At 38.7% G+C, this 212,546-nt stretch overlaps 6 protein-coding genes across 16 annotated transcripts; 3 read left to right on the top strand and 3 right to left on the bottom strand.

Moving 5' to 3' along the window:
• Positions 1–466: 466 nt before the first annotated feature.
• Positions 467–18,456, top strand: ARL10 (ADP ribosylation factor like GTPase 10). Of its 3 annotated transcripts, XM_023506486.2 has the most exons (5): positions 468–827; positions 1,793–1,961; positions 4,605–4,780; positions 6,970–7,166; positions 18,375–18,456. In XM_023506486.2, exons 1-4 carry the CDS (start codon positions 666–668, stop codon positions 7,144–7,146), a joined length of 684 nt encoding a protein of 227 aa, XP_023362254.1. In that variant the 5' UTR covers positions 468–665; the 3' UTR covers positions 7,147–7,166; positions 18,375–18,456. The 3 variants fall into 3 exon arrangements, with proteins under 3 accessions (XP_031809581.1, XP_023362254.1, XP_003756936.1); XM_031953721.1 differs by lacking the exon at positions 6,970–7,166 and having other exon boundaries at positions 467–827; positions 18,375–18,452; XM_003756888.4 differs by lacking the exon at positions 18,375–18,456 and having other exon boundaries at positions 469–827; positions 6,970–11,247.
• NOP16 (NOP16 nucleolar protein) lies at positions 11,701–21,757 on the bottom strand. Its single transcript, XM_003756862.4, has 5 exons — positions 21,546–21,757; positions 21,355–21,460; positions 17,088–17,160; positions 15,762–15,868; positions 11,701–14,162 (listed from the first exon to the last, which is right to left on the bottom strand). The coding sequence occupies exons 1-5, from the start codon at positions 21,650–21,652 to the stop codon at positions 14,019–14,021; spliced, it is 537 nt and encodes a 178-aa protein (XP_003756910.2). The 5' UTR covers positions 21,653–21,757; the 3' UTR covers positions 11,701–14,018.
• Positions 21,758–21,865: 108 nt separating this feature from the next.
• Positions 21,866–23,831, top strand: HIGD2A (HIG1 hypoxia inducible domain family member 2A). Its single transcript, XM_003756889.4, is given in 3 exon segments — positions 21,866–21,909; positions 21,911–22,164; positions 23,451–23,831. Coding segments are annotated over 3 exon segments (471 nt in total). The 3' UTR covers positions 23,624–23,831.
• Positions 23,832–25,543: 1,712 nt separating this feature from the next.
• CLTB (clathrin light chain B) lies at positions 25,544–62,382 on the bottom strand. 2 transcript variants are annotated; one of them, XM_031953722.1, is made up of 6 exons: positions 61,961–62,382; positions 47,858–47,904; positions 36,395–36,512; positions 36,053–36,164; positions 35,051–35,104; positions 25,544–30,390 (listed from the first exon to the last, which is right to left on the bottom strand). In XM_031953722.1, the coding sequence occupies exons 1-6, from the start codon at positions 62,136–62,138 to the stop codon at positions 30,219–30,221; spliced, it is 681 nt and encodes a 226-aa protein (XP_031809582.1). In that variant the 5' UTR covers positions 62,139–62,382; the 3' UTR covers positions 25,544–30,218. The 2 variants fall into 2 exon arrangements, with proteins under 2 accessions (XP_031809582.1, XP_003756911.1); XM_003756863.4 differs by lacking the exon at positions 35,051–35,104 and having other exon boundaries at positions 61,961–62,381.
• Positions 62,383–80,294: 17,912 nt separating this feature from the next.
• On the top strand, positions 80,295–158,530 carry FAF2 (Fas associated factor family member 2). 5 transcript variants are annotated; one of them, XM_031953724.1, is made up of 11 exons: positions 80,295–80,659; positions 94,229–94,297; positions 112,146–112,280; positions 121,945–122,021; positions 124,432–124,570; positions 125,265–125,350; positions 125,448–125,539; positions 129,377–129,554; positions 130,337–130,508; positions 139,062–139,205; positions 153,554–153,736. In XM_031953724.1, exons 1-11 carry the CDS (start codon positions 80,597–80,599, stop codon positions 153,734–153,736), a joined length of 1,338 nt encoding a protein of 445 aa, XP_031809584.1. In that variant the 5' UTR covers positions 80,295–80,596. The 5 variants fall into 5 exon arrangements, with proteins under 5 accessions (XP_031809584.1, XP_003756913.3, XP_031809583.1 ...); XM_031953723.1 differs by having other exon boundaries at positions 80,597–80,659; positions 112,146–112,325; positions 153,554–158,530; XM_031953725.1 differs by lacking the exon at positions 80,295–80,659 and adding an exon at positions 81,869–81,969 and having other exon boundaries at positions 112,146–112,325; positions 153,554–158,530.
• Positions 158,531–165,854: 7,324 nt separating this feature from the next.
• Positions 165,855–197,819, bottom strand: RNF44 (ring finger protein 44). 4 transcript variants are annotated; one of them, XM_031953729.1, is made up of 11 exons: positions 197,618–197,819; positions 176,730–176,903; positions 175,948–176,116; positions 175,478–175,645; positions 172,243–172,416; positions 171,830–171,991; positions 171,588–171,724; positions 171,281–171,368; positions 170,946–171,067; positions 169,890–169,989; positions 165,855–169,341 (listed from the first exon to the last, which is right to left on the bottom strand). In XM_031953729.1, exons 2-11 carry the CDS (start codon positions 176,834–176,836, stop codon positions 169,279–169,281), a joined length of 1,290 nt encoding a protein of 429 aa, XP_031809589.1. In that variant the 5' UTR covers positions 176,837–176,903; positions 197,618–197,819; the 3' UTR covers positions 165,855–169,278. The 4 variants fall into 4 exon arrangements, with proteins under 4 accessions (XP_031809589.1, XP_031809587.1, XP_031809588.1 ...); XM_031953727.1 differs by having other exon boundaries at positions 175,948–176,164; XM_031953728.1 differs by lacking the exon at positions 197,618–197,819 and adding an exon at positions 188,551–189,055 and having other exon boundaries at positions 175,948–176,164.
• Positions 197,820–212,546: the final 14,727 nt, after the last annotated feature.

Genomic DNA, 212,546 nt, shown 5'->3' on the forward strand with positions numbered 1-212,546 from the left:
GCCACTCCAAAAAGGGTTGCCCCTATCCGTGATCTCTTACTTGTCAAGTCACTCTGAGTCTCACTTTCCCAAACTATAAAATGGGAACAATATTCTCCTCCTACTCAAAACGAAGGGGCTGGACTTCCAGGTGTAAATCTACTGTCTTACATTCAATAGCACAGTCTACGCCCTGGGGAAACTGAAGATGCTATTGCGACTCGGGGCGTGGTATACCCGAAGCTAGCCCAGTCATGATGGCGGGAAATGAATTCTGGGGCTTGTAGTCTTCGAGGGATGGGGCTAGATTTTGGGAAGAGGGGAGGGTGCAGGAAGGACTACTCTCAAGACAATCTACTAAGTATAATGTTGCGGCCGGGAGGCGGTGTTCTCAGGACAGGTACCCAATGGACTGCAGATCCATCTGTTAGATATCTGCCTAAGCAAACCTTCTCGAAGAAGGAAGTTCGTCCCCTTTAAGAGGGCGGGGGGAGGAGGGAGAAGAAGGAGTGAGAATCTGCAGCTGCCGCACAGCTGGGCCGAACCAGCTGCTTCTGGGCGGGATTTTGCAGGGTTTGGGTGGTGGCTTGTGGTCTGGCTTGGGCTTGGGGTCTGCCTCTGCCTCTGGTTCTGGCTGCAGCTCCCGCCGGGGCTCTGGCTTCGCATCCTGCTGGTGCTCCTCATGCATGGCTCCACGGTCCCTCAGCCACGTTATCTTGTTGCTGGGTGGTGCTGTGGCTGTGCTGGGCTCGGTGCTCTTCGTTGTATGGAAGGCCTACTTCAGTGATGGTAGCGGGCGGCGGCGGAGGCCCTGGTGGGAAGCAGAGCTGAGCCCCTATGTGGGAGAGGTAAGTGGGATAGTGAGCAGCCAGCCCGGCCGGAGCCCGGATCGAAATACAGCGAACAATACCCTCCAGGCTCCACCTCGGGGTGGATCGGATGCCCCCACCCACCTCTACCCCTAGGAGAGCAGGCAAGGGGCGCGGGGTGGGCAGTGGTTAGCTTGCAGCAGTCTGGGTTTCTCTGTGCCGACTGTGCCTACATATCTATGTTTTTGTATGTGCATCCGCGTGCACGCACAACCAGGGGTGCAGTTTTGTCCCACATTTTGGTGTGTATGTCTGTATTTCTGATCCCGGGGCAGAACCAGCAAGAGTCCCTCAGTCTATCTACATACCGGTCCCTATCTTAGAAACCAGGCCAATTCCTAGGCTAATCTAATTTTCTTACTTCTGATCTATTGTTATAAAGCTGAAAGGACTCTTAGGGATGAACTAGTTCTATTTCCCTGATTATACTGTTGAAGAAACTCATCTTCTGGGGACATATTAAGAAGCAAAGCCGGGATTCAAACTCAGTACTCTGACCCCACAGCCATTAATCTTCTCACTTGGTTCCCATAAATAGGACAGTGTCTAGTCTCTGGCTTGTCCAGGCTACCTTTCTCCTATCTTACAGAATCAGTTATATATTCCCATGGAGCTCTTGGGGGGAAAGTTCTCTCTTTCTCAAACCAATGTTGTGTAGTCCAAGAAGGGTTTTTAAAAATGCACAGCTCTTTCCCCAGGGGAAGGGCACACAGATGCACTCTTGGTAGCTTTGGAGGGCAGGGTTGTTATAGGTATTATCTGGAATGTGTGTGTGTCCCTTTGGTCTTAGGAGAGAGTCTGTTGATGTTGCCTTCTCAAATTGGGGGCCTCTTGAGGTCAGATGTTTCCCTTAAGCTTACTAGGGGCTCCAGTGTCTGTTAAGGAAGAGCATAGGATACAAAGCCTGCCTTCTCTATTCTGAAGCTGTGTCTGTTTCTCTGCAGCTGAATCCAGATGAGCGACAGGTCCTGGTGCTAGGTCTGGATGGGGCTGGGAAAAGCACCATCCTGCACTGCCTCTCTGGCCATAGAGCCAAAGAGCGAATGGCTCCAACCTGGGGCTTCAATTCTGTTCGGCTTCCCACGGAGAGCTTTCAGATGGATTTGCTAGAGGGTGAGTTTGACATAGCCAACGCCCATATCAAGAGACTGAACGGGGGGAAATAATTATAAGGCACTCAAGAAGTCAAACAAAAATAAATTGTTCATAACATACATATTCTGCCATGAGCAAGCACGAGAGAAGAATCACAAAATGTCACATAACTGGAAGAGATATGAGAAACCTAACCCTAAACCTCTGACTCATTTCAGAGATGAGTAGAAATGTTCCCCCCTCTCGGCAAGCTAACTCTTTAGGGAGACAAAATTAATTCAGGAGTAATACAAGTCACTACTGTATATATTCGAGAGCTATAGTACAGACTCCGATTCCTCTGGGTGTAGGGACTGGAGGAAAGTCTGAGTGGGCTGGAAAGGTTGAGAAAGAAAATTATTGGAGGTGGTGTGGTTCCAGTTGGTTGCTGTAGAATGGGTAGGAGTTGAATGGGAAGGGAAAAGGAAGGATGTTTCAGGCTCAGGGGAAGTCTGTACAAGCAAAGGTCCAGGATTAGAAATGAGCTTGGTATATAGGAGAAAGTCAACATAATGATCTTAACTCAATTCAGCAGGTATTTATTAGGTGCCTACCATATACCAAGCATTATATTCAATACTGGAAAATAAGTACCAGACAGGTGATTTCATAAACTCCCAGGATAGGAAACTTCTTTCTTCTTCTTCTTTCTTCTTCTTTCTTCTTCTTTCTTCTTCTTCTTCTTCTTCTTCTTTTTTTTTTTTTTTGATATATAACTCATTTTTTTGTTTTGTTTTTTTATTATTATTATAGCTTTTTATTTAGAAGTTATATGCATGGGTAATTTTATAGCATTGACAATTGCCAAACCTTTTGTTCCAATTTTTCCCCTCCTCCCATCCCCTCCCCTCCCCCAGATGGCAGATTGATCAATACATGTTAAATATGTTAAAGTATAAATTAAATACAATATAAGTATACATGTCCAAAGTTATTTTGTTGTACAAAAAGACTCGGACTTTGAAGTAGTGTACAATTAGCCTGTGAAGGAAATCAAAAATGCAGGTGGATAAAAATAGAGGGATTGGGAATTCTATGTAATAGTTCTTAGTCATCTCCCAGAGTTCTTTCACTGGGTGTAGCTGGTTCAATTCATTTCTGCTCCATTGGAACTGATTTAGTTCATCTCATTGCTGAAGATGGCCAGGTCTGTCAGAATTGATCATCATATAGTATTGTTGTTGAAGTATATAATGATCTCCTGGCCCTGCTCATTTCACTCAGCATCAGTTCATGTAAGTCTCTCCAGGCTTTTCTGAAATCATCCCATTGGTCATTTCTTACCGAACAATAATATTCTATAATATTCATATACCACAATTTATTCAGCCATTCTCCAATTGATGGGCATCCACTCAGTTTCCAATTTCTGGCCACTACAAACAGGGCTGCCACAAACATTCTTGCACATACAGGTCCCTTTCCCTTCTTTAAGATTTCTTTGGGCTATAAGCCCAGTAGAAACACTACTGGATCAAAGGGTATGCACAGTTTGATAACTTTTTGAGCATAGTTCCAAATTGTTCTCCAGAATGTCTGGATGTATTCACAATTCCACCAACAATGTATTTGTCTCCCTCAAGAGACAGCTTGCTGAGAGGGGGAAACATCTTTCTTCTAATACAGATTGGTACCTTCTCTGTAACCTTGAGTCTAAGGTTCTATCTCAAAATATCTAGAACTGATAGGTTCTGTCTCTTGGGGAGGCAATGACTTGCTCAAGAAGCCAGTCAGTATGCATTGGAGATGAGTTCTGAAGCCAAGTGTTCTGGCTTCAAAACCAGTTTTCTATTCACTGTAATAAGAGATGCAAAGAAAAAAAGATAAAAACAGGTTTTCCCCTCAAGGAGTTTACATTTTGCTGTGGCTGAGAACATATACTCAGTTAAGTAAGTGCAAAATACAAAGTAAATTTACAGTATTGGACATCACCAATAACTGGGGAAATTGGGGGAAATCTCTCTCTCTCTTTAGGAGGCAAGCAAGGTTGCTCAGCAGAGGAAAGCTTTCCTGGACAGAGAAACTGGTAGCAGCAATGAGCATGTGGGGTGTGTATGTGTAAGTGAGAATAGGTAAAATGATGATGGTAATCCAGAGATCAGAAAAAAATGAGTGAATGGAGAGTTTTTAAGGCTAACAGGATAGCTTGAGTCTTTTCATAGTCTATAATATGATATGCTGGAGAGAACTCTTGATTTGGAGTCAGAGAACTGAATTTGATTCCTGGTTCTTATATATATATATATATTTTTTTTTTTTTTTGCTTTTTGTGGCTAGTCCCTTCTCTATTATGGGTTTCAGTTTCTTGATATATAAAATTTTGGATAAGACCAGAGGGTCATGGACTAAGAATACATTTCAATGGGTCTGTAATTAAAAAAAATTTTTTAATTATTGCATTTCAATATAATTATTGCATTTCAATATAATTGTTTTCCTTTATAATCCTATATATTTTATTTATACATTTAATGTTATTCTGTGAAGAGGTCCATAGGTTTCACCAGACTACCAGGACACAAAGAAAAATTAAGAATTCTGGATTAGATGAACTCTAGGGTCTCTTTCTACTATTAAGCCTGTTGATCCTTCTGTTTCTCTCCCTCCATTCTTCTGTCTTAGTTGGTGGTAGCCAGAATCTGCGGTTTTACTGGAAGGAGTTCCTAAGCCAGGCTGATGTGTTAGTGTTTGTGGTAGATTCTGCTGACCGGCTAAGGCTACCCTGTGCTCGGCAGGAGTTGCATATGCTGCTGGCAGAAGATCCTGACCTGCCTGTGGTTGTAGTAGCTAATAAACAGGTGAGTGAGTCTGCTTTGGGAGAATGAAGCCAAAAATTTGTCTTTATACCAGCTCATATAAGCTGACTCAAGAATTTCAACAATAATAACTATAATGATTGGTAAATTTTTTAAAACTAAGTTTTTATTGATGTGTGTTTTTTTGTTGTCATAATTTCTCCCAATATCATTTTCCTTTTCCCTTTCAGGGAACCAAACCATATAATAAATAACATTTTAAAAAACAAATAAAAGGAAAAATCAGCATAACTGATCAGTGTATAAAAATAGTCTGAAAATCTATGATGTACTGTAATTTTCTACTTCTCATCTCTGCAAAAAGGCATAATGGGCATGTATTCTCATATTTTTTTCTTTTGAATATGCTTGTTCTTAATATTTTGAAGCATTCACTTTTTTGTGTTTCTGTGTACATTACTATAATATGTAATATTACATATAATTTTTTCTTGACCTATTACTTCATACTGCTTCAGTTCACATACATCTTTCCATTTTTAAATTTTTTATGATGTAGAGCAGTATTCCATTACACTTATGTATTAGTTTGTTGGGTTATTCCCCAATCAGGCAACAACTCTGTTTTTAGTTCTTTGCTATTGCAAAAAATGCTGTTAAAAATACCTTGATGTGTGTATATATATATATATGGACTTTTCTTTCTATCAGTGGCCTCCATGGGATCACTGTAATTTCTATAGTGCTTTAAGGTTCACAATCTTTTCCTATTCAATAGTCTTCTAAAGTAATTAGTACCTGCAGTATTATTATCCTCACTGCAAAGGAAGACACTGAACCTCAACTAAGCCTGAGGCAATTTTCTCTTCTGTCAAATGGGGATAATAGTATCCAACTCTGAGGGTTATGATGAGGATAAAATGAAAGTGCTTTGCAAACCTTAAAAGTGATATGTAAATATGATAGCTATTAGTCATTGCAGTAAATGGCAGAGCTCAAATCTGAATCCAAATCACAAGATTTGTAGGTGAGAAAATTGAGGCGCAGCCAGGAAAATTAACTTACTCTGCCTTTGTGTAAAAAAAGATTAATTTGATAGCACTGTTGAAGGATGAAGGCAAGGGAGAGTAGGTTAACAAACTTGTTAAGAAGCCAACAGATTTTACTGTAATTTCATTTGCTTAAAATGGAATCTGGTGTAGGGGAAAAAAGCTTGCATTTGAATTCAGAAGACTAAACTAAGCTATATCCTTTCTTTAGCAGTCCATTACTGATTTGCAAAATGAAATTCAACAATCATTAATTACCTACAACATGCAAAGCACTGTTAGGTGTCGAGGCTGAGGAATTAAAAGGAAAAATAGTCTGCTTACATTATATTGGGGATTCAAACCAAAAATTCTTGATTTTCAGTTCCAGGTTCATTCCAATACAAACCTGTCCCTAAACTAGGCTGAAGGGTCCCTAGAACAGGAGTGAGGAACACGCGCGCAAGCTGAAGATTGTAGATGAGGCCCATGGCTGAGGCATCCTTTAAAGTTATGTTGTAATGGAAAAGAACAAGAGATTTATTGTCAGAAGACATGGGTTATAGATCTTAATTCCTTTTCTTTCCCCAACCATTTTTATCCAAGAGTATCTACAGTGGGAAGCATGGTAATTCCAGGGATGTCAGGAGAGCAGTCAATCAACAAGCATTTATTAAATGCTAATACATTACTGATATTGTTTAGATGCTGGGGGGATAAGCAAATAAAGGCAATGTACAACAAATTGGATATATATGTAACGGGAATTGTTGAAGGCTCTTCCAGAGGGCAGGCCCTGGGGTGGATTGAGAAGAGGTAGAAGTGGGAAGAAGGAAAGGAAGTAAATCAGGACAGACTTTCTACAAGAAGCTAGGATTTGAGCAGGGAAGCCAGGCGGTGGAAGAGGGTAGGCACTGCAGACATATGGAACAGCCAATGAAAGGGCATTCCCTCTAAGCTCACTACTACTGGTAATTGGCAAAGCTATCCAGGACCTACCAAAATGATTGGAGGTGGAGAATAATGAAAGAGGAAGATGGCAGGAAGGGCAGATTGATGGGATGAAGAGTTGAATCCAAAGTAGGGGTCTCCACTGTTGTGCCCTCACCTCAGTAAGGCTAATGCCCGCCTGCCCTCTGGCTGGCCCACTGTAGTGCAACATGTCGGTATCGCCATTCAGACTTGGTCCTTCTTCATCTGTAGGACAAGAGTGAGGCTTTGAGCGTGGCTCAGCTACAGCAAGAACTGGACCTGCAAGCCTTTGACCAGCGGGAGTTTTTCTTGCTGCCAGTGAGCATTCCCCCAGCTGGGCCGGACTCTTCACCTCCCAGTATTCACCACGTCTGGACACTGCTGTTGGACCTTCTCTCCCAAGCTTGACTGGAAATATACCTCCTGGGGTAAGGGCTGCCCACTCGTTTTCCCACAGCCCAGTCCTCCGGCAGAAGTTTACATAACCTTCAGGAGAGGTGCTTTTTGGAAGATCACTGAAAGCCTTAGATTTGGAGTCAAGACCTGGATCCCAATCTAGTTGGTTAATACTCATTACTTTTAGGAAAGTCACTTCACCTCATGGGCTTGTGTCCTCATCTATAAGATGAGGGGTTGGTCCAAAGTGGTTCTTTCCAGGTTTAAAATCCTGGACCTGGATCCTAAAATCATAATCCTGGTGCTCAGAGAAAAAGAATTTAGGAGCCTGGATAAGCTCAAATAGATTCTTTTGACTTCCTTTTCCTTAAAGTCCTGAGTTAATCTGGGCTGAGGAAAGAAATTCCTTCTCTGCCTACTGAATCTGGGATGGCTGGGGCAGCAGTCACTTTCTAGGGAGCCTCAGAGTAAGCAGCCCTTTTAAGCTCTGCTCTCAGGCCACCCAGTGGCTGTTAGAATACTTGCCTACAGTGCCAAACCATCTCATACATGAAGTGGTTTATTAATGACAATATAGCATAATAGGAAAAAAAAAAACCCACAACACTGAAGTCAGAAGAATTGAACTTGAATTTACTCTGTTATTAATGACCCTTGCAATTGCAAGTAAATGATTTCCATTTCTTGAGCCCGTTTCATTTCTGCCTGGCATGGGGCAGGGGGCCAAAAGAACAGTCCTTCCCTCTCTCCCCCACCCCCAGTCTCTTATCACCACCTTTCATCCCCCCAATCTCATAAAGCCATGGTAAGGCTCCAAGATCTTGGTGCTACTTGCCTCACAGGGTTGTGGTGAGCAAAGCATTTTGTGAACCATAAAGCACCACAGAAATATAAAACTATTGTTTTTAATTCTTGAGGAAGCATGGCATAATAGGTAAGAGCTAATCCAGGGAGTTAGGAAAACCTGGATTCAAGTCTTGCTTTGGACTGATAGTACCTAAGGAGCCTGAGTTATGCTACTTGGCTTTTCTTGGATTACAAATTACGGATGGTAAATTTCCAAACTGGCTTTTTTTCACACTACTGAAACTATAGGGGCTGGTATCCCCAATTTTTTTAGATTAGCATTGTATTATTCACCGTTTGCTTCATGGACTGCCACAAAAATGGATGAGGAAAGGCCAACATTTCGTCCAGTAATGCTGTATCATGGAATGCCACATTTAGTACCAGTGACCCAAAGAGTAGTGAAGAGATTGACTAGTGACGTGGCAAGTGCACAAAAAAAGTTTTGTATCACCAATGGTGAACTTGAAGAATGATATGGAGTCTGCTCTGGAGAACAAATGACTTGAAGCGGGCTGTAAATGGAACAAAGGTGGAAGATAAGTATAGCCATAGCATGCAACATATTAAAAGAATTTTAAAAGACCTTCAGCACCCTGGGCAGAGCATCTACAGATGATGTGAGCATGTGAGATGGCTGCCACTCATCAATAGGTTGAAATATGGAGCCGTGGAGGCAGCACTCGTGCCAAGGAGATGCTAATTCAGTGTTTCACAGCCTTGACTATCTTTAAGGTCTCAGGATTTGACTTGATTGCCAAGTCCTTTTTTCCCACAGCTCCTGGAGGCAATGATACCAATGGTTCCCATATTGTCACTTCTGGACTCTAGCCCTGGCCTACTGTCAGTAACATGTTTGCAGATCCTCTTCTAAAGTAAACTCTATTTCATTGAGATTAACATTGAGGATATGTTCTACAAGCAGTATCTGCAGGTTCTGGGAAGGAGACTGCCAAGTTCTAAGCTTATTTGCTTCCTGATCTAAAGTCAGGGAGAAGAGTTAACATTTGTGGGACTAATAGGCATTTTCCTTAGGTCCATCACTGTCTTGTGACCCTGCCCAGACCTGACTTCTCTCCAGTCCCCTTCCTCAAGGCCATGACACTCCAAAATAAGCACAAACTGTTCCTAAGATGGAGAACATGGAGGCAGGTACTGGGCAGTGAACTGAGTTAGAAGCCCTTGGTTTTAACTGTGCTACTGCCACCTTGGCTAAGCCATGTCCCCACTGTAAAATAAAAAGGGCACAGTTGATCTCGGAGAGTCTACTCAGCTTTCACTTCTTGTATTGCATGTTCTTATAGGCTGTCACAAAGTTATCGATGTGCTATTAATTCTGCATAAGCTCTCAGGGGCAGAAAACTGTTTAGGGAAACCAACCTATCAGACTGCAGGGCTGGGCTTGAGCTTCAGTCTAACATCTCCATTTTAAAGGAAGCAAGCCCAAATTCCAGACTCAGTCCTGTTTTCTGGCACTGTTGTTCACAGATTGGAAGGTCAGCATGGTCAGGAAGGGAAGATGACCCAAACTGTGGATGTCATTATTGTAATAACCTTTCCCAAAAGGTCAAGGGAAGAGTTCTGCTAGTTTTTTAACATCTTTAAAGGCTGTAAAAGCATTATTACTCTAATGGCATCAACTGTTAATAGAATTGCAGGGAATATAAAATCTGAACTGGCTCTCTACTACCATGCTGGCACTTTCAGGGATCACAAACAAATTCATTAATTCTACTAAACATCAAGTGTTCCAACAGTATAAGTTTTAGTATATTCATGCCAATGTTCCCTTTAAGCAGTTAATCATATTGGAATATGGTTAAAGGATAAAAATAATTTTTACTTGTATGGGAGTAAAGAGGCTTGGATTCTTGTCTGAGCTTTACCACTAATTGTACATGTGATACCAGACAAGTCACTTCCTTGTGTTTGGGACCCATCTGTGAAATAGGTTAGACCCAGTTGATCTTTAGGTCCTTTCCAGCTGTCAAAATGCTCTGGTTCTAATTGCTTCTCTATGGTCACTCATATGCTGACATATGATATAAAACTAGTTTTATAGGTAACGGGGGAAAAAAACTAAGCATGGGCCACATCAAATAAAGTTTTGATTTAGTTCTCTACTCTCCATTAGGAAAAACATCCAATTCCCTTGCTTTTTAGATTTAGGAGGAAAAAATTGGGTGGGGGGAGGGGGAAGAAGGAAAATTATTTGATAAATCCAAAAGTAACAAAAATAAACTTCAATTTCATAATCCAGCTAAATTAGAGAAGCAAAAGTGAGATAAGAATGAAAAGCTTAATAAGTTTGAAGATTGTGTCCTACTGTCTACTTTTATCATAGGCAAAAATTATGATTGCCCTGCAAAATTCTAATTAGCTATCCAGTCACTTAAATAAAGTCTTGTTTCCCGTGTAATCTTAAGGTTAATTTAGTGTGGCAAGTATTAAGGTTTTGGAAATGTCCTTTGCTATTTTATAGAGGTATCTAGATCCTTTTTAAAAGCATCAAAAATGATTCCCTAACATCCCTTGCATCTATGGACTACAACTTCCTTATCTTGTAAGTAAATATTGTATTTAGAACTAGCATTTATCTTAAGACTTTGCAAACACTTTTCTCCCCACCAAAAAAGAAAAAATCACACTGATTTGGGATCAATTAGAAAATTTAAAAAAAAAGCTTCCTTGGAAATAAGTTTTCAAGACTAGTGCTACAAATAAGACAGAAGCTGCTGGGAACTGTTACCTGGGCTAGAGGGTTGTCAATCAGAATCATCTCTTTTTGAGATGTGAGTTGGATTATAAAGGTCTCCTCCCATTTCAAAACTAATCATCATGCTTCACAATGGAGATTATTATATTAACAAGTCCTTTTCTCAACTGGTACCCAATAGGACAAAATAAGAACATAAACATAGTATTTGCTAAGGACTCTTTACTACCTTGTTATTTCTTTCTTAGTTATTACTGGGCAATAATTTTTCTCACCCAAGTCTGACCCTATGGAACACAACTCTAATTTATGAGTCTGCTATAAACACAACTCTGGCAACTCAGCTCCTTTTACTACCTCAATTCCATGCAAATAGCACCAACTCTATTGACTCTGAATTCTTGGGAGTTCCAATCCAACCTACACATGCATGATCCCTTCTCTGACCCTAAATTTACTTGGGGTTAGATGAGAGCTACATTGTTGAGATCTTAAGTCCAGTGAGTCTGTGTCTTTTGATTTTTGTAACTATAAAAAAAAAAAGCCTCGAGTAACATGAGACTTAAAACGAGAAGGTAGAGATCATCCAATCTGATGCCATCATTTTACAGATTAGGAATCCAAGGCTCAACAAGACAAGATGCTCAAGATCACACAGATGGACAACAGAATAGCCAGAAATTGAACCCAAGCACAGTGACTACAGATGTCTTCCACTATAACCGTTTAGTTATCAGTTTAAATGCTCATAAACTGTCTGAAAGAGTTACCAATTGCTCATGATTAGGACCTTTCAATATTAGTTCTAAAACGAAACCTTTTGCACAAGGCTAAGTAGACACAGAGCACATTATTAAGCATATTGCTTTGAGTAGACTACTTTTCTTCAAATTATATTTGTATAACCAGTGTTTAGAATATAATCATAATTAGTAGAGATGCCAGAGCTAAAACTAGAAATTTCTAAGGTTTCTTCCTACTCAAAGCAATAACAAAAGTAAAGATACTAAACATGAGAAAACATCTTTATTTGAATGAAAATAAAAAACTTTCACATGAAATTTTTAAATATAGTACTTAAGGATCACTTTTTTCAGGGTATATGTTTTTTTTTCCCCCTACAGAGACCTCATTTAAGGGTCTGGCCTATAGTTATCCCACATCAATATGGAAAACAGTTAACTTTTGTGAGTATCTAAAAGCTAAATATAGCCATGAATATGTACACTTTTGTATATCCAAGGAAAATTCTTCACACTCAGCCCCCATTCAAGTCTAGAAAATTAGTTGTTAGAGTAAACAGTACAGATATATCTGAAGCTTCTTCTGGCCAAGACTTTGATTTGACTTATTCCAATAAGATAACAGTAATACAAAGATCTTAATGCTCAGTAACACTAGACATAGTTATCTGAGCCACAACAGTGGCTTTCAATACACCAGTGTTAGCTTGGCATTCCAACTCACTGAGATCTCAGTAGGCTAGAAACTGGTGTAGTAAAATGCTTCAGCACATAGCATGCATTTCAAAATGTTTGAGTTGTCATTAACTCAACATCTTAATACAGTAGTTAAAAACTATTAGGATACATTGGATCTGGGTTCAGAGAATGAAAGTATTATTACTTATGGGATCGTGGATCATCTCTTTGGCCCAGTTCTCATCTAAAAAATAGTGAAAATTCTATCTCTAGCATTTATCCTCAAGGATTGTTATGAGAATACTAGGAAGTAATATAGGAAAATGCTATATAAACTTTCAATGTGCTGTATTCTCAGCTAGTATTATCCAAAACCCTTCTCTGTGTTATGATCGGCAATGGCCCACATCAAACTCTAAAATGTAAAGTGTTAAATCTAACCATCAGCTTATGGTTTATAGTTTTTCTAAAGAGGTACATAAACTGGATTATTGGACCTAAAAGATGACTGTGAAACTAAATGCCCTAAGTACAAAATAAATGTTACCAAAATAAAAAAAAAACCCCTTCAAATCCCCAAGTGTTATTTAACACAATTCTGGTTTGAAAGAGACAGTGGTATTATGAGAAAAGCAATGCAACTTGGAATAAAAAAACCATTGAGACTTTCAGCTCCACTTAATACCAGGTACACAATCTTAGAAAAGTCCTTCAACTTCTTTTACCCTCAATGGAGAAGCTGTGTTGCCTGAGCAAGTGTCAGGAGATTAATGTTTAGATACAGCTTAGATTGGATGAACTGAGATTCCTTCTACTTCAATACTTATGATGCTATATGAACATCATCCCTATTTACTTCCCATGACAGTTGGAAGAAATGCTTTATAAATTGTAAGGCACTTAATAAACTGAAGGTTATTAATCTTAAGACAAAAACAACTGATACTGACACAACATTTTATGGTATACAAAGCACTTTACTTATTTCACAACCACCTTGGGAAGTAGATGGCACAAGTAACAGCCTCATTTTCAAATGAGGAAACCGAATAGAGATCAAATGACTTTCCCAGTTCAATACAAAACAATACACAAATAGAGGCAGCCAGGTGGCGCAATAGATAGAGCACAACCCCTGAAGTCAGGAGGAACCGGGTTCAAATCTGTTCTCAGACACAATACTTCTTGGCTGTGTTACGCTGGGAAGTCACTTAACCCAATTGCCTCAGCAAAAACCAAAAAACAAACAAACAAAAAAAAAAAAACCACACACCAAAAAACCCCCCAATACACAAGCAGAAGGGGCAGTGTACAGTAATAGGAGGACTACTATTTCACACTTGAGATCTCTAAATACTATTAACTATGTGGTCCTGAGAAAAATAAAAATAAAGCCTAGGGACTGCTTAGCTTGAAAAAAAGAGCTATTTTGTAGAAAAGGAATTCGACTTTTTTCCTCTTTCCCCCACAGAGAAGAACCAAAGAGAAAGTTGTATAGACAGCCAGACATAGTTTCAATAAGGGCTAGAAGTTGGGGATAATTAGGCTGAAAGAACTTCAGAATGCCCAGACTTAGGAAAACATTGTCATCTTAACCTGTGGTTTTTGAAGCTTTAATGCTCAAAGACTGCATTTTAAAAAATTCCTTATGTAGAGACAACTTATTCTGGTTCCTCCCCTTCTTCTCCCTGAAATCTACTTTTTATTACAATAGCAGAGCTTCTTTCTGTGACCTATCACCAGCAAGGAAGAAAAGAATGGATACAAGCTTGGGGAAAGTATGGATAGAATGTCTTTCTCAGCAGAGGTATTTTCCCAACTGGTTCTCCAGGTCACCATATATCCAGGCCTCCAACAATGTTCACTTAGCTAAGACACAGTCTATTTATGGCACAAGTCCTTCACTCTACTTCCATTTTGTTTTTCTGCAAGGAATCAATAAAGGTTTGGAACTCTTCAGGGTAAAAACGCTTGTACACATTAATCTTGCTCTTGATCTGCTTTGGAGTGTCTTGATAGTAATTCTTCTCATCCCGAGCCATTGCCTAAGGAGGAAAAGGAGGCAGAGAGATATCTTTAAAGTTCATGAGACAGCCTTCTTGGTCCACTTCTCTTTTTGTACATCTAGACTCATTCTTCAAAAAGGCCCAAACATATATAGGGATTCAATCTAATTAGCATGCTGGTCTGCTAAATCTCAGCTCCTGAAGGAGTTATTTAAGTAGCTGAAGGATCTTTAATAGGGAATCTCATACCCCAAATTCAAGCACTTTAGGAAAACCCAAATGAACAGCTATTTCAGTCCTGCCAAAAGAAGACTGGGCAAAAATCAGGCCATATGCTTTTTATGGTATGAAGTACTGAGCGCTAAAGGCAATCTAATATATTAGACTTTAAAGAATAAGCAGACCTGGATACCAGAAGTCCCGAAACATAGGCATATGACTCTGGGTAAAGTTACCTTATGTCTCTCTGAGCCTCAGTTTCCTCTTATATAAAATGGTTATAATATTTGTACTGCCTTTCTCAGAGCAATTAAAAAAAATTTTTTTTAAATAACTTATTTTCAAAATATATGTAGTTTTCAGCATTTACCCTTGCAAAATCTTATGTTCCAAGTTTTTCTCCCTCTTTCCCCTAAATCTCTCCCCTAGACAGCAAGCAATCCAATATGTTAAACATGTGCAATTCTTCTATACATATTTCCACATTTTACCATGTTGCTGCACACATAAAAAAAAAAAAATCAGATGAAAAAAACAAAACAAAAAGCCAAGCAATCAACAACAAAAAAGGTGAAAATAATATGTTATGATTTATACTCAGTTCCCAGTCCTCCCTTTGGGTGCAGATGACTTTCTTCATCACAATCACTGGAATTGGCCTGAATCATCTCATTATTGAAAAGAGCTATATCCATCTCAGTTGATCATCACACAATCCTGCTGTAGTATATAATGTTCTCTTGATTCCACTCACTTCACTTAGTATCAGTTCATGTAAGTCTCTCTAGGCCTTTCTGAAATCATCTTGCTGATCATTTCTTATAGAACAATAATATACTACAACTAACTGATGGACATCTACCCCACAGAGTAATTATGAGGAAAGAGTATTATAAACTCTAATGTTCTTCATAAGCAGGAATGATCACTCTTCTGTTCTGAATAAAGTATCTCCAACTTGCTTTTGTAGCAAAATATCCATCCCTAAAGCAATGTAACACACATCATATTGCCAATTCCTATATACATCTTATGGACTAGAATAAAGACTTCCTTTAAAAAAAGATACATTTCATTTTGACAGTTCGTAACAGACATGTATTCCTCTTTCCTCAAGTATATTTTTCATAAAAAAAAGTTAAGCAAATAATATGGAAATATTTTGCATATGTATAAATGGATGCTGTATTCCTTGCTTTCTCAATATCCCGGGAAGATGAGAATTCCAAATGGGGAAAAAAGTTAAGGAAAACCAAAACAAATTTTCTTTCTTTCTTTCATTCAGATCAGAGGGAAACCACACATATTAACACGAGCCAGGCAGCCACAGTGCCAGGATGCTCAGGCACTTAGGGCTAAGGGGCCAATGACCCTTCTGGACAGCACCCAAGAGACCCAAGAAGTCAATGGCCTGCTCACCTTATAATTCTCCCCATGATTCTCAATCATGTAACGCACGTAGTCAATGAGGTCCCGTGAAAGGGTATTACCCTTCTTCTCAGGCAAGCTGGCCTCTTCTTCTAAGTCTAGGAAAGAAGAAAAAAATATAGCCCAGCTATTTTCTTTAGATTCTGATTAACATGTAAACTTATCAAAATCCTTTAGAGCACACCTAATCTATGCATACAGGAGATAGCTTATCTTCCATTAGAGTGATAGAAAGAGGGTACTTAGGAATATTTAAACTTAGGTTAGAATCTTTGCTCCAAATGTCTAGTTGCTTGATCTTGAGTCCAGTCACTCATGCTAAGCCCGTTCCCTTAATTTAAAAACAGGAAAAATCTCTACTACCTATTTCAAAGTGTTGTTTTGAGAAAAGCACTTTTCAACCTTAAAACACCACAAAAATAGGAGTTGCTATTATTATCTGACAACAGAGAGCTTCCTAAAGTTCTATGTAATCAGACATCACTTCCAAGGCAACAAGACCATAAGCACTATATAATTTTTAAGTGTAATACATAACTCAAATTATTAAGCTATTAAGAGATACACCAGCTGCCCCAGTTGCCCATCTTTCATTCTTTTTTCCATTAAGTTGGCAGAAAGAACAGTGGTTTTAGAGTCAGAAGCCCAGAAATCAATTCTTCTACTTTCTATTTACTTTGAGCAAGTTAATCAATCTAAGTCTTTGTTTCCTCACCTTTAAACAAAAAAATTGTATTAGCTATCTAGAGTTTGGTTCTGCTAAATTCTATCATCCTGTGAACTGTGTGGGGTGTGGTAATACCTTTCCCACAAATTCTGCTCTCAAACAAGTTACTTTCCCTTCTTTAGCCAATTTCCTCACTATCTAAAGTTAAATGCCTCTAGTTAAGTCACATTGAATTCTGATTTAAATTCTTCTGACTGCCCATTCTATCAGACTTTGTCAAAATATGCTTGGCCAAGACCTAAGCACTTCATTTGCACGATTCATTTCTAAAGTATATTCATATGCATCATTAATTTATAATTGCCCAGACCATCCAAAGAAGGGGATTTTTATTCCCATTTTATAAATAAAAAATTGAAGCTCAAAATAGTTAAGTATTACCTATGATGACATTAGTAAGTGGTGAAACTAAAATAAGAATTCATATCTTTTGGCTCACAATTTTGTACTGTTTCTAAAATAATCCACAACAGTATGTCTACACAACACAGCTGTCTAAATGGCATCTGGACGTTTTTAATTTCCATACTCATCTGGAGGTGATAGGATAGGAGTTACATAATCCAAATGAGCATAACTATCATACTTACCATTCAAGACATATGGCTTCCGAACTATTTTCTTGGGCTTTTTTTCCTTAACATCCACTTCCATTGCTGTTACCTAAGAGGAAAGAATATCCTTGAAATATTATTTGACAATTGTAGAGGAAAGATTTGGAAATGTTTGTCATGTAAAAAAACTACCTCAAAAGAGACTGATGAAACGACAGTCAAGTAGTCCATCATTCTGTGAAAATGGTTCCCAGAGTGCTTTCCTCTCAACCAAACATACAGCTGCTGGAGCCTCCATACTGAGGCTAGCCAAATAAATAAATTGGCAGCAAGGATAATTCAAGCTCTGAATTAAATACCCATTATGTGCTAGGTAAGATGCTAAGCTTTGGTGATATAAAGAAAGCAAAAATACTGCCATTAAGAAGCCACAATCTAATGGGAGGAGACAAGCAAACAATTATGTATAAACAAAATCTATACAAGATTAATTAGAGATAATGTCTAACACTGAGAAAGACAAAGAAAGGCACATTGCAGGAGGTGGGATGTTATAAAGCAGAATCAAAAGGACTGGATAATAGATTGGATAGGGGTATGGGAGTGTAGAAGTATGTCTGCCTCTGACTTTAATAAATTTAAGTGACTTTACCCAGTCATACAGCTAATAAGCACCTGAGGATGGAGCTCAGTTCTCTCCACTGTGACAGTTTGCTACTTGGAGATGACTTCTAGATTGTCAGACTAGATGACTAAGGATGGTTATGATAAGGAAGTTATGAAGGAAAGAGTGTTTTTAAATATGTTACATTTTAAGACATGTGGAAATTAAGCATGTTAGGCTATCCAGTTTGAGAAATCCAACAAGCAACTGAGGAATATGAGAATGGAGGTCAGAAGAAAGGATAAGGCTGCATAAACATAATATGAAAATCACACTGTAAGCTATAAAACGTAGATACATATTGATTTATTTATAAAGTCCCTTCCAGCTCTGATATTCTATGATTCCTTTTAGAGTGTCTCCTCAGTTGATCAAGACTGTATTATATTTGTATTTACAAGATTTTGATGCTTCCCAGTCTTTTTTTTTGAGGGAACTGGGGATTAAGTGTTAGTAATAAGCAAAAACTTTTTGTGTAAATTAGCAAAAATTAAGAGTTAAACAAATGACAGGGTCATATAGTTCATTTTAAAGATGAGAAAACCGAAGCCCATAAAGGTAAAGTGATTTGCCCCGAGTTACATAGCAAGTTAGTAGTAAAACCAGAACTAGAACCCAATTAGGTCTCCTAACTACAAATTTTGTGCTTTTCTCCCTAGGACTACTTCCGTACCTGAAACAAATGTCAAGAAAAGCTGGTCCTGGAATGCCATAGTGTAACCTAAAGCTTCTTAAACTTTGGGTCTTGACTTCAGGTGGGGTCACCTACAAAGTACCAAGAAGCTACTATGACGTCCAGTTTATTTTTTAATCACAGCTTTTTATTTTAAAAATATATACATAGATACATTTTTGACATTCATCTCTACAAAATCCTGTGTTCTAATTTTTTCCCTCACTTCCCCTATCCCACCTCCAGTGTGATGTACAGTTTCTCCCCGCTCCCCCACTGAGATGTGAAATCATGCAAAACATTTCTATAAAAGTAATATTGCAAAATATTCTACCCCCCCCAAAAAAAAACCCCTCAAGAAAAATAAAGTTATTTTTAAAAGTATGATTCAATACTTTTAATCTACATTCAGACAGAATCAGTTCTCTTTCTGAGTGTGGTTAGCATTTTTTACTACAAGTCCGTCAAAGTAATCTTGAATCATCCCAACATTGATCTCACTTTGTCCACAGTATATTTCTCTTTTGCACGACTTCATGGAAGATTTTCCAGGTTTCTCTAACAATACCCTGCTCATCATTTCTTTTAGAACAATAATAGTATTCCAAAATAATAACACACTACAATTTATTCAGTCATTCCCCAATTGATGGGCACCTCTCAATTTCCAATACTTTGCCCTGAGAAAAGAGCTACTATATATACTTTCCTTTTTTTTTAACCTCTTGAGTATGCATGATTTTTATATCTTTTTTAACGTAACCAAATTACTCCAAAGAATGGTTGAATCAGTTCACAATTCTGCCAACAATGGATTGATGTCTCATTTTCCCCATATTCCTTCTAATATTTGTTATTTTCCTTTTCTGGCCCAATAGCAAGATTATTTTTTCATGTGGCCATACATAGTTTAGTTCATCTGAAAATTGTTCATATCTTTTGATCATCTATCAATTGGGGAATACCTGACAATCCTCAACAAAAGTGTTTTGTTTCTGCCCAATTCCTCCTGCAATATACCCTCCCTTCATCCTCCCCACTTCTCATATTCCCTTTCCCCTCCTACTTTCCTGCAGGGTAAAATAGTTTTATATACCCACATTGAGTGTGTATGTTATTTCTTAACTTATGCCAATTCTGATAAGAGTAACGTTCACTCACTTCTCCCTTTCATTATAAAAGCTTTTTTTATAGGCAAATAATTTACGGCATTATACCTCTCCCTTTTCCTTTTTCTCAGTACATTCTCTCACCCTTTTTATTTTTTTTAGATACTGTCCCTTCATAGTCAATTCACATCTATGCCCTTTGTCTATATATTCACTCCTAACTGACCTAATAATAAAATTTTTATGAGTTGTAAGTATTATCCTCTTTATGTAGTAATGTAAACAGATTAATTTCTATTAAATCCCCTATAATTTCCCTTTCCTCATTATCTCCTTATGCTTCTCCAGAGTCCTGTTTTCAAAAATCAAATTTTCTATTCAGCTCTGGTCTTTTCATCACAAATTCTTGAAGTCCTCTACTTCACTGAATGTCTACCTTTTCCCCTATAATTCCCCAGTTTTGCTGAGCAGATGAAGAATCTCTCATTTTCAAGAGTATTGGGGAGATAACCCCAGGATAGGGAAAACTCACTACCAAGAGGCAGGGATAGAATTATAATTTTCAATTATGATACCTAGGGCAAGAACCACAAACTGTGAAACACAAAGGTGCCTTTAAATTTTGTATGGCAAATTCAACTAGGAGAGTGTGAAAACACTTCAGACCCACGGACACACCCTAAGACACCAACCCAATGAGATGACAAATTCATTTCATATTCTTCTGCCACTGGAAGAAAAGAAAGTATAAAGCCTAGCCAGGGATTACTTCACCTGGAATGGAGGAATGCATGCTATCTACTAGCTTCCTACTTTATTTAGATATTCCTAATTAAGTGTTAAATGAAGTTCTGCCAACCTGATATTCAAGTTCAACAGTCTAGTCAATAAATAAGCAGTTATTAAATATCCACTATATGCCATCTCTGTGAGTCTGTGTACTCAAAGAATTTAACTCAGGAAAGACACTTACATAAATATGTAAAGTAAATACAAGATAATAGGGGGAGAGGACAATTAAGACTGGAAAAGGCATTAGTCAATTGGGGGTATCAGGTAAGGCATTTCATGCCCATAATCTCATCTGAGTTAAAGTATGTGAAGTAGTAATGGATTCTAAAAAGCAAAAGTGAAGAATAAATCCAGGCGTGGGGGAACTGTGAAAATACGGGAGACAGAATATCTGTACAAAGGAAAGCAAATAGGTGAACTAGACTGAAAAGGATTAAATGTGCAATAAATCTGAAAAGCTAGACTGAAGCCAGACTGCAAATTAAAAAAAAAAAAAAAAAAAAACACCTTCAGATACCAGAAGAGTTTGTATTTGATCCTGGGGCAAAAAGAGAACTGGAGCTTAATGAACAAGGGAATGGCACGACGATCAGACCGATGTTTTTAGAACTATCACTTTGGCAACTATTCATTCAGACACTGGATTGAAAAGTGTGGAGAACGAACTGGAGAGGCAGGAGACAGGGGACAAATTAAGAGAGGTAACAGTCCGTATTAGAGATGATGAGAGCTTGATAACGGAAGCAGCTGTGTGAATAAAGATTCATTTGAAATACGTTGTGAAAACAGAATTGGGGAAGGGGATATTTTTGCCTTTCTTTCTGTTTCCAGCACTTAGCACCAAGCCCGGCACTTAATAAATGCTTGATGAATGACCGCTGAGAGGCTGGCATGAGGGTGGGGGACCGATTGACTCTTGGATGGGTTGAGAATTTAGGCGAGTGGCCGGCCGGCAACGTCCGACAGAAAGAGGGGAAAGGTGAATTCTCCGCTTATGCCTGAAGGATCTACCGGCGAGAGTCTCTGTGTTGGGGGCCCTGCACGGCCCCAGAGGCCGGAACGTACCTTTCTCTGGAAGGGCACGGCCCTGTTGGGGTCCATAGCCAGGCCCATTTCGGCCAGGTTCTGCTGCACGGATTTGGAGCGGTCCCAGGCATTACGGATGTGGGAGCTGCGGGAGCACAAGCAGGGCTGTGAGCTGGGCCAGTCCGGCCTCCCGCGCCCTCGATCCCCCGGCCCCCGGCCCTCGCGCTCACCATTCGATTTTCGGGGCTGCTTTCCTCCGCGCGTTACGGTTCAGCCGCTTCCGGTTAACGTTATAACCGAATTTCCGCCGCCGGTTCTTTCCCTTCGCTTTTGGCATCGCGGCGACTGCGAGACCACCGGTAACGACCGCTCACACGCGGCCAACCGAAGCCACTGTTAGACCACGTGGTAAACTTCTGACGCAACCAGCAACGTAGAAAACGCCGCCTTGTCTACGCATGCTCTAGCGCACGCTTACTAGAGCACTCCCAAAGCTTCTTGGGAAAGGCGGTCTCAGCCCGTGAACCTTGCCTGCAATCGTTTACTACGCATGTGCCGAGGAGGGCGCAGGTTCCGCTCCCTCCGCACGGCGATTTGTCCGCTACGCTTTTGGCAGCGGAAGAGGAAAGGGCGGGCTAGAAAGGCGCTGAATTTGGGGTACTCCTCGGGCCCATTTGTCAGCTTCTGCGGCGATGTCATCTTCTGGGTCGGTGACTCCTAAGGTGACCTTTGACCCCGCGCACCCCCCAGTTATTGAGGGCTTCAGCCCCACCTCGCAGCGGTTCCGGGATGAGAGCTTCAAGGACAAATTAAAACGCAAGATCGGTGAAAACCCGGTGGTACCCTTAGGTAAGGGAGTCGGGACTGGACAACCAGATCTTAGGAGGGTACGAGGGAGGAGGAAGCCCAGTGGGAAGCGCATGCTAGGGCGGGGGAACCCACAAGGTCACCCCTAGCGCTATCACCGCCTTCCCAAACCTTTGTCATTCTCCCCCTCCTCCCACACCTTTGCCTTCACTGTGTGGGAGGTGCTTTCCCCCTCCCCTCTGTGGGCAGGCAACTTTGTCTGTTGCATCCCCGGCGTCCAGCTCCTCCCCTCTGTGGGCAGGCATCTTTGTCTGTTGCATCCCCGGCGTCCAGCTCCTCCCCTCTGTGGGCAGGCAACTTTGTCTGTTGCATCCCCGGCGTCCAGCTCCTCCCCTCTGTGGGCAGGCAACTTTGTCTGTTGCACCCCCGGCGTCCAGCTCCTCCCCTCTGTGGGCAGGCAACTTTGTCTGTTGCATCCCCGGCGTCCAGCTCCTCCCCTCTGTGGGCAGGCAACTTTGTCTGTTGCACCCCCGGCGTCCAGCTCCTCCCCTCTGTGGGCAGGCAACTTTGTCTGTTGCATCCCCCGCGTCCAGCTCCTCCCCTCTGTGGGCAGGCAACTTTGTCTGTTGCATCCCCCGCGTCCAGCTCCTCACCTCTGTGGGCAGGCAACTTTGTCTGTTGCATCCCCGGCGTCCAGCTCCTCCCCTCTGTGGGCAGGCAACTTTGTTGCATCCCCCGCGTCCAGCTCCTCCCCTCTGTGGGCAGGCAACTTTGTCTGTTGCATCCCCGGCGTCCAGCTCCTCCCCTCTGTGGGCAGACAACTTTGTCTGTTGCATCCCCCGCGTCCAGCTCCAGGCCTGGAATACTAACGGTGCCTACTAAATGCTGAAGCGAGACCTGCACCTTGCTCTAGCAGGGAAGGGGGTCTGCTGCCGATGCTGGGGAACTGTCAATTTAAGAGTCAGGAAAGTGTTCCTGAGAAAGAACGTGGTGCAAAGGGTCGAGGAAACACAAAGCTAGGATAGCTTTGAGTGTAGGGCTGAGTTAGGAAAGATATTTTTTATTTCTTTAGCTTCCAGAAATAGCATTATGAAGAACGCTTGTCTTGCCTTCTGTTTTTGTGTGTGTGTGTGTGTGTGTGTATTTTACTTTATATATAATTTAATTATATATTTTATATATAATTGAGGATAATATATGACTTCATTTTTGGTTTTGTATCCTTAGCACTGCATCTGACACATGGAAGATATTTAATAAATACATGTTGATTAATTATTCGGATTGATGCTGAACTTCCTTTTTATACCTGGCTTGTTCCCCTGCAGGTTGTCTGGCCACAGCTGGAGCCCTGTCTTATGGACTTTACTGCTTTCACCGGGGCAACAGCCAGAGATCCCAGTTGATGATGCGGACCAGGATCCTGGCTCAGGGCTTTACAGTGGTGGCCATTCTAGGGGGTTTGGCAGTCTCAGCCATGAAATCACCCAGGCCCCATTGAGCCCAATGGCCCATTACTTGAGAGAATCAGTGACCATTTGCAAGGGATCCAAGCAACTTTCCAGAGGGGAAATGGAGGAATTCCTTGGCTCTGTGCTGAAACCATATCTAATGGTACTGAGTGAGTCCTGTGTTTCTCTCAGGCAGAAGATTTGACAATGTAATGGATTTTTTCATTAAAGAATGAAATGAGTTTGGATTTGAGAACAGAACTTGTCTTCAATTTTTTTTTTTTTTTGTCCGCTCTTTACCTGAAAGTCTTCATTGTATCAACCATGAAGTATCTCATAGATATATAGTAAATATAATTCCTCAAATTCCTTGAGTGGTTACAGTATGCTTTTCTCACAATGACTGTGCAAAGTAGATAGTATAAGTAACTTCATTTCAAAGAAAACCAAGTAACAGAAAAGTTGAACTATATGTCAGAATAACAATCTCAAGCTCTTACTATAAGATTGACATTTGTTTCCCCTGCATCAGGTGCCCAGACTTGTTTGACCAGAGCTCCATGGATTTAATCTCAAACTCAGTTCTCTGAATTATGTATTGTACTGAATTATGAATTATGTATATATGAATTATGTAGAGTCTGATTCAATAATAGAAAAGTATGTCAGTGCCAGATCAGAACTTGAGATATATTTAGTTTGTCCCCTTGTTTTACAAATGGATATATGTGGTTCAGTGAATGGAGCAGTGGATTTAGGATGGGAAGACTCAGATTTGAAACATAGTTCTGCTCACTACCCTAGTTCCTTTGTACAAATCATCTAAAATCCTCTGGGCCAGTTTTTCTCATCTGTAAAATGCTAGACTAGATTACCCCTAGGGTCCTTTTCAGCTTTAAATCTATAAACCTACCAAAAGAGGTCCAAAGGATTGGTCCAAAGCATTCACGTCAAAAACAGTGATACTTTTCTCAGAGGAACTAGCTTAATTTCAAGTCTTTTTCAGGTAAGAGAATTGGATTCAAATTCAGCAACTCTGGTCCCAAGTCTACCACTGGCTAGCTTTCCGACTTAGGGAAACCAATGAACATTTCTAAGCTTTTTCCTTATCTGTAAAATGGGCACAGGTAATAATTCTTGCTCTCCTTCCCTCATCAGGCTATTTTCAGTTTCAAGTAAAAGAAGGTTTTTAATGGATATCTGTCATGAGGATAAGCCTAGTTAAGTGCAAAGAAGTTCATTCCCTAAAGGTAGTCCATCAAATGATTTTTTTTTTTTTTTTTTGGCTAGAGTAATTCATGAAGTACTAAGAAATAAAGATGATTTAGTCTATCTTTGAACACTTAAAGAGATTTTCCTTCTTGAAACTAATTTGTTTCTTTTTCTGTTATAGGCCAGAACTTGAAACAAGGTTCTAAGTCAGTGGAATTGATAGAGACAATAGTTATGTAATTTAGCATGGTTCATTATGATTGATTTAATCCTATAAGGAGATGTTATGGACCAGAACTTGAAACAAGGTACCAAGTAAAAGTTAAATCTAGTTTAGCATTGATTTAATCCTACAACAAATAATGGTTTCCTAGTGATATACTCAGGGTGGGGGATATAAGGAGAAGCTCTCAGGGCCAGAAAGGAAAAGCACACTAGAAGCTCCGGAAGCCTCAGCCAGGATTCAGTCGGGGAGATTCAGAAGCCAGAGAAGGCAGCCCTGTGGAGAACACTGAAATCAAGATTCAGAAGGCCTTCAGAAAAACTAGCCAAGCCCTAAGTGAAGGAGACAAGACTTTGAAAGAGACAATAAAGGATTTGGACTTTAATACTTGGCTGCATTTGGGGTAATTACTGAACTGAAACTAAGACTGCTCCCAGAAGCCCCTCAAGAAACCTGCTCCCAAAAAACATTACATTTTAGAGAAGAATATTACATTTTCCCTTGTGAATATTTTTAAGAACCATTAAACACTGCACAAGATATTACATATTTATATCAGGGCAATATATAAGTCATCTAAGATTACATGAGCTCAGTTTTTTTCTCATCTGTAAAATACTAGACTAGAGGTCCTCTGAGGTAAGCAAGAATGGAGCCTGGGCTTGGGATGAATTTTCCTCAGAATTCTTTGATGTCTACTGTTGCTGTTCAAAAGGGAAACTAGGAGAGCTTGATAAATATTCATAGAGGGATTCTGGCAGTAGATGGGAAGAAACTTACTCCTAATTCTCAAAACCTATGATTTCTCTGAAATTGTACAATATAGAGAAAAGAGCTTTGGACTTAAGAGACAGGGACCTGTGTTTGAATCCTGGCACTCACGTTAGCTATGCAACAAGTCACTTAACCTTGCTGAGCTTTTGTTTCCTCTGAAAGTAGCATCCTAATACTTTCTTGCTTCTCTCTGGACTGTGAGAAAAGGTTAAGTGCCTACAAATTGGTGAGATTGCTGCAAAGCAGTAATGAAGTAGGCATTGCTGTAAGCCTTTGATTTTACAAAGGGAAGATTTTAGTATTGTGGAGTAAAATATCACTGTGCTTGAAAAATAAAAAGATAAAGGTGGGTTTGAAATCCACTTTCCTTAATTTCTTATGTTACCCAACCCCATCCCAGGAATTAGCAGTCTGACAAAAAAAAAAAAAACATGGCTAAGTACAAAGAACATTAGACTTGGATTCAGAATGATACTCACATTTATATATGACCTTGGGGCTTATAAAGCACTTTTCTTAAGACTTGGGTTCAAGTTCCAGCTTTGCTACTTAGGAGCTGTGTGACCTTGGGCCATTCACTTCCCTTTTCAGGGCTTCAGTTTGCTCACCTATAAAATGAAAGCAATAATCCTTGAGCTACCTACCTCAAGAGATTGTTTTGTGAGAATCAAATGAGATATTTGTAGAGTGCTTAGTAATAATGCCTCCTCCAGTTTTCTGAGTCTCTTCAGGGGAATAACTTCCCAAGGACCTTATGTAGTAAGTACTTGGTACCTTTCTGATGGCACTTGTCATGTAAAACTATTACTGCTTTCTAGTTCTGTCTTTTTCTCTTACTAGAGTTGATGAAGTGTCGACCATGAGTTGCCTAAACTATAACAATAACCCTGTGCATAAGATTCTGCATGTGACACTCAGTAAATGTAGAAGGAATAAATCAAAGTGTGTGTGTATGTGTATATATATATATATATATATATATATATATATATATATATATACATGATTATCTGACCTCTAACCTGAGTTTGGCTTTTGCCCCCACCTTTAAGCATTTGCAATACCTGGTCATTTTGTACCTAGACTTCCCTAGTCTTAATATCTGTCTTCTGAGCATTAGAGAGATCAGAGTGAGTTGGAGGGACAGCCACAGCCAAACACTCAATATGGAAAAGCATAGACAAAATCACTGACCTCCCACCTGAATCAAAGCAAAACACACTTAGCTCTGGGCATTGTCTCTGGTTGCCCCCCTTCCTAGAACCCAGTCAGTCCCTCCTCAGTTCTGCAGGCTTCTCCAGCTTTAAGTCCTAACTAAAATCTTATTTTATAGGAAGTCTTTTCTAATCTTAATTTTAGTGGCTTTTCTCAATTATTTCCCAGTTTTCCTTGTGTGTGTGTATATATATACACACACACACATATATATATGATTGTATGTTGTCTCCCCTGTTAGACAACTTCTTGAGGACAGGGCTACTATTCTCTTTTTGTATTCCAAAGCTCTTAGCACAGTGTCTGGCCCATAGTAGACCCTTAATGTTAGTTGGTTGATTGACCTTATAATTGGGGAAAATACATTTCTTTCTTTCTATGGCTTCAATTTATTTTTTTTTTATAATAGATTTGAAATAAGCTCACAGAGACAAAAGCAAGGCAATGATACAACTCATTGGAATTGCCATTCTCTATGATGTGTTTCTAACCATTCTGACCCAGCATTTGCACAAGATATTACTTATTTTTATCAGGTTAGTAGAAGGAAGCCAGGAGCTTAATGAGTTTCTTTCAGAATTTTCTGATGGCTGCCAATGGCCATTTGGTATCAATTCCCCAAGAAATTCATCATGAAGGACAACATTGCATCTAGCAAAGATGTGACCAGGTAGAAGTGGATGAAAGGAACCTTTGAACATTAGAGAATCACTAAAACACTAAAATCAGACTTGGAGGAAAAGGGATGTCCCCAAAGATGACTCTTCCCAAATGCAATCCGGCCTTCAAAGCTTAATTATGCATCAGCTTGTATCTGGGGGTAATCTGGCTAGCATTGATCCCTAAAGTCTGGAAATCAGGCTTTCTGGATGGACAAAGAAAGCTTCTTAAAATTCATAAAAAAGATGTCCACCACTGTGTCTGAGGAAGTATGGATGAGAGATTGTTGAGCACTGTGGCTGTCTCCAACTATAGTTCTTTTCATCTGTTTAGCTGAGAGAACCACCTTCTAGAAAACTTGATTTTGTAAAAAAAAAAAAAAAAAAAAAAAAAAAAAATTTTTATGTTGGTCCCTTCAGGAAGCTGATCCTGTGCCCCTGATTAATGACCTTCCTGCTTGACCTCACATATTAGATAGCATAGATGCTGTCTGTCTGTTTACATGTGTTCTGTCCCCTTTTTAAACTGTCAGCTCCACACATACTTTCAAATTTCGCCCAACTTGAACCAGAGCAGAAGCTTTTAAAACGTGTGATGAAATGAATTGAGTTTGATTACACATTACTTCTACTCAAATAGTCTCTATTCTAATCAAACTGGCTTACTGGTACAGGACCTATTTCCCACCCTTGAGCTTTTGCAGAGTGTACCCCATGAGGAGAATTCTCTTTTCACTTCCTTCTCTCAGAATCTCTGACAGCCTTCAAGGCTCAGCTCAAGTGCCTTCTCCACCAGGGACATTACTTGTTCTCCCAGTTGTCCCATAATTCCTTTGTATTAATTTTGTGTACATCCTGTATGTGTTTGTGAGTGAGAGTGAGCATGCTGTCACCCTGGTAGGATATAAGCTCTTTGAGGGTATGAGCCTTCTTTTATCTTTGTATCTCCAATATCCAGTACAGTGCTTGGTTCACGTAGGTGCATAATAAATTCTCGTTGATAAATTCATTAGTTGAGGAGAGGGCTGGAGTTATAACCAAGACAGAGGCTAAGGTTCTACTCAAGCAAGAGACTTGGGCTCTTATCAAGAAGGCCGGGATTATGGCCAGGGAAAAGGCAAGGATGCCAGTTATTGAGAAAAATGGTACTATCATCCAGCTAAGTACTGGCCATGGTCATGGAAATGGAAATGAACAGAAAATATCAAACCTAGAATAGACAAACCTTTACTTAAATATAACCTAAGGCTATAAGATTTTTTTAAAAAATGGATGCTTTTCGGGTCCCTTCATGAGGGAAGAGGCTTAAAGAATGGACAGTGTAATGGGGAGTGAAGGCAATAGTATGTGGTAAGTAATATGTAGTGAATATCCACCACTGACCATTGTAGCTACCTCTTCCTAACCAAAGAAATGTTAGTTTTTCTTCTAGGTCATGACTTTTCTGGGAGAGTCAGTTCTGAATCAGGAGAACTTGTAATTGCTCAAAAATTGCTCCCTCTAACAGGGGAGACAACAGTTCTGTTCACCCTCTCTTTTCAGATAAGTTCAGAGGAAATCACCAATACAGCAACCTAGTCTTGCCTCTTCTGCTCCTTCTCTTTCCTGAATTCTCACTATTTCCATTTTTCCTACTTCATTTTCTTTCCAACCTTAATGCATTTATTTTGTAAACATCCTATATTTCCTCATCTGTGAACATGTCTTATTTCTCTAAAGGAATATAAGCTCTTTGAGGACAGGAACTGTCTTTTGTACTTGTATCTGAAGTACTTAACACAGTGTCTGACACATAGTAGACAATCAGTGCTCATTGGTGGTTGATTGCTGGATCAGTTGATTCCTTACCGGACCATGGCTGATTATTTCTCCATTTTTACAAGATGGGTCTGAAAGAGTTCATTTCAGTCATGATTCAGCATCTCCCATTAGAATGGCCTCCGACCAATGAAATGTTCTCAAAAACTGGAGACACTACAGCAGATGTCTGGGGATACCAGCAAGGGCCAGAGAAGGCTGTAAGTGATTCCCACATGTTTTAAATAGCATGTGCTCTTGGAAATCCAAGAAGGTCATGGAGCTGAGCAAGACTAATATGATTTAGAGCAAGAAATGACCTTGAGGTCATCTAGTGAAACCCTCTTGTCTTACAGATGAGTAAACTGAAGCCTGGAGAAAGGAAAGGACTATGCAAAGGTCACACAGGTAGTAGGAAGGGACCAATACAAATGGCAGCCCAGCTTAGATTGTAGCTTCCAAAGATACAAGAATGATAATAAATAAGTGTAAAAAGAGTTAACAATACAACCTTTAAACCAAGAAAATAAAAGACCTAGGAGACTTAGTGGTCATGACGTGGCAAACCAATGGTATATATGACACCTAAGGTGGTGAGTTTGAGAAGGAAGAGGCCAGAGAGGGGGCTCCCTTTGCCCCAAAGGATGGGAGAGACAAAACATTTTGTGCTGTGGCTATTGGAGGAGTGGCTTCCCCTTCCCTCCTCTCTTCTTCCTCTGCCTTGGCCTCCTCACCCTCTGCTCTTTGGTAACCCCGGAGGGGTGCCTAGCGGGACAGTGGGTTTTGTTTCAGGGAAATGAGCATAGATCGCATGCGGGATACATCCTTGCACTGCCTGCTGCTCTTGGGGTTGAAGTCACACAGCTGGGCCACTTTCTCCCATTCTGTGCCAGGTACCTCTTCTTTAGACTCCTTCAGGAAGGCCTCTTCGGATGCTCTGCAGGAAGGAAAGACACAGCTAGAACTCCCCCAGAGTATGTAAGACCACTTTAACTGACAGCCCTAGAATCACAAAATCAACCAGAGTTAAAGCTGGAAAGCACTTCTTAGATTCCAACTTTCTCATTTCACATACAAAGAAATTGGATTCCATAAAAGGGAAAGGATTTATCCATGGTCACGTAGCTAGTAAACAGAAGAGCCAGAATTCAAACTCAGGCCTCTGACTGCAGGTCATTGTGTATCCCTACCTTGGTATCTGGCCCTATTCCCAGATATTTTCAACTGATATTTCTAGCCTAAAACTTGCAATCCACAAATGGAATGAGCTGTTGCAGAAAAGAGTAGATCCTCAAGCTAGGTTAGATGACCACTTTTCAGGGCAGTAGTACAGGAAATAGATATATGGTTCTGGTATGGGCTAGATTAGATACCTATAAGGCAAATTCCATTCTGGGATTTGGGGAACCTTCCTGCTGAAGAATCCCTGTAAATTGTCTATCTATGCCAAAGATCTTTCCCTTCACCAGTCCCCACAACTCCCCAATACCCAATTTTCCTTACCTATTTTGTCCACTGTGCCTTCTGGAAGCCCTGTTCTATTATTGACAGACTGCTCTTTATATTAAATCCAAGTCATATTCCCTTTTTCCATTATTTATGTGAGTATGTATTAACTTGTGTACATGTTGTTTTCTCCCTTTCTTCCTCATTCCATAGTTGCTTGAAGGCAGAAATGATTTTGTCTTGTCTTTGTATCCCAATATGTAGCACCGTGCTTGTTAGGGCTCTTAATAAATGCTTGTTGAATGCCACTGAATTATCCAATCATTGGTCCATTGGTCTAAATCTTAGAACTTCCAGAATTATTTAGTCTTCTATGCATTATTCTGTTTTGGACAAAAAGAGTCCTAAAAAGACCCCTTCTCAGTTTCCAAGGAACTCCTAATACTAAGGGAAACCTAATTCTAACAGAAAGAACATTTCATTCAGAAAAACTTGAGCTTTCGTAAATACTTAAGGATTTCATCAGTGTGAGTACCTCATCCACCCATGCAGATTGCAACAACTTTACATCTTATCATGTGGTTCCATGGATTCATGGAAAAAAATAATTCAGTGGCCAACATCTGGTGATAAGGCTCTCAATTCAATTCAAGCAGTACTTATTAACTGTATACCACGTGTAGCTCTCCATACTTAGGTTGGCTCATCCAGAGATGACAGATACAATCCATCATTCCTATACCCAGATTTTGCAGCTATATCGGAGTCACCAGCACTTATATTGGGCTGGCCCAGGCTCTGAGAGGCCAGGGTCATTTCCATGATAAAATGCAGTATTATAAGAAGACCTTGATAGAAGATCTGTGTATATCACAAGGAGAATGAGAGTGAGGCTTCAAGATATAGTAGAAATAATTAAAAGAAGTGAGTTTGAAACCTGATCTTTTCCTTACAACCTAAGTGGCCTTAAACAGGTCACTTAACCTGTTTGGTTAACCTCATTTGTAAAAGTAGAGAGTTAAAGCAAAGGCTCCTCTTTGTTCTAATATTCTATGTTCTAAGATTCCCCTATGGTTCTTAAGTCCTGTGATCTTCCAGGTCAGATTTGAGATTTGGTAAAATCTGGATTATAGTCCAGACTAACTATGTGAGCCTAGACAAATAATTTCTAGGTGCCATGGTTTTCTCATTTGTAAAATGATGAAGATTTTTCTTGCCTTATCTCCCTCATAGGACTGGTAGCTAGGACCTGAAGTTTATGAACATCCTTTGGAAATTATAAAGCACTCTACAAGAAAAAAGATGCTCATGATCTGGGAGACAAAGTAAACATGGATCTGGAAAGCATGCCCATTTATCCCATCAGCAATGATTGTGTCTATTTCTGAAAAGAAGAGAAACCCGGAGGTTGGCTTTCCTTGTCAGGAAATTTTCCCTAAATCTTGAAAAATATTTTTCTCTGAAGCCTATTATCTATTCCATCCATTTTATCACATCTGATGATGCTGGGTTGTTTTTTTTTTTTTTTTTTCAGCTGAAAGAAAGCTTTCTGGTCCCAAATCACTTATTACTAGTTTTATATCATACCAGAATTTTAGAGCTAAAATGGGCCTTAGAAAGCATTAGCCCATGTATCTAAAAAAGAACCTCCTCTTTATCAAGCCTTTTAAGTGGTCATCTATCAGCAATGAGGAACATCAGGCAGTCCATTCCACTTTTAGACAGCTCTACTTGTTAAAGGAATTTTTTCTTCACAGCAAGTCAAGATTTTTCTCCCTATAGCTTCTACCCATTGCTCTTGTTCTGTCCCCAAACTTATTCTGTGCATAGAATAAGTATCCACATAATAGCCATATAACAGCCCTCCAAATTTTTGAAGAGAACAATTTTTACCTCTTCTCCAATTCATTGAACCAATTCTTTATATCTTCCCCTGTCCTTCCCCCCAGTGTGCTCTAACTTATCAATAATCTCCCTAAAATGAAGTAGTTAGAACTGGATATAATATTCCAGATGTGATGTTACTGAAGTGGATAGTGGAATTAGCATCTACCTCTTTCTTGACACTATTTATATTCCTTGATTCCTAGATCTACTTATATGGTCCTATTCTCTCCGATGATCTCCAGTCTTAACATTTCTAACCATCCATTGGACATCTTGAATTGAATGTCCTATAAACATCTTAAACTCAACATGTCAAAATGGAATATTTTCCCCATCCCAATTATTTCCCCCCCCCCAAACCTTTCCCTCTTCCTAATTTTCCTATTGGCACTGAAAGTACCAATTATGCAATCACCCAGGCTAGAAATCTGAGTGTTATCTTGGACTCCTTACTCTCTATCATCCCCCATATCTAATTTATTGACAAGCTCTATTGATAACTTCAGAATTTCTCTCACATATTCCCCCTTCTCTGATACTGCCAAGAACCTTGGTGCAGGCCCTCATTACCTCACATCTGGACTACTGGAGTAGCCTACTGTGTTGTCTGCCTACTATAAGCTCCCTGCTCCAATATTTCCAGCCAAGTCAAAGTGATCTTCCAACAGCCCAGGTCTGACCAGGACCAAAAGTCCGCCCATCACTTCTCTCTACTCCACCAAACTCAACAAACTCCAGCACCTCTAGGAACAAATAGGAAATTCCTTGTTTGGTTTTTAAAGCCCTTCATAATGGGCCCCTCTTCCCTTTCCAATCTTCTCATACCTCACACTCCTATATATGTATTGTGCTGCCAAGTGACAACAGTTTCCTTACTAGTCCTTGAACAAGAGACTCCATCTCCCAACTCCAGGCATTTTTACCAGCTATCTTCCATATCTAGAATATTCTCCCTCCTCACCTCCACCTCCTCGTTTCCCTGGCAGCCTGAAGCCCCCTTCATATTACTGCCTTCCCTCTGTTGACTATTTGCTATAGATCAGGTATATTGTTTTTCTGTACATAGCTGTTTTCCTGGTGTCTCTCCTATTACACTTAGCTTCTTGAGAACGGGCTGATTTTTGTCTGTCTTTCTGTTCCCAGTATGTAATATAGTGCTTCCCTGATGGCATATATACAATTGAACAAATTGAGTGATGATTGACTATTAGCCAGACTTTCAAGTTTTATGTCATTTGCAGATTTGTTAAGCATTCCATCCATGCCTTTGTCCAGGTCATTGGTAAAAATATTGAAAGGAACAGAGCCAGAAGTAGTCTCAGGGTCTCTGTTACAGACTTTCCCCTACCTAGGTCAGCCTCTCCTAGGTTTGCTTTCTCCTCCTCCTGACCCAAGCAAGAGTGTCATGCTGGGCTTCCCTTGGAGTCACACTTTAACTCTCAAGGTTATCTTGCTGTGCCAAAGAACCCTCCCCACTCCATCCTAGGGGGCCTGGAGATCATGGAATTTCAGCTTCCCTCACAGGGCTGTGACAAGGAAAGCTGAACACCCATTGTAAACCTTAAAGTATGACAAAAATGGAAACTATGGTCAACGTGTGTCATCATTACCACCACCACCATTGTCATCATCATTATAGAAGCAACGAGGAACGGCAGACAGACAGCGTCTGGACCCCAGAGCCAGGAAGACTTGTGTTCAATTCCCACTTTTCGAGGACTGTTGCATAGAAGATGCCATCCTGAGTTTGGGCAGCTACATGGTGCAGTGGATGGAGTGCCAGGTCTGAAGTCAGGGAGACCTGAGTTCAAATCTGGCCTCAGAGAAATTACTAGCTATGTGACCCTAAGCAAGTGACTTAACCTTTTGTGCCTCAGTTTCCTCATCTTAAAAATGATTTGGAAAAGGAGATGGCAAACTGCTCCAGTGTCTTTGCCAAGAAAATCCCAAATAGGGTCATAAAGAGGTGGTCACAACTGAACAACAACAAATTCTTAGAGATTTTTCTCCTCCAGTAGTTACTTAAGATGATGAAATCACTGGCCCAGTCCCTGTCCCTGTTATTATTAGATTCTGTCATCTGTAAATAGAATTATAGCTCCCATACTGTTCTCCCACTAAGCCCCGCCATGTTTCTTTGGCCTCCCAGGCTCAGGTGTGCAGGAAGCATCAGCCAGCTGTGGCCATTCATCAGGAATCTCACCCAACACACCGCTCTCCTCCCCAAGCTGCTCTTGGGACAGGTAAGCAAAGGAGACACGTACACGTAACCTATGATGTCGGCATCTGGTTGCTGGTAGAATGCTTTGTCAGCGATCCTTGAGGGGAAGGGTTAGGCAGGGGAAGACAGGACGAGAAGAAAGAGGCAGGCAGAAAGGTTAAAGAGAAAGACAACATTAGTTAGTGAAGCCCAGGGGATGTTAGAAGCACCAGCCCATTTGGGAAGGCAGCAGGGCTACTCACACCCCTTCGTAAGAAGGGAGGAAAGAAGAAAGGGTGAGGGTTTCTCAAATCAGATGTTTTCATTTAGTGTCAAAGCAGGCAATCCTGGAACAAGCAGAGAAGAAGAGACCCCAACGCAGTGTCTGAGCTCCCCACAGTTGTGTCCTGGTCTAATAGGGTCCTAGGCCGCCTCCAGTTTTGCAACATGTCAGGGCCTTTGGCCTCCAGAGACCATCAAATGGCCCCTTTAACTTCTTAGGAACCCTTTCCATTTCAGCAATAAGCAGTGGCCAGTTCCCAACTCCCTACTGGGCAGGGAAAGGATGTACAGCTGAATATCTGGGAAGAGCTGTGTCTTTGAAGAAAGAAATAGGACCATTATAATGTGGTTAAGTTGTGGTGAAGGGCCAAGGAGGCTGCTCTGATTAGAAAAGAAAGCCACCTATTTAGTTGGTCTCTCTCTGCCTTCCCAAATACCTTTCATCCTCCCAGAAATCCCCTTCTAAAGATCTAATCTGCCCTTCTACTCATACCTTTCCATATTACTCTTGAATACTCTTTTCCCTCTTGCCCTCACTCTCTTCAATATCCCCTACTCTCCCATCTCAATCCTCCCAATGCTCCTTACCCTCCCAGATGTCCCTGTGCCTTACTACCCAGATTCCTCTAATTCTTCCACCTTCCCAAACACCTTCTACTCTCCCAAACTCCTCTTTCTTTGAACTACCTCCTTGTCCACATGTCCCTTCCCCATATGCCCCTTGCCCTCTCCCCAAACCTCTGTGCCCCAGGTCCCCTCCCCAGATGCTTCTTATACCTCATACCTGTTGCTGACTTTGTTTTTTTCCACCTGCTCATTCTGTCGCACATTCCATTCTTCAAGGTCCCTCTTTGCCTTCTCCCGCCATTCTTGCTCAGTCACCTTAGAAGCTGCATCTGGGGTTCAAACAGGGGATTAAGTACAGGGAGCCACTGAGGCCTGACTTCCCTCCCCAAATCCCTTCTCCCCATGTCTCTTGCCCTCCCCAATTTCCCAGGGCAGGTCAATGTGCCAGAGCATAGAAGGGGCAACAATATAAACAGGAATGCCATTCCCTGCAAGGGCCCCAGTGTGCCAGAGACAGACCAAGCTGCCAGGCCCCGGGCAGCTTCCCTCCTACCCTCACCCAGCTCTTGCAAACGCTTCTTCTGCTCCTCTCTCCACTTTCTGATGCTCTCTGGTTCCTGGCTCAGCCTGTCTGCCTGGGCTACAGCAGCATAGCCATCAGAAGGACCGTTGGCTTCCTAGGAGGGATTTGCACACACACAAACATATACATCATAAGATCACTATTTTAAAATGGTAAGAGACTTAAAGGTGATCTAGTTCAATCCCCTCATTTTACAGATGAGAGTCTCAGACACTTCTTTGAGCTAATCTGTAAACTAACTCCTGGGATTAGGGGTAAAGAAGCTTCCCCACCTGGGCTGCCCCATGGAAGCCGCCCTCCCCCCAAAAAATCAACAACCATCTCTAGTCCTTCATGGGTTTATAAAGATCTCTCCAAGCTATGGGACCTCTAAAAGGAAGGAAGGAAAGAAAGGAGACATTCAGTGTCTACTATGTTCCAGGCACTGTGCTAAATATAAACATCATTTCATTTGACCCTTATAATTACCTTAGATGGTAGGTACTGTTTTTATGTCCACTTTACAGTTGGGGATATTGAAGCAGAGAGACTTTAAATGACTTGTCATTTGAATGTGTGACAAGTCACACAGCTAATAAATGACTTGGGGAGGATTTGAATTCAGGTCTTTCTGCCTTTGGAACCAATTTAAGTAGAATCTTACAGCTGCCATCTATCTGCAGCCCTGGGGCAAAAAGTCTCAAGGGCTAGGGGACATTGCTCTTACCAATATACCATAGATTAGAAGCAGGCTGTATGTATGGATCAGTCACCAAATTATTCTTGTCCAGAAAATGGACAATATAATCAGAATAAGTTGATTCCCTAATGCTACAGAATCTGATTGCTACCCGTGCAGCTGGGTAGTACAGTGGATAGACCACTGGTTCTGCATCAGAAAGATCTCAGTTCATATCCACTCTTGGATACTTTTTAGCTGTCTGACCCTGGACAAATCATTTCAGTTCTGTCTGCCTCAATTTTCTCAACTATAAAATATAGATAGTGACAACACCAGATTTGCGAGATTATTATTATTGGGAGGATCAAGTGAGATATTTATAAAGTGCTAAGTATAGGACCTGAGAAGCAGAAAGAACTATATAGATGCTTATTCCCTGCCCTTCTTTGCCCTTCTAGGGAAGTTATGATGGACTTGGAACTTTGTTCACAAAGTTACTAAACTGTATATTTCTATTACTAGGCCTTAGCCGGAAAGAGATCAATGAACGTTTATGGACAAAAATATTTTTAGCAGTTATTTTATGAGATAAAAGAACTGGAAACAAACAGGATACCAACCAATAAGGTGATGGATGAGCAAAATTTGACCTATGAATGAATGTAATGGAATGCTATTGTGCTAAAAGAAATGATGCAAATGATAGTGTTAGAGAAATCTGGGAGTATTTGTTTGAATTAATATAGAGTTAAGTGGGTAGAATCAGAATACATTATGTAATAACAGCATATTATGAAGATAAACATCTTTAAAAGATTTAGGAATTCTGATCAGTGCATGTCCTACCAAGACTCTGGAGACCTTATGATAATTATGCTACCCATTTTCTGAGGAAAACAAGATGGACAATAGTATGGATTAAAACATTTTTTGGTCACAACTAATGTGAGAATTTGTTGACTATGTATAGTTGTTACAAGGGTTTTGTTATTCTCTTTTTTTTTCCTTGGTGATGACCTCACTGCTCCAAGCCCTTTTGTGGGTAGCAAGAGAAGTTAAAGGGCTCCTCAGAAATGGACAGGAAACCAACAGCAATGGCTATGCATGGAAACCAGCTTACATTAGTCTGGGTAGAGCCATTTCTAGTATAGCAAATGAGAGTTATCAGGAAGAATATAGGCCCCTTACAAACCCCTTCCTAATCATTTTGATTTAACACAACTTTCCATTTTTAGACACGATTCTTTTTATGCTTCTGGCAACCTGAGGTTAGTCCCTAGACAGAATGTGGTGAATGAGACTGAGGGGATACTCTATGAAATCACTACTCCTCTCCTGTCACGATCTGCATAATCTTGGATGGATGGACTTTGTGTAACAGCAGTGGTTACCTCCAATTTTTTATCTCTAATTGCTTTTTAGACATCTCAAACTGGATGTCTAGCAGAGATCTTAATCTCAATGTTTCTGAAATGGAACTCCTTATTACCATCACATCCTCCCACCCCAAAAAACAACCACCACTTTCTTCATCTTTTCCCTACTTCTCTATTACTACAGAGGCAATACCATCCTCCAGTCCCTCAGGCTCACACCCCATGAGTTATCTCACACCCCTAATAGCCTATCAGTTGCCAATACCTATAAGTTTCACCTTTGCAAAACATCTTGAATATACTCCCACCCCTCCTCTGACACCGCCATACTGTAATATAAGCCCTTCTCACCTTACATCTGTATTACTACAATAGCCTGCTAGGGGATCTTCCTGCCTTAAATGTCTCCCCACTTCACCATTCTCCATTCAGCCAGTAAAGTGATTTTCCTAAGGTACAGGTTTAACTATGTCATCCCTACTCAATAAACTCCAATGGCATCCTACTGTCTCTAGGATCAAATACAAAATGCTCTGTTTTGCCTTCAAAACCTTTTATAGCCTAACCCCCTCTTATTTTTCCATTCTCCTATATATACCCTGATCCAGTAATACTGGCCTCTTGGTTGTTCCATAAATAAGATTATTCCAGCTCTGTGGGTATTTTCTATAACTAAATTGTCTATAACTAAAACACTCCTTCTTCTATTCTAAGTGCTTCCTTTCAATCCCAACTAAAATTCTACCTTCTACAGGAAGTCTTCTCTCACTCCTCTTAATTCCAGTGAATGCCCTCTGTTATTTCCTATTTATCCTCTCTATATAGACTGTTTTGTATGTATTTGTTTACATGTTACCTTCCCTATTAGATTGTAAACTCCTTGAGAATGGGACTATTTCTTTTGCTTCTTTTTATTTCCCCAGAGCTTAGTTTACAGTAGGTACTTAATTGATTGATTTCCCAGAAGCCAAACTCAGAGAGTGGGTTTGCTTGAAGATTGAAGAAGGCGTGAGAGCAAGATGTCTGGATTTAGGTGCTACTTTCACAGGAACCATCAGTGGAATCCACGTTATCTTCTTTGGCCTTGAACCTGGTCTTATAGGTTGGCAGTATTTGCTTGGTTGGGAGGATTTGACAGATTGGAAGAGGGTGTGAAGGGAAAAGTTGTGAATGAAGCTGAAAGCTTCTGAATCTAAATTTAGTTGTGACTGAAGTTTTTAAATGCCCTTCGAGGTAGACTTATGTCCTAAATTTCCAGTGTAACTCTCTCTGTTTTTTTTTTTTTTTTGCCCATTGTAATTTTAGACCTTAAATTATATAACCAGTCCATCATTCAATAAATCAAGTTTTTTGTTTTTGTTTTTGCTTTTTTAAGACTGAGTCTTCATATATACAAAATATCCAAAGCAGTTGTGTGTGGGAGTTGGCAAAGAATCAGAAACTAAGGGGATGCCCATCAATTGAGGAAAGGCTAAACAGATTGTGGTATATGATTGCATGATATATACTATTGTGCTATAAGAAATGATGAAAGGGATAATTTAAGAAAACCTGGGAAGATGCGTAAGAATTTATGCAGAGTAAAGTAAACCATGAGAACATTATATTTAACAATAGTAATATAATAATGATAACCACCTATGGAAGACTTAACTACTCTAATAAGTACAATAATCCATAACAATTCCAAAGCTAACACTCATTTTTATAAACAAAAGGAGAAACCTCAAAAACTAGAAAGCAGCATCATAGGACGGGAAAACAAAGTGATTGGCTACAAAGTCTGAAGCATCCCAGTTGGAAATGGGAAATGCAGGGCTAGCAACAATCTTTCACTAGTTAAGTCCTGATTGATTTACTTGCTACTTGCACTGCTTGCAAAGCCAGTTAGTTGTACAAAGACAACAGACCAGACTTCTTGGAATTGAAGTGATTAACAGAAAAACAACTTCTAAACTTAGCCTAGAGACAGTGAAACATGACTTAAGTAGTTATACAAGATGTCAGTGGCTTATACAGAATAGAATAAATTGCAAAATAGAAACAATTTAATTTTCTCAAAGCTTTCTAATCTGGGCTGGTTTATCCTTCCTTGGTGGGCCCCTGCTCTGAGGAGCTTACTATCTTAATGCCAAATTCAGTGTGGACACTTGATCAGTAGCTTCTCCCCAATATTTAGGATTATAGGTGTATATACCTATGTAATACATCTCAAAAAGCATTTATTACGTATCTACTTCAGCAGGTGTTAAGTACAGTAGATATACTGGGGATAAAGAGACAAAATTAAAAGTGGTCTCTCCACCATCAAGGAGTTTATCTTATAGTATATCCAAAGCAAACGATATATATACACATACACACATGTACAAAAGAAATAAAAAATTGATGGGAGTCGGGAAAGAGATAGTTGAAGCTGGGAGGATTAGAAAAAGGCCTCATTTAGAAGGAATTACTTGAGCTTAGTTTAAAAGATGGAGGTGAGAAGAGAGGGCCTTTCAGGCAAAAGGAACAGCCAGTGCAAAGACACGGAGTTAAGAAATAGAAGGGCACATATGAGGAACAGCAAGAAGCTCAATTTATCCACATTGTTGTTGAAGGAAGTAATGTACAAGTAACTTAATTTCTCATAGATTCAGCTGTCTTGTTTGAAAAGTAGAGATAATAATAACACCTATTAGGTGACATAGTGGTTAGAGTACTGAACCTAGAATCAGGAAAACTTCACTTCCTGAGTTTAAATTTGATCTCCAACACTTGAGTAGCTGTGTGGTTATGGACTTAACACTTAACCCTGTTTGCCTCAGTTTCCTCAACTATAAAATGAGCTGGAGAAGAAAATACAAATCACTTCAGTATCTTTGCCAAAAAAATCCGAAATGGGGTCATGAAGAATCAGACATGATGGATATGACTGAACAACAATACCTCATAGAATTGCTGTGAGAATCAAATGAGATAACATATATAAAGTGAGATGTAAAACTTAGGTATTATATAAATGATAATTATTACTAGCAAATATCTTACTTTCATCCTGGAGGTAATAGGGAGCTTTATATTATTTCTTGATGGATTAATGTTGGAAAGATGTGTATTCTCCAAGGGACTGTGAATGTTTAAAGAATAAGAATTAATATTTTACTCTTTCTTCAAGCTTAACTCAAGTACTACCTCCTATAAGAATCCCCTTCCTATATGGCAGTCCCTTCCACTCTCAAAAAATTACTATATACATCTTCTGTATTTACTTTATATGTGCATATGTTGTTTTCCCTAATATCATTTAAGTTAATGACAAAGAATATTTCATTTGTGTTTGTATATCCCCAGCACCTAGCACAGAAGCATGCATATATTAGATATCTTAAACAATGCTTGTTGATTGGTATATTTCTGTCTTGAGAACATAGTAGGTATTCAACAAATATTAAATTATTATTATTTTAATATGATGTATTTATAAAAGGCCTTATGGCTACAAAACACTTGATGTATCTGGTTAATTTAACTTAACAGAAAATTATATTTTCTTATGTACAAGACTAAAAATTTCCCATTGGGGGAGAAAACCACTATTCCCATTTTAAAGGGGAACTATCTGAACCATAAATTTTAGATTCAGAGCTAGAAGACTTATTAAAGGTCATCTAGCCAAAGCTTCTTTTTTTTTACAAATAAGGATACTTGCCAAAAGTCACCAAGGCACTAAGTTACAGGCCAGAGATTTGAACTTTTAACTCCCTTATTGCAAAATCCTCTTCTTTTTCCAATATGTCACCCTTTCTCTGATGCTATAAGATGACAAGTGATTTGTCAAAGGTTATTCACTCATCTCAGAAGTGAGGCTAAGATTTGATACATAGGAAACTGGAAATGGTGGTTAAAAGTCACAAATTCCCATTTTGCATTATAATCTACCCAAGGTCAGTATTTTTCTTCTGCTTGTTTTTCAGTTAGAAGGCCCAAGTTTGTTATCAGTGGTGATGGGGTGAATAAGATCCCAGCAAAAGGCCATGTTCCTGCTAGCAACACAGTGTCTAGGTGGGCCATAGGGAAAGGGCTTGACTGGAGAAGGGTTTTGTTGAATTTAAGTGAGCCTTTATTGCAGTGGGCCCTATTTGAATTCCCACAGCTACTTCCTGAGGCAAACATGGAAGGGCATTGATTATGTTGTGAGGTCTTTTTGTTCCTTTGTTGCAATAGGCCTTTGTTGAATTCTAGATTTTGAAGGGCTTTATATACCAAAAAGTGGAGTTTGTATTTGATCTTCAAGATAATAGTGAATCATTAGAATTTATAAAATAGAGGAGTGACATTATTAGACCTGAGTTTTAGTAATAAAATTTTGACAGCTGTTTGGAAGAGAGATGAGATAATTAGGAGGTTATAGCAGTAAACCAAGTGATAAATGATGAAGTGTGTACTAGGATGAGGTCCATTTTCATATGACTAAGAGTTGTGAGAAGGGAGCAGATGCCAAAGACTGTATGGAGGAAGACTTGGCAAGACTTGATGAGAGTAAAACTGTTTGACCTGAGAGTCCTGTAAAGTTATGTAAAATCACCAATAAAATATATATAGCAAACCCAAATGGTCTTGCATCCTCTGGAGACAGGATTCTCTTAGACTCATGAATAAACTGAGTCTTCAGGAAATGTCTCCTTTGATATACAAACCCAAATGGTCCTGCTGCATAAGCACTTGGAGGAAGTCTGATAGGATATTAATTCTTAGACTCAAGTATAAAATGGATCTTCAGAAAATGTCTTTTTGCAGATCACTTCTCTCTTGAGAATGATTTGCCCACCAAGGAAGTGTCTCTTGGTATTTTCTTTAACAATAAAAGATTTTTACCACAGCCTTTGAGTTTAGCGAAATTCCATGGCTGTGAACTTGAAATTTCTTTGCTGTGAACTTACGCCTTGGAGAACAAGGAAAACTCATCCATTCCTGCCAAACCTCTTTTTTGGTTCTTGCCCTCATCATGCTGGCTGATTGCACATGTGGAGTGAGAGATATGGAAAGAAGGATGATTCCAAGGTTGAACTCTTGAATTTCTGAAAGAATGGTAGTGATGTTGCTGTAAACTGTGCTCCCTTTGATCTTTGGGGAGAAGGGTTGGAAAGGCCTTGATGTAAACTGTGTCTCCTTTAATCTTTGGGGGAAAGGTGGTCCAGAGTCTCAAACTCTCCCAGCCTCTGGGAGGAATCCCACCTTCGTAGACGAAACTCCCAGATAAGTAATCTCATTCAATTAGAAATTTTGGCTTGGAGCATGGTCAACATCCTCTATTGAATTGAAGATTAGTCCCTGGAACTGCTCCCCAGCTTGGGGACAGGGCAAACCCGATAAAACCCAAGACCTGTCAATCCATCTCTGCTAATTCCTAATCAGGAATGCCCACTGAGTTGCTTCTCTGTGTAAATCCATTTTTTCAAAATTTCTAACAGGAGTTTTCCTGCTGAGAAAGCTGTTTTCTTAGCATAAGTCCATTCTTGCCACAAACCTTGAGTCTATATTCATTGGAGTTTGCAAATTCTTTTGACTGACCAGGGGATTCCAGAGCTGTCAGGAGATCTCTCAACCCTCATTTCTCACACGTCAACAGTAGTGATGTGGACTTGCGCTTCCCCAGTCAGGAAGAAGTCCAACCTGCTATTATCAGATATGATTAAATCCCAGACTGTCCTGTTTGTATAGTGTTGTGAGGAAACAACTCTTTATCTACCTCCATTGTTCACCCCCAACCTCTGGATATCTTTAAACAATCTTTTGAGATGTTGATCAGCTTTAGACAGGTCTGGGGCCTGGTCTGCCAGGTTTTGCATCTGGATCCTCTTCCAACCCCCACTCTGGACTCCCAGGCACTTCTCCTCCTCCTTGCTCTCTCCCTCTGAATTTCAGCTGTTTCTTCCCTAGTTTTCCCAAGAAACCCCAAGGCTGTATTTCCTGTATAAAAGATCTGTTCATGATAAAAATCGTTGCAGAGTTCTTGTCAGGATCAAACCCACTATGAGGTTATTCTCTCCCCCTCACAGTGCCTCCCCTCCAATGGCGTCTTTTCCCTTACTAGCTCAGTGCGTCTGCTAAACTCCTCTGTGGATCTAACCGGCTCACTCCCACCTCTTGGAGCATTTCCTTTCTCCTGGTTAACTGTGAGCTCCCTGGGAAACTTGTCTTTTCCTCACTCTAACTCTGACTCTTCCAGCTCTGCTTCATATTTGACTCCTGGTGCCTATTTTATCTCTTACTTTTTAAGCTCTTCTAAATAAAGGTCCCCTTTGGCAGAGAGCATGGCCACTGTGAATTTGTCATATGTTTATTTCGAACTAGGAAGTGCTGCTCTGACCTCATCACTAGTGCCCTTACAGAAATCCTGCAACTGGGAGAAATTCGTGTTTGTTCAGTCCTTTCAGTCTGACTCTGCATGGCCCCATTTGGGGTTTTCTTGGCGAAGATACTGGCCTGGTTTGCCATTTTCTTCTCCGGCTCATTTTACAAATGAGGAAACTGAGGCACACAGGGTGAAGGGACTTGCCCAGAGTCACACAGGTAGGAAAGGTCTGAGGTTACCTTTGGAAGACCTCTGGACTCCAGGCCCCGCACTCTGTGCACTCTAGCACCACCTAATAGTCACTCAGAAAAAAATACCCTTCTAGGCAATCCTCCTGGCCTCCCCCTCCCCAGCGCTGCCCCCAGAAGCCAAGGAGAACAAGCCTCCTTCCTTCCCTGCTGGGGGCAAGCCCTCTGTTTTTCAGGGTATGCGGTATCATGGTCAATTCAGAGTCAGAACACCGAGTTCACATCCATCTTGGTCACTGCCTATGAGACGTTTTTCCCCCCATTTTTAAAATCATATGAACTTATTATCATTTATATATCAACAAACAAATGTCAATTAAAATGAGCGCTTCTAAATACACACAATAGAATGGAAAGGGTTATATATGACACCCTGTGTCAACCTATTTATTTCACAGCTGTGTCCTTTATCCATGATTCCTTCTGGGAGTTCTCCTGTTCTGTGCATTTTAGAAACAAGTCTCAGTGACCCTCTCTGACAATGTGTGATTTGGGACCAGCCACTGCCCTTGTCCAGGCTTTTATTTTATTTCCTATGGAATTCGCCATATTGTGCTCTGGCCTGGTCTTTGGCAAGATCAACTGTGGCCAACCGAATGAATATACACTGGTTCTCCTAGAGGGGTTAAAGGATGATGGGAAATTAACAGTCCAAGTCGTGCAGTGTTAAGGAGGGCCCAGCTCCCAGTCTGGCAGCAAAAGCAGGGTGATGTTATCTCTAGTCACAGGCATGGATGGGCCTCTAAAGCCTACCACACCTTTTAGTGAAGAGGAACCAAAAAGGAGACCGACAGCTCATGAAAGAGTAATTCCTGGGCAGGAGATATGTGTGACTAACTGAGCCAAAGTAAGATCACCCTTTGGTCTGAAGCCAAATCTTCCTTTTTATTCTATTCGATATAAGGAAGGACAGATATTTCTGTATTCTGCAATATGAAATATTCATGGCTATATTTTAGAAGGGTTTTTTTGGGGGGGAGGGAGGTTCTTTCTCTTTCCCCTCCCCTTTCATCCCTTCTTATTTTAGGAAGGGTGATTTTACATGATTTTTCTTTCTCTTTTTTGGTCTTCCTATTTAGAAATGAGACCAAAAAGCACCAAAGTCAACATAGTTTTCTTGAAAGACTGTATGATATTGTGCATAAAGGACCAAATTGAAAGTCTGAAAGACTAGAATAACATTTATTTGGACTTGGATGAGTCATTTAACTTGTCTCTGCCTCAATTTCTCTATTTATATTTGTTTCACTTAATTCACAGGTTTGTTTGAGGCCCAAATGGGATTATGGTGTACACTTTTTAAGCCTCCAAGTATTATATCAATAGCAATTTCCATTTTTTATTTATTAAGGATGTCCCATATTATTCCAAGTTTTAATGCAATCAGTTCAATGTCATCTGCAAATAGCAGGGCTTGGGGGACCTTACCATCTATATGTATTACTCTGATTTGGTCTTTTCACAGGGCATTCCTCAAGACACTAATTTATATCCTTGATGAGTATTCACCTTCCTGTTTAATGACTTGTTAAAAGAAAGAGAATCACTGAACAAAATTTTCTATAGCTATACCTATAAGTTGAATCTCATAGGATCTTAACATGTGAATGAGAGTTGAGTACTTCAGCTCCATTTTACAAAGACTAAATAAGGTTAAGTGGCTGACCCTATGTGACACTGTATGTAACAAAGTCCAGAAATGAATTCCAGAAAAGAACTGCTAATCTAGATTATTATAGAAAATGGCTTCTAGGAGCTTAGAACCTAAAATTCCAGCTGCTGATTTTCAGGGATATGGCCCAATAAAATTTCTAATAGTTCCTTTAATAATCCCTTAACTTATACCTCAATTATTTTAATAAGCCTCCAAATCAGTCTCTTTGCCTCAAGTTTTTGTCCTCTTGAATTTGCCTTCTGTAGGTTTGGCAAAATGGTTTTTCTAAGAGCTAGGTACAACCATGATACTCTACTACTCAATAAACTCCAGTGGCTTCTTCTTACATCTAGAGTCAAATATTAACTCCTATTTGACTTTCACACTTAAAACTCTTTATAGCCTAACCCCAATCTATTCCAACAGTCTTTTTACAAAGTGCTCCTATTCACATAGTCTTCATTCTAGCCAAACTGGTAGTCCTACGGTTCATCATACATGATGCTACATCTCTTGGCTCTGTGCTTCTGTATAGGCTGTCTTCCAAGACTAGTTCTTTCCAAGAAAGAACCCTTCTCATCTCTTCTTCTGAGAAGACCTGGTTTTCTTCAGTGCCTAAGTGCCAACTTCTTTATGAGATCTTTTGCAATCTCTCACCTAGTTGTGCTTACTTTCCCAAATGATCTTTGTATTAATTTGTTTTGTATATGTTTATACACATACGTATTCATATTTACCTCATAGAATATAACCTCCTTGAGGGCAAGGACTATTTTATTTTTGTCTCTTTATCTTCAATACCTAGAACAATGTTTTTCACAAAGTAGGCATTTGTTAAATGTTGATTGATTGGTAGGGTCCAAATTGGTTCATGAGTATCTATAGGGGTCAAAAGGTTATGGAAGCAGGTCAGGTTATGGAAGTAATAGCCATTGATGAGAACTGGGCACAGACCAGGATGATGAGACATAATCATGCAGTTTGATGACATGACCATCCCAATCCCCCGACCATTATTAGTGAATGAGAGCTAGAGGAAGGCACTCTTCCTGCTCTTTAAAACAAAATCTCATAGGAATTAATGAATAGACCTAAATGAGATGCCTGAACCCAGGCCACCAACCAGGAAACTTTGTTTAACTCTAGTTTGGCAATTTACTTACCTGGAACATATCTCCATTGACTGTAGTCCCTGTGTTTTCAATACCAGCTAAAAGGAGAAAGAGAAAACACAATAATGTAATTGACTACTTTTTGTTGGTCAGAATGGTAAACTCATATTTTGCCCAATTATATGCCAATAAATCTGATAATCTAAGTGAAATGAATGAACATTTACAAAAATATAAATTATCCAGATTAAAATAAGAGGAAATCTCTTTTTAATAATTTTTATTAATTCTTTTAATTAATAATTTTATTGATTTTTAAAATAATTGTCAAAATCCAAAAGGAAATAGAATATTTAAATAATTCCATTTTAGAAAAAGAAATTGAATAAGTCATCAATTAATTTCCTAAGGAAAAAATCCCTATGGCTAGATGAATTCACAAGTAATTTTACCAATTAAAGAACAACTAATTTCAAAACCATATAAATGATTTGGAAAAATAAACCAAAAAGGAGTCCCATCATTTCATTTTATAACACAAATATTTAAACCAGGAAGAGAAAAGCAGAAAAGGAAAATTAAAGACCATTTTTCCTAATGAATATTGATGCAGAATGGTAAGCTCAGTTCATTCTAGCATTTTTTATTGCAGTGGTTGCCAAACTGTGAGTCAAAGACCATGGAGAGCTATGGAGTTGCAGTAAAGGACCCATGAATTCTTCTGCATACCAAATGTTATTTTGATCTTTATTTAGCTCCAACAAATTATGGGGTGTGACAGCATAATAAATAAGGAAATGAATTTTCTATAAACAATAAACACCAGGTTAGACTCACTACTCTGACACTTAATAGCTATATGATTCTTGGCAAGTCTCTTAATGTCTCTGAAAATGTTTCCCCATCTTATAGATATTATATGACCTATCACCTAATGGTCCCTTTAATCAATCGGTCAATTAATCAAGAAAAAGATGTTAAGCACCTACTATCAGAAGAGCAATGAGGAACACACAAAGTTAGATAAGACATGTTTTCTATCCTCTCAATATAATGTAAACTCTTTGAAGGCAGGGGCAGTTAATGTTTTTTATTATTGTATTGAGTTGTGCCGGACCCAACAAAAATTTCAGTATAAGCAATCACAATCAGTAAATGCTACAAATCAGAGCTTGATTTATTATTATTTTTTATTGTCTGGACTTGAGAAAGTTATGGAGAAAATACAAATAATGCAGATTAAATTTAAAAGTGTATCATGCCTAATATATATATAAATTTTTTTCCCCAGAGAGCTGGTTGTTAAATATTTACAAACATACCCTTGATTGTATCCCCAATACCTAGGAGGGACTGGCAGATGCTTGATCTTGTTGGGAAGACCTTCATTCAAATCCTGCTTTGTGTGTGTCCCTAATCTAGACATTTAATCCCTATGTGTCCCAGGCAGGTTTTTGAAATTATAACTTACAGAAAAACTGAAGAACTGCATTAGAAGAGGTAGTAGGAATTCCATACAGCACTGAAATCACTGAAATGATCTTTTTTTTCTCCCTCCAAATCTTGCCTCTTCCCTGCACCTAGCACAATTCCTAACCCCACACTCAATTAATGTTTGAAACTGAAGAAGTTTATATTCTAATGGAGAGGTAAAACTTCAAAAGAGGTATATATGAATGAACGAAAAGGATTTATTAAGATTATGATGTGGTGCAGCCCTCAGGAAGGATGTGGCATTAATACCAAGGATACCTGGGGCAGCTAGGTAGTGCAGTGGATAGAGCACCAGCCCTGAAGTCAGGAGAACCCGAGTTCAAATTTGGTCTCAGACACTTAACACTTTCTAGCTGTGTGACCCTGGGCAAGTCACTTAACCCCAATTGCCTTAGCAAATAAAACAAAAACAAACAAAAAGATCATCAGTGAATACCAAGGATACCTGGCCTTGGGAGTGATATAGTTAAAAATGATATATTTCTTCCCCTAGGCTATCCTGCCCCTGTTTATTCTATATGATCAGGATGCTGTGGCTACAAATATTGCAGGCTGTCAGATAACATACTTTTGGTCAGTAATAACAGAGTTTCTGTGACTAATAAGCAATAATGAACTATTTAAAGCTAACACAGATGCAGAACAAAATTGTATGTCTGCCACCTGATCTAGTGATATTTTAGGCTTAAAAACACATCTCCGGAAGGCTCCCTCCTCCCAGCTCTGCCCAGAGAATTCTGAGTACTGCACCTGTGCACAGTCAGAACCAGACCACTCCCCAACTCCACTTGTAAGCCATAAAACCAGTGACATGAAGTACCTAGTCTCTCTAACTTTTTCCTACAAATTTATTTTCTTGCTCCTGGTCCTTTGCTAAGTTCTTTTGGAACTTGGCCCGCTTTAATTGGCGTTATAATTATGATAAACTTTGCCTCTTGATTTGGATACTTCATGATGCTGATCTGGGATCTCAACATTTTGGGACACCCCTTGAACTTCCAAGAGGCTTACTATGAAAAACAAACCAACAAACTAGGGCAGCTAGATGGTGCAATTAATAAAGCACCAGACCTGAGTTCATATCTGATCTCAGACACATGACACTTATTCTATGACTCTGAGAAAGTCACTGAACATTACCTCAGTTTACTCATATGCAAAATTAACTGGAGAAGGAAACAGAACACCCCATATGGGGTCGTGAGGAATCAGACACGGCCGAATGACTACACAACAAGCCAAGAGGAAGAACCCAGCCAGATTCCCTCTCCCTGCAGAAATGTGCAGTGCTGCCCCAGTAGGCTTGAGTTGTATTGTGTATGATGGTCAGTATGGGGAGCAGTATGGGGGACTCAGTTACACTGAGTCATCAGTCAAAAGGGGTGGGAAGAGGTGAGAAATTTCAAAATACTCTAGTCCAGGATCTGTGTATGTTTACTGATTAAGTGTGCTCATTACTGCCAGGCTAACTCATGACTAAGCAAACGGATGCTGATTGTCACACCTGAGCATATGGTCTCAGGGAGTGACATGGGAGGGGCAGCATTCCTAGGATCCTGGCAGCAGCAAACAGGCAATTAGCAAAGGAGGGTAGGGCAGGACGGGGCATCAAGGAAGAGGGATGTAGGCAGAAGGAAATAAAGGAACTCTTTCAGTAAGGGCTGAGCCATGCTTGTCCTCCTGGGAGGCACCCACCCACAGAGTAATGAATTCAAGCCCTTCCTTAAGGAGGCAGAAGAATGCCTGGGAATGGTTGACTAATGAAAGAAAGTGAAGAGTTCTTAGGCAGGATGGAACAATCTATGAAAAGCCAAATACATAAGTGGATAAAGCACTAGACCTGGAATCAGGAAGTCTCATTTTCCTAAATTCAAGACTTCAGACACTGACTACCTATGTGACCCTGGGCAAGTCACTTAACTCTGTTTGCCTCAGTTTCTCTACCTGTAAAATGAACTGGAGAAACAAATAGCAAACTACTCCTGTATCTTTGCCAGAAAAATTCCAAATGGAGTAACAAAAAGTTGGATACAACTGAAAATGATGAGCATATCCAGATATCTATCAGAGAGATGCAACTAGTATGTGCAGAGTTTGTAGAGTTTTCTGAAGAAGAATGTCAGTGCTTCCTGCTTCATAAATAGAAGTAAACCCGCAGTCAGTTCTGGGAGGAAAAGTCATAAGAGCGGGTCACTGACTCCCTGCTGAGAGGTACAAAGGCATTCAGATGGAATCCCTAGAAGTTTATTATTTTACCTGAATGTTTTCTAAGGTATAACAAATCTATGACCATTTTCCAATTTAATAATCATTTTCTTTGACAGAAAATGTAATTTTCTCCTCAGGACTCTCTCACTTAGGAACTCTTTCTTATTTAGCAATCTAGTCTTCTAGGGATACCACATATATTGAAAAAACAAAGTAGATGAAAAATGCATATTGTATAGATTGTGCCATGTGATCAGATAAATAACCCTTTCAGTTACTTCATCATTATATGTATATTTCCATATCTACACATTTGCATATATGTTCTCATTTAGAATTTCTGCACATGGGCTTTTGATTATTATGCATGGTAAGAAAACTGGGAATAGTCACACAAGTAACTTTTAGTGAAGCAGATTTAAATACATATATATCTCAGAGAGGTGGAGCTGATATTCAGAACCAGAGGGAATTGAAATTCAAATTGGGTGAGAAAAAGAGTACTAATATATTCTAAATGAGTTCACATTAGCAAGCCCAGACATCCTAGGGTGCTGAAAGAACATGCATATGTGAACACTGCTGTTGGCAATTGCTGAGGAATTGCAGAGAATGAGCTATTGCTTAAGAATCATAGAAAATGGAAGAGGACCTTATTTTCAAAAGCTGATAGGGGAGGGGAAGAGGAGTTATAGTCTAGAAACTAAAGATAGATGAATTTGATGTTGATCCTAAGTAAAACTGTGAAACAAATTATCAAGCAAGGATTTGCAAGGATTTATGATGAGAGGAGAAATCCCTAGGAATTGACATGAGTTCAGTAAGAACAAGTCATGACAGATTCATTTTCTTTTTAAAATTCATACGTAATAAATGGCATAAAAAGGTATTTTTTAGGAACTGCATGATCAAGGAAGGAGGTAGGCTGGTCATTTAGCAGAAGATAATGGACATTTCAAATACTACACTGGTGCCCATAAAATGTTAAAAGACCTAGAAGAGTACAGACTTCAGAGATGTGATGAAGATCAAATGAGGTAATGTTCATAAAGCACTTTGCTCCTCCCCCATCCCCAGAAAAGGCTTAGAGAACATTCTTCAGCATTTGAGCGGATCATTTATGAGGGATTTAGGAGAGATTATGGACAAGAATCAAATAGAGTGAGAGCACTGATGGATGGCCATCTGTACCATGCACCTTATTGATATAAGGAAGGTCACAGGTTTAATGAATTTTAAAAGGGCTACTGTGTCTAAAACATTATAGTTTGACAAGAGTAACTGTATTGTTTGGTGGGAACAAGAACAAATACACAAAGTAACTTGATTTTAGCAAGGCATTTGATAAAATTTCTCAAGTCATCTTTGTAGACAAGATGATAAGTTATAGATTCTGAACTAGTTAAATGACTAGAACCCAAAAGTGATTGGGTTGTTGTTACAGTTGTTACTGCAGAGGGCCATGATAAATATTTCTATCAATGACAATGATAAAAACCTAAGTTGCATGCTTATCCAATTTGGGAAATACATAAAGTTGGGAGAGAGAACTAACAATTTGGATAACAGACATAAAAACATCTTGACAATCTAAGGTCATGAGTCTCATAAGATAAAAATTAATAGCTATAAATGTAAAATCTTACTGTGAGCTCTAAGATCAATGATTCCATTCGTGTTGATATTTTTCACTAGTACAGATTGAAATTCCTCTATGACTTGGTACCTCATCTTTGATAGTTGTTATATGTTTTTTTTTTTTAAATCATCATTACAATCAATTCAGAGATATGCTTTTCTGAACTTGGCGAGGCTGATTCTTAAGACTCCAGTTTTGCTATTTCTTTCCTTCCTTCCATCTTTTCTCCCTCTCTCCTTCCTTCATCCCCTCTTTCTTCCTTTCTTTCTTGCTTCATCCCCTCTTTCTTCTTTCCTTTTTTCTTTCTTCCTCCCCTCTTCCTTCCTTCCTTTTTTCCTTCTTCCCTCCCTTTCTTTCTTTCTTTCTTCCCTTCCTTCCTTCCTTTCTTTCTTCCCTTCCTTCCTTTCTTTCTTTCTTTCTTTCTTTCTTTCTTTCCTTCTTCCTTCCTTCCTTCCTTCCTTCCTTCCTTCCTTCCTTCCTTCCTTCCTTCCTTCCTTCCTTCCTTCCTTCCTTTCTTTCTTCAAAACAACTGGGGTTAAGTGACTTGCCCAGGATCACACAGCTAGTATGTACTTAATGTCTGAGGCCAAATTTGAACTCAGGGTTTCCTGACTGGAGTGCTGCACCATCTAGCTGCTTTTTTGCTATTTCTTATACAAAACCTTTCCACTGTGTTAGGACCTGTCGGAGCTGTTCCACCTGTATAACCTGCAAGATGCTAGTTACCCACTATGATGAGACATCAGAGCTGGATGTTAGTGAAAAGAAAGTACATGTAAAATAATTGTATACTAAAAGACTTTGCTAAATGTTTTTTTTTTCCTTTTCTCTTTAAAAAAGAAATCTTTGTTACAAGGAAATAGTCACTTGAGAAATGAATGTAACTTAAAAACAAAATGTATCAATAAAAAAATCATATACTAAGATTTAAAAAATCATCTACATTAATTTGGCAGAGGCATGATGAGACCACAGTTCATGTGAAAGATATCTAGGGATTTTAGTAGACTGCAGGTTCAGAATGAGTCAACAGTGTGACATAGCCTCTACGAAATCTGAGGGGATCTTAGGTTGCATAAATAGAAGCATGGTGTCTAGAACAAGGAAAGTGATCAGATGCCTGCTATTGCTGGAGGGCTGTGTTCAGTTCTGGATGTCCCATTTTAAAAAGGACAATAACAAGCTGGAATGTGTCCAGAGGTAGGTAACCAAAATGGGTCAAAGGTCTGGAGACCAAATTATGGCATTTGATGAAATCTCTTTAGATCTCTTTGTGGATTAGGTAGAGAAATGTGCATATAAGGTGAATTTAGAATGAGTTGAATGGCTTCATCTGAAAACCAGTGATTAATGAATGGATCAATATGATCATGGAGGGTACATGTCCTTGTCCAATTAATCCAAAATCAATTGAAGAAATTGGAGATATCTAGCCTAGAAATGAGAAGATCAGGCTTAAGCTAATGAGAAGTTTTCATGGTCCCTGTCTTCAAATATTTGAAGTGCTATCATGTAGTGGTGGCTAGCTGACAGTGAAAGTAAAGAATGTGCCATCCTTGTAGTCAGAGAGATCTGAGTTTGAATCCTGCCTTAGACATTTACTAGCTGCATAACACTAAGCAAGTCATTTAAATACTGCTTGCCCCAGTTTCTTCATCTGTAACATAGCTATGATAATAATAGCACCTACCTTCCAGTGTTTGAGTCTCACATGAGGCATAAAATAATGCAAAAAAAAGCTTTGAAAATATTAAAATATCTACTCCATAAAATATTAAAATACTATTTAATATTAGCTAATACATGGCAGAGAGAAGAGACTTCTTTGTGCCTACAGATGGCAAAACTAGGAATGCTCTGTGGAAGTTGAAGGGAAGAGTTTAGTTTAATATAAGGCATAACTTCTTAATAATCAGAACTGTTCCAATATGAAATTAGCTTCCTCATGAGAAAGTGATCCCCTTATCACTTGAATGTTCAAAAAGCAGCTAAATGGCTCCCTGTCAGGGCTGCTATAAAAGGGGCTAAAATTTTCTGAGTATGAAGTTGCCTTGAATGTCCTCTTAGGGGCTTTCAAAAATTCTACTTTGGACAAAAATCACATAGAGTGAGAGCAGGGAGGGGTGACCACCTGCATCACTGCACATCAATAAGGCCACAGGTTTAATGAATTCCAAAATGACTACTGTGTCTAAAACATTATAGTTTGACAAAAGTGACTATATTGTTGGGGACAAGTCCAAATACATAAAAGATCTTGATTTCAGTAAGACTCTTGATAAAAGTTCTCAAATTATCCTTGCATACAATATGAAGAGTTAAAGAATGAAAATACAAATAAGGAGATTCTGAAGTAGTTGAATGACTAGGCCCCAAAAGCAATGATTAATGAATTAATGTCTAATTCTATTAGTCAATGCTCATTAAAATTCCTTCCCTTTGGCAGAGACCAACAGAATTCTAGAACTCTAGAATTAAAAGAACTTTGGTGGCCATCTAGTCTATGTAGTTCTAAATTTTTTAATTTAGCAAATGTTTGTAGTATTGTATGCCTTCCAGGAATGATGGTGTGATGGCAAGAAATCTGCTGTTGATAGTATACAGCACACAGTCCCACTCAGGCTCTTACAAAAAGCTACTACATAGTGTAGATGTGATGCCCACCAGTACCCTTAATTAACTCTGGGAGGTAGATAGTGTCAACATCATTATCCTTGCCTTACAGAAGAGAAAACTATGACTCAAAAAGGGAAAGAAACTCACATATAATTACTGTTAGATTCAGGATTTGGTCTCCAATCTCCCATCAGCCTACGCCAATCAGCCAAGAAGTGGAAAGGATTGTACACGACTATATTTCAAGGCTGGGAAGGTTCCTATTACTACTCAAAGACATTTGCCTTTAGTTCAAATCTTAAAATTGAGAGCTAGAAGGGGCTTTAGAGATTTTCTTGTAGTTGTTCAGTCCTGTCACACTCTTTGTGACCTCAATTCTTGGCAAAGATACTAGAATAGTTTGCTATTTCCTTCTCCAGCTCATTTTACAGATGTTGAAGCTGAAACAAACTGGGTAAACTGATTTGCCCAGGGTCACACAGTTAGTGAGTGTCTGAGGCAGAACTTGAACTTGGGTTTTCCTGACTCCTGACTCAGCCCTCTATCCATTTTTGCCACTTAGCTATCTTTGAGTGCTCCCTGCACTTAAGAAATTATCTATCTAGTCCATGGGAAAGGACATTATCGTGGGGTTGTTACTGTCCTGCCAATAAACTGATTGACCACAAAGTGACTCATCAAATAAGAGACCAAGGCTAGGAATCTAGACTCAATTGACTCTACTTGAGTCAAGGTTAGCCAGTGGAGCCCTGACCCAAAGCTGATATAAAATTAGAAGATGGGAAATAAAATACCAGGGATGGGCTCACCAACTACAAGCTTAAGTTCTAAAACATGACATCAATTTGGTGTTTTTTAGGCTAAGGATCAAACCAGATACCCCTAGCCCCACATTTCCAAACAAAATAGTTAAGGATAGGAGGGTCCAGGTCTCTGATTTCTTGGGCTTATGACACAGAAAAATATGAGTTTACATTTGTATGGCACTTCAAGATTGGCAAAGAACCTTTTTTCACAATGACTGTGGGAGGCAAAGAATAAAAAAAGCCTTACCCTCATTTGATAGATGAAGGAGTAGAATATTCAGAAAGGGTGTGTACACTGCTAGTATGAATTAGAGCTAGGTTCTTAAAACGAGGTTTCTTAAGTCTAAATCTCTTGGTTTTGGTTTTTAAGGAAGAGCATAAGTAGTTCAGGCAATCAGGTAATGATTTGTATAGAAAGTAAACAAAAAATATACATGCATACATAAACACCCGTGCACACACACACATATACATACATACATACAACATATGTTTGTATAGGAAGACAACAAAAGCATAAATATGTCATGCACATATACATAAATATATACACACTATATATAATATATAAGTTCCTAGCTAATACATCTGTAAACATATACATATGTTATATTTATGCTTTTGTTAACTTAATTGAAGGAAGAAATGCTTCATTTTTTGACTTTGCATCTGTAGCAAAGTCAGCATATATTAGATGCTTAATAATTGCATGTTGACTGATTGAGTGATATGATTCAGCATAATATTGTTTGTCTGAATTGTGTTAATTTCTTATCTTCTTTTAGTTCCTGTTACTGAAAATACCTGGGAATGAAGTCTCTTGTAGAGTAATTAGTACAAATAGTATCATTTCCATTTTACATTTTAAGTCCTCTTCTGGAGCTTCCTTATAATATGTAGGTGATCCTTGGTTCTCAAAGGATTTGACCCCAAGTTCTAACAGATCTTACCAAGTTAGAAAGATGTCACTAGAGTCAAAACGGTTCATTATCAAAGTTATCCAAAGAGTAAGGAATTTTTTGAGCCACTGCAACAATCAAATACCATCTCATAAATTTTAAGGGGTGGGGGGGAAGAAGAGGGTTTTTGTAAATTTTGGCAATGCAGGGAATAACACACATCCATTAAATCATGGATTACTGAAACAGAGAGTCAGAGGGGTGAACCTAGTTGTTGAGAACCCAGAACTAGTTCAAGTTGGAGTCAGGAGGTTAATAGTAAAAGTTTACAGAAAATAAATTCTTAACTTCAAGTTCAGTGATTTTTCAGAGCTGCCTCTCAAAAGATTTCTTTCCAGGTCTACCTTCCCTATATTTACATGCTAATTCCAAATTTTGGAGCCTATCCCAGCTCTAACATTCTATATCACTGACCATCCAGACACCTAGAGGCTCCTCAAACTAAGAAAGGTCCATTTCAGGGAGAAAGGATTATGGTCTAAATAGTAAAAGAAAGGATACTGAACAAAGAGAGGCAGAGGGAAGCCCAGGCACAATCTCTACCCAGTCCTAGACCTCCAGTGACTTTCAACTGTTTAACTTTCAGTTTTCCTACAGAATCTACATCTTCCCTTCCCAGTACCCCCTCCCACCCCCTCCCCAGAATCTTCAGCCCCGCCTAGATAATTGGCCCACAGTAATTTATACTCGATCCACACCCTCCTTCCCACACCCAGCCTGCTGACTTCTCAGTTGGGCTGGTCTGACAGTGCTGCCCCTCCTGCAACACTTCTCTTTCTACTGCCATTCTCCTGCCCCATTTAAAACAGCAGAATCAGCTAAAGGAGGGGGAGAGAAAGAGGGAGGAGAGAGAATTTGGAAGGCTTTCACTCCTCCTTTCTTCCTTTAGCCCTTGGAACGAAAGAGAGCAAAGATGCTCAGAACTATAGAATCTCAAAAGTAAGAAGAAAAGCTCTCAAATCCAAACTCCTCTTCATGCCTGGACTTTTCTGACAGCCTGGTATCTGACCTCCTTATTTGCATTCATCTTAGAATCAAAGAATATGAAAGTAGGAAAGAACTGCAGAAGGGATATAATGCTAACAAGAGAATTCCTCTCAAAAACATCTTTGACAAATGGTCATCCTCCCACTGCTTACAGATCTTCACCGATGGGGAATTCACTATGTCCCACAGCAGACTATTCCACACCGAGGCATCTCTCCGGTTATTAATCAGTTTTCTTTATCTTCAAAATCTGCCTCTCTGAAACTCTGAAACACTCTCCTTATCCTGCCCTCTGGGGCCAAGCAGGACAAGACCAGTTCCTGCTCAACAAGACTGCCCTTCAAATACTTGAAGACAGAGATCATGGGTCTTCTCTAGGTTAAACATCTCTAGTTACTCTAGCTGATTCCTATGTGGTATCATTGCAAATCCTCACTATCATTCCGATTGTCCTCCTTAGAACACTTATTCTTCTCCCTTTTTGCCAGCTTTACCACCTTTTGGACTGTATTAAAATGTGAAGCCCTATCAGGGAGGGAATGTACCAACCAAATGGTTGATTTCTGTCTAATTTATGGGACACTCATAGGGCCCAGTTTCTCCCACATTTATCGACTCTTCCCTGAGAACTGAATTCTCTGTAGCAATGTCCCTTCCAACCCAGAGAAACTGTAAAAAGGGACAGACATGAGTAGGAGCAGGAAAAAAGGGGCCTGAAGAATAGAAAGGGTGGGACCAAAGCTTCTTCCTCTGCTTTTGTTTAAGAGTCAGAGCCTGTGAGTTATTATTAACTCCTATTCACTCTCATGTATTTCCCATGTTTTCAAACTCTTCAGTGGAATGAACTTACCTTTTTATCTCTTATCTCTGATGAAAGAAGTCCCTCTCTTCCTTCAAGATGAAGGCTACCTCCTTCAAGAAGCCCTTCCTACCACCTTAACAGCAAGTGATCTCTCCTTCCTCAAATTTCGTCTAGTACTTTTCCTAAGCCTCTCATGCCTATTTTATTCTCTCTTGTTTCATGGTTGTCCATGTACTCATCTTCCCCTCATTAGATTGTAAATGCAGTAAGAACAAATGCTTTTATTATATCTATTTATGTATAAGAAGACAGATATCTTTTTATGCTCAGCACTCAGCTGTGACCATAGGAGTTTACAAATGTTTGTTAAACTGAAAAGCTCCTCTGATAATGGTGACCAGTACTGTGGAGATGGCCTAGAGCACTTAATTTTAAACTTCTGCACCCGTCAGACCATTTGGGGTGAGAAACCTTGTCAAACCATGTTGCCATCACAAAACCCCATCAGAATAAAAAAAGAAATCAAACATCATTTGAGACATAATATCCATAAGGGAGTATCTGGTTTTGATTAAGCAGCATAAGCACACTTTTCCAAAAATAAAAGGAGAGACCTCATTATTTTATAAATATTCAAACTATGGAGACTTTCGAGTCACAGATTGCCAGAGCTGAAAGTGATCTCAGAATACAGAATGTGAGAGCTGAAAGGGACATCAGAATCTGCAAGGTCAAAGCTGGAAGGGAGTTTGTTGAGAGGCAGTTGTAGTGTAGTGAAGAATATCTCTGAGTATGGAATTTAAACCCTTATTTTAAAATTTGGAATTTAAATTTGGATTTGGAATTTGAAAATACAGGTTTAAATCCCAAACTAGCCCATTTGTCCTTAGACAGTTTACTTTCATCCTCTGGGCTCTGACTATACAACAGGGAGCCAAGAGAGTAGGGTGTTAAAACTGATTGGCTGAGTGACTATGAACAAGATACTTTATTCTCTGAGCCTCAGTTCTTCCTGTAAAAGGAAGACTTCTACCTTTGCTACTTGCTTCACAGGAACACAGAATGTCAGAACTAGAAAGGAACTTAGAACACAGAATACTGGAAATAAAAATACCTTGAAACAACATACTCAATTTTAGAACAGGAAGGAACCTTAGAGACCATATATTTCAATTTTGTTAGGCCCAAAGAGGGGAGGTATCAGAACCATAATTAGTACAAGGAGGATGGGGCTCTAGAATGCTAAAATGGAGTTGGTGTAGGGGTGGGAGGGGCAGGCAGGAATTGATAAAAACTATTGCTATTTTGCCTTACAATCCAAGTAAAGGGTACAATTGCCCTTGCCCACCATCTCCAGGTAGCCAGGACAACTCTCAGGGTTCACTTCCTGCTGATCTCCATGGGAACAAAGACCAGGGCTCTCTGTGGGATAAGTAGAAGTGTCCCACAATCTACTATGCTTTCTATCCCCCAACTTCATTTGCCCTAGGCACAATTTTGATTAGTCATTTTAGAAACAAATTGTGAAAGGTCCTAGCAATCTAGTAAAAGTGTAAGTAGTCCTTGGACCCCTTTGTCTTCCTTCTTCCCTCCCTCCCAGTCTATCAAAGATTCCAAATGTTATTCTTAGATAACCAGTGGGATATTGTAAGCTTATGGTAGGCAAGATAACCTATCTAATGCTACTTTGTATCTCCTATATAATGTTTGAACACAGAATTATTAATAAATAATGGAAAGAACTCAAATGTGGAGGTGAGAATAGACTCAAAAGCTAATTCTGCTGTTAACTGGGGAGTGGCTCTGTTTGAGTCTCAGTTTCCTTATCGGTAAAACTGGATTAATAATCCTGGCTCTGCCTAACTCTTAGGGGCATTGGGAGGAAAGTGCTTAGTAAAATTTAAAGACCTATATAAATGTTAATTATTATTTCACACTACTTTGTAAATGGTTGTTTTGATCTGATCATAAAAAACACAGAAAGTCTAGAGCTGAAATGGACCTCATAGACTATCTTCATTTATAGATGAGATAGAGGCCACCTGAGGGGAAGTGAATTGACCAAAATCACGTAGAAAGTTAGAAACAGGTGATCTGCCCCTACTCCTGTGCCCCACTCCAACACACTTTCTGAGGGCACTGCAACTGGGGCGGATTGTGAATATCTCTTCTTGCACACAAGCTCCTAACCTCAGTTTATTTATTGCCCTTTTCAGACCCATCTGGAATGGGAGGAAGACAGAATGAACCTTGGCTCCTTCTCTATATGGAGTGGCCCGCAATGGTTACGGCCCTTCCTCTGGAATCTTGGAGTTGGCAGGATCAGACCATTCCCTCTCGGAGTTGTGCCTTCAAGTTCCCTGGTCTAGGAACTGCAGATGGCTGGCTGCCAGATACACCTTCAGCCCTTCACCTAGCTCCTGCTGGGCTTCTTGACTCCCTCACCAGACTGGCCTGTCGTTTGGCAGAGATCCTGGCCTCTGGAATTACAGCCTGGGCCTTGGCGGGGTCTCAGGTGTCCAGCAGAGTTTCAAGCTCACCCACTGCCCCGGCTCCCCTCCCCGCCCCCACGTCTGAGCCCACTTCAGACTAGACATCCCCGCTGGCTCTTGCCCACAGCTCCTCAATCACCAGACTACTTACTTCCATTTTCAGCTGCCGGCTGCTGCAGGGCTCCCGCAGCACCTCCAAAACCCTCATCATCGTTTTCAATGCCTGCGATCTCACTCTCCTGCTGGGCCAGGAAAGCAGCTGCGGGGTCCTCCTCGGCTGGCCCCGGGGCCCCACTGCCGGAGGAGAATAAGCCGAAGTCATCAGCCATAGTTTACCGGACCGTGTATCCACTGCCTCGCCGAATGTGTGCCCAGCCCGAGTGCCTACTCCTCTGCCCACCCCTCTACCCCACCCCCTGGCGCGCAGGACACAGCAGTAACCCGACACTGCCAGCGGAGCGGAGCCCGGCCTGGGGGGGGTGGGGGGGCAGGAGGCCGGAGCTGGGCCCAGCACCGCCAAGAGATCGCTTCCTATCGGGGCTCAGCTGTCACTGCGGCTAAAGGAAGCGTCGCGGGGAGGAGCCTGTCCGAAAGCAGGGAATTTGGTGATGTCAATAGTCACTGGCGGACTAGCAAGGGTGGGAGGGTCTCAGAGAGAGTAGGTTCAAAAAATCCACCGCAAAAATGCAGAAGACCTCAGGAGCTAGAATATGGTTCAAGGTAGATGCGCCGACAAGCCGGGAGTAAATTATTAAAGGCACGGCGTTGTCCTGAAAATGGGAGGCCATAGTCCAGCTGTGCTCTGATCTGTACTATCCGGAGGAACGAGTACAGTTCTGGCCTATAGTATGATGTAGCGGAATGAGCAATGGTCTGAGAGCCGCGGAGAACTCGGGTTGATTTTGAGCTGGGCCATTTACAAGCCGTATGTCCTTGGACAAGTCATTTCACACGCCAAAGCCTTAGAGTTTCCTCAAACAGATAGTGGGGAGAAGTTGACGAAGCTTCGACGTTATTTTCTTTGAAAAAGAATAAGACGGAGGCAGCTAGGTGGCGCAGTGGCTAGAGCACCAGCCCTGAAGTTCTGAAGTCAGGAGGACCCGAGTTCAAATCCAATCTCAGACACTTAACACTTCCTAGCTGTGTGACCCTGGGCAAATCATTTAACCCCAATTGCCTCAGAAAAAAATAAGATTTAATCTGCTTGGACCCTGAGATCAGAACTAGGAAGAATGGAGGTAGGGTGAGGTCTTGGAATAAACTGCCTCTGGAGGTAATAAGTAATAGTCAGAATTTATATAGCACCTACTATGTTCCAGGTATTATGCTAAATTCTTTACATTTATTTCCTTTGATCCTCACAAAATACTGGGAGATAGGTACTTTTATACTTATTTTACAGTTGAGGAAACTGAGATAAACAGATAAAGTGACTGAAGGATGAATTTGAAATGAGATCTTCCTGACTCCAGCTCTAACACTCTATCCGTAGGATCACCTAGCTGTATATTCTCACTTTTACTAATGGGGAGGAAGGTTCTTTTTTTTTTTTTTTTTTTTAATGTATATATATATATATATATATTCAATTTTTTTGTTCCCGTTTTTTTCCCTCCTTCCACCCCTTCCCATTCCATTGTGAAGAAATATAATACCCATTATACAAACGAAGTTATGCAAAACTCATTTCTACATTAGCCATGTTCTTAAAAAAAGGGGGGGGGAACGAGATAAAGAGAAAGTGAGAGAGAAAAAGAGGAGGGGCGTGTCAGAGAAAGGAGTAGGAGAGAGAGAGAGAGAAGATTCTGAATCCATTAGTTCCATCAGTTCTCTGGAGGTGGATAGTATTTTTCATAATGAGTCTTTGGGAATTGTTGTGTATCATTGTATTGATCAGATTTATTAAGTCTTTAACAATTATGTTTTCAATATTGCTTTTTCTGTGTAAATCCTGATTTGCAGCAATTCATATAAATCTTAAGAGGTTTCTCTGAAACTATTCTCTTCATTTCTTATAGCATAATAGTATTTCATCACAATTCATATATTATAACTTGTACAGCCACTCCCCGATCAAAGGGCATCATCTCAGTTCCCATTTCTTTGCTATAAATATAAAAGAGCTGCTTTAATAGTTTTGTGTATGTACATAATGGGTCCTTTTCATTTTTCTTTGATCTTATTAAGTATAGATCTCCTAGTGGTATTGCAAGGATAAAGATTTATAGCTTTGGGAGCATAGTTCCAAACTGCTCTTCAGAATTGTTGGACTAGTGCACCATAAATAGATTAGCATGCTTATTTTCCCACATCTCCTCCAGTATTTGTCCTTTCCTTTTCTGTCATTAGCCTGACAGGTGTGAGGTAATATCTCAGAAGTGTTTTAATTTGCTTTTTCTCTAATGATTAGTGATTTAGGGATATTTTCTTATATTACTATTGATGGCTTTGATTTATTCTTTTGTTTATATCCCTTGACCATTTATCAATTGGGGAATGACTCATTCTTATAAATTTATTTAATTTTCCTATATATTTGAGAAATGAGACATTTATTAGAGAAGCTTACTATCAAATGTATACACTTTCCTGCTTTTCTTCTAATTTTATCTGCATTGGTTTTGTTTGTGTAAAAACTTTTTAATTTTTACGTACTTAAAATTATCCATCCTACCTCCTATGAACATCTCTATTTCTTGTTTATTCATGAATCCTTTGTCCATAAATCTGACAGGTAATTTCTTTCATGCTCCCCTAATTTGCTTTTGCTATCATTTTTTAATATTTAAATAATGTACCCATTTTGAATTTAGTTTATTATACAGTGTGAGATGTTGATCTATGCTCAGTTTCTGCCAGACCACTATCCAAGTTTCTCAACGGTTTCTCTCAAATAATGAGTTCCTGCCCAAATAGTTGAAATGCTAGTTGAAATGTTTTGAGTTTATCAAATACTAGGTTATTATGCTCATTTCCTTCTGCATGTTGTGTACCCAATCTGTTCTGTTAATCCACTCTGTTTTGTCTAGTACCAAATTATTGATGATTTACAGCTTTTTGGTATAGTTCAAATTTTGGTACTTTGGTACTTCCTTCCTTTACAAAACTTTTTTTAAAAAATTGATTCCCTCGATATTCTTGACTTTTTGTTCTTCCCAGATTAATTTTGTTATTATTTTTCCAATTTTATAAAGTAACTCTTTGTTAGTTTGAAGTGGCACTAAGAATTAAACTAATTTAAGTAGTAACATAATTTTTATTAGGTTGGTTTAGCCTTCCCATGAATATTCAATATGTCTTCAGTTATTTAGATCTGTCTTTATTTGTGGGAAGAATGTTTTTTAATTGTTTAATATAATTTCTGTGTATCTTGGCAGGTAGACTCCCAAGTATTTTACAATATCTACAAGTATTTAAAATGAAATTTTGCTTTCTATCTCTTCTTGCTGACTTCTCTGAGTAATATATAGAAATACTGATGATTTGTGTGGGTTTATTTTATAACATGAAGTTTTTCTAAAGTTGTTAATTGTTTTGACATTAGTTTTTTTAATTAACTATATTTGTGTCATAAAAGGAATTTGATAGGTAGAAATCTACCAATTTTTTCAAAAGCATTTTACATAGTATTATAAATGTCCTTTAAATGTTTGGTAGAATTTTTATTATCATTTTACTTAGTCATTTTATTATTTTATTTATTTACTTAGACATTTTATTATCATTATCATTTTACTTAGTCAGTTTTATTGACTTGCTTTTATTTCATCTTCATAGTTGTGCAGTTATCCTTTTCATTTTTGATACTGGTAATTTGTCTTTCTTTTTTTAAAAAACAAAATTAGTCAATACTTTATTTTATTGCTTTCTTCATAGAGCCAGTTCCTACTTTTAATTTTCCCTTTGACATTCAGGATTTCTATTTGGTATTTAACAGAAGGTTTTAAATTTGTTGTTTTTCTAGAGGGTTTTTTTTTGTTTTTTTGGTTTTTTTAGTTCAATGACCAATTCATTGATCGGCTCTTTTCTCTTTTATTGATGACATTTAGAGATATAAATTTTCCTGTAAGTACTACTTTGGCTACATCCTACAAATTTTGGTTATGTTGTTTCATTGTTGTCATTATGTTGAATGATATTATTGTCTATGATGTGTTCTTTGACCCATTCATTTATTAAGATTAGATTAGTTAACAATTAATTTTTTTTTTTTTTTTTGCTGAGGCAATTGGGGTTAAGTGACTTGCTTTTTCTCCATTTGTGTATGAGGATTTTAATGCCCCAATACATGCTCAATTTTTGTTCTATCACTAATACTTTGACTTAGCAAAATGCCTGGCACTTATTAAATGTTTATTGAACAATTATTTAAACTCCAAAAAACATTATTGTGTGATCTTGGCTATAGGTCTATGGTATTTGAGCTATTTCTTTCTAGCTGTCTGCGATATTTTGCCTTGATTTGAGAACTCTGAATTTTTGCTATGATATTCCTGGGAGTTTTCATTTTTTTTTATTTTTTTTTTTTTTGGTCTCTTTCAGGAAGCAATTGTGGATTCTTTAAATTTCTACTTTACCTTCTGGTTCTAAGATATCTTCCCAGTTTTCCTTTATGATTTCTTGAAATATGATATCTAGACTTTTTTGTTCATTGGTTTCAAGTAGTCAAGTAATTCTCAAATTTTCTCTTTTCAATCCATTTTCCATGTCAGTTCTTTTTCCTATGAGATATTTCACATTTTCTTCTATTTTTTCTTCAGTCTTTTGACCTGGACAAAGTCTTAGTGTTTCCTAAGTCTCTAAGAGTCAATAACTTCCACTTGACCACTTCTAATTTTTTTTGGTATTTTTCTTTGGTAACAGTTTGGTAACAAACTGTTAATTCTCTTTTCATAATTTTCTTGCATAGCTCTCAAGTCTTTCCCCAATTTTTCCTCTACCACTCTTACTTGATTTTTAAAATCTTTTTTTTTTTTTTTTTTTTTTTTTTTTGGCACTTTCGTTATGTCTTTTAGTAGGCTTGTGTCAAATCTGCATTTTTCTTTGAGGCTTTGCTTGTAGATGTTTTTGAATCATCTTCTGAGTTTGCTCTTAAAGTTTTTTGTCATCAGTAGTTTTATGGTTGTTGTTTTTTTTAATCCTTTGCCCATACTGTTACTACGAGTCTGTATCCCAAAAAATCATAAAAAAGGGAAAAGAACCCACATGTACAAAAATCTTTGTAGCAGCTCTTTTTGTAGTGGCAAGGAATTGGAAATTGAGTGTATGCCCATCAGTTAGGGAATAGATGAACAAGTTATGATATATTAATATAATAGACCATTATTGTTCTATGAAAAATGATGAGTTGATTTCAGAAAAGCCTGGACAGATTTATTTGAGCTGATGCTGAGTGAAATGAACATTGTACACGGCAACAAGATTGTGTGATGATCAACTCTGATGGACTTGGCTCTTCTCAACAATGTGGTGATTTAAGACAATTCTAATAAACTTGGAATGAAAAGTGCCATCCATGTCCAGAGAGAAAATTGTGGTTCTGTTTCTTCTGACCTTCAGTTTCCTCATCTATAAAATGAGGAAAGAAATATTTACATTACTTAGCCCGAAGTCAGACCTGAATTCAAATCTAGTCTTAGACACTTAACACTTCCTAGCTGTGTGATCCTGGGCAAGTCGCTTAACCCCAATTGAAGAAAGAAAGAAAGAAAGAAAGAAAGAAAGAAAGAAAGAAAGAAAGAAAGAAAGAAAGAAAGAAAGAAAGAAAGAGAAAGAAAGAAAGACGATTTCAAGGCATTCAAAGAAAGGATGATGGTCTCACACCCTATAGAAAAAAAGGAAGAAGGAAGGAAGAAAGACAGAAAGAAATGAGATTTCAAGGAAGAAAGAAGGAAGGAAGGAAGAAAGGAGGAAAGAAGATTTCAAGGAAAGAAGAAGGAAGAAAGAAAGAAAGGAGATTTCAAGACATTCAAAGGAAAGATGATGGTCTCACAACCTATAGAAAGAAAGGAAGAAGGAAGGAAGAAAGAAAGAAAGGTTATTTCAAGGAAGGAAGAAGGAAGGAAGGAAGGAAGAAAGAAAGAAAATAAGAAAGAGAAAAAAGGAAGGAAGGAAGAAAGAAAAAAAGAAAGAGGAAAAAGGAAGGAAGGAAGAAAGAAAGAGAGAAAGAAAATAAGAAAGAGAAAAAAGGAAGGAAGAAAGAAAGAAAGAAAGATGATTTCAAGGCACTCAAAGAAAGGATGATGGCCTCCCATCCTATAGCTATAGGTCAAAATAGGTTAAAATTGATTATATTAAATTAAAAAGTTTTTGCACAAACAAAAACAATGCAGTCAAATTTAGATGGGAAGCAGAAAGCTGAGAAACAATTTTTATAGAAAATGCTTCTGATTGTCTTTATTTTTAAAATATATAGAAAACTGAGATAAATTTATAAGAATATAAACCACTCTCCAATTGGTAAATGGTCAAAGGATATGAACAGATAATTTTCAGATGAAGAAATTAAAGCTATCTATAGTCATATGAAAAAACGCTCTAAATCACTATTGATTAAAGAAACATAAATTAAAACAACTCTGAGGTAGTACCTCACATCTTTCAGATTGGCCAAGATGACAGGAAAAGATAATGATGAATGTTGGAGGGGAGGTGGGAAAACGAGGACTCTAATGCATTGTGGATTTTTTGTTAAATTTTCAATAGTATTTTATTTTACCAAAAACTTGTAAAGATAGTTTTCAACATTCATTTTTGTAAGATTTTGTGTTCCACATTTTCCCCCTTCCTTCCGTTACCTCTCCCCATCTCCAAGACAGCAAGTAATCTGATATAGGCTAAATATGTGCAATTATTTTTAACATATTTCCACATTTGTCATGTTGTACAAGAAAAATCAAACCAAAAGAGGGAAAAAAAAACAAGAGAGGAAAAAAACAAAAAAAGGTGAAAATACTGTACTTTGAACCATATGCAGTCTCCATAGTTCTCTCTCTGGAACTGGATGGTATTTTCCAATCCCAAGTCTAATGGAATCACCTTAAATGACTCATTGTTGGAAAAAACCAGTCCATCATATCTGAGCATCATATGATCTTGTTGTTACTGTGTATAATGTTCTCTTGGTTCTGCCAATTTCACTCAGTGTCAGTTCATGTAAATCTTTCTGGGCTTTTTTGAAATCAGCCTGCTCATCATTTCTTTAGAATAATAATTTCCATTACATTTATAAACTATAACTTATTCAATTAGCATAAATGCATTGTTGGTAGAATTGTGAAATGATCTAACTATTTGGGAGAGCAATTTGAAACTATCTCTGAATAACTAAAAAATTGTGTATACTCTTTGATCCATCAGTGTCATTACTGAGACTAGATCCTAAAGAGATCATAAAAGAGTAAAAGACCCAAATGTGTAAAAATGTTTGTAATAACCATTTATTACTTGTTTTGTCCTTGGACAATTCATTGATTCTCCTTGTCAAATATCAAATGTCAAAGATACAAATAGGCAATTTTTAGAAAAAGAAATCAAAGCTATCTATAGTTACATGAAAAAATGTTCTAAATCACTATTGATTAGGGAAATGCCAATTAAAACAATTCTGAGGTACCATCTCAAATCTATCAGATTGACTAAGATGACACAAAAGGAAAGTGACAAATACTGGAGGGGATGCAGAAAAGTTGGAACACTCATGCACTATAGGTAGAATTGTGAATTGATAAAACCTTTGTGAAGAACAATTTGGACCAATAGGCTTTAAAACTATGCATCCCTTTGACCCAAAAATACCTCTAAGTCTGTATTCCAAAAAGATCAAAGAAGAGGAGAAAGGGCCTATTAGTACAAAAATATTTATAAGCAGCTCATTTTTTTATGGTAAAAAGTTAGAAATCAAGGGCAAATGTATGAGTTGGAAAATAGCTGTACATTTTATGATTGTGATTATGATTGAATTACTATTGTGCTATCAGAAATGATGAGCAGGATGGTTTCATAAAAACCTGGGAAGGCTTTTATGAACTCATGCAAAGTGATATGAACAGAATCAGGATAATGTTGTACGTAGTAACAGCAATACTATAATGATTATAAACTTCAAAAGATAAGTTACGTTGATCAAGAAAATGATCCAGTATAGTTCCAAAAATTCCATGATGAAAAATGCTGTCCATCTCCAGAGAGAAAAGTGATGAATGGTGAGTGCAGATTGAAGAATACTTTTTTAAAATTTTATTTTTGATGAATGTTGGAGAGGATGTGGGAAAACTGGGGACACTGATGCATTGTTGGTGGAGTTGTGAATGGATCCAACCGTTCTGGAGAGCAATTGGAACTATACTCAAAAAGTTATCAAACTGTGCATACCCTTTGATCCAGCAGTGTTACTACTGGGCTTACATCCTAAAGAGATACTAAAGAAGGGAAAGGGACCCACATGTGCAAAGATGTTTGTGGCAGGTCTCTTTGTAGTGGCCAGAAAATGGAAATTGAATGGGCGCCCATCAGTTGGAAAATGGCTGAATAAATTGTGGTCTATGAATGTTATGGAATATTGTTCTGTAAGAAATGACCAGCAGGATGAATACAGAGAGGCCTGGAGAGACTTACATGAACTGATGCTAAGTGAAATGAGCAGAACCAGAAGATCATACACTTCAACAACAATATTACATTTTTGATTTTCAGGTAGAACAACAATTTTTAAATTCTCTATTTTCTGGGTCAGTTGTTTTTACATTGAGATATTTCACATCTTTTTTTCCTATTTTTCTTTTCTTTTTTGGGGGGAAAGGGTTGCTTTAGTATCTTGATTTATCATAAAGTCATTAGCTTCCATTGCTTAATTCTAACTTTTATGAAATTATTTTCCTCAGTGAGCTTTTTTATACTTCCTTTTCTATTTGGCCAAGTTTTCTTTTTAAGGCATTCTTCTCATTAGCTTTTTGTATTTCCTTTCATACCACTTTCAATTCCTTTCCTAATTTTTCTTCTATCTCTCCTACTTCTATCTCTCCTACTTGATTTTCAAAATTTCTTTTGAACTCTTCCATGGCCTAAGCCCAATTCTTATTTTTCTTGGTTGTTTTGGATATAGGAGCTTTGACTTTGTTATTATCTTCTGAATGTATGTTTTGATCTTCCTGGTCACCAAAATAATTTTCTATGCTCAGAAATTTTTTTTTGTCTGCTAATTTTCTTAGCTTATTACTTGGCTTTTAATTCTTTGTTAAAGAAAGAGCCATGTTTCCAAGGTGGAGGGTGCACTGTCCCAAGTTTCAGGGGTTTTGTGCAGCTGTTTGGCAGAGATCTTTCTAACGGACCTGACTACAAGTACTCTTTTCTTTCCTGGAGTTGTTAGGAGTATCAATTAATTAGGAGTAGATGTAAGATCTACTATGTTAAAGCAAACAAGTCCTTTTTTTCTGGGGCCAGGGCCAGGGATGGACTTCCCTCTCATTGCCATAGACCCTTTCCACTGATTTTTCTTTCTTTCTTTCTTTCTTTCTTTCTTTCTTTCTTTCTTTTTTTTTCCCCACTGACTTTTCAAGTCCTCCCTGATAGCCCCAGGCTGAGAGATCCAGAAGCCACAGGTACTGCCACTGATTCAGAGGTCCCACCTTGTTGACTGCTTGTCATTTCTTACAGTACAATAGTATTCCATTAGAATCATATAACAATTTGTTTATCCATTCCCCAATTTATTTCTATCCCCTTAATTTCCAGTTCTTTACCATCACAAAAAGAGCTGCTATAAATATAAATACGGTCAGTAAAAAAAAAAAGTAGGAAAGTGAGCTGACTAACATCTGGGAAAGCTATTAAAAAGTTGTAGGCCCTAATTTTTTGCAAACAATATGATGGTAGACTTAGAGAATCAACAAAAACTACTTGAAATAATGAATAGTTTTAGCAAAGTTGCAAGATATAAAATAAACCCACATAAATCATCACAATTTCTATATATTCTATATATTACCAACAAAGCCCAGCAGCAAGGAATAGAGAAATTCCTTTTAAAATAACAATAGACAATATAAAATATTTGGGAATTGACCTGCCAAGATAAACCCAAGAACTATATGAACTCAATTACAAAACACTTTTCACACAAAGTCAGATCTGAATAATTGGAAATCAATAATTGTTCATGGGTAGGCCATAAATATAATAAAAATGACAATCCCATCTAAATCAGTTTACTTATTTGATGCCATACTAATCAAACTACCAAAAATTATTTTATAGAGCTAGAAAAAAATAACAAAATTCATCTGGGATAACAAAAAGTTTAAAATATCAATGGAATCAATGAAAAAAAAATTACTCTAATACGTACACACACACAAACACACAAACGTATATGCATGTATGTATGTAAAATCAGTGTTTCAGGCCAAAAAAAAAAGGAAAAGCATATTCTGTCATGATCTATTCTTTTTTTTTTTTTTTTCTGCTTTTAACTAATTTTTTATTTTTTTCTTTTTTTTTTTTTTTTAATTTAATAGCCTTTTATTTACAGGATATATACATGGGTAACTTTACAGCATTAACAATTGCCAAACCTCTTGTTCCAATTTTTCACCTCTTACCCCCCCCACCCCCTCCCCTAAATGGCAGGATGACCAGTAGATGTTAAATATATTAAAATATAACTTAGATACACAATAAGTATACATGTCATGATCTATTCTTAACAAAGTCACATTGGCTTTTTGATATCACTGGTTTCCTAAGTGTTTACAAACCATCCTCTTAAAAAAAAGTGTTTGTGACTTTATCTGGGAATTGAAATCAAGTTCACCACTAGTACCATATTCATATTCATATAATTATTCATATAATTGCAAACTATATCTTCATCCATTTGGTTTTTGTTTGTTTGTTTGGTTGGTTTTTTTGGATGGTTAGTTCAAACTCTTTTGAGTCATTATAGTTCTTATTTAAGAGACTTAATAAGGTTCCAGGGATTAATGCAGCAGACAAAATGTAATACAAAGATAAGAGCACATGAAGGATAACACCAGCTAGGAATCTCTACGCCATTTAGACTCTACATTATATATCTTCCATAATGGAGATAAATGCTTTTGATGAGAATATATCTCTCTATTTTATGCTTTCACATGGTATTAATAATCAGTTGAACAAAGTTAGCACTGTTATATCTTTTAAAACATGTACATTTGACATATTCATGAGAAATACGCTGCTGGAGTTTATTTTAAATTTTTTTTCCATTCAATAGTATTTTTCTAATTATGTGTAAAGATAGTTTTCAACATTCTTTTTTATAAGATTTTGAGTTCAAAATTTTTCTTCCTTCCCCTTCCCTTCCCCTCTCCCCAAGACAGCAAAAAATCTGATATAGACTCTACATATACAATCGTATCAATAACATTTCTATGTTAATCATATTATAAGAGGAGAATCAGAACAAAAAGGAAAAACCATGAGAAAGAAAAACAAAAAAGTAAAAATAGTATGCTTTGATCTGTATTCAGGCTTCACAGTTTTTTCTCTGGAAGTAGATAGAATTTTCTTCATGAGTCTTTTGAAATTCTCTTAGATCTTTGTATTGTTAAAAAAAAAAAATCAAGTCTGTCACAGTTGATCATTGCATAATGAGAATATTACTATATACTAATAATGCTTACTTCACTCAGCATCACTTCCTGTATCTTTCTAGGTTTTTCTGAAAGCAGCCTGCCTATTATAGTACAAATGTATTCCATTGCAATCATATAACACAAGTCATTCATCCATTCTCTAGTTGATGAGTATCCTCTCAATTTCCAATCATTTGTCACCACAGAAAGTGCTACTATAAATATCTTTATATATCTGGGTCTTTCCCCCCCCCTTTTAATGATCTCTTTCAGATACAGATCTAATAATGGTATTCTTGAATCAAAAGATATGTATAGTTTTATAGCCCTATGCCAGAGGTCCAAATTGTTCTCCAGAATGAGTAGATCAAGTCACAACCCTGCCAACAAAGCATTAGTATTCTATTTTTCCCACATTCTTTCCAACACTTATCATTTTCTTTTTCTATCATATTAACCAATCAGATAGGTGTGAGATGGTACCTTAGAGTTGCTTAATTTGCCTTTCTCTAATTAATAGTGATTTAGATATTTTATAAGACTATAAATAGCTTCAATTTCTTCATCTGAAAACTGTAATTTAATATCCTTTGACCATTTATCAATTGGAGAATGACTTGTATTCTTATAAATTTGATTCAGTTTTCTATACATTTCAGAAATGAGGCCTTTATCAGTAACAATGGCTATAAAAATTGTTTCAAGCTTTCTGCTTTCCTTCTAATCTTGGTTGTATTAGTTTTGTTTGTGCAAAAAGGTTTTAATTTAATGGAAATTAAATTATTTATTTTGCATTTCATAATGTTCTCTAACTCTTGTTTGGTGATAAATTCTTCCCTTCTATAAATCTGACAAAATATAAAACTATTCCTTGCTCTCCTAATCTACTTTTAATCTAAATCATGTACCCCTTTTGACCTTATCTTGGTATATAGCATGAGATATTGGTCTATGCTTAGTTTCTATCATACTGTTTTTCAGTTTTTCTAGCAGTTTTTGTCAAATAGTGAGTTATTATCCCAGAAGCTGGAATCTTTGGATTTATCAAACAGTAAATTATTGTAGTCTTTTACTACTGTGTTCTGTGTTCTTAATCTATTCCACTGATCCACCTTTCTATTTCTTAGTACCAAATAGGTTGATTTTTTTTTAAATCTTTCTTTTTTTTAAATTAAAGCTTTTTATTTACAAAACCTATGCATGCACTCAGTTCCCACAGGCCTCTCTTTGGGTATATATGGCTTTCTTTATCACTGAACAGTTGGAAGTGGTTTGAATCATCTCATTGCTGAAGAGAGCCACATCCATCAGAATTGATCATTGTATAGTTTTGTTGTTGCCATGTATAATGCTCTCTTGGTTTGGCTCATTTCACTTAGTATCAATTTGATAACTTTTTGAGCATAGTTATCAGACTGTGCATACCCTTTGAACCAGCAGTGGTTCTATTGGGCTTATATCCCAAAGAGATCGTAAAGGAGGGAAAGGGACCCACATGTGCAAAAATGTTTGTGGTAGCCCTTTTTGTAGTGGCTAGAAACTGGAAACTTAGTAGATGCCCATCAATTGGAGAGTGGCTGAATAAATAATGATATATGAATATTATGGAATATAATTGTTCTGTAAGAAACGACCAACAGGATGATTTCAGAGAGGCCTGGAGAGACTCACGTGAACTAATGCTAAGTGAAATGAGCAGAACCAGGAGATCATTATATATGGCAACAATAAGTACAAAATAGTTTTGATGTTTGCCACTTTATAAGATAATTTTAGATCTGGTATGGGTAGGTCACCTTCTTTGAATTTTTTTTTCATTCATGTCATTGATATTTTTGACTTTTTGTTCATCCAGATATATTTTGTTATTTTTTCTAGCCCTATAAAATATTTGTTGGTTGTTTGATTCACATGGCTCTGAATAAGTAAATTAATTTAGGTAGAAGAAGAAAGTCGTTTGTTTGCTGAGGCATTTGGGGTTAAGTGACTTGCCAAGGTATTGAGGTAGGTAATGGATTTAGAATCAGAGAACCTAGATTTCAGTTCTAGTTCTATTACTATGCGATGTCCTTTAATCTTGTTCCTAGGCTATTCTAAGTTTTCCTGTGATATGGTCTTAAAGCTTCTCACCATCCTAGCTGTCCTCCTCTGCTAATGTTTCAGCTGGTAGCCATTTTTTCCACAACTCTTTCTAACTCTACCCTCCCTCTGCTCTCAAGTCTGATTCTTCTTTTATTATTTGAAGATAGCTATTATATCCCCATAAAGTTATCTATTCTTCAGGTTAAGTATCCCCATTTATTTCAATCATTTTCTTCAGCAATTTCTGTGGCATATCTCCTAGTCTCCTACATATCATAGTTGCCGAAAGGCGAAAGTCATAGCCTATATCTTGCCCTTCCCAAAATATGGAACAAAACTGAACATTATATTCCAGATCTGTTCTTAAAAAGTTTGATTACAATGAGATATAAGTACTCTTCTTCTGGACACTATGTGTATGTCCTTGCACCTCCTTCCTCCTCCTCTTGACCTCATAGTTAGCCAGCTGACATAAACTTTGTTCTCAACTTTTAAATACCTTACTCCCTTACTTTTGTGTCATTCCCATCACGCAAGTCTTCAAATTACTCCCATCTTCATCCATTTTTTGTTCCTATTCCTGTGCAGATTAATGCAGATTGAAGAAGTCACACTATAATGCCAACTGGGTCCACTACAAATTTATGTTATCTAATCTCAAACTAAGGGCATCTAGGAGGTACAGTGAATAGGATGCTGGGCCTGGATCCAAGAAGACATCTTCCTGAATTCCAATCTGATGTCAGAGATTGATTAGCTGAGGGACCCTGGGAAAGTCACTCAATCTTGTATGCCTCAGTTTCCTCAACTGTAAAATGAGTTGGAGAAGGGAACAACAAAACCACTCCAGTATCCATCAAGAAAACCTCAAATGGAGTCATAAAGAGTTGGCTACAACTGAAAAATGACTCCTGAACCTTAACTAGGCCTTCATGCTTCCAGAAACTATTGTTTACAAACCCTCTCAGCTCTTGTATTCTCTTCAAATCTCAATATCATTTCTACCTTCCACTCCTTTTGACAGATGTCTTTGCCTCCTTCTTTACTGAGAAAAATGATGCTAGCAGTTGTGAGCACTCTCATCTTTCCTATTGTATACTTCAAAACCCTTTTTCATTTTTATCTACTTTCTCTTCTGTTGCTTTAGTCTCTCTGGAAGAGGTACCCTTTTCCCATCAAGACTAACTCCTTTACTTGTGCACTTTATTCTGTGTTTCATATCTTTTAGTATCTTTCTCTTTTAATCACTTCCTGTCTTTTTCAAATTTTTCTTCTTTAGTGACTCCTTCCCTAAAGTCTACGAATAGACACAACTCTCTCCATCTCTCCCAATCCATAGAAAATCATCATTTAACCCTGACAGCTCTTTAAGCTATAGCCTGCCTATCCTTCATTGTCAAATTCTTATAAGCAAAGAAGGGCAAACCTTAAGCAACCATCTTCTATCTTTTCTTTCCTTCCTTTCTCCCTTTTCCTTCCCTTTTCTCTGTACACAATGGTATTATATCCCTACCTGCTAAGTACTCTCCCCAATGGAATATACATTTTGATCACTGAAACCTTCCCTGAAAACAGGAAACAGTCTGATCTATGAGTGACCACAAGCACTCTTTTTGACCCTGAACCTGTGACCAAGAGCCTTTTAAATATGCATAAAATCACAGGTCATAGCTTTAGAACTAGAAAGGACCTCAGAGAACATCTTTTTTCCTTTAATTTCTGTGACTTTATTTTCTCCAAATTCTTCCTCTTGTCTGATGGCATCTTCTGGTTACTGTCCTCCTACACCTTAAGCATTGAATATGAACCGTTTTTGCTGGATCTATTTCCTTACTCTAAACATTTGTTGCTCCAAAAATTCTGTCCTGAATCCATTTTGATTTTCTTTCTCAAGGTTTCTTCCTTTGTATATTTTTGTTCAATCATTTTTCAGTCATGTCTGACTCTAGCCCATATGAATTCAATTATCATCTAATCTAAACTAAATCAATATATTCAGCTCTAATATCTCTCCTGAACTGTGGTCCCATATTATCATCTTTGGAATACCTCAAATTCAACATGTTCAAAACCTAATTATATTCTTCCATAAGCCTTCTCTTCTGAAACTTCTCCATTTCTATTAAGAGCATTACTGTTCTCCTAGTCACCTAGATTTCTAGTATCAGAATTGTTCTGTATTCCAGACTTGATCTAGCAGAGTGCTTTGCAGATAGTAAGTACTTAATTAATTCTATCTATCTACCAGCCTGCCTTTACTCTCTTCCCTCTCCAATTCATCTTCCATGGGGCTGCCAAAATAATTTTCTTAAGACATAGATCTTATTATTTTAGTGTCTTGCTTGAAAATGTTTAGTGGTTCTTTATTACAAAATGTTCAGGCTAAGGCTCTTCATAATCTGACTCCAGCTTAACCTTGCCAGCTTTTTTTTTTTCTTATCTCTATCCTTAAACATCTCAAATTAGATTGACAAGAATGCCATTCTTGCTAATTTCTTCCTTTCAAAATGCTTCATTTCAAGGCTCACCTCAGATCCTTCTCTGATCCTTCTATTCATGAATGTTTTATCTTTCTCTTTAAAAAAATCATTATATATTGATTTTTGTACAAACTATCTGCATTTCCCTCTTCCCCCAATGCTGGTAGAAAATAAAATCTTTGAGGAAAGGGACACTTATTCTTGTCCTAGCATCTCCAGTACTTGCATCGCCTTAACAAATATTGGGCAAATTTTGTTTTATATTTATTTATATATTTATTCAAAGTCTAGGTTCGACTAAATGACTTATTAAATCTTTTTCAATTCTGAGGCTGTGCTCCTGAAGAACTTGATAGATTGGGAGGGTGAGGACATAGAAGGTGGCTGAAGGCTAATGTCAGAAGGGAAGGATAAATCCCTATATTTATGCCCACCTGCATTTTTGATTTCCTTCACAAGCTAATTGTACAATATTTCAGAGTCCAATTCTTTTTGTACAGCAAAATAACGTTTTGGTCATGTATACTTATTGTGTATCTAATTTATATTTTAATGTATTTAACATCTACTGGTCATCCTGCCATCTAGGGGAGGGGGTGGGGGGTAAGAGGTGAAAAATTGGAACAAGAGGTTTGGCAATTGTTAATGCTGTAAAGTTATCCATGCATATAACCTGTAAATAAAAGGCTATTAAATTAAAAAAAAAAAAAAAAGAAGGGAAGGATAGACTGGGGCTAATCCAGATTCTTCAGAAGGAAATGACAAACCATCACTCCAATAACTTTGCCCAGAAAACTCAAATGGAATCATGAAGAGTCAGACATGACTGATTGAAATTGGGATTTTCAAGGCAGAAAGGAGTGAAGGCCAGAGTTGGGGATAGGGGAAAGTGGGGAAAGGAATAATGTAGGATGGACCAGGAGGTTGCAGAACTAGAGAAAGTCAGATAGGGGAAGGACAGAAAATGCCCAGCCAGGATGATGAAGCCCTAGAAATTCAAGGAGCTGCTTTGGGGTGGGAAGAAATGTAATGCAGGATAAACTGAGGCAAAACAGAGATTAGAGATTTTTAATATTGTAATAGTGGAGAAGTTGGACTGGCAGCCGTACTAGCCAGCAGGCTTGTATGGGACTCTTATCTCAAAGCATCTATCGTCCATGGAGTAATTCCAGAGACTTTTATAGGGCTCTAGCGATCAGAGAAACAAAGGCAAGAGGCAGGGGGGGAAGGCAGGCAGAAGACTGGTAGAATGGAAATTCCAGGAAGGACCATAACTTTTTAATACTGATAGGCTGGGGATGAAGAAGGAAGGATCACAAATTCTGCTTAGTTGGGAGTGAAAGAGCTAGGAGACAGGACATCTGGGACAGAAGAGAAAGAATCTCATCTAAGTTTTTGTGACAAGCCATTTGCAGTTTTAGGACTCTTTGGAAGGCCAAAGTGGCCAGAGCTGCGAAACCCTAATTATCTCAGTCCTACTGACCATGAAGGGGGGGAAGGGGGGATTGCTACCAGGAAACTGAGGCAGAGTAATTCAGGGAAACAGAGGCATTACTGTATGCCCCATTTAATAGAAATTTACTTTTTTCAAGGGGCCTCTGCTTCACAACCATATATGAAATATGGGGAGTGCAAGTGCCTATTTGACAGAGGAGACTACAGAAAGCCTCACCCCACGCCAAATGCGATGCACGGGCCCACACTTTTCAGGGTGAGCCTCAATTCTTTTTTTTTTTTTTTTTTTGTAAAAAATATTTTTTTGATTATACACGTACATTTTATTTTCTTATTTGTGTTTTGTTTTTTTTTTACATATTTCCTTATCAATTATGTTGGGAGAGAAAAATAAAACAAAAAGGGCAAACCATTAGAGAAAAATAAAACAGAAGAAAAAGTAAAAAAGATGAACAAAACATGTGATTTACATTCAGTCTCCATGTTCTCTCTCTGGATGTGGATCGTGTTTTCCATCCAAAGTTTATTGGGATTTCCTTCAACCTGAGGGCGCTGAGAAGGCACAATGTTCCCTCTACACTTGTTCTACTTGTCTTGAGCGAGCCTCAATTCTAAAGCATCCTTCTCACGGTCACACAACGGAAAAGGCCGGGGAACTTCACACAGGCGGAAGGGCCTGGGAGGGTCTGATGAACCAGCGAGGCTTCAGGGCGAGTAACATTTCACAGCTTTCCTAAGAGGCCGGAGTACTCGCACGTGCGACAGCCCTCGAAGAAAAAAAAAAAAAGTGCCTCCAGCTTCCACGCGCTTCCGGTCCTTACACGACATCCGGGATCAGCCCAGAAGGACTCCGCAGCTTCCGGAATCACCAGCGATCCATTCCAGGGATTGCGGGTATGCGTTGAGCCTCGCTTTAGTAAAGAAGTCACGTGAGCTACCCGAGCACCTTCGGGAATTTCCGGAAGTGTTAAGGGGCGTGCCTTCAAGAGGTGGCCTTCTGCAGCCGCCCCACCAGCATTAGGTAGCCGCCGCATAATCGCGAGCCCGGGACCAGACAGCCCACGGTGGCGGGCCGGGACCGGAAGCGGGTACGGATGAGGTCATTTCCGGCGGGTGACGGTGCGGACGGGTCAGAGGCGTAGAGGCGGCGGCAAAATGGCGGCGCCTGAGGAGCGGGACTTAACCCAGGAGCAGACGGAAAAGCTGCTGCAGTTCCAGGTATTGAGGGTCCGAGAGCACACACGTTGCTGAGGGTCCGCAGGGGAGCGCCGTACCCACCCTCCTTGTGTTGGCAGATGGCAGCACCTGTCAGTCACGGCCCGTGGGGACTCCCCCCTCCCTGCAGCCAACTGCCCTCGGATTTCCCGGCCCCTTTCACAGACCCCACCGCGCCCCCTGGATTGGCACCAGCCTGGTCTTTCGCTGGCTCTTGGCCCGGGGTACCGCCGCTCTCCTCGCTGTTGCTCTCTATAGATCTCCCCTCTTCTCCTTCCTCCCTGTCCCCTTTCCCCATTTCTCTCCCCTTCCTTCCTTTCCTCTCCCCCCCGCCTTTATTTTTCCTCTCTTCCCCTTCCTCTTGTTTTCTTTCCTCACCTTTTCTCACTTTGCCCCTTCGTCCTTTAGTCGCTTTTCCCTTTCCTCTTCACTTCACCCCTCTCACTTAGTAACATTCCCCTCCCCCAAGTATTTGACCCAGTGTTGTCAACCCTAACTTACTAGTGGAATCTACTCTCGTTTACGTCCTGAATCTCTCCCTGCTAGTTATCCCTCCTCCATGGGCCGTAGTGCGGGAGCATTTGTTCTGAAACTGATCACCCAGCTAGGGGCAGCTATAGGCTGTATTTCCAGCGCCCTGACATTATTAGGGTTAACACGGGAGGATCGGGGAGGTTTATAATAAAGAGGCTGAGAATATGAGAGATGGAGGGGTGGGGAAAATGAATGGTATCCATTGGTTTTAGGATCGTTTTCTAAAGCCAATAATACATTTTCTTTCTAAATCTTAATGAATAGATTAGTGCCAGGTTAGAGGAATAGAAGTAGGATGACATTGCCTGAAGGATTAATCATCTAAAATGATACTTTTAGTAATTTTCTTCTATAAATGTTTCAATTTTTTAAATGTCATATTTTTTTTAATGGAATGATGGATAAGAAGTCTATAATTTGGAGTTATAGTTTAGCTGATATAATTCGATGAATATTTTAGACTTGGTAAATAGTTTTTGGTTGTAAAATTAAAATTATATATCCTGAATAGAAATATGATCACAGAAACTTAAATATTATTTGCCTAAAACTTAGTAAGGATCGTCTGTAAGCCTGAGTGGGGAAAAACTGATGACACAGCAAACAGAAGAAAAAGATTAGCAAACAATGGTCACCTGGTCTCAGCTCTGGACTCAGCTCTGAAGTCACTAACTTCAGTGTTATTTCTTGCTTCATTTAACTTTGGTAAGCCATCTAACCTCTTTTTAGAGGACTATAGAGAGATAATACACCTGAGGTACTAAGAGCTTTAAGATGCTGTAAGTTATTTTAAATTATTTTTTACTGTGAATCTTATGTGGTACTATGGAACCTTGAATATGCATTTGACTATGGAAGATAGTAAACATATTCAGTTTGTAGGAGTCTTAGCTGCTGTCAAAATAGTGTCTAGGTAAGATAAAGAACTATAATTAGGTATAGAGTTTGGATAGTGGCTTTTAGTGTAGGATGAACTTGGTTGGAAGCATCATAATTTATTGTTATTGGTCAGGATCAGATTCATCACTTTCTGGTTTGGCTTATCTCTCTCTATTGTAACATTAAACATGGATATATTTTCCCCCCTGCAGACAGAATGTGCTTGAAAGTCTAAAACAAGATTTAGGACATAATAACTTCATTTGTCATACAATAGGAATAAGCTTCTGCTTTTTTGTTGTTTTGTATAATTTTATTATTTTGAGAAAAAAATATTTAGATATCTTAGATTTCTTTCATCCTACTTAAAATGTATGATAATTTTGCATCTTTAAGATATAAAGTATCTCCAACAAGTGCTGTTTTATCATATTTTTTCTGTAGGCTTAGGTCTGAGGTCTGAGTTATATAGCATCATATTTGAAAATTATCGTAAAAATCTTCCTTTCTCTTCCTTCACCTCTTTTTCATGTGAACAGAGAAAATTATCATTTAAAAAATTAATATAATAAATATTACCACTGTTATCTATTTTTTTTAAAGGCTACTCTAAAACATTTATGACAAAAAACCCTTTAGGGAAAAAAAATTATAGTTGTTTACTTAGAAGTGCTTATCTAGTCTGACAAAAATCTCTGATTTAGGATTTAAATTGTGCTAGTTATTAACTTTGTAGGTTTTAAGTTAGGCATATTTGTTGAGCACCTAATTGCTGAATTTGTGCCATTTAAGGTGCCATTTCAGCATATGGTTTTCTATTTATGAAAATTAAATCAATTGTATTAACAAAAAAATTTAGCATGTCTTAAGCAAATTCTCATTTGAATGAATGCTTACATGTTAAGTTTCTTTGAATTAAAGTGTTAGATGTAATTTGTATTTCTTTGAATGGGACAATTAATACAAGTCATTACTGTAGTGTTTTGGGCTAGCTTTCTGTCATAGTCAGACCCAGTCTTCTCCGTTAGTGCAGGAGGCAGGAAGGAGAATCACCACAAAGCTGGTCAAAGATAGAATATCTGTCTTCCAGTCCTTCTTAGCCCTTATATACCCTATTGTAATTACATCATTACAGCATACTGATTTGTGAACTAGAGAACCATTACATCATCATAATAAGTATATATGTTAACTAGAGAATCAATTATCTCATTAATTCTACTGAGTTAACACCTTGTTTCAAGTGTACTTCTCCACAGTTCAGGTCTACACATTACATTTAAGAAAAATATATTCCTTGAAATTGTATTATTTAATGTTATGATAGGTTTTGGTTTTCTGACCAGTAGCTTTTTGTCCAGTTTTTACAGCAGTAACTTAACGCTGTATTCAGTTATATAATCATAAATGATTCTTTTGTGTATTCTTAATGCACATTTCCCGAAGTACATATGTGTGTGTGTGTGTGTATATATAAAACAAGAAAATTAAATTACTAATGACATAAATTTTTATTTTAATATGTGTTTATTAAATGATTGTGTTCTAGGAATCAGTCATTACGTTTAGGATCTTAATATCTATAGCTGATAGGAACCTTAGAACTCATCTTATTTCCTTATTTTGTGAGTCATTGTCTTTAAACTAATTCACTTCAATTCCCAAATTTTAGTGATTCTTCCATTGCAAGATCTCTTATATCTGTTCCCTTGTTTCTAATAGTACAATATAGTATAATGTAGGGCCTTGGTACCTCTTTACTTGCCTGGACTTTTATCATTCTATCTTAATTGGTCTCACTGTTTCCCTCTTTTTCAGTCCATTCTCCACAAAGTTGCCAAAGTAATGTCTATGAAACTTCAGTTGTCATTCCCCTTCAGAAAAAGCTCTAATGGTATCTTGCTTTTTTGGGATCATATACAAATTCCACTTAGTTTTTAAAGTCCTTTAAAATCTGGCTTCAGCCTACCTTTTCAGTCTTAACGACTCATTACTTCCACATATAGAACTATCTGCTAATATTCCTCATGTATAGTATTCCATCTACTATCATCATGCCTTTTCATAGACTGTTCCTCATGCTTGGAATACACTTCCTTCTGCATCTCTTAGAGTGCTTATTTCCTCTCAAAGCTAATTTAAATGCTATTTCCTACATGAAAACCTTTTGTGATACCTCTAGGAGCTAATATCCTTCTCTCCAAAATTTTTCTTTGTAAACTGTGCATATAGTTTGTATTTACTTAATAAGTATACATACTGGCTGCTCTGATAAAATTTAAGCTCGTTGATGTCAAGATAATTTTTTTATATTTGTGTCCCCAGCTCCTAACATAGTACCCAACACAGGTGCTTAAAAAATATACATCATTGATGTGTAAAACATTTTCTATTCATTTCATTTATTTGCCTGATTTTTTTTAATCATATTAAGTCATGTAGGAAATATAGCTATTGAAAACTTGCTTTATACAAGTGTATTTTTCTAAGTTCTTAGGCTTCTTGATTTCTGTCTTATTTTTATTACAGCAAATCAGAAGGTAAAGAAATAGTTTCCTCAGAGTCACAATGCTTTGGAGAAAATTCCAACACTATTCTTTTCTCCTCTACCTCCTATTTCACAGGCTTCTGTTAACTACTTGTTAGGTGCAAGGTACTGTGATTAATTTTGCATGAGATACATATATAAGACACCATGTCATGATTGATTACTAAAGAGAAAGTGGTGTATCATTAATAGAATGAACATTAGGGGAGGTTTTGACTGACATTTTTAGAAGTCATGAGGATAAAGAGAATAGAAATTTGAGCCATTTTAGGCAATTGTATATACAATTAAATGTATATGTAGTGAGAAAAGAGCTGAAAACTTAATCTCAAGGAAATCTAGATCTTGGCAATCAAAAATAGTATGAAATAGTGGGAAAGTGATATACCTAATATCAGATGAACTAGTCTCAACTTTGTTTCTTGTGATTTTGGACAAGTCACTTCATTTCTCTTTTGACCTCATTTTTCACATCTATAAAATGATATGGGTAGACAGGATGAAATCTCGGGTCTTGTATCACTAAATCTTATAATTCTAAGATTTTGACCTCTTTGCTATCCTAAATGGTAACGTTAATGCCTTTAAAATTAGCCTTAAAAAAGGCTAATATTCAAGGTACATAGAGAATTGATTCAAATATATAATGAAGAGCTACTCTTCAGTAGATAAAATAGTCACAGGTATATAAACTTCAAATTGACATAGCTTTTTTTTTTTTTTTTTTTTGCTTTTAAGATTCTGAATATTTCCCCCCTTTTCTCCTACCCAGCAAATCATTTTTTATCACAAGATTAAAAAAAGAAATAAAAAATTTTTCTCCAAAAATTTAAAGTAGTCATTATGTGGTTAACATGCTCCAAATAACAAATATAAACTAATACAATTTTGAAGTTTCACTAAAACCTCTGCAAATTGGCAAAGATGGAAGAAAGAAAAGGAAATGAAGGGTTGTGGAAAAACAGATATGTTGATTCACCATTGGTTAAACTATGAAATGGTCTGACCATTTTGGCTATCAATTTTGAATTGTGCAAGAAAAATGACTAAATTTTTCTTACTGTTTGACACAATAACCCTACTACTGGGAACATACCCTACGGAGATCAAAGACAGAAACAAATTTGCAATACAGCTTTGAAAGTAAGCTCCTACTCTGAAGAAGGTAGTATTTTCAGTAATCTTTAGTAAGTATTAAAGTAAGTATTTAGTAAGTATATTAAGTAAGTATTTAGTAAGTATTAAATCTTTAGTAAGTATTAAAGAGCAAGCTTCCAGAAGAGGGTATCACATTAAGTCTTAAGGAATGAAAAGTTGTTAGGATTGCATTTTGCCCTAAGTAAAAACTTAATTAAAGGGTGGTTCCACTAGATGGCCTTATTGTTCTAAATATTTGTGATTCTACATCAATTTAAGTATGCAGGAGTCAATTCATATGGACTAGAACCCATTGTTAAGTTTCTCTTCTCAGATATGAGTAAATGCTACTTACTAGGGTTTGATTTGTTTTGTTTATGGGCTAGACTTGAAAAAGTGATAGAGAAAATATTAATTAAAAGATTAAACTTTTTCCTGGAGAGCTGATTGTTAAACATTTGTAAGTATTCCCCAGTCCCTAAGCCTTTTTTTTCTATGTTACAATGATCCAGATTTAATGGAGTGGTGTATGGAAAAAATGGATAAAGCCGTGAAGCATTATTTATTTCTAATATGGTTAAGCTTGACAAATTAAAGTTAGTTGTTGAGCCAGCAACTTGATAGAAAACATATTCCAACTCTTTGAGGAAAACAGGCTACTTTTTTTCTTTCATTAGGATCTTTATGGCCCTTAGCATTTTCTGGTACTTCACATTTATCCCTCTTATTACTCCCGTGTTGCTAGTATTGTGAAACTATTATATTATCCCTGTATTTATTGCTTCAGTTGTGCTATGACTGGGTACTCACTATAATTTTTTATAAGGCATGGATAACATTTAAAGATTAAACTCCTGAAGAAAGTTATAATTTGAGATATACCAACTCAATGTCCATTTGAAACTGAGGTCTATGGTCATATACACAGAAAGGAATAGAATAAGATAGATGAATATCTGCTGCTGCTATTGTCAATGTTTTTCGGAATTTTCATGTCATGGAGGCATTTAACTTGTCACATAGACCTATTCTGTTCAAATAAAACAGTCTTGGTAAGCTATCAGAAGATAGTATAGGACCTATCAATAGATTGTGTGATGTGTATATGAGAACAATAAATATTGGAGAACCTACTGTGATGGATTTAAAGAAGCCCTAGGGATTACCTCATGATTATCAGCAGTCAGATTACTGGTAATAAGATTATTTCACAGATTACTAGCCTTCAGAAGAGCATATTTTGTCATCATTGCCTGTGAGTTCTGGAAAAATGAGACAAAGGGATATTGTAGTAGAAAGAACATTATACTAGAATTTTGTCTGGAGGCATATGTTGTAGTCTCTGTCATTAACTACCTGTGTTACCTTTAGCAAATTACTCAACTCCTATAAGCTTTGGTCTTTGAAATAAGAATTTTGGACTAGATAATCTCTAAGATTAATTCTAGTTTTAATTGTATGATTCCATTGTTTATATTTTTCCTCTTCAGTAGGAAGTAGATTGATCTAAGGTCCCTTTCCAATTAAAAAAAAAAAAATCCAGTAATGGAAGATTACAGTTTGCAGAGGATTCATTCTTAATTGAGTAGTAGCATCTTGCTGAAAGTTTCTAAAGTCTATTGTAAATGACCTAAATGATTTTGGGAAATAAGTAATTAAATGGAAGTAATGAGAGTGAAACTTGGTGTAAGGGCCATAATGTAGGTCAGTGTGTGTTCTTAGACAGATTTCTGGGACCTAGTTGTTTATGCCCAATAGGGCATAAATTTATATAGTTTACTATAATTAGCCCAAGCTCCACTGAACTATGTTTCCAACTGTCTAGCCATCTTTTTGGAATTTTTATCCACTGTAATCTGGTCTACTGGCTCTCCAAAGATCATGCCCTAAAGTACTTAGTCCTACTCAATTCTTGAACTGACTTGTTGGGGTTCAATTATCCATTCCTTCTCTCTTGTATCTAAACATGCCAGTTCCTCCAACCCTTTCTATGGGAATGCTACTAAGATATTACCATTATATCTGAAAAAAAAAATCAAACTATCCTATGTTCCTATTTACCATTTCTTTGACTTCCTAAGCCAAAACATCCTGCCCTGAGCACTACTTTCTTAGTAGTTGTTTCCCGTTAGAATATAAAGTCTTTGATGGCAGGGGCTGTCTTAATTTTGTGTTTTGTGACTCTAGCACTTATAATGTTGCTTGGCACATAATAAATATTTAAATGTTTTTCATTTATTCACTTATTTCCAAGGGGACTTGAAAGTAATACTTCCTCTGCTACTATACCCTCAATTAGAAAGGCTTTGTTTTCCCATTTTGAAAAGCAAAGCCCTCTTTATGATAAACCAGAGAGGACAAAGTTATTTTGCCCATGTCAGGTTTCTGAGTTTTAAGTGAAAATGAGAAACATGAAAAGTTGGAGCATTTTCAGGTAGCAAATTAAAGCCTGTGTACCAGGTGAAATTTGGAAAATGTTTCTCAGTTGAGATTTGAAACTTATTCTTTAGTCTCTCATGAGCAAGGTATATTTGGGTAGAACTATATATAACTCTTCTAAATGACCTGTAGATATGGTACCTTGTTATGTTTAAGATATGAATACTGTTGATCTGAGTAATAAACGAGGTAGCAACAAATTGAAACAAAAGAATGATCGTACATGAAATTGTCAAATTATTATTTAGTGGTGTATGTAACCTTAAATAGCACCATTCTCCTGGCTTCTTTCTCTCCTCCCTCATCTGAACTCTTCCATATTTTTTTGGATGTCATGGTTATAACTATCTTTGTCTATATCTCTTAGTGTTGGGGTAAAGATCTTCTACTGGTTTTGTGTTCTACATTATTATGACATGGAGAGGGCAGGGCTGTGTCATTTGGGCAAAGCTTCCACAAAGTGTACCAAGCTTGAAAGATTTCACATACAAGCCTAGCATATTGTCTGAGGATTGTAAAGGGCTGAAACAAGATCTTGAGTTGATGCACTGAGGTCAGATAACCAAGCATTTGAGGCTAACTACCGATTGGACAATACTCTGTTAGCATATGCTTGGAAAATGGCCCTTCCCACTATTCTGTGCTGGTTCAATCTTTTGGTATATACAGAGAATTGTGGAAAGGATTAGGACAAGCCAGAGTCACTTGGGTGATGGAGGTGGAAAAGACAGGTCACAGAGATACTTTGTCCATTCTCTTCACTTTTAACCCCTAAAAACCAAGAATAAAGACCAAGGACTTTTGCTTATCCTGACTCCAGCTAATTCTAAGCTATCCAGGGTGCTAACTTGGTCTTCACAGAGGACCAGCTTAACCAGATTGGAAAAACTTATCACAATTTGACTTGACTTGATTTGATGACTTTTTGACTCAGAGTGACTCTTGATAACTATTAAATTGACCCACCTGCATTGTTGGAGGGGGCCCCACGTTTATTTATTTACTTATTTATTTGTTTGTTTATTCATCCATTTATTTATTTATTCATTTGTTCTGATAGGTTTATTTATTTTTAATATATATTACTTTATGAATGGTTGGGAGAGAAAAACAGCAAAAGGGAAAAACCATGGGGGAGAAGAAAAAAATAGAAAAAAGAAATGAACATAGCATGTGTTGATTTCCATTCAGTCTCCTTAGTTCTTTTAGTGGATTCATATGGCATTTTCTGTCCAAAGTCTATTGAGATTGCTTTGGAGATCTCTTGTATTTATGAAAATGTCAGGTGATTCTTGATGTATTTTATTTAGTAAGTGTATCTATTCTGATTATCTTTTCTTGACTCTTTTATCAATTCAGTTATCTTACCACATTTCTTTGTATTTTTCATGCCAATTTCTTATGGCATAATAATATTCTATTATGTCCATGTGCCAAAATTGTTTTGCTATTTCTTGATCTTTGAAGACATAAATGGTTTATAACAATTTTGTTTTAATAAGAATAAAAGTTTGGTAAGTATTTTTATAAAAGAACATTCTTAGGATTTACTCCTTGTAGTAGAGCCAACCATTGAGTAAAAAGGTTGTTGTGAACCCTTAAATATTTTTTCAAAAAGACATCAGTATTTTATTTAGTAGTATATTAATGTGCTTTTTTTCTTCATAGTCTCACTAACCTTGGGTTTTTTTCTCTTTTTTTTCCTGGTTTAGTCAAATTCCTCCCTTCCCCCTAATTCCAACCCCCTGCATTTCGCATGTGAGGAAACTAAGATCCAAAATGATTTGCCCTTGGAGGCACAAATAAGGAACAAAAAAGTAGTAAGACTACTTTGCCAAGTACTCTTTCTCTGAAGGTTAAGCAGATTGTTTGTTGCTTCTAGTACTTTTCCTTTTACTTGTGAAATCAGAAAAATTCTATTTTTTTTTTTTTTTTTTTTTATAAAGAGACTTTTGAATTACTTGATCACAGAATTTGAGAGTTGGTAGGAACCTCAATGGTGGTCATGTACAATTCACACTTAAGAGGAATTCCCACTGGGGATATACAGGTCATCCAACCTTTGTTTAAATCACTCCAATAAAGTGAAAAATAGCAATTCTCTAGTAGTCTGTCCCCTTTTGGGCAGCTCTCATTGTTGGAAACTTTTTCCTGACATCAAACCCTTAATATTTCTCTTTGCAGTTTCCACCCATTGTTTCTGGTTGTATCTTTAAGGTCATAATACAACAATTCTAATCCTGCTTCATGTGGCAACCTTTATAGTACTTGAAACCATCTACCATGTCCCTCTTGAGTCTTTTTTTTTGTGGATTCAATATGACACGCAGTTCCTTCAAATATGAAATTAGTTTTTTCAGTCAGTTGCCATGTGATACATTTGATACATTTGACACTTCATCTTTTCTCTGTTCACTCCAACTTGTCAGTACCCTTAAACTATAGTTTCTTGAATTAATGACAATTCTCTGAGTAGGATAATGAAGGATTGCATAGTATTTTGGACTCACTTCCTTCTTCCTTAAACAACTTCTCTTAATGCAGCTCACGAATGCATTTACCTTTTTTGCCATCAGCCTGAATTCATAGAGTTTATGGTACATACTAGCATACCTCTCCAATTCTCATCTTTCAGAATAACTGTTCTCTAACCATACCACTTCCATTTTGTCCTTTGAGGATAAAAATCAAGTACAGAATGGAGAAGGCATAGATTCATATAAATAATCTTTATTGTTCTTTATATGTTGAAAATGTGGTCCAAGTTCATAAAAAATGATCAATGAACTTGTTATATAGTTTTAAATTGTATATTTAATTTTAAAACATAGCAACAAAAATTTGTTCCCTTTTGAACTTTTTTTTGGTCAGTTAATGTTTTTAAAGGATTTATTAAGTTCTTTCTAGCTTTAAATTCAGTGAGAACCCTTCTATCGATTTCTTTACAATACTCATATCATTTTCAAAAAGACCATTATGAAAATAATTGCAATTATATAGCAACATCAGTTTTCAAGACAAGAACTGTTCAAATGAAAAATCAGGGTATAAGTTGATATTTGGTATCTTTAGTGTAAAGGTAGATATTAGGAAAATGATGACAAAAATGTTGGAAAATATGGCTATGAGTAATGAATTGAAAGCAATAGACTAAAAAGAAGTATTACACTTATGACGTTTTCTTTGAGAATAGTCAGAAGGCATTTTATCAGAACAAGACCAAATAATTCCACAAAGATTGAAATTGATTAGATTTTGAGAGACAGGAAACGGCTTATTGCTTATTGTGGGAGTTATTTCTGAATCAGCTTTCTGTGTATAGTCAGACCATCAATTGTTAGAACAGAGGACATAATTAATACCAAATTAGAATTAAAGAGAAGATACAGTGAAAGTGATGCAGGAAAGATTCCAATCTTTGATTCCCAACCCCCCTAGCTAATGTAAATTACCCTTTGACTCACAAATCCTGGTCCCTTTGAATTCCAATAGAAGATCTGGACCTGTCCCAGCCCCACCCGGATCTGAGCCAACTCTGGGGCTACACCCCAAAGCCCCTCGAGCTAAGTCTCTGACTTAAAAGGACCACACTGGGAACCCCTATTTGCAGAGATTCCAAACATGGTCCCATGTGAGGACCCTCTGTCCACTGGACCCTCTGTCCAGTGCCCTCCTTATCTCTACCTTCACCTATCTCCTACTTCTAAACTTAGTAATAAATCTCTTTTATTAATCTAGCTCTCTGGGCCAATAAATGCTTTTATTGGGAATCTGCGCCGCTACTAGACCTCATATACCGCCGTATCCTTGCGCTGAATCCAAGGGGGTTGCAGGGGAACTCTGTTTGACTCCCAAACCTCTCTCTATTGTCAACTCTGTTGACTACCCCAAACCTGCCACTAGACCTTAACTAAACCCTAATTTCATTTAGGTACCCCAAATGTAGACCTCAACATGTGGTCTACACCTCAACATTTGTTTCCAGACCTCAACATTAGCAGTGCAAACGACCTCTTTAAGTCCATTGACTTAAAAATGGGAAATGATTGAGGGACAGGTTAACCACATCAGTGATAGTGATTTCAAACATTTTAAACAGATCAGTTGCTATTTCAAGGAGACCAAAGAGATAGATACCATTTCAGTCTACGAACACTTGGATTTGCCAAACAGACTGATTGACAATAATATCAATTGCAAGAATAACATTTAGGATATAAAAATTTTTATAGGATAGGCAAAATTTTATGTCGAATGAATATGAGCAGTATCATCTCATAAAACAGAAAGAATCAGAAATTTTGGTAAGCTATCCGATACTACAAAGCTATCCTAGTCTGTGTCTGTTGCCTGAAGAAGTGGAAATGGCCCTGAGGAAAACAAAGGTGGAAAACAAAAAGTGATTCTAGGCACACAGGTCATTTTGGGTTATTTTGACTTCACTGAGGGATCATCTTGATGCATATGAAAGAGGGGAATATGCCCGAGGTGAAGACAAAATTGACAGTATTATCAACTGCTGAAGAGGCATCTAGAATGGTACAGCTGATAGAATGCTAAAGTTATAGAAAGATAGAAGGGATTAGCATCCTATTAGCTCTGGAATTCAGAAAGTAGAAGAGGAGAGAAACTGGGCTTTTTAAATCCTATTGCCTGAAATCTTTTAAATTAATTTTAACTCTCTCCTTCTTCCTCCTTTCCTTTTCCTAAAAACCTCAACATCCCAGAGCAAAACAAATTTTATGCTCGTTCAAGTTCTTTTGGTTTAGGCCTTTTACCAGAGCTGCCAGTAGGTAATAAAATTGTCTGCTTTTGACTTTGCCCTTTGTTTTATCACTTGATTAAGGTGAAAAGTGGCTAAAAAATCTGTATAAAGTGGCAATAAAGTAGTAGAAATAATATGAAGTAGAAATATGATAGATTTAGAGAGCATAATTGTAAAAGAATATTATAAAAATAGTATAATAGAGATTCAGTTCATGACATGGGGCAACCATGCTTGCCATCTATCACAAGTTACAAAGATATTGTCATTTTTCACGTAAAACACTTCACAGGCTCAAACCAATGTGCAATAGGCATGGCAGAATCATAGATGATTGAACAATTTGCTTTGGGGGGGGTAACTTTAATGTCCTTTTAAAGTTTTTGGGGACATGGAGGAGTTGAGGGAGGTGGGGCAGGATCTAGGGAATAACAAGGAAGTGGTATTTCTAGTACTCTTAACGACAATCTGGGAAAACAAAAGTTCCCATCAAGGCTGTCTAAATTATGCTAATTAAGACAGTCTGGGAAAACTTTAGCTCCCATCATGGTTGACAGTAGGAATGAGATGGGCTACTTTTGGAAATTCCTAAAAATAAAGTAGGCCAGAGTTTATATCATTTATGGATTGATACTTACTCTGGAATTATTACCTGTGGAATATTCATGAAAGTGCTAAAAACCCATTTATTAATTTTTCTTATTTATGATTCTTAAAAAAAAAAAATTGGAAGAGAATTTAAAGCCAGGGTCTGAGGTAAAGTCGTCTGCTTGCTACTTCTTTTGTTGGAATATAGCTAGCTAAGGATTGATGTTTAGGTGACACAGAGGTTCTTGCTTTCATGGATCTTTCAGTCTAGTAGTAGGAATAACACAGATTATTCTTTCACGATAAGAGGATTTAGTTGGAAACATGCTTCCTAAGGCAGAAAGTCTTACTACTATGTCAGCAGAGAAAGCTTTCTGGAGGAGATAGCATTTGAATTGGTAGAACAGGTTTAAATTCAGGAGGAGAGGCAGGAATACATGTTAGTTTAGTTACCAGAAACAGTATAGTTGAACAAAGGTACAGCTCTTTGAAATATTGAAAGTAGTAGCTATATTAAAATTAATAACTTTTTTGTACATTGTATCTCACAGGGTTGTGATTTTTAAATTGTAAAGCACTGTATAAATGTGAATTACTTTGATATGTTTCTAATCCCTAGGTGGATAAAATACTCATCATTTTTTTTCATTGTAGTAACTTGACTTTATTTCTTGTTTTTTAGGATTTGACTGGTATCGAGTCTATGGATCAATGTCGTCATACCCTGGAACAACACAACTGGAACATAGAGGTACACTGACTGGACACTCTTGGGCAGGTTTTTTTCTTTTCTAGTCTTATGAAGAATCAAAATACACTTATCTCTGTAATGCCTTCCTTATTGTCTTATTTCTTTTTTTCCTACTTAGTAATGACTATTCTATATTCTTAATTCAACAAACATTTTTAAAATATTTTTTTCCAAATCATTCTGCTTGGTGATAAGACATGAAAATAGTAATTAAATCAAACAATTAAAATTAGTCATTTTTTCTCTTAGAATGTTTATGCTTATACAAGGAATTATCCATATATAATGAGTATGATATAAGAATATTATAAAAGTAGTGGAGAGAAAAAATATAAGAAAATGTGAGGAAGAAAGGGAGTTTCAAGCTAGGGGCACTTAAGGATGATTTCATTTGAGAAGCTAGCATCATTGTAGTGTCTTGAAGAAACAAAAGGATTTTAACAGATACAGTTGGGAAGAAAGAACATTCCAGTATGAGAAAGGAATTAAAATTGGAAGACACCTAATAGTACAGTTTAGTGGAATGAAAGAGAATATCAAATGGAAATAGTCTAAAGTAAGAATGAAAAAGTAATAAGGGCACCAGATTATGGAGGGTCTTAATTTTCTGGCTAAGGGGTCAGTCTTTATTTTATTTTAGAGGCAGTATAGGGAATCATTGAAGATTTTTAAGTAAGGAAATTATATAGATTGAGGAATAAGGAAGTTTTGATAGTGATGTTTTGCTCTCTTTGTAAAGGATGGATTAGAGAGAGCAAAGTCTGGTGCTAGTAAGACTGGTTGGAGTCTATTAAAGTAATTTATGTGAGAGAAATTCCCAAGCTAAACTAACTTGGTGACAATGTGATTGGAGAAGGGAAAGGGAATAGATGAAGATATGGTAGAAATAGAATTAATAGGACTGTCACTTGATTAGAAATGTGTTTAAGGAAAATGAGAAAGTCAAAGATGAATTAAGATTTTCAACCTGAGGGACAGTAAGAATAGTAGTGCTTTTGGTAGGAACTGCAAAGTTATTGGTAAGAGAAGGTTTTGAGAAAATAATAATGCTTTCAGTTTAGAATATGATAAATTTCACAGGTTTTTGGGACATCCAGGTGGAGACTTGCATCAGGAAGTTGGACATGTAAGATGAGAGCTTTAAGGAGAAGAAAACTGGATATATAGATTTGAAATTCATCTGCATAGAATTGATCCCATCTTAGTGGATGAGATTACTAGAGGAGAGAATAAGTTGAATCCAAAGCTTTGGAAAACAGCTGTACTTTGGGGGTGTAAAGAGAGGGAAAATAAATCAGTTAAGTTACCAGAGTGTAGTGGTCAGACAAGTTGAAGCTTTCATGGTAGCTGAGGGATGAAAAAGGGAAGATATTGGTTAACTGCATTATCTGCCACAGAAAAATCGAGAAGAATAAAGCCTAGGAAAAAACAATTAAGAAGGTACTAATGAAATAGATGGAACCTAGAAGATCAATAAGAAAAGCACCCAAAGGTCCTTGAAAACTAATTAATTGTAGTAAACAATTTGGGTTTCAGAGAACATATTAAGAAACATACTTCTTTTCCTCTTAATATAGAAGACAGTGGAAATACAGTGATAAGAGTAGTACTACTGGAGTCAAAGAACATGGATTTATATTTTACTTAGACTTTTATTTCCTCTGTAACCCTGGGCAAGTCAACTTGACCACTCCAAGCCCAAATTCCCACTGGCAAAATAAGGGGATTGGACTAGATGGCTTATAAGATCCTTTCCACTTCTGTGTCGAGTATTGCATAAGTTATCAGATATCCCCTCCTTGTGTTGGTTGTTTTTTCTCAGGTTTTTTGTTGTTTTTGTTTTTTGGATGTTATAAGAAACAGTTCAATATGGGAAGTAGGAAAGGGATATAAAAACAATCAATATAACTTTTTTAAAAAGGTTATGATTGACTATAGAGCAGGGAATACCAGTTTAGTAGTGGAATCAAAAACTAAATGATAAGAAACTAAGTGGACCATTGGCATGAAAACTATTCTTGCTCTCAGGAACGCACGACTTAGTTAGAGAAACCTATACGAGGATTTAGCTAGAGGTTAGGATGGTAAGTTCTAGGGGTCTTTAGAGTATACCATGATCAGATGATAAAAGAATGTCCAGATGTCCAGAGTTCTAGAGAGTGTAAGACAGTTGGAAAAGCCTAATAGTTTTCCATCTTAATTGGAAACATTGTAGTTGTTGATTCTTTCCTTATCTGTGCATTGTGAGCAGCCATTGTAAGCAGACAAGATAAGATGGTTGGAGCTGGAAGATCTTCACTTTGGGGAAGGGGGGGAGGGAAGGATGAGTTTGAGGATCCAAGTGGGAGAGTGAAGTGGGATGTGTATGTGTGGGATTCTCAAACAGGGATGATGAGGATGTGAAGTAGCATCATCCATATAACAGGTGGGAGAAAGAAAGGAGTGGAAGAGCTCCCTCTAGTACTTTCTTGGTTCTTCAGTGCTGGATCTCCAATAGGCTGGAAATCCTAGGAAAACTAATCTTGGGAGGGGAAGACACCTGTTTTATCTATATTTTATGCCTACCACAGTGTTTTGCATATAATAAAATGGTCAATACATATTTATTGAATACATAGATTTTTTAAAAATTAGGTTTTTAGTCTCTAAAGATAAAGGCAATAGTTCTAGAAGATGAAAAGAGCAGAAATTTTTGATAAAATATAATAGTTGCCAAGGTGTAAAGTAAATATGAACTTGTTTAAATTGTGAAGACGAGTCCTCCAGTTTAATTGAATTCTTATACACCATAATTATTGCTCACAAAACTCCATTTATTTATTTTTAATCTTTTTATTTTCAAAACATTTGCATGGATAATTTTTCAATATTGACCCTTGCAAAACCTTGTTTTCCAAATTTTCCCCTACTCCCTCCCCTAGGTTGCAAGTAATCCATTATGTGTTAAAACATGCAATACTTTTATATATATTTCTACAATTATCATGTTACACAAGAAAAATCAGATCAAAAAAGAAGAAAACAAAATGTAAGCAAACAACAAGAGAGCTAAAATACTATGTTGGTCTCACAAAATTTTAACTTATAAGTTAAAGAGGTGCTATTGTCCCAAAATAGAAATAGTCTAAAAATGACTTGGATCAGTAGTGTCAAATTCAGATAGTCAGATGCCTGCAGGCTGAATATTGACCTAGAAAATGACAACATTATGTCTGTTGTATTTTTATTTATTTTGCAAAAAATTTCCATATTACATTTTAATCTGATGGCCAATACTTGGAAATTCTGCTTGCCATTGGATCAAATCACCAGTTATGAGTGTGGAATGTGATTTGTGAACTTAACAAAGGAGTCAAGATGTTTGAATATCAGTTGTCAATCAACATTTATTAAATATTTTACTCTGTGCCAGATAATGTGTACTAGGGTCTCAGAGTACAAAGACAAAAGTGAAACTGTTCTTGTCCAAAAGAGCATATATTCTATCTATAACCCCAAATTTTTGAAGTCTTATGATAGATATGTATCACTAAGTGGACCATTGGCCTGAACCCAGTAAATCTTTTCTTATTTGTTTATATTGGCTTAAAGTTTTCTTCCTTATCCTCAGAGTTCTTCAAAAATCATTCCCACATTATTTAAAAGTCTTACACTAGTATATTCTCTTTATCTATAGTCATTTGCTTTAGCTGTTCTAATCATACTAGTAAACTGCATATTCCATTCATTATTGAAAACCATTATGTGCTTAGCATTATACTTTGCCCCGAGAACCCTTAAAGTAAGTTTAAGTTGAGATTCCTGCCCTTAGGAAGTTTACTTACCAAATGGCTTCATATCGGAGGTGAGATTTAAGTTGATTAACGTGTAGACCAGTATGATGTGGAGAAAGTGCTGGATTTGGAGTCAGGAAAATAGTAGCTCCATGACCACAGAAAAAGCATTTAACATCTCTGAGCTTCATCTAAAAACTTAAAGGAGAGTTGTAGAATCTACATTGGTTGAGGGAATTTCCATACACACCCACAAAAAAAAAAAAGTGTACTTGACATTTTGACATAATTAGAAAGAAGGGTGAAAAGAATTTTGAGTGTGGAAGATAATTATGAATAAAACTTCAGTAGTGGTCCTAAACAGACCCATGCTGCAGAAAAAAAATGTGGACCCAGAATATGGAAGCATTTGGATGACAGCTAGAAGGACTTTTTATTGGAGGCATTGGAGAGCCATTGATAGTTTTTAAGAAGGGGGGTCAGCTGACATAAAAGCCCTATGAAGAAATAGAGAATTATAAAGGAATTAAAGCCAAGTTTAAGATATTCCATAGTTTCTATACTGAGATATTGGCAAAAGTGGTATCTATTCTGTGATAGACTTGGCTGTTCTCAACAATGTGCTGATTCAAGGCAATTCCAATAAGCTTAGGATAGATAATACCATCCATAAACAATGAAAAAACTGTGGAGACTGAATGTTGAATAAAGCTTACTCTTTTCACTTTTTTTCTTAAGATTTTTTTCCCCCCTCTGATCTGATTTTTCTTGTACAACATGACAAATACAGAAATATATTTAAAAGAATTGCACATATTTAACCTATACTTGCTGTGTTAAAAGGAGGGAGAAAAATTTGGAACACATAAAAATCTTAATAAAAATGAATGTTGAAAATTATCTTTACATGTATTTGGAAAATAAATGCTATTGAAAATTAATAAAAAAGTTAAAAGTCATATCTGTAATAGCAATAGTTAACGCTGCCAGACTTATTTGTTGAAATATGTTACTTATAAAAATTTGAAGTTCAAATGTAATTTTTTTTTGTCTTTTAATTTAATGTTTGCCCCAGTTACTTGTAAAAGCAATTTTAAAAATTCATTAAAAAATTTTTTTTTGAGTTCCAATCCTTCATTCCCTATGAGAAAATAAGGAGTTTGATATAGGTTATATATGTATAGTCATGTAAAACATATTTCCATGTTAGCCTTGTAAAAGGAAACAGACTTCCTCAAAAAGAAAAAAAAGTAAAGAAAAAATATGCTTCAATTAGTGTTCAGACTCAATCAATTCTTTCTCTAGAGATAGTATTTTTTGTCATAAGTACTTCAGAATTGTCTTGGATCATTATGCTGCTGAAAATAACATAAATCATTCGCTGTTTATTATCATAAAATATTACTGTATACAATCTTCTAGTTCTTCTTATTTCTCTCTGCATCAGTTTATATAAACCAGTCCAAGTTTTTCTGAGGGCATCCTGCTCATCATTTCTTATAGCACACTTGCATCCCATCAAAATCATATGCAACAGCTCTTTGTAGTAATCAAAAACTGGAAACTGAGTGGATGCCCATCAATTGGAGAATGGCTGAATAAAGTGTGGTATATGAATGTTATGGAATATATCATTGTTCTGTAAGAAATGACCAGCAGGAGGATTTCAGAAAGGCCTACAGAGACTTACATTAACTGATGCTAAGTGAAATGAGCAGGACCAGGAGATCATTATATACTTAAACAACAATACTATATGATGATCAATTCTGATGGATGTGACTCTCTTCAACGATAAAATGAACCAAATCAGTTCCATTTGTTTGATAATGAATAGAACCAGCTATACCCAGCAAAAAACTCTGGGAAATGAGTGTGAACCACTACATAGCATTTCAATCCCTCTGTTTTTGTTCCCTTGCATTTTTGATTTCCTTCACAGGTTAATTGTACACTATTTCAAAGTCCAATTCTTCTTGTGCAGCAAAATAACTGTATGGATATGTATACATATATTGTATTTAACATATACTTTAACATATTTAACATGTATTGGTCTACCTGCCATCTGGGGGAGGGGGTGGGGGGAAGGAGAGGAAAAGTTGGAACAAAAGGTTTGGCAATTATCAATGCTGAAAAAAATTACCCATGCATGTATCTTGTAAATAAAAAGCTATATAAATTAAAAAGAAAGAAAGAACAAATAATCATATGCAACAGATTTCTCAGCTAATGGACATCCCCCAGTTTCCAGTTTTTCGCCACCGCAGAAAGAAGTGTTATAAATATTATTGTACATATAGGTCCTTTTCCTTTTCCTTTGATCTCTTTGGGATACAGCCCTCGTAGTGATATTGCTGTATCAAAGGGTATGCATGGTTTTATAGACCTTTGAACATAATTCCAAATTGCTTTTCAGAATGATTGTATCAATTCCAATTCTACCAGCAATGCATTCATTTTCCCACATCTTCTCCAACATTTTATCTTTTTATTTTTTTAATCATAATAGCCAATCTGATGGGTGTGAGGTGGTACCTCAGAATTGTTTTAATTTGCATTTCTCTCATCAGTAGTGATTTAGAACATTTTTTCTCTCATCAGTAGTGATTTAGAACATTTTCCCTCAAAACTATAGGTGTGTTTGATTTGAAAACTGCCTGTTCATATACTTAGGCTTTTTTTTTTTTTTTTTTTTTTTTTTGCTGAGGCAATTGACTTGCCTAGAGTCGCACATTTCTATAAATTCGACTCAGTTCTCTATATATTTGAGAAATGAGGTCTTTATCAGAGAAACTTGCTATAAATTTTTTTTCAGTTATGTTAATATTTTTCTCCATTCTTGTTTATTCTACTTTCACAATCTCAGAAGTGTTTTGCTTTTGACTTTTACCTCCCTAATTCTCCCTCTTTTCTATCAGTGTGCTGCTGCACTTCCCTCCGTTTTCCTCACCTCTTTTCTTTTTTAAAAAATTTTCAATAGTAGTTTGTGGTGTTCTCTTCTTTTTCTAAAATATAATGGTTCTCTCTGGGAGCAGGTTTCTCGGGGAGGTTTTCTGGAGGCAGCCTTAGTATCAGTTCAGATCAGTAACCACCTCAAATGCAGCCAGGTGCCTAAAAGTTCAAATCTTTTATTGTGTCCTTCAATATAGCCCGGTTAGTTTTCTTAGAGGCCTTTCTCCCTCTGGTTCCAAGAGCTCTTGCTGCTAATCTTTTGCCTCTGTCAGCTTCGGCCTCTCTTCTTCCAAATATCTCCAGCCAGCACCAAGGTGAAAGTTGGAATGAATCTGTCTTGCCTCCGAGAGAGGGCTTCTGGCTCTCAACCTCCCAGAGTGCTTTGTGTCTGTTCCAAAGTGCCCTTTGGCCCTGGGAGCTTCTTGCTTATATGCTGCTCTCTAAAGCTGTGAACACAAGCATTATTTCTATCAGTTCCTCTTAGTACCTGGTTTCAAGTTCTGGCCCATAACATCTCCTTGTAAGATGAGATCAATCATACTGAACCATGCTAAATTAGATAATTATTGTCTCTATCAACTCTAATGAGTTAACACTTTGTAAGTATTCCAACAGTAGTTTATTTTTTCAAATACATATAAAGATAGTTTTCAACATTCATTTTTGTAAGACTTTTCTAAATTTTTTTCCTTCCCTTCCTTTCACCTCCTCCCCAAGATAGCAAGTAACCTCATATAGGTTAAATATATGCAATTCTTTTGAACATATTTCCATATTTATCATGTTGTACAAGAAAACTCAGACCAAAAGGAAAAAGAAAACAAAAACAAATGAAAAGTGAAAAGTGTGTTTTCAGTTCATATTCAGCCTCTGTAATTCTCTTACTGAATGCAGATGGTATTTTCCATCCTAAATCTGTGGGAATTGCCTTGAATCATTGTATTGTGGAGAAGAGCCAACTTCATCACAGTTGATCATTACATAATTTTCTTCTTTCTGTGTACAATGTTCTCTTGGTTCTGTTTGATTCACTTAGCATCAGTTCATGTAAGTCTTTCCAGGCTTTTCTGAAATCAGCCTACTCATCATTTGTTATAGAACAATAATATCCCATTCTTCATATGTCATAGCTTTCAGCTGTTTCCCAACTGATTTGCTTCCATTCAATTTCCAGTTTCATGTCACTACAAAAAGAACTGCTACAGTAATTTTTGCACATGTCCTCTTCCCACCCCTTCCCCCCCCCCCCCCCCCCCCCCCCCCCCCCCCCCCCCCCCCCCCCAGCCTTTTATTTCTTTCCTCCTCTTTATCTGTAGGGGTAAGATAGATTTCTACACTCAACTGAGTTTGTATGTTAGTCCCTTTTTGAGCTAATTCCAATGAGAGTAAGGTTCATGCACTTCTCCCATTTTTCCCTCCCATGTAAAAGCTTTCATGCCTTTTTTTGTCAGTTAATTTATCCTGTTCTACCTTTTGCTTTCCCTATATTCTCAGTGCATTTTTCTTTCTTACCCCTTAATTTTATTTTTTCTAGATAATCATCCCATTAACTGAAACCTCTGCCCTCTGTATGTACTTGTTGTCATTGCCTTAATAATGATTCATTTTTGCTGTGTAGAAGATTCTTGGTTAAAATCCCAGATCCTGGGATAATCATATTCTAAGCTTTGTGATTTTTTAAAGTACAAACTGCTAAATCTTGTATTATCCCGACTGTAGCTCCTCTTTTTGTCTCTTTGCAATATTTACTCCTTGATTTGAGAGGTCTGGAATTTGGCAATGGTATTCCCGGGAGATTTCATTTGGGGATCTTTTTCAGGAGGTGATAAATAGATTCTTTCAATTTCTGTTTCGCCCTCTGGTTCTAGAATATCAGGACAGTTTTTCTTGATAATTATTTGAAAGGTGATATGTGGGCTCTTTTTTGATCATAACTTTTAGGTAGTTAATTCTTTTGTGGTTGGGGACTAGGCGGGTAGGGGAGGTCTGCAACAAGGCCATTGGGGTTAAATAACTTGCCCAGGGTCACATAGCTAGTAAGTGTTGCATGTCAGAGGCTGGATTTGAACTCACGTCCTCCTGACTTAAGGGTTTGTGTTTTATCCACCTGCCTCAGTTCATTAATTCTTAAATTATACCTTTTGGATTTGTTTTCCAGGTTAGTTATTTTTCCAGTGAAATGTATATTCTTTTGATTTTGTTTCTTAATGTCTCATGGAGTAATTAGCTTCCAGTGCCCAGTTATAATTTTTAAGGAATTATAGTGGTACTTCAGCATTCATCGAATTCAGTATTCAACACATTTCAATGAGAAAAAAAATCCAACATCTGATGCTTGCTTGATACTCTTGGTGATTGTCTTAGTTGAGAAGTAAGGATGTGAGGTTCTCCAGGCATATTGCTCTCAGTTATGGACAGCTCCTCTCCTATGAAGGCAGTGGTGCACAGGACTGTCAGGTTGGAGCCCATGAAGTGTGTGTGTGTGTGTGTGTGTGTGTGTGTGTGTGTGTGTTGGTGGGCAGTTTCTGCAGAATTATGTATCTGCAGGGACAATATCCTGGCTCTCAAAACAGTAGTACTGGAAGGAACGTGGAGCAACTGGCATGCTTAGCAGGAGGAGTAGCCAGGAGACGCTGCCATAATGTGATCAATTGTGTCTGGAGTTCAGGTGGAGGTATTTGAGGAGGAGGACCCAAGACTCCTAGCAGGCCAGAGTCCTGGGTAGCAGAGGCCGATGGACCATAACTTCCAGGCCCCCTGGGAAGCTTAGATGGTGGGGAATGGGGGAAGGGTATAAAGGTCAAGGTTTCTCTCAGAAATTAAGTTAGATCAAGAAAGGAGGAACCTGGCTGAACTGGCTTGTTTTTCTGTGGCTGGAAGCCCCACTTCCCCCTTTGGAGAATTTGGTGGGGAGGAATGATTAGGCAGGTTGCAGACTGGAGATGATGTACTCTTTATAGGAAAAATTATTTTAGTAGTTATGGTTTTCAGTACTTATACTTTCTGGAACCAATAAATAACAAGTAATGAGGTACAACTATATTTTCTTTAGTGAGTATTTTGTACCATTTTTTTCTGTTCTGGTTTTTTTTAAGGTCTTATATTCTTGGGTTTTGGGAGGGTTTGTGGTTTTTTTTTTTTTTTTTTTTTTTTTTTGGTCCCTCTTTTAGATTATTACCTCTTTTTTTCATGATTTTCTTGAATCACACTAATATTTTTCTTTATTTCTTTTACTTGATTTTTGAAATCCTTTTGAATTCTTCCATAGCTTGAGGCCACTTCATATTTTCCTTTGAGACTTTTGATGTAGTATTTTTGACTTTGTCATCTTCTGAGTTTGTGTTTTGATCTTCCTCGTCACCACAGTAGCTTTTTACAGTTGAGATCTTTTCCTGCTGTTTGCTCATTTTTCCATCCTCTTTCTAGACTTTTCACTCTAGACTAAAATGGGGCAATGTTTCTGAAGTAGAAGAAGCATTGTCCCAAGTTTCAGGGTTTTTTGTGCAATTGTTTTTAGAGAGAATTCTGGGGACCTTCCCAGAAGAATCTGAGGATTCTTCCAAGGTGGTATGATCAAGGGAAAGGTGTATTTACTATTTGCCTGGACTGTATTCTATTCTGTGAATGACCACAAGCACTCTTTTCCACTCTGGTACTGAAACAAAGGGTCCCTTTGGTTGCAAACTCTGGTGTGCTAGTGTGCCTCCTCACCCTGGATTTCTGACCTAAGACTGGGACCCAGTTCCAAGTGGGGAAAAGCAAGAGTCCTGCTCTGATACCAGCAAAGGAACCTCTTTAATCTTCTGATAAATTATCTGATTCATTTATTGTCTATTAACTGAGACCTCCACACATCACAACTGCTTGCCACCGATTCATTCACTCTTAAAGCCTATTGCTGGTTTGCTAGAATGCAAGCTGAACTATAATCCACTCATTCTTACCCCATTGCAATGGATTTTTCTTGCTGACCTTTTAAATTGTCTTGGGCTGGAAAATTGTTTGACCCCATCCTTTTATGGGTTCTGCCATTCCAGAATTTGTTGTGAGACATAATATAAAGTTGCTCAGAGGGGTTTGGGGGAGAAGTTGGGCAAGTTCTTGCCTTTTTCTCCTTCCTCTACTTTAGTTCTTGACCTCATGTTTTAACTACTGCCACCTAGTGGCAGTATTATTCCTGGAGGGTTTTTTGGTTGTTGAGAAGCTCATACATTTTAACACCTGAATTTGAGCCTGGTGCCAGTGGCCACTTTTACAGACACTTTTCTGATTGCTGTCTTGTTTGGTTGCTTCTTGTTGCCATGTAGGAAAACATGTTAATCTTATCAGTATAGCTAATTCTGTTACATGGATTTGCATTTGCTTCCTTCATAGAGAGTGGCACCTCTTGATTTTGTTCCTAGGTTTTTTAGTATCCTTATCTTTGGTTGCATAACCATGTTCTTGCATTTTTGTATTTTACAGTGAAATTGTCCTCTGTGGATAAATGTGACCATTGCAAGTGTGACTTATTTGGGGTGGAAAAATGATTAATTTATTTTGGATCGTCTTGAACTTAAGGTCACAGTGGAACTTCCTCATGGAAGTATCTTGTTGACACGTGGAAATGAGAACCTAGAGGACAAAATCAGAAGATGTGAATTTGGAATTCTTTGATATAGAGTTGGAAATTGAAGGTATGAGTATGAATTTCCACAGGTAGTGAGTATAGAATGAGATCTTTTTTGTATTCAAAGCAGCTGAGTCAAAGAGGGAAAAGGTGGGAATTGCCTGAGAATAACATATAGTATAGCAACCGTTAACATTTATTTTAATTTTTTATTTTTGAGAATTACATTGACAATTCAGTTGAGTTATTAAGATAGAAATCTAGGAACTGGGCCCTTGCTACTACATAATATTCCTTTTATTCTTCCCTAATTGACTCTTTATCTCACTTCCCACATCTGTACCAAACTTTCTTTTCTTTCATCAAGCCATCACTTTCTACTTTGCAGAAAAAAATAAAAGTCATTATCTTTTTTTAGTGCCTTCTTGTACTCATCTCAGAGCAGCTTGACTTCATCTCCTAGTCTCTCTTCCTTTTCTCTAGTCTTTGACAAAGAGGTTCTTTTATCCTCACCAAGATCAAACCTTTTATTTGTTTTTTTGTTTAGATTTAAATTTTTTTCTCAACTACATAGAAATAAAAATTCTCTAACATTTCTTTTAAATTTTTGAATTATAAATTCTCTCTTTAAGAAGCCAAGCAATTTAATACACATACATGCAATTATGTAAGACGTTTTTTGTATTATCCATGTTACAAAAGAAAGTATGGATCTCCCCACCCTCCCCCAAAAAAAGAATAATAGAGGGGGAAAAAAGTATAACCATATATCAGCTATATTAACATTTTTTTAGACTATTCAAAGCAAGTAATTATAATAAGATTGGAATATTGCTGTGGCATAGGAAATGAGTTTAATAGATTTAGATAAATATGAAAAGACTTGGACTTAAGGATGATGTTGTCTATCTTCAGAGAAACAGGACAAACTTGGTGCAATCATATGTAGATGTATATGACTGTATGTGTTTATGTGCGTGATTATAGGTATGTGTGTAGGTGTATATATACATAAATATATCCATGCTTAACTATAGCCAGCTTTGGAGAGGAAGGGGGGGGGGGAGGTGGAAGTAAAAAGTGTGCTGCAGAGAACAAAAGAAAACCTACAAGGAAGCAAAGGAAAGAATACAGTGTGTTCTGTTATTATAAATCCTTGTCTTGAGATGGAAATTTGTTGCATATTTTGAATTCTTTCTTAGGTTCTGCTGTGCAAATGTCAATTTTCTTTCTTTTCTGTTTTGTATTTAGGTTATAAATAAATACTTTTAAAAAGATGCAGTCAATTTTCTTTCTTTTCTGTTTTGTATTTAGGTTTTAAATAAATACTTTTAAAAAGATGCATTAAAACTCCAATTCTTTTCTGGAGGTAGATAGCATTTTTTATCATAAGTGCTTCAGAATTGATTCGGATCATTGTGTTGCTGAGAATAAATCATTCACAGTTGATTGTACAATATTGCTGTTATTATGTACAGTATTCTCCTGGTTTTGTTCAGTTCACTTTGTATCAGTTCATCCATGACTTGGTAGGTTTTTCTGAAAGCATCCTATTCATTTTTTATAGCACAATAGAATTTTATCACTATCATATACTATAACTTGTCCAGCCATTTCCCAGTATCCTCTTAATTTCTAATTGTTACTGCAAAAATAGCTGCTATAAGTATTTATGTACAAATGATACTTTTCCTTTGATTTCTTTGGGGTGCAAACCTAGTAGTGGTATTGGTGGGTCAAAGGATATGCACAGTTGTAGAAACTTGTGCGCATAATCGCATAGTCCCAAATTGCTTTCCAGAATGATTGGAACAGTTCACAATTCTATCAGCAGTGCATCATTATTTCTATTTTTCCACATTCTTTCCAAGATTTGTCATTTTCCTTGTCTGTCATATTAGCCAATCTGATAATAGGTGTGAGGTATAGTACTTAAGTGATATTTTAGTTTGTATTTCTCTAATTAGTAGTAATTAGAACATTTTTTAATGAGTATAGATAGATCGCTCTGATTTCTTCTGCAAATTGTTTGTATCTTTTGACCATTTATCAATTGGGGAATGACTTATAGTCTTATAAATTTTAAGAAATGAGGCCTTTATCAGAATTTTCCTGTAATTTTTCTCCTGGTTTCCTGCTTTTCTTCTAATCTTGGATGCATTGTTTTTATTATGCAAAACCTTTTCAATTTGATGTAATCAAAATTATCCTGAAACTCATCCTACCAAAAGACCTAGTACTGTTTTCAAAATCCTTTTGCTCAAAAGATGTGAAACTCGCTTTCAGATTTCATTGCTATCCATCTGATGGCTAAATTAACCTAGACTAAATAAATAACACATTTTTGAACATGGTCAATATTGGAATTGATTTTGCTCGACTATGCTTGTTTGTTGCAAGAGTTTTGTTTTGTTTTGTTTCCAGTAGGAAGGGAGATGGAAAAAGAGAAAATAAGTGCTTGTTAGTTGGAACATTTTTAATTTAAAAAAAAAAAAAAGCCACAGCCACAGTTGGTATTTCACAATTGGTGCAGTGTTAATTTTTATCTCCTTAGGTCTACTATAGTCTAGTGGGCAGCATTTAACGTTTCACTGTCAACTTTGTAGGTGTCAGCTTGATAGCACAATAGTTCTCTCCCTCATCTGTGTAAGAAAGCTGAGTGAGCTTTATCAAACAGCACAAAGAGCCTGCATGAGCCTATCCCAGTACCCATTTAGCTGGCAAAAAGGTACTTTGGTTAGATCTGGTCAGGGAGGTTGAAGACCGAATAAAAACCATTTGATTTTAGTAGAAGTAGACTATAAGGAGTCAGGGACAAAGATTCTACTTGTAAAGGAAATTGGTGAAAATAGGTATAGACCACTCATTAAAAAGTTTAGAACATCAAATGAAAAAGGTAATTGTAGGATATTTAGGATAGTAGAATCAAGAAGTGTTGGTGTGTGGTTTTTTTTTTTTTAATTTAATTCAGCAAACATCGTTAAAGTACCTGTAATATATGAGGTGTACTATATTAAGCATTAAAAATTTTAAAAGCATAGGCCATAGTGGAAGTTGGTTGCAAAGAGTAGTGACATGGTCAGTAAGACCTGTATTTTAAGAACAAGGGTTCATAGGGGTAGGAAAAGTTTCTTACGTTTGCTACATATACCTGTATGACCTTGGATGGGTGACTTAATCTCCTTTGGCCTCAGTTGTCCCCAGCTATAAAATGAAAGAGTTGGGCAACATTTTAAAGTTCCTTTTAAGCTCTAAATCATGTGACTTAGAGGTATATCTTCCAGATATGAAATGTCATTTCATTTTTTTTCCTGTGGCATTTGTTGGTTTTGTCTTGCTGTTTCTCTTTATTATAAGGAAGGGTAGTTTTTGGGAAGTGACTCAGTTTAAAAGGGGAGGGGAATTATTAAAACACCTACAAATAAATCATATGCCTTATATCCTAAAAGAATATACCGAGATTTATAAAGCTTTTGATTTCTACCCTGACATATGGGGGAAAGACTACTACCAAAAGAAATTTTAAAAACTCCTTATCTCTAATGAGTTTAACCAAGGATTTAAGAGCTACAGACAATATTTTCAGCTCTTCCAGTTAAAATTTAGGGTTTTGAAAGGTAAAGGGACCTGTGGGAAGTGAAAAAATTGCATAGAAGGTATCAAAATACACAATTTGTTTTTCTGATTCATGACTTGAGATACTAGAATGATGGACATTTGGCTAAAGGTAGTCTTATAAGTACTGAGAGAATTACTGATGTAATTCATAGGGAAATCTAGAATAGAAAGTTTTCATAGAAGTCACAGCAGAATTAAGGGATGTGGGTATGTAATTTGTGGGAGTAACCAAGGAGAGACAGAAAGATGAAATAAAAAATAGTGCTGTGAAACCTGCCCTTTAGCCACATAGACTGTTTACTTGATTCATATCACAAAACTGGAAGAAAGGCATTGATATTGTAGTTATGGAGGAGAGAAGGATGGGGGGGAGGTTGTTAGTTTACTGACTGCTGAAGTTCCATTCTATTAAAAGTAGAGCATGTAATATGTTCTGACTTTCCATGCTAACATTTTCATTTCTCAGAAGGCAGAGGAAATTGATAAAAATGAACTGCAATTCTGTACTCAGTTTTAGCTAACAAGGAAAGTATTTGATGAAGTAGAAGTAATGAGGAACCATGGATAAAGGGACTGTGTTATCTTAGAATGTTTACTTTAGAAACCAAGAAAAGAGGAATATAACTGAATTTCTCAGGCGAGTGTTTAGATTTGGGAAGAGAATATACCATTGTGAAGACTCTCAACAAATAAGTATCTTAGACTTTAGGAAAGTAGATTTCAAAAAGTTTAAAGAAATAAGCATGAACTCATGACCAAAGATTCTAAAGTGGAAAACTCATTAAGAAGATAATTTTTCGCATAAAAATATTGAGACCTATAGGACGAGGAGGGAGAAGAATACAGATTATTTGCACAAGAACTTAACATAAAAAAGGTAAAAGTCCCACTGTTCAGGACAGACTATGTAATATTAACAGACAACGTGAAAGCAGAGCTGCTCAATTCTTATTTTGCTTCTGTTTTCTCTGTCAAGGAGAATGATCTTCAGACTGGAAAGGGTGAAACAAACATGGTTAAGGGGGAATTGAAGCCCAAATTTAGGTAAGGTGATAGGAAGAGAGCACCTAACTGCTTTAAACCAGTTGAAGTCTCCTGATCCAGACAAATTGCATCCTATTGTATTGAAAAATCGTGTCATTGTAATTACTAAATTTCCTGTTGGTAATATTTTGAAGGCTGGAAAATGGGGAAGGTGCTAAAAGATCAGAGGTGGGCAAATATCTTGATTTCCTAATTCCATAAATTATCAAATAGATTTGGCATTAGTTCCTAACAAAGTTCTAGAAGGCATTAGATGACTTGTGTATCAAAACATAAACAGCCATCATTAAGGCAACATGAATTTTTACCAACAATAAATTACCTTAAAATAACCTCTTTCCCTTTTCTTAAAGGATTATTATGTGGATTGAACATATCTGGATTTTAGCAATACATTTAACAAAGTCTCTGGAAGTATTCTTTACACAGGATGGAGAGATGCACTGGGTGGATTGTATGATCTTTTTTGTTTTATTTTTTTCTAATTACAAGTAAAAAAAATTTTACTTTCATTTTTAACAATTTGACTTCCAAATTTTCTCCTCCTCTCCTTATTGAGAAGACAATTTTATATAGGTTTATACATGCACAGACATGGAAAGTATATTTCCATATTAGTCATATTGTAAAAGAAAACACACACAACAACCACTCAAGAAAAATGAATTTTAAAAAATACATATTGTGATCTGCATTCATACATCACTTTTTTCTCTAGAGGTAGATAACATTTTTCATTAGATTGCATACTCTTTCAATTTAAGTTGATTGGAAACTAGAGGAATGTCTAATTGTACTAGAAACAATGTACAGTGTCATGCCAGAACGATAGATATTGATTGGAGGGTTTAATGGTAGTAGTGGAACTTCATACCAATCTTAAACAAATGCTGTTTGAGTAGATGCAAAAGGGAAAAGATGCTTGGACTTGTTTTTAAGATTTTTTTGTCAGTATCGGAGGAAAATTCAGAAGGTAGTGCAGCAGCTTAAGCAATTTTTGAATGAAGCAGAACTAGGAAGACTATGACAGAATCAGGACAGTATCTCAACAGTTTGCAACAGTAGCCTTAAAACTTGTAACTGAATCAATAGGGAATAGTTCTATATGTTGAGATAATCATTTTACAATAATTGGTTTGATAACACTTTCTTTACATGTAAGAAATTTAGACATTTTACTTTATTGAAAGGTCAGCAAGACTTAGTAGTATAATGAATGTGGTGATTACAAAAACAAAAACAAATGCTGTAAATTTTTTTCAAATTGCATTAACAGGAAGTCAGTGGCCCAGAAAAAGGATGTAATAATCCTTCCCTGTATTCTATTTTGGTTAAAACAAATTTGGAATATTGGGTTCGATTTCAAGTACTACATTTTATGAAAAACATTGACAAATAAACTGAAGGATATTTAGAGATCAGCAAGCATAGCAGAGGGCATTTGAAAGCCTGTTAAAGAACAAGGTTGAAAAACTGGAAAGGAATTGTGGATAACTTGTAATAATATGTCTTTAGAGAGAATACTCACACTGATAAGTATTAGAGATCCACTGAAGGGGTATTACAGAGTAAATTACATTTTTAATACTTATCCCAATTCATTTTGTTTTAAAAAAAGACAGACTTTAAAAATGCATTTTGATTGATTTACTTAATCTCTGTGTTGTATACTTTGCCTTTGAATGTGAAATATGTTATATTTCATAACAGAAAGGCTTAGAGATCATTATTGGTAGCCATTGTAATTTGCATCCTATTTTGAAACCTGAATCCATGATGGCTTTGTTCCTCTGAGTTGGCTTAAGTTATTGAGACTTTTTTCCCTTGCTATGTGTGTTTTCCTCCTCAGGCAGCTGTACAGGACAGACTGAATGAGCAAGAAGGTGTACCAAGTGTCTTCAACCCACCTCCATCCCGACCCCTGCAGGTTAATACAGCTGACCACAGGATCTACAGCTATGTTGTTTCAAGACCACAACCAAGGGCAAGTTATTTTGCAGCTGGGGATATTCTTTCTCCATTTCACAAGGTCATTCATATAACAGCATTTGTTTGCTGTGTGACAACCTTGGGGAAAAAAAGCCAAAATGTGTAATAATGGATTTTTGTTGATATTTTAAGTACAATTTTTCTTGTTTGCATCATGAATTGATAAGAAAACAGTAGTAGCTGTCTAGCTTAATTTTTTCTTTAATTTTGATATGTCTGTTATTTTGGGATATTTTGTTATCCTTTAATAGTATACAGTTGGCTTATTTTTATGTGCCTAGTAGTTTAGCCATGATAAAAAATGTTTGTCTTTTGTTTCACAAATCTTCAGAGGTCAAGTGGAAAGAAGTATGAACTTGGAATCAGAAAACCTAAGTTTGAATCTCATATCTTGATATTTCTTGGATGTGTGATTTATTTCTTTGTAATTTAGTTTCTTTATCCATACAAAATGGATAAAACTTGGCAACTTGGCAAAATGGATAGAGAGCCAGTTTTGTGGAGTTAGGAGAAAAACTGGATTTAGATTTGATATACTACTTGTATTCCAGGTAACTCTTTGAGATTGTAAGTTATACTTCAATGCTTACCTTCCTTGGTGGTGATAGTTTCCACATTGAGAGTTCCCATACCAGTGAAATCATGGGGTTGGACCAGAAAAAAAAAATAGTTCAGCGACTTGTGAAAAAAAATGCTTTTAAAATGTTCTTACGCTCTAAAATGTGGAAGTTGATCTAAGAGGCTCAAAAGGTTCCCTTCCATCCCCAGATGTCTGATCTCATAAATTATTATTAACATTTAATTACTTATCTGAACCCTGTAGCTTTAGTTCTTGGTGGGTGGTTTTTTTTGTTTGTTTGTTTGTTTGTTTTTTGGTCTCTTTAAGATGAAGTTAACTGCTTGCTAGAGTTTTGAGCTTATGGTTTTAGGGTCTTTGTCCCTAACAACAGTTTTTCTTGGGGAACAACTGGAAAGCAGTGACAAGGATTTTAAGCATGGGATTCAAATCAGGACGGTAGAGAATATATAATTTACAATTCTATTTTTCCCCTTTCTGGACTGATCTGCCAGTGCTTTGAAATATGAATGTGAAAACTGAGTTTCCTTGTAGTAACTTTTTGGTACTTGAGGTTGGCAAAATAGGAAGTCCTAGAGTCTTTGTGTAGCACAGTAATATTGAAACAAAGCTACAGTTTTTGTGGAAACTGGGCTTTCATAACAAACAAAAAATAGATCTAAACTACCCTTTTAGAGCTTTTTATTTACAAAACATACGGATGGGTAATTTTTCAACATTGACCCTTGTAAAGCCTTCTGTTCCAAATTATTCCCTCTTTACCCCTACCCCCACCCCTAGATGACAGGTAGTCCAATACATGTTAAATATGTTAAAATATATGTTAAATCCAATATATGTATACATTGTATACAATATATTTATACAGTTATTTTGCTGCACAAGAAAATCGGATCTAGAAAGAAAGAAAAAAACCTGAGAAGGAAAACAGAAAATACAAGCAAACAATAACAGAAAGAGTGAAAATGCTGTGTTGTAGTCCACACTTATTTCCCATAGTCTTCTCTGTGGGTGTGGATGGCTCTCTTCATTACTCAACAATTGAAACTGGTTTGAATAATCTCATTTTTGAAGAGAGCCATGTCCATCAGAATTGATTGTCATATAGTCTTCTTGTTGCCGTGTATAATGATCTCCTGGTTCTGCTCATTTCACTCGGCATTAGTTCATGTAAGTCTCTCCAGGCCTCTCTGAAATCATCCTGCTGATCATTTATTATAGAACAATAATATTCCATAACATTCATATACCATAATTTATTCAGCCATTCCCCAACTGTGGGCGCCCACTCAGTTTCCAGTTTCTTGCCACTACAAAAAGGGCTTCCACAAACATTTTTGCACATATGGGTCCCTTTCCCTCCTTTAATATCTCTTTGGGATATAAACTCAGTAGAAACACTGCTGGGTCAAAGGGTATGCACAGTTTAATAACTTTTTGAACATAGTTCCAAATTGCTCTCCAGGCTGGTTGGATTCGTTCACTGTTTCACCAACAAATGTATTAGTGTCCCAGTTTTCCCACATGCCCTCCAATATTTGTCATTATCTTTTTCTGTCATCTTAGCCAATCTGAGAGGTGGTCTGCATTACTCTTTTTCATTTTATCTACATGTGCTAACTATAATAATGCTTATGTTGCTAACTTAATTTAACTATTTTATATATATGGCATAACTAAATAAAAGAAAATGAAATATTTTAAGAGCTCCCATGTGAAAGAGGAATTAGATTTATTTTTCTTGGCCCCATAAAGCAGTTAGATACTTGCTAACTGTAACAAAAACGTGTTACAATTAGAGCTGTCCCAAAATGAAATGGATTACCTTAGTAAGTAGATGATTCCTCTCATTAGAAGTCTCTACATGAAATCTTTATCATCATTTATTGGGGATGTCTTATAGGCCTCTAAAAGATCCATTCAATCTCTACAATTCTAATATTCATTCTAGAAGCTCCAAGAATTAGAAGGATCTTAAGACACAAAACACACTACCTGGTATATTCTATTCTTTGGATAATTTTAATTTTCAAGAAGTTCTTCCTCATATTGTGCTAAAATTTGTCTCCTTGAAACTTTTTACCTATCAGTCCTAAATTTTATCCCATCACAAGATAGCACTTCGGATATTTGGGAGGCAATCTTTTCTTGGTCTAGATTAGATGTTCTTTTTTTTATTATTTTTCAATGGAGTTGTATTTTCCAAATACATGTAAAGACAGTTTTCTACATTCATTTTTGTAAGACTTGATGTTCCAAATTTTTCTCCTTCCCTAAGAAAGCAAATATTCTGATAGAGGTTAAATATGTACAGTTCTTTTAAACATTTTCATATTTGTCATGTTTTGTAAGAAAACTTAGACCACAGGAGGGGAAAAACTTGAGAAAGAAAAAAGCAAAAAGTGAAAATACTATGTTTTGATCCATATTCAGTCTCCATAATTCTCTCTGGATGCAGACATTTCCATCCCAAGTCTATTGGAATTGCCTTGAATCACCACATTGTTGAAAAGAGCCAAGTCCATCACAGTTGATTATTACATAGTTTTGTGGTTGCTATGTATAATGTTCTCTGGTTCTGCTCACTTCACTTGGTATCAGTAAATGTGAATCCAGGCTTTTCTGAAATCAGCCTGTATATCATTTCTTATAGAACAATAATATTCCTTTCTATTCACATGCCATAATTTATTCAGCTATTCCCCAATTGATGAATATACACTCCTGTTCCTTGACTGCTACAAACATTTTTGTACATGTGAGCCCTTCCCTTCTTTTATGCTCTTTTCGGGATACGGACCTTGTTGTGACACTGCTAGATCAAAGAATATGCAGTTTTATAGCCTCTTGGGCATAGTTCCAAATTGATCTCCAGAATAGTTGGATCACAACTCCACCAACAACGTATCAGTGTTCGTTTTCCCACATTTATCATTATTTTTTCCTGTTATCTTAGCCATCTCAGAAATGTGAAATGATACCCCAGTATTGTCTTAATTGGCATTTTTCTAATCAATAATCTAGAGCATTTTTACATCTGGTTAGAAATGGCTTTAATTTCTTTGTCTGAAAATTATCTATTCATATCCTTCATATCCTTTGATCATTTATTATTTGGGGGATGATTTGTATTCGTATATATTTGACTTCTCTATATTTTAGAAATGAGGCCTTTATCAGAAACACTGTAAACTTTTTTTTTTTTAAACCAGATTCCTGTTTCCCTTCTATTCTTAGATGCATTGGTTTTGTTTGTGCAAAAACTTTTTAATTTAATGGAATAAAAATTATGAATTTTGTGTTTCATAATGTTCTCTAGTTCTTCTTTGGCCATAAATTCCTCTCCACAAATTTGACAGGTAGACTATCTCTTGCTCTCTAGATCTGCCTTTATGCCTAGATATGCCTAGTATCACCTTTTATGTGTCAATCATGAATCCATGTTGATCCTATCTTCGTATATGGTGTTAGATGTTGGTAAATGTCTAAATTTTCTAATTTTCCCAGCAATTTTTTGTCAAATAGTGAATTCTTGTCTCAGAAGCTGGAGTTTTAGGATTTATAAAACACTAGATTACTGTAGTCATTGACTATTGTGTCTTGTGAACTTACCTATTCCCCTGATCCACTTTAGCCAGTACCAATGATTTTGATCATCACTACTTTATAATACAGTTTTAGGTCTGGTATGGCTTTTTTTCTCCCTCCCCCCCAGTCATTAATTCTCTTGATATTCTTGACATTTTGTTTTTCCAAATCAATTTTGTTATTATTTTTTATAGTTCTATAGAATAATTTTTTGGCACCTTGATAGTATGGCACTGAATAAGTAGATTAATTTAGGTAGAATTATCATTTTTATTCCATTGGCTTGGGCAGCCTCCGAGTAATTGATGTTCTTCCAGTTGTTTAAAACTAACTTTTTTTTTTTAAACTAACTTTTTTTGCATGAAAAGTGTTTTGTAATTGTTTTCATAAGGTTCCCGGCTTTGTCTTGGCAGGTAGACTCCCAAATATTTTTCATTGTCTTTAGCTGTTTTAAATAGAATTTCTCTTTCTATCTCATGCTACGGGCTTTATTGGTAACATATAGAAATGCCGATGATTTATGTGAGTTTATTTTATATCCTGCAATTTTAATAAAGTTGGTGTATCTAGTAGTTTTTTAGTTAATTCTCTAGAATTCTCGGAATATACCATCATATTATCTGCAAAGTGTGATAATTTTATTTCCTCATTATCTAATTCCTTTGATTTCTTTTCATTGCTAGGAAATTTTTAGGAAATGTTGAATAATAGTAATAGTGGTGATAATGGGCAACCTTATTTCACCTCTGACCTTATAGGGAAAGCTTCTAACCTTATCCCCATTACATGAAATGCATATTGTTGGTTTTAGATCATTTTAAGGAAAATTTCCATTTATTCTTATGTTCTCTAGTGTTTTTATTAGAAATGGGTATTGTTATTTTGCCAAATGCTTTTTCTGCATCTATTGAGATAATCATATGATTTCTGATGGCTTTTTATTGATATGGTTAATTATGCTGATAATTTTCCTGATAATGCACCATCCCTATATTCCTGGTATAAATCCCACTTGATCATAGTGTATTTTCCTGCTAATGAGTTGCCATAATCTCTTTGCTAATATTTCATTTAAGATTTTTGCATCAATAATTATTAGGGAAATTGGTCTATAATTTTCTTTCTCCATTTTGGTCCTTCCTGGCTTAGGTATCAGCATCATATCTGTGTCATAAAAGGAATTTGGTAGTACCCCACCTATTTTTCCATATAGTTCATATAGTTTAGGAATTAAATGTTTGACAGAATTCACTTGTAAATCCATCTGACCCTGGAAATTTTTTCTTAGGGAATTCATTGATGACTTGTTCAGTTTCTTTTTCTAAAATGGGGCTATTTAAGTATATTGTTTCCCCTTGTGTTAATCTGGGCATAGATTAAAAGTTCTTAACCTGGGAATTAAAAATTAAAAAAAAAAAAAAAAACCAAACAACTGTTTCACTATAATTGGTTTCTTTTTTAATCCTATGAATTTCATTTTATGCAATTAAAGCCATTCTGATAAGGTATCTATAGGATTTACCAAATGGTTAGAGGATATCCATGACACAAAACAAGAATTGGTAGTTTGAATGATCTCTTCTGAAAGTGATTTTACATGATTCTTAGACAATAAGGAATAGGGCCTAGACTTGTTCAATTCTTCTAACTAGGATAGTTAAATGTTAAAAGAATAGTTAATAGATCTTGTGATGAAGAGAGCCATTAAAAAGGATAGTTAATGGAAATGAAAGAAAAACACATTTTCACTCAAGATAAAATTGGTTGGTTGTCCTTTGTTCTTGAAGAGGACAAAAATGACACTGCTATGTTGGGGTCAGAGTACAGTGTGTTCACCTCTAGCTGATCAAACCAGATTCTAAAGGGAATACTCTGCCACAGGTTGGGCACAAATAGTCCATATGAACATTTGGAGTGGAGATGTTTCTAAATTTGCGCATCTCTCATTTCTTTTGAGCCACTGTAATTCTGCTTTTCTCAGAGTATAGCGCCTTTTTTTTTGATGAAGGCACACCAAATGCTGGAAGTTTCTGAGCTAGTGTCTTCCATGTGTCATGATTGATTACAAAGTCCTTTAGATAAACTTCTTTGTATCACTTCTTTTGATCTTTATGTGAACATTTATCTTGTGGGAGTTTACTGTAAAATAGGGTTTAAGGCAGATTTACTTTAGGCATTTGAAAATTGTGGTCAGCCCATCTGATTTGTTCTCTCTGTGGAATCTGAATGCTTGGCCATTTAGCTCGAGAAAGGACTTCAGTGCCAGCTTATTTTGCCAGCTGATCTCAGAAATTTCCTAAGAAAATACAGATGGAAATGATTCATTTTCCTGGCATGGCATTGCTATATTGTCCAAGTTTCATAGGCATACAACAATGAGGTCAGTACAATGGCTCTGTAAACCTTTAGTTTGGTAAGCAATCTGATACCTCTTTTTCCCCACACTTTTTTTCTTTTGGAGCTTCCCAAACATTGAGCTAGCACTTGCAAATGTATGCGTGTCAACCTCATCATCTGTGTGTACATCCCCAAAAAGTACATTGGCATGTAAGTGAACTTATATTATTCAAAATTGCTCCTATGCTGTGACTGATGGTTCCATTTGTGTAATATGTGTGGAGGAGGGTGTGGTGCTGGTTGGTGGAGAATCTATTTTCTTGGTGTTAATTTCTGGGCCATAATTAGCACAAGCCGCAGAAAATTAATTCATACTTTGTTGTCTATCAGCTTCACCAGAGTGCATTGAGTGCACAGTCATTTGCAAAAAAAAAAAGTCATGCACTAACTTTAGATTTGTAGTCTTTTAAAGTTGAATAATTTACTGTCAATGTGGTAACTGATTTTGGTGCAATTTTTGTTCTCATTGAAGGCATCCAACCTTGCTGAAAAAAACTTCATGCTCAAAAGCATTGAAGGAAATACACAGCCCTGCTTCACTCCATTGATAACTGAGAAAGTTCATTATCCAGAATCCTGGGCAAACATACTGTCTTGAAACTAGAGTACAATACTGATGAACATCTTGAGGCAAACATATTTTGCTAAAATTTGCCACAAGCCCTCATGACTGGCTATCAAAGACCTTCATTAAATTGATAAACATTGTGTGCAGACCTTTGTTCTACTCTTGGCATACTTTTTTTTTTTTTTAAATCACAGCTTATTTTCAAAACATATGCATGGATAATTTTTCAACATTGACCCTTTCAAAATCTTGTGCTCCAAATTTTCCTTCTCTTTCCACCATTTCCCTCCCCTAGATGGCAAGTAATCTAATTAATATTTGTTAAGCATGTTAAAAAATATGTTAAATCCAATATATGTATACATATTTATACAAGTATCTTGCTACACAAGAAAAATCAGATCAAAAAAGAAAAAAATGAGAAAGAAAACAAAATTCAAGCAAACAACAAAAAGAATGAAAATGTTATGTTGTGATCCACTCTCAGTTCCCACAGTCCTCTCTTTGGGTGTAGATGGCTCTCTTCATCACAAGATCATTGGAACTAGCCTCAATCCTATCATTGTTGAAAAGAGCCACATCCATCAGAATTGCACAATGTTCTCTTGGTTCTGCTCCTTTCACTTAACATCAGTTCATGTAAATCTCTCCAGGCCTTTTTAAAATCATCTTGCTGATTGTTTCTTATAGAACAATAATATTCCATAACATTTATGTACCAAAACTTATTCAGCCATTCTTCAATTGATGGGCATCCACTCAGTTTCCAGTTCCTTCTCTTGGAATATTTCTAAATGTAATGGGTTGCCACAAGAAGTCGAGTTTCCCCATAACTGAAGGTTGTTATAATTTACTGTGAGATACAGAACTGCAAGGGACAGTAGAGATAATAAAGTTACAATCACCTTATTTTACAGAAGAGTCAGTATTTAAGTGAATTTCTTAGTGGCAGAAAGATAGTAAATAGAATTAGGATTTGATTCAAAGTCTTTTGACTAATCCATAACATGCTGTTTGATGTTAGATGACCACTAGTTTGCACATGTTTAAATGGATTCATGTTTAAAATAAAAGTGAGGCTAGATTATCTCTGAGGTTCTGTTTTATTATCATCATGCTTGTTCTTTCAACTATTCATCGTATGATATATGTAAAATTATCTTGCCCTCATAGCTATTTAGATAAATTCTGGTTTGTTAATACTCCTCTTAAAATTCTAGGTGGCATCCAGGGAAGAAGGTGGAGGGAAGGAAAAGTTGAAACAGAAGTGTTTGTAAGGGTCACTGTTGAAAAATTACTCATGCATATGTTCTATCAATAAAAAGCTGTAATAAAAAAATAAATATAAAAAAAAATTCTAGGTGGCATCTAACCAGGGTAGAGAAAACAATAGGACTCCTACTTCCCTCATCTTCAATCTTCTATTGATGTAGGCCTAAAATTTATTTAATTTAGGGGGGTGAGAGGGAGAGGGATCTGAAAGAAAAGGTATATACGTGCAATTTCAACAATAGAAAGGACATTCAAGGGCAAAAATACTAGAGGAAAAAAGAAATGGAACAGGGAGAATACTGGGATCAATGTGGCCATGTATTAAAAATATTGTAAGAGAATAAGTAGAAATACTGTATTGGGTCAACATTTTTATTCTGAAGGTTAGGAGATGGTCTCCCAGAATCATAGAATTGGAAGACTCCTCATCAAGTGATCTAGTCCGTCTTTCTTAAGTAATAAACTTTTCTTACACTATATTCAGCAGGTGGTCATCTAGCTTTCTTTGCTTGCAAATCTTTGGCACAGAAGAGAACACTGTGTTTTAGGGCAGTCCTTTCTACTCTAAGCATTTGAACGTTTTTCCACATAGTAAGCTTATTTTTACTAGTTCTGTTTCCTAGAGCCATTCAGGACCAGTCCAGTTCATCTTCTTCATATCACCACACTTGAAGGCAATTATTTGACCTTCCTATGTTAGAATATTAAAGTAAATCTTTTTTCAGGGTTAGACATTCCACTTTCTGCAAGAATCCAGGAGAATATCCCATTGCTTTCACTTTTCATTGCCAGTACAAAAGAGGAAATTAAAGTGCCCTAATCCTCAAGGAACTTAAAACTTATATATAAATATATAGGGGGTTCTGGTCCAGACCTGTGATTTCCTTGATTTAGGAAACTCTTGGTAAGAAAACTGTCTACTAGTGAAGATCTGCAAGCGTTATACAATTTAGTCTTAAGAGTTTTGATGATTTGCCCAACTAGGATCACATGATCAGGATGGGACATGCATTTGAGTCTACAGCCAATCCTGTCTACAATCTTTGACAAATAAAGTACAAATACAAAATATTTGTTCTGTTGATTCGTACTTAGCTCATATTTAGTTCACTGAAACCCTAAATCTTTTTCACATAATCTACTGTCTGGTCTTACCTCCTCCATCTTGAACTTATGAAGTTAATTTTTTTAAGTTGGTTTTTTTTTTTTTAATTTAGTGTATATTTATTTTTCAAAAAAATTTTTTTTTTATTCCAGGGATTACTAGGATGGGGTTATTACTTGATTATGCTTCCATTCCGATTTACCTATTACACAATACTTGATATATTTAGGTGAGTATTTACATTTTACTACTGTGGTAGAATTTGAGATTTATATAAGTAGTTTATATAAGTATATTAAATATAATATATACAGATTGTACATAGTAAATGTTAACTATAGAATTTTTACATTTTGAGTGTCATATAATTCAGTGTTTTATTCAGCCATTCTTTTTTTTTTTTTTTTTTTTTTTTAATAACTTTTTGACAGAACCTATGCCAGGGTAGTTTTTTACAACATTATCCCTTGCGCTCACTTCCGATTTTTCCCCTCCCTCCCTCCGCCCTCTCCCCAAAGATGGCAAGCAGTCCTATACATGTTAAATAGATTGCAGTGGATCTTGGATATAATATATGTGTGCAGAACCGAACAGTTTTCTTGTTGCTCAAGGAGAATTGGATTTAGAAGGTATAAATAACCTGGGAAGAAGATATTCAGGCATTCTTAACAATATGCAAAAATATTTTATGGTGCTTGTGTATAATCATATTATTAGAGAAATTTTTTAAAGTGATATATATATATATATATATATATATATATATATTTTAAAGAACTGCTAGATTCATCTGCATCTCCCCATTTCCTTCTGTTGCCTAAATTACTCTTCATTGCACCCAGCCTTTTTTAATATTCTTCAGTTGCCCTTCCATTTTTGTACTTTTTCCTACTTTTCTCTTGTTTTGCCCCCAGACCACTCCAGCAGCTCATCTAGCTTATATTCACTTAACTCAGATGATGATTCTGTTGCTCTCTTCCTATATACCACTATACTCCCTGAGCTACTTCTTATATCTGTCACCTGTATCTTCAGTCATATCATGAAAACACAGCTTTAGGGGAAACTAAAGTACAGGTGGTCTATCTGAACAGAGTAGTAAAGGAAGCTAAGGATGACTCTCGGAGGTTGAAGATAGCATAGCCCATCAATCAGTAAGTCACAGTATACATATTGTCTAAGCTTGACCAGGAAATGTCAGCTCATTTAGCTCCTTCTATAGATAAGAAACCTGGTGCCACAAAGAGAGGAATTTCCTTATTCGGGGTCACATGAACTAAGCGAGGGGCTCTGCCGAGATTAGAGCCTTGTCTTTTTGACTTTGACTTTGACATGTATGCTTTTTGGCTTCACTCTTTATCTCCCTTGATGGTGATGTTTTCAAATTTGCTTGCTGCCATTTTTGTTTGAGGTAATTTTTTTTCCTCACCAGGAAGATAGCAAGTCCCATCACTTTTTAATTGATTAGAAATGTGTAATTTAACCTATTTATCATAGACTCTGAGGCAGAAGGGACTGTGGTCTGTCCCATCACTAAACAGAAATTGCTTTTCAGCCTCTTTGACAAGTGGTCAAGAAGACTGAGTTAACTATATTCATTTTTAGGAAAAGTTTTATCACTCACATATTCTGCTTCTGAATGTCACCAATTTTAATATTAATTATCCAAACAATTTTGGATTTTATATGACATAACTGAGTTTTCTCCATCCCTGATGCATTGATGTGTCTCAGCTTTTGCATTGAAAAGGGTCTGTTGAAGTTTAGAAAGAAGTTGTGGGCACACATAGCTTATAGAATCTGATCTTTTAGAAAGAAACTACCACCAAAACATTGTGGTTCAATGAAAAACAACCTATATTTGGAGTCAAATGACTGGGGCTGAATTTTAACTTTGTGACTCACCACCTGTGCCCCCTTAAAGGGAGCAGATGACTTCACTTTTCTTGGCCTACGTTGCTTCTGCTCTAAAGCGGAGATGATGAACTCACATTCAACAGTTCCTAGGATTGATGTTAAGGGAATAAATGTCAGTGAATAGTTGTCTATATCATGAATCCCTCTCGTTATTTCCTCTTCCACTCTGTTCTGTCAAAGACAGTTTTTCTGCTCCTCTTAGGAGTAAAACTAAGGAGTAATTGAAAACCGCTATTGAAAGTTGCCACTATTTGAAATTCAAATCAGTCATTTGACTGTATTGGATAATATGTATATACCTTTATTCATATAGGCTATGCATGTGTACATGCTGAAATCTTTTTAGAGACCAGAAGAAAAGGAAGAATGAAGTAAATAGAAATAAGCACTTTTTTTTGTTGTTCTCCCATTCTAATACTGCTTTATTTTATGTCTCTTCTTCCTTTTTCTTACCAGTTCTTGTAAACTGTCTTATCAACTACCACCACTACTGTATTCACCTTTGGGATTCCAGATTTTTCAGTGCAAAGGCACATAGGGTCTAATCAGACCAGTGTTAAAATTTGTGATCCAAAAATTACACTTATTAACAGACAGTTATTATAGTTCTAGGTCCTGTTGAATGACTCTGTGTGGACTGGTTGGTAATGTCTTTTGCTTACGCTGTCTATATTATACAAAGTTTAGTAAATAGGTACCATGTGACATATGTCCTTCCCTAGGTTTGCGCTTCGTTTTATACGTCCTGACCCTCGAAGTCGGGTAACTGACCCTGTTGGGGACATCGTTTCATTTATGCACATATTTGAAGAGAAATATGGGAGGACACATCCTGTCTTCTACCAGGGAACATATAGCCAGGTCAGTGTCAGAGATAATATAGAAGCTATTTTGTTGATATGAATCTATCCTCAGAGAAAAGCCAAAGAGCCTTCCTTTTGTTTATTTTGTGTTTCTTCATTGCAAAATTCATGGTTCACTTTCAGTGTGGTTTATATCACACACTCTAGGTATCCCTTAATTACTTAATGTGAATATTTAAGAAATCTAGGTTCCCAATACATTGTAGATATGTGATCATACGCCCTAGTTGAATAAGCATACACAAATACATTTTATTTAGTTGCTTGTTTGTTATCTTTCCTCACCCATTCCCCTTCCCACCCCACCCTTCCCTGAATTAGAATGTGGACTTCTAGAGGGCAGGGACTGTTTTTGCCTTTCTCTTTAGTAGGTACTGCCTGGCAAACAGTAGGTGTTTATTGATTGGATTTTTTCAAAATTCTATTATTTTCTTTTTGCTTTTGTGTTCTTGATGCAATTTTTAAACTTTTTATTGGCTTTTCTCATTGAGGAATTCAGGATGCAGCAAAACTTAAGAAGTAGAGGTGTGGTTTTTGTTTTTAAGGGTTATGAAGGTAGATCACCCATTCTAAAAGTCGTTTTTAAAAAAATTTCCTAGTTTTACTGCCATGTTCATATTTCCTGTAAACTTTGTTTAAGGATTCATGTTACTGTGCCATTTGTAATAGTTTTTTCTCTCTATTTCATAAAGGCACTAAATGATGCTAAGCGAGAACTTCGATTTCTATTGGTCTATCTTCATGGTGATGATCATCAAGATTCCGATGATTTTTGTCGGTAAGTAAAAAGATTTCTTTCTTGCCTGTTTTCTGTTCCCTTAGTTTATTTTTCTAGTCAATATATTATCTTCATATTTGTGTCTTCCTCCCAACAGCAATACTCTTTGTTCACCTGATGTCGTTTCGCTCATAAACAATAGGATGCTTTTTTGGGCATGTTCCACAAACAAACCTGAAGGATACAGGGGTAAGTTGTGCCTGTTGCTTTGTCTCAGTGTTGCTTTGCCTCAGTTGATTCATTGAACTTAGTAGGTGTCTTCCTATTATTATTCCTTCCTTTGCCTATTATTATTTGGTGAAACTTTTTTTGTTTTTGTTTCCCCTTCATAAAATTATAACTATTAACCTGTTGTCTTTAGTCTTAATGAACTATAGCATCTTCACCAGTTATTCTAACAGCATATTATTGTGTTTTGCAGTACCCTGAATACCTTGAGGAAGGGTCATGTTCACTAGGGATACTTAACAACAGGGACTTTTTAGTTTGACGTCTTCTTACAACTCATTTTAAGGTTTAAAGAGTTGAAGAAAAATTAAGTTACTTTCAGACACTTCCTCCTATTACTTGGTCTACAAGAGTGCATTTAATGTAATCTTTATAATCTAGTTTTCTTATTTTCTGATTTCTTAATTCTTGTTTTTTATTACTTAACAAATTCTATGGTTGCTTCTGGTGTGACTTCAGAAGGTCTAGAAGAACAAAGCTGGATTTCTTAAGAACTAAATAAGAAACAATGTCACTAAGTCAATCCATAAAATGTTTTCCTTTTAAACCAAATGAACAAATACAGGTAAAATTCTTATTACAATAAAATCTTGGCTGTTCAGAGATTTATTGCACTTCTTTGGGGCAAAGCAGCCCCTGAGCATCCAACAACAAAATTCTAATTGAGAAGAGCCAAAGTTTATATTCAGTATTCTAAAGCTGATTGATCACCTTGTCAGTGAAGAAAAGTACAATAGCTTTTGTTGTTCACAGAAAACTTGAGAAGTATGGGAAAAGTAACAGAATATAGAAAAGTAAATTTATAAAGCAGAAAAGATAAAAGAAAAAGTGAAAATCAGCAGATATTCTGACAATAGCAAGGAAAAGACTTAGTAGTAGAGAAACAGAAGTTAGAAAACTTATTTAGAATGACAAACCAACCACCTGTTTTTCTTTATTGTAATCCTTGAAAAGTTGGGATTGCTGCAGTGTTTCTATAGAAGGAATAGTCAGTTACCTGTACTTCGATGCAATAGTTGAAGGCATAAGAGATCTATGAAATGATAAAGATCTATTATATTGCATAGCATCATACTTTATGTTAAAACAAGCAGCAACAGCAGTAACACAAGCAGCAACAGCAGAGTTAAGAGGCATCAAGCCATTTTTCAATATAAATTCCAGTTTTGTTTTGTTTTTTTAGTAAAACCGTATGAAGAGGAAAATAATCTTAAGCAATAAAATTATAGCACTATATTATTTGACAAGAGGAAGTATTGATAATATTGATTGTATAGGTCCATCTACCTCCTCTGATACCTGTAATTTATGTATCTGTTATTGAACTTAAGAAAAGACAATTCTTTTCTGGCTCTTCTAAAATGTCATGTGATTGGCTTATATAAATTAGGAAGACCCAGATTGTGTTCTACAAAGTGGTTCTCAGTAAATAGTTTTGTGAATCCTCTTATCTCTGCTAATGCTATTTATCAAAAATACATTTCCAGAAGTTGTGCTTTTGGCATTTCAAACTAAGATGACATTAGGATGTACATTAAATCATGGTGCCGTAGAATAATTTTATGGCTTTTTCGTAGTATTTGATATTCAGTACAGTTTTTCTACTAGTTAGTCAGGCCAGTTTTGTTAATGTTTGCTGACTTCTACACATACTGGTGCCAAGGAAATAGTTTCCTTTTTGTTTAAAGAGAATGAAAAATTGACTGTTCTTAAAGGTGCTGATAACACAGTTTCCCATGAAATAAAACATTTGGTAGTTGGAAAATTTCATTGTCCTATAGATTTCAAAGGTCACATCTTTATCTATTGTTAATGATACAGGCTAAAATGAATGGATGGATGGAATAATTTTTTTTCTCATTCTTTCATCGAGCAGCCATTTATTAAGCACCTGCTATATGTATGACACTTTGCTTATTGTCACTGAGACATTGTTTTGGAATTATATTATAGTAAAGGCCAGTAAAAGCTTGTTTGGAATTATAGTAAAGCCTAATGAAAGCAAAAACTGTTACACAAGTGGTGGTGATTATCCTGAGCAAGCTGTTTATCCTGAGAAAGCAGAATTAATTTCTTGATATAATTTTTTAACAAAATTTTTTCTTGTGTTGTTGTTAAACTGATTCAACCTTTGGACCATGGATTCAGTTTAAGATAGTATTACAGAAGAGATTTCTTGAATGTTGAACCACTTTTCTAATACTGTATAGTTATAAAGACATAAAAAGTAGAGTATGCTACCACAATGGATCAACTTTCTCATGAAACCTCTTTGGTAATTATATTTCAAAAAGGCAGAGTAGCTTAGTGGATAGAGAGCTAATTTTGGAGTCAGAAATACCTGGGATCAAATTCTATCTTATATATACTGACTGAATAATCCTGGGCAAGTTAGTTAACCTTTCAGTGGTATAGGCAGTTCTCTAAGACTTTCTAAGTTGTAGGAAATGTTGATTTGCATTAGTAGAGATAGTTTCCTCATCCAGAGTTCTCAGTATTGAAGAAATCACTATTCTAGAAAATGTAAATAACATTTCAAATACTGACCAACTTGTCCCATAAGTTGAATCAATGATGCAGTTTGTGATGTTGCCTGTATCTTGAATTCTGTTCAACACCAAACATTAAGGAGCACTTATTTTCTTCATGCTCTATGAATAAATTTAGTGCAAAAGGAGATAGAAGAGTAGGTGCAAGCTAACAAGGAGATACCTATAGTCCATCATTAGTGATGCAGCAATCAGACGGTCCAACACAGGATCAACTGCAAAGTTGTCATATAGAAAACATAGTTATCGAAGTCTGGAGACTTGGGCTTTAGGGATGGTTCTGCTATTTGTCATCCATATAACTAATCAGCTCATCCAAATTTCTTGTGCTTTAAGTTTCTTGTCTATCAAGTAGGGTATGGTACCTTTTCCACTTAGTTCTCATTGTGAGAATAAAATAAAATCATTGATAGAATGTCCAGAATTCAAAATTACTGAGGGGTGAGAATATTAGCTTTTGGTGTTCACAGTGAGTTTGATCTTTATAGTGAGTAATGAGAGATCCTTTATTCTAGAGAATTGGTTGTTGTATAGGGTTTGTAATTGAATTACCAGAGTATTGTCATGGGGTGACCAGCCATTATGTTCAAGTAGTTTTATTGTACAGAATTCATTTTATAATGAAATATTTGTGAAGATGATTTTTGGAGGAAGGATAGTTTTAGAATTTTATAGTTTGTTTTTTTAAACTAAAGCTCTTTTAGTAATTAAACAGAACCTAGAGCCCAAATACTGCTCTTCTAGCCAATTATATGCTTGCTTCTGAAGTTTAAAAATTTACATGTATCTAGATCCTTACCTGGAATACTGGTTTATTGGGGTCTATATGAATAGAGAAACCATCGCTACCAATCTTGTAGATGTCCTCTTTCCTAATTGAGCAGAAATCATCTTCATTGGTTAAACAATTGTGCCATCAACACACTGAGGAAAACTAGCAAAGAGGTTTTGATTCTGCTTTAATTTATAGTGAATAGGAACAAAGCTCATTTAAGAGCTTGGATGAAATGCTGTATCTCAAAGTTAATTATTTGCTGACTTACATATTTCAAAATTAGACCAGTTAGGTCCAAGTTCTAACTTCATTCCAGTAGCCAAATGCAAGTGACTAAAGTTTTGTTTGAGCCTCAGTTTCTTCATCTATTACATAAATTCTACCCTACCTGTTTCACAGAGTTATGAGGATTAAATGATAATACTTGTGGCAATGCTTTGAAAACTGTGTTCTGTTCTCTTTGATCTTCTGCAGTGTCCCAGGCTTTGCGAGAGAATACATATCCATTCCTAGCTATGATCATGTTGAAAGATCGGAGAATGACAGTGGTCGGTCGGTTAGAAGGTCTCATTCAACCTGATGATCTCATTAACCAACTGACATTCATCATGGATGCAAACCAGACATACCTGGTTTCTGAACGCTTAGAGAGGTACTAGTTAACCCCATGTGAAGTTATTATAGGAGGCCTTTTGGAGCATATAAGTGTATGGTAAACGTTAGCTACTAGCTTACTGTTGAAGTATTAGATTAAAGACCTTCCTGCTTTCTCCACATCGATTAATACTGGACAATTTATGTTTTATCTCTTGTGCACATTTACATACATGCCTGCTATAGCTGTTATTTTTCCTTATGGAATGTAATTTTCTTTAAGGCAGGAACTGTTTCATTTTTGTCTTTATATTCCTTGTGCCTTGCACAGTACTTGGCATAGGAGACATGTAAAAAAAATTGTGATTGATATTTAGTCATATTCAGTTTTCATGACACATATTGGTATGAGCTATTATTTTTTTAAAAATGCTTTGAAAAAGAATTCTTAAGAGCATTCTTTTTTATTCTATTTTAGTATCCCCTATGCTTAGAATGTAGATTTCTCCTCACCTCTCATTCATAGGATCCCTCACTTCCTTAGATGTAGCTCACACATCTCCTTGTCCATCTTGTTCTTGTCCCCTCACTAGCCCTCAAAATACCTTCTGCTCAATTTTGTATTGACTCACTTTACATTTATGCTATCTTTGCATGTATATGTATACACACACATGCATGTGTATACACACATCAATAATCTTTTAAAATTCAGTATTCTTGGAAATTGATAATATTTGATTGACATTGCTCATGCCCTCAGCACTTAGCCCATAGTAGGCACTGATGGAGAACTTGTTCATTCATTGATTGACTGTATGCCTTTTGGCTTATCTGAAGGGAAGAGAGAAATCAGACTCAAGTGCTGAGACAACAACAAGATGAAGCCTACTTAGCCTCCCTCCGGGCTGACCAGGAGAAGGAACGGAAAAAGCAAGAGGAACGTGAGCGAAAGCGACAAAAAGAGGAAGAAGTACAGCAACAGAAAATGGCAGAGGAGAGGCGGCGACGGGTAAGGAACTTTGATACTTTTATTTTTAACACTGTAACATAATGCATCAGAAACATTGTGAATCAGTGTTGGATCCCTTCACATCTTAGCTGGTTTCGTCAGTTTCTGTGGCTGAAAAAATTATTCTACTAAAGGCAGATCCTTTAGTCATAACTATCCTCACTTAGTCTTGTCATCATCTAACCAACACAAGTCTCTGGGCCTGTGAAGCTCAATGATATAGTATTCATACTATTGGATATCTAGTAGACGTCTTTCCTCCCTCTTCCTCATGCTCACCACTTGGAGTCATCCTGGATTCTTTATTAACTTTCACCCCTATAACCAAAATTTTCCTAAGTCCTGTGGATTTTTCTTTGCATCATGTCTCAGATATACTCCCTTTTCTCCACTGGCACTGCCCAGGATCTATATCATCTCATGGCTGGATTATACTGATGGGTCTATCTTCCTCAATTCATTCTCTCTTTCTGTCCATCCTTCTAAAAGTGACTCAGCCACTAAAAATGATTTTCCTAAAATGCAGGGCTATGTTACTCCTCTACTCAATATTAACACCACAATAAGGCAAGAAATGAATGGTAACTGCTTTTTGAGGGTCCTGGAAGCTAAGCAAGGACAACTGGGTAATGGTTATGTACTCTTATTTCTTGTTTTGATATCTTATGTTATTTATTTTCTGTTCATTAACAGTGAAGAAACAGGAAGAAAAACTATATTCTATGTTTTTAGTCTCTCAGAGACAATATTAATAAACAAGAATTCCCGCTTAGAGAGAAATTCTAATTCACAAAGCTTCCCTTGCTAATTAGAATTTTTCTGAATCAAGCAATTTTCTTTTTTTCTTCCAAATTCAGTTTTATTTTCAATTCCTAATTCTCTTCCCTTTCCTCATTTCCCCCTATTCTCCCTCCTTTATTTATTAAAAGGACCAGAAAAACAATCCATTTCAAATATGTGTAATTATGCAAAACAAATTCCCACATTAGCCAAGTTTTTAAAAAAATATTTTTTTAAAGAAACAGCATATGCTTCAGTTACCACTCTTAAGTCTCTTACTTGGAGATGAATAGCATGTTTAATCATGAGTCCTTTGGAGTTGTGGTTGGTCTTTGTCTTGATCAAAGTAACAATGTGGCTATTGTTCCATAAATTGTTCTCTTGTTTCTGCTCATTTCACTTTGAATATAAGTTCATACAAGTCTTCCTGGAAGATTTTTCTGAAACCATCTTCTTCATCATTTCTCACAATAATATTCCAATCAGTAAACATTAAGTGCCTACTATATGCCAAGCATTATCAGAAAGTACAAAAGAACAGTCCCTATTTGAGGAATTTACGGTCTAATGAGGGAGACAACATGCAAACAAATATATACAAAACAAACTGTATTACAAGATAAATAAGAAATAATTAACTACAGAAACTACTAGAATTAGGAGGCATTGAGGAAGGCCTTCAGTAAAAGATATGATTTTAGTTGGGTCTTAAAGTGTAAGAAAAAACTCCTTGGACTTGAGAGAGGTAAAGTTAAAAGTCTTTGATTACACACTTGCAGAAGTGGGTAACTATAGAATAGGCACACTTGGAATCAGTAGATATCTTTTTATACCTTGTCACCTGAAACACAAATCCCTTCCTTGATTCCTAATAGATTGAGTACCACAGAGGTCAAGACTATTAGGAATGCCTAATCCCCCCCATGAGAGTGTGATTCTCTATCCCTAATCATCATTACATTTTCCCTTAGTGATCACCTTATTTGGATGAAGTTCAGTCTTTCCCCTGATTCCCTGTTGGCTGAGTATTACAATGCTTACAGCCTAATTCTCCTCTGTCTTCATCCCAAATTACATCATTAATTCTCCTCTTCCCTCCCAATTTGTAAATGCTTAATTATACCTCTTCCACTTTTGAATAAATCCTCACCTCTGATTATATTTTAGAGTCATTTGCACATCTGAGCCTCCACTCCTGATTATATTTTCCCTCCATTAGTTTTTGTTTTCTTGTTCTGAATTAAACTCCATTTATTAGTTTTGGTTTCATTTTTTTGATTTAAGTTTCATAACCCTGTGAAAATTAAACCTTCATCCACTTCTCACAAAGAAAACCAGGGAGGTCAGTAGTTGAAACAGAGGAGGGAAGAGTATTCTGCTTTTACAATAATTCAGGCATGGTGTTGAGGGCCTAATATTAGATGGATGGCAGCATTTTTGTTTTTAACTCAGTTTATTTATTTTTTTTGTAGTTTTGTGTTAATTTAATTGCCCATAGCACCTTGGAAATGTAAGAAACAAAAATGCAAATACATGGATGTAGTCACTTTAATATTTAAAGCATGAGCCTGTATCACACCATATTGCTTTGGACTGTCTTGAACACAGAGCAATGGACAAAGTAAAAGCCAGATAGTTGGTTCTGTTTTTCTTCCCCAACCCCCTTTTCACCATTTTGTTAAAAGATGTGAATGGGTGACAGCTTCTTTGGGGAGAGAAGGTCTATTCAAGAGATGTTGCAAAGGTGAAATCTACTGGCCTTCACAACATCTTGATTATGGGAAAGTGTGAGAGATAATGAAGAATCTAGGATGACTCCTAAATTTTGAGCTTGAGAGGGAGGATGATATTGCCTTTAAATAGAAAAGGCAGAGAAGTTTTAAAGGGAAAGATAAGTTCAATTTCTTTTTCTTTTTCTTTCTTTTTTTTTTTAAAGAGACAATTAGGGTTATGACTTGCTCAGTGTCACACAGCTACTAAGTGTTAAGTGTCTGAAGTTGGATTTGGACTCATGTCCTCCTGAGTCCAGGGCCAGTACTCTATCCAGCACACCATCTTGCTGCCCCCTTAAGTTCAATTTCAAGCATAGAGTTTAAGATGTCCACTTATCCCAATTATGATGTCTGAAAGGAAGTTGTAGTTGCAGGTTTGGAGAACAGAAGAGAGTTTGGGGTTGTGGTGAATGAAAAGTATGAGAGGCATAGTTTCTGGGTAATTAACAATTGTTAATTAAGACTAGAGAATAATCATTAAAAGGATGGCCAGTTGGCTTTCTCTCCTAAACCAAAAACAAATCATTGGAAGCTGCTCACACTTGTGTACTCTTGGAAGAATGGGTGTTCCCAATGGGTAGAAATCAACTCTGGTTACAATGTGGGGATGAATATTATTATGAAAGGTAAACCTATTCTGATGAGTGACTTTGATTAAGTCACTCTTACTTCTCCATATCCAGATAATCCTTAGCCTTCAATAGTCTCTACCAAGGGAGCTTAACCTCCACCCAAGCTTGCCTGAATAGAATATAATGTGTTGGTATTCACTTAGATGAGACCCTTTTGTATGGTTTTCTAGTTGAATAGAGTAAGAATCCCACCTAGATTAAAATGATGACAAATTTTTGATCAAAGTTGCAAATTTTCTTTTGAGACTGAATTTTGAATGAGGAAATAGGAAGGGGAACTTGGATCTCCTACTCGCACTGGCTGCCACCCCTTTCCCCACAACATTAATTGATTATTAATGTAAGAGAGAAATAATCATTTTTCTCAGGGCAGGATAGGTAAATTTGAAAATCATTAGTATAGCAATGGTGATTAAATCCAAAGGAACTGAAAAGATCATCAAGTGAAAAGAGGAAAAAAGAGAAGAGGTCCAAGGATGAAAACCCTTAGGGACAATTAGAAGATATAATCTGTTGGAGGATCCAGCAAAAAAGTTTTTTTGAAAACTTAGAGAGATCAAGAAGAAAAAAATTGAGAAAAAGCCATTGAATTCAGCAACTAAGAAAATCATTCATAACTTTAGAAGTTCATTGAAATGATGAGAACAGGAGCCATGAAGTAAGTGATGAGAGTAAAAATCTTTATGTATGACCTGAGTAAGCCCTGTAAAATTATGTAAAATCACCAAAAAAATAGTCTCCTTTGATCTACAAACCCAAATGTCCTTGCATCCTCTTGGAGCAAGATAAGCTTTCTTGGGGGAAGTCACAACCCCAGGCAAGATTTCACTTTTACCAAGATTTCTCTTAGACTCATGAATAAAATGGGTCTTCAGAAAATGACTCTGCAGATCAGTTCTTTCTTGAAAATGATATGCTGACCAAGAGAATCCCTCTTGGTGTTTCTTTAACAATAAAGCTTTTTACGATAGCCTTTGGGTTTAGCGAATTCTTTCATCTCCCAACACAGCCTTGGAAAAGGGAACCCCACCCATGCCTGCCTACCCACTACTTTGGGTACCCACATCCCTCATCATAAGGAATTAAGAAGAGTGTGGGGAACAGCAAGTTGGTGCACCAGTCCTGAAGTCAGGAGGACTTGAGTTCAAATCTGGCCTCAAATACTTAACACTTCCTAGCTGTGTGATCCTGGCCAAGTCACTTAACCCCAATTATCTCAGGAAAAAGAGAGTGGGAGGAGAGAAAGTGGAGGCACCTCTTGTAAATGGCAGAAGAGATAATAGAACATAGGAGAGAGATAGACTGATTGCAGTAATAGAAAAACAAGTGGGTTTTCAGGGTGGGTAAGACATGGACATATTTGTAGCCATTAAAAATAAATGAAAGAGTGGGAATGATGGAGATTGCTTTAACAAGAAGAGAGATTAGTTCTGATAATGAGTAAGGTCATTTTGACATGAGACAAGAGTAAATGAAGAATTATTGGCAAAAGACTTCTGAGTGAGGAGAAAAGGAAGAGTGGGAGGGGAGGGGAGAAGCAGCAGTTCAAATTGAGTGGCTTCAGTCTTTTGTAAACTGCAAGGCAAGGTTTTCAGCTGAGATATGAGCCATGGGTTGTTTGGGGAGGGATGAAAAGTTTTGGGAGAGGTTCTGTGGAAAGTGGTGGGATAGTGAATTGATAAAGGTAGTTATGGTAAGATTGTCTAATAGCAGTAAGGGTCTAGTTGAGTTAGTAGCATTTAGTAGCATAAATTTGTGGTGGACCCAGGTCAGAACAGTTTCATGATTTTCTCCATCTTCATTCAGCAGCACTTATGTAGGAGTGAAAGCAGCGAATAGTGGGAGTGATCCATGGTTGAAATTTGGCTGGTTATAATTGGTAATATAATAAGAGATCTAGCAATTCAAGAGAGGAAGACACTATAGTTTTGAATTGGGCTCACCAAGGGGTTAGAACATGGAGAAAAGGTGAGTAAAAGAAGAGAAGATATTTAATGCAGAGGAGATACATAGCCTGGAAAGGAATTAAAGGTTCAAGGGTAGTTGTGGTATAGAAAAGCAGAGTTTTGTAAGGGAAAGGGTGAATTAAAAAGCCAATAGATTAGCTTGACAGGAAAAGATAATGCTGAATGTTGGAGGGGGATATGGGAAAACTGGGACACTGATACATTGTTGTTGGAATTGTGAATACATCCAACCATTCTGAAGAATGATTTAGAACTATGCTCAAAAAGTTATCAAACTGTTCATATCCTTTGATCCAGCAGTGTTATTATTGGGCTTATATACCAACGAGATCTTAAAGAAGGGAAAGGGATCTGTATGTGCAAAATGTTTGTGGCAGCCCTCTTTGTAGTGGCCAGAAACTGGAAACTGAGTGGATGTCCATCAATTGGAGAATGGCTGAATAAATTGTGATCTATGAATGTTATGGAATGTTATTGTTCTGTAAGAAATGACCAGCAGGAGGATTTCAGAAAGCCTTGGAGAGACTTACACGAACTGATGCTGAATGAAATGATCAGGATCTAGGAGATCATTATATACTTCAACAACAATACTATATGATGATCAATTCTGATGGACATAGCCCTCTTCAACAATGAGATGAACTAAATCAGTTCCAGTTGTTCAGTAATGAAGAGAACCAGCTACACCCAACAAAAGAACTCTGGGAAATGAGTGTGAACCACTACATAGATTCCCAATCCCTCTTTTTGTCTGCCTGCATTTTTTATCTCCTTTTCATAGGTTAATTGTACATTATTTCAATTTCTTCTTGTGCAGCAAAATAACTGAAGATATATATATTGTGTCTAACATATTTAACATGTATTGGTCTACCTGCCATCTGGGGGAGAGGGTGGGGAAAATGAAGGGAAAAATGGAAGAAAAGGTTTCCAGTTGTCAATGCTGAAAAATTACCCATGCATATGTTTTGTAAATAAAAAGCTATAATTTTAAATAAATAATAAACTGGAGGGGGGGGGCAAGCCAATAGATTATAGTTAGATAAGGGGATTTCAGAATTCTTAAAAACATAAAGATGGTACATTTGTGATCAAAGATGTGACTATGTGTGTTGCTGAGGTATTGGGTAAAGGAGTAGCTCTTGGAAGTGAGTTGGTAGAGAAACTGATTGGTTAAGGATATTTGAAAGAGAATTATTATGTTTGTTGAAGTCCCCTACTATTTGAAAGCTAGAATTGGGGAGGAGAGAAAAATTGTGGGCCAGATAATGAACTCATTAAGTTAAGGGCAGGGCGAGGTATCTGTAGATAACTACAGGATAGTGGATGTGATTAGCATGAAACTCAAAGAAGGAAGGTTTGTGAGTAATGGAAGAAGGGAGAGAACCTGGAAGTGACAGGGAGAAGGAAAGAACATTCCAGTTATAGCCCCTGCCTCAAAGAGTGAGTCAGGGAGGAGTGAAAATGCAACCAATATTGGAAGGAGTGACCAAGCAGGCTGTATCATTAGGGGTGAGCTAGATTTCAGTAAGATCTACTAGCTAGAAGTAGTGAGAGAGGAAAAGATTTAAGATCAAGCAAAGTTTGTTGCTTATGGAACAGGCATTCTGGGGACAGGGAGAGGGAAATATGGAAAAGGGCCTGAGTAAAGTTAAGTTGAAACTTTGGGGTGGGAAGATTGAGGGGGCTTAGGAACCAGGATTTGGTTCTTGGGAGATGAGGAAAGGGGTTTGAATGTTCATCTATGGGAATTCAGATCACTGGGATGTGTAGAAGGTTATGACTAGGTTTGAGAATATTTATCATTTGAGTGACAGGCATTTCCCCAGGAAACTGTGAGATAGTGTTGGAGGCAAGTACAATATAACATGAGAGATAGCCAATCAGATAGTTAAATGGGGAGTTCATTATATTCATATTTCAAACTTATTTAGTCATTTCCCAGTTGATAGGCATCCCCACAGCTTTCAGTTCTTTAATAGTATACATAAGGATCCTTATCCTTTTCTTTGATTTCTTTGGGATGTATTGGAATTTCTGGGTCAAAGGGCACACACAGTTTAATAGCCTTTGGGTTCTGTTCCAAATTATTCATCAGAATAGTAGGATTAGTTCATAGTTCTCCCAGAAAGTACAATAAAGAGTCTGTTTTCCCACATCACTTCCAGCATTTGACATTTTCCTTTTTTGTCATCTTAGCCAGTCTAATGCATGTGATCCAAATGGTTTTTTAAAAATTTTTATTAAGCTTTTTCTTTTCAAAACATATGCATGGACAATTTTTCAACATTGACACTTGCAAAACCTTGTGTTCTAAATTTTTACCTCCTTTCCCTCCTCCCCTAGATGGCAAGTAGTCCAATATATGTTAAACATGTTAAAATATATGTTAAATCTAATATATGTATGCATACTTATACAATTATCTTGCTGCACAAAGAAAAATTGGATGAAAAGGGGGAAAAATGAGAAAAAAACAAAATGCAAGCAAAAAAAAAAGAGTGAAAATGCTATGTTGTATTGGTCAACCTGCAATCTGGGGAGAGGAGGAGGGGGAAGAAGGGGAAAATTGGAACAAAAGGTTTGGTAATTGTCGATGCTATAAAATTACCCATGCATATAACTTGTAAATAAAAAGCTATAATTTAAAAAAAATACTAAAATTAAAAAATACGAAAAAAAGAAAAAAAAATGCTATGTTGTGTTCCGCACTCGGTTGCCACAGTCCTTTCTTTGGGTGTAGATGGTTCTCTTTATCACAAGATCATTGGTCCAAGTGGTTTTAATTTGTATTTTATAGTAATAAAACAAAAGACAAAATTAAAAAAAAAATCAAAGGAAATTTTTTTTTGTTTTTAGGTCTTTTTGTTTTGATTTTAATAAATTTTCAGGCTTAATAATAATATAATGCTCACTTTGAAGAGAACACATTTCTGAAACCAGTCACTTTACTCTTTACCCACAATCTTTGAGGATTCCTCTGTTGTTGGCCAACATTGAATAGACAGTCTCTTTTGACTACATTAAACAAAAAGATATTCCTACTCATTATTTACAGTAAACAAAACAGTAATTTTAATTTTAATAAATTAATACTTTTTCTTTGAAGATGATATATAAGACCTCTATTTGAGGAAGACTAATTGGATCTTTAATTGAAACAAAATCAAGACTCTCAGACCAGAACATTATCAAAATATGTATTTCATAACATAATACTATATATTTCCACAGTTATTAATAAATTTAGACAGTATTTTATGAATATAAACAACTGTTCATGATTCTTATTAACATAATCTAAAGCATTTAGTTTCTTTACTTTGTGATGAAGTTCTTTTGGTTCTTCATTTGAATGGCCTTTAGCTAAGGACTAACCTTTGTCCTTTTTCTTCCCAGAACTTACAGGAGGAGAAGGAGCGGAAGTCAGAATGCCTGCCACCTGAACCACCCCCCGATGATCCCGAAAGTGTGAAGATCATTTTCAAGTTACCCAATGATTCCAGAGTAGAGAGACGATTCCATTTTACACAATCTCTAACAGTAAGGACCAGCAGGGCATTTTTGGTCTTAGAATTTGGTATATGGATTTGAAAACCTTTATAAACATTCAAGGTAATAGAGCTGTTTGCGGGTATTGTAGTAACCTGACTAGCAAAGATTGAGGAAACTGAATATGGTTTCCATCAAGAATCTCTGGTAGTAACATTATAAAGGCTATTAGAATCTTACACAAAGTTGAAGCATGATGAAATACCTTTCACCTCACATCTTCAAAAGGGCTGCAATTGGCCTGACTGAAGGAAGCAGTAGGATACCATGAAGTGTTTAATCTTGACAGATATTCTCACATAATGAAATATTTAGTCTTTTTATCCTGTTTCTTTTGATGAGGGTTGGTTTTTTTTTTTTTTTTTATCTTTAGAATCAATTATTTAATAGGAGAAACTTTTATTTTATCTCTCTTTAGTGCCACACACACATACACACATATATCCCCTCTCCCCCAAAATTTCTCTTTTTGGCCAAGACTAATTGCAGATTAGATTAACTTTTCAATCTTTTCTTCTTGGATTTGTTAATACTTTTCGAATTTTGAAATCCTAGGAAGAATTTTTTAAATTCTTAAATTAAATAAATATTTTTGATTGAGGCTGCTAGGTGGCGCAGTGATAGAGCACCAGCCCTGAAGTCAGGAGGACGACCTGAGTTCAAATGTGGTCTCAGACACTTAACACTGTCTAGCTGTGTGACCCTGGGCAAGTCATTTAACCCCAGTTGCCTCGGCAAAAAAAGAAAAAAAAAATTTTTTTGATCTTTATATTGTTTTTGCTTTATATAGCACATTTGTTTCTGAATATACCCCTCTTCCCACTCTTTTACAGAAAAAATTATTAAAATGAAAGTGAGAAAAATAGTAAAACTGACTAACACATCAACTATGCACGATATGCCATATTGAACATCTTTAGTTGCTGGTAGTTGCTGGGTTCTGCAATGAAGGAGAAGGGAGTGGATTTGAAAGGGATACTTAAAAGAGATAGTTTCGTATAGAGAAAAGAGGATCTTGGTTCATATTTCATTCTGTTGCTACCTGTGTGTCCTTAGAGAAGTAACAACTTCCCTAGGTTCAAGTTTCCTTATTTGTAAAGTGAAGGGCATTAGACAGAATTTTTACTGTCCTTTTCTGTTTCTATTAACTGTGGTCCTCAAGTGTTCACTTGAAATAGTTTCTATTTTAATACAGAACAATTGAAAAAATATTTATTAAAACTTTTTCTGTGTCCTAGGTTCAAGTTTTTCAAGTTTCCTTATTTGTAAAGTGAGGGGCATTAGACAGAATTTTCACTGTCCTTTTGTTTTTATTACCTGTGGTCTTCAAGTGTTCGCTTGAAATAGTTTGTATTTTAATACAGAACAGTTGAAAAAATATTTATTAAAAATTTTTGTGTGTGTAAGGCCCTATGTTCAATACAAGAATACAAAGACAGAAAATGATAGTCTCCTGCCATTAGGGAATTTACATTCAAAGTGTAGATGGTGGGTGGGAACCTGTCATTATGCTTTTCTTTGTACACTTACTTCACTTATTTCACGAATTTCTTCTTAATTTCACGAAATTATACGAATTTCTTCTCTCATTTCTATTGGTGATAGTAGTCATCCAGAAAGCATTTATTAAGCACTGATTCTGTGCTAAGTTCTGAAAATACAAAGAAAAGGCAGAAACCCCTGCCAAATATAGAATAAATGGAATGTAACTTCGGAATGGATGGCACTGGAGGGTGGGGTAAGGTGGACACTGTAGTTGAGTCTTAAAGAAAGCTAAAGATTCTTAGAGATGAAATTTAGGAAAGCTGTAATCAGGAAATGAAATATTATGTATGAAGAATTGTAAATAAATGTCCAAATAATGAAGGCAATAGAATATAAGATTGGAAAGGTAGGAAGAAGAGGTATGGTTGTGAAGGATCAATTGGTCCTTGCAGTAGTAGAAAGCCTTCTAAGTTTATTGAACATAAGATACTGACCTGCTAGCTATACTTTAGGAAAATCACTTTGGCAACTGAGTTGATGAAAGGATTGGAGTGGGGAGAGTTTTGAGTCAGGAAAACCAATTAAAAGGTTAAGACAATAGAATGGACAACTAGTGGGAGTACCTGAGCTAAAGGGATGGCTTCTGTCCGTGAAGAGAAAGGGATATATGTGAGAAAAATTGTTTTAAAAAAAAAATTATAGGCTTTGGCTATTGATTAGATAAATGGAGAGGAAAGGAGAGAAAGAATACTAAAGTTTGGAACCTGAGGGACTAGAAAAGATAATGGTGCCCTTGAGAGGACAAATTTTGGGGAAAGGATAATAAGTTGTATTTTAGATGTATGAATTTAAGTTGATTATAAATCATCCAATTTGAAATGGCCAATAGGGAGTTCATACTAAGGCTCACTAGAGAGCCTAGAGCCAGACAAATATGAATTTGAAATTAAGCTGCATAATAATTGAACCCATATATTTTGATCAAATGAGAGTATCCAGAGAACAATAGAGGGCCCAGCTTCAGAGCCTTGGATGATAGATAATTTGAATATACAGCTAAGGAGAATGAGAAGGAATATTCATATAGGTTGGGGTATCTAGAGAAAGCAGTTGAAGAAATCCAAAAGAAAGAGATTATCCAAGGAGGATAAGGTGGTTGGTCACTAATGTTAATGTTCTGAAGAAAATTCAGGAAGGAAGATTAGAAAAAGGCCCTTGTATGGGGCAATTAAGATCATTGGTAATTTTTGAGAGGGAAGTTTCTGGTGAATAGTTTGAGAAGCCAATATGTTAAGATTTGGAACATATAAAGCGAAGGAAATAGAAGAGCTAATAATAGACTTCTTTTTCAATGAGTTTAGCTGAGAAGGGGAAAAGAGATGATAATGATTAGTGAAAATATTTGTAAAAATTTTAAGAAGGTTTTTTTTTTTTGTTTTGTTTTTTTTAAGGAATTTGGGAGACTTGAAGGCATCAAAAAAGGAACCAGTAAAAGACTATAATCTTTAGTCTCTTTAAATAATGTAGGAATAGTGGTAGAGTGAGACATTGGTTATTAGGGTTGTAAATGTTATGAAGAAGGGAATGAACAGCTGAGAGTGGGGAAGCAGTATCAAAATAATGGGTAAAAGTATGAGAAAAAGTGGGAGTAAGTTAATTATTGGGTGGTAAGTCCAGATGGAGTAGTTAATTAGTTAGTAAGCACTTATTGTGTATCAAGCATATCTAGAAAAAATAATAGAATTCAAAGATGGAATGTCTTGTTTGTACAACATCAAAGAAGCCAGTGTTACTGGGTCAAAGAGTATGTAGTAGCAGTTAGGTCTGCTGATGGGGAGAGGTAGAAAGTTTGTCAATAACTTGTTTAGGTGTAGACTATAACTGCCTCTCCTACCCTGTTAGTACTCCCCATCTTTAGCTTAACATTTACAGATTGTGAGAGTTGTTCAGGTCAGAGTTGAATGTGAAACAGTTCCATCTTCCCTTCATTTACATGAGAACAAGGTAGGGTTTAACTAATATTGTTAAATAATTATAGCAAAATATAAATCTGTTTAGTTTTAAAGTATGGTATTGTACACAGTAATCTTATACAAAATTAAATGTAAGGGGCAGCTAGGTGGTGTAGTGGATAGAGCACCAGCCTTGAAGTCAGGAGGAACTGAGTTCAAATCTGGTCTCAGAAACTTAACATTTCCTAGCTGTGTGACCCTGGGCAAGTCACTTAACCCCAATTGCTCAGCAAGGTGGGGGGAGGGGAGGAGAGGAGAATGGGGACCTAAATGTAATCTAGCTACCTACAACTTGGTTTCAGAGTTCTAAATGTCCAATTGCTATGATATCCTGTTTATTAAATATTTTATGTATGGAACATTGCTGAGTGCTAGGGGATTTACAAAATTTTGATTAGACATAGTACAAAGCTCACAATCTACTGAGGAGAGTAGAATAAGCAATTATAGAGAGAACTATTATGCAGTATAATGCACATGCACATACACAACAAAAGAAGTGCTTAGTGAGGTATAAATCAGAGTGATAAAATTACAGATAGGGGTACGGGGTATGAGGGTAGGTAGGAGACTGCCTGGAAGCAAAAGCTTTGCTGGAGGATGTAACTTTTGGGTTGATGCCTTTAAAGGATACATAGATGTTTATTAGGCAAAGAAAGAAAAGGAAAGAATTTTAGATGTTTATTAGGCAAAAAGAGAAAAGGAAAGAATTTTTCAGAGATAAGAGCATTATAAACAGTTATGAAAGGAAGAATGCAGATGGAATTAGGGACCCATGAAACATTTGAAGGACAAATTATTTTGTCGAGATGATAGAGTATATTGAATGAAATAACATCAGATAAGGTTGGAAAGATAAGGTGATAGTATGGTAAATATATTTCTGGTCAATAAAATAATTAGTTGTCATTTTAGAGGATTGAAAATAAAACATGCTTCTCTTTTGTCTACAAACATATAATGGTTTCTAGGCCCAGATATGACTAGAATATTTATTTGTTTACTTAACTCAGTTGTTCCAAAGGATAATTCTGTTGGTGAAGGACAGAGTAGTTGGGAATTGACTATAATATTTTTTTAAGAGCATTAATACAACTTTTTTTTTTTATTTAAGAAAGATAGGGTTGTGCCAAATTGTGAAAGAGATTCAAAAATCTCTAGGAAAAGAAGTTTGAATTTGGCAGGCAGTAAGGAGCCCACTGAAAATTTTTGAATAGAGGATATGACCATCTCTTTCTTTTTGAATACCTATGCCTTTTGATGAGAACTTCCCATTGCTGCCTACTACTGATGCCATCTCACCTGTCTGAGTCTCATTTTCCTCATCTTAATACAGTTGGGACCCAATGTGTAAATGATGAATTTTCAAAAATGGTTGCATTGTTTTAAGTTCATGTTGCTCATTTTCACAATGCTGGAACCAATTACCGTATTTAATATAGTTATAAACTTCAAATAATATGTCTGAACACATGCAACTGCTTTGGGAATTCATTATTTACATTGAGATCTATTTGTTAAAGAGTTTAGATTAGCTCAATAGTTTCAGAGTGTGGTCTGGTAATCCTTAGGAGTCCCAGAGGTCAAAACTATTTTCATAATACTAACAGTAACTTTAAAAAAAAAATTCTAACAAACATGGTGCAAATATCAGTAGATTTGGCCTTCATACACAATAACTCCTGGGGAGATGCTTGAATACTTTAAGAGACCAAGAACTTTGAGAACTCCTGGACTAAATGATCCCTCAAATCTCTTCCTAGATCTTTGAATCTAGTGATGGATTTATATATTTCAGGTTCTGGGATGTATCTAGCTTTAGTGTATTTGCAGTATATAGTATATATTTAGTATATAAAGACATTTCCTAAACCCAGTGAATGAACATGACACAAGTGTCCAATTCTACCTTCTTTCCACAGAATATTTTGGTACCTCACAGTCCATGTGCTTCCGGGAAGTTATGGAGTAGTAGACATTGTACTGGACATACACAAACCTTAGCTCTGCCACACTTGGTCCCAGTTCCCTTAAACAGGTCATTTGATCTTTTTGGACCTTAGTTTTTTGTTTGTTTGTTTGTTTTTTTCCATAGTATGGAGTCAAGAGAGTTTGGATTAGATTTTCATTAAAGTCTCTTCTATATGTAGCAGTCTACAATTCAGTGAATTATGCAGAATTATGAATATTTTATAATCTATTAGCAATATAGATATCTACCACAGTGATAAGACAATAATCATCATAAGATTTAGAGCTGAAAAGTAACTTGGAGTTAATTTAGTACAATGCCTTCTTTACAAATGAGACAAGCAAGGCTCAAAGAGGTGGTGATTTGTGCTTCACAGATAGAACAGAGACAAGAACTCATGACTCCTTACTATAAATCTTTTCTGCTGCCTGTGGCTAACATTTTAATATGAATGTATCTAGAATTTTGAAGAAACTTAAGAGTGAAAATAGTAATTATTGGCCAGAACATTGAGCCTTTTTACTGCAAATGGCCACTGTTCTTGTGGATTGCTGATAGGAGCCATGAAAATGGTTTAAGGACACTGAACTATAGACCAAAGAGTCTTATTTCCATGTTGAGCAAGCTAGATAAAATTATAAAAAGGAGTAGAATCACAGAACAGTTAAGGATAATCTTTTTGAGGCAGGGATTTTGTAGCTACATGATTTCTCCTAAGAAAAAGTCTATTAAATCCTTTAAGTAGATAATGGATGCATAATATATTTAGTCATTTAAAATTTTTTAAACAAATTTCTGTACCAAAAATTGTTCTATTGAAAAAAAATTGAATCATAATCCTTTTATGAGAATCTAGCTCTGATCAATGCCTCACTATAACTTGGTGTTTAACAGGGGTTTTAAAAGGCCATGCTAACAGAGTTCAGGTTTTGATAGGTTCTCCTTCAATGGAAAGTCTTTGAATATGTTTCTAATAGCAAACCTGTATTAGTTAACTGTTTAAGGACTAGCCTAGTTAAATTCACAGAGTTAATCACAAATAATTGGGTCACTAGGACAAGAAATTCCCTGGCTATGGCCAGAATCATTGTAATGTAATGGGCCTTGATTGTATATGTTGTACTGCTTCTGCAGTGAGAGTTGGGGGAGTAGAAGAAAATGAAGCTCAAGATGCTTAAAATCAGTTTGTAGGCTGCATATTTTAAATTTAATTCTTAGCGCTCTAAATGTGATCTTTGTTCAGTGAACAAACTGGACCACATCAATATCAATACTTTCCCTGAAAACAGAAGACATAAGATGTTATACTTCGATGAAAAGATGGCTCACCCATAAGCAACAAGAAATATCATTTCATGAGTGGCATGCTTACTCGTCTTGCCTTGCATTGTTCACAGTGAATATAAGCAAAATAACATGAGAATAACTGAAGTTTTTATATACCACATATTGTATATTGAAGAGGACAAAGACAGAGAAATTCTGTGAAAGTTCGAATGAGGTTCTTCATTTACTTTGAATCCTAGGTGATGAATATCAACACAGGAGGCAATAGGGGAAAATGTTAGAAAATGCAAAAATTCTTGACACCTCCTCACCAGTGCTGCATTGACACTTTGGAGCCCCTCTTATCTTAATTGATTAGTGATTCCCTCCCTAGGACTACCACTTTAGGTAGAACTCTCAACTGTGTTTCACCTCACACTTGTACTGTCTTTTTCAGTTGTATTATTTATGTGCTATTTTTTGCCTTCCACTTTCCCTTTATGTATTATTATCTTTTGTTAGAGTAAAAGCTCTTTGAAGGTAGGGACTGTTGGGTTTGCTTTTTTTTGTCTCCCCAGCCTTCAGCATAGTATCTAGCACCTTGTGAAGTATTCAAAATATTTTTATCTCTTCAAGGGCAGGGACTATCTTTTACCTTTAGTTGTACCCCCAGTGCTTAGCACTGTGTCTGAAACATAACAGATGCTTAATAAATGCTTAATGACTGATTACCTGGAAGATACCTGCCAGTATATTATGAATGATTGCTTCAGGAAAAAGTCAAAAGAAACTAAACATAATTACCATCAAAAAAAATCACAAAGTAGTGCTGATTTTCACCAGACAGAAAATAATTGGTACCTGATGTGGGAATTATTTATGAATCAGCTATTTGTGTGCATACTATTGATTAATTAGTACAAAAGTAAAAATACTGAACTAGAAGAAAGAGTAAACATAAGAAACAATATAACTTACAGTGGTGAGGGCAGCTAGATGGCACAGTGGGTAAAGCACCAGCCCTGAAGTCAGGAGGACCTGAGTTCAAATTCGGCCTCAGACACTTAATTCTTTCTAGTTGTGTGACCCTGGGCAGGTCACTTAACCCCATTTGCCTCAGGGGAGCGTAAATTTACAGTAGTTCCAACCAGACATGTTTTAAATGGTTTTTTGATGCCTTTAAGTGGGAAATTGATATCTTACAACTGTAACTAATTTAAAGTAGTCATCACAAGGAGTCCATAAAAAAGATAAAAATGACCAACAGTCCACTTGTCAAGCAAAGAGATCCTGCAATTAAAAGCAGGACCATTTTAGAAGAAAAACCTATAAAGGTTGATTATTTAATATTATAAATAGTAAAAAGTAGTGAAGGAGAAAAAAATGTTTGCACAAAAATTACCATACCACCAGATTCAGATCATTTCAGGACATTTATATCTGAAACTGTGGAAGGAGAGCAAGAAATAGACAAAAAAAAAAACAGAATAAATCTATACCATTTATATCATATAAGAAATGGAAATAGTTTAATATTCTCCCCTTTCCCTTCTTCTCCCTCCCCTACTCTCCCTTTTTAAAAAACAATTATGGGAGTGATTTTCTACATATCTCAGAGGTAGAGATACCAAACATTTGGGAAGGATAAGGGACAGTATTATTGATAGCAAAGAATGTGATTGAAAAGACAGTAGCTATTATTGACTCATCTGCCTTGTCCTCATTTCTACAAAGTATATTTTAAGAATGGTCTACACAGACATTAAGCTTATCTTTGATAAAGGAAATAGACAAAACTCCACAAATATATATCTGTACAATCAGAATTGTTGACTGAAAGGTTCAGCAGTATAAGCTATTAATGCATGTGTGATTAGGAAAAAAAAAATTGACTCAACAGACCAAAAAGCAATAAACATTCTACAAGGTATCTTATGCACATGACCATGCAGTATTCCTTGCTAAAGCTAGCCACAGATGTAACTTTTTTCAGTGAAGCATCAAACAGGAAGATATGTATTTATTTGCCACATGCTGGATCTGGTAGAGTCCAAATGGGAAAAAATGGTATAGTCCTTTAGATGTTTTTAGTTATGAATGATAGTGTTCTGACTAAATATATTTTGACATTGTAAATGGGTAATTAACAGTAGGAAGAAGGTCCATATAGATCAGCTTCTGTTGCAGAATGTGATAATTTAGCCCATAATCCTGAATTCCTGTTGTTGCAATCTTCAGGAGGAAGATGGATTTTTTCTCTGCTTCTAAGTTTTGGGTCCACGGCTTTGTATATTGACTCACTGCTTCTTTCCTTTTTATATATTCTTACTCAACAGAGTGACTTCATATTATTTAACCACAGCTACTTCTCAGCTGTAGTCTTTACTTAACCAATTCTGATTAGAAGTGACATTCTTCCCATTCCCTCAATCCAACTTAACCTGCCAGTGTTTGTGCTTTAAAAATTGTTACTAGTACAGAGAAGAAACTTTTAAAAATCATCTTTAGTGGAATCATCTACAAAGAAGCACCTAGTATCCAAAAATTGTATGAACAGGGTTTAAAAACACAAATATTTATAGCCATTAGCAAAGTAAACCGGTACCAAATTTAGTGTGCACTAGGTTTTATTGTTCTTTCTTTTTAAGTAGATTTATCTTTAATCTGATTTACTGTTTTGAGTCTCCGAACCTGCAATTCATTTGTTTACCCAAAAAATAAAATGAAAAGTCCTCAGTCATTCCCCATAGCTTGCTCTTATGAATGGAGATATTTGTTACCACTTAATATTGGACTTTGTTAATATTTTTTCCCTTTAGTAACATCGTGAGTCCAATAATCAAGTGCATAAAAAAATTCATCCCTAACTATAGGAGGTTGCTTCAGTAGCTTCTGTAAAAACAAACAAGCCAAAAAACTAAACTATTATAGATATTCCCACTTCTACAGGACTTGGGAGAAAAGCATGAATGAAATTTTGTCTTGTTGTTCTAGCAATATGAGTATGCGAAGATTGGTCAGTTTGATTTGCCAGGCATCCTTTAAATGTTTATCCCTTGTAAGACTCTGGAAGTTGAAAATAGATAATAACGAGGTGCTTGCCCTCAAGGCGCTTACATTCTGCTAGGGAATACAATATTTATATAAAGAATAGATACAAAGTAATTCAAAGGAAAAAGTGCTAATACCCAGAGATCACACAAAAGATCCTGTAGTAGGTGATGTATAAACAGCCTTTTGAAGGAAGCTAGGGATTTTAAAAGGTAGAAGTAAAAAGAGAATGCATTTTAGATAAAGGAGAATACTAGTGCAGAGCCATGGAGGCAAGAGATAGAATCTCATGAATGGGAAATAGCTAGTGAACCAATTTTACTATAAAGGGATAAAATGAACTAAGACAGAACTTGTATTGTGGAGAACATAAACGCCAGCTTGGGAATTTTATATTTTCACTAAAGGCATAAAGGAGCCATTGATGGTTTTTTTTTTTTTTTTTTTTTTTTTGAGTGGGAGGTGACATAGATCTATGTTTTAGGGATAGCAATCTGGCAATTTTGTGGAGAGACTAAAGACAAACAGACCAATTAAGAGATTGTTGTAGTAGTCCAGGAGAGAGATGATGAAAATCTAAATTAGGGTAAAAGTTGTGTGAGTAGAAGAAAGTAATGCAATATGTAAAGATTTGGCAGTTGATTAAATAGAAGAATTGAGAGGGAGATAATAACTCAAGTTGTGAATCTAAATGACTTAAAGTATTATGGTCCCATTTGTCAGCCAACAAGCATTTATTAAGTGATTGTTGCATGCCAGGTGCTGTGCTGGGCACTAGTGAAGCAAAGCAAAAACTGTTAACAGAACTACCCTCAGGGAGTTACATCTTAATCAGGAGAGCTAGTAGATCCGTAAGTATGTACAAGAAAATTTCAGCGAGGAAAATACTATCCATATGGGAGTATGAAGTAAGGTATTTAAGCTGAGCATTGAAGGGCACAAAGAATAAGATTCTTAAGAAGTGAAGGTAAGGAGAAATTCTTTACAAGTGTGGGAGATCCTTTGTGTATAATCACAGGAAATAAAATACCATATATGAAGAACAGCAAGAAGGCTACACAAAAGAATTCAAGAAGGTAAATAATGGGTACTATTTTTTTGGAATGGTAGGTTGAAGCCAGGTTTTGAGAGTCTTTAAATAAACCAAATAAATGAATTTGTATTTACTAAAGCAATATTTTGCTCAATCCTGTACTTTGGAGGAATGTCATTTTGACAGTTATGGAAATAAAATTAACAGGATTTAATTTATTGGCTGAGTCAAATGGTGGAGATTGAGGAGCCAAGTCTGACTTAACATTTCATTCTGCTAAACCTGTTTCTTTACCTGTAAAGTGGGAAGTCTGTTGTTTTGAAATTGCTTGGAAACTATGAAGTCCTGCACTGTCAAATGAATTGACATTAATTAGTACTATTACGCTCCCATCCCTCTCCCATATGTAGAGTGTTGCTTTTATGTAATAAATGAACAGAAAAAAATTTTCATTTCTCCCTTTTTTTCTGGATTCTCCTTAATTATTGAGTCAACCTGTTTCTTCTCTCTCCTCCTTTCTCCTTAATCTCTCTCGGCCTGTTTTCTTATCTGTTAAAATGTGGGAATTGAATTATATGAACTTGCACATTCTTTCTAGCTCTTTATTTTCTCTTCTGCCCACTTAGTCGATTTTTAAAAATCATAGTACCTAGGCCCTTTGCCATCATCAACATAGTAAACCTAATGACTTTTCATTTTGGCAGTCTCAAGTTCATCTTGTGTTCATGAATGTTTTATTGATACTGATTCCCTCCTTGTACACCTAGGTATCTTTACCTACCAGCTCTTAGTTACTGACCAAAATCTGACACAAAGGGTTTTATCCCAAATATCTACTACTGAAGAGACTAACTCTGTAGTCAGTATAGACTATAAAATCACTCAAAGGTTATTGACTTGATAAGCTTGGAAACCTGAGTAGTCTTGTGCTAAAAACTGTATGTCCCAACAAACATGCAAAACTCTTGGGAGGGGAAGAGTGCATGGATTCTGTTATACAGTAGTTATGGACATTTTGAAGATTTGGCAATGAAAATATTTCACAGAGGAACAATTTACTGGAGTGGTTGCAACTGTCCCTTGATGACCCACTCTGTCTCCTGTTTGTTTGGATTTTCCTCAACTTTCCTAACACTTCTGACATCTTGTTTTCTAGTTTCTCCTATTGTCTACTAAATCCAATACTCAGCCTAGTCTATAAACCTGGGCTCCTACTAGCTCCGTTGGCATGATGATTCTACTCTTTGACTCTATTTTGAACCCTTAGTTTCAAGATATTATTGAGTTGTTTCATTTGTGTCTGACTCTTCATGACCCCATTTAGGATTACAAGTATTGAACCCAGTTGACTAAATAGGGCACCTTTATACTCACCTTTTATCATCTGAAAGAGTAACTGCATGACAGCAGCTTCAAGAGTGCCTTGGATGCTAAATCTTAAAAGATCATGAAAGCCATGTCTATGTTATCAAGCTTATGTCAGTGGTCAGAAAAGGAACAGAAGATCATTAGGCAAATGTATTTGGGTAAAAATCCAAATTGTAAGACAAATTTCTTTTCTCAATTTACACCAGAAAAGGATCCTAGAAACCTTATTTAAAATACTTTTCCTTGAAGATAGAAAACCAACACATCTTAGAGATCACTAATAGGAATATTAGAAAGAAAACATTCTCCCTTTGTAAACATCTGGGATGCCATTCACAATTTGAGATTTTGCACTTTAAGAATAGGATGAAAATAGGTAATATAAATAAAAAAGATGTCCAAAACTTGAGGACAGATTAAAAACCAATATTTTTCATCCTGGATAGAGAAGGAAAACATAAGTCTATAAAATAATATTATGAACTCAAATATATATTTGTTCTCTAAATCATGGAATATCAAGCTTGAAATTTGAGAGAAGAAAGTTAACCAAATAAAGTAGTCTTACTTAAACACAATTATCATTATTTTCCCCAGTTACATTTAACAAACTTCTTTTTTGAGTGGATTCTATATATGTATTTTTTAAAATATTTTCTTATGAATCATTTTGAGAGAGAAAAACAAAAGGGAAAAACTATGAGAAAAAAATAAAAAAGAAAAAAATGAGCATAGCTATAGCATGTATTGATTTATGTTTGGTCTCCACAGTTCTCTCTGAATTTGGATGGAAGCATCCAAAGTTTATTGGAATTAACCTTGGATCACTGAATCGCTGAGAAGAATCAGATCTGTCATAATTGATCATAATACAATCTTATTGTTACTATGTGCAATGTTTTCCTGGTTCTGCTTGTTTCACCCAGCATCAGTTTATGTAAATCTTTCTAGGCTTTTCTGAAGTCAGCTTTTGGAACTTCTTTTCAATATAATATGGTATAATAAAAGAATTCTGGACTTGGAGGCCAGGGACCTAGGTTTGAATCTCAACACCAATAATTACTAGCTGAATATCCATGGTTAAATAACTTTTCTCTGAACCTTAGTTCCTTAACCTATAAAGAACTTTACCTACTCACATTATTGTTGGGAGAAAAGAAAAGCCATTTTTAATTTTTAGAACAATTTAGAAATTTGAGTTGCAATAATAATTATTACTCCTGGGAGGAAGATAAAAGTCAAAAATGCAAACAAACAAACAAAAAAAAAACCAGAAAGGTTTGCAGAAAATTAATGAGTGGTAGTATGTCTCTTCTTTAGCATTAAGGAGAATTTCTTTGCTTTATCACATTTACTTTTGGTTCTTCATGATCAAGACAGCCTACTATAGTGAAGAGAGTACAGACCTTGGAGGCATTAGACTCAAATTATGGTGTTGGTTCCACCACTTAAGAGATGAATAACCTTGAAAAAGTCCATTAATCTCAAGGCTTAACTTTTTTCCTCTGTAAAGTAAGCATCTTTATACTATCTCCCTCATGGGATTATTGAGGAAATTGCTTCATAAACAATATTGGCTATAAATTTGTGTAAAAATTATTAGAAAAATTCTGAGTTCACTGTACAGATATTTACATATTTTTGTGTTCTCACATCTGGAATAGCATAGCTCAAGGAAATAGGATTAAGCCTCATAGAGGTGTGTACTCACGTGTTTACATTCTAACATTTTCTAGAACAAGTACCACTAAACAGGTTTCTGGGACAAGTACTAATCAAAATCTCAGGTGAAGCATTGGGGGTCCAATTATAGCTTCATTCTTCTATGAAATTCCATAACTACTAGTATGTAAGTCCAGAAATATTGAAAGCAACTGTCAGAAGAACATTTTACTTTCAGCTTTTATGTTTTAAATGGATAACCTCAGATTTCCTGTAAATTTCTTGTAAACCTGTCTTGAAAGACTTGGAGTCTAGAATCATGTTAAGGCCATGGTTGGGACAACCCAGGGTGTTTCGTATTTTGAAATCAAAATTGGAAGATTTTTCTATTTCTGAATGGTTAGGCTTTTGCTACATGTTTTCTTGAATAAATGAAAGTAATCCATGCTTTTCTCTCCTCTTCCTTTTTCTGTGTCATTAATTAATGCAGGTAATCCATGACTTCCTATTCTCCTTGAAGGAAAGCCCTGAGAAGTTTCAGATTGAGGCCAACTTCCCCCGACGGGTGCTGCCCTGCCTTCCTTCAGAGGAGTGGCCCAACCCCCCCACGCTGCAGGAGGCCGGACTCAGCCATACGGAAGTGCTTTTTGTTCAGGACCTTACAGACGATTGACGCTTTTGCCCTCAGCCCCATACCCTCTATCCCCAAAAGAAAACAAAATGAAAAAAAGAGAAATTCATATTATTATAATACAATATTTTTTTTAAAAGACTGCTGCATCCTAAGAGGGCAGGGGTGGGGGGGACTGGGGATCAGAAACCATGCTGCCTGTATCAACCACAACCTTTGTGGTTCATGAGAGAGGGAACCAGCAAGTGCGTCTGTTCTACAATCCCACTGCTTCCCTCCTGCCTGTGTACCAAGCCCCTGCTTTCCATTCACAGGGAGGGATACAAGAGAGAATGCCTCTTCTGATCGACCCATAACCCTTTTGGTGGGATGGGACACTCCCTCACCTGTTCTCATTCTTTATAGCTTTTATAGAAAAATAATAAAACCACCAACAACCAACTATATCCCAACGTCTACTGAAGAATTGCTCCTCTTGCCTCTATGGAGAGGAGATTAAGGGAAGAGAAGGGACAGACAGAGGTGTTTCTTCAACTTCTACTATATAAAAAAAAATTTTTTTTTTGTGTTGCTTTGTAATGACCAAAGGAATGGGGCTGGCATTTTTTCCCTTGATTTTATTTGCTAAAGAGCCAATCTTTACCAGATAAATTTTTGTCCTGGGTTTCTTAGCCTACATAGTGTAATAAAGACTCCATGGGTTGGTTTGTGTTGATGCCCACTCTTGTTCTCCACAGCTCTGCAGAGAGGCTGTTTTAGTCTATGTTCTTGTACTTAGAGCCCACTCCCATGCATACACTGTTGAGTGTGAATCAGTGGGTGAACTCTGTGGCCCACTCAGGATCTATGTAGTACCACACACACTACCAGTACACAAGTGTAACTTTTTAAGAGGTCTCAATCAGATGATTTGGAGTTTGGAGTCTGAACCAAAGGATGTTAGCTTTCCTTTCTTGTTACTATACGGGAATCCTCACTCCTACTTCCTCCTGTCTCATTCTCTTTTCCATTCCTTTTTCCCCAGAGATTTCTGGTTACAGGGTTGAGCCTTCAGAGAAATAGGAATTACCCTGTTTGTGTGTATGTGTGTTGCAGTGTGACTTTATTGTTATTTTTTAAGTACAAAAGAAATAAAAGCCTTGAAGGGAACCTGGGCAGGAATTACATGCCTAGCATGGAAGGCATGTATATTTCTCCTGTAGATGCTTGCTTGAGGCAAGAAATTTTATTTTTGTCCCTTGAATGTTGTTGGAGTCATAGGGCCCTTGGACCAGAGACAACAGGCTTTTTGTGTTAAATACCTGAAGCTCTAGGTCAGGGTTGAGTTAATGATAGTGAGAATCTAATTTAGGTCACTGAGACCAGTGTGAGCTGATGGGTGACCCAAAATATTCTGTAGTGAAATTAATGGTTACTGTGGGTAGAGATGCAACCTACTGAGACTGCAGGCCCCAGCATGCTATGGGCCCAAGATATTCAGATCAAGATAGGACTTAATTTGTTGGACTTACAGACTCCAGAAGCTGCATCTCTTATTTAACTTTAAGGCAGCTATTTTATGCTCCACATTATCAGTGTTCATTTCATCCCTTTCATCAGGGATGTCATCAGTGGGAGCAGAGTACGGGACCACTGGAGAGTCACCAGGAGTTCTGTGAATAGCTCATTGTCTTTGGCATATGCAACCAAATCTGATTTATCAACTCTGGTAGAGTTAAAATGTTTCCCTGGACTTCTATTACTTTCCAGCCTAGTTTTCTATGATTTCAAGACTGGTTTAAAAGAACAAACTATAAGCATATATCTTAAAAGCTGTCTTCACAGTGACTTTTAGAAACACAAACCAAGTTCTTCATTCAACCCTGTATGAAGTCTGTTAATATCAGACTAGATAGGAGATAATTTTCAATTTAATCTTGAGCCAGCCTCCCTGCTTGGAGTATATAGGTATCTTTTCAGCAGGACATGGAAGGTTAGGTTAGTAAATATCTTAAAATTCTGATGTTTTTCAGATGATAATGTTAATGCAGAGATGAAGCCTATTTGATCTCATTTTTTTTTTTCTTTATTAAACCTCTGACTTTGTTTAGACTGCTCCCCTTCTGTCTCTCTTGCTTTTTGATAGCTATGTGATTGGGTGAAGGCGATTGGGTTGGAATTCAGGACCTTTATAGAGTCACTATTTTTGGGAACTTTGCCTTGTTTTGCTTTTGGCTTAAGGAAACTACCTGAATCCTGTCCCCTTTTTCAAATTGAGGTCAACTCTTGTTCTACTGTTTTTAGGCAGTTTCCTTCCCTTGAGTTTTGCATGTGATGCCAATACAATATTACTGAAGTAGAACTCGGGGTATAGGGAGTGGAGGCCGTAATTATTACAAGGGAATGCTGAACAGTGTCCACATAATCTCTGGGATCTTTGAGCAGTTGTTTACAAGAGTCAAACAGCAGCTGAGGGGGGAGGAGAATAAAGTTCAATTCAGGTCTAAAGTACTCTCAATTTTGAGGTTGCCGATCCAGCCGAACCACCATTGCAACATGACCAAGCAGAGATACCTGAAGTCTTTTGGATTTGTGCAACCTAACATTCAGCCTTCCAAGCCTTTATTTCCACATCTGCAGAATATCTGCAACAGATTTCTTTCTCTCTCCATGTTTGAACCAGGTCAGAAATTGATGAGATAACAGCGGATAATCTTTTAAAACTAAAAAACACCCATCAAATTCAAGAACCCCTAAAAAGAACTTGGAACCTTCAACTGAGCAGTCATTATGAAAATTGCAAATGGTGCCAAGGCCCAAGAAAAAGCTGCAGAAAGTGACCAAGCAGGGATTGAAACCCCTGAATGCAGAATTAATGGAATGGAGTGTTGCCATCTTGTGCTCAAACAAGAGGCCTCACTTTACACCTTTTTTTATTATTATTAAAAGACTTGTGAGGAATGCAGCAATGGGAAACCTATCCTGAAAAGGATGTAATGACCCTACCTATATACTGCACCTGAATAGTTATGTGGTCATTTACTGAATAAATCTAGTGTACTTAAAATTTTTTTCATAAAGTTTACATTGTATTGTAGGTTAACATTAAATGTTTTATAACAAAGTGCACAAGTAGCAATGGATCCTTCTGTCTGGGAGGGAAGGGACTGAGAAGTGATAGATGTGTTCCTTTTGGGGGGAGGAGGTGGCAGATTAGATAAGAGCTCAGAAGTTTTCAGACTGGTATAGTAGATTTGGATTCAGGGTATATGAGTTTGTTCTTGGCTCTTCCACCATCCTGATGGCCTTTGGAAAATCATTTTCCCTTTGCATGTTTCACTTTCCTTCTGTTGTCAAATGAGGGGATTTTAGATCAGTTCATCTCTAAGGACTTTTCATCTTTAAATCCTATGCAACCTATGAAGGATGTTCCCTACTGAAACAGTGCCTTCAAAAATTTTCATCTGTTCCTTGAATCATTTCCAATAATAATGAATTTCATTTATTTCTTTTTAATGAGCTCTTCGATGGGATGTGGTTTGTGTAGATTAGCACCTAGAATATATCAAATGAAAACTTGAACTTCACTCCCATTTCTGAAATTAAAATCTGAACTTAATTCCCCTACTTTGTTACCCATTTCTATTCCTTGTGATGATCAATGAATGCTATCTGCTGCTAGAATAGGAACATTTTCTTACAGAGGAGTTTTCTCTTTGTTTTGAGATGAATTTGATAGTAATCTCTGGCAAGAATTCACTGCCCATGACCAAACTCTTCGCACCTGCCTTGACTTTCTGAGAATAGTTAAAAAGAAAAGAAAAAAAAAATTTGCTGCTTTGCCTGGTACCCTTTTATTGCCTCTCATGCCAATAGCCCTGTGCAAGAAATTTACATGACTGAATCTGAGCTAACCTTTCCCATTGATACATTGAAAAGATCTGGGACTCTGACATTTTCTGTTTGTGTAAATCAAAACAGCTACCCCGGCATTTATCAGCATAAGAGATTAATTTACAAAATAGGTCAAGTATTTAGACATTTTAACCCAATATAAAAGCAATTCAATAATCATTTTGGCATTTTGGATTCAATGTTTGACATCACTAATTTGCAAATTTACAAATTAATTTACAAATTATGCTCTCTAGAGCAGTTTCTTAACCTTGGGTTGTGAATCCCTTTGACATTTTGATGTGAAGCCTTTGAATCCCTATGCTTTAAAACGCATAAAGTAAAAATACTTAATATTATAAAGAAAACCAAGAGTTAGTGAAATCAAAATGTTTTTTTCTAATCAAATTCATGTACTCTTTGGGAAAACTACAGGATAACTGGTTCCCCCTGAAAATTGAGTTGCCATCAGGTAATAGGTTGGCACAGGTCTAGATGAATAAGTTGAAGAAAAAAAGCAAAATTCCTGACTAGACTTGGAAAGAAAAAAAGTATAGTATAAATGCTGGTGAAACATTTACCACTTATATTTGTTACTCAGTACTCACAAGATCCATCATTTTTATTACTGTGGCTAATGTCCAGATAGAAACACATTCATGCTATCCAAGGTACTTGCTGTGGGCAAAAATAATCATTACTTGATGACTAGCCTTGGTGATGAGCTTCTCTGCACTGCAGTAGTTTGGTACTTTGGTTAAGCTCCAAGTCTTTTCATCTTGGTGTGGAACCTTCTGCTGGAATGACTTCTAACTACTTAATTACCTCCACTCCACAATGAGACATTGAAGTAGAACTTTAAGGGAGGATGTTTGTATGTTAACTGTAAGGGAAAAAAAATATGAGATTGGAAGAAATAGTAATCAATAAATAGATGTTGTTGCATGTTTACTTGTTACTCTGCTTAATGTATTTTACTTTTGAGTCCCCAAATAGTTCTATCTACTACCATAGGAAATAGTTCTACCCTGGTCCTACCTACTCGTCTTATTTCCTTGTGCAGAGAAGTTGATCCTGGGTGTTTGAAGCCTATACCAACAAAGAAAGTTCTAGAAGGTAAGTCCTACAAAACTTGGAAGGGCTCTCAAATAGTGTACTTATATGAGGCTCATCACCAGGTTTATTACCAGGTAACTTTTTGCCATAGCAATTCAGGAAAATACTGCCTTTTTAAAGAGTGAAAACAGTAATTCTATGCTGATAAAATTATGCATCTTTTTGAGTATTGAAGTCATTGGTAAATGTAGGTGAATAAGTAGTAATATAGGCAATTTGAGCAGTATTTGTACCATATTGCTAGCTCTTAACCTTTTTAAAAAACAACTTAGCTTTTTCATTAGAAAGGTGTATTATGTCTATACAGTTTCAGACTCACTCCTCACTTGTTAACAGCATCCGAAAACAACTTCTTGTCCTTTTGCCACTTTAGGCATCAAGTTTTTATTGGTCAGTATCTTCTAATTGAGGTATCCTAAACTTGCAAAAGAGAGCTCTGCTCCATATATGGCTTCTTCCATTGTGTAGTGATGAGAAAGTAGTAGGTTATAGCCCTTAGAATAGTTTGAGAAGAGAAAAAGGGGCAGAAAGTTTTCAAGTAGCTGAAGATAGATTGACCAGTTTATTTCCAAGCTGAATTTGCCTCAATTGTGCAGAAATATAGATCTTGAATCTAGGACTATCTCCTTTGAAATCACGATCCTAATTCAAATCACTAATTTACTGTTTGACTTTATGTGAATCACTTCCCTTCTCAAGGGCCCTTTTTCTTTGGTAAAAAGAGAATTGGTCTCAATCGGGTTCTTAACCTGTCTTATCATGAATCATTTTGGCAGTCTGTGAAGTCTCTAAATAATGTTTATAAATGAGATACATAAGGAAATCAAATTATACTGAAATGCAGTTCCCCTTTCCCCCCTCCCCCCACAAATAAAAAATTTAATGGGCCTCAGGGTAAGAACCGAAAGTCAAGTTTATCTCAAAGCAGCCTGCCAACTGGAAAATTATTGGGGGTGTTGGGAAGGATGTTGCCAAGTTCTGGAACAAGTCTAAACAACTACTATTAATGTGCACTGTCACTCCAGTCAAATTACTTTGTCTTACCATTTGGTTTGAGCTAGATTTCTAAGGCTTCTTCTCATTCTGATAGAAGTGTGTGTGAGAGAGAGAAGGAAGGAGGGGAGGGAGAGAGACTGGGGGAGTGGAGTGGGTGACAGTTTACTTCATTAAAAAGGAATTTGGCTCCCAGATTGTTAATCAAGATATTAAATTGGTGTTTATATATTCCCAGCACTTTGCTAATAGCTAAACTACATAGAGGAATTACTATCCAGGTTCTAACCACACAGAAGCTTCACATACTTGCAAACAAGAAAGGAACAAGCTAATATATCTGTTTTGTGAAATAGGCTTTTTTCCATATAAGGGACAGGGCTGGAGGTGCATGGGAAGAACTTCAGAAAAGACCAGAATGAAGCTTCCAGTAACTAGACAGTTTGGGGTCTCTGCAAAAATCAGTTGTGAAGTAAATGGATTTTAAAACACAATTCAACAGCACAAGTATTAGACAGTAAATCAAGTGTGAAAAGACCCAAAGGTTTTAGTGGACTGAAAGTTCTATGAAGCAGTGTATGACAGGCAACTAAAATAGCTAGTGGGATCTTAGGTTGCATTAATAGAGGCAAAACACCCCAAATAATCCCACCGCTTTTTTTTCTGTTCTGCTCAGACCACATTTAGTATTTTGTATTCAATCCTGAGTTTATTTTCCAGTTTTCTGCTATTTAACTGTGTGACAGGTGAATTCATTTCTTTGGGTCCTAGTTTCCTCATCCAGAAAATGCATGGAAAAAACAGAAGTTTTTTGTTTTTCTTTTTTAAATACATTTTGTCATTCCTGGACCTCTTTGGAAGTTTGGTGAAGCCTCTGGATCCCTTCTCAGAATAGTACTTTTTAAGTGCATAAAATTAAATAGATTAGATCACCAAGGAAGGAAACTAGTTATGGTAAAAGTTATCAAAAGTTTTTTAAATTGTATATATATCTAACAGTAGGTCTATAATACAGTAATTTTGAAGTAATGATGAGCATATATAATATTCGAGATAATAATAACATTCATACAGTCCTTTGAAGTTTGCAAAGCACTTCATTGCTTCATAACACTGGGTGGTAGATGCTATTATCCTCATTTTACAGGTGAGGAAACAGGCACAAAAGTTGAATGGTTTGCCCAGAGTTGCACATTAACAAGTGTTTTTGCTGGATTCACTCTTTAGACTTCCTTATTCCAAGTCCACCTGGTCAACTAGTGAGCCTCCTAGCTACCATATATCTGCAACAGTTTCTATTGGGGACAAAGTGTCATTAGTATTGCTAACACTGTTGTGGAGTGTTGCCTACCTTCATAATTAAAGAATATGGCAAATTTCATTTGGAAGTTAATGAAAATAAAGATGAACCCCTTTGGGAACTTGTAGACTCCAGGAGGGTGAAAAAATAGTAGTCTAATCTCAACCATCCCTTCTAGTCCTAACATTAAAAAATTTTTTGGTGCTCAGTGGAAAGGGGACACACACATGGTCACAAGTATTTGAAGTGATGTTGTAGAAGATGAGTTAGATAAGGACGACATCAGAGGTGGTGAGTTTCCCACTATTGGAGGTGTCAGGAGTGTTGTAGAAGGCATGTCATTTGAATTAGAGATTACAGAGAGTCTAGTGCTATTTTCCTGTTTTCCATTCAACTTAACTTTGGCATGATATCTCTAGGGCTGCCTGTTTTAAGGGATATATTTTTCAAGGTCCTGTAGACCCTTGTTTGCTCACATTTAGATTAAGTGGCAAATTGTGGGAGGCTTCAGGTAGTGTCTCTTTCCAATCACCCCCTCCAATCCTGCACATTTTGACAACTTCTTAATACACAGTTGCCTCATGCCTACTTCCCCCTGCTTTAAAAGGTTCATCTTCTCAGTGTCTGGAAAATAAAATATAGATACATTATCCTGGCATTCATAGCTTATCTTTCAAATCTTTTCTTCCCATGAAACACTTTTTTTAAAAGTGTTTTATTGCTACTTTTTCCACATTATTTCCCAGCGACATAAATTATTTTCCTGCCTTCCCCCACAAAAAATATCGATAAACAAAATAATTCAACAAAGTAAGCCATCTCTGACCATTCCTATTCCTGTCATGTGTCATTCTATTAAAGAACTTCCTGAATCTACCCAGTGTATTGCCACCAATTTTCCTTAAATGTACCTAAATCGTAAGGCTCATATAAAGTAATAGTTTATTTAAAGATTAAAACAAACTGAGCCCATGTAGACTAGATGCAGAAAGTAGTTTTGGAATGGCACCAACCAGTGAGCATCTCTCCCTGGAGGCTTCTAACTTCTTCACTTAAAACACTCAATAGATGGAGCTCCCACTGCAAATTTCTTTGACTCTTTGGTACATATCTTCTATGGAGACTGTTGCAGTCTTTCTTCCAGTTCTCAGCTCCCAACAGATGATGACAAACACCCTCTTTTTTTTCACTAACCTTAGTCCATCTCTGCTTCTCCATTTGTAATTCTCATTGTCATCTGCTGCTGCTGCTGCTCACCTGTCTGCTTGCCCCACAGGTAGGAGAATGCTTTCGGGGCTCCTTTGAGGCAGCAAATGACCCGAGTTCAAAAACCTGCCCAGACACTGTGTGATCCTGGACAAATCACTTATTTGCCTCAGTTCTCATCTGTAAAATGGGGATTCTAATAGCATCTACCTCATCGGAGCTGTGAAGATCAAAAAGAAATTTAAAGTAACAATGCCTGTTAGATAGTAGCTTAATAAATGCTTGTTTTTTCCAGTTCCAAGACTGCTAATGAAAGACCCTGATCTGGTTTTATCTTTTATGTTTAGTTTTTTCAGCCTCATAGGAATAAGTTTATTCAATAGTATTCCTTTAGGAACTCCCCATTTTCTCCCTGTTGTATCTTGGAGGCCTATGTCTCTTTCCAAAAAATGTTTTGCCTGTTCTTAATCCCCCTGCAACTTCTATCAGCTTTGCCCAAATGGAGAATTGGGGGTATTGAGGATGGAGTTGGGGTTGGAGGTAGAGGAAATCCCTGTAATCCTGGTCAGTTATGTACAATCCATGGAATAGGTAGATGGGGAAGGACCATCAAGGTTACCTATTCTAAAACTGGCTACATAGAGTTTTGTATTCTAATGCTTTTGATCCTTTTCCTCTCCTCTGATAACCAAGGAAAAGGACTAGGTTTTATTCCTGTTTCCTTCCTAGTTTGGGCCCTGCAAAGGTTTTAGTAAATCTCTCTTAAAGGAGCTTGTTGAAAGTGATTTGATATAGAGTGACAATAAGACTAGTTAGATTGTTTTAAATTATCATTTTGTCTTGTATAAAGGAAGGTGATCCTGAATTCTGACCATGACCTCTTATCCTCAGCTTGATTTAATGGATTTGCAGACAGGCCCCCAATAGAATTAGATGCTGAGAAGACCGACTCATGTAGTCAAGGATGAGGTGGGTGGGGTAGGTTGTGACTGAAAGTTATAGGATTTGGAACAGGAAAAACCTTAGAGATCTGGACCAAATCTTTTATTTTATGGAAGAGCAAGGCTTTGCTCAACTTTCTTAGGTCCTTTGACCTCCCTCCCCAGATTATCTAAAGAAGTTGGTACTGTTGTATCTCAAAGACAGAATTTGTCATGTGATGTCAGAACTGAAAGGGATCCTGTTTATTTAGATTAATCTGGGAATAAACCGAGTCATAAAAAAGTTAAGTTCTTTTCCCAAGGCTGCACTGTATGTAAAATAACTTTGGATTTGCTCTCACCTTTTCTAATTCTATACTAAGTGGCCAAAAAGAGAGATTATGTTCCCCCAAAGTCCTCCCTGTAGGGGTGTGTGTGTGTCTACACACCTGGATGAGAGAACAAATCTTGGTACCACAGAGTCCTACCCACCAACTGCATCAGGAACAATGTTTTGAGGCTTCCTTACCTAGCTCCAGGATACCTTATTTCCTGAAGGCATCAGGCATTTGAGAAGACTTGAATACAGACATGTGGGGATGGGGAGAATTCAGTGGAATTGTATTGTACTGACTCCACCAGATCAACGAAAAGATGCTCCTAGTAGGACCTTAAAGGAATTCTAGTTATTGCCTTAAGCCATGTTTTAAGTTACTCTTCCCTAGGCCTTATTGGCATTTCCTCTTTTCCCTTATTCCAAACTGTTCCTCTCTACTACTCCTGTTTACTTCATTTCTCTGTTCTCATAACACTTTTCTCCTCTCTTCCATCTTTTTTACAGTATTTGCTCTACAATCTGTTACAGAATATCTATTATGAATACTTTTAAAGAAAAATGTTTCTGTAATTGCAGCCAGTGTTGCTGCTGCCCATAAGGGCCAAAGTCAGCCTTCTAGGATACTGGGTAAAGTTGTTCCTTGGAAGTTTTCTTCTGGCTGGGGACTCAAGCCAGATGAAAGGTAGTACCTCTTTTGGCAGGATGTATGAGCTTGTTATATTCAGGCCATCACTACATATCCCATGTCAGCTGGGGCAAGTGCCCCTCTCTCTGAAGTGTTAAGTTTAACACAAACCATTCCTTTGTCCCCAACTATCCTTTTTCAAAATATTTTAAAATAAAATTTGAAATTCAAAAATTTACCATCTTATGTTCTCTATTACTAATATCTTAAAAAGTTTCCAATTTTCCTCCAATTAGGGCAGGAACAGAAACTGAATTTGTAATTTCACTGATAATAGATAACTCAAACAAGAAAACTTACCAGTTCAGGACAGAAGCATTGCTGCAATTTAAAGAATTGCAAAAGCATTAAGAAATTAAGAAATGTGGAGGCTGCACATTAATAGTAGTTGTTTAGACTTGTTTCAGAACTTGGCAACATGCTTCCCAATACCCCCAATGGCCAGTGTCACATTGCCAGTATATACCACAAGTGGCCCAGTATGTTGGAAGACGGCCTCATTGGAGGGCATTATTCAGGAAGCCTTAGCCTTATCAGGAGTCTACATTATCTGCCATTTCATAGCAGGTCACTTAAATGTCATACTTTAAAATGAACACAGAGAAGTCCCTTTACTTTGGGGTTTCCTATTTCCTCATCTGTACAAATGATGTAGGTCTCGATCTCTTCCAGCTCTTGATAGTGAGCTTCCATTTCAGTGGGAAGAAAGGATTTCTTTCCTGTTTTCATCCCTCCCAACTTAGGGGTTCAGAAGAGTGACTGGAGAAACCTTTATGGAGATGTAGTGTTAGTTGACTTCTGCATATTTACAAGTGTAGAATTTTGAAGAGTGGAGGGATATGGAGGCATTTTAAAGGTGGAAATGGCAAGAAAGAAAAAGGGTAGCATGTGAATGATTGATTGGGGGAGTGAGTTATGAATTTACTCACAGCAGGTTTTGTGTAAGGAGGTAATGGGAGATAAGGTCAGGACCAGTCTCTGATAGGTTTTGAGGAGTCAGATTTGATCCTAGATGCAATGAATGAACTCTGGAAGGGTTTTGAGCAAAGAATACTCAGAACTGGACTTTGCAAAAAGTAACTGGCGATCTTTTCAGTAATGATTGATGGGGAGAATGGAGACAAAGAGATGATAGCAATTGCTTAGACATGATTGTTGTCCTCTGACCTGGTCAGCCATCATCAGGAAGTTTGTGTTCAAGTTTAGGTAAATTTTTAGGGAGAATATGTTGACATTTGTTTAGGTAAAAGCAACCGAGTTGGGAAAGGGGATAGAAACTATGATGTCACATAATTATTGATATCATGTGAGTGGGTTTGGAAACCTAAAAAATAGGGTAGGGAAAAGATATGATCAATCACCATTTCCATTAATTTATATCTGAAGGGCTGTGATGAAGGGATATTATTAAACTTACTCTCCTCTTTGTCCTCAGCAGATCTTGAGTTTTGCTGGGAAGCCAGATTTCAGGTTCATATATAGACTTGTAGATTTTTCCTAAAGGAAAATGGGTCATCTAGGGAGATGAAAACTTCCCCATCCCTGGAGGTCACTGAGCACCAGTTACATCTTAGGGACAGAGAATGTCTATGCAACCAACCCCTTTAATTTAGAGATACAAAGCTCCAAAATATTTGAACAGAGGTCATACAACTAACCAAGCCTGGACCCCACCCCTCCCTATCACACATACACACACATACACACTCACCACAATGGGGGCACTCAGGTCTGTATTGGTATACATCATACATTTATTAGTGAATATCCCTGTTAAATCAGCCACAACATTAAAAAAAATAATGATTGCACTACTTGGTCAAGCAGAACTAGCAACTTTCCTTTTAAAAAAAGTACAAATCTGTTAAAAATTTCAATCAGTATCCACATATATAATACAACATACTAGTTATGGTAAATGCTACAAACCAGGATGGGTCCAATGGAATGGAAGAGAACAAAATCGAAACCACACGTTTAGAGCTTTTAAGAACCATTTTTTTCTCTATATATTAGCATTTTTTTTCAAATACATACATGGGGAAAATGAGGTAACTGTAAAATGTGCAAGTAACAGAGCCAAAAAAAATTATATATATATATATTTATATATATATATAGGTATTTATATATATATATAAAAACTTTCTAACACAGAACACGGGCCCTAGGCGGGGCGGATGGGCAGAGGGGCTGGCCCTCAGCCGCCAGGCCCAGGGGTGCGAGAACTTAAAAACAGTAAACAATGCACCATCCCCACCACAGGAAATCATTGGTAACAGTGGCATCTACAGCGCGGTCAGCAAATCACAAACATCCTAAATATTGGTTTTTCTTTTTTTTTTTTTTCTCTTTTTCAAGGATCTCTTTTTAAGTTTTTTTTGTTTGTTTTGTTTTTCTAGCTGCTCATCAGGATAAATTCTGCAGCCCAGGAGCTGTGAGCCTTTCGATCCGCCTGCCAGGGAACCGTAAGGGGGCAGGGAAGGGGTGGGTGGGTTAGACTCCGTGAGAGGCTCACCTTTCAGGGTCCAGGGTGGGGGTCGGGGGGGAGAAGTGAAACAGATGGGTTTCTCAACACTGTTGGCTATAAATATAGAAATGTCACCTGGCGTAATATATACAGTAAGACTTTGGGTTCTCTGTGGCAAGCGGTGGGGGTAGGGAGAGGAGAGGAGCTGGTCCCAGAGAGTTCTGGGGCACAGCAGATGGGGACCCCACCCAGGCCAAGGGGGAGGGCCACTGTGTTTAAGAGAACTCGGTGTTTGGGCCATTCCTGAGGCAACAGGAGCCTGGGGAAGGGGAGGCTGAGGGGAACAGCCTGCTCGGATGTGCCAGGCCCTACACCCAGTTTGATTTGCAGGTGGTGTCCTGGTGAGCTGGGGGAGGTGGAGGTGGGACTGAGGTTGGGGCTGGGTTGGCTGCTGTGGAGGACCCATCAAAGGGAGCCCCTGGAGGCACCATGCTGTTCCTCAAAGATGGTCCCCTAAGCCAGAAGGGAGACAAGACTCCTGCCTCAGAATGGGGAGAGATACTTTCCCACCCCAAGAAGAGGGGCAAGTTGGGTTTTCTTCCCTGCTTCCCCTGGAGGGAAGCTGAGCTATCTCACCCCTCCTGACAATGGGGCTTCTGGGAGCTACAGGCCTGATTTTGCTGGGGGAGGAGGGCCTCTTGGTGAGCTATGAATCTCAATCACTGAGCCTTCTCTCCCCAGGGCCTGGCTCACCTCTACCTTCACTCCTCATTTTCTCCACCCTGGCTATGTTAAAAGAGGGGAAAAGGAGAATAAAATGCCCGGAACGGCTTTGGGTCCTGGTCAGGCGTCTGTGGACATGTGCAGTACAATGCATGGCAGTTATTGGCTGAGCATAGACACCCTGCCCTGGCCCCCCATGTTCCGTGCCTGCCCCACAGTTGGCTGGGCTGGGTTAGGCTGGCCTGGGCGCACACGCATGCATGTTATTGGTGAACATTTACACAGGTTACAGGGTTAGGGGTAGGGCCTCCTCCTCATCTTCCCTGCACTAATGCTAACACTTGGTTTTTGTTTTAAACCCCAAAAGAAACAAAAATGGGGGGAAACAAAGAAACAAACAAAAAAACACCCCACACACGATTTTGGAAAAAAAAAAAAAACAAAACAAAACACAAACTGCTGCTTAACACATCATGCAAACAGGCTGGGGAGAATCTGGGAGCTGGGGGACAGCTCTCGTCTCTCCTCCTGCCCCTGCCTTGCACCCCCTTTTCCACATCCAGAAGGAGCTGCCAAGGCCCCTGCATTGGGTAGCCCTCCCCATGCACCATTCCCATTCAGGGACAAGTCCAGGGCATCCATTCTCCTGGGGAGAGGGGAAATCCCCCTGGTTCACCTTGAGAGGAGGGAGAAGACCTCCCCTCCACTACAGTGCTTTGCTGTTTGTTGGTTGCCCCAAGATGGACAATCTTTCCAGCTGTCTCCAGAGCCAGCCTGGATTCTCTACTGCCCTGGAGCTGGGGGGAGGGTTTCGAGGCCAGGATGGGCTGGAATGTAGCATTGGGGAGATGATGAGGGTATGAAGATGATGTTCAACCCTCCTGTACCTACCCATCTCCTCCCTTTCCCCATCTCCCAACTGGGTATTCCTAGGGGTGAGGAAGGTGTTGAGGACCTTCCTGCCCCAACCCAAGGGCCCAGGGGAGGTGGGAAGATGGGTGAGAACAGACTTCTCCTTTCCAGACCCAAGGCCATGACAGATGGAGGTCACTGGGGGAGGAGGGAATCCTCCAGACCTGTGGCTGGTGCAGGGAGTGGGGAAGTGTTCCCCTGACTGTTCCAATACTGCCCTGCCCCAAGGCCAAGAGAGAATCAAGAGATTTCTAAACCCATCCTCTCTTGTCCATAGAAATCAGGCAGGCAAGAGCTGGCCAGAATCAACCCCATTTCAGTGCAAAAGAAAGTTCATTGGGGCAGACAGGAACCCAGTGGCATTGACCCTGGCACACTAGCTCAGGCCCTATTCCCTGTGGGCCCGACCAGCACACCTGTCTGTCGATGCTTGGGGGTGGGGGAAGGGGCGGCCAGCGCCCCATCTGGCCACCAGTTTCTCCATGATCTCTTGCATTCTTTGCAAGAAGAAAGGAGGGAGGAAACCAGGTGCTTCTCTGGTGGAAAGGGGAAGGAGAAGCCAGCCAGGGGTGGGGAGGGGCAGCAGCCTCCAGATATCTGAGGATGTCCTGCCCTGTCCTGCCCTGAGGGAGGGAGGGGAGAGCCGGGCAGCGGAGGGGAGAAACAAGAGGCAAAATGAGACAGACCCAAGCAGGAAACTCCACTGAGTTTCAAATACTGAGGCAGCCCCGCAGTGGCGGCAGTGGCAGCAGTGGGCGGGAAGAGGTGGGAGGAGTCTTTGGAGGCTGGTAAACATGTGGGTAGCAGCTCTTCTCCTCAAGGACAGGACTGGCCAGAGCCCAGACCCCGCTCTGGGGGCACAGGTGGCTGTGGCCTGGCCTGGCCCAGAGTGGATGGGAGTCCAGGGTCTGACGCTGTCCGGCTTCTTAGCCAATCCAAGGAGGGGGCTCCAGGGGAACAAGGGGGGATGGTAACAGAGCTGGGCCCCTCCCCCACTCCTGGGCCACGTGCCCAAGATTCTCTGGGCCTCCAGGGCTGTGGGACCGAGCTCACTCGGCCTCCCGGTGTACTTCGGAGGCATCTGCCCGGCAGATAGGGCAGGTCCTGTTTGCCTGAAGGGGGCAGAGAAAGGCCAAGAGAGCCCATTAGGCTGGAGTATGAGTGTGCGTGTGTGTGTGTGTGTGTGTGTGTGTGTGTGTGTGTGTGTGTAGGAGAGAGAAGAGCTGGTAATCTCCCTGCTTCTGGTCTGCCTGTCTGCCCAGAGGACTTCTCAGTCTGCAACTGTCAAGTGTGTCCGTTCTGTCTCTCTGCCATTTTCCCATTGCTCCATAGCACTGATCTGTCTGCAGTCAGCGTTTTACAAAACACTCTTAGGAAGAGGCAGTGAAGAGTCCCGACTTTGGATTCAGACCACCCAAGGTTCAGATCTCAGGTGTGCACACTTAGCCCCTCCCTTCCATGGGCCTCAAGATCTTTCATAAAATAAGCAACTGGGCTCCAAGGCCTCTAGGATCCCTTCCAGCTCTGAACTAATGAGCTCCAAGCTCCTTCGGAGGCCCCTTCCCACCCCGGGGGTCCCAGCTGTGTATGTGTGCTGCAGGGGTGCTGAGACTCTGCGAGTCTCCCCCACCTCCCCAGTGTGCAAAAAAGGCCCACTCACCTTTAACCATTTGTCCACACACTTGGCATGGAACTCGTGGTTACAAGGGAGGACTCGGAGAAGCTGCCGGGCCTCAAAGTCACTGAAGCAGACGACACACCTGCAGGACAGAGAAGGGAGCCAGCTTACCCTGCATGCAGGGCCAAATAGTCAGGGGAGAGAGAAAAGGCCACCCCCAGCTTGTGGTTTTGTGCCAAATGGTGGCGTTTGTTCCAGTGGAGGCAGCATCCAAGCCGAGGGCTCATTAGCAGCAAGCCAAACTGGAAGGAAGAAGGTGACCCTCCATAGCCAGAGTCCTCTGGGCAATGACTGGGAAAGTGAGGCCCAGGGAAAGGAGTCCAGGGCTGCTGTGGACGTTCCTTTACTCACTGGGAAGGGAGGGACAGGGAGTCAGCAGTTGTTAAGCACCTACTATGGGCCAGGCACTGGATGAACACTTTACATGGGATCTTGTTTTATTTTCATGCAAACCCATAGAGTCTTACTTTCAGTCCTATTTTACAAGAAGAAACTGTGACAGAGAAATGACTTGCCCAGAGTTGATACTATTCCCAGGTATCCGAGGCTAGATTTGTGCTCCAGCCTTGTCCTGACTCCAGGCCCAATGCTCTGCTCCCTGTGCTACCTCGCTGCTTTGGATAAGCAAGCCCTTTCTCTGGGCCTTAAATCTTTTCCCTCTTGAGCTCCGGTGCTCTGTTTTAAGGTTTCCAACAACCCTGAGACTCTTCTGGAGTCCAAGGTCCTTCCCAACACCAGCGTTTTAGGGCCTTTTTTATATACTCTACATATGGGATGTGGTCTAAGGAGCTTTGCGGGGGGAGATGAGGGAGGGATGAACTAGGGGGATTTCTGTGTGACTTGCCCACAATCACCCAAGTTTCCTGACTCCAGCTCAGCCCCCTTTTGGCCCTGCCATGCGATAACTCTTCATGTTGAAGCTATGGCTCCCCTTTGTGCCTCTCCTCTTCTTCCATTTCAGAGGCCTGTCCCAGGAAAGGAGAAATGGGGAGATTCTTTCTTCTCATGGACCCAGCCTAGTCAGGATAGGACACTTACAGCGTCTGCTCTGACTGGTGGCTCTCAGGGTTGAATCGGTAGGACGGAAGTTGTTCTATGTCGGCTTTGGTGAGTCCCCTGGGCTTGGCCTCTCCCAGCCTCTCTGCCAGGTTCAGTAATGCCTGTGGGGATGCAGCAGGAAGAGGGCGGAGTTAGCCCCCAGGGCCTTTGGCCCCAGAGAGATGACTGGGGAAAGGTCAGTGCTGAGGTATGGGCATGGGACTGTCATGGTGCGTTTTGTTTCCCCTCCATATTTCCAGAGACTTGGGGGGAGCCCACTGCATTCCCCCACCCCCATCTGGAAGCCACATGCCCACAAGGCCCTGCATCCCAACCTCATAATTCTCCATCTCCACATCATCCACATCTAGGTCCAGGCTGATCGTGGGGCCCACGGCTGTTGGGGACATGGGAAGCATCGAGCTGGAAAGAGGGGCAAATAAGTGACTGAGATCTTAATGCCAAGAGATGTAAGTCAGGGAGGTGGCTGAGGAAGGTGTGTGAGGGACACAAAAGTCGGGACCGATAAGAGGTTCCTGGGCGCCCAAGGGAAGGATCTGGATAAAAAGCTTTTAATTTTGTGTTCCCAATAGGATCAGCCCCCAACACTGGAATGGTCAGTGGGGATCACTGAGTACTTACAGGAAGTATGGCAGGAAGCTGGGGTAATAGGTTGGTGGGGGGGGAGGCGGTGGCGGTGGTGGGGGTGGTGGGGGCAGAGGCTGCTGTAGTCGGTATCTCTGGGTGCTCAACCTCCGGGGCATCATATGAGAGTATGGCTACAAAAGAGGGAGCCAAGATCACTAGAGACCTCTATAGAGAGGGGACGTCCCAGGTGGGACAGTGCCATTTCCTTCCTCCTCCACCCCCAGCCTTCTACTCACCACACCAAATGGCAGTTCCTGATGCAGGGGCTCATGAGGGAGATAATGCAGGGGGACAGAAGGGGAGAGGGCTGGGGTGTGATGGGAGGCAGGGTACGTGAAGCTCCCAATGGCGTGCTGCTCCCCTCGAAGATCCACATCATTGTCTATCCTCTGCAAGGGCTGGAGAAAAACCAAGAGCAGGAGTTGGGAAAGGAGACAATGAGAAAAGGGGACTACTGGAAAGACAGGACAAAGAACAAGGTTCTCATTGAAGTGAAAACAAACAAGAAAAAGAAAGAACGTGGTAGACTTCTGGGGGGGGGGAGGGGACAGGGAGTCAGGAGTCTGGGTTCCCAAGCTTGGGATTGTTTTAGACATCTTGACTTGGATTTTGGGTGAAGAAATGTCTTCCTTCCCCTGCCCACACTTACCATTCGAGGGTGCTGGGGTTGGAGGGGGACAAACTGGCCCAGTGGTGCCATGTGGGTGGCTTGGTGGGGGGGCCCTGGTGGTGGTGGATGCAGGATATAATGGTCACTGGAGATGAGGGGGGGGAACGCCTGGTAGGAGACGGGGAGCTGTTGCATGGCACACGCCTGGATCAGCTGAAAAAAGAAAAAGATGGAAGGGCAGAGGACCTCTTGTCAGAGCCTCATCCCAGGTTGGACAGTGTATTCTCCTACTGGTAGTGACGGGGAACAGGGCTGGTAAAGTAGAGGGAGGGGGAGCAGGTTTATATTACAAGATTTTGAAAAAGACTTGAGAGACCATTTAGTTTAAACCTCTCATGTTTTTACCTAAGATACAAATGATACATAATATCAGTTAATACATAGTTTTATCAATGAAAACTATATTAAAGATGATGCATTATCATCCAACTTGCTGCTATACCCTGAGGACCACTGAAGCCAAACCCACCAATGCATAATCTCGTCCTATTACATTGTAAACTTCCTAAGCATAGGGACTATCTCAGTTTTCTATCTGTATCTCCCAGTTTATCAATTATCACTTGATTAATCCATTTTCCTTCATTCATGAGAAACCCAAAGCCCAGAAAAGTCACACAAAAGGTAGAAAGGCATCATTGAATCTGGAACCCCTGTTCTAACTACTAATTTAGTGAATAAATAATGTTAGGTAGACACCCACAGGACGGTCTGCTTTCTCTTCCTATCTGGTCTTGGGACAAAAGAAAAAAAAATTTTTTCTTTTTTCCACACGGTGCTCTCACCTTTCCTCTGCAGTCTGGCCTTCACCCTCACTTGTCTCAAACTGCTCCATTCAAAGTTACTAGGATCTCATAACCACCAAATCCAATGACCTCTTCTCAATCCTCATCTTCCTTGACATCTCTGCAACCTTTGACACTGTTGCCCACTCTCTCTTTAATTTGTCTGCCTGCTCTCTCAGCCTCCTTTGCTCCCTCTCTTATCATACCAATGACATGAAGATCCTCCAAAGTGCTCTCTGAGGCCCTGTCCTCTCTACATTCTACTGCTTGGTCATCTCTTCAGCATTCACTTGTTCAACAGTGGTCATCTATGCAGTCAATTCCCAGATCTATTTTTTCAGCTCTAACCCTTCTTCTGAACTGCATTCCTGAATCATGACTTGTCCATTGGTCATTCTGAATGAGAACAATCTCTTATATGTGTTCCCTTGTCTCCAACAGACACAGCCATATCACCCAAGTGTAGTCCCTCATCACCCCCTTGAAGATGGACCATCTTTATCACATTTCCTTCTTACTTCAAATCTCTCCTCCCACAGCCACTAAGGTGATCTTCATGAAGATGATCATAAGGTGGGTGTTTGAGTCTGACTGCTCAGGGAGCTCCAGCAGCTACCAGATTATCTCCAGGAAAAAGTATCAGCGCCTTTAAAGCTCTTTACAACTTGGCTCCCTTTGACTTTTCTAGGCACCTTAACTCAACTCTCCCCTCTATCATATCCTGACAAAGGCCAACCCCAACAACGTGCCAAACTACTGCTTCTCACATTCTGGTCCTGTCTGTGGCACTATTTGCTGTCCCTTAGGCTGGAAGGTTCTAGAGGCACTGAATCGACTGCCATGTAAGACTTGGTTCAAAAGCCGCCTTTGGCAGGAGATCTTTGCTAGTGGTCTCAGCTACTAGTACCTTCTCTAAGGTTACCTTGTATCTACTTTGTGTGTATCCCACATACCCTACCCCCTTCCCATGAACATTAGTTCTAGCAGAATGCTGTATTCCCAGTGCCCTTGCATAATGACTAGTACACAGTAGGTGCTTAATCACAGTGTTTGCTGATTAGCTAGATAGCCGATTCTACTTTTAGATAATTCTGATACTCTGGAATCTTTTCCTTAAATTGAGACAAAGTCTCCACCTGTAACTTTGTACCCACTGCTTTCAGTTCCCCCAAGGGACTGAAATTCCAAGGGACAGAGAAATTCCCTCTTCTACATGAGGGCTGGGATCATGTTCTCTCTAACCTCTTCTCCAGGGTAGATCCTCATATGGCATAATCTGGAGACCTATGTTATCCCGGCTCCCCTTTCCTGGGTAAGCCTGATACATGTAGGCCACATGCTGTCAATGTTCTTCTCAGACTAAATGTAGTGCTCAGACTGAATATAACACTGCAAATTGGTTTGACCCTGGCAGAGGACAAGACGGTTCTCACCTCATTTAGGATGCCTTTCTCCTCTTAATGCAACATCTCATTAGCTTTGAGCTGATAGCCAATGAAAACCCCCCAAATCTCCTCTGCCCTCCCCAACTACCATTGAGCCGTACTTCCTCCAATTCATTCTTGCATAGGAGGTTTTCTAACGTATGCAAGACTAAGTCCCTATTAAATGTTATCTAGTATGTTAGCCGGCCCCTCAACTCTGTCTCCTCTGCAAATCTTTAAGCAGACAGCGATGTTGTTCTCCTAGTCACTGATCTAATAGTAAGCAGAAGAGCAGTACCCAAGGAGAGATCTCTGGGGAAGTCTACCAGAGTCCCTTCCAGCCTGCCATTTCTGCCCTGCAGTTGATACTGGGGACAGCGCTCAGGTAACCCTATGTCCTTCACCAGGGGCTGTCAACCTTGCTAGGAGCAGAGTACTGCTGCAATGAGCCATTAAAGCTTTGAGATCCCGAGTGGAGGGAAGAGGGAGAGAGGAAGAAAAGTTGAGAATGAGTGGCAGCCTCTGACAATGAAGTCCTGATAGCTTCTAGCTCCACTTCCTGCTCCCCTTCCCAGACTCTGGCCAAGGTAGTAGGTTCCATCAGAAGATTGGGGGCTACAAAAAGCGCCTTCCCAATCATACCTTGAGAGAAGTGGAAAAGGTATTTTCTTTACCTTAGTTAACCCTTTGATAAAATGAAGAAACTGTCTTGCCCGACCTCTTTCAGCTACTAAGTCTTCAGAGCGAAAAGTTTAACTTAGGCTCTGACTCTAGGTTGAGCCTCTTTTCCTTACACAACAATGCTGCTAACTGTACAGTTTAGCTCTCTCTCTTCCCTGCCCCCGACTCCTTATTCCCCCAAGGAAGTTCTGAGAATCCTGGTGGAAAGGACTGGCCCTAGAGCAGAGGTCACCTGTAAACTCCAGTCAGACCTAGAGCCTGGGCACCCCCCCCCCAAATCCCTTCTGGGGCCCTCAGGCTGGAATCATTTTTGGGTTCACTCACTGGGGGTGGGAGGCAGCAGAGCGGGTAGTGCTGCCCGCTGAACATCACGGAGCATGCTGGGAGCTGCTGCGTGTTGCACCCAGGGATATGCTGGCCCGTATGGAGGGGGAAGCCTTGGGTTGTTACTGTGGTGACTGTGTAGGACAGAGGGACAGCCCCCTGGTGCACCTGAGAAAAGAAGATGAGACACCTCAAAACATGCTTCTCCAAGCTGGCCATTTCACTTTACAGCTGAGGAATCTGAGCCCAGGCAGATTTCAGTGACTTGTCCCACAGGTAGAAAGAAGCTGAACACAGTTCGGCCCATTCCTGGTTCAGGGCTTCTCCACCACATCATTAACCTCTCCTTTCTCCTGGGACAGCAATCCTTGGAGTTGCCAAGGTCTGAGGTCAGAGATGGTCTGCTGCCCTCTTAGGGGATGAGGTGGGGATAATGGAGACCCTCCACTCCACCACTTATTACGGCCTACCTGGTCGTGGAGATCAACCATGAATGGGGTCTGCTGGGCAGCCGGATGGAGCATTCGGGGTGATGTGCTGGCGAGGGCAAAGGCGCGAGGCTCCTCTATGGAGAGGTGCTGAGGCTGCAGCTGGGGGGGGAATGCCGTCGACAGGAAGCTTTCATCCTGGGTGAAGAAGCTGGGCAAAGGGCGATCACGTCGTCCCCAGTGGCGCCGGGCAGGGGGGCTGAACCACAGAGATGAGGCCCCGGCTAGGACCACCTCATCTCCAGGGGGGATGCTCGGGACAGGGGGGTGGCAATGAGTGTCTGAGGCCAGCTGGGAGACTGCTTTGGTTCTTCCCTTAGACTCCTAAGGTCCCCTCCTGTGGGGAGTGTGAGGGTGGTACCTTTTGGAATCTCAGCAAACTTGGGACAAGAGGGACCACTGAGGTCCCTGACCCCGCTGGGAGGACATTATAGATTCACAGGACTTAGAGCTGAAACTTGCAGATTCATTTGTAAGAGTAAGTAAACTCGGAGATTTCTCACAAAGTGAGTCAAGGGCACAGCTGGAAGCAAAACCCACCATCCTGCCTTCTACTTCACAGGATTTAGAGTGGGTGCTTCACAGAGGTTATTGTGGGCTTGTCCATCATGGCTTGTCCAGGGTCACAGAAGCAGAAGAGCCAGGATTCCCTAATTTCAATGGTCTGACCACTACCCTGGGTCCCCTCTGGATCACCAAGGCTAGAGACATAGAGTGGGATGGCCTCCCTCTCTTCCCATGATGAGAAGGATCAGGGCTCTTACCTTCTCCTGAGGTGTGCTGGGGCACTGCAAGGTCCCCCGGCGAATCGGCGCTGGTTGAAGGGGGCTGAGGGTGGCCGCCTATTCACTACCAGTTCCCATGGTCGCATTGGTGACGTCGGGAAGGTGGAGGGAAAGAGCTGGACCTCAGTAGTGCAACAGAAGGAAAGGCCAGACCTGCAGGAAGGAAAGGGAGAGAGGTAAAGGCCGGTCTGGCCTCAGCCACCCCAGGGTCTTACTGGCACACTTCTGGCTTAGGAGCTGGAGCCAGGAGGCCTCGTTTCAAATCCTTGCTGTAGGACTGTCTTAGATCTTGGGTAACTCCCTGCCTTTCTGCACCTTTCTTTCCTTCTTTGAAGATGGGAGAAGATACTTACAGGGTACACTGCACAAAACCAAGAAGAAACCATTTTGGAAACCATAAGGCAGTACAGAAATGGGTGCCATTTCTATAAAATATATAACCAACATTAATTGATAATACATCATGATTTCACAAGCCCCATATTCACTTACAATGAGGTCCCATAGGGGAGTCACTATCCACAGTTTAAGAAGCTGGGATCTAGTCCAGACTTCTTTTTCAAAAGGGGAAATCAAGATCCACAGAAGGGAGTGACCTCCAAAATCTGAATTTCATCTTAATTAGAACAGCTCCGATTCAAAGCCAGTCCTCTTAACAGTCCTCTGAGTGTTCCATTGAGGAAACTTGAGACTCAGGATAGAGGAAGATTTGCACAAGTTTCACACATTAGAAAGATCACACAAAAGGAGCTCGAACAAGGCTGCCACCAACAAAGCCTAGCAAGAGATAGAAAGAGAAATTCCATTTAAATTAACTGTAGAGTGACCAACTATGATTTCAGAAGCTTGCTGTCTACCTCCTCTTAACTGAAGGGTAAATGGATTCAAGATGCAGGAGACATTTTTGGGCATATGGTCAGTGCAAGGATTTATTTTAATTGACTATGCATGGTTGTTACCAGGTTTTTGTTTTGTAATGGGGATGGAGGAAGAGCAAACTGATTTTTGTTAACTGGAAAAATATTGATTAATTTTTAAACTGCATATGGTGGGAAGAGTTGTGTGTATGTGTATGTGTATACACTAAGTGTATGTGTGTATGGCAGTGGTGTAGGCCATCCAAAAATATAAAACCTTTGGTGAAAATATTTGGGAATCTATCTGCCAAGACAAACCCAGAAATGAAACAAATACAACTATAAAATACTTTTCACACAATTGGAAAAGCATCACTTCCTCATGGACAAGCTGAACTAAAAACGACAATTCTAACTAAGTCTACTTATTCAGTTCCATATGAAACTGTCAAAAAATTATTTTATAGCATTAGAAAAGGTCAAGAATATCAAGGGAATTAAAGAAAAAAACTGCAAAGAATGGTGCCCTAGCAGTAACAGATCTATGAAATAGGTTCATCCAATAGACTAAGAAATAGAGTGATGGATCAATGGAATAGGTTAGATATACAAGACACAATAATCAAGAACTATAATAATCTACTGTTTAATAAATCCAAAGACTCCAGCTTCGAGGCTAAGAACTTACTATTTGACAAAAATTGCTTGGAAAACCGGCAAATAGTATGTCAGAAACTAGGTATAGACCTACATCTCATTTATTCTATACCAAAATATGGCCAAAATGGGTATATGATTTAAGTATAAATGGTGATATCATAAGCAAATAGGAGAGCAAGGGATAGTTTACCTATCGGATTTTTGGAGAAGGAAGGAATTTATGACCAAACAAGAAATAAGAGAATATTATGAAATACAATTTTGATTACCTTAAAAAAAATTTGCACAAAACCAATATAGCCAAGATTGCAAGGGAAGCCAAAAACTTCTAGGAAGCAATTTCTACAGCCAGTGTTTCTGATGAAGGGCTCATTTCTAGAATAGAGAACTAAATCAAATGTATAAGAAGATGTCATTCTCTAATAAATGGTCAAAGAATATGAACAACTTTCAGATGAAGAAATTGAAACCGCTTCTAATATGAAAAAAAATTCCTAAATCAGTATTGATTAGAGAAATGTAAAACAACCCTGAGGTACCACCTCACACCTATCATTTTGGCTAAGATGACAGGAAAAGATAATGATAAATGTTGGAAGGGATATGGGAAGACAGAGGACACTAGTGCATTGCTGGTGGAGTTGTGAACTGATCCAACCATTCTGGAGAACAATTTGGAACTAAGCCCAATGGGCTATCAAACTGTGCATGCCCTTTGATCCGGCACTGGAACTACTGAGTCTATCTCAAGGAAATCATAAAAGACAGAAAAGGACCCACATGTGCAAGTGTTTGTGGCAGCCCTTTTTGTGGTGTCTGCCCATCAGTTAGGTAATGGCTGAATAAGTTATGGCATATGAAAGTAACGGAATATTAGTTTTTCTATAAAAAATGAACAGATGCTAAGTGAAACAGGCAGAACCAGGAAAACATTAAACACAACAGTAAGATTTTATGATAATCAATTATGATAGACTTGGTTCTTCTCAGCAATTCAGTGATCCAAGGAAATTCCAATAAACTTTGGATGGAAAATGCCATCTGTATCCAGAGAAAGAACTACAGAGATCCGAATGTGGATCAGCACTATTTTCACTTTTTTTCCTTCTGTTTTTTTTTTTTTTTCTCATGGGTTTTCCCTTTTGTTCTGATTTTTCTCTGCAAACATAACTCTTCATATGGAAATTTGTAAAAAATGAATACACACGTATAACCTAAAAAAACAACAAAACCCCTCAAAACTAAACATAACAGCAAAAAAATAAGGCTCCCTACCTCATCAGAATAACTCTTTTTGGTCCCTATTTCTAATTTATTTGTTTGTATATTTGTTGTTTGTCACTAGCAGTAGCTCAGAGCAGGATCGAGTCCACTTTTCCTTTTAACTCCAGCATAAATACTCTGTACTTTCTTGGAACATGGTGGATTGCTTATAAGTGTTGCTGAATTCATGGTTTAAAAATTCATTCATTTTAATGGAATCCACATTATGGTGAAATTGTAGAGGGGTTGCCTGGAAGATTCAAGTCCTATCTTAGATATATCCTGGCTAACCCAAAATGAAAGTGGGGGATTTTCATCTCTGGAGATTTCTCTCCTCCCCAACTGGTGAGGGCCTCAATTCCATGCTACATATAGGCCCACTTCCATCTAGATTTCACTACTATTTCCTTGTTAAGATTCCTTCATTGTAAAAGGAAGGGGGCCCTTCCAGTTTTGACATTCTATGATTCTAAAAGCCCAGACTATTCTCTCAGACCACAGTCTCCTGCTTCATCAAATGGGGACAGGGCCACTGGGAGGGCCAGAGAAGAAAGGGATGGTTAAGAGTGTAGGGAGCTGGAGACACTGCCAGCTGGGGGGAGGGGGCCCTGTTATTCCTAGGGCAAAGGGCTTGGTGGACAGTAAAAATTGTTATGCAGGAATAAGGGCCTCTTCAAATTAATGGGCCTGCAAGTTCACCAGAAAGCCCTAGGCTGGGAGGTGGATGACTCAGATTTGAATTTTAGCTCTTTCCCTCCCTTGCTGTATCACCCTAGGCAAGTTACTACCTCAAATTTCCCCTGCATACTGAAGGGCAGGTTTTAATAAGCTTTTGGGTAGGTTGTTCAATGACCAGCTCTGTCCTAGTGCTACATATTGTCCCTGCAGAAAGTCTGCTCTAGGCTTGGGCGTGCTGTGGGAAAGCCAGGAAGGCTCTAAACAAATGAAGATGCAGAGAATTCACTTGTCTGTCTTCCCAGAAGTCTGCATGACAGAACTGAATGAATGGGAGGGTAGGAAGGAGATAATAACAATCAAAGGCCTAGGGTTAAGTTCTAGCTCAGTCTTGGCACTGTGACCTTGATTTATAAGTTGCTTCTTTAATAAACCCGTTTTCTCCTCTATCAGATTACTGGATGGTCTCTCTGAGCCCAGACATTTCTGAGATTTTTGCCTTAGACTTAAGAGTCAGGAGATCTGAGTTTGAGTCCCAGATTTTATACTTCCTTGCTTCACTTTGGCTAACTTGTAAAATGAGACTAATAATCCTTGAATGACCTAATTTCAAAAGGGCCACTGGGAAAAAAGCACTTTGTAAATCTTAAAATGCTAACACATGGAGCACTATAAATGCTATGAATGGAAGAGACTGCTGAGAGTTCAGAGAAGCAGAGCAGGGATGAACAACCACACTTCCCTTCCCTGTCACAGAGGTCCATGATGGATGGGATAGTTTTACTTAAAGACCAGCTGGCATTCAGGCTAAATGGGTGATGGATCACGGTCTGGATATAATGGGAATGGGGAAAGATCCAAAGATTAGGATGGTAAAAGCTTTACGGACATGGGATGGAAGCCAGTCAATCCAACTCTAGGACAGAGAATCTAAGAATTTGAAGGCTGAAAGATACTTAGAGACCATCTGTACCAGAGGCATAGCAAAACCAGATGAAAATTTTACAAAGTAAAATATAATACAACATAATGGAGCCATAGAGGATCCACAGTCATCCCCAACACACACACATAAATATACATCTAAGGTCTAAGGTGAGGAGGAAAGAGGAAGGACCTCTCCTTTTCCTCCTCAAACGGGGTGGGAAAAGTCTACTGAGTCTTAGGCCTTAAAGAGCAATAGCTTCCTAGGCCTGTTTCCAAATCTGTAAGGCCGACTTGGAAGATACTGCAGTTGTCTTTCCTTCTTCTAGAGCAGTGATGTCAAATTTCCAATTAATCTGGTTCAAGTGCAAATCTATCTCTAATCTAGAACAAGGCCTTCACTTTGCAGATGAAGGAACCTGAAGCCCAGAGATGAGAGTCAGATTTTGCTAAATTCATTGCTCTTTTCATGATTTTGGGAAGATGTTTAGGGCAAATTAATGATCATTTTGCTTTGCTTTGGGTGGCAGTGGTAAAATTAGAGTTTGGGCATACACTTCATTCTTCTATTCCCTCTCTTCTCTCAACAATACAAGTGCCCTGGGCTACAAATATAAATGGCTTCACACTAGGTTTCAAATCAACTTTGGCAGAATGAGGGAGGGAGAGAAGGTAGCATAGGGAAGCCCTGAGTGATCTAGGGCAAATGTATCCAGCAGTGGGAGCCCTAAGACTCCTGCACAAGAGAGGTTGTCAGGGTGGCCCACAAGGGCAGTTTCTACATGTTTCTTTGAGGAAACCTCTGGGGCCCATAAACCTAAACTGATATAGAAGGCTGACTTGGGAGATACTTGCCTGTTCTAAATGGAAAAAGTGATTAGACTGAAATGGGCAAAAGATGGCCACTGAGTTGATAGGCCTTTATGAGATCCCAGAAAATGTCTGGGAAGCTACTGCTCTTTAAGGCCCAAGAACGTTCTCACTGGGTATGTTTATGTATGTGTGGTGGAGTTGATCATCACAGCTGTAAAAGGCTTAAGGAGTCACCTAATAATATCCTGCCAATCCCATGGGAGAACTGAACCTACATATCCCAAATCTCAAGATGGTTCTCTTTCCATGGATTATCCCCTCTTTGCATTTCCTCCCAAGAAAGGGTCCAGGTCTTTTATTCATTAAGAATCAACAAGTATTTTGAGTTACATAAATCCTTGTCCTCAATACTTGTTTTCTGAGAATCAAAGATAAATGAGTTAATATTTTTGTGGGTATGGGAGAAGTATGGGGGGGAGGAACTAGGAAGATCAAGAAAAATCTTATAAACTAAGCCTGGTTTTAAAAGACCTAGAGATTCTGGCTAGATTAGAGTATATGAGACTGATGAGCAACAAACATGGAAAGATAGCTCTGGGATCTTTAGTGCCAGAAGAATGAGTTTATGTTTAAGGGAATAAGTTAGAAGGGGAAACTGAGTGATGTTTCTTGAGTGGGGGCAGGAGATGGTCAGATCTTTGCTTTAGGAATAATAAAACTGTCAGCTCTGTAAAAGATTAATTGAAGAGGGGAGGAAATGAATGGCAGGCATCAAGATCAATTACTGTAATAGTCCAGGTGAGAGATGATGAGAGTTTGAACTGAGTTGGGATCAGGTTCAGACAGAAGGGGATGGTTTTCTAAGGCATTGGTTAAAAATAAGTTGATGGCATGTTTGGACCTGGAGCATGAGGTGCCAATACCTCACCAATGTCAAACAGAATCTGAATCCCAATTGCCACAGGGAGCTCTTCCTCCTGAAAGTGCTATCTTTGCTCCCAAACTGAAGATCTACAAATTGGTGGAATTTATAATAGTAGAAAACATGCTAGACTCAGGGAGTTAGAAAACCCAGTTAAGTTTCTGTCCCAGCTCCAGTACCTCTTAGGAACTGTGAGACTCATGCAAGTTTCTTTTCTATGGGCCTCAGCTGCCCTGTCTCTAAAATAAATGACTATTGAATTTAATTGAACATGGCTTTTGGGCCTTAGTGATTACAAGGGTGCCTTCAATTCTGACAATCTTTGAATCAGTGGCAGAGCCCAGGTCTCCTAATTTCAAAGTATGGGCTCATTCTACCTTACTGTGAATTCTTAAAGGCAAAATCCTGTCAGATGCTTGGGTTCAGTTATGCATTCAACTAACACTGTTGAGGAAGGAGAAAGATGATAAACTAGTCAGAATCTAAAAAGAAATGGGTCCTTTAGAAGGAATGGTTATAACAAAAACCAAGGGAGTGGAGGAGGCAGGAGGAGGGGTGATGGGCAAGGTTTTATGCTGTAGAGAGGTCAAGGAGAATGAAGGCTGAGAATGGCTAAATCCAATGAATGAAAGGCCTTTCGAACTAGGTTGAAAAAATTGAAGTTAAAAGTGGGAAGGAAGTGGAGGCACCAAACAGTGTCCATTTTCTGTGAGAATTTGACAGCAAAAGAGTATATAGGACAATAGTTTGAGAGGATGGCAGGGTCAAGGGAAGAATCTTTTTTTTAACAATAAAGTAGAAATGCAAGTTTGTTGGCAGTTTTAGGAGCCAGGAGATAAGGAGAAAATAAAGATAACAGTGAGAAGAAATGAGAAAGGGGCAGGCTCCCAGAAACTAGAAGGACTGAAACGGAGAGCACAAAATATAAGTGTTAGATTGGAAACTGGAATTAGTCTCTAGTTAGCTCTTTCTCAGAGCCTAAAGCCAAAAATGAAGAGCCAGTTACAGATGTAGATGGCTGTAGGAGTGGTTAGGTGGCACAGTGGAAAGACTATCAGGAGTCAGGAAGACTTGAGTTCAAATGCTCCAGATGCTTCCCAGTTATGTAACCAAGGTAAGTCATTAAGCATCTCTGTTTGCCTTTTTTCTGAATCTCTAAAATTGGGATTAATAACGGCACCTACCTCCCAAGATTGTAGTGAGAATCAAATGAGACTAGAGTATTAGTATAGCAACTGGAGCATAGTAAGTGCTATATAAATATTCAGTATTATTATTATTATGAGGTATGTAGCACTCACTATGCTTTAATTTTCTGTCAAGGAGAAGGTAAAGTAACCTTCTAAAACTGGTGATTGTGAAGATGGCCTTAAGAAGGAAAGAAAAGACCAAGCATTTCCACTGTAAGGGGCACAAAAGTCAATCAGGGAATAAAAATAATGCAGCACAGCAGCTGTTGTCTGGAGATCAGAGAACATGAATTTGTTGTGGGTCTAGTCAGCAGAGCAGGGACTTCCTCTGGTTACATTAGCGGCTCAGGAGTTGGGGGCAAAAAGGTGGAGCCGGGGAACATAGGGCTGAGAACAGGCAGGGCCTGAAAGGCAGGAGGACAGAGGGGAAATGACTCTTAAGGTGGGGAGTCTGCACTAAATTTAGTGGAGGAAGCCACCTGAAGGCAAAAACCTGAGACTGGAGTCCTAACTCTGCTATTTCTTAGTTCTACGACAATGACAAAGAAACCTCATCTTAGTGCCTTCCTTCTCAGACTACCTCTAATTTATCCTGTCTCTATCTCGTTTGTACATTGTGGTGGTGGTGGTATGTTGTCTCTGCGCTCTTTGAGACTGACAGGAACTAGGGCTACTCCCCTTTCTTTGCACACTTGGTGACTAGTACAGGGTCTGACACATAGTAAGTGCTTAATAAATGCTCAGTGGCTAAACACTTCTTTTTTCTGAACCTTAACTTTCCTCATCTATCAAATGGGAATAATCACATTTATACCACCAAACTCACAATGTAGCTGTGATGAATGCACTTAGTAAAAAAAATGCGACAGAAATGGGAGCCACTATGTCTATTTCTAAATCCTCTCTGCTTTTTATTCGCACTCAACCAACCTTCACCCCATGGCAACCAAGCTGGGGGAGGGAAGAGAAAGCAGAGAGAAAAGAAATCCACAGATAATAAGAGAATGCTATTTTAGCCAATGATTTTTTCTTTCTCTTGCTCCCACACTTCTCCTTGTGGCCTCAGTCTAGGAGTCAGATAGACTCCCAAGTGAGTCCTGGCTCTGCCCCTGACTCACAGATCATCAGAGGTGGAAGACCTTCAAAGACCAGCAAGTGCAACTCTCATTTTACAGAAGAAAAAATTAAAAGCCCAATCATGTAATGGAATTGTCCAAAGTCACAGTGGCAAAGGTGGGTCTTCTGACACCAAATCCAGAGCTTTCTTTGCCACATTGTCACCTCACTGGTGACATTGGAAAAATCAGTCCATCAGTCACTAAACATTTATTGAGTGCCTACTAGGTGTCAGGACTGTGCTATGGGCTGAGGAAACAAAGAAGAGCCAAAAGAGTTTCTGCTTTCAGGGAGCTTACAGTTTAATGGGAGACAAATTAACAAATAGTTATGTACAAACGATCATACACACATAGGATAAATGGGAGAAGGGAGGGGGACAGTGTCAGGGAAAAGGCACTAAAATAAGAGAAGTGGTAAAGATTCTCTGCAGAAGGTAGAACTTCAGTTGAGATTTAAAGGAAGCCAGGGAAGCCTTGAAGTGAAAATGAAGAGAAATGTTCTAAGAATGGGGGACAGATGCAAAAATGCTTGGAGTGAGTTTTGCAAGGATGGATGTTGAAAACTATCTTTGCATTGCACATATTTTGAAAAATAAAATGCTATTATAAAAAATGCCTGAAGTGGGGAAACAGAAGTGTCTCATTTGAGGACCAAGGAAAGCACTTCTTTTGGAGCCTGAGCTGTCCTCTCTCTTTAAAAGTAAAGGGGATGGGACACAGTCTTGAAGAAACCAAAAGCCAGAACCCAAAGCCAAAAGTCAAAAAAGAGAATCAGGACAGCAAAGATGGATAATTATTTCAGAGCCCTACCTAGTCTAAAAAGATCAAGAAAAAGAGGGGTCAAGCTCTGGGCTTCTCTGATTGAGTGGTTAAATATCCTAATAGGCTACACAGAAAGACTTAAGTCTGACCAGTGGAAAAAGCACTGACTGACTCTGAGAATCAGTGGACCTGGGTTAATTTCCCAATTCTGATGCTTACTACATGTATGACTTTGGACAAGAATCTATCCTCTCTGGCCTTCTTTTCCTTCATTTGTAAAATTGAGGGGTGGCAGGGTGGCCAGATGGCCTTTGAGGTACCTTTCTGCTCTAGTTCTATAACCTTGTCATCTAGTTCCATGAAGATCCTACCTGGTCCTCTCTTTGGATAATAGCAAGAATACCAGGGAGTTTTCCTTTTCTATGATCTCACAATAAACTTGGGAAAGATGAGGAAATGTACTCTTCCTACTGTTTAGGTGCAGGATTGGAGGCCAAAGTCACAGAAAGGAATGGTAGCAGAGACTAGCTCCCTGGTCTCCTGACTTTTCTATTTCACAGAATATAAATGACCCTGGAAATCATCTGAGGCCCAGACTAGGGAAATGATTTGCTTAAGTAACATTAAGACATAGCTGGTAAGTGGTAGAGTTGGGGCTAGTGACCCTCAGTACTCTTCCCAAAATGAAGGCAAATGGAGGCCTGTAGTGTTTCCATCCAGAGAAGGAGAAGACACCCTGTCCACATAATTTCCTGAAGGGGCTGAGCAGCAGCCTGGACCCCCTGAAACAACGATGGGAGCCACCTATTCCCTAAAATCTAGGAATCCCTAAAATGGAGTTCTTCCATCGGTAAATGAGGACTAGAGGTCGGTCACTGACATGACCGTCTACCTTTTGATACAGAATGTCTAACCCACCTATGTTTCAGTCAAACTTCTGCCACTGACTCATTTAACCCTGGAAAAACCTCCAAACCTCCGTTTCTTCCTCTATAAAATGGACCTTCTAACCTGCTTTTAGGTAATTCGCTGGGAATCACACTGACTTAGTCTGACCGTAGAAGAGACCCTTCCTTCCCTAGGCCTCAACTTTCCCAAGAGTAAAACCACAAGGCTGGAATTTTGTTAGAGTTTTGAAATTGCTCCCACCTCTGACCCTTTGTGGATTCAAGAAAAGGGAAGTGATGTACACCAGTTATTGACTCAAAAAACTTCAGATCTGGAGGAACTTTGGGGCATTTAATCCGAACTGAAATCTCTTCCCCAACATCCTCTAGGGGTTATCCAGCCTTTAAATCAACACTTCCAAAGAAGGAAGACCCATTCCAAAAGTTCTTTTAATTCAATCTAAATTTGCTTTCCAGGAGCCTCCTCCAGAGCAGAGCCCAAATCAGACCCGGGGGCCAAAATATCTATCAAAGTTAGATCCAAGTGCGCTATCGAGGCTCATAGTGCTGAAAGTGCGGTCTGCGGAAGGGGATTATTACACCTCCAGCTAGGACTTCTAGTTCCGCAGGGAATTGCTCCCTATGGGTTTTTGGGCTTGTTTTTTTTTTTTTTTTTTTTGCTATGACAGTGAATACGAACACTAACTCTGTCCGAGTCGGGGAGAAAAGAATGCCTATTTATACAGCCTTTCAGAGCTCAAACAGGCTCTTCTTTAGACGAGGAGGTAACGCAAGCAATTACTCCAACATTTCCATGAGAAAACTGAGACGGAGAAGTTAAGGAACTTGCCTAAGGTCACACAGCGAGTTAGTGGTGGGGTCGGCACTGGCCCCCGGGTCTCCTGACTCCCCCAGTCCACTGCTCTTTCTACCGAATCGGAAATTGCATTCGGGTCGGGGCGCTCGGAGCTCCCTGCTTTCTCTGCCCGAACTCGGGCTTTCTATTTCTCCGATATTAACGACCTTCACCCCCTACCCCGGGCTTCAGGGACACAGATTGGGGGGGGGGGTAGCAATCCAAACTGCCTTCCCCGGGGAGGGGGTTCCCCCCGACCCGCGCCAGGGCCACCCGGAGCCCAAGCCTTTATGCCAAGGAGCAGGCAGAGTCCGGCGTCCCCGGGGGGCGGAGGAGGGGGTGGCCAAGGCGCTCCGGGGACCGGGCCCGGGATGAAGGAACTGTGGCTTTAAGAGCCGCGGCTCGAAGACCATGTGCTCGGCGTCAAACAAAAGCAACAAACAAAGGAGCGGGAGGCGGCGGCGGCTGCGCTCCGGACGGTTACATTTCCTCACAGATCACGGGGGAGGGGGCTCCAGGGGGAGGGGAAGAACCTCTCCCAAACTCCCCTGGCGCCCGGCGCCAGAAGCCAGGGCCATCATGGCTTACACACGTGTCCTCCCTTCTGCCGGGCTCGTGGGAAAAGAGAGGAAGAGAGAGGATGGAGTGGGATTACTCCCCCCCCGCCCCCCCCGCCATGGGACCAACTTTGACTCTCCGGCCTTACCCCCCCCTCCCCGCCCGCGACCCAAAGCGCATCTGGAATTAACCCCTAAAAGGCCAAGCCGCTGTGCCCTCTTCAGCCCCGGGGCAAGGGCTCTGGAGGACTGAAGCTCCAGGGACTGGAGGAACTGGGCAGTGGGGGGAAGTGGAGGAGCGGGCGAACTCACTCACCTGAGGAACGGAGAGGCCAAGCGAGGCGAGGCGAAGCGGCCGTTCAGCCTCCCGGCTGCAGCCCCGGGGCCGCTTCCCTTTGTTCCCGAGCCTGGACGGCTGGATCCGGCCCGAGAGCGGAACGAGGCTGGGGGTGCAGCTCGGCCCCTTTAAGAACCCCCGCCCTGCGGAACAATGTCTACCGCCCTCCCCTCACCCCCGCCCCCCCGCCCCCCCGCCGGGCTTCTTCCGGCGACTCTTTGTTTTCTCCGACGACCGCCTAGCCCCCCTTTCCCCCCCACCCCGAGCGAGCCCGGGGTTGGGGCTGGGGGGCAGCGGGCCGCGGGCCGATCCCCAGCCGGGGCCGCCGCCGCCGCCGCCTCCTGAGCCCTGTTCCGGGGTAACTGGCCCTTTAAGAACTGTCCGCCGCGGCGGCAGCGGGGGGATGGAACGAACCAAACATTTGATTCACAACATTCGGGGGCCGCGAGCGCAGCGGCGGGAGCGCGCGCCAGGGCTCGCGGGGGAGGGGAGAGGGAAGGACGCGGGAACGCGCCAGGCTCTAAGACTTCCCCTTGCAGCTCCGCCCCTCCCACTGTGTGTGTGGGAGGACTCGGGACCCCTCCCCTCCCTGAAGCACGTGATTTTTGGACTCGCCATTTTGGGCTGGGGGAGATTCTTACCCCCGCCCCCAGTCCCTCAATTTGTTCCCTTTTTCCGTTTCTTTTCCGCGGTCCACGAGCAAGCTAGGATGGGCAGCTCATTCGGTAGCTTTGAGCAACTACTTGGGTCTGGAGCTGGAAAAGGCTGGAACCTATAGGAACCATTAAATCTAACTTATTTTAGAAAATGGGGAAACTGAGGCCAAAAGATTCAAAATAGAGAAATAAATTGCTCAAGGTCACACAAGTCATTGTGGAGTGTTAGGATTTAATTCAACTCATCAAATATTCTAAAGCACCTTCTGCTTGTATTTAAGGACATATTCCAATAAAAAAAATCAAAGTTTTGCCAGAAAGGTCCCGTGAGAGGGGAAGGAGATCAACCATTTGGGGCTGGAGAAATCATGGGGTGGGAGATTAAATTGCGGCATCCTTTTGTTTCCGGTCCTCATTGTGCAGCTCCCCTCCCCCAACAAGTTTCTTTCATAACCCCCATGGCTAAAAGGAAGGGCACTGAAGGAATTCCAGTACCTCTGGTTTAATAGAGTTGGAGGAGACCTCCGAGCACCTAGTGAAACCTTTCATTTTACAAGGAAAAATGCCCCAAATCCTTGACAACCATATGAACCCACCACCTCTGACTCCAGAACCACTTCAAGTGCTTCAGAAAGATTACTTATTACCTGGGCAAGTCACTTTGGATATATCCTCGTGCATAAAATGAGCAGTATAGATTATGTGATTTCTGAGGCTCTTCCAAGATATAAAAAGGTCAAGTCCCTGATTCTACCATGTAACTTCTAGAGCTCCTTCCAGCTACAACAACCTATAGTTATTTAAGACTTACCCGTTCTTGCCCCACAACTCTCCTGTGGCGGGCAATATCTATGCACCTTTTACAAAGGAAACAGGCTCATAAGAGAACTATGCTAAAGGGTCACAGTATGTGTCTAAATGGATTCCTAGGACCTTGAATTAGGACAAATCTTACACTGATCTCATCCAAAATGAGGATGTAACCAAAGAACGGACAGGGTTTTCTCTTAGTTAGCCAGACACCGGATCTCAGTAGGACCCAGGTGCTGCCCATTAGGGAGTGGAAACTCCAAAAGCCAAGTGGCCTGGAAGGGCCATTTCTAGCGATGACGTCACTTTGGGCTTCGCTGCACCGCGATGACGTCAGGTTCCCCAACCCAGAGTTACTTCTCCACCGCTTAGTGTTTACAGAGGAGCCCCTTTAAGAAAGAGAACCTGGGGCGCGGCCAATGAGAGCTTCAGGATGCAAATTAGTTAACGTCTACCTAGTGAGGATTGGCTGTACCGAGGATTAGGTCACAATCCCTTCTTCCCTCTTCTTTCCCTCCTCCCCCTCCCGCGGGTTTATAGTGGGCGAACCCAATTGCGAAGAGGAGGAGCCGAGAAAACTTTGCTGATGCCCGGGCAGAGGCGCGGGGGACTGTCCCCAGCGCCCAGCTCCGCTCCGGAAAGTGTGCTCGCTCCGCTCCTCCCCTCCGGGGCTCCGGCCCGAAGCCTTCCCCTGCGGGTGGAGCTTCCGTGCACCTGGTGCGGTCACTCGTGAAAGATACCTTAGAGACGGTCTAATCCAAGCCACTAATTGAGACCAAAAAAGAGAAAAGAAACCGAAGTCCAAGGAGAACGCGGCTCGCCCGGGGTTACCGAGCAGTTGGGTGGCAGACGGGCTGAAATGCAGCGATCCTAAATGCCCGTCTGACCTGTCCAGGGGCCCTCTCTGGGAAGTGAAGCTGGCCTGTAGACAGAAGCCTTGCCCTCGCCCCAGTTCCCAGAGCATATGGAGGAGCATGAAGCTTTCAGAGAACACCCCTCCCCCCCTCTTGCACCTGCCAGCTCTACTCTTAGCTTCCCAAGCCATAATTGGTGAAAGAAAACTGCCCCAACAGTGCTCCGGCTTGGCCCAGCCCAGTCTCCTCCATCCTCACTTTAGAGACAATGGATCAGGAGTCTTGAATATCACTAACCTTGGAATAAGTCATTTCCCTTCCCTGAGGCAAACTTTTTTCTCTTGACAAAAGAGAGGGGTTGGACTATAGAGGATCCCCAGTCTCTAGACATTTTATGTCCGAAGGTCCCTCTCACTTTCGATATTCTATGTTCTGCGGCTCCTCAGACTTCTGACTTGCAGTGTTCTAGGTTCTGTGGTCCCTTCCAAGTCCCACTTTTCTATATTCTAAGATCTGAAGTTTTTTTCTTATTCTATCTACCTCTGATATTCTAAGTCCCACTCAAACTGGCTTCCTCCACAGAATCTGGACCCACCTACATTACTGATCCGTTACTTCTGCAAATCTTAAAGGACTAAGTCTAGCCCGTAATTTCATTGGCATGTCAAACTCTCTTCACCAATGCAGATCCAACACCTTCTAGTCTTCGATTTAGAATAAGTTGCCTAGAGAGCATTGAAAGATTAACTGACTTTGCCCAAGGTGTCACAACCTGGATGTGTCAGAGTTGGGACATGAACTGACCAGCATCTTTGGTTCAAGACCTCTTTTCCTTATTGCCTTTCTACATGTATATATTTCAGATGTGTGCTTCAATCACCATTTTTCCTATAACTCTGCCTAGTCTACATAAAATCTGTACTCTGTTATTTAAGTTTCCATAATCTTCCCCTTTCCTACCTACCAGCCTCGATTTTGCTTCTTTCTAAATTGTACTCCAGGGACCCTGGAAGTGAGGGGCTGGACTCATTGCATTCTAAGAGCCCTTCCAATCAAAGATTGGGGGAACTGGAAGGCAGCTCAGCTGACAGGATTCAGAGAAAGGATGCATGACTGGATCTGATCTCACAGCCAACACTACTGCTTGCTCCCACACTAGTATATGCTGTGTGGGAGTACCTGAACAGCTAAGCTTTGAGTCCTAATTGAGGACAGACACCCAGGAATAGCCACCTGATGATGATATGATAGGTATGGTACAAGGGAAAAGGGAAACCACCCTACTGAGCCTCCCAATCTTTTCTATTCTCTCCTGTAGTCATGCCAAGTCATACAGCCTGGTTTACCATACGTCTTGTATGTTTCTAATATGTATGTTCTAACATTCTCAATATAAAGACTAGGCCATCCTTGTCCATCTTGTGGCTATATTACCCATTTCCTGCCTCCTTAAATTTGTGTGCCTGATATCATCCTCCAATTTCCTCCCTAAATACTCCTATAGGATTGAGAGATATGGAAGGAACTTCCCTTTGTAGCACCTAGGAGTGCAAGATCTCCAGGTGGGAGATACCATGGAGATTATTCAGTATATTTTTTCATTTCACAATATTGGGAATTCGGGACCAATCAGGCTAGGATTTAAATATCCAGCCAACACTTATTTTATAGATGAGGCAGGTCTAGATAAGGAAGGGAAATGATCTGTCCTCTACTCCCGGATCCTCCATAGTGCCAGGTTTGAGAGCTTCATAAATACTTAGAGAGTTCCAGTGTATCTCTGGTACTTTTTTATATGCTAAAAGTCCCTTCCAAGTTTAATATTCTACACTGTATTCTAAGATTTCTTCCAGCTCTGATATTTCACATTCTATGTTTTAAAGCCCCTACCAGCTCTAACATCCCCTAAGTTATGACTTGATACTTGCTTCCCCTATTCTGACCTCAGACCAGTTTCACTGGCTGCAATCTAGGATCTCATTGGAACTCACTTTATTACCAGAGTGCATCATCACCCACCTTAAATACAAAGAGAAACCTAATGTTACCTGGTATTCAGGAAGAGCTAGATATTCCAGAGAGACTATCGTCCTATTCACTGTATGAGTTTATTTTTTGGTGGTGGGTGGGGAGAGGAAGGAAGGGTGCAGAGGGAGGTTGTTGGAAGGAGCTAGTCTCCAGCAAGTGAACCTCTGTGCAAGGACAGGAAGTCTGAGTGCTTGCAGAGGCCAGCAGCAAGCTCGATTTCCTGCTTTTGAACCACATCTGCTCAGCATCCTCTCCTCCAAAAGGCAGCTCACAGTCAGGGTAGGGATTGGGGGCGGTCACCTCTCCAGCAGCATCCACTCCACTGGACTCACAAAACATCTTTCCTCCAGGGCTCCTCCCTCCACACAGGCAATTTACTTTTCATTTTCTCACCAAGGGAGCTGCTGCCTAGGGAAGTTAAGTAACTGGCAGAATTCATACAGCACACACTGGCCAGGAGTAGTTGTCCTGGAGATAACAAATATAAAACACTCTCCAAACCTTAAAGTACTATATAAATGCTAGTTGTTGTCTCCTGGAGAGCTCAGACTGTACTCAAAGGAGAGGTTAGGAAAGCATGTCTTATGAGTATCTTTTGAGAGATCTGGAAAGATTTAGCCTGAGAAAAGGAAGACTGAGGGGAGATGTGATTACTTCCTTCAGGAATTTGAAGGGCTATCACTGGAAAAGAGAAATTAAGCTTGTTCCACTAAGGTAAAACTAGGAACAACAAAAAGAAAAAAAAAGTTATCTTGGCTGACTTTGGCTCAAAATAAGGAACAACATTTTAACATCGGAGCTGTGCAAATATGGAATGGCTTGCCTAAGGAGCTAGTGAGTTTCTTAAAACAGGAAGCTGGAAGACCCCTTGATAGGAATGTTATAAAAGACGTTTTTCTTTATGTATGGACCCTTCCAATTTAGATTCTGTGGCATTCCATAGGGAGTGTATGCTTGTTGGGTGGTGATAGCAGAAGGTGGCTGGGGAAACCCTGCTCTAGAGTTTAGGACCTTCTCTTCCAAGGTACATCAACTGAAAGGTAGCTAGAGGTGGAGAAAGGGGGAAAGAGGTGAATGCAGAGAGCATTCCAGGAATAGGAAGTGCTTTTACAAAGCTGAGAAGGCAACAGAATACCCTGAAGGAGCAACAGCTAATGGTTACACATACAAAGACACAATCACAAACAAGGGAATATATGTGATATACACAAAAAGAATAAAAAGTTATTTTTGAGAGGGGTACTAATACATGAGGAAAATCAGAAAAGACTTCCTGAAGGAAGTAATGTTTGAAATTCGCTTTAAAAAGGAAGCTAGTGGTTCCAATGAAGGACTAGCTTTTGAAGTTCTCCACAATCTGCTGCTAACCCTATCTTTCCATTCTTATCTCATCTTCTGTTCAAGTCAAACCAATGGGCTCAGCCCATTTTCACAACATATCCTGCAGCTTAAGCCAACCTCCTAAATGACTATTTGTTTCCCTGTGAATATGATATATCTACCCATCAGAATGTAAACTCTGAGGGCAGAATCTCTTTTGTTTTTGTATCTTCTGTGAACACAGTGGGTGCCCTGCATAGTAGAAGCTTCATAAATGTTTATCAGTCGGTTGTGTCTGTGCTCCAGAGGAGGCTCTCCTGAAACTGGGTAGTTTTGGATGTTTCTTCCAAATGACTTTTTGCCTATTTGTTGTACAATCATTCTTAAAGGACCATAAGTTTTAGTGCTGGATAGGATTTTAGAAGTTGTCTATTCCATTTTTTAACTGAAAACCTCCAGTGGCAGAAAGCTCATTACTTTTCAAGACAGTCCATTTCATTATTGGATAGCTCAGATTGTTGAGAATTTCTTCCTTACTCATGTTGCTCCTGGGGTGTCTAAGTCTTCTTTGTAGATCCCATGTAGGTTGGTGACACTACCTTTTCTTTCTTCCCTTCAGTGCTTTTAGGGAATGTTAAGAAAACATAGCACTTTATGGGGAGAAAAAGATGAGGCACAGGAAAAATCCTGACTTTGAAGTCAAATGATATGGGTTGAACTCTAGCTCAGCTACTTATTAGCCATATGAACTGGGTAAGTCATATTTCTTTGGTGCTATTTCTTCATCCTTATCTCATTTCTGCCTGAAGTTAAATTTGTCCTTGTTTCAAAGTATCACTTCTGCCTACAAGCTCATAGATAGTGTTCAAAAGGTATCTGCCAAAACTGATTATATCTCTAAGGGTAATAGTGAGACCATGGGGACTGTCTGCTCCAGGGAAAGGGATACAATGAATCCTTATGGATCATTTATCCCAGGAGTGGAAAGATGGTGGCCCTTTGGGGATTGTCTATCCCAAGAGAAAATTTCTGACATACTCTATTCAAGGAAGAGGACTGCAGTGCACTCTTAGAAAAAGTGTTTCTCTGAGAAGAGGAAGAGTGGGTCTTCAGGGACCATCTGTCTCAAAGTGGACAGATAGCTTTTTGAGATCTATCTACTCCAGAATAAAATAGTGGGCCATTATGAATAACCACTCTGCTCCAAAGAAATCCCAAGAATACCACCGAGCCCTTATTTGACCTGTGGGGAGTGTGGCTGACTCCCCCCTACATTTTAAGGCATCGAAATTAGAGTTGGAAGGGTTCTTGGGTGAGATTAACTAATCCAAGAATTAATGAGTAGTACAGCTACAATTTGTACCCAGATCCTCTGACTCCCGATTCACCCACCAAGCAACCTCTCTATAATTCATAGGAGACCTTGTTCCCACAGCTCAAAACCCCTCCTGAGACTCAGTAAGGACCTTAGGTTAAAACCGATCTGTCACAGCCTATGGTTTTCAGTAATGTCTCCCACTCTTCTCCCCATGCAGGGCTCTTGGGCACAGAATTCCTGAAAGGACATCCAGTTTCTACGGAATGAGGCGCAATGGTCTCTTAAGCACCCCCCTGGCCGGCGCTATTATCAGGAGAATTTTCCTCCGACACCCGCCTCTCTGTGATTTCCCATTGCTCCGAGTCCTCCCCGCGGAAGATGGGAGAGAACGTAGAAGAGCAGGAATAAAGCAGGTCCCTTCCTCAGCCGCCCCGCCACAAGGTTTCCCCCGAGCATCGTCTCTATTTTACAGAAGCGGCATCTGAGACCAGGCTCGGTTAGGAGAATACCCGGACCCCCAAATCAGCGGAGTCTTTACTCGGAGTTCAAGTTTCTTTCCGCCACCACCGGGAAAGTTTGGGGCTGGGGGAAAGGGGCCAGTTAGCCGGGAGAGCGCTCAGCCCGAGACCGCCCAGCAGCGTCCAGAGCTCTCTCAGCGTAGTCCAAGTTTCTCATAGCGGAGCGCGCAGTTAGGAGCGGCGCATGCTGGGACTTGTAGTTCTGGGAATAGTGGAGTTGGTGGGAGGCACGCCTCCTTTGCCAAGCTCTGTTGTCCCGGCTCGGGCTGCAGCAAGTGGTCTCGCGGGGAGGCCAGAGGCTGCGAGGCCGCGGGTAAGGGAAAGCGTCCTGAGGCAGGAAGGAGGAGGAGGGGCGGACTCGGAAATCCGAGCTCCCAGCAGAGCTTCCTCACTCAGCTCAACTGGGGAAGTTCGCATCCGGCCTGAGCGCCCGGACAACGCAACCCGTCCGGCGCTCAACTTAGGCAGCGCTTTGTACGGAAAAGGGCACAGGATTTGCAGTCAGAAGGCCACGGTTCGAATCCTAGCTCTGCTCCTTACTTTGCGTGACCTTGGGCAAGTCATTTAACTGTGCCTTAGTTTGCGTATGTATAAATGAGGACACGGGACTACAGGGTTCCTAAGAGGTGTTCCGGCTCTCAACCCCAGAGTCCGCAGCCCGGTGAGGGGGCTCAGATGCGGGAGTACAGCGAAGGGGGCGGCGCTACGGCGACGAATGGGAGGCCGATCCCCTCCCCCGCCCCAGAGAAAGGGAGACCCAGCTGTCTTCCTGTCCCCCAAGGCGAAGCTCCCAGACTGAGCTTGAGTCTCCCCCGGCCACCGATCGAAAGGGACCGCACCCACAGGCTCAGTGGAGATGTCCTGCTGGGGGCCCCAACGGCACCAGAGCCCTTGAAGGGCTCAGCATCCCTTCTTATGCCTGGGGGCACGGGGATACAGCACGCTCCCTCCCCTTGCTCCTTACGTAACCATCCATCCTATCTGTCTGGTAGTCCCCGGAGCCTTTCAGCGGGCCCTGCTTTTAGCTAACTTCTCTTCCGTCCCCCAGCAACGAACCCCTCTGCCGCTGGCGTCCCCAGAGCAGAGCTGAGCTGACCCCCATCCCCCAATCCTCGGTCACCGGCAGCTCCCTCCGCCTCCACGCCTTCCCAGCCTGGGGCCCGAAGATCAAGCGGCCACTCCCCCTCCCCGCTGACCCGTCGACCTCGTGGGTCCAGGACCCCGGGACTTAGCCCTCCTCCCTCAGCTCTTTGCCTCCTGCAGCACCCCAGGGCTCAACCCCCTCTCATTCATGGTCCTGGAGTCTGGGTGGGTGAGGGCGCCTGCTGGAGACCCAGCTACTGAAGTGAGAGACAGTGGGACTGCCACCATCCCTTCCTTCTTCCTTCTCGGGGCCAGAGGAGTCAGCCGGTCCTGGAGTACGGGTTCACCGGGTTCCCAGAGCTGCAGCTCCCGGGGCGTACGGGGTAGGGTCCGGGCTCAGCACTCCCCGCCCTCCCCCCTCCCCTCCTGGAACACCGAGGCCAGATTCGGGCGCCTTACCTGCTTCGGCAGCGGGCTCCAGCTGCACGGATCCTCCGGTCCCCAGTGCGTCCTTCGGTCTCTGTGCTCGCGGCCGCAGCGTCCCCGAGTCCCGGTTACTCTCTGGCCCGCGCGCCACCGCGCGCTCAGCCTCTCGTCATGTTGCCTCGGCAGCCCTGTTGCCAGCGGGCCCCCCCCCCCCCCCTCCCCAGCAGCCCGCTACCTGCCTCCCTCCCCCCCCTCCGGCCGCCGCCTAGTGGAACGGTCCGCGGACCTCACCATCTGCTCCTAGAAGCGCGGGGCCCCGGCTCCTGCTGCGCAGCCCCCTCAATCCCACCCCGTGCTCCCTACAGAGTGGAATGGTCTGTGGGCCTCACCATCTGCGCCCCCTGGGAGAGGAGGTGGGGCAGAAGAGGTCAAAAAGATGTAACTCCTGTTCTACTGCAAACCGCTACCGAGTCTCACTCCCTCGGCCCCAAGCCTGCCTGGATACAGCTGTAGAGGTCCACCCCAAGGGGGCTGGGCTGAGCTGGGGAAAGGGCAAGTGCCAAGGGCATCGGTGTACTGCCAGCGATGGGGGCTGGGCAGGACGAAATAGGGGGCATTGGGAATCTGCTTTAGAAGCAAAGGAGGCCCAGCACCCTCAGGAACACGTTTTACATTTCAGAGCTAGCACTTATCTCTGCACACCTTAAATCGGGTCAAGGCTGGCCAGTGTGGCCAGGCATTGAGTAAGATCAAGTGTGGCTAGAGCAAGCAATCAGTAGAGGAAGACATTACCCGGCCAAAGGATTCAGAATTGGAAGGAATCTTAGAAATTATGTAACTGCTCGCTTTAAAGATGAGAAAATGAGCTCAGAGAGATACTTTAATTTGCTCAGAGGCACACAGCAAGTTAGTGGAAGTTTGGATTTGGACGAGTCTTTTGACCTCAAATCCAGGGCCGTATTTTAGGAAGCACCTAGAACTGTATCCTTTACTTTCCCTGCTTACCCCAGAAGAAGGCAAAGAACCCAGCCACTTCTTTCAAGTGAGCAATGCAAGAGCTTTAGAGTTTTCTCCCCTCCGCAGCTCTGCTTGTTTCCAACTTAGGCGCTGGCCCTCGGTAGGGCCAGTACTCAGCTCCCATCTTCCTTCCGCCCTTCTCAAGGGCAAGCTGGGTCCTTAGACAAGCCCTGCATTTGAGAAACCAGATAAAAGCCTACATTGGGCGGGAGAGTCTTCAGGTAGCACCCGGCCGTGGATAACCAAGAGAGGGTGTGGCCCTTCCCTTTCAGCAGTATCTCGCAGGGGGTGGGATGAGCCGAGAGAGTCACCCGTCCCCAAGAACCTCTGCGGCCCAGAACTACAACTTTTAGCGAGCTTTCGGTTCCTCTCTCTCTTTGTCTCTCGGTCTCTGTCTCTGACTCTCTCGTTCCCTCCTTTCCCCCTTCTCCCTCCTCCTCTTCCCCCGCCCCCTTCCTTATCTCCCCATTCTTTCTTTCCTGGTCCCTCTTCTTCCATCCTCCCCCTCTGTCTTTGTCTCTCTGCCTCTCTGTTTCGTCTCTCCCTCTCCCCTGCTTCACTTTGCCCTATGGCCCTTCTCTAATACCCCAGCCCTGCTACCGCCGGCCCATTGCACACCGGGAAATGTAGTGCCCGCAGAAAAGTTTGCAATTTAACGCTTCAAGGGACTTTAAAATAGATCTAGTTACATTCTCTTACTTTATAGGTGAGCATATTGAGGTCCCTGGGAAAGGGGAAGTGATTTGAACGCAGCGACACAGAATTACAGAATCTCAGAGATGGAACTGTGCAAGATGTCTAACTACTAAGTAGTCCTGACAGGTCTTCCAGCTATTCCGGAACCCTCTGGTTCCGCAAGCGGCCCATTCCACTTTTTGGTAGGCTCTAATCAAAGGAGGCGTTCCTTCCGTGGAGCCCATGGAGACTTTCCGAAAAACTTACATCCATTGTTCCTACTTCAATTCAGTTTAATAACTGTTATTTACAAACACCGTGCAAGACAAAAACAAAGCAATGCTCTTTCCTCAGTTTATTTTACTTGGGGGATACGACAATATACACAGGTAATTCGACACCAGAGAGAGCGTTAACAACTTGGGACGGAGGGCGGATCTCGGAAAGCTTCCTGGAAGAGCTAGCTCTTCAAACTTCAGGGAAGACGATTTTGCTAAGAATTGTAGGTGATAATGTGAATTCCAGTATGCAGGACCCCTTGGAAGAAAGTGCAAGGGCAGAAATTGGAATGTGGGCATTTGAAGCCGCAGGTATTCCATTCGATAGGAATTAAGAGCGGGTGACTGGGAACAAAGTGAAATAAGGCTGCAAAGGTAGATTAGGGCCGGATTGTGGAGAGCTTTAAAAGTCCGGCTGAAGAGTTTGCTTCATGGGAGTCTACTGAAAGTATTTGAATAGATTTATTTCTGCGCTACGGGGCCACGCAGAATTGGTTCAGTACCTTTCTCTTGCAGTTCTTGAAATATTTAAAGCCAGCAATCAAGAGTGAATGAATAAATGAATAAGCATTTATTAAGTGCTTACTATGGTGCAAACACCACACTGAGGAGGGGGGAAAAATAAAAGGTTCCTGATCTTGCAGTCTTTTTTTTTCCAAGTTGAGAAATTTAAGTTTTTTTCCAATAAAAGTTAGTAAGTAAACAGTTCTTGCCTTTCAGTTTTAAATTGACATTAAAGAGTACTTTGAAATGATGATTCCCACATATATACCACTTTTAATCAGACTCAAGAAATCACAAATTGCAGAATATTTATTCTCTTGGTAATTTAAAAATAATCATCATTGAAAGCTCAGAAAACCAATCACAAAAAATTGAAGGGATCATTTGCTTTAAAAAATACAAAGCTTGCAATCTTACAGCAAGAAAAACACATATATGCAGCTGTATCTGATTAGTCACTACATAGAATTACTAAACATTTAAAATATAACAACGTCAAATATGTGTTTTAAATTCTCTTTTTACTAGGTTGTTAGAAAGCAAGTTGTTGCATCAATTATCTAGTGTCTCAGCATAAAGATTTTGCTTCTAAGCACTTTTCATGTATGCTGGTTCAAATAATATTGTTGATGTTCAATTGTTTCTTCCTGGCCTTGTTTGGAGTTTTTGTGGGAAAGATAGTGGAATAGCTTGCCATTTCATTTTACAGATAAGGAACTAAACTAGGTTAAATGACTTATTCAAGGTCACATAGCCAATAATTATCTGAGGCAAGATTTGAACTCATGAAGATGAGTCTTTATCTCATTTCAAGCCTAGTGCCCTATTCAATACTTTGATGCCCTATGGTTTAAGAACACATAGTACCTAGCTAAGTCAAAGAAATGGAGCCACACGACTCTAAAGCATCAAAGCTCATAGGCTTAGCTAGGAACAGAGAAGTCACCATACTTTTGCTACAAAGTTGAAAAGTGTAAAACTTATTTTGTGAGAATAAGGGATTCTGTCTTAGAAATCAGTACAAGTAGAATGGATACAAGATCTAAATGGGATACTGTGATTCACATGGAAGCTAGGCTCCCAGATCTCCCACCACTATTTTTCTTTGTTATGGGTTGGGTTCTTTTGTCCTCCTACCCTTGGAACTCTTCCCTCTTAAAAAAAAGGCACAGAATTCTCAAGAATCTCAAGGATCAAGTTTCTAACCAGTTATTCTGATTGAAAGTTAAGGCAATTATAATTAAGATGAGCAAAGAAGACAGAAACATGGATTGAGCTGTTATAAATTTGGGGCATCAGGAAAGAAAATCAGTACTTCAGGGCCAGCTAGGTGGCACAGTGGATAGAGCATCAGCCCTGAAGTCAGGAAGACCTGAATTCAAATTTGATTTTAGCCACTTCCTGAATGTGTGACCGTAGGCAAGTCACTTAACCCCAACTGCCTCAGGGAAAAAAAAAATTCAATATTTCCCATCATGCCCCTAGCTAGGAGGCCTTATCTGGTATTGTAAGGATTATAGCATCAAAGGCTACAGGGAGTAAGTGACTCAGTGCTGGGGCTAAGGTTAGTACTTGCCCAGTCAGGATATTAGGAAAATACACTCATCCTTTCTAAATTCCCTTGAAGAGTGCTCATACATTGGGAGTGGCCAAACAACTAGATTTATATGAAAATAATGGTATGCTTTAAGAAAATATGAAAAGGATGGTTTCAGAGAAACCTGGGAAGACTTATATGAACTGATTCAGTGTGAAGTGAGCAGAGCCATAGAACAATTTATATAATAATGACAGCATTGTAAAGATTAAACATTTTGAAAGGCTTAAGAACTCTGATCAATGTGATCAACAACCATGATTTCAGAAGACTTATAGCATGTAACCATGCTACCCACTTCCTGTTGGACTTGGGCTATAGAATGGGACAATTTTTTTTTTTTTTTGGACATGGTCAATATTTAGAATTTGGTTTGCTTGACTATGAATATTTGTTATAGGGATTCTTTTTAATTGAAGGAAGAGGTGAGAGATATAAAAATAGATTTTTTTTATTAATTGAAAAAATAAAATTCAGAAGGAGGCTTTAAAAGACTATGCACTTTTTTTCTAAATTTTAAAAAATTACAATTTGAATTAATACAATGCTTTGAAGTTGATGAAACTTTCTTTATGATAAGATTGTGAAGTAGGTAATACAGGTATTACATAGCTTACATTATAATGGGGGAACAACATATATGGAGAGTGATGGATAGAGAGAAGTATTTTTTCTTTGAAAGTTACTAGGATGGTAAATGGAACTATAGCCTACTAGCTTGACACATTATTTCCAGTAAAAATAAGTGAATGAAAAAAGTATTTATTAAATACATATAATATAATATAAAAATGCATATACTCTACTAAGCTAAATACAAAAGCAAACAGACCTTGCCTTGCCTTTAAAGAGCTTACATTCTAATGGGGGAGACTTCATATATTGTATAAGGAAATGGTGACCAGAGAAAGGAAGTTATAGGTATCCACCCATATAGAGTAGGTTGACCCACATCACCCAGGGCATTAGTAGTGTTAATTTTATTAAGGTTCCAGACTTGCTTCAGACAAAGGGGAAGGCAGGAAGTGAAATTAAATTTGGATTTCCTGAAATAGTGGGCCAGTAATTCCAATAGACTTGTTATGGAGAGAGCCATCTGCATCCAGAAAAGAGGGCTGGAATGTGGATCACAACATAGTATTTTCATCATTTTTATTGCTGTTCGCTTACTTTTTTTTCCTTTCTCATTTTTCCCTTTTTTATCTGATTTTTCTTGTGCAGCATGATAAATGTGTAAATATTGTTAGAAGAATTGCACATGTTTAACCTATGTTGAATTACTTGCTATGTTATTAAAAAGAAAGAAAGAAAGAAATAGTGGGCCAGGAGAGTCAGTCACTAATTAAGATGGCTAGGCCCATTTTATGATGGTTTCAGAACTAAAAAGGAATGGGAAGAGAAAAGAGCAGGAGTTCTAATCATGATGAGATAATTGGTAAGAAGGTAATGGACAAGATCATGTTCCCCTCTGCCTCTCAACCCAAATCTCTCCCAGAATTCTCAGTTTTTTCAAAGTATCCTATGGTATTATAGTCTTCAGTTTCCTCCTATCATAGTTACTCTTCTGGGTCATATGACTCTAAAATCAGTGTATTGCTCTAGGATATCCTGAGAATATTTCTATAGTGCCAGAGACAGAAGTGTTTATTATCAAACGTTGTCAGTGTTTGGCTCTCAGGAATCCACATTGGGTGGATGTCTCTGGGTTTCTTTTACAGTGTTTGACTTCAAACCCCACTCCCTTGGGGTGTCCTACTCTGATCAAGGCTACAAAATTGTGTCTCAAGACTGAAGCTTGATGTTGAGAGTAAAGACAGTGTGGGAACTTGGCCTTGGGAATCAGGAGACCCAGTATTTTACTCCAAGGTGTCTAATTCAAAAAGAAACAAGGTCATTACAGCATACAAAAGGATCCCTACAAGGTGACTTAGTTTTAAAATATAATGTTATCTGTGTTTTATGGTATATTTATTTTGTTAAATACCGACCCATTACATTTTAATCTGGTTCAGGCCATACTGGAAGTGATATGGGTGACTAGAAGATCTCAGTTTATCCAACTTTTTTTTTTTTTTAATACTCTCTAGTGGTTTTTTTTTTTTTTTTTTTTTTTTAATTAAAGATCATGATTAGAACTCCTGCTCTTTTCTCTTCCCATTCCTTTTTAGTTCTGCATGGGTAATTTTTCAATATTGACCCTTGCAAAAATCTTCTGTTCCAAAATTTCCCCTCCTTCCCCCTCCCCCCTCCCCTAGATGACAGATAATCCAATATATGTTAAATATGTTAAAAATATGTTAGGGGCAGCTAGGCAGTGTAGTGGATAGAGCACCAGCCCTGAAGTCAAGAGGACCTGAGTTCGAATCTGACCTCAGACATTTAACACTTCCTAGCTATGTGATCCTGAGCAAGTCATTTAACCCCAATGGCCTCAGCAAAAAATAAATAAAATAAAATATAGGTTAAATCCAATCTATGTATACAGTTATACAGTTATCTTGCTGCACAAGAAAAATCGGACCAAGAAGGAAAAAACAACTGAGAAAGAAAACAAAATTCCAGCAAACAACAACAAAAAGGGTGAAAATGCTATGTTGTGGTCCATACTCAGTACCCATGGTTCTCTCTCTGGATGTAGATGGCTCTCTCTTCATCACTGAACTGGTTTGAATCATCTCATTGTTGAAGAAAGCCATCATTTAGTCTTGTTGCCATGTATAATGATCTCCTGGTCCTGCTCATTTCACTCAGCATCAGTTCCTGTAATTCTCTCCAGGCCTCTCTGAAATCATTCTGCTGATTGTTTCTTACAGAACAATTATATTCCACATCAGTTTCTATATCAGGAGAATGACAGACTACTGGGTTTGACTAGAGGAAAGTTTAATATCATCTAAATACAACCACTTCATTTTATCAAGGTCTCCTGACTTCCAAACTGTTGCTTTTTCTATTTACCATATTCCCTTCTTACTTTTCCCCCATCCCTTAATTTTCTCATCTATAAAATGGAGACAGAAAACAGAGGACTTACCAGACTTTAGAACTCATCATTTGAGTTCAATGTGTTAGGTCCTATCAATTGACCTTTTAACGGAGTTGGTGACAGATGCGTTCAAGAATTAATTACAGGTGTTGCTGTCTCCAGTCAGGTCAGGAAGGAAGGGTCACTGCAACTGAGCAGCAAGGACAGTCTGATAAATAGATCTTTGGAAAGTCCAGATCATACCAAGCCCTTTTTTGTTTCTAGGAACATGGTGGGAGGGGAAATCATTTAAGCCAAGATCTGGAACAATTCCAGGCTTCATGACCAAGCTGGTGAGAACTGGGAGATCTCATAGTCCTTGTCTAAACTTTGTAGGGGAGAGGAGATAGGTGAACCCTGGGTTCACTTCTGAGCTTTGTCTGTAAGACTCTGAAGATGGTCGAATAGTTCTGAACAGACTTGTATTGGGGGTGTCAGAGATGATAGGCTATGGGGTTTAGGGCCATAGAGTGGATTTTTAGAGAGGGAGGAAATAGGGGAGATCACAGTCCCAGGCCATGTTTGAATGAGAATGTTTCATTCAATGCTATAATTTTATTAATTATCTACTTTGTGCAAAGAAAGGAGTCCATGCTGGATATGTAAAGATTAAAAAAAAAAAAAAAAAAAAAAAAAAAAAGACACCATTCCTGTTGTCAAAGAGCTTATATTAGTATAAGAGAATAATATGTCGATAGAAACATGAAATAAGTTAGAGTATGCAAGAAATAAGTAGAGTAAAGGAGAGATCTTGACAATGTACTCTAGGAAAATTTGAAGGAAGAAAGAAGAAAGGAGAGAGACAAGAATTAACATCAGGGAGATAAGCTTAATGGGGATGATGGCTGGTGGGTTCAAAGATAAAGAAACTGAACAGTACCCAGGAGAGGGGGAGGGGAGAACTAAAGCCCTGGGCTGGGTTTTGGTGGGAATGGGGAGGGGAAATATAAAAAGGGGGAGAACGATAAGTAGAGGAGTTTCCTCTCTTGACTTGAAGAATGAGGGGATGTGGATAAATGAATGCTGATTTTGAGTCAAGTGATTTGAGACTGATTCATTTCCCTAGCATTTACTACCTGTGCGATCTTGCCCTTAACTTCAGTGACTTGCATTTTCCTCATCTATTAAATGAAAGGGTTAGACTAAATGGCCCATAAGGTCCCCTCCCACTCGAACTCCACGCTTTATGTATTGGAAGCTTCAAGCTTCAACCAAGTTGCGAAAGGAGTTGGGGCAACAAAAGGCAGGACACACAGGCAGGCCCAGGCCAGACTCTGCTAGGGAGATAGGGGTGGAAACAACTTGAGAGACTGAGGCCTGGACTGGACTCTGCTGGAGGAATAGAAAAAGGCTGGGCTACAGTGGGGATTTGGGATTGGGAGTGGGATAGGAAGACATTGAAGTGGAACTAGACAGGCTGAAACTGGGCTAGGGGCTCCAAGTCCAACCCCTAGTCAACCAATCAACAAGCATCATCAAGCAGCTATTTTCTGAAAACAGAAAACTGAAGGCAAAACAGTTCCCGTTCTTAAGGAATTCCTAGAATAGGAATGATGATAGGAAATACACATTCAATAGGAATTTGATATTCAAAACCGGTATGTGTGTAGTCAGGGTGAAGGTGAATGGTTGTAGGTGGGGGAAGTAGCTCATGCTGAGTCATGAAGGAAGACAGGGACTCTGAGAGACTCCCAATTTTATTGGTAGAAGAACTATAGATAGAAAAACTGGGGCTAAGAGAGGGAAAGAGAATGTCTAGATTCTTTTAGGACTAGATAGAATTCAGCTTTCCTGATTTCCCACTACTCCGGGATGATGTTTTTCACTGGATGATTTATTGCCCAAACTGGAATAGGTCTGATTCTCTCCTCACTCTTCTCCTGAGAAATAGAGACAAGGATGAAAAAGATGAAAAGGGCTACTTGGGACAGTTCTAAAGTGAAGAAGATGAAGGGCATAGGTTAGAACACTCACTCTTAGGTTAGTCAGATGGATTGTATCTGGCTCCAAAGGTCTGGGTGTGGCAAATTAGCCATGAAACTGGGGCCTTTTGAAGACAAGGAATAGGAGTCCAGAAGGTCAGGCATTAGGGAAAAGTGGGAAGTCAATCACTTTAACATTCAGCCCTTGCCCATCTTGGTGTCTATGCTATAGTAGAAGTGAGGTTTCTAGCTCTGAAACAGGTTTAGGGGTAGAATTGATTGAAGAAAATTTCTTGAAGATGATGGCATTTGAGGTAGACATTAAAGAAGAGGAGGGCATTTTAGATGATATGTGCACTTGGTTCAGAGGCAAAAAAGATTGCCAAGTGTTTTGGTAGAACAGCAAGTTGTCCAGTCTGACTAGACTGTAGGAAGTATTAGGGGGAGCAACTGTAAGGATGCATTCTGGAATTTTTTTTTTTATTAAAACTTTTTATTTACAAAACAGATGCATGGGTAATTTTTAGGTAGGAAGTATTAGGGGGAGCAACTGTAAGGATGCATTCTGGAATTAAATTCTGGAAGGTGAACTAGTGATATTTTAAGATACTCAACACTTAACCAGCTGTGTGACCCAGGAAGTCACTTAAATCCAATTGCCTTGATAAATAAATAAGCATAAGGGGGAGATAAAGATGCAATAAAGATTATTCACAGAACTTGAATATTCAAGTTCTTACCCTTATCCAGAACAGTGGCAAAACCAACACTTTATCAGAGGTAACAGCTAAGGGTCTGCTGAAACTAGTGGACCTCTGGGTTCTGGGGGGCAGCTAGGTGATACAGTAGATAGAGCACCAGCCCTGAAGTTGGGAGAACCTCAGTTCAAATCTGACTTCAGACACTTAATACTTCCTAGCTGTGTGACCCTGAGCAAGTCACTTAACCCCAATTGCCTCAGCAGCAGTAGCAGCAGTAGCAGCAGAAGACAATAGAATAATGGTTCTGAAACCAGAACTAAAAAAAAAAAAAAAATTAGGGGCCCCAATTCCAAATTTAGAGTCCAATGACTGTCATGATGGGGCAGATTGGGGACATGTGGGAAGCTATGAAATCAGTTAAGAGTTAACTGGTTATTTGTTCAGCTGATAAGAACAGAACTTCTCAACTAGGCTATTTTCTATGGAAGTGAAGAAGAGGGCAGATAATGAATGAAATAGGTCAAGAAAGAAGAGGTGAGGATAAGAAGGACTCAATTTTGAATCTGGGTGACAGAGAGGATAGGAAAATCTTAATTTTCATTCCTGCAGTCATTTAAGATTTGCCAAAAACTTATTTTACAATAATTCTGTGTGAAGTGATGAATGCAAATATAGTTTCCTTCCCCCCCCCCAAGGAGGTTTGGAAGTTCCTTGATGGACAGCTAAGGTGAAACCCTTGGAACTGCAGTCATGTGGGAAAAGCTAGACATCACACATGTCCTTTAGTTCCCAGCACCAGCAACCCTAGAGACTACAAAGAGTGGGCTTCTTTGCTGTGCTCTTTCCTACTTTTAGCTGAGATGTATCTTGCTCTTGACTTGAATCCTTTTACTCTTTTTTCAATTCTATCTTCTATCCTAATCAGTTTAACTTCAATTTCTATTGTATGGGTAAATGTTTTCTTTCTTTCTTTCTTTCTTTCTTTCTTTCTTTCTTTCTTTCTTTCTTTCTTTTCTTTTCTTTTCTTTTCTTTTCTTTTCTTTTCTTTTTTTTTTTTTTTTTTTTTTTTTTTGTAACAAGTATTTGGTAGGAGAGTGTTAAACTGACCAAGATATTACTATTATTTTCCTGGTCTGGGACAGGACTGCTTTTTACCCAGAATGACCAGGGCTTTGATTCTGAATTTCCTAAGATCAAAATACTGCCACCTTGCAAACATCTGATGTGTAGAAGATAGATATAATTTCTTAAGAGACTTAAAAGAGTCAAGTGGTGAGTGTCCAGCCACAACTCTTTTCTAGTTCATCAAAAGATAGAAAATCTCAGTCTTCATTGGGGACATATAACAGTGATGAGGTTCTGGATTACTAGGTGGGCTTGACAGAGAAAGTCTAAAGTACTGATAAAAGTATTCTCTAAGAAAAGCAGGTCATTTTGCAGATGAGGAAACTAAGACAAACAGGATTAAATGATTTGCTGTCACTCAGCTAGTAAGTATCTGAGGCCAGATTTAAATTCCAAAAGATGAGTCTTCTTGACTTTAAGTGCTGTATTCTGTCATAAATCCAAGTTATGTCAGCCCCCTCAGGCCCTAGGTTAAATTTCCACTATAAATCTGTCCATGGCTCATGACATCTTTGCCAAATCCCTTTTAGGTTAAATCTGCCTGGATATATCTTTCTCCTGCCCTCTTCCCCATGCCTTATGGTGTCTTTCTCCTTGTTATAGCTAACTCACTTTTAGAGTGCTAAACTCTGTGGATTTAGCCTCTCAGTTAAGGACATACTTCTACCTCATGGGGTATATCCTTTCCCTAGTTAAGTGTGCCTTTCACTAGGGAACTTGTCTTTTCCATTATTATTTGGGTTCCCCCCCCCCCGCCCCATTGTTAATTGTTAAAACCACTTTGTTGTCTAACTAAATGCTGTCCCAAATCTATTTCATATTTGCCACTCCTAATGTCTATTGTATCTCTTCATTTTATCTGGAGCTTCTCAAAAACAAAAATAATTTTTGCCAAAGAGAATGGTCATTGGGAATTCTTCACCTGTTTGACTTTCAACATTTGGTACCTATATCAGTCCATATTTGGTGCTGCACCAAAGCATGTCATTTGATGCCAGTTGATCTCTTAAAATATCAAAAGAGCTTTCTAGGTCCCATATCTTATTTATATATAATATTTCCTCTGTGGACCACAGTTTAAATAGTTATACTAGTAAATAGTATTATACCAATATGATTATCTTCAATTTGTGGATCAGGAAATCTTGATAGAGGAAGACCAAGCAAGTCATTTGTCCCCATACAATTATTAAGTATCACAATGGGGATATGAAATTCTGATATCCTGACTCTAAGACTAAGGCATTTTCTGCTTCAGTGTTCTGTCTTGTACTGTTAAAGCAAGGATATTGGGGTTATTAAAGGAAAAGAGGATATTTCTATCTCTTTTATTTTGAATGGATCAATCATGGTGTAGCAAAGAAGACTTAAAATGATAGGAAGCAGAATATCAGAGCTAAAAAGTTGATCATTAGAATGAAAGAAGGAAGGAAACGAGTATTTATTAAATGCCTATCATGTTCCAAAGAGCTATAGGGAAGCTAGGTGACTCAGAGGATAGAGCTCTGGACTTGGACTCCAGAAAACTTAATTCAAATCCAGCCTAAAGTACTTACTAGTTGTGTGTGTGTGTGTGCGTGCGTGCGTGTGCGCGCTCATGCGTGCTAAGTACTTACTAAGTGTGTGTCACTTAATTCTGCAAATCACTTAACTGTTTGCCTTAATACATTGGAAAAGGAAATGGCAAACCACTCCAGTATCTCCCCCCCAAAACAAACAAAGAAACAAAAAACCCATGGACAGCATTGGCATGCTGTGGTCCACAGAGTCACAAAGAAGATTACTGAACAACAATGTGGTAGGTGCTGGGCTATGTAGTTCATAAATATTATTTCAGTTGATTCTCATAACAACTCGGAGGTGTATGCTACTACTAATCTCATTTTATAGATGAGAAACCTGAGTCAGATATATGTTAAAGTGGCTTGCCCAGAGTCACACATCTAGTAAGCTTCTGTGGTTGGTACTTGAACTTAGGTTTTCTTGACATCAGAACCAGGACTCTATTCACTGTGCCACCTAATTTCTTGTAAAGGCTGGAAGGGGTGATGGGTTGTGATACAAGTCCTTCCTGTAAGGACTTTGTGTTTGTGGGAGAGGGTATTGAGACTTATGATTTTATCAATGTAGGGAATTCCCAGTGTAAGAGTTTCTTCTGCTGATACAGATTGGCATTTGTGACATCCAGTCTCAGAATTTCCTAGAGCACAGATCTTAAATCACTTGCCCATGATCACATAGCCAGCATGTGGCAGTTAAAAAACATGAACCCAAGGCTTCCTGATCTCTGCTAGTCCTCTCTCTGTTAGGCTATGTTCTTTCTTTTTCCTTATTGTATCTTTTATTAAATATAATTTTACATTTGAAGCCTTGTAATACTAAGTAATCATAAGGGGAATTAATGGGTATCCTAAGGATTGCTACATATCTGCCTAGTAGAGGAAGGCAGTTGTTCCCCATGCCTGGAATGCTCTCCCTTTTCATCCCCCACCTCCTGGATTCCTTGGCTTCCTTCAAGTTTCACTTATAATGCTACTACAGGAAACTTTTCCCCATCTTTTTTAATTCTAGTGCTTTCTTTCTGTTAGTTATTTCCCATTTATCTTGTATGTAGCTTGTTTCTTAGTTGTTTCCTGTATTAGACTTTTACATTTAGACTTTCTTAGTATCCCTAGAATTTAGCACAGTGCCTGGCACATAGTAGATACTTAATAAATATTTTTAATCTCTCCTGATACCAAGTCAATTCGTTTAAAGCCTCTGACATTAGGCTTATATATCAAAGGACAAGTCATTCCCAGCAACATCAGAATTCACGGCCAAAGCCCCTGGTTCTAGTCCTATCTGGCCAGGTATGTGCCATCTCTTTTACCTAAGCCATCTCAAGACTTCATTTTCCAAATGGGGGTACCTTTGTCTACTTAGATGACCCAGAGAGATTCTCCATTATTTCTTCTCCCTCCACACTTCCAGTTCCACCTTTTCTTCTTCTCCTTTGTTCATTTCTTCTCTTCCTCTTCCATACTCTTTCCTACTGATTAATGCATCCATCCTGTTTCACAATCCTAGGCCTACTCCAGCCTCTCTTTGATGGCCTGTAGCATACAGAGTTGGCCCAGAGGTGAAAGAAGGTCATTTGGATTGATCATTGCTGCATTCAGCCCCAATCCTACAGTTTCCTAAAACCTCTCAGAGCCAATCTTGAATTACAATTGTCAGAAGCCAAAGTATGTCCCCAGTGAATTTGGGGATTATGATAGTGGGATGAGCCTTAATCAGGACATTGGGTTTGACTCCAATTTGTGTCATTTACTAGCTATGCAATCCTGGTCAAATGACTTCTATATGGGCACTGGTTTCTCTTCCTGTAAAATGGGGGACTTCTGCCCCCCCCCTTCAGAACCTTTACTAATAAATGCCCCCCTTGGCACTTCCTTCTTCCCTACAATCCCTGGAAGGTGTTCCACCCTTTGGAAAGGCTATGGGTGAGATGGAAAGAGGCCTGGATCTGAAGTCAAGATCTGGATTTGAATCCCACTCCTTAAGCTTCTTGGCTTTGTGATTTTAGATAAGTCACTTGACCTCTCTGAACCTGAGATTCTTTATCTGTAAAATGACCTTAGATAAGCAGTAGCCTAGTTCCTAAACAACAGGACATTTTCAAGGGCCTTCATTAAGAGAAGAATTTTCATCTTATCCCCCAAAGGCAGTTGAAATTAGCATAAAATTTGCATTCAATTTGCATGCACCCTTGAAGGGACTGTCATATGTATTCTGTTGCATTTTTTTTTTTTCCTCTGCCAGGAGAAGACAGTAAAAAGAGTCCAGAACTGGGAGTCAGGAAGCCTTAATTCTTGTCTCAGTTCTCTTTAGGCGATCTTGGAAAGTTACTTTCCTTTTCCTCATCAATGAACTGAAAAGGTTATACATTGTTTCACCTTTAGATACATAGAACTATACAATGTTGGTGCTGGAAAAGACCTTAACAATTATTCCGGTCAATTCCTTCATCTTATTTTTTTTTATTCAATAACATTTATTAAGTACCTGCTATGTATAAGATTTTTTGTAAACAACAACAAAAAATGAACCTGACCTTGAAAAGTTTATATAGTTTC

The sequence above is a fragment of the Sarcophilus harrisii genome, chromosome 2, assembly GCF_902635505.1.
Source record: "Sarcophilus harrisii chromosome 2, mSarHar1.11, whole genome shotgun sequence".
Taxonomy (NCBI): domain Eukaryota; kingdom Metazoa; phylum Chordata; class Mammalia; order Dasyuromorphia; family Dasyuridae; genus Sarcophilus; species Sarcophilus harrisii.

Coding starts and splice junctions, on each gene's coding strand:
- ARL10 (XM_023506486.2), top strand. CDS start 666: ATGGCTCCACGGTCCCTCAGCCACGTTATCTTGTTGCTGGGTGGTGCT. Junction 828..1,792: donor TGAGCCCCTATGTGGGAGAG/GTAAGTGGGATA, acceptor GTTTCTCTGCAG/CTGAATCCAGATGAGCGACA. Junction 1,962..4,604: donor TCAGATGGATTTGCTAGAGG/GTGAGTTTGACA, acceptor CTTCTGTCTTAG/TTGGTGGTAGCCAGAATCTG.
- NOP16 (XM_003756862.4), bottom strand. CDS start 21,652: ATGCCAAAAGCGAAGGGAAAGAACCGGCGGCGGAAATTCGGTTATAAC. Junction 15,869..17,087: donor GAAGCCATATGTCTTGAATG/GTAAGTATGATA, acceptor CTTCTTTCCTAG/ACTTAGAAGAAGAGGCCAGC. Junction 14,163..15,761: donor ATCATGGGGAGAATTATAAG/GTGAGCAGGCCA, acceptor TTTCCTCCTTAG/GCAATGGCTCGGGATGAGAA.
- CLTB (XM_031953722.1), bottom strand. CDS start 62,138: ATGGCTGATGACTTCGGCTTATTCTCCTCCGGCAGTGGGGCCCCGGGG. Junction 36,513..47,857: donor TCAATGGAGATATGTTCCAG/GTAAGTAAATTG, acceptor AATCCCTCCTAG/GAAGCCAACGGTCCTTCTGA. Junction 36,165..36,394: donor GAAGCGTTTGCAAGAGCTGG/GTGAGGGTAGGA, acceptor TTTGAACCCCAG/ATGCAGCTTCTAAGGTGACT.
- FAF2 (XM_031953723.1), top strand. CDS start 80,597: ATGGCGGCGCCTGAGGAGCGGGACTTAACCCAGGAGCAGACGGAAAAG. Junction 125,540..129,376: donor CAAACCTGAAGGATACAGGG/GTAAGTTGTGCC, acceptor GATCTTCTGCAG/TGTCCCAGGCTTTGCGAGAG. Junction 129,555..130,336: donor GTTTCTGAACGCTTAGAGAG/GTACTAGTTAAC, acceptor GCTTATCTGAAG/GGAAGAGAGAAATCAGACTC.
- RNF44 (XM_031953727.1), bottom strand. CDS start 176,836: ATGCGACCATGGGAACTGGTAGTGAATAGGCGGCCACCCTCAGCCCCC. Junction 175,646..175,947: donor TGGTTGATCTCCACGACCAG/GTAGGCCGTAAT, acceptor TTCTTTTCTCAG/GTGCACCAGGGGGCTGTCCC. Junction 171,068..171,280: donor TGGAGATGGAGAATTATGAG/GTTGGGATGCAG, acceptor GCATCCCCACAG/GCATTACTGAACCTGGCAGA.